General features: G+C 43.0%; 1 protein-coding gene and 1 pseudogene across 12 annotated transcripts; both read left to right on the top strand.

Annotated features, from left to right (window-relative positions):
- The first annotated feature begins 38813 nt into the window (after positions 1-38813).
- Positions 38814-227503, top strand: EPB41L3 (erythrocyte membrane protein band 4.1 like 3). 12 transcript variants are annotated; one of them, XM_047793768.1, is made up of 25 exons: positions 75787-76053; positions 129684-129880; positions 139021-139218; positions 174112-174216; positions 175745-175787; positions 181261-181336; positions 184120-184338; positions 184724-184811; positions 189993-190145; positions 195313-195410; positions 196094-196269; positions 199499-199719; positions 209049-209102; positions 211593-211628; positions 211814-211879; positions 212351-212542; positions 219441-219539; positions 220515-221198; positions 221694-221816; positions 222386-222772; positions 223572-223703; positions 224194-224292; positions 224730-224810; positions 225082-225198; positions 226362-227503. In XM_047793768.1, the coding sequence occupies exons 2-24, from the start codon at positions 129695-129697 to the stop codon at positions 225190-225192; spliced, it is 3627 nt and encodes a 1208-aa protein (XP_047649724.1). In that variant the 5' UTR covers positions 75787-76053; positions 129684-129694; the 3' UTR covers positions 225193-225198; positions 226362-227503. The 12 variants fall into 12 exon arrangements, with proteins under 12 accessions (XP_047649727.1, XP_047649730.1, XP_047649728.1 ...); XM_047793770.1 differs by lacking the exon at positions 75787-76053 and adding an exon at positions 76544-76601; XM_047793771.1 differs by lacking the exons at positions 75787-76053; positions 211593-211628; positions 211814-211879 and adding an exon at positions 38814-38833.
- A 30682-nt stretch (positions 227504-258185) lies between these two features.
- Positions 258186-259045, top strand: LOC125133358 (elongation factor 1-alpha 1-like; annotated as a pseudogene).
- The last annotated feature ends 29313 nt before the right edge of the window (positions 259046-288358 follow it).

Here is a 288358-nt window from a genome sequence, read left to right on the forward strand (position 1 = left end):
GCTCCTATCTGACCATCTGCTGAGAGGAAGACCAGGTTTCTTGAATTTGTGCTAGGCTGCTTTTGTTCTTTAACTTACAATTTTTTTTCTTTTCCATTATATTTTGTTACAAGATATTGAATATAGCTCCCTGTGCTATACAGTAGGACCCTGTTGTTTATCTGTTTTATGCATAGTAGTTTGTATCTGCTAATCCCAAACTACTAAATGTATCCCTCCCTCACCCCCTGTACCCTTTGGTAACCATCAGTTTGCTTTCTATGTCTCTGAGTCTGTCTCTGTTTCGTAAATAGGTTTATATGTGTCATATTTTAGATTCCACTTATAAGTGATATCATATGGTATTTGTCTTTCTGACTTAGTATAAATCTCTAGGTCCATCTATGTTGCTGCAAATGGCATTATTTCATTCTTTTTATGGCTGAGTAATATTCCATTTTACATTATATGTATACCACATCCTCTTTATCCATTCATCTGTTGATGGACATTTAGGTTGCTTTCACGTCTTGGCTATTGTAAATAGTACTGCTGTGCACATAGGGTTGCATGTATCTTTTTGAATTATAGTTTTGTCCAGATATATGCCCAGGAGTGGGATTGCTGGATCATATGGTACTTCTATTTTTAGGGTTTTTTTTTTTCTTTTTTAATGATTTTTATTTTTTCCATTATAGTTGGTTTTCGGTGTTCTGTCAATTTCTACTGTATAGCAGAGTACATGTATGTTTTTTGAGAAACCTTCAAACAGTTCTATGTAGTGGCTGCACCAGTTTACATTCCCATCAACAGTTGTAGGTTTTCACCACACCCTCTCTAGCATTTTGTATTTGTAGACTTTTTTGGTAGACTTTTTAATGATGGCTCTTCTGACTGGTGTAGGTAGCACCTCATTGTAATTTTGATTTGCATTTCTCTAATAGTTAGCAATGCTGAGCACATTTTCATGGGCCTATTGGCTACACTGCAGTGTTTTTAACCCTTTATGCTGAGTGTGACTTACACTCTTATTCATTCTTTCCTTTGAAGATTGGGTCTTTACGAGTGGCCAAATAGCTCCAAGAATCATCTGGCAGTAGCTCTTTTGTTTGTTTCTAATTGTGGCAAAATGCACATAGCATAAAATTTAACATCTTAGCTATCTTCAAGTTCAGTAGTGTGCAACCAACACCCAGAACTCTTTTCATCTTCCCATTGAACTGCAACTGCACATTTCTCTCCCCATCCCCCAGCCCCTGGCAGCCACCATTCTACTTTCTGTCTCTATGAACGTGACTATTCTAGGTACCTTATAGATGTGGAATCACACACCATTTGTCCTTTCGTGTGTGGCCTGTTTCATGAAGCGCAACGTCAGTGTTCATCCATGTTGTGGGCAAGTGCCTGAATTTCATACCTGTTGTTCTTTGTATGGACCCCATTTTGTTTAGCCATTTATGTGTTGATGGGCATTTGGGTTGCTTCTAAATTTGGCCATCATGTACAATGATAATATGTACACAGGTGTTCAAATATCTCTTTGAGACCTTATTTTCAATTCCTCTGAGCTGATAGAATATAGCTTTTGATGGAGTGGATTAGGAATGTACATCCATAAGGCAGATGTTAGGTTCCGGAGGCTCCAGTGAACCCAAGGATCACATAATCCCTCTAGTGTGCTTGGCACGATCTAGTCTTCCAAAGTGACTGCTTACATGGAAAGCTTATGACAGATGCACTGTTTTATTTATTTATTTTTACTTTTTAGGACTGCACATGCAGCATATGGATGTTCACAGGCTAGGGGTCAAATCAGAGCTGCAGCTCCTGGTCTGTGCCACCGCCACAGCAATGCCAGATCTGAGCCATGCCAGTGACCTACACCATAGCTCATGCAATGCTGGATTCTTAACCCACTGAGCAAGGCCGGGGATCAAACCCACAACCTCATGATTCCTAGTCGGATTCGTTAACCACTGCGCCATGACGGGAACTCCAGAGCCATAAATTTAGTTTAAATTCTTCAAAGAAAGGACCCCCTGCCCCGAATAAGTTATTATTATTATTATTATCTTTTCTATTCAGGCCAGAGAAACATTTTACATGGCATAAAATTTGTAGGCTATGTTGTTTTTCAATCATACAAGCCATCATAGTTGCTCTATTAGGGAAGAAATTTCACAACATAAAATCACAGAAAATAGGGAGTTTCTGTCTTGGCTCTGTGGTTAACGAACCCGACTAGCATCCATGAGGACACAGATTTGATCCCTGGCCTTGCTCAGTGGGTTAAGGATCTGGTGTTGCCGTGAGCTGTGGTGTAGGTTGCAGACATGGTTCAGATCCTGAGTTGCTGTGGCTCTGGTGTAGGCCAGTGGCTATAGCTCCGATTTGACCCCTAGCCTGGGAACCTTCATATGCTGTGGGAGCAGCCCTAGAAAAGACAAAAATAAATAAATAAATAAATAAATAAATAAATAAATAAATAAATAAATAAATTTATGGCTCTGACCTGTAGAACATCTAGATTGGGTTATAATTTATTTTCTTGGCAAGTGTATAATTAGAATTATTTTAGTCAAATGCTTATTGGAATGTATAAATAATTATACTGGGTTTTCTGATGATGATTTTGAGTTAGCCCAAGTCTGTACTTTGCAGCAATCTCAAACTAACCCCCATTCTAATCCAGACTACTTTAATTGTATTTATGTCCATATACCTTCATACAGCTCTTTCATAGTCTCCTTCTGGAACCATCTATTACATATTCAAATGTGGCTTGCAGCGTTTTCTCTTATTTGCAACTGCTAAATTAAAATGTTAATGAGAGGTCCCTTTGTACCTCTCCTGAATTATCTACTATGTCTTTCCATAGCAACTTTCTCCTTAACCCGCATGTCTTGGCACTCAGGCCGTTTCTAGAAAGGAGAGAACTCTTATTATCTTGCTCAGAATGGGGGTGAATTGTTCCTAATTTATGTTTTCTTCTTCTTTTTTGCTCACCCTCCCTCTTGCTGCCTCTGGGAACGTGGCACGTGACCCACCCCATCATCTGGGAAAAAAAAACCGTCATCTCTGCGTGTGCAACATGGACCATGTGGGTGAGTCCTGAAATTAAAGTTTAAGCTGTTGATTTCTCTCTCTGTTTGGAAAGAAGTTTGCCAAAGGACATTGTTTGATGGGAAAATATCTGTGGCATCCAGCACCCACGTGCGTGCACTGCCACGCACCTTCTGTCACTCTTCCTGCATTAGCGAGGGAGAGATGCTGAGGTGCAGCATTAGCAGCACCTAAACTCAAACAAAACCAGGGCGAATCACGTTTAAAGTTGTGTTCTTGGTTTCTTTTTTATTGGGGGGGGGGGCAGAGAGAGGGAGAGGATGGTTTGTATGATTTTGAAGAATGGTTCTTTATAACAAAGCAATTTGTGAATATCCCACATAGTTGGAAACTGAATTTTCTAAGGCTCTTATTCGGTTGTTTTGATAAATCATGCACTTCAGATATTCATAATTCCCACTTTGGATAGATATCATTGCGTTTGTCTTTGTGATGCTGGTATGTTTCTAATATAAATAAATTTGGGGGAGTTCCTGTTGTAGCTCAGAGGTAGCGAGCCTGAGTAGTACCCATGAGGATGAGGGTTTGATCCCAGGCCTCGCTCAGTGGGTTAAGGACCTGGCGTTGCCATGAGCTGTGGTGTAGGCTATAGAGGAGGCTCAGACCTGGCGTTGCTGTGGCAGTGGCGTAGGCTGGCAGCTGCAGCTCTGATTCGACCCCTAACCTGGGAACCTCCATATGCTGCATGTGGGGCCCTAAAAAAAAAAAGAAAAAAGAAATTGGAAAATGGTACTTTGTTGATATATTTACGTTAAATGAGTCATGAATCTTGACATGAAATCTTCCCACTTTAATTGGTCCTTTGTAGATGGTTTTGAAACTCAAGGTGGCAAAACTGTTCAATATTGAACTTAGCTTTGCTCTTCCAAAACTGGGCAATAAGGCCGTGCAGGGCCTTCAGCAGGAAGATCACCTGCAGGACCAGGGAGGGCAAAGAGGGTTGCCGTCTGCTGGTGGATTCCTTCCTATAAAATGGGCAGAGATTAGGTGACAGGCAGATTTTGAACACCCCCCCCAAAATAGATTTTTAAATACATTTCTCTCTATTTATCAAGCATGTGGGAAGCAAGATTCCAAAAAAAAAAAAAAAGCCTTTGATTAACATGATACTATAGAAGCAGCTGGTCCAATAGCTTCTATCTGTTGTGTAAAGTACTTTGCATGGCTGATTCCTGGAGAAAGGAATCCGTTGGGGTATACCTCCGTAGGAGAATCACTCCCTCGGTCATCCATCCTATTTTCATCCTGGGTCTCCCTCTCAATAAATTTCAAACTGCCACGTCACTGTCTTAGCCAGGTAAAGTGGCAGGATTTCACTTGCTGGGAGCACACACGGTTGTCATTACCATCTGTTATTCCTGGAATTTCTAAAATTATGGTGAATGTTAGCATGAAATTTGGCATGGGTGTTTGTAAGATTTTCTATTCTGGGCTAAGTCATTTGGGAATCTTTATCTTCAATGATTCAGTTACCCATAAATATCCTTAGGAATATGTGTCACTTGAGTTTAATCTGTAGAGCTGTGAGTAGTTGATTTGACACAATTACCACCTAATCAGCTGTTTTGCCTCTTGGGTTAGGCTGTGATGCTTTAGCTCAACATCAAAAAAAAAATCCCTTTCGGGATTCACACTGTTTGTTTTCCTCTGTGTGTCTCGGGTCTTTCGATCGCCTTCCTTCTTGTAAACAATCACCAGCTGAAAATCTCACTTTCCCTCCCAGTAATAATCAGTAACCAGAACCTGCTTCTTTTAAATTGATTGTGAACTACATCTGTGGTCTGGGGCCAGTAAAGCTTTCCAGAGAGAGGCATTATTTGTGAGCTGCTCCAGGAACCTTTAGAATCTGATCCTGAAAGCAGCAAAGTACAAGCCAGCGTGCTTGCCTGCCCTTTCTTACCCCAGCCCCTTGCAGGGTGTGTGGGTTCTCCCCAGCCTCTCTTTTTCCTTTACTTTCTAAGGCCCCCTGCTCATCCACTAAGGATTTTGACAGGTGGGTCGTTTGATTATTTCATTTGGTTTTGTTGCATTTCTAGGGAGGGGATAGGCTAGTTCTGCAGCCTAAAGAGTTACTGGTTTAGTCAGTATGAGATCATTTTATTAAAAAAAAAGTTAAAATACATTAAAAAAGAATTTTAGGAGTTCCTGTTGTGCCTCAGCAGGTAATGAACCCAATTAGTACCCATGAGGATGTGGGTTCGATCCCTGGCCCCACTCAGGGAGTTAAGGATCTGGCATTGCCATGAGCTGTGGTGTAGGTCGTGTGGCTTGGATCCTGCATTGCTGTGGCTGTGGTGTAGGCTGGCAGCTGCAGCTCCACTTCCACTTCTAGCCTGGGAACCTCCATATGCTGCGGGTGAGGCCCCTAAAAAAAAAGAAGGAAAAAAAGAATTGTAGAGGGTTTGGGTTGGAAATGTTCTAAAATTAGGTTGTGATAATGGTTGTACAACAATAAATATAGTAAAATTCATTGAATTATTAAAAAATAATAAGTAGCTAATGGGCTTATCACTCCGTTTACTTCTTCTGATGTGCAGGGTCACATGTCATTATTATCCTTGGCAGCGGCGTCACCCTCATCGCTTCCTCTTTCCGAGGCACCAGGTTCCATTTACTGGGGCTGCACATGGGTCTCCTTTACTCTTCATAGCAACCTCGTGATACAGAAACTGTTTAATCATCTGATTTTACGAATGAATAAACTGAGGTGCAGCTTGACCTGCCGCAGGCCACCAGGGCCCTCATCATAAAACGCTTTCATTTAGATGCTTTTTCCAGTAACCACTTTAATATACATTTTGACTCTTCTGTACCTTCAAAGACAGAATTTTGGTGCCTCTTAGATGATATTTTGTCATGTACAACCAAAGGTGTCTTTTAGCTGGCAGTTACATAAAGCTCTTGCATGAGTCATGGCAGGGGGTGAGGGGGACAGGAGTGGTTATAGTAAAAGACTGATTAATTAGTTGGGTGATTTGCCCTATGGAAGTGATTTCTGTTTCTAGAAGAGTTGATGTCTTTGCATCTGACAGTATAATCATCTTATTTTAAAATAATAGAACTGTTAGTTTTGCAGGAAAGAAGTCAAATGGAGCTAACTTTTTTCCAAAGGCATAAACCCTTGTACCTACAAATTCCATTTAGATTTTCAACTCTGGCTTTTGAGGGTTATTGAGCTTCTAGATATAATCACGGGTACTTCTCTAATAGCTAATTTTCTGCTTTATTAGTCAGGGTCATGAAGCCCTTCTCAAAATCAGAGAGACATGAAAAGCAGAATGTTATCAGAGTTTCTGCTGCGGTGCAGTGGATTAAGAATCCGACTGCAGCAGCTCAGATCATTGCAGAGATGCAGGTTCAATCCCCAGTCTGGACAGTGGGTCAGAGGATCCGGCGCTGCCACAGTTGCAGCGTAGATTACAGCTGCTTGGATTGAATACCTGGCCCCAGGAACTTCCATATGCTGTGGGTATGGCCATTAAAAAAAAAAAAAAAAAAAAAAAGAAGAAGAAGAAGAAGAGGAGTTCCTGTTTCGGCGCAGTGGAAATAAGTCTGACTAGGAACCGTGAGCTTCCGGGCTCGATCCCTGGCATCACTCAGTGGGTTAAGGATCTGGCGTTGCCTTGAGCTGTGGTGTAGCTTGCACACTCGCCTCGGATCTGGCGTTGCTGTGGCTCTGGTGTAGGCTGGCGGCAACAGCTCCGATTGGACCCCTAGCCTGGGAACCTCCATATGCTCTGGATGCAGCCTTAAAAAGACAAATGACAAAATAAATAAATAAATAAATAAATAAATAAATAAATAAATAAATAAATGAATGAATGTTTAAAAAAGAAGAAAAATAAAGTTATTTTGGCGAGCTAGCTCCCCTTGCTTGAATCTCCCAAGGTTCTCCATTGACAAGGATAGGAGTTAATGGAGCCAAGCCATGGACCTTTTGGGTCAGAAGGCTGGGGTTTCCAGTTGCTCAAAGTGTGCACATCCAGCCACATCTTACCTGAGTTTTGCAACAGCTTGCCAGACACTTCTTCTCATCTTTATGCCATCCTCCATCTGACTCCAGGGAAACATATCCAAGCTATAAATCTGCCCATGCCTCTTACTTTAAACATCCCAGTGGTTCCATCTTGTGTCTGGTTGTGCTTCTCCACCACAGTATCGCAACAGCCTGGTGAGCACTAGTCATCTGCATGGATGTCACCAGTAGGGGGCTGCTAATGTACATTCGAGTGTTGTGATTTAAAAAGTATTTATTTTGGGAGTTCCCGTCGTGGCTCAGCGGTTAACGAATCCGATTAGGAACCATGACGTTGTGGGTTTGATCCCTGGCCTCTCTCAATGGGTTAAGGATGTGGCGTTGCCATGAGCTGTGGTGTAGGTCGCAGATGAGGCTCGGATCTGGTGTTGCTGGGGTTGTGGTGTAGGCTGGCAGCTGTAGCTCCGATTTGACCCCTAGCCTGGGAACCTCCATATGCCCTGGGTAAGGCCCTAGAAAAGACAAAAAAAAAAAAAAAAAGGTATCTATTTTGTTTGAAGTAAAATACACAAGGAGTTCCTGTTGTGCCTCAGCAAGTTAAAAACCTGACTAGTGGAGTTCCCATTGTGGCTCAGTGGAAATGAATCTGACTAGCATCCATGAGGATGCAGGTTCAATCCATGGCCTCAATCAGTGGGTTAAGGATCTGGCATTGCCATGAGCTGTGGTGTAGGTCGAAGGAGAGGCTCGTATCTGGCATTGCTGTGGCTGTGGGCCTAGGGCAGTGGCTATAGGTCCAATTGGACCCCTAGCCACAGGTGTGGGCCTAAAAAAAGAAAACCCGGTTAGTAACAACGAGGATGCAGGTTTGATCCCTGTCCTCACTTGGTGAGTTAAGGATCCAGCATTGCACGAGCTACAGTGCAGGTGACAGATGCAGCTTGGATCTGATGTGGCTGTTGCTGTGGTGTAGGCCTGTAGCTGCAGCTCAAATTCAACTCCTAGCTTGGGAACTTCATGTGCCATAGGTATGGTCGGTAATAAAGAGAAAATAAAATAAAATAAAATACACTGGATTCAAGTTTAACTCTATGGCATTATTGTTTACACTCACTTTTATCCCGTATTATTTATTTTTTTAAATTGGAGTGTGGTTGACCTTCCCATTGTGGCTCAGCAATAACGAAACCAACTAGTGTCCATGAGGATGCGAGTTCGATTCCTGACCTTGCTCAGTGGGTTAAAAGATCTGGCATTGCCATGAGCTGTGATATAGGTCACAGACGTGGCTGGGATCTGGTGTTGCTGTGGCTGTGGCATAGGCCAGCAGCTGTAGCTCCAATTCGACCCCTAGCCTGGGATCCTAAAAAAAAAAAATACTCTAAAAATAAATAAATAAATTGGAGTATAGTTGATTCACAATATTGTGTTAGTTTCAGGTGTATAGCACAGTGATTCATATATATATATATATATATATATATATATATATATATATACATATTCTTTTTTAGATATATATTCTCTTTCCCTTACAGGTTATTACAAAATATGGAGTATAGTTCCCTGTGCTGTACAGTAGGTCCTTGTTGTTTATCTATTTTATATATAGTAGTGTGTATATATTTTCCTAACCTCCTAATTTATCCTTCTGCCCACCCCCATTTCCCCTTTGGTAAGTTGTTTTGGTTTTTTTTCCCCTATGTCTTTGGGTCTCTTCCCGTTTTGGAAAGAAGTTTATTTGTATCTCTTTCTTTAGATGCTGCATATAAATGATGTCATATGGAATTTGTCTTTCTCTTTCTGACTTACTTCGCTTAGATGATAATCTCTAGGTCTATCCATGTTGCTGCAAATGGCATTATTTCATTCTTTTTTATGGCTAATATTCCATTATATAGATAGATATAGATATAGATATAATCTCACATCTTCTTTATCCAGTCCTCTGTTGATGGACACTTAGGTTGCTTCCATATCTTGGCTGTTGTAATAGTGTTGCACTGAACATTGGGGTACATGGATCTTTTTGAATTTCCATATTATTTCTTGTGTATGTGAGTCTCTCTCTCAGGGGATATCTGTCTAAATATCTAGCACGAGAGTATGCCATAATGGTTATGCACTGGGAATTGTGTAATATCACCAGCCCTCCTCATTTATCTTGTCAACTAATGGTTCCTGGTATACAGATAATTCTGTTTGTCAAGAGTTTCTATAGTGTTTGTGAACTGTGATTTTTATATCCACTGTCTATGTAATCCTTCTCATGAATAATTTCTCGGTAAGAAGGCAGGCAAGGGTACTGAAGAGGGCTCCAACATTGTATTGTGTGTAATGATCTGTGAACATTCTGACCCCCAGGGATAGTAGTTTTTGATGACCAGACAAACAGCCAAGTGATGATAGGATCTAAATCTTGAAGGAGGATAAGCCATGTAAATGAAAAGTTAAAACCTGTACATTTCATTTGTTTCAGTAACAATAAATAACACAGTTGCTCTTCAATAGCCCATGTTTATTAACTTTTTAATATTTTCCATGTAATGGAGGTCTGAAAAAAAGACAAGGTTCTTTTTTCCAAAATAAAACAAGATATTTTGAAAATTTTTACATGCTGAGGATTTTTCTTATAAAATGATTGATTCTCTATATAGTAGCTGATGTCAGTCCTTAAGTGTTTATGCAAAGGTGTTTATCCACACTAGCCTCATCCTGAAATGTCTGTGCTGCTTTTTGCTTTGTATTCCCCAGTCATTTGGTAGAGGTGAGAAGCTGGAAAAACCTGAAGTAGAGGTTATATGAAAAGTCTTGTGTCTTGGTCTAAAAAGGTCAAGAGCAAAGCTTATTAGGATGACCTGCAAGTTCTCCCCGATCCTATTAGCACCTACCAGATGCATCTGCCACTTTGCTTTTGACCCCAGGCTTGTGTCACTTGTCACCCTTACTGTGCCCACTGTGGGTGCTGCCTTTCGCATGCCAGCAACTCTCCTGTATCTGTTATTTTTCTCATTTTCTTCCTTGGCTTCCAACTCCTTCCCTTGTCTTTATCTGGTGACTCCTGCTTGTCATTTACTCAGAACTCCTGCAAGAATTCTGTCCTGTTAAACATCCTCTTCTCCTGCCCCACGGGGTCTAAGAATCCATCAGACTCCCACGGCACCCTGAGTGTGTCTCCCTCACACATCTTTGCATGTTGCAAGGGAGTGATGGATTTACCTATATATGCCCCCTTTTGTTTTATAAAGTCAGAAAGAACTGAGACTGGAACAATTCCTTCTGCCGAATGCCTAAAGTCCGCTAGGCTGTCATGGGTTGTTCCTGTGAGATGGGCATTGGAAATCAAGGTGTTTATTAGCAAGAATTCCTGGGATCAAGGCCAAGGAAGAAAGCAGGACTGGGCAGAGGAAGAAGCTGTGATCCACATAAAGGTATCAGTCGGCTCTCCCTATGGGGAGCCCCCTAGCAGGAAGGACTTCCAGGTTGTTTCCAATTACACCGAGTTGGCCCCAGCATTTTTACTCTTCCTGGAAAGGGGTGTGACCTGGGCAAGGCAGTTGTCTTCAGTGGAGGCAGCTCCACAAAGGGCTGACTCCTGAGGGCTGCCTTTTGGCAGCACTTCTAGAAGCTGGAGGATTATGTACCCTTCCTTTTTGTAAGGGGACCTGGGCAGAATTTCACAGTATTCAACAAAAGGGAATGTTTTGTAAAATTAACCGAAGAAGAGAAAATACCTATGACTTTGGGAAATTGGGAATAAGAGGAGGAAATGAGACATGCAGGCCATTTCTATCTGCTCTATTAATAGAAATGGTTTTCATAAAATGGGTTTTTCGCTGAATAAGGAGATATGATTTTTTTAAAGACCCTTTAAGCTTTAAGCCTTCCAGTCCTAAAAGCAGCAAATGCGTTGTTTGTAACTATTCCAAATATTTAAACTTCTACCACTCATCCTGTAAACATTTATTGACTCCCTGAAAGATAACACAGCACTGTAGTAGCTGGTGTAGGATCCCCCCAAAGAAAGTGTTTCAAGGAAAAAAAATGTCTGATGGATGTTTAACACTAAACACATTACACTACTCATTTCATGATGTATGTAAGTCAAATCATTATTTCTATACACTTTCAACATATACAGTGCTGTATATGAATTACATTCCAATAAAACTGGAAGAAAAATATCCCCCCCAAAAAAAGAAAAAAAATCAAATATCAAGATAATTTCAAACCACCGGTAGGTAATGCCATCTAGATAATCAATCATAACGCAAAGCAGAATGACATTCCGGAACAAGATGTTGTATGAGCTGAGCTTTGAACCTCTAGAGACTTGAGTATGACTCTTCCAGGAAATGGTAGCTTTTACTTTTCTGCCTGAAATCATATCTCATCCAACTTTTATATCTTCTGCAACCAATGACCTCTATTTATTGGAAGGAGGGGCACTCTTGTCAAAACTACAGTTGTCAATGAAATCAGAACCATAACGCTTTCTTCTCTATTCCACCCCCAGACTCTACAAATAAAATCATTCTTGTACCTCTCAGGCTTGGTTCTTGCAGGGAGAAAAAGTCCCCAAACATGGGACGACATTTCAATTCCAGGGCTGGATCTACAGTCATCTACAGGTCTTGCTTTGAGATGTCCTCTTGTAATCACCTCCCCGGGTTCACTGTGGGCCTTTGTCCTGGCCAGTGACTCTGAGCCCCATGCAGAGCAAAGATATGCCTCGTTCCCACTGTGTTTAAAAGAAAGTGCCTTTGTTCACCTCCCTTTCATTTAAGGAGGGTTCTCCTTCCTTTTCATAACTTCTGTGTCCATGTAGTTCCTTTGTTTTCCCTACCTTATCTTTAATTGCTGAGATGATAGTGGGGCTGATGAATAAGACATTATGTCTCTCAAAGGTTTAGGAAAAAGGAAAAAAAATGAAGCATACTGAATTGGAGTTGCAAAGTTCTCAATTATGCTTATAAGGCAGTGTTGACGATAAGAAAGTAGTTAAACATTACTTTGCTTAGAAAGAATTTGTTCTCAGAACCAGTACAGAGTGTCAGCAAAATGAAAAACAATTGATGCATCAAGTTCTTTCCTCCCTGGCATATAAAGAATGAGATTATTAGCTTGGCAGAGTTATTCTACAATCTCTTCAAATCTGTAGCTTTCTCTAGCAACCATTCCCTCCCCTCCCACCCCCGATCATCCTAAAGTCCCATATTGAAAAATTTGAAAACATCAGTTACCCATGCTCCTCTTCTAACCCTTCTGAAGTTGTTACCTGCCTTGGATCCATCATGCCAGAAGTCACTACAAAGTGCCTGGCTCACCTCTATCTTTCAGGGGACAATTCAAATATGAGCTCTATAAGGCTCCATTATTATAATATTAATACTGGCTACTAAGCTGGCAAGCGGGATGGGAAAAGTGCAGTGTTTGGGGAAATGCATTAGTGTATTTTTTGCTGTGCTACAGGACAGGTGCTACCTCCCTCCCAAGTGAAACACTAAGCAGAAAATTCCATTATGTTGTAGCAGAAGGACAAACAGCTTTCCATCAACTTGAAAAGTTGGTATGAAAATATGAAAACTTTAATGACTGATTTTACATCACAACTGTACATTTTAAAGGTATTGAAAGAGGCTAATGTAGTTTGTCCAATTCATCCAGTCTTTTTTTTTAGCCACCAAATGGCTTGGGAATCCAAGTCTCAGAGAGTGTCTCTTCTTTTTTTTTTAAACCACCTCTGTCATCAAAGAAGATTATCCACCCTTAAATGCTATTCTTCTTTACTCCTATTAGTTTTGCTTCCATTAAGTCATTGATGGTAGTAGGATAATTTGAATTTAGTAAGTAGCTTATGAAGGAAAAAACAAGCTCTCCAATGGAACATGTGATGCAAACATCAAAGAACTGTAATTTTCTGTTTTTTATAAATGTTTGGTTTAGCAGGTATAAATCCCCGGTGATGCTGGATGCTGGATTCTTGGGATAGGACTCACTGCCTCCATGCCTATCTGACCCCGATTAAACCTGTTTCTTGGACTTTCTGGGGAAGAATTTATGTGAGGTCAATGATTTGGACTCGTTCAGAGGTTACTCTGCTACATAATTTAGCTGTCAGCAGAACTAGTGGCCTGGCCCACAATTTTATATAGATCTGAAAAAAATAAAATAAAGACTCCACAGCATTTTATTGCCTGGTAAACTGACAGAGTCATGTCAGCTCTGTCAGCACACGTGTTGGGGAATTGGGCAAGGGTTCTCCTTGCTGCTGGTGTGAACTTTGCATTTCGAGCACTTTGGGTTGGAAAAACAACTCTAGATAGTGCCAGGGAGCTGACCCAGCAAACATTCCGGGAGATAGTTGAGGGGCAATGCTGGTGCTTTTATCCTGCACCATTGAGTGATGACCAAGTTTGGCAGGTTATCTCAGAAGTCTTATCTCCTCCAGCTTGAGTCCACCCAGAGGCTCAAGAGTAGTTAGAGCCTATTTTTAACAAGTCCTTTAAACAGCAAGTTAAAACCCATGATTGAACATGTGTTTTTCGTTTTGTGATTTTTGGTTTTTTTTTTTCCAGTTCAGAAGCCCCTCCTTTCCAGACATGCCAAAATGTCCAATTAGGGCTTCCTATATTTTTGCATCATGGACAACTCAGAGGTTTGAAGGTGTTTTTTGTTTGTTTGTTTTTGTCTTTTGTCCTTTTTTTAGGGCTGAACCCAAGGCATACGGAGGTTCCCAGGCTAGGGGTCTAATTGGAGCTGTAGCCACCGGCCTATACCAGGGCCACAGCAATGCCAGATCTGAGCCGCATCTTCGACCTACACCACAGCTCATGGCAACACCGGATCGTTAACCCACTGAGCGAGGCCAGGGATCGAACCCGCAACCTCATGGCTCCTAGTCAGATTCGATTCCGCTGCCCCACGATGGGAAATCCCTATTTTGTTTTAATTTATTTTATTGAAGAGAGTTGATTTACAATGTTGTGTTAATTTCTGCCCTACAGCGCAGCGATTGTGATAATATGCATATATTCTTTTTCATAATCTTTTCCATTATAGTTTATCACAGGATATTGAATATAGCTCCCTGTGCTATTATTCCTGATGTTTTGTCTTTTGCTCATGCTCTGATGTTTTTAAGAGTCTTATTTGTTTCTCACTACAGTGTATCTCTAACTGGAATGTCATGACATATCTGGGTACTGTACCCATTTTAGACACATGAGAACATTAACGTGGCTCAAATATTTTCACAAGTATCCAGAAAAGATTTATCCTCTATGCCCTGTATCTCTCCTCCCCAAAATAAATGTAATGTTTGCACGGAATTCAGAACCTTACAGCTCTTGACTCTGTAGTGGCAGCTTTGCACCTGGTGCTTTTCTGTAGTCAGTGTTAATTTACTATTCATTATCGTGGTTTTAATTATCAGAAAGAAAAATTCTTTTCTGATGGTACTGTGGATTTTGAAGATACATTCTAAAAAAAAAATGAGAAAATATAAGTGCCTTTTGGGTTTTGCTTTCAATTGTTCATTTTTTTCCCCCTTAAAAAAAAAAATCGCTCCAAATCTTGAACATGGGGCTCCACCTAGTGTAAGTTTTAGGTTTAAAAAAAGAGTATGGATAAAAGGAAAAGACAAAAATTAGCTGAATGTACTCCTTTCTGATAAGAATGCAAAACTAAAGACAGTGGTATTTCATATAATGCTTTCATGGTTCCAAATGCTTCATGGAATTTGGGGACATAGACGCATTCTTTTTCATTCCCTGGTTTTCCACAAATTCTTACTTTTATACCTTTTTTTTTTTTTTTTGCCGCACCTGCAACATGTGGAATTCCTGGGCTAGGGATTGAACCCATACCACAATAGCAATCCAAGCTGCTGCAGGGACAGCACAGGATCCTTAACCCACTGTGCCTCAAGGGAACTCCTTTTATACTTTTTTTAAAAGGCAAAATTACATTACAGATGTGTATAAATACAGTTCTAGGCTGTAAACATTTTCTTTGCCTATGATAAATGGATTTAGATACAATTTTCTGGTGGTGTAACAAGATAGGAATCTTAAATAAAACAGTTTGGGATGTCTTTACAGTTAGTAAACCTAGAGTTACTGCCTAAAATTGCTTTATATATATATACACATATAAACAAGGACTTAAATTTTAGACCAACATTTTTATTTAACACTTTTCCATATGTTTAAAATGCTTATATTGCATCCAGCTTTAAAGCTTAGATTTTTTTACTTAGCAGCCACTAAGTGGAGTTGTACTAATGTCGATAATGTAATTTTTTTACATCTTTGAAATTATCACTGTAGTGCAGTATTCAATTTCTTTCTTTTTTGTTCTCGTGGAGGGGAATTTCCAGTGTTTCTCTCTATTGCCAGTGAGTTCTGAGAGCAGAATGTATGTTTGTCTCTAAAGGACTAAATGCTAGACGGAAGTGAAACAGATAGGAAAAGGACCTACCTTGATGATGACTTCGACAGCCAAGAGATACGGTTAAGAAATTCACTTGAGAAAAATGTCCCCCTGAGCATTGGGACTTTTGGGTGTGTAACATTTGCCCTGGAACTGACCCGTCGTGCTTCCAAGGGGAGTAATATTTCGCGTGTGCCTTTTGACGGGTGTTGTACATATATGATTCACCTATTTTTCCTAACACCCTGTGGCTTATGGACTCAGATCTATTTTACAGATAAGGAAACCGAGGCTCAGAGAAATCAAATAACTTCTCCACTGTGCCAGGATTAGAACTCAAGTCCGTCTCTCCATATTATGTGATGTCTTTCCTCTGCATCCTTAGACTGACCTATGTTATAAAATCTTCATGCCACCAACTCTTTTTTTATATTCCTAGTTAACCACTATTTCTATTCAAGACTCAATATGGCCTAGATTCCAGGGGAGTTAATGCTATCGTGACCTCAAGAAACTTTGTGTTTAGCTGAAGGGGCTGAGAACAAGTGTCATTTCTAAGACCATATATTCCCGTGTAACTAGTTAAGTTCCTGGTATACATAATGGATGCAATAGGAATTCAGATTTCTAAAAGCAAGGGGTCTTATGGAGAACAGACCTGTGGTTGCTAAGGGGAAGGGGAGTGGAGGAAGTGGAATGGACGGGGAGTTTGGGGTTAGTAGATGCAAACTATTACATCTAGAATGGATAAGCAGTGAGTCCTACTGGTCAGCCCCAGGAACTATATCCAATCTCTTGGGAGAGAACATGATGGAAGATAATACGAGAAAAATAATGTGTGTGTGTGTGTGTGTGTATATATATATATATATGTCATTTTGCTGTACAGCAGAAACTGCTACAACATTGCAAATCAACTATAATTTAATTTTTGAAAATAAAAATAAGTAAATCTAAAAGCAAGGGGTCTTCTTTCCTATCTCCCCTTCTCCAGCAACGAGAACTTTCCTTCTGTAGAGGTGGTGGTGCAATGAAGCGAAGGAGTGTTATCTAAGAGCAGTGGTTCTCAAACTGTGGGGGGTGAATACCCCTTGACCTCTGAAAAATTGAGAAGCCACAAAGAATTTTTGTTCAGATCGGCCATATTTACCATTTTAGAAGCCAAAATTATTTAATATTTTAAAATATGTATGAATCCATTTCAAAATAACATTTATAAGCCATTTTACATATTAACATGGTGACATATTTTTATGAAAAATAAGCATGTTTTCCCAAGCAAAACAATCAAGTGAGAAGAGTAACATTGTTTTACATTAAAAAAAAAAAACTCCTTAATTTTTTTTTCTCTTCTTTTCTTTTCTTTTTTTTTGTCTTTTTTTTAGGGCCACACCTGAAGTTCCCAGGCTAGGGGTCAAATTGGAGCTGTTGCTGCTAATCTACGCCACAGCCACTGCAACGTGGGATCCGAGCCACATCTGCGACCTACACCACAGCTCACGGCAATGCTAGATCTTTAACCCACTGAGCAAGACCAGGGAATCAAACCTACATCCTTATGGATATTAGTCGGTTCATTACTGCTGAGCCATGGCTGGAACTCCTCCTTAATGTTTGATTTAATAGAAGACAACTGGATTTTCCTTTGCTTCTGCATTCAAGCTGTTATAATGATACATTGTTTTAGTTGAAGTCTGGCAAGAAAATCCAGCTTCATGGAGAAATACTGTTGGAAAAGGGAGGAGTATTTGAATAGTCTTTTCAGATAATTTTTTTGCCCTTGCTGACCCATTTAAGGGTTTTTTTGAGGAAAACCCCCCACCAGGGGTTCCTGGAACTCACTTTGAGAACTGCTGGTCTAAGTAAGAGGAGACCTAGTTTCAAATCTTGTTCCTTTCACTTGTCAGATCTGAAGCCCTTTATAATTACTTAACCTTTGAAGAAACCGTTGTAAAGAAACAGGGTGTCCATCGGATCTGGTACAGAGAAGGCACTCAGATTGATGATTGTGATATGGCTGTGATATCAGTAATAAAATGCTGCTGTTCCCCTGGTTTGAGGTGGTGTGAAACCCAGGAATGAAGCCGTGCTCAGCTTGAGAGTGTCTAGAAGTAAAACTCCGTGGAAGACAGTGCTACTGTGGACAGAGCAGGATCCATCTTATTTGGTCCATTCAATCTTACATCCTTCCCATCCAGGATGAGGCTGATTTGCAGAGTTTGTATATACTTCCTAAGTTGAGTCCACCACCCTAGAGAACTGGGGACAGTGATTATGGTCAGAAGAAAATATAACTGAGATAGAGTTTCATATTTTATATTCACATTCAGTCTGAAATTTATTACTCAAAGAATAGTGAATCATTGCAATTTTCATAAACAGTGGAGAGTGAGTACCATGCAATTGAAAAAGTTTTTAAAAAATTTGGGAAGGCTTTACAAATGCTTTTCTTCACGTTAAGATGTGATGTTGAGTAAAGCACATTTCATCTATAATGTGCTTTGCTCTTTTTTTTCCTAGAACACTTTGGAAACAGGATTGTCAGCCTGACACATGACACGAAAGGGTTGTAGTCAGGACAAATCAGGTCAGGAGAGAGCTGTTCCTAAGAGAGCCAAGCCATATCACAGAGAGATGAATTTGCATGTCCTGAGTCAGAAAGTCCAGAATATGGGTCAGAGACCCTAAAAACAGGAATACCAATATGCAAAAACCAAAGCAGACTTGGGGAGGGTCTGGTAACATTGGGGAGAGGTTAGGAGCAAACAGTATTCTGATGCTAGTCCTCAGCAGTCTAGGATGGTGCAAGACAAGGTAAAACTTGGTTGAAGCCAAATCTTGCAGATGTTGCTTTTATCAATAGTGTTATTTGGTTGTGGAGAGGGCTTGGAGAGGATTTTTCCAGATGCTGGAAAACACACTCCTTAAAATAATTGAAAAGAAAAACTTATTTAAAAGGTTTATAGAGAAATATGTCATCATTAGAACACTATGAAAGTGACCCCATGAAAAGAACCTTCTCATTGCATTGTCAGAAGGATGACATAATGTTTTCACTTCCAAAGAACATTTAGCCACAGCAATAAAAGTGCCACAGAGATTTATTATTTAGAGGAAAGACTAAAAACAACATCAACAAAACTCTTAACTCTCTGCTTGGAATGAGCAGAATATGTGCTGTGTTCATATGTGCTGTGGTTTCAGGTGAAACTAGTATTGCCAACACATTTGAATGTCTCCAGCTAAGACATTTTTGTGTATGTATCTTCAGGTTTTAGGGACTCAGGTGTGACCTGTCTAAGAGGACTCTGCTAATCAGACTGTGGAGAGAACCAAGGTCTCCTCTTTGGCTGTGTTACTTTGTCGAGGTCACACCTAGCTTCTCCATCTACCCATTTATACAGGAGTCAATAAGATTAGATCATTGCCCCTCAAAGTGTGGTCCACAGACAGCATCAACATCACCTGAAAGTGGTTAGAAATACATTCCTGGGCCCATGCCAGACCTACCAAATCATAAATGGTAGGAGCAATACCCAGAAATCAGTGTTCTGACATGTTCTCTGGATGGTTCTGTGCATTCTACAGTTTTCAAGCCACTGGACTAGCTGATCTCTAAGGCCACTTCTAGTTTCAACACTAGAAGATTCTACAAGTCACGTGGTTCATTTTGGCCCTCATGCAAATAGTTTCTGGAGCAATCAGAATGGAGATTTTCTTTAATAAATATCCAATGGATGGCAACTGCCCTAGGTAGCTCATTACATTTGTAGCTTCCATTTCATGAAGCTACAAAATACAAAAATATGTATACAAAAATATATGTAGAACAGTGACCAATTTTTTTAAAATTGATTCTTGGATTACAGTTACCTTAAAGACTCAAAAAGAGCTGTAGAGATTCTCCAGGGTGTGTGGTGGGGTGGGGGAGCCACATACTAGAATAAAGATTAAATTTATACACAATTGCAAGGGTTCTACAGATGCCCTAACAGCCATCCCTGGTCCTCACAGACTTGATTAGGAAGAACTGACTTAGAAATTTTTCAGTAAATTGTTAAGGAAAATAAGCACATTTCCAGGGGCTCCAAAGGAGAGACTCTTTGAGGACATTTCCTTAAATTCCCATTTGCTTGTCAAATAGGTTTTAACACTTACTGATGGGGAAGGTGCTGCGTAGGTCCTGGGGTGGGATATATCCTACCCTCTGAGCATTCACACGGTTATCTGCAAAAGGGGACAGGACAACTACCAAGTGGGCCACAGATTCCTTCTGCCAGAAAATTCTTGGGGTGAAAATCCTCAAAAGAGATGGCATATGAGTTGGTCTTTGGAGATGAGCCATTTGTCAGTTGAGAGGATGACAGGAGGGAAGATGGGGGTTAGAGGTCATCCAGGAGGCCCAATTAATGGAGAAGCTTTCCACAAGGAACCTATGGGTCCTGAGTTTTCTCCAAGGGCTACACAGAATCTCTAGAAAAAGATGCAGTGGAGTCCATTTCTTCCCTCATTTATGTTAACATGCAGAGTTGTCAGTTCTCTGCTTTAGCTTCAAAAATTTGCTTGGAAACAATTTTTTGCAACTGAGGAAATTAGATCTTAAAAGATTGGAATGCTTTCCTAATAAAGCAGTTATAACGCACAAGACATATCTTAGAATTTTGAGCTATATTTTTACTTCAGCTTTCAAGAAGCTAAATGTTGAAGCATCTCAGCTTGTAACTAATAATTTGCTTACTTTTAATGTGCCTCGTGCAACTCCATTAATTCTGTGTACTTAGCAGGGGCTCATAGGCATTGCCGTTTGGTCTTTTAACAAGATTTTAATTAATTCTTACAAGCAAGATCATTTTCTACTCATTTATTAGGCCTTTCCAGTGATAATTACAACAGTTGTGTCTTGATGACCTCGTGTAGCCCAACATCATTTCTTGGTTGTTTAATTTTGGAAGAAATTGGGCAGTGCAGAAGTGTTTTCTGATTTGATTGAATCTTCATCCTTGGTATTCACTGCCGGGCTGTATTAGGATTTCATTACTGACAGAGGCTGTTTAAATTACCTGTGAAGGGAACACACAATTTAAAGAGCTGGTTTTGATCTACTTTATAAAAGTTGAGTGAAGGAAAATGATCCTGTTGTTTTGTCTGAAGGCAGAAGATCAGAATTCAGGATGACATAATTAAAAGCTAAATAGCCTGTGTTGAAATCACCAATTAAATGAACTCCCATAGAAAATACAAATTATTACCCTTTTTGTATATTTTATTACAATCCAAGGCCTTAAGAGAAAGACCTGTTAATACTAAGTCTAACAGAATAGGAGGTCCAATAACCTTACTTTGTGTGCATTAAAAGTAATCTGGGAGTTCCCGTTGTGGCTCAGTGATAACAAACCTGACTATTATCCATGAGGTTTCGGGTCTGATCCCTGGCCTCACTCAGTGGGTTAAGGACCCAGTGTCGCTGTGAGCTGTGGTGTAGGTCACAGACATGGCTCAGCTCTGGCGTTCTGTTGCTGTGGTGTGAGCCAGCAGCTGCAGCTCCACTTTTACCCCTAGTCCAGGACTTCCATGTGCCGTGAGTGTGGCCCTAGAGGAAAAAAAAAAAAGGTAATCCAAAGATCTTACCTAATGAAGACAGCACCAGTATAGGAAAAGTGGGCAACGGGTGTTTAGAATGTAGTAGAAATATGTTAGGGATTGGAGCCATGTCCATATTATGCTAAAAAAAATCAAACAGTACAAGGTCTGTGGTGTTGTCAGCGGCTTTCATCATTACAGTCCACTGGAGAGTTAGAAATATTGCTGCCTGGGCCTTATTCGTTAATCCATCTCTGCAGCCTGGGCCCTGGTGAAACTTAAGTGCAATTAGAATTGAGATGTCCTGGTCATCAAGAGACCTGCATGGTTGTCACACTTGGACAATGATGTGATCGATGGAAGGATGCCAACAGCTACAACTGGAAGATGTGTGTTTTTTTCTTTCTAATGGCAATTGATTTGAAATCATCCAGAGACTATAATATACAGCAGGAGCATGTTCCCAGAGGTATGACTTTCCAGGCCCCAAGTTCTCTGTGGTGAAGGATAGCTGGGGTTGATGACACCCATGTGGAGTGGGTGACCCCCCGAGGTAGGGAACATCACTGGCCACTCTTATCCCAGTTCTGTGTTTCCTGCTTCCCCATCCTTAAGCCCCTCCCCCTCTGCCTTTGTTCTGGGGGGCATGGCTACTTGTTTGTTGCCAGTGCAACCTCCCCTCCTCCAACCCATTCCTAGGTACCTGCTTCAAGACTGGGGGAAGGAACCCCCAGGGGCCTCCCCCACCAGTCCTGCCAGAGTCTCCAGCCATTTGAGGACCATTCTTTTTATTTTTATTTTTTTCTTCCTTTTTATGGCTGAATCTGTAGCATATAGAAATTCCTTGACCAGGGGTCGAATTAGAGCTGCAGCTGGGCCCTGTGCCACAGCCACACCAAACCCAAGCTACATCTGTGCCTATGCAGCAGCTTGTGGCAATGCTGGATCCTTAACCCACTGAGCAAGGCCAGGGATTGAAGCTGCATCCTCAAAGAGACTACATCAGGCCCTTAACCCATTGAGCTACAATAGGAACTCCTGGAGGTTCATTCTCACGATGGCCTTTTGGCAGTCTATCTGGATGCTCCTTTAAAGACTGGAATGATTTTTCTAGAGTTTTTTGGTGGCATGACTTCTTAGGTAAATTGCTTATAATAGTTAATTAGCTTGTTTTTCTCTCTTTTCAAAAACGAGGGCTAACTGGGGAAATTCACCATTGCTTAAAGCATTTTTGTTTATGTCTAGACCATGTTTTGCTCAGTAATTTGTTCATGGGAAAGGAATCTGGAGTGTCCCACAGACAACAGTTGACATGGCGATTATTTGGTAATTATGTCATTTTTCTGGGAATGGAGGGGTGGCAGTAAAAGGTTACATCACACATCTATTTTGTGGAATGTTCTCTTTCCTGAAAATGATGTATTGAAATCTTTTGAAAATTTTTGTTTGATTTTACTTTTCTTTCATTCCTAACATTTCTTTTTCTTAGCCTATACTTAGAAGTCGGAATAAAGGTGAGATTCTCACAGAAGTTTGACAAAAGAAAAAATGCCATATTCAAAAATCTAGCAATCGTTGCAAATGTCATTTGAAATTTTACTTTCCTACTATTTCTTGTACTTTTTAACCCCCAGAAAATGACATCATTCCTCCTAAGCATGAAAAGTGAGGCATTAGAGAGAGTTTACAGTCCATAAATGAAATTGGAAGGAGAGAGAAAGATGGGTAGAGGGTGTTTTTATTTTTATTGATTCCAAACTTGGCTTTTTTCTCTCTCCTTTAAAACTCATTTAAATTTTATTTTATTTTTTAAATTATTATATGATAAAGTTTACCTCTTTGTGTGTACTTTTTTCATTCATGTAACCACCACCACAATCAGGATACAGAACAGTTCTATCACCATAAAAAACTCTTGTTCATCCCTGTTTGGTCACAGCCTCCCCCAACCCCTAACCCCTGGTGACCACTGATCTCTTTAACATCAGTTTTGTGTTTTCTAGAATGTCATCTGTCATTCTATATAACTTACAAGATTGCTGCCACTTAGTGTAATGCCTTTACAGTTCATCCAATTTGTTGCATGCATCAATTGTTGCTTCCTTTTTTATTGCTGTGTATTACATCATTGTATGGATATACCACAGTGTGTTTATCTATTCTCCCACAAAGGGTATTTAGATCATTTCCAGCTTTTGGTGGCCATGAATAGAGCTGCAATAAGCATTTGTGTATAATCTGTTTGTGTGTGTGTGTGTGTGTGTGTGTGTGTGTACATAAGTTTTCACTTGTCTAGGATACATGCCCAGGAATATAGGATTGCTGGGTCATATGGTAAGAACTTGGTAGGAAACTGCTGAAGAGTGTCTCTACCATTTTGCATTCCCACAAGCAATGTATGAGATCTTCAGTTGCTCCGCATCCTTGTCCACACTTGGTATTGTCAGTACTTTTTATTTAGCCATCCTAATAGGTGTATAGTGGCCCAGGTAACAGAGGGAAGGAGAGGACTCTTTGATTACTCTCAGAGTCAAAGGAGTGCTGGCATCTCAAACAATGTCTTTGGGAACTGCTCTCCCCTGTCACTCCACCAGGAGTGCAGATCTTGGTCTCCTCCTGGGCAAGCTGTGTAAACCCAAGAAAAATAGGAAGGAACAGAGGAGAGGCAGCTCCAAAGCCACAGAGCATTTTGCATCATTCCTCTTCTGTCTTGACCTCTCTGGCCTTCTTTCTCCCCATTCTCCCTCCCTCCTTTCCCCTCAGTGGGAAATAATGGATACTGCAAGTCACTTCTTCTTCTTCTTCTTCTTCTTCTTCTTTTTTTTTTTTTTGTCTTTTCTAGGGCCACACCTGTGGCATATGGAGGTAACCAGGCTAGGGGTCCGATCACAGCTTCAGCCGCCAGCCTACACCACAGCCACAGCAATGTGGAATCTGAGCCATGTCTGTGACCCTACACCACAGCTCAAGGCAACGCCAGATCCTCCACCCACTGAGCAAGGCCAGGGATCAAACCCACAACCTCATGGCTCCTAGTCGGATCCATTAACCACTGAGCCACAATGGGAACTCCTCTTCTTTTTTTTTAATTGAAGTATTGTGGATTTACAGTGTTGTGTTATTTCTGCTGTACAACAAAGTGATTCAGATACACACATAATCTTTTTTATATTCTTTTCCATCATGGTTTATCACAGGATATTGAATAGAATTCCTTGTGCTGTACAGTAAGACCTTGTTGTTTATCTCTTCTATGTATAATAGTTTGCAAGTTGCTTCTTTTAATCCAGATCAAACTTGTTATAAAAGGAAAATGTACGAAAAAAAAAAAAAACAGCAAAAATCACCCTGAGGAAGACAAACACATTTTGCTTCACTTTACAGTGAAAAAAAAATTCTAGCAAAAAAAGAAGTTGAGATATTCAAACGGCCTCTATGTTTTTATCCGGATCCCTGTACTACCAGCTGTGAATCTGATTCATGTTCTCAAAGTGTCAGAGTCTCACTCTTCTGGCAGGAGTCCCCATTTAAAACAGTAGCAGCCAAAAAGCTCCCTGCAAGTCCAAAAAAGTGTGTGTGAAATTATGCAGAGGGATATACCCTTTTCTTCTAAAATGTTGGAAGAAAATATTGGCAAAACTTGAGTTGGGAAATTGATAATTAAAACACAGATATGAGAAAACTGGGGAGAATACAAACTATAGAATGGTTTATATTGTTTTGTTTTTTTTCACACATTTTCCTTTTATAACAAGCTTGGGTGAAACTACACAGAGTTAAAAAAAATCGTCTAAACATAATTAAATGTGCCTGATGGAGCTCCATATACTTGTATGTTTTACAAGTACATATATATGACTTGCTTTATAGCTATATTTTTATGTTATCAAGTCATGATCACCTTGACTAGGAGATAAATAACAATATGTATTATTATCAATGAAACACCATTATTAATCCCTTACAAGAGACTCAAGTAAGTTTATAATAATTTTTTGCCAGGATGCTGGAAGGTTTGACAGGGAATGAAGTCTGATTGTGGATCGCTGAATGTTTTAATGGTTTCCTATAACGGTTTCTTATAAATTGCATTTATAAGAGTACACTGTGTAATAAGCTGACACCATCATATCAGCTCTGAATTCTCCTCAATGGAAAGAAGAATTTATTATCAACTCTTTTTATGTCTTTAGCTATAATAAATCTCTAGTATCATCTCTCTACTCATTTAATTATTTAGGGTAACATAATATGCTTGCATCCTTATAAGTACACAATTATTCAAATATCCCATTATCTCAAACTAAATACTTTCTCATCTACAGAGTAATACATTTTTTTTTGAATGAAGAAGTGGCTAGAAATCCGTCTTTTGATAATTGGCCCTAGACTTTTTTTACTTCAAAAATTAAAGTTGCCAGAGTTTCCCTGTGGCACAGTGGGTTAAGGATCTGGCATTGTTACTGCAACAGCTTCTGTCACTGCTCTGGTTAGGGTTCGATCCCTGGTCCAGGAACTTCTACACATGGTGAGCACGGCCAAAAAAAAATTAAATTTTATCCGAAAATTAAAGTCTCCGTATTTATTACTGAGTTCCACTTCGCAAGTGTCAAGATTTTATTTAGATACTTTGTTTCTTTCCAACTTCCCAGCACCTATAGGCATAGGACTCTATTGCTTGAATTCTAGTGAACACGATGTTGAGCTCTCAGAGGCTTGCCTTCAGGAACAGACTCCTGGTATTTGCTTACCACAAAAACCTTTATGACCTTGTTGTGACCTTGGCTGATGTACTTACATGGAAATGTTCTTGACAAATGAGCGCGGGATGAAGGCTTAAGTGTCAGGAGTGTGAGAAAGTAGTAGGCATTTAACAAATATCTGTTGAATAAATGAACGGATCTCCCATTTTCATTTTACTTTTTCACTCAAGATTGCTTCATAGATACTTTTCCAGGATGGGTCTGGCTCATGTATTTCAATGTTTAAATTATTTTATCATAATAACAGATCGTTCTTAGCTTATTTATAGTTGGAAAAAGACGACTTGCCCATTACTGAAGACACACTAAAGATATCTTTGCACATACAACTTTTTTTTCCTTTCGATTACATCGTGAGGATGCTAATTCTGAAGTTGGAATTAGGGGGTCCCAGGCTGTGATCACCAGTCTGACTCTGATTGAAGATTGCGTGGTTGTTTTCCAAGTTCATTGCACTCATTTACAGCGATTCATAGGACTCCTAGCAACTCCTGCCAACATTAGATTTATTATTTTAATTTGTATCTCCTACCTCAGTAAGCGTCAGATGGTACTTTATTTAAATGCCTTTTGCCCTCCTTGTCTGCAAAGCTGAGTATCAGTTCAAAGTGTGTTATTTTAGTGCCTCTTGGCATGAGCTGCATTTTCCTGTTTTCAAGTTGAGGTTAGGTATTATCTTAAGGAATTTAAGCAGGTATTTCTAAGAGGCTTACCTTCGTAATATGGGGACATTTATTGTGATCGTTGCAGCTGTTTTTATTCTCATCTTAGTTCTTGTTTTCATGTCATCCAAAGTTATTGCATTTCATTAAAGCCATTAATAAATTATAAGAGTCAAAAAAACGCTAGCTGCTTTCCTATCTCATTCTCTCCCCCTTTCTCTCTCTCTCAACCTTTTAAGCTCCCATTGGTTGCTCTTCCGTCCTGTGAACATTTCTGTGGATGTCGTGTAAGGAAACAGAATGGAAAGGGCGGAAGGGCTGTTAAGCCTGTGTGTGGTGTGTGGTCCATGGCCCCCGGCTCTGGGCACTTATCCTGGGATGGCCTTTTTCCAGCTATAAGGCCCACTGTCATTTGATTAATTTCTACCCTTCCTGCTTCTTCCTATTACTATTTCTCAAAGTTGCACAAAATTATTCTCCTTACTAATTGATTTTTGACAGGGAGAGTGACTGATTAGGGTTACATTTCATTTCCATGATGTACATTAAAACCTATCTAATTTTTTTTTTTTGTCTTTTTAAGGCTGCACCCAAGGCATGTAGATGTTCCCAGGGCAGGGGTTGAATCAGAGCTGCAGCTGCTGACATACACCACAGTTCACAGCAAGGCCAGATCCTTAACCCACTGAGCGAGGCCAGGGATGGAACCTGTGTCCTCATGGATGCTATTCAGATTCATTTCTGCTGAGCCATGATGGGAACTCCCTATTGAATTTTTTTAAATGTCCTAAACCAATATCTGTAAGTTACTCCCGTTTGCTCAGGACATTTGAACAAATTGAGGTCTTGCTCTGCTTCTTGAGCAGGTGAAGGGCTAAAGGGCGGTGAAGGTTCTGAAGAGATTTAAAAAATGATGACTGTAATTACCTGGGACACTAAGGGTTCAAATACCAACTGTTTTTCCAGCATCTGCCTGTAAATGGGTCACATTATCAGGCTTCACAGAGCACACTGAATAACCAAACTGCCAAATCATTATCTTTGGAAATCACTTAAATGACCACACAGGAAATCCTATTTATCTTAAACAGCGCCATGCAGAGAAACACAACGTAATACAACTCATGGATATTTCTTAAATATTTGATCCATATGACCCTCGAATCTTTCAGCCTCTCTAATGTGAGGTAGGCAAATAAATGGCTTTTATTTTTAATGACATATGCCATAGTGCAGAATTTTACTCTAATTGCATTATTGAAATAAGGAACTCATTTTAGTTATCTATTAGTGTGATTTTGGATGTATCAGTCAAGACCGTCATGGGAGGCAGGACATAAACTCTGCTGCAAATTTCGGAGAGTGTAAGGCAGGGAATTTTACAGAAGCCAACAAAGGGCGTTGAGAATCAGATGGGAAAACTGGGGGGCTTTTGCTGCCCTCAGGCTGAAGTGCTGAGAGGAGGAAGCTGTTAACAGAGCTCTCAGTGAGCTGAAGTAGAGAAGAGAAATTCTCATCCAACAGGAATGGTCCTTGGAGGGAGTTCCTACTGTGGGTGCTGTGGGTTAAGAATCTGAATGCAGCAGCTCTGGTGCTTCCTATAGGAGGCTCTGGTTTGATCCCTAGCTGGCTAAGGATCTGGCATTAAAGGATCCAGCATTGACACAGCTGTGACATACGTCGAAGCTACATCCCTGGCCCAGGAACTTCCACATGCTGCAAGTGTGGCCAGTTAAAAAAATAAAAACTAAAAAGAATAGTGCCCCTGGGAGGCATGTGGCACCTCAGCAGAGAGGAAGCTGGGAAAGTACCAGCCTCTCTGTCCTCTGCTTCAGTCTCTTATCCTCCTAAGGTCAAAGCCAACCCAAGTGGGAGGTCAGGGTCAGGCTCCCTGAGCGAGGCAGGTCCGAGGAGTAGACCCTTCCCCCACCCCCCACTCCCAAGTCCCAAGCAGAACAAAGTGGAAAATGGACCTGGGTCCCTAACAAGGAATAATCAGCATGACGTAAATGAACCTACCCACAAAAAAGAAGACAACTCAAAGACACAGAGAACAGACTTGTGGTTGCCAAGGCAGGAGGGGAAAGGAGTGGGATGGACTAGGAATTCGGGGTTAGTAGTTAGCAGTAAACTATTGCTTTTAGAGCGGATAAGCAATGAGGTCCTGCTGAATAGCACAGAGAACTATATCCAGTCTCTTCGGACAAACCATCATGGAAGATTGTATAAGAAAAAGAATGTATGTATATAAAGAGTTTCACTTTGCTTACAGCAGAAATTTGCACAACATTGTAAGTCAATTATACTTTAATAAAAAATAAATACACTCACATTTTTAAAAATAAGCATGAGTTTTGAGGTTCCCTTTGTGGAAATCCGTGGGTAAACACATTCAAAAGAGTAGTTGGCAATAGAATCATGTATCCTTTAGGTAGACCTGTACTCGCATTACTTGTTTCAGGGATACATATTTTAGCTCGTTCTATATTATTTGCATAGCAGGAACAAGTGAAGACTATTGCCAATAAAGATGATCATTTATTGGCAATCGTCTCACCATATCCATCAGGCAGCAACTACTTCAGTGACTGCCAACTGCAGATGCCAAGCAGAAGAAATGCTAGGAACTCAAAAGAGAGCGAAACCAAAATGCAACCACTGCCACTGGCACATTTGCTTATTTTCCTCTTTCTTTTCCATTTTGATGTGTGCCTCTTCTTTCTTGCCAAGTTGCAGGCAATTCCTGAAAGCATAGAAGGATCGTTCTATTAATTTGGAGGAAATCAGCTCCTTCTGTACACAAGGCAGCCATTGACAGACAGTGAGAGTCACTCAGTCCTGAAGTCCAATTTTCTGAGTCATCATCTCATGCCAGACTTAGCATTATATTCAGGTTTTTTTTTCTCTTTTCCATTCAAGTCGGACTTCTCTTTGAAGCTGTGCGCCTTCGGTTTTAATTTGCAATAGATCTTCACTTTGAAGCAGATGAAATACTTTGATACTGAGGGATGTCTCACCATTGGTGGTTGGGAGTTATTTTCACATATTTATTGATTAGAATGGTGGAATTCTCCCTGTAAGATGGGAAGAAACATAAAATATTATTCAGGGAAGGTAACTTAGATTTATTGAACACCTATTACATGCCATAATCTTTTCATCTTTCTCTTGGTTCGGTTTACTTCATTTTATTTCAGAAAGAAGTTTGGAATAATTTTTGCTGCCAGGTCATGGTTTTTACCATAGCTCCATGCTGTAGATGCTGTTCATTTCATTTTACAGCTGAGGAAAGACGATCCAGAGAGCTTAAATAACTTCGTAAAACTATGAAATGCCTCAAAGGCCTAAGTTCAACCTGGCTGTCTCCCCAGGAAAAATGAGATGATCTACTAATGTTAAACCGAGTACCAAGAAAATAACAAAATACACCTCACACCACCAAGCAAAGGCTTTCTGATCACACCTGCTTTAGTTCACATTCTCCCGAAGCAGATTCACTGAAGGAATTTTGGATCTGCCGCAGACAGGCCCTAGCTGGTCCTGTGTACTGAATCTGGGAAATAAAGGCCCCAGCTTTCACCAGTTTATGCCATATGCTCATTTCCAATGTTTTATGGATGAAGAACCTACACACGAGGCAAGGCCCAGGTCAGAAGCACATTGAGTAAACATGTCAGAATTATTTTCTAGGACCATGTCACTTAAAATGGTTACTCTGACATTTTCTTATTTATTTTGCTTTTTAGGGTCACACCCGGGGCATGTGGAGATTCCCAGGCTAGGGGTCAAACCGGAGCTACAGCTAGCTTCCAGCCTACACCACAGCAACATCAGATCCAAGCTGCATCTACAATCTACACCACAGCTCACAGCAAGGCCAGATCCTTAACCCACTGAGCAAGGCCTGGGATTGAACCAGCAACCTCACGGCTCCTAATTGGATTCATTTCCACTGTGCCACAGTGGGAAGTTCCTACTCAGAAATTTTCAAAGACATTTATCCTCTTTAAAAATACTATAGCTCTTCGATTCTCAGGTACTGGATGATCACCCCATCAATTTAATAACAAGCAGAAACGAATCCGACTAGGAACCACAAGGTTGCGGGTTCGATCCCTAGCCTCATTCAGTGGGTTAAGGATCCGGTGTTGCCGTGAGCTGTGGTGTAGGTCGCAGACAGGGCTTGGATCTGGCATGGCTGTGGCTGTGGCATAGGCTGGCAGCTGTAGCTCTGATTCAACCCCTACCTGGCATGGCTGTGGCTGTGGCATAGGCTGGCAGCTGTAGCTCTGATTCGACCCCTACCCTGGGAACCTCCACATGCTACAAGTGAGGCCCTAAACAGCAAAAAGAAAAAGAAAAAAGAAAAACTTTAGTAACATCTGGGGGTTGCAGAGAAAACACCATCATATTACATACAGGGGTCACTTTCACATCCTGATTTCAGAGATGTTGAAAATGTTCAGAGAAAAGCACATGTTAGAAATGAGGAAATGAGTTCCTTGTGACGTAATTTTCTGGAAGTCAGCTTTTTTTCCTGTAGTCAGCTGTGTCCATATGACAGTCTGAAAACAAAGAGGAAGAAAAATAAGGCCTGTTGATTTTGAATTGTGTTATTCTGGATGACGCACTTAGAGCGTGATTCTAGTGGGTAAATAGCTTATGAGCTGGCCCTGGGCTGGGCCCCCGAGTCGGTAGACCAGGACTGAAATCAAGGCTCAGCCACAATGTCTCTGATCTCCCCAGGCTTCATTAATACAGGAGGCAGATGCAGGCCTATATTGCAAGGCTGGTGGATGTTTAGAAGTGCCCACCCTTGAGGGGGTGAGGGGTACCTCACCCAGGGTCTGCTGTGTGGTCCAGAAACTTGCTGTATGTTTTCTATGATGATTTTAGGATTTGTTGGTCTCAGCCACCCTGCCTCACAGTCCAACAGTGATTCAAGAGTCAAAAAATATTCTCTATTCATCTCTTTGCCTGAATCTCAGGAATTAACCTTTCCAAGATCTTCCTTTTCTGTTTTTTTTTTTTTTTTTTTTTTAATATACTTTTTTTAAGGCTGCACTTGCAGCCTATGGAAGTTCCCAGGCTGGGGGTTGAATTGGAGCTGCAGTTGCAGGGCTATGCCACAGCCACAGCAGCAGCAACAGCAACAGCAACAGCAACAGCAACACCAGATCCAAGACACATCTGGGACCTATGCCACAGTTTGAGGCATCACCAGATCCTTATCGCACTGAATGGGGCCAGGGGTCAAACCTGCCTCTTCAGCATGGAGACAACATTGGGTCCTTAACCCTCTGAGCCACCACGGGAACTCCCCAGAGTCTCCTTTTCTATTCACCATCTTTTTTTCTGGAGTGTATCAGGTGCCTGTCCTAGGCATGGTGTTCTTAGTTGCCCTGTGGCATCTGTCACCAGCCTCTCTGCTGCTCTGGGCCGCTGCTGTGACGTCAGTAGTGGCTCCCAATTCCTGGGAGAGGCTGGCAACCTCTCTGGAGACCCTTTGCCAGCCCTTCGGAAACTCCAGCATCAGTGCTGCCAAATTTCACATCCCTCAGGGATCCTGGGGACTGCTTTTAGTTTGCATTTTTTCAGGACAGCTCCTGTCATTTCAAGGGACATTTATGTTTCTATGAGAGGTTAAAACACTCAGAGTGAAAGTCACTTAGGTCCACCTTCCAGCTCAGTCCCAAACTATTTGGTCCCAAACTATTCGTGTAGAATCAACAAGCCAGTCACCTAACACTCTGGGTCTCAGTTCTTCCTAAGATGTGGGCTGGAAGAGTTTCTTTCTTCGTGCCTTTCCAGCACAATATTCGCAGAGTCAAACCATGTTGGCTGTCATTAAAACAAGCAAACAGACAAAACAACGAAGTCCCATTTGTCGTTATTTAGAAAACATTAGTTTTAGAATCTCCTTAAACATATACTGTTTAGCATTTTGAAAGTAAGCATCTGTTTGATGTTGGGAAAAATTAAATCGTAGGCTCCAGATGTGATCCTGTTCTCTGTGGAAACATCTCCTGAAAGCCTTGGTCTCTAACCAGCCCAGAGGCAGCGGCCAAGATCTCTGCTCCCCTGACCCCATGTTCCTCTGTTTTCTAGTCTTTGTGGGGTGGCGCTTTTTGTGAAATTGTTGCAGCTTCGTTGGTTTCTTCGAAGTTTTTGTGTTTGTGTTTATTTTTGTCCCCCCTTTTTTTTAGGGCCACACTCATGATATATGGAGGTTCCCAGGCTAGGGGTCTAATCAGAGCTGTGCTGCCAGCCTACACCACAACCACAGCAATGCCAGATTTGAGCCATGTCTGCAACCCACACCACAGCTCACGGCAACGCCGGATCCTTCACCTACTGAGTGAGGCCAGGGATCGAACTCACAACCTCATGGTTCCTGGTCGGATTCGTTTCCGCTGCGCCATGACGGGAACTCCTTTCTTTTAAGCTTTGTTGATATATAGTTGATTTACAAGGCTGTGTCGTTTCTGCTATCCAATGGTGATTCAGTCATACATGTGCCCACATCCATTCTCTTTGAGATTCTTTTCCCACTTAGATGATCATAGAACACCAGGTAGCGTTCCCTGAGCTGTATGGCAGGTCCCCATCAGCCCGTCATTCCATATACCTCAGGGTGCAGATGCGAATCCCAGACCCCCAGTCTGTTGGCTTCTTTTCTTCTGGGTTTAGTACTTTTTCTAGCCTGGGATGACATTACACCTCTCACGGGCTTCCTCTCTGATGTGGTAGTGACTGCGGAGCCCCAGGGCCTCCGGAATTCAATTTGAGAGCAAACCCTGATGGTCTTTGGATTTAAATCCGATGGGGGGCTTTCCACTGAGACATCGGTAAAGCAGCATTCTCTAGGCGGATATAAAAGCCAGGCTTCCAGATCTTTATTCTCTTCTGCTTTTCCTTTTCTGCTTTTTATGTGAAAAGCATAGGTTGTTTAAAAAAAAAATTCAGCAGAGGCATTTTGAAGACCTAATTGGCTTTATTCAATGATTCATGAATCTGGAGGCATCCTGTCTGACAAACAGAAAAAAAGCTCTGAGGAGCTGAACAAAATGGGAGAATTTTCTAAGTAGAAAGGGGCAGGAACAAGGAAAGAGGTGGTTCCTTCCCTTCCTTTGGGGATGAAAGGTGGGACAGGTTGCAGTACCTGCTACTGCCAAGCAGGAAATCCCAGACTGGTTTAAGATTATACTCCTGGGAGAAGCTAAAACTGTAGCGAGGCTGGGAATTAAGTCCTGGTTTGCTGCAGTGAGGCTTAGCACAGGAGGTCTGTCTTTTTTTTTTTTTTTTTTTTTTTTTTTAACAAGGTAAAACTACAATATCTGAGTCTTTTTAAAAGGTTGATCTTGGAGTTCCCATCGTGGCTCGATGGTTAATTAATCCGACTAGGAACCATGAGGTTGCGGGTTCGATCCCTGGCCTTGCTCAGTGGGTTAAGGATCCGGTGTTGCCGTGAGCTGTGGTGTAGGTCGCAGATGTGGCTCAGATCTGGTGTGGCTGTGGCTGTGGGGTAGGCTGGCAGCTACAGTTCCGATTAGACCCCTAGCCCAGGAACCTCCATATGCTGCGGGTGTGGCACTAAAAAAAGCAAAAAATATTTTTAAAAAGTAAAAGATTGATTTTTTATTAGAGTATAGTAGGTTTAGTGTTATGTTGATTTCTGCTGCACAGCAGCATGACCCAGTTATACTATATATATATTTTTTCTTTTTCTGATATTATCTTCCATCATGGTCTGTCCCAGTAGGACCTCATTGCTTATCCGTTCTAAATGTAATAGTTTGCATCTACTAACCCCAAACTCCCAGTCCCTCCCACCCTCTCCCTCCTCCGCCTTGGCAACCACAAGTCTGTTCTCTATATCTGTGAGTCTGTTTCCGTTTTATAGATAGGTTCCTTTGTGTAAAGGCTTAAATGTTTGTGTTTGGAAGGTCTGAGTGACATTTGATGGGATGTCCCAGAGCTAGATCCTGGAATGTGTGTGGGCGTAAGTGGGGGGGAAGGGTGCACTTTCCCCCATGGGTAAATGTATCTGGTGCTCACATATCTCAGATATTCAGAGTTTGTCGAGTTTTTGTTTTTTGTTTTTTTGTTTCCTACTTTCAACTCTCCTACGCATCTTGCTTATTTACATCAATGGAAGGTACTGGGAATTTACTGGAAAGGGTAAACCTATTTACTCTTTCATTATTCTCTGGAGCCCCTGGCTCTTATCATCCAATTTGAGATAATGTTCTTGCAATTGAACTGAAGTTCAGTGGAGAACTTCATATTTAGACTCCGTAAGGGTAAACGCCCCCAAGCAAAACCTCCAAGAATAAGATCTCAAAAGCCAAATTTAGGAAGATTAGATTCTTTCTAAGTGATGATGATAGTGAGTCTCGTTTTTTCATAATAATAATCGCTACCATTCATTAAGCACTGGTTCCCTTTCAGACTCCAAGTCCTATCTATCAATAACAATAAAATGAAATTTTGGTTAGCTTGTGTCACACCAAAAACACTTGGTGGATTGTCCCCGGTATAAAGCGATCTGATTATACATATGGACTGAGTCACTTCTGCTCTGTGAGGCCACCAGCAGAGATGGTCCTGACCCTGCAAAGGAGCGGAAAGTGAGATACAACCGGAGGCTCCGGGCCTGCTGGTGTGAAGGGACAGCCACACCAGGGAGCAGACGTGAAACGCAAAAGAGGATTCTGACCCCCACTCCAGGGAGGGCGTGGTGTGGGCACTCCAGGTAAACCACATTGACATTAGGTCAAGTTGCTTCTCACAAGGACAACCGCATGTGACATGCACGGGAAGGGAAAGAGCAGGGAAGTTTTTTGGTTTGTTTGTTTCTTGTCCTTTTGTCTTTCTAGGGCCACACTCACGGCATATGGAGGTTCCCAGGCTGGGGGTCCAATCAGACCTGTAGGCATCAGTCTACACCACAGCCACAGCAACACAGGATCCGAGCCATGTCTGCAACCAAGACCACAGCTCATGGCAACGCTGGTTCCTTAACCCACTGAACGAGGCCAGGGATCGAACCTGCATCCTCATGGATGCTAGCTGGGTTTGTTAACCACTGAGCCATGACGGAAACTCCAGGGAGTTTTTGGTAATACTTCATCAGTCTCTAGCAATGCTGGGAAAGCAAGGCAACATTTTGTGTGTTTGTGTCTGTACATATGAGTGCATGAGTGTGTATCCATGTGTGCGTCTATACATATGTGTTTACGAGCATGCATCTGCTGTTATGAGTGTGTATACAAGTGTGTATGAATATGTATGTCTGAAGACATATTGTGCGTGGGTGTGTATGCATATGTGTGTGTGAATGTGTGAATACACAAGTATAAGTGTGTATCTCTATATCTAGTGTGTAACTATACATGAGTATAAATGTGTGTGTGTATCTATGCATATGTATCTATTTATGTATGGATGTTTGTATCTGTGCCAGGTATATACCTGTCCATATGTGGATGTGTGTGTATCTTCACTGTGAAGAGCTTGGGCAATGGAACAGGACAGAATTGGGTTCAGGACTCATCCATCATAACTGTACAGCCTTGGGGATATTTCCTGACCTCTTTCAATCCCTTCTTCTTTAAATTGGAAAGAATAAGTCATGCCTCATAAATTGTAGTAAGGAGCCTAACAAAAAATGTTGGTATATGTATGACTAGGTCACTTTGCTGTACGGAAATAGACCCAACATTGTAAGTCAACTGTAATAAATTTTTTTTAAATGTTGGTCATGCTCTGACTTATAAGCAAGGAAAAGCTTTAGCCACCATTGTTATCACCTTCATCATCACCTCCTGTCCTTGCATCCTGAGGAAGCTGAGGCTGCGGAAGTGAGATGTCCCCCTCCACCCGCCTGCCAGTGATGTAGGTAGTACAGTGTGTAGTAGGTCCGGGAGCCTAGGGTGGCCTGTGTATTTATTGCCCAGAAGTATCTGTTAGACTGGTGATAGCTTTCCTGCCTTCTACACTGTCTTGAAAAATTAGGTTGATTGATTCTGAGAGAAGGTCACTCCATCATCATGGGTGAACGGGAGTCTCTAGGTGAGAACAGAGCCGTGGCCCCTGCCCCAGTGGCAATATGGCCTTTGCAGTTCCCCGGACCTGAATTTGAGTCCTTAATGCAGCACTGAATGACCCGGGTCTGATTTTTGTTTGTTGGGTTTTTTTCTTGCTTCTTTGGGTATTTTAAGGAACTCAGATATACAAACTAGACTGCTAGTAATCCCTTGGTTAATCATATACTTTCCTCAGTGTTTCTCCTTTATTTGGAATGCAGTAAGACCAATGAGACCACCTCCCTAAGCCAAAGCCAGCATCTGACAGTAATCTTCATCTAACCATTGGGCTGTTCCCCCATTTCATCCCAGCTCTGCCTGCGTTGACCTCATCCTGAGTCTTGTGTTTTTTCCTCCTTTACTTTCCTTTACAGATGATCTTACTGTAGTTATAAGTATTTGGAAAAGGAAATTTTCATTGTAATTGTTTTTCACTTTTTCAAAAGGACATCATGGTGCACATAATCCTTTGAGATGAACTTTTTACTGGAGAGATCCCTCTACCTGGTGATTTGCTGTGCTAAACTGGTTTTATTGTATTGTTTAGTGTTTGAATGTGTAAAAGACTCTGTCGTTTATTTGTACACTCACTCGTTGATGGGGCTCTTGTGTGTTTTCAGGATTTTACTGTTGTAGAGAGAGCTGTTCTGACGTTGTTGAATGCGACGCTTCATGCACATGTTCAAGAATTTCTCTTGGGCAGCAGTGGAATTGCTGGGTATATGAATGTTGAACTTTGTGAGTTGGGACCAAAATGCTTTTCAAAGCTGGCTGCCCGATTTTCACTCTCATTGGAATGACAGTGCTTCAACACTTGGAATTGTTAGCCTTTTTCATTTTTGCTAATTGAATGGGTATAAAATTAGTTTTCTCATTTGGGTTTTAATTTACTTTCTCTGTTAATGATGCTGCGTACTCCTTATGCTTATTGGCATTAGGTGTTTGTTCTGCCATGAAATGTCTCTTTTTAATTTATTTTTTATTAAAGTATAGTTGATCTACGATGTTGTGCCAGTTTCTGATGTACAGCCAAGTGACACAGTCACACACACACACACACACACACAAACATATGTGTACATACATATACATTCCCTTTCTTATATTGTCTTCCATCATAGTCTAGCCCAAGAGATAGGATATAGATCCCTGTGCTGTACAGTAGGACCTCATTGCTTATTCATTCTACATATAGTGGTTTGCATCTACAGAAATGTTTCTTCATATCTTTTGATTGCTTTTCTCTTGGGTTGTGATTTTCTTATCGGTTTATAGGGATATTGGGCAAGTGACTTGATCATTTTGAGGTCGTTTCTGTATTCGTAAAAATGGGGATGATCATACAGTGCTCACAGTGTTGACTTTAGGATCATGTTTACATGTGGTGATCATCCTAAAGCACAAGAGACAATCCAAAAATGTGTTCATTTTTTGCTCCCTACTTGGTCCTCTCCCTCCCTGCTCCCCCAACCCCAGGGCCTCCTTTTGGAATTTTCCCCATTGGCTTAGTGGAAAATCTCTGCTTATAGCCAGTAAGCCCTATTAATACTTTTTTGCTTTAGGGTGTAAAGCAGTTAAATGAACTCAGACGCCCTTGGAAGAAATATGGGGAAAGTGGAAGGGAAGAGCAAGCACCAGGGGGGTCCTTGGCAAAATGAAGGGGAAAAAAAATCAGGATAATTATCCCATTTCGATCTCAGTAGTCCCGTCTGTAGATGTTTGACATGTGTATTGTTATGGCAGTGGGGGAACCTGAGGATTTTTAAAATGCTCATCTACATAATTAAACCGACGATGCGATACCAAGCAAAAGGTTCTGTGATGATGCTTAGGATCTGGTGGTTGTAGGAAGCCCTGTGTGACTTGAGGTTCGCTGCTTCTGGAAGCTCCTTCCACAGCACTTTGCAGAGCGTTGCGTAGTCACGCGGAGAGGCTCCAGTGCGAACCAGGAAGGCAGGTCTGAAGGATGCTGTAAAATGCAGTGCAGTGCGGTGACTGCTTCCTGCTCCTGGCTGGTTTCTGGAGCGGTGAATTCAAGGAGGGTAGCTGGCTGTGATAGTAAAACAACTGCTTTTACCTCCCCGGATCTGTTTGTGCTTTGTTAAGACTATTCCCGGAGGAAGAGAAGCCAGGATGGCAGTGCGCCTGTCGCTGTGAGAGCGCGGCACTGCAGCATGCCTTCTCTCATCTGCCTCTATCTGTGTTCAAAGTCCCTCTTAGGACTCGGAGGTAACGTTTTTGTTTTCCTAACAGGAATGTCTGCTTGTGAGAAATAGCTGTTTTTAGGGATCATAACTCCGACTTGGATAAATATTCAAGCAAGTCTGCATGTAAATTCAACCTGACAAATGCGAAAATTCTTCTTTAGGGCGAGAAGCCTTTTTAGATGTTGGTTCGTTCATGACCTTGCTGTGTTGATTGTTCTCTAGTTTTTCTCTGGTTTGAAAGCTTTGCTTTTCAGCTTCTAGCAGGAAAATGAGAACAGATGGGCTTTAGCTACAATGTCATCTCACCTTTCCCTTTGTCCTTCTTGGTAACCACCAGCCCGACTTGTCAGAAATTCCTTGCTCTAAGGATACACGCTTAAAAGAGTTTGGAAACAGCTTTCTGGTGTGATGGCAACTCCAACTGAGGAAATGGTTAAGAGAAAACTTCGAATGCCTTCCAAAGACAAAAATGCAGTGTGCTTATGCTCAGGCTTTGCAATTCACAAGTTGTAATTCCCTGTCCTTTGTGCCAAGAATTGCACAGATGAGTAGTGATATGTAACTGAAATTTACTTCCTAAGGAATTGTCAAAACAACTTGCTTAAAATGGGGCTGATGCCTCCACCTCCAAGGGGCGGAGTTGCCCATCAGTCAAGCCAGGAGCCTGTTTCTAGCTCCCTAGGTGGTTTTGGTTGGTCTTTTGTCAATCTTTGGAAAAATAAATTTCCACAATAATTGGTTTAAGAAGTGACTAATTATCCAGGTAAGTATCCAGAAGCAGTAATAAACTCAGAGGGGTTTCTTAGTGGGCTCTTTTCTTGTTGAAACCTTTGATCTTAATATCTGTCTGTTTAATCAAGGGGATGCTTAATGGTTCCTAAGGGGCTGTTTCCTGTCTGTGTCACCCCCTCATCCTGAGTGACACAGGCTCTGGCAGAACGGGAAGCCCCAACCTCTTTCCTGACATCATCTGGGTTGCTAATTTCTCTTAATTCTTTTCTGATAGTAACTTTCAAAAACAATGTTATTACCTGGGAGATTTTGGTGTGGTATTTTGAGAAGTATCCCTATTTTGTAGCATATTTTCCTTTGAATGCCTGCTTCTGAAATCATCCTCCCACTTTTTTGTTTTTTTCAGTGAATCCAGAAACTATTGCAGAACCATACAAAAATTAACTTTCTCTCATGGAAGTTTCAGGGGAAACAGGCCTCCCTTAACAGAGCTCTTGTGCTTTACAATGAACTTTGATAGAATGTATTTACTCGCAAATTGGTAAGAAATTACTTGTACAGAAAATGCACATCTTGCACCTGAATGTTACTGGTACCTGTAGTTTTATTCATGTTTTATATAAGGATAATAAGACCCAGAGAGGTTTGAATTAGAAGGAAACAGGAAATAGCAGAAGAAAGAGAAGGACCTAGGAACAGAAACTGTTGATAAAACTCAGCCTCTGCCCACAGGTGCTGAATAGAAATGAAGAGACAGAGTTTTGGGTGAAGGAGAAAAATATAGATTTTATTGCTTTACCAGGCAAAGGAGGTTACGGCAGGCTAATGCCCTAAAGACTGTGCCCCCCCCCCCCAAGAATTTCAAGGAGTTTTATAGTAAAAAGGAGAAAAACGGGTTTTCAGATAGGAATCAGAATTGGGACAAACATGCATTCTTTTTTCTTTGGGTAAATGTTAGACATCATCAAAGCTGGAGTCAGGAGATCTTGGTCTGATCACGATGGTGGCCTTCTGGGTTATTGTGGAGAATAACAGTACTTGCGAAAAGGGCATATTGATCAGAGATGAGAACAAACTAGGAAAGTTCCTAAAAAAATCATGGTTTTAATCATCTTTAACCCACAGGCAATTATGTTCAGGGAGCCTAATCTTTAGTTTACAGGTGATTATGTTTAGGGTGCAATTAAGCCAGGGAGAAGGACAAGGAAGTTTTAAAGTATTCATTTCTTTTCTAAAAGAAACATAAGGAATAAAACTTTTCTCTTAGGTGTAGGAGATGCCTCTATTCCTATGTCCATTCCTTGAGAGGGAACCAGGATCCTACCCCCAAGTCTGTACTGTTGTTGCTTGACTGTTCCTCCCTGGTCTCTGCATCCCCTCCCTTGCCTGATCAGCAGCTGTCTGAACCTGCCCCTTGGAACTCAGGGCTGGCCGTAGAGGCTGAAGGAGGCCCATTTCCTCAAAACAAGAAATGGGGGACACAGAAGAGCTTTTGTGCCCAGGAGCTCCACAGGGCCCTGCTCGGTTATAAAACCAGGCTCTTCCTTCCAGGATGAGAACTTTCTCTCTGCCCGTTGCCATCCCTGTGGCACCAGTGGTGGTCTAACTGAAGTAGTGGGCATGCTTGGGAATCTGGTGGGCACGCTTAGAGAAGTAATGATGAGGGCAGGTTAGGAAAGTCTTTCCAAGTTGGACAGGAGAGGCTAGAAATGATCAAAGTTATGTCCAGGGCTCCAAATTCAGTGACTTGCTAGCGGGACCCACAAGTGTCAGCATAGCTGCGCTTACAGGTAAGATTAATTATAGCAAAATGATACAGAGCAGAAGCAGCACAAGGCAAACGGGATGGGTGACGTCTTGGGGAAACCAGCCACGAGCTTGCAAGGGTCCCTGCCCATGTATTCAGGCAAGATGTGTCTAATCCCTCCAGCCACACACGGAAAGCACGTGGGAAATGCTGCCTGCCTGGGAGCTTGCTAGGGACTCCGTGCCCAGGAGTTTTGTTGGGGGCTGGTCCCATAGACATCCTTCGCCTCATTAGTACCCATCAAAATTCCAGGCTCCCAGAAGGAAAGCAGGTGTTGGGCACAAGCCATATCATTTGTACCAACAGTTTGAGCACAGTGAGCCCCCTTCTCAGCTGTGAGCAAAAGGAACTCTCCCCCAAGCCAAGTTTCCAGATGCCAGCCAAGGGCCAGCCTTGCAAGCCGGCCTTTCTAAGGCTGGCATCTCAGGCCTGCTGTGCTCTTTTCTGCACAGGAGCTGTGGGAGGTTATTGAACAGCTACAGTGACCTTGAAAACCATGGTAGAAAAGATTTCATCAGAATAGAGTGGGGATCAGAGTGGAGTAGTTGATTAGGGACTGAGCCAAGAGATTGGAAATAATCCAGCTGAAATCTCAGTAATCAGTGTGAGAATAATAAGAGCAGTGATAGATACAAGAAGTAGTTGTCAGGAGGAATAAATGGGTTGGAGGTGAGGATTGATGGAATGGGAAGGTGGTTTCAAGTCTGGGGAGATGAAATACATGGTAGGCTTTTTTTTTCTGGCTGAAGAGGATTACTTAGGCAGAGTTGCTGGATGTCACGGAAAACATCCTAAATTCTGGATATAGAGACTCTGAGAGGACATGAAGAGTCAAATTTTATACAAATAAATATATATAGTATATATGTTACAAAATATGGTTATCTTACCACCAATGAAATACACTTAAGATATTGGTAAATTAGGAGTTCCTGTGGTGGCACAGTGGAAACGAATCCGACTAGGAACCATGAGGTTGCGGGTTCGATCCCTGGCCTTGCTCAGTGGGTGAAGGATCCAGTGTTGCTGTGAGCTGTGGTGTAGGTCGCAGATGCGGCTCAGATCTGGCGTTGCTGTGGCCCTGGCATAGAGGCTACAGCTCTGATTAGACCCCTAGCCTGGGAACCTCCATATGCCGTGGGTGCAGCCCTAAAAAAAGGACAAAAGACAAAAGACAAAAAAAAAGAAAAGAAAAAGAAAAAGTGGTAAATTACATTAAAAAAAATATCAAGAAGTTCATGACCATAGTACATTCTTGGGTCGTGATTAGGCAATCAGAGTAAATCACATAATAAAATAATTAGTGTTGAAAGGGATATCTGTATTAGCTGTGAAGGACACACTCTTAACTGACGTAATTTTAACATTTTAACATGAGATTTCGGAGCGGGGGGGGGGGGCTTTTGGGGGGCCATACCCCCAGCATATGGAAGTTCCCAGACTAGGGGTCGAATCAGAGCTGCATCTGTGACCTACACCACAGCTCACAGCAATGCCAGATCCTTAACCCACTGAGCGAGGCCAGGGATCAAACCTGCATCCTCACGAATACTAGCCAGGTTCTTAACCTGCTGAGCCACAGCAGGAACTCCTAACATGAGATACTGTTAATGTCATTAAAAAGTCGTAGGTATGAGGCAACTTTTTCCCACTTTTTCTTCTACTTCTTGCTCATTGACAGCTGGAAATCTTTACCTGAGTTGTCAAATCTAGTCTTGATTTTTTAAAAACAGAAATATTTAATGTTTTATTATTTGTTTTTAAGTAACAAAGAAGTGTTATGCGAACAATGTTCTAGAGGGTTGCTTTCTACATAAGTGTAGATTTCTTTTTTTTTTCCTTCTGTTTCTTTTATGTTTTTGTTTTGATAGAGTTGAATACCCACCCAAAGCCTCAGGTGTCCCAGTAGAGAGGAGATAAACACACTCTCAAAATAAAGCTTCAGCCACATTGTTTTTGGTTTGTTTGTTTGTTTTTGCTTTTTAGGGCCACACGCAGAGCATATGGAAGTTCCCAGGCTAGAGGTTGAATGGGAGCTACGTGGGATCCAAGCCACATCTGTGACTGACACCAGAGCTCATGGCAATGCCAGATCCCCGACCCACTGAGCAAGGCCAGGGATTGAACTGGCATCTTCATGGATACTAACCTGATTCATTTATTTCCACTGAGCCACAACAGGAACTCCCAGCCACATGTCCTAGTCCTCAGCAGGGCACCAATCTCCTTCCCTCCATGCTTTGTCCTACATGAAACATCTGCCTTCCTGGCCTTCCTGAAGTCTGGGTCTCTCAGGCAGTTCCTGGGGATTTTTATCAGCACCCGTCTCCCCACTCTTCAGCCCAGTATTTGTACCATCCCCTGGACCTGCTCGTCTTTATACTTTACCCTTTGTCTGGTCATTACCAGGGAGCCATGGTCGATGAAATTGCGTGGACCCCCTCTCTCTAAACTCAAAGCCGCCTTACTCTCTGCAGGGACCCCTGATCTTAAAGGTAGCGGTACCATTTAGTAGGGGGCAAGCAGATGTGGCTTCAAAAACTAGCTCTCCCACTTTTGAGATGAATGGCTTCACACACGTGCTCCTTATCTATAAACGGGTGATGAAATGGTACTACCTCCTAGCATTGCTCTGAAGGTTGTTGTTATTATTGCTTAACCCAGCAGTTGGCATTGAGGAAATGCTCAAGAAATATGAGCTATTTTGTTGGTGATGGTTATTGCTTCTCCTTCTTTGTTTTTTTTAAGTGCCTCCTTAACACCTGCAGAAATAGACTGATGCAGTGCCAGGGTTTGGGAGAACTCAAGTTCATTCCTTGGCCTTAGAGGTCGCAGAGTGGTGGTTCCGAGCCGGGCACTGGACCAAGGCTACCTTCATTCAAGTCCTGGTTTTGCCATTTACTAATTGTGTGTTGTGGGCAAGTTAATCAACTCTGTGCCTTATTTTCTTTTTGTGTGATTTTTTTTTAATTTTGATGATTTTTATTTTTTCCATTATAGTTGGTTTACAGTGTTCATAAGTGTAGATTTCTGACTGGCGTCGATTTAGAAAAGCAACGTGGGAAACGTTGTCTTCTAGAGGAATGTGAAATATTGAGGTTCTGCTAGTCATTGAAACAAATTGGTCAAACAATGTATGGATACAGGCTTCTAACCATTCTAACAAAAATTCTTTTCCCCCACTGAATATATACACAATATGGGCAGATTCCATCTGCCTGGGCATATTTGTGCTGTATTTACAGCCCCAGTGGCTTTTGAGAATTCAGTTATATTACCTCCCCATAGTCACTACGTTAAATATCCACTCCTATTTACTGGAGATCATATAACCACTTTTGATTGGAAAAATAACCATTCTGCTTAGCCAAAGCAACATTTCTACCTTCCCTGTGGGGTTTGGTGTGTGGTTTTTTGAGGGGGGGGGTTGTTTTGTTTCCTTTAAATGCAGTTTCTCTCTCACTTGTGGAAGCAGAAAATATAGTAACAGGTTTGGGATAATTATTAGAATTGCAGGTGTAGGGAACACCTGGGAATACAGGAGGTGGGCAGAACTCCTTCATAAATATGTATTGCGGAGTTGACATTCTTATGTTATACAAATTGGATGTGTCAGGATTTTAAATGTCAGCTTTGGATTGAATGTAAGAAATTCCTGACTGGCATTTTCTTGACGTTCTTTCAAAGTGACCCTGTAGCCAGAGACTTGCTGTGGGAAAAAGTTGCCTAATACCTACTAACTTTTTAATGACAGTAATCATATCTCATGTTAGGAGTTCCCACTGTGGCTCATCTTTCAGTTCCTTGCTGCTCAAGAGTGAGATTTCTCTCTTGGTTTCTTGGGAGCCCTCCCAAGGCCCGCCTACCCCAGCTACTCAGAACTCTCTTGGCACCTTCTACTTCGGATGTTAGGACTCTGGGCAGCAGTAAGTGGGAGGATGGGTGGGGTATCCTTAATCCTCCTTGGATTCCAAAGTGGGGGTCTAAGAACAGGAAGAAGAGGATTTTCTTCTTTATCTCCCATGTGACTCTTGTTTGTGGTTAATTTTTTTAAATTTTTTATTGAAGAATTGTTGATTAACAATGTTGTAATAATTTTTTTTGTATAACAAAGCAATTCAGTTCTACATGTACACACATGCATTCTTTTCCTAAATAGATTTTCACAGAATATTGGGTAGAGTTCCCTGTGCTATACAGCAGTTCCAATCATTCCATATACTACAGTGTGCATATGTTAAATCCAAACCCCCAGTCCATCCCTCCCCCGACCTGTCTCCTTTGTTTGTTAATTTTTTTTTTTCTTTTTTGGGCCACACTAGCGGCATACGAAAGTTCCCAGGCTAGGGGTTGAATCAGAGCTGCAGCTGCCAGCCTATACCTCAGCCCCCGCAACACAGGATCCCAGCCACTTCTGCAACCTACACTACAGCTCATGGCAACACCAGATCGCTGACCCATTGAGCGAGGCCAGGGAGGCAGGGGATTGAACCTGCATCCTTATGGATGCTAGTTGGATTTGCTTCCACTGCACCGCAATGGGAACTCCCTATTGTTAATTTTTAAAACTCATAAAACCCATGTTGCTCTAAAGCACTTGAGTCAGGTACCCAATTATTCAGACGGGATAATTGGTTGAGGAAGTCAGGGTTAAAATATGATACTGGAAGGAAAAAACACAGCCAGGACCAGGTGAATCTGGGAGGTATAGACCTTCATACCCCATGCAGTAGAGAGAGGTAGGTTGTAGAACTGGCTCTGAGGTTCCTAGCAGTGAAAGTGAAGAGGAAAACATGATCGATGAAAGATTAGAAATATCTGTGAGATAAAAATCCATGTTTTTCTAACCCTAAAACCTACGAGGAGAGTCCATAGGTGCTCTTTAAGGGTAGCGGAAAGAACAATGAATCACCAGCACCCTCTAACAGAGAAAATGACGGTCATATGGCTGTTGGTAGGATCTCATCTGTAGCTGCTTATTTATATGCTGCACGCACCTGCTTGAGCAGAAGCAGTTCTAAAGGGACCTCTGATTCCAAGTATACAGTTCTGTCCTAAAGCAAAATCTGGGAAATGGAGAGGAATTGGCAGCCCCACATCTTTCAGGCGATTATATTCATGGGTGAATTTCTCCCTACAGGGCTTTTGGTAATAATTATTCCACGTGGAATCTTGGTTTCTAATCTCTGACTAAAACTGGGAGTGCAGTGTTACCAAAGTATTTGGGAGTCGATGGAGGAAGTGCCACGGAACCAGACTTGGGTCCGCTCGCCTGAGCAGAAAGCCAGTTTACTGGGTTGTAGGGAAGGAAATCGCAGTGTTTGTTATAGATGCCAAGCAAGGCGTCCAGGCAGCTGGTGCTCAAAAGACCTGAACTTCCCAAAGGCTTTCAGGGCAATTTAAGGACGGGTCGAGGGACGGAGGTTGTGGGGTGTGTGATCAGCTCAGGGACATTCTTCTGATTGGTTGGTGGTGATATAATTGGAAGTCAGCGTCATCAACCTTCATTCCACCTGGCCTGGTGTTTATGTGTTGGTGGGCAGCCTACAGTTAACTTCTTCTACTTGGTGGTAGTTTCTGTATCTGCAACACAGCTCCAAACACGTGGCTCAGAATATTATCTATAGTATCTTCTTGAGGAAGAACCGAAGGTCCTTGACTTTGTTGAATGGCTAAACTATTTTATTTTGTCTTGCTTGACTGTTTCCCTTTCTTTCTGCATTTTCTCACTTCTCTGGTTAAATTCACTCTCTGGAACTTGGGGAAGACCTACGAGGCTGAAGTTTTTCTATAGACCAGAGGCAGGTGCAAGACATGGAGCCATGGGGGATGGGGTGGGGTGGTAGGGGTAGGGGGGCTGTTCCAAGGAAGGCCCTGAAGGTCCTGCTCAGTTACAGAAGGGCAGAGTTAACTTTCTGTAGTGAAGTTTAAGGACACATCCTTGAACGGATGGTCACTGTGGCTTCCCTTGGGAATGACACAAGGGACGACCACATGAGATAAAAATCCTCTTCCAGAAATAGTTCTGGATCCACGTCAGACCAACGTGGGATGTTATTCTAACTTGAATTGCCTTACCTTTAGAGCAGTCCTGTGGAAAAGTTAAAAATTTGGCCAAGAAATCCTGGAACAATCACATTGCCCAGGCATGAAATGTCATTAAAGGCACATTATATTATGCCCACTGGAAAAGAAGTCTTAAACTGCATCATGCTGAAATGCAGCTGACTATCCATGAGCCACAGATCCTCAGGGACCTACCTAGTTTGGTAAAGAATGGGCTGCTGAGGGGTTGGGGGTACAACTCCAAGAGATGATGCTTAAATTTTGATCACATTGCTGCTCATTTCAAAATAGCGGCAAGCCAACCTACAGAACATGTGCATGCCTTTCTCTAAAGAATACTTTTTTCCTCTGGTACCTCTTGGAATGCTTTCAAAAGTGTTCACTTTTCTCATAGTACATGACTGCAGAAGGCCGGAAGGTTTCCACTTTCCCCTTCAAAGTGTAACAGAGACGTCCGTGTCAAAGCAATGCACGTAATTTACATTCTCCATGCGTACTGGACTTAGATTCAGGACGAAAGGAAAGCCTCTAAGAACTTGGCATTTGATAAGAAAAAAACACAGACCACTCAATACAATGAAACCTATTTTATTTCAAGGATTACCAAGTTAGATGGAAAATGCTGATAAGCTTGCTTTCCATAATGACTTCAGTCTGCTCTCTCACCTCTTGACCTCTCTTGCGGCATCTCTGTTGCCAGGCAACAGCTGAGAAATAAAACCTGTGTGAGTAAGGAAATTTCCCCAGATAAGAATGCGTTGTATTCTTGAAGCTGGGGAACCACGTATTTAGAATTTTAAATACATTTTTTTTTATGTTCAAAATGTGACCAGTGGTGGTTCTGTATGCAAACCAGCTGCCCATAGGCCTCTTTAACTCCTAATGCTCTTGAAGGATTGAAAAGCGGTACCTTTCAGGGAGTTGCTGTTGTGGCTTAGCGGTAACAAATCTGACTAGGATCCATGAGGATGCGGGTTCGATCCCTGCCCTTGCTCAGTGGGTTAAGGCTCCGGTGTTACCCTGAGCCCTGGTATAGGCCACAGATGCGGCTCGGAGCCAGTGTTGCTGTGGCAGTGATGTAGGCCCCCAACCTCTGGACATCCTCCTCATAAGGATGAAGGAGCTGTCCCATAACCAACAATAATACTCTTTTTAGAGACTCATTAGTAAGTCAGAGAAAGATAAATATCATATGACATCACATATGATGATGTGTGGAATCCAAAACAATGATACAAATGAACTTTACAAAAGAGAAAAAGACTCACCTTCGTAGAAAACAAACTTATGGTTACCAAAGTGGAAAGGACAGGAAGGGACTAAGGTATACACACTACGGTATATAAAATAGATAAACAACAAGGACCTATTATATAGCACAAGGAACTATACTCAATACCTTGTAATAATCTATAATGGAAACGAATCTGAAATGTAGATATAGCTGAATTATGTTGTTATGCACTTGAAACTGACACAACATTGTAAATGAATATACTTCAGTGAAAGAGTGAATTATCCAAAAATCGATCATTGTTTGTTTGTTTGTTTTGCTTTTTAGGGTCGATCACGCGGCACGTGGAAGTTCCCAAGCTAGGAGTTGAATCAGAGCTGTATCTGCTGGCCACAGCCACAGCCACCTCACATCTGAGACGTGTCTGCCACCTACACCACAGCTCACACCGATGCTGGATCCTTAACTCACTAAGCAAGGCCAGGAATCTAACCTGCATCCTCATGGATCCTAGTTGGTTTCTTTAATGGTTGAGCCATGAAGGGAACTCCTAGTTTTATTTATTTATGTATTTATTTATTTACTTTGTCTTTTTAGGGCTGCACCCTTGGCATATGGAAGTTACCAGGCTGGGTTGGAATCGGAGCTGTAGCCGCCAGCCTACACTACAGCCGCAGGAACTCAGGATCCAAGCTGTGTCTGAGACCTACACCATAGCTCACAGCAATGCTGGGTCCTTAACCCACTGAACGAGGCCAGGGGTTGAACCCACATCCTCGTGGATCCTCCTTGGGTTCGTCACCACTGAGCCACAACAGGAACTCCTGATCATAGTTTTAAAAGTCTAATGTTTTTGAGCATGACAAAAGACTCAGTATTGTGCATTTTAGAAAGCCTGAGTCATAAATAGCGAACATGTCAAAGAAAATAGCACTGACTACAAGTTTTAAACGAGTGTGTCTTTGGCTCTATGTAAAGTTCATCTAGCTGGGCGCTCTGTGGAGCTGAACTTTGCTGTAAAAATACCACGATTTAATTATACCTATGATGTCTACAGTGTTGCCCTGGGGAAATATATTGTGAATTCCAGCTAGGGACACCAGATAAACATCCCCCACTCAGGGGCACTGAGAGTTAGCTGTCAAAAACTGTCTGCTCTTGGGAAAAACACGGAGGAAAAGAAGCAAGGTTTTCACCCTCTGGGTAAGAGAAATACACACCTTGAGGTTAGTCACCTAACCTAGTGTCAGGCACTGCGTAGTAAAACACAGCCACCCCTAAGGGACCAAGCACATGCTGGCCTTTCATCCCTTCCTCTCCTTCCTCAGCTGGGGGTCTTCCCCTGTGGTGGTCTGTCTCTCATTTGAGGACTGCTTTGTATTTTACACCTCAGCAACGTTGTAATCGAATTGTTCCCCAGCCCTGCTGACTTTAAATTGCTGTTGTGGTCATGCACACAGCAGTGACAGTGATTCCAAAGAAAAAGGTGAGCGATTGGTCATCAACATTTGCTTAACTTTATACAGTAAGCGCCAATTGGCTCAAACTGTTTGGACGCAGCTGACCATCCTCTGGAAGATGCAGCCATCAAACTGAAAATGGTCCCTTATCAGAACTGCAGTTACTGTTGTGTTTCATTATTTCTTCCTTTAGATTGCCGCTAGATCTAAAGGGCTAATTTTGAGTATTGCCTAGTCCCGATGACTGAAAATTGTCCTAAAACACTCTGCAGTCCCATTGAAAGGAAACATTGCCCCCACAATCTGCAGATAATAATCAAGATACAGTTTGTAAAATTGTATTTATGAAAAAGTTCCTTAAGGGATGGTATGACAGACACAAAACTCAATCTTTTGAATGGTTTAGGTTTTTATAACCAGAAGTCTTGATTTTTCCTTTTTAAATTTTTCAGCTTGAGTTCAGAGCATGATGGGGCCATGCCAGGGCTCTCTGGAGAAGTGGTTAACACACAACAATGTATTTAATAACAACGTTCTTAGAGTTCCCTTGTGGCTAAGCAGGTTAAGAACCTGACATCGTCTCCATGAGGATGTGAGTTCGATCCCTGGCCTCACTCAGTGGGTTCAGGATCTGGCATTGCCTCTAGCTGTAGTGTAGTTTGCAGATTTGGCTTAGATCCTGTGTTGCTGTGTCTGTGGTGTAGGCCAGCAGCTGCAGCTCGGATTCGATCCTTAGCCCAGGAACTTCCATAGGCCACAGGTGCAGCTCTAAAAAGAAAAACAACTCTTTAATTTGGAAATTCAGAGACCTGAGAGTATGGACTTCAAGAGCAAAATGTTTCGCAGTGTTCTTCCTCCATCAGAGAGCCCGAGGAGTATTTGTGTATAGAGCGCTAGGAAGATGCCTTGGGGAAAGTTACTGGAGCTTCGTTAGTTTCTCCTCTTGTTGGCAAATAATCAGTGTCACCCACAGATGTTTTGCACTCATCAGGGCCTGCATATACCCAGGGGAGCCCCTAGCAAATGTGGCTCTACCTCTGGGAAATCTAGATCCATATTTCCACATCTAGTGTTGCAAAAACAGACCCTGATGTTTCAACAAAGCCTTTGCTTTCTCTCATACCTGACTTTTTTTTTTTCTTTTTTTTAACCATTCAGAGGAATTGGTACAAACCATAGTCGGAGAAGGGAAGCTTCGGGGTGTCGGTGGGACTCTACTCCATTGAGGACCGGTTATAGGGTCACTATCCTGGGACTTTGCATTGTCTAGCTTGGGCATGGGGGCTGGTTTGCCTTTGCATTGTCTCACAGGAAGAAGGGGGCTGCAAATTAGAAGGGGAGGATGGAGACCCTCAGAATGCAGGTGCTTTCTCAGGCAGACCAGTTTTAGGATCTGGAGGTTAAGAATCTGGAAACTGAGTCCCTTAAAACTAGATAAGTGCCAGCATATTCCTTTAAAAATAATATGGCATGCTCTCAGAAGCGTCCATATTCCAGTTGGAAGAGCATGATGGTAGATAATATTTTGCTACATGGTGGCTTGTTTGCAGGCAAAGTTCTGATGGTGTTGAGTTGCTTTTTCTGTGTTACCATTATTTGAACAAAAAGCCCTTTTAGGTAGAATTCTCCTGTCTCCATCCCACCCCACATTGTCTAAGGTTTCCCCGCTTGATAGAGGGGGTAGAGACCGCAAGGAATTGGGTCTCAATGGCGGGAGAGAATTCAACAGAAGTCCAGGAGTTGGGAAAGGAAGTGAGAGTTTTTATTTCCTTGGGACCTTCGATGAAAAACTGAGTGACAGGAGTTCCTGCTGTGGCATAGTAGAGGGGTGTGTTCAATCCACAGCTGTGGCATAGGTTGCAGCTGCAGCTTGGATTTGATCCTTTGCCTGGGAACTTCTGTATGCCATGAGCATGGCCAAAAAAAAATGAGGTGATAAAGTTGCGTTTCCTCAACTTCCTTACCCACTACTTGCAAACTTATATATAACTAAGCCCATCTTCCTCTCCTTTCTGAGGATGAGGATGAGGGGTCCTCCTCAGCTCAGGGATGCTGCCTCCACCTGTGTCATCCATCCCTCTCCTCCAGGACTTTGCCCAGGAGACCATCCACTGGCTCCCTTATTCCACCCTCTCTCTGCTGTGGTCCCTTCCCCTCGAGGTATGACTGTGCTTAAGTTTATTTCATCCTCATCACCCCCTTTCCTCAATCCATTTCTTGCTGGTATCTGTCTCTCACCTTACCTTATCGACTTCCTTATCTCGAAAATGGCAGTAATGGGGTAGCTACAGTCTAGAGTTACCAAGAGAAGGAAATGGATTGTATCTTCCCCTATAAGATATCAATACGTTAGCAATTCTTGTTCGCAAAGTTTACTGAAATTTAAATGTCTGCATTTATTCCTCTCTCTTCAATCCACAGAATTATTTATCCCCCAAAGTCAACTGAAGTTGCTCTGGCAGGGCCGCTTGTGACATTGGTCACTTAAATCTGGTGGACTCGCCTCAGTCCCTGTTTTTCTGGATGATGTAACTAGCCCTGTGCAGTCTCTCTCGCTGATGTTTTCCTCCTGGTCCCCTTCATGGCCACCCTCTCTCGTACCGCCCCTCCCACCTGTGCGTGGTCCCAAGGGTTCCATCTTTGGCCCAAATCCTTATGTACATCCCTGTTGCCTCTGTATGATCTTATCCAAATTCAAGGTTTTTTGTTTTTGTTTTTTGGTTTTTTTGGTCTCTTTGCCTTTTCTAGAGCCACTCCTGCAGCATATGGAGGTTCCCAGGCTAGGGGTCTAATTGGAGCTACAGCTGCCGGCCTACACCACGGCCACAGCAACATGGGATCCGAGCCGGGTCTGCAACCTACACCACAGCTCATGGCAACGCCAGATCTTTAACCCACTGAGCAAGGCCAGGGATTGAACCCGAAACCTCGCGGTTCCTAGTCGGATTTGTTAACCACTGCGCCACGATGGAACTCCCAATTCAAGATCTTAACTCCTCCCTGATCCTAACCTCCTCTGATCTTCAAGCAGACATCTTCCTGATGATTGGAAATATGAACTCAATGCTTCACATACAACTCAGGTTCAACATGTACACAATGGAATTTATCATTCCTCTAACACGCTTTCTTGTCTCCTCCAACAACCATTTCTTCACCCCATATCACCTTTATCTATAAATGGCACCATCCCTAAGTTAGGCACCTAGACTCATCCCAGACCCCTCCTTTCATAGTCAGGTGATTCAGCCAGAGCTTGTGCAGTGAGTGAAAACTGTGTGTCTCCTGTATATTTTTCAATCACCTTGTTTTTTCCATCCTTACATTGAGTGCCCAAGCAATAACTTAATAAAATAACAATTCACTTATTAATATTAATGGAGTTATTATTTCTTATTGAAAGGAAAGCAGGGCTCTTCTATTTGGTGCCCCTGACACTAACTGGTGTTACATTTCAACAATCCTTTCTCCAAATGCCTTCAGAATCATTGCCCTAAAATATGACTCTAACCGTGTTGCTCCCCTGGTGACACCCATCACCCAAAGGGTAAAATTCAAAGACTTACCTTGATGGACAGAATCATCCATCACCCCAGCCTTATCTGCCTGTGTTCAATTTTTCCCCATTCTCTCTTCTCACAGGCTTCCCCATACTGCTGGCTATTTCAAGGATCCTGAGCCTTTTCTTTCCTCTTTTTTTGTTTTTTTTTTCTTTTTATTACAGTTGATTGATGGTATTGTTCCACTATAGCAAAGTGACCCCATCATACCTGTATACACAGTCCCTTATATTATCTTCCATCATGGTCTATCCCAAGAGACTGGATATAGTTCCCTGCGCTGTACAGCAGGACCTCTCCTGAGCCTTTTCTAATTCAATTGTTCCTTCTGCCTTTCCCCATCCTCATCCCATCTTTCTTGGCTGTCTAAACTCTTGTTCACATAGTAAGACTCAGGGGAGTTCCCGTTGTGGCTCAGCAGAAATGAATCCAACTAGTATCCATGAGGACGTGGGTTAGATCTCTGGCCTCGCTCAGTGGGCTAAGAATCTGGTGTTGCTGTGAGCTGTGGTGTAGGTTGCAGGAGCAGCTCAGATCCCGTGTTGCTGTGGCCGGCAGATACAGCTCCAATTTAACCCCTAGCCTGGGAACCTCTATATGCCTCAGGTGCGGCCCTAAAAAGCAAAAACAAACAAACAAACATCTGGTAAGACTTAGTTGAGGCTGGACTGGGAGCTCTCATAACACCTTGGCTTACCCCCATCTGAGTATCCCCAGGTTAAGTGAAATGATCTGTTCACATGTCTGTTCTCCCACCAGACAAGTAACATGTCTGTTTCTCTCCCCAAAGCAAAGACCAACTCTCTTTGCCTTCATCCTTGCTGCCCCAGTGTAATATTGAGTCCCATAGTAAGTGCTCAATAAAAAACATCTGGACAGGAAATTCTCTTGTGGTGCAGCAGGTTAAAGATCCAGTGTTGCCGCAGTTGTGGAGCAGGCTGCAACTGCGGCATGGATTTGATCCCTGGCCTGGGAACTTCCACATGCTGTGGGCATGGCCAAAACAAAGAAATACACAAAACACATCTGAACAAAACTGCATAGAAACAGGGCTGGAAAGGCATCAAGGGGCTCTGGCAGGCCCTGGAGTAGTGGTGTGCAGATGGGGGCTTTGGGGACTTCTGTGGCTGAGGTGCAGGATGGGCTAGGTCAGGGCCTTCATGGGGAGAGAAGAGCTGAACTGGTGGCCAGAGACAGTACTGTCGCTGTCACCACCATCTCCATGGTAAACACTGATTGGGTTCCTGCAGTGAACCAGGCATGTCTTGTCTCAGTCATCTTTCTGGCTCCATGAAGTAGGTACCCTGACTCGTCTCCCCTCTGTCGATGAAGAAACTGAGGCTTAGAGAGATTGAGTGACTTGCCCAAGGTCGCACAGCTTGTAACTGGTTGAGCGAGGAATAGAAATGGGTTGTAGGACTAATTCTTTGATCTAAGTTAGTTGTGATTCCCTATTTTCATTGTTTAACTCCTGGTTACCCTTCAAGATACAACCCAGTTGGTAAGCAGAACAATAAAGCAAAATTTTTAAATCTTTTACATTTTAACTTTTATTGTGAAATAATTTTAGACTGAATAGAAGCATTGTAAAAATCGTACAGAGCACTCGTACATCTCACATCCAGCTACCCCCGAGAGTAACAACTGACATAAACCTAGTACACTGATCAACAATAAGATATGAGAACAACACTGTTAGCTAAACTACAGGCTGTCCCGATTTCACAGTTTTCCATTAATGTCCTTCTGTTCCAGGATCCCACCTGGCACATTAGTCGACCTATTGGGACCTCCTTAGTCTCTCTCTCTTTTTTTTTTGTCTTTTTGCCTTTTCTAGGGCCATGCCCACGGCATATGGAGGTTCCCAGGCTAGGGTCTCATTGGAACTGGAGCCACCGGCCTACACCAGAGCCACAGAACCATGGGATCTGAGCCGCATCTGTGACCCACACCACAGCTCACGGCAACGCCGGATCCTTAACCCACCGAGCAATGCCAGGGATGGAACCCGCAACCTCATGGTTCCCAGTCGGAGTCGTTAACCACTGAGCCACGACGAGAACTCCCTTAATCTCTTTTAATCTTGTCTGTCATGACCTTGGCCCATTGAAAAATTAACTCATGGTATTTTGCAGGATGTCCCTTGATTTGGGTTTGTCTCATATTTTCCACAAGTAGACCGAGGTGATACATTGGGGGGGGTGGAGAATCTACATAGGTGATATGACGTTTCAGTGCATCACATTAAGGAGCCTATGACATCTATGTTAACTTATTATTCCTGACAATGTTAACTTTCATCACTTGGTTGAAGTGCTTCTGATTGTGAGGGTAACAGTAGTTAAGAAACATTTGTAGGGAGATACTATGAAACTATACAACTTAGGAGTTCCCGTCGTGGCTCAGTGGTTAATGACTCCGACTGGGAACCATGAGGTTGCGGGTTCCATCCCTGGCCTTGCTCGGTGGGTTAAGGATCCGGCGTTGCCGTGAGCTGTGGTGTGGGTCACAGATGCGGCTCAGATCCATGTCGCTGTGGCTCTGGTGTAGGCCGGTGGCTACAGCTCCAATGAGACCCCTAGCCTGGGAACCTCCATATGCCGAGGGAGCAGCCCTAGAAAAGGCAAAAAAAAAAAAGAAAAGAAAAGAAAAAAAAAGAAAGAAAGAAAAAGAAACTATGCAACTTAAACTTTCACCCCTTAATTTCAGCATTCATCAATGGATCCTGCCTGGAGCAATTATTCCTATGGTTTACTTTCTTTTTCAAAAAATGTTATTGACATATAGTTGAATTACAATGTTGTGTTAATTTCTGCTGTACAGCAAAGTGATTCAGTTATACATATATATACTCTTTTTTTTTTCCTTCCTTTTTAGGGCTGCACCCTTGGCATATGGGAGTTCCCAAGTTAGGGGTCCAAGCAGAGCTGTAGTTGCAGGCATATACCACAGCCATGGCAACACGGGGTCTGAGCCACATCTGCAACCTACACCACAGCTTAGGGCAGCACTGGATCCTTAACCCACTGAGTGGGGCCAGGGATCGAACCTGCATCCTCATAGACACCCATCAGATTCATCACCACTGAGCCACAATAGGAACTCCTATATATTCTTTTTCATATTATTTTTCGTTATGGTTTGTCACAGGATCTTGAATACAGTTCCCTGTGCTATACAGTAGGACCTTGTTGTTTATCTATCCTATATATACTACTTTTCATCTGCTAATCCCAAACTCCCAATCCTTCTCTCCACACCCCCACTCCCCCTTGGCAACCACAAGTCTCTTCTTTATCTGTGAATCTGTCTCTGTTTCATAGGTACGTTGATTTGAATTGTGTTTTAGATTCTACATGTAAGTGATATCATGTGGTATTTGTCTTTCTTTCTGACTTAGCTTCACTTAGTATGATAATCTCTAGGTCCATGCAAATGGTATTACTTCATTCTTTTTTATAACTGAGTGATATTTCAGTGTGTGTGTGTGGGGGGGGGTGTGTATGTGTCTGCCACATCTTCTTTATCCATTCATCTGTTGATGAACATGTAGATTGCTTTCATGTCTTGGCTGTTGTGAATAGTGCTGCTATGAACACAAGGGTGCATGTATCTTTTCAAATTATGGTTTGACTTGGGTATATGCCAAGGTCTGCGGTTTTCTAATTTTCCCTTTCCTTCATTTATCCTACAATTATTATTGGAATTCTTCTGTAAGAATTGTTCTTGCTCCTGCTTTCATCTATTTATCCATCATTGATTTACAGCAGGATGAATTCATGGATAGTTAGTTGATTCTTTGGGTTATAATCCAATACTGTCCTTATTTAGTTTTCTGCTCAAGTTGTCCCAGTCTTGGCCATTAGGAGTTCCTTCAGATGGGCTCCTGTGTCCTTTCCATATGCCCCCAGGTTTTTTTCCAGCACTTCCTTACTTAATGGCACCACAGGATGCTCCAGTTTCAGCAAATGAAGCAAATTTTTTGAATTAATTACAACTATATATCATACTTGCAAACTGAATTTCTCACTGGACATCTCATTCAGTCCATCACTAGCCTTTTAGAAGGGTGACATATCTTATGAAGGATTTGCCTTCAAGGCCATAAGAAAACCATAGAAGATAATATGTTCTTTGTCCTTTTCCCCCAATGTAAAGTCTTAGACATGACTATGTAAAGTATGGAATGTAGCATTCCAGTCACATAACAATGGCTGCCATTCAATTCCCTTTCAATAAATGTGCAAATGTTCCCCTTCTTGAGCAACGTACCCGAACAAATGTAGATATTCGGAATGGTGCAGCAGGGCATCCTGCAGTGTTCTCTAGAACTTTCAGGATCCGTGTGTTTAATTCCCCTATTTAGATGAACTTGTACTTTACCTGAGGCTTTGACTTAGTTCAATAACTGGTTGTCACTTCCTATGGAGTGAATTAAGTCTGAAAAAGTTGGAATTAAAAAGTTACTCTTACCAGGCAGATTGTGCTGCCAAAATGCTTTAGTCTAAACGTTTCCCTGAGGTAGGTTTTTCTTAAAAGTTCATTTTAAGGTGGGCATGAGAGTTCTTCATTCTTAAAGGTACCGAATCTAGATCAGTGTGGACTGTGAAATTCCCCCACCCATCACTCATCAGACAGTTCCAATGCCATTAATCAAGGGAACCCATCTAATTGTAGGTTTTGCTTTAATTAGCTCTTGTGCTATCTCCCATTTTTATGTCTCCCTTTTATACAAACACCTTAGATTATTTTCAGCATTTCTATAACTCAGAGTTACAGAAAAAACCTAATCCAGCACAGATATTCGGGGAGGATTTGTAAGGAAAGGACCATCATTGGAGGTGCATATATTTTCACGTCTAGATGGTATCATAGTATTTGAGCCAAAGAGCAAACTAAGATGAAAAAATAAAATAGCCTTTCTATAGAAGTAGACTAAACAACATGTTTGTGCTTTAGCATGCATAAAAGCAAAATTTTAAATGCAATAGACAATGGCATAGGTGCAGTATAATGGATTTTCACTAGTCATACTAGAAAAACTTCTGACTATGGGGTAGGTGAGAAATTATTTATTTAGATCACATTCAAAGAATCTGAGATAGTAAATAAACCATCAGTAATTTTGTTTAGTCTGCATTGGTTTTTCTAGAAAAGCAACCCAGTAAATGTTGCATGATTGATATGAACTGCAAGGTTTCAAATTAAACCAGATAACTGGGAATTTATAAACGCTTACATCCATCAGTTCGTTACCAAATTGTTCAACCAGATCCACACCAGGGCACTAGCCTGGGCCGAATCCCCCTGTCTGGATCAGAGAGTTTCTTTTTCTGATTAGATTTGCATAGCCAGTAAGGGGAACAATGCCGAGACTAGAACAGCACAAGTTTTATTCAACAGCCAAGGAATGGAGAAGCAGGAACCTGGTTTGCAAATCAACTTCTCCACCCAATTCGGGTGGAGACACTGAATATATAGAGGAATCAAGGTAAAAGGGATGAAATTGGACAGAGTGTGAGAAATATTCATGAATTATCCAAGAACGGGTGTGGTTTGGACCCAGAACTCAGACATCTCTTCTACTCAGTGCTCTTTTGGGCTTTTCTCGTTGTTGCCAAGGTCATTGTCAACTGTCATGGTGCTAGTAGATGTGTCATTTAGCTAATACATTACAATGAGCATATAATGAGGCTCTAGATCTGCTGGAAGTCAAATCCTCCACCTTCCTGGGCCTAGATGGTTCTAAACTAACTGGTTCTTGTTTTTTTTCCCCCTTTGCAGCTTCTTCCTGAAACTTAGATAAGAGTCATTGGTTTCTATTCAAGGGAGGGTCAGAGGTATGATTCCAGGCGGCAGGCTTGGTGGTAATTTGTAGATTATTTGGAACCCAGAAGACATTTTCCCATAGGAGACTGGTTTACTGGTTAGCTTCCCAGGTAATTGGACAGAAGCCTGTTTCAGCCATGATGCCTTTGAAGAGTGGATAAACTGTAGTTGTTCACTTCCACCGAATTGCCATTTATTGCATGGATGCTATAAAGCTTTGCCTTCGGGGCCCTATCTCTGGTGGTGGTTGAGTTGGCTAGGAGTTCACAGATTGCCCCAGTATAACATTTTTCTGTTGTCTTAAGATGGGGAGAGAAGCAGGGCTCTGATGGCAGCAGGACTTCCTGTAGTCAAGGTAGACATTCAGCTGCCCATAACTGTCTCTCTATATATAACATCAGTATTCTAAATTAGAAAACCAGGGAAAATTTCCTTCTCCATTAATTTGAAACTAGAGCTGTTGAAAGTCTAGACTTGGAGTTCCCATTGTGGCACAGCGGGTTAAGAATCCAGCTGCAGTGGCTTGGGTTGCTGTGCAGAGGTTCGGGTTCAAACCCTGGCCTGGCACAGTGTTGCAGAAGCTGAGGCTAGGATTCAACCCCTGGCCCTGGAATTCCAGATGCTGCAGGTGTGGCCATTAAAAAAAAAAAAAAAAAAAAAACTCAAGACATAATGATAAGAACATTCCATGGTAGAAAAAAATCATCATCTATTCTGCAGATATGCAGCTTTAGAGAAACAGTGGCTGCCTCAACTTCATAAAAATAAAACTGTAGCCAAGTAGTTTGAAGATCACAAAGTCCTCAACAGAGAAAAAAAAAAAGTGTGTATTCATCTTTATAAGGAGTGTATGCCAGTTTTTTGAGCTACTCTACAGAAAAGGTCCTGGAAACTTTTCACTTTAGCAGCTATCATTTAATTAATCTCAGACACTGTGTAATGTTGGCAAAGAAAATACTCCTGAAGTTCAAAAAACTCAGACTTGATGGAGTCTGATTGAATTAAAGCAGCACTGTCAAAGTCTAAATACACTTGTAGAATATGAATGTCCTCTGGTGCCCTCTCCCAGCTAACAGCCCTTGGGGAAAATTACTGTATTCTTACATAAATAATCATAACTAACACTAGTGTGCTGACGACGTGCAAGGCACAATTGGAAGAGCTTAACAGATTTGATTCTTTTTTATTTTGGCCACACCCCACTGCATATGGAAGTTTCCAGGCTGGTGATCTGGCCTGTGCCTCCTGCAGTGACCTAAAGCCACTGCATTTGGATACTTAACCGACTGCAGCACAGCAGGAAGTTCTTTTTTTTTTTTTTAACATTTTTTTTTTCTTTATATGCCCTGTGGCCTATGGAAGTTCCAGGCTGGGGGTTGAATCAGAGCTGCAGCTGCAAGCCTACACCACAGCCACAGCAACACAGGATCTAAGCTGCATCTGTGAAGCATGCCGCAACTTGTACTAATGCCGGCTCTTTAACCCACTGAGCGAGGCCAGGAATTGAACCCACATCCTCATGGAAACTACATCAGGTTCTTAATCCACTGAGCCACAATGGGAGCTCTACATATTTAATTCTTAAGCAACTCCATGAAAAAATGTGATGTGCAACTAAGACACTGAGGCCTTGAAGGATAATTACTACACAGCCTGGAGATTCCAGAGCCAGGTTTAAACTCAGCTCTAAACACCTAGACTGTGCAGCTTCTGTGTAATTAAATCTAATATGTAATTATGCTCCATGCTACCAGCTTAACTCTCCACATAAGCATAATGGTATATGTTTATGCATATGTATATACCTATATGTATATGCTTATGCGTATGGTTGTCTGGTATCCATTTCGAGGTTTTTCTTAGGCTCCTTTCTGCTTCCCATTTGGAGGGGGTCTCACAGTGCTTTTCCCAGACACTGGGGATTTCTGTACACTTGCAAAGCCCTGTTGCAAGTGGTTTAACCCCCACATGGCATTCATCCTGCATATTTGTTGCAGGGTTCTGTTTTTACATTGATGAAAAGAAGCCTGACCATTATATAATTAAAATTTTTTTTTAATTTTTATATAATGATTCTTATTTTTTCCATTATAGCTGATTTGCAGTGTTCTGTCAATTTTCTACTGTATAGCATGGTGACCCAGTTACACATACATGTGTACAATCTTTTTTCTCACATTATCAGGCTCCATCATAAGTGACTAGACATCGTTCCCAGTGCTACACAGCAGGGTCTCATTGCTCATCCATTCCAAAGGCAATAGTCTGCATCTATTAACCCCAAGCTCCAACAAATATATTGGAGTGCATTCATTCAAAGGAATGCTGTCTTCTTGGAGAGGAGCAAGATATTTGAGTAAAAGCCTCTATGCAGACAAGTGCAGCTCTAACATTTACCTGATTGTGACCTTGGGCAGCTACTGAACCTCCTTTCTGTAAGACAGTGTAATATAGATGCAGGGGTTTTCTGAACCCTAAGTGATAGAGGGTATATAAAGCACCAGATAGTAAGCTCTCAATAAATGAGAGTTATTTTTATGAGTGGAGAAGGTTCGGTTACTCAGAGTCTTTTTGGAACTGCATTTTGAACTTTCTTCCAAACTAGCACACTGAACTTCTAAGAACTCAGTTGAATGTGTTTAAAGAAAGTTTTGTGTCTTTCTTTCTTTTCCTTTTTTCTTTTTTTTTTTGCTGGCCAGTGGTTCTTACCCCGGTTGAGTCCCTTATTCATTAGTCTGATGCTAAATCATTTTGTCTCCTTCAAAAGCAAAAAAAACCCAAACAAACAAAAATCCATCTTCAACAATGTATTTGCGGTTTTTGATGGGCCTCCCAAATACTGAGATCTGTGCTCTTGAGAATTTTTCAAATAAGTGCTTTGAAAATGCTTTCAGCAATGATGGCAAGGCTGGAAAAAATCTTTTTAGGGCCAGCACACGTGTTAATATATAAGCTCTTATCTCCAAGCAGATGTGATTTCCTGCACTTACCCGTTTCCATCAGGCAACATAACCAAGTCAGATTAGCTATTAAGGGCTCCTGGCTGCTTCTTCCCAGCTCCTCTGTGGAGTGGATTTTATGAGTTCAGCAAACCTCCCAAAGATCAAGGGCCATCTTCACCTTGTCAAGCAGGCAGGTCTCCTAGGGCACCCTGCTCAGCTGCTGCATCCTGGAGCCCACCGAGGAGAGAAGAGAGGGAGGGGACCTCAGGGGCCTCTGGGCTGCCCTGGCTGAGGCAGGGTGGCTGCAGGTATTGTTGTGAACCACCCACAGAACTACCTATAATGCTCACCTTTATATAAACTTAGAGCTCACTAGCTAAGTTGCTTTTGACATCATTATTTCATTTAATCCTCTCAATGGGCCTTGAAGCAGATTAGTCATGCAGCTTGGAAGTGAGAAAGTAGATAAAAAGAGATGAAGCAAAGTGGCCCATGCCAAGGTTAGGCTCTGGGGCCTGGAGGAGCCAGTGGGCTGACTCCGGGCCAATGATCTGTCCAGCATGTAGGGTCAGGGCCGACAGAGACTCATTGTCTACCAGGCTTCCCTGCAGCCCATCCCCGATGTCTGTACCAATGGCTCCTACTTGCCTGCCCTTTAATTCCTCTAACAGGATTGCTCCCTGACATGCAGAGCACGAACATGAGTCAGTGGTGATGCCCAGACCCTGATGCCCTGGGCCCAGGAAGAACTGCATCATCCTCGCCACTGTATGGGCAGCACTTCAGGCACCAACTGTTCCTACTCCTGCCACATGGCCAGGGTAAATGGCAAGGTTTTAGTTCCCTCCCGGTCCCTGTTTGCAAACAATATGGACAACTATTTGAGTGTCCATGGGGAGCCTTGCCTAAGTGTCCAAGATCCAAAAGGCCTCGTTGAGTCTGGGTCTATGCATTTGCCTTTCCTTTGTATCCAGAAGTTGTAAGCCCCTCGCCACCACTTAAGCAGGCAGGCACCAACCCTCATGGACTGTACTGTCTCTGATGATGGCAGTCCCCCAACACTCATTTATCATAAGTATAAACTGAGTGCCTCCCACATGCCAGGCAGTGTGCATGATGGGGATGCAGCAGTGAGCAGAAGCAGCCCTGGTCCTCACCTGAAGAGAGGTGGCAGTTCACCAAACAATCACACACACAGTGCTTCACTGCAGCGGTGACAATGCTGGAGCCCTTAATGAGAATATATCGCCCAGTTAGGGAATTTGGGGAAAAGTGATGGGAGGGAGCCAGTCTGACCAGAGCAGAGGAAGGGGGCATGGTTCAGGAGTCCAGCAACAGGAGGTGGGCTGCAATAGGAAGTGCTGGCCCTGCCTTAAGAACAGTGGGACAAGGAAGTTCGAAGCATCCCCCTAGGTCTCTAAGAGCTCACTAGTGTCTGGGAAACTGAAGACCCAAGAAGAGATTATTAGAGGATGGAGGTTATGGAGGGGAGATGTACAGAGATCCAGATTAAGGTAAAATGCAAAGTTTTGGTAATAGAGCTTGTAAAGGGGCTGAGAGGGAGGAAGAGGCCAGGAAGCCAGCACGGGTTTCTAACCCATGGAGATGCTGGAGTCATCCACTCAGCCCTGCAGTACCTGGTGCTACGAGTTATTTCAGGGGTTTTTTTAGGGTTAACGTGCCACCCTACTCATACTGGGAAGTAAAACTGTGAGAAAGAGGTACCACCTTCCCCCCACCAGAGCTTGCACTCTAATGATGTGGGGTGGAGGGAACATTTGAGAGACTCTATCTCCTACAGTTTGTTTAAAGTATGGCTGTTGCATAAACTTGGCAATGGTACTACACAGACACTTCTTCTGGAGGGGATGGGAGGCCTTAGAACTTGGGTGCCCTGGTGGAGGAAGAGGCTGAGGATTAGGAAATGTTTTTTGGCAGAGGGAGGAATTATCCGGCGACCTTTAAAAAGGTGCCGTGAATCAATGAATAAAACCATAATGCAGACCAAATGGAAAAACACAGTACCAGCTTCAAGCTGGAAATGACAGAATCAAAAGACTCTTTCGTGGGCCTGCCAAGTGAAATCAAAAGAAGTGAGCCATTTATTGGGAGCAAGTGGGATGAGAGTGATTTGTGAAGACAGAAGGTGGATTACACCTTCTTTTCCTCCAGCGACCTCTTAAAAGTATTCGCTGCCTAATCATGGCTACATCTGTATAAATATCACCATAGTAACCATTGATATGAAAAAATAATCCAAGCCTGGACACTATGCTCCAGCGAGTGGGACAATTCCCACTGCAATGGTCATTGACTTGGTTTGTGCAGATGAGTGAAGAGGGTTCTACTTGGCTCCTGTTGTATTTTCTTTGGTCCTGAGGAGACAAAGGCTCCTGAAATCCTCTGATATTAAGTGGCATTTGGGGAGGGTGGCTTCAGGATTCTTTACTTTCTTCATGGATATGGCAGGAGATTCGCCCTGCTGGTGTCATCCACCTTGGTTCAGGGGTGAGGATGGGAAGCCTTTTAGGGTAGTTGGAAATTCTGCCCAAATCAGTTCCACCAGTGGGTTGGGGGAGCAGGGGGGATGTGTGTTGCATATACCTCTGCACATGTTTTTACCGCATATCCATCCCTTCTTCTATTTAGTCTCTTCCTTCCGAATCTCTCCCTTCTGGTGTCTAATCCCAGTCCTGGGCAGCCTCACTCTGTAATTCTGTACTTTCTGTCCCTCTAATCACTCTTCTCCCCATAGTCTCATTTTATAATCCCTGCTGCTTTCTTCATTCTTTCATTCAACAATCACATTTTGAAAGCCCTCCCTATGCCAGCCACTGTTCTTTGTGGCTGGGACACCCAGGGAAGAGGACCCCAGAACTCCAGCCTTTGCGGAACACACATTGAGAATGTCAGAGAACAGACAGTAAGCATAGCAAGGAAATGATGGGTATGCTCGGTGGTTATTTTTTTAAAGTAGAGTAGTATGCTGCAGTAGAAATGCTTGCCTAGCCAGATCAGTTTTCAATCAGGTCAGCAGGGGCTTTTTGAGGAGGTGGCATATGAGCAGTCTTGAAGGAGATGTGATGTCAGCATATCAGAGAGAGGACCCCAAGGTGGGCTGTGCCTGTCTTGTCTGAGGCTCTGTCAGGAGGCTAGGGTGAACAAGACAGGGAGTGTGCTTGGGAGAAGTGGCCAGAACAGTGAGGGCAGAGGATGCAGGTCCAGAGGCCTTTGGGGGCGTTGAACATGAGTGATGTGATCTCACTTGTTTTACTAGGATCACAATATCTTCTGTTTAGAGAATGACAACAAATGTCCCAGGGAGGCAGAAGAGAGATGTGGCAACATTCTTGTAGGAAACTGGAGAGGGATAATGATGGTTTGCCCCAGAAGACTAGCAGTGGGTGTGGTGGGAAATGATGGGATTATGGATATATTTTGAAGGTAGAACCATTAGGATTTACCAATGGATAATATTATTCCTCTTGGCTGTTTTTCTCAAATTCAAATTGAGTGGAGTTCTCTTCTTAATAAAATAGATCCATCTCTACATGGATTCCATGTGTGGTACAGCTTTTTGAATTTGATATTTCCTTTTCAAAGGAAAAAATTCCAGCTGAACATACGGAATTCTGTAGGAACAACTGAGTATTGTGGTTAAGAGCACAGGCTCCAAAATAAAATTGTGTGGTCCATGACTTCCCAAAGTCCCAAAGTGTGACCAGGACAAGTTACTTAGCTGTTCAGTGGCCTCTGTTTTTATCATCTCTAGAATATGAATCATAAGAGTTCCTGCCTCATAGAACTATGAGGAATAGAGATAATAGGGATATAAAGCACTTAAAACAGTGTGGGAACACAATAGTTATTAAAGAAAAGTAAATAATATTTTATTAGCATTTGCCTTAAGTTCCTTTAGTATCTTCATAGACTAAAAACAACTGGAGTATTCTTTCTATATTCGTGTTCCTTAGAGACTTTTCAATGGACATTTCCTGTTTTCTAATATGTCTGTAGTAGCAGAAATAGTCATTACTTAACTCTATGCTTCTCTGCCTTCATAGTTAATGCAGTGTTTTCTCTTTGCAGTATATCAAAAGCCAAAAAAAAAAAAACCACAATTGAATATTCGTGATTTCATGAGATTTAATCAAGTATGTCTCAGTGTGGGTGTATGTACATTTGGCCTTTTGGGTCTAGCTTGGGAGTCAAACTACCCAAGGTTGTATTCTGGCTCTACTTGTCATGGCTGACTTGTCATGGCTGTGTAACCTTTGACACATTGTTGAACCTGCTTATGCTTCATTTCCCCCTTCTGTCAAATAGGGGCGATCATAGGACCTATCTCACAAGGCTCTGGTGATGGTGAAATGAGATATTGTCATGGATTAGCTTGTAAAACAGTTCTTTGCACAAGGTAAATACTCAGTAAATTTTGGATCTTTGTGAAAATAATGATCCATGGGCTGGGCACCATGATGCAGAATTCCAGGGCGTAAACAATCCTGGGGGAAAGTGCTTCCTCTAATTCATAAAATGTTAAGATTATATTTATGAGACCACTCTGATTACATGATGGAATCTTTCATCATCCACCACCTAAGACACTCATGAGTACTCAAGTATATTTTCTGTACTTCACATGGGAACTTGGAATAAAACCATGAATGATATTTTTCCTTTGGGGTGTTTGAAGAGTTGTTGAAATTCCAGTCATGATATTTAGTGTTATGAGTTCTTTATGTGTTTTGTTAAATATGCCAGCATTTTATTGACACATTACTATGAAATGGGCAGCCAGTTGCAGAAATGAGTTTCCCCCAAAGGAGTGTGACTATCAACAAATCTGAAGGCAGACACTGCCAAGGAAACTGAACATGTGTTCGAAAAACAACTAGCTTCATAGTGGATAATGGGTACATGCATGTTTAATCTAGTAGCTTCTGTTTGAAGATATAAATAGGTGGCTGCTATCAATTTTTTTTTGGCATCTTTCTTTTGGAGAATTCTTAATATTCAATTTAATGTTGCATTTTGGTCTTCTCCTACTCCTGCTTCCCCACTCTGCCTACCTTTAAAAACCACTTGGGGAATGCCAGAAAATACTGATGCCTGGCCTTCACTCCCAGAGACTCTGGGCTAATTGGTTTGGGGGTAGATCTCAAGCATTAGTTATTTTTTAATCTGTCTAACTTTTTATTGTGAAATATTTCAAATATATACAAAGCAGGGAGAATTATAATGAGAAGCCCACATGTATCTATCACCCTGCCATGATAGTAAACTTCAGTTGTTATTTTTTTAAGTCTCCTTCCAGTACACCACACAGTTGAGAACCATGGCTCTAGTTTAATAAGAAAGAAAACGGATGGAATATTTCAATGGATATTGATATCAAGAGAAAATGAAATTAGCTCACGGCTACCCAACAATTTTAAGAAGTCATTTAGTACTCCATTCCTCAAGCCATAATGACATTCATGATCATGTATGTAATGTGGCACATGTGTGCCTGCTTGATTTTGTTAAACAGTGGAATAATTTAAGAATTGGTGCTGGAACACCTGGAAATTTTTCAGAAAGAAATGTTTAGAAGTATAATTGTTTCTCACGTAGCATTTTTATACCTTGACTCAAACAACAGCATGCTCATCCACTTCCCACAGCTCCATAAAACCTAATTCAGAGAGAATGGTCTGAGAGCAAGGGTGGGACAAGTGCATTAGAGCTGATGGGTTGGAGAGGACCCACAGGAAGGGGAAAGATGGTAGAAATTGTCCTCGGGTTCAAGGAGAAAGGGGACTGAACCAATGACATGTTAATTCAACCTACAATGGAAAAGTTTTGTAGGTTATTCTGCAACATGTAAATATCCCTCTCTCTCTCTCTCTCAGTATCTCATTGAAGTCAACATTTGAGTTGCTTCCTTAACAGTGAAGAATTTGGCAAGCCCTGGCTCCTGGGTAGCAAACACTTGGAAAAGAGTTTGATATCAGAGGTGGACAGGTCTTTAAATATGACCTTGCCCAAGTGCCCACCTGATAGAGGAATCTCTTCTGGGGGCGTTACTGACAGATGTCATCTGGTGGGCCCATGACCGTTCTAGCTGGCAAGCTCAATGGGCATAAGAGAGCTCATCCGTATTAGAATTTATTATCTTTTATTGAGCTGAAATCTCATTCTTTAACATCCCTTTAATGAAAGGAAATATTTCTGAAGCCCCTCCATGTTTGCTATTTTTGTTACTTAAATATATATGTATACTAAACTAGATATAAATTCCTCATGCTGTCAAGTCTCATCAGCTATAAAACCAAACTAATCCTACAAATTGATATGAAAAATACAAGACCTATGCAATTAACAACATAGTCATGGGATTAATGATCTTTTTTTTTTTTCTGAAATAAAATCTCTCATGTTGTGTTTAAGGGTAGAAAGATGTAGCCTCTGGTCAATTTGTTTACTTAATTTGATTCACTAGCTTTTACTGATCAGCACAGGGGATCCCTGTCTGCCCATAGGCATGTTATAGCAGAGGGCATGAATAACAAAGTTCTCTTTGCTAGGTTTGGGAGTCAAATCTCTGACCTGAGAACCGAAACTGCCAACAATTAGCTCTCCATTTCCCTTTTTAATGAGACACCCCTTGGCAATTTTTGTAAAGATGTTTTGTGCACTTGGAAATTAAGGTCAGAGTTGTAATGTTATTGCGATCTTTGCTAAATGGGCATCAAATCCAATTATTGCTGGAACTGGGGACAGAACAATCTCTCATTGTTATTTATTACTATACTTACTGCTAATGAACTGTCACAAGTTGAGGCATAGAAAAACAGGATCCAAGCAGTAACTCTTCGGGCAAAATGTGGGCTGACTGCTATGGTGTCACTCCCCTACAGTTCTGCTCACCTGCATCGCTGAATGATGTTGTCCTCTCGCTTTGCTCTGTCCAAACTTCTATGAAACACCTGTGTGAAGAGCACATCAACTTTGTCACTTGTGTCATTATCATACAATGGCCACCCAGATTGGTGGTTCTTACAACCTGAGTGTGATTTCAGATCACCTGGGGAGCTTGTTCAAAGTGCCTGCTCGGAGTTCCCATCGTGGCTCAAATGGAAATGAACCTGACTGGTATCCATGAGGACTTGGGTTTGATCCCTGGCCTAGGTCAGTGGGTTAAGGATTGCTGTGGCTTTGGTGTAGGCCAGCGACTATAACTCTGATTCGATCCCTAGCCTGGGAACCTCCACATGCTGTGGGTGCGGCCCTAAAAAGATGAAAAAGTGCCTGCTCTCTGGGCCCCACCCCGCAGGTCCTAGTTGGTGTTTTCTGGGGCTGGACCCAGGAATCTACATTCTTAACAAGCACTCCGAGGGAATCTCAGTGGTGCGAGTACTTCTATTGCTTTCCAAGACCATTGTCGACACGGAAATAGAAAACGTAAACTCTTCACAAACAACCCAGATTGAGAAACTCTGGCGTCCTTCTCAGATTTGTATCACCCACAGAGAAGCCCTCCTTGGATGTTCTGACAAGTGCCTGATAAACATCTTGAACAGGAGAGAGTCAATAGCAGAGGCTTTCTTTAAGATGGCTTTGACCTATTAAGCACTAGATTTATTTCAAGGCACACAGATATTCTAATGACGTTTTCATTGATTCCTAGAACATCCTGGAAGCTGTAGACTAGAGTGGAATCATATTTTCAAGTTGTACCCACACCGTTAAATGTGCAGGTACAGGGAAGCAACTGGAAATGGAAAATAAAAGTCCTGGAAAACAAGAATCAAATCAAGCATCAAAGCTGACATTTTTCTTGGGGTAGTTATAACTGCATATTTCTTAAAGTTAACTATGGCACCTTTGCCTAAAAAGGAGTATATAAACCTGGAGACAAGAGTCAACAAGTTAAAAAACCAGACATCTGACTGTGTCTTATTACCATTTTTTTCTTCCTTGAGTAATTTTTGTTGAGTGCTATTAGAATGAAATATAATAGCTGGTTAGGATTATTTTTAGCTTTACAGGTGACTGAAAGGCTTGCTGGCATTTATTTTAGGTCTTTTGGGGGAGGTGATTAAAACGTTGTGTCTTGGCATCACCCTTGTCCAGGAACTGAGATCCCACAGTGATCATCTGCTTGGGGTATCAATATGGTCTCAGATTGTGAACAGCCTGGGAGTTTAATTTTCTAATATGACTGATTACCAACTTCCGTTATTTATATTTTGCTGATATATACAAAATGCCCAAATATAAAATATTCTTTTTTTTTCTTTTTTTTTTTGTCTTTTTGCTATTTCTTTGGGCCGCTCCCGCGGCATATGGAGGTTCCCAGGCTAGGGGTCTAATCGGAGCTGTAGCTGCCAGCCTACGCCAGAGCCACAGCAACACGGGATCCGAGCCGCGTCTGTAACCTACACCACAGCTCATGGCAACGCCGGATCGTTAACCCACTGAGCAAGGGCAGGGACCGACCCCGCAACCTCATGGTTCCTAGTCGGATTCGTTAACCACTGCGCCATGACGGGAACTCCCCAAATATAAAATATTCTTAATGGATTTTCATTTTTACTTAAGGGTAAGAGAATTGCTGAGCATTTACATTTTATTAAGAACTGAGGATCAGGGAAGTTCCCATTGTGGCACAGTGGAAACGAATCCGACTAGTATCCGTGAGGATGCAGGTTCGATCCCTGGCCTTGCTCAGGGGGTTAAGGGTCCAGCATTTGCTGTGAGCTGTGGTGTAGGTCACAGACGAGGCTCGGATCCCCAGTGGCTGTGGCTGTGGCAAAGGCCAGCAGCTGTAGCTCTGATTCAACCCCTAGCCTGGGAACCTCCATATGCCACGGGTGTGGCCCTAAAAAAACAACAAAACAACCCCCAAAAAACCAAAAAACAGCCAACTGAGGATAAGGATAACCCTAGAAAGTTTGTTAGAAGTTATTCTATTTAGGAAGTTCCGTAGTGGTCTATCTAGTGGTTAGGACTTGAGCACTTCTAAAGCTGAGGCTCTGGTTCAAATCCTCATCTAGGAACTGAGATCCCACATGAAGCTGCTGCACAGCATGGTGGAAGGAATGAAGGATAGGAGGGAGGGAGAGAGGAAAGGAAGGGAGGGAGGGAAGAAGGAAGGGAGGGAGGAAGGAAGGTAGTTATTCTATTTAAAAGTGTTGAGATTTCTTTCTAAAATACTACAAATGGAGAAATCAGAAAATAACATGGGTATACTTAAATACAATGAAACTTACATATGTATTGGTCCTTCTTTATTTTTGCTTTTTTATGGCCACACCTGCGGCATATGGAAGTTCCCAGGCTAGGGGTCGAATCAGAGCTGCAGCTGCCAGCCTACACCACAGCCATGGCAACGGCAGATCCGAGCCTCGTCTGCAACCTACACCACAGTTCACAGCAATGCCAGATCCTTAACCCACTGATCAAGGCCAGGGATCGAACCAGCATCCTCATGGATACTAGTCAGGTTTGTTACCACTGAGCTGCAAGAGGAACTCCCAGAGCTCTGCCTTTTTGACTAATATTTTTACAAGTGTACAAAGACAGGAGACAAATATGGACTTCCAATGAATAGGAATGTCTTTTAAAATGATGTGCTAGCAGGTCTAAATTTGTTTCCTCTCATATGTACGTATTTTTGTATATCTTGTGTTGCATTTGTACTTACTGGCATTTTAAAATTTCACTTTGCATCTGTGCTCTGCATGTATACAGACCCCTGAAATGATGTATACAAACTCAGAATGAAGGAAGCATCTGGAAGCCTTGATGAGCTGTTCAGTTGACACTATTCTTAGAACCTAGAAACTCTCAAATGAATTTTTATTTCAGAAGAATAAGCTTGTTGCTTTTGAATTATGCATTCATCCCTGTATTTCCCTTATTTATGGTCCCTGGTAACGCCGTGGCTGAAGACTTTGTGTCCTCATTTCAAGGACTTGATATGCAATTCAGGTGCCTGACATTATCCTGAGCATAAAATAAGCCTTGACTAGTTACTGCAAGTGTTGTTAACATTTTACTAAGGCAACTTACATTGAGAAACAGTCTATTTAAAGAACTGAAGAATACAGAGATTTTTTAAAAAATATCCCAGCGCTTTAATGAAGGGTGGTCTGAGGTTGTGGACAGAGTGAATGAGTGTCACATGCTTATTAAAGAGGCCACATTTGTAGGATTTGCTCAAGTCTCAATACCCTCCCAATCCTTGTGCTGGAGGGCAATGTACCAGTGGGTTCACTCGACAAACTCTCCATCACCTCTTTCTGGAGTCTTGCAGATGAGCCTGTAGCACAACCTGCAAATTCTGCCCTTGCCGTGGCTCTCGGGCCAGAGCTGGCGAGGCTTGTCGGGTAGCAGAGCACCAGTGGGTACCAAGGAGTCGGTACGCTGTTGACATCTGTGGTTGGAAGGAGGTTCATGGGAAATCCTGCTGCTATAGCTTGGGATGAAAATTAGATACCTGTCTTATCTGCGGTTAGCTGTGTCCCTGTGCTCTATACCACGGCTAGAATTCTGGACGGCTTGTTGGCCTTCAGTGATGTACCTTGTTTACAAGAGAGCAATTTCAGGAAGCCCCTTGTAGGGTAAGCCTTAGTTGTGGCGGTAGAGACCCCGGCGGTCAACCCGAGACCTGGGCTGGGTCGTGGACTCTTTCCCCACATTTCATGGATTATTTCAGTATTTCCTGTGTCAACACAGAAAATCCGGAATCTGAGTTCGCAAATCAACTCTGCACTAACTCTGGGACTGTGTGAAAGGCACTCCTTTGGCCCAAGAACTACTTTTCTGAAACCCACTGAGAAAGCACCATGAGGGGTCTTACCCTGAGAATTAAAAAAAAAAAAAAATTCTCTGGGGGTCCAGTGGCTTTATTTATTTATTGGCTGCACCTGCGGCCTAAGGAAGTTCCCAGGCCAGGCACTGAATCTGGGCCACAGCTGCAGTAATGCCGGATCTTTCAACCCACGGTTTGGGCCAGGGACCAAACCCCCACCTCTGCAGGGACCTGAGTCACTGTAGTTGGATTCTTAACCCACTGTGCCATGGTGGGAACTCCAACAGTGGCTTTATTTTTGACAGAGGAATGCAGGGTGACATTAGTCTCTTATGGGAGAAAGCAAATCCAACTATAATGGTACCGTGGCTTTGCTGTCTACTTTGTTACTCGTTTTTTCCATGTGGAAGAACTCTATTTTACTTCCTGATAAGAGTTAAGTAGTAAGTTTTTCATTATTGCTATATGTATGTGTATATATATATGGCTATATATGTGATAATGTCTATTTTATGGCACGCAATCGTTTTTGAAACATAAGGAATTTCAGAAAGAGTCCTGTTTTACATGTGAGGAAATGGAACCCTCAGAGTCAAGTGACAACTTAGTTCATTATTTGACATCCATTCATTCATTTAGCAAAAATGTTCAGTGCTTGCTTGCAATGTACCCAGTGAGGCACTGAGGGGAGACAGATGACTAGCAGTGGCTTTGGCATGATATTAACAAGGTGGAAGGAAGAGCATCCACTACAGAAATGCAGGCAAGTTACTGGTGAGCTAGCTGTGGGGTGCACATGAATTTTCCTTTGGCCTTTCTTTTTCCTATGTGTGCTAGGAAAAGCAAAACAGAAGAGCAGAGAGCCTTGGTGAAATCCAAAAGGTTTCATAATAATTGCTTCCCAGATTTACTATTAGACTATGAAGCAGTATGGTTTTTACTCCATATTTTAAGTCCATGCAGTATGAGGATAAATAGCAAGGGACTTTAAAAAATATTTAGTACTCAAACATTTTCTTCCAAGAAAATAGACATTCATACACTATTGCTGATTTTCCTTCTCACCAGAAAGATTAAGATTCATGAATCAGGGAGAAAACAGTTTGCTTCCAATTAAAAAATATATATGGCAATCAAATGAATGAAAATATGAAACCATCTGTGTCTTGAATGATAATGCCAATGCAGTGTATGTTGTAAACAAGTTTGGTCAAGGCCACTTTTAAAGGCAAGTGCTTCAGTGTGTGCACAGAAAGGGAAAATAAATCCTTTCTTTATTCACAGATTTTCTGTGCAACACACAGCCACATCTGTACAGAGGTATGTGTCTCTAACACTCTTGTGGTTCTGATAGGAAATTAACGCAGGTAATTGCCAGACACATCCAGTATTTGAACTGTCACCATGATCTGTCACTTGCAAAACAGTTCAGGTCTTTGTCATCTCGGGTATTTGGGACAATGCCATCATCAATTCCTATTAGCCCTGGTATTTGCCCATGATTTCTAGTCTTTACAGTGTCATCAGAATATTTTTTCCTATAACATGACTTAAGTCACATTTTCTTCCTCAAAATTTCCCAAAGCTGTACATCTTCTATAGAATATGGGTCTGGGTCCATAAACACCACAGAAACAGAGCAACCACAATTTTCCAACCTTCTCTCTTATACAACCTGAAAAATGCCCCCTCTCCTTTTTCTTCCTTTCCATGGTGGTTTCTTACAGGATATTGCATATGGTTCCCTTGTCCTTTTCTGCTGCCATCTATCTTCCCTGTCTTGGGACCTCAGGCCAAGTCTTCCCACTTCCAGGGGCCTCATTGACAGACTAGGTCCAGAAGATCCCCCAAAACCATTTACTCTGCACCATATCTTTGGCACCAGATAGTAAATGCAATGCTCTAAATCCGTTTCTCTCTCCCTGTGAGTCGATGAGCTCCTGGAGGGATGACTAGGAGTATTTGGAGAGTCCCTAAACATGTTAATAAATGTGCCTTGATTACATGGTTAGAGCTTCGATATTGTGAACCGATCAGGAATAATTTCTTTTGCCTGCAAATCCTTGTTCACCGCTGCCCCCCCCCCCCCCGCCCCCATTTCAGTGGGAAGCGTTATCAATAATGACTTCCCTTTTAAGCTGAGAAACTAGGAGACCACCAGTAACTGCAAGTTTAAGGTGAGGAGGAGGGGAAGAGGGGGGTGGGAGAGAAGAGGCTGTCCAAAGGCAGGAAACCTCCTTCAGGCTTTAATTCAGGTTTTCTCCATTAACTTGGTATTTCTGGGGCACCCACCCTGTGCAAAACGCCGCCAATGTGATTTTTCTCTTTCGAAAAGAGAGGGGGATGTGTTTTTTAAAAAACCACCCTGCGGTTCCTAAGCCAATAAATAACTCACCTGAAGGTAAGGAACACCCTCCCCCACTTCCCTGGGGTGTCTGGGAGGGGGTGGGGGACGGATTGAGAGCCGGGCAAAAATCGCAGTGGAAATCCAAAAGCTAACGCGATTGGCAGCGGTCAGGAGGCGTCGTGCCCAAGCTTGACCCCGCGCCAGGGTGAAGGCAGTCACAGCGACTGTCCTAAAGTCCCGCGGCGCCCCCTCCCCCGCGGCGGGCCGGGCGCGCAGTCCCTGGGCGTGTGCCCCGCCGCAGCCCGCGGAGCCTCCGCGTCTCCTGCAAAGGGGGGCGGGGAGCACGGCAAGCGGCCCGCGTCTGCGGCTCCCTCCCCACGCCCGAGCCTCCGCGCACCGCCGAGAGGACGCGCGCCCGAGCCCGGTGCCCACGCCGCGGCGCGCCCGGCCCCCGGCCCAGCCAGGTAACTTTTCTGCCTGAGGAGCGGGGCGGGGGGGGGGATTCCAGGGGTCTGGGGCTCGCGAGGTGCGCGGGGCGCCCCAGAGGCCGGGGGCGAGGCGCGGGGCTGCGCGGCGTACGCGTGGCTCTGGCGCCGCTCTGCCTCCCGCCCCCGCCCGGTGGGACCCCAGCGGGGACCCCTGCTGGGCCGAGCCCGGGCGCCGCGCCTCGCTCCCGGGGACGTACCCGCTCCGCCTGCCACGCTGCAGCATCGGCGGGGCCGGGCGCGCGGAGCCCGATCGGGCCTCCGGCCTGGGGGCCTCTTGCCTTGGAGCCCTGGCCGAGAGGGGTGACTAGCTCCCCGGGACCCCGCTGGGTCCGTTTTCTCCAGCCGGGTCCCGGGCGCCATGTTTTAAGTGACCCCTCCGGGGGGGTGGGGGTGGGGCGCGGGGGCGACACTGCGGCGCCGCCCGGGGCGGGGAGGGGGGGCTTGGCGCGCGGCGGCGGCGGCGGCGGCGGCGGCGGGCTGGTCCCGGTTCTCTGCGCGGTCTGACGCGGCGCGGGGCGAGTAAGGTGCGCTCGCACAAAGCATCCCCGCTTGGGAGCTGCCGGCCGCTTTTATGTAACTTGTCCGCTTCCCCGAAGTGGGGCGGCGGCCCCCGGACGGCGGCGGGGGCTGCAGCCGGGAGGCGGGGGAGGAGGGGGAGGCGGCGGTCTAAAGCGGTGGCGCGGGGCCGGGGCACCTGCGGGGCCGAGGGGCGGCGGGCGGCGCTGCTCACCTGGCGCCCGCGGGGCTGAGCTGCGTGGGGAGGCGTGTGTGCGGGCGGCTCTGCGGTGGCTGGGGGCGGGGAGACCGGGGCTGGGGACCGCGGGAGTCGGGGTCTCAGTCAGTTCCTGGCGGGTGTTTCCCTGCTCCTGCCGCGAAGGCCGGCTTTCTCGGATCTTTCAGATCTGCCCTCTTATCTCGCCCTCTTTCCCTCCCCCCCCCCCCCCCCCCGCCAAGTTCACGGCTTCTGCAATGCGGTGGGTGTGGTTACCTAGTAAATTGTCTCTGTGCTCCTTTGCCGCGAGAGCGTTCTCGCCTTTTCGGTTTTCAGATTTCCAGATCCAAAGTTGTCTAGGGGGTCTCTCTCCTCCAGTTCCAGGCTGGGGTTAAAGTTGGGAAGTGATTGTTGCAGAACAAATCGAGTGATAAAGAAAACATGTGGTTTTCATTACGCGTGGAGGCCCGCCTGAGAAATCCTGAGAGGGCCAGGCAGTCCTGCTAACGCGGCGCTTGCGTTACGTGTTGAAGCCGGTGTCTCAGCTTTTTTTACATTAGTCTTGCGGAATTGCTTTTGCAGAAATTCTGCCGGTCCCCTTTTTTGGCCCATTTTAGGCTTTCCGGGGCGGCCAGGTGTGTGTTGGAGTTTCTCCTGATAGCATTAATTTTCCTAGAAGAAGAATCATCAAACCGAGTGTTGAAGACATTCTTTTTGAATTTTACACTGATTTTTAAAGTCTCAAGGAAACAGAAACGATAAAACTCCATTTATGATCTGGGGTCTCTGAACGCAGCACCAATTACAGCAAATTAAGCTGAAAAGCCTTATTAAGAAAAGAGCACATCAGGCTTGAGTGAACTCTTGGGAACGGGAGGTGATTTATATCTGGGTTCAGACAGGGCTTTTTTTTAATGCATGTTAATTTTGGCATCAAACTTTTAAAACTTTAGTTGGAGTAACAAAGTTATTGTGAGAGGAAATAAATCCTACATTGAGAAGGCTGATTTTAATTTGTTAATTTCAGAAGGCAGTTAATGAAAATAAAATAGCTGAATACTAAATAGTCTCATTTGCATTATGATTTTCTGGTGATTTAGAAAAGCAAAATACCAGATGCACTGGTTACTGCAATACAGTTTATGTAGCTAATACACTTTAGGCAAATGATTTTGGCAAAACAGAACGTGTTTTGGGAGTGATTTATCAGTAAGGAGAAGAGTTGCTCTTCCTTTGGAGGTAAAGGATTGAGAAGACAGGTCAAAGGTCACTGTCTCAGTGAAATACTTACATTTAATTTTTAAGGTGTTTCTACTGCATGAATGTGATTGAGGTTAAAAGCAGTTTGTCAATTCCTGTACAGTGCTTGGACTTGGGCCAGCTTTGAATCGTGTTGAAACAGGAGATCTGGGATTTTTTTCTTAATCTGGTTTTATTTTATGTATACATTGGTTTTGAAACATTGGTGGGTCCAAGGCATTAAGGGGCCACTCCAGTAGAAGAGAGGTAACCCTTTATGTACCATGAGATGTGAAATTGTCAGTATTTTGTGAATCCTTTATGGGTTTACTGTGTATTGAATTAAGTATGGCAGGGACAGGCTGTCCACTGTATTTTCTTGTGTGTTGTAAAACGAAGAGTTATCTTTTAAGTTAATGATTTTTTACAAAAGCCTTAAAATACACAAAATTAGAATTCACATACTCTTCAGTGAACTAGAGTTCTAAGAGTGGACTGAAAAATAAAGATGTTTCTTTTCCGTGAGAATTTGACTCTAATGGAGAGAGAGAATTTTTAAGCACTCGACTGCCTGGGCATCTTTCATCTCGAGCCTTTTCCAAGTATCCAACCCCAGTTTTCCTCTGTAGCTTTATTAGGGGTTACAGACTTCCCATGGAAAACCATGAGTCAAATTTATCTTTGGTACCACTTGATTTAGTGGTGCCAGTGCAGTATCTGTTTCTTTCCAAAGGCTCCCTAGCTGCTAATTTGTTGGGAATTCATCAGACACTCCTGGGGGGCTCGCTGTCATTCGATTAGCCTTGGCTGCAAAGAACTGTGCGCTCAGAAGCGGAGGCTGGAGCAGTGAAGTCACTGCCCTGCCTGGTGTTGTGACATCACTATGGCTCAGAGGAAACAAGGGTGGGGCAGGCAAAATCAGACCGTCTGAAGCATCTTGCTGGCTGTAACTTGGCCTGATAAATGCATGAGACTCTCCTTTGTCAAGTTGGACTGCACCATAAGGTATTGTTTGGAGCATTAGATGTGGGTGCAAGACTGCATGGGAGAGTGTGTTTTATAGATCAAGAAAGAAAAGAGGGTTTTTGTGCAGTAGAAGTCGTTGAATCATTGACTGTTCTTTCTATTGAAGAAAATACTGTGATGTTTTTAAAAGGGTCATCTAAAGATTATACTTAAATTATGAGTTTATGTTAATGCATGGAGTCGGTGTATGTCTTGCTCTCTTTTTTGTACCAAAATAGCATTCTTTTTAAATTCTTGACTTAGGTTATTAGTGTTGTCTTTTAAAGGTGTGTGGTGTCTATCAAGATATGGTCTCCTGGGGAGGCAGTATTCTTTCCAATATATTTTTAAGGGATGCATTTGTGGTTGGTGATTGGAAAAAATGGAAAAAGCGAGGGATTTCAGAAGTGTAGATGATATCTGCAGTGATTTTGGGGTAATTGATTTCTGTTTAAGTTTTTGCTTTATTTGCAAATGATTTTATAGTTTAGCGTTTTCATCCAAACTGAGAATTCTAGTGCAGAGATGATCACAGGCAGGGTTCACCCAAGTTAGCTTTGAATCAGTTACAACAGGAAGTCTGAAATCTGAAGCTGTAATGTACATTTCGAGTGGTGATTTCTGAATCCAGTGTGATGTGAGCATAAGGAAGAGAAAACCCACAGGACAGCCTTAGATGCCCCAGCTTTTTCTCCACCTCCTTGGTAAGATGACTGTCCTTTTTTCATGTGAGTGTGTTATGCATATGGGAGCTCTGGGCAGTTCTCATCAAATTGTGTTGCTATTCCAGAACACATTTCCAAAGCAAAGGGAAGGCAAGGAGATGGCAAGAATGGCACAAATGGAGAAGTTGAAATTAGGTACCACAGTCTGCAGCTCACTTTGTTGAAATGTCTTCTGTGCTGCATTCTTAGACTTTACAGTGATGGGTTAAATTGCACACTTTAGAACTGTAAGCTTCTATTAGCACCAAAGCACTAATTCTTTGGTAATTTGAGGTACGGAGAAAAAGCTGACAACTTAATTTTTAGATTGCTGACATTTTGGTACATTGTTCTTGTAGCCCTTCCTTACAAATGTTAAAAAAAGAAAAGGGAAAAGCAGAAAGGTTTGTATTTAGTCTAGAAAACAGATGTGATATTTGCCTGCCTCGTGTGCTGCTTTTTCTCTCCACTTACGCTGAGTTGAAAGAGCTTGTTTTGAGGAGGAACTTATTTCTCTAGGAGTTTAATCCCCAAACCAGTGCAGGTCCACTCAGTGTTGAGTAGTTAGTTATGGAATTGAATAAAAAATGAAGCCTTGGCGTTCCCGTCGTGGCTCAGTGGTTAACGAATTCGACTAGGATCCATGAGGTTGCGGGTTCGATCCCTGGCCTTGCTCAGTGGGTTAAGGATCCGGCGTTGCCGTGAGCTGTGGTGTAGGCTGGCAGCTACAGCTCCAATTCGACCCCTAGCCTGGTAACCTCCATATGCCGCAGGAGCGGCTCAAGAAATGGCAAAAAGGCGCAAAAAAAAAAAAAAAGAAGCCTTTTGTGACTTAGACTTCACTACCAAAAAATATTTGAAAAGGCTTAAAAAACATGGCCACTTATTTAAAAAAGAGGATTTTTCAGACTCATGTATGCCGTCATTATTTTTAATGACTCGGTCCTCTTCATAACAAGTTTGTGGCTCTGTCTGTAGCTCAAATTAGACAGGTTCTCGAGGTTTTGCCTGCTCAAAGAGAACACCGCAGGTACCATGAGAAAAAAGAAGGGCTTCTTTAAGATGTGCAGGCGGCCTGCTTCTCTTCCTGGAGACTCTTATTGATGCCACAGAGGCCATCAGTGGAGAGGAAACACTCAGAAGAGGAGGAGAGGGGTCCGATGGCAATGTGACAGAAGCCGAAATAGGGCTGGTCCACGACATTGATCCTGACGTTGAACTAAAAAGAGAAAAACTGGCTTCTCTTACAGATCTCTTCTTTGGTCATTTTTTTTAATGTACACAATGTTTGCATTCTCCCCAAGTGACTTTGTGTGTTTTATTCAAGCCCCAGATTTCATCCTTGCTAAAACAAACCTGTTTTTTTTTTTTCACATTGTCACACCTCTGCGTTCGGGCTACGTCTTACAGTTGCTCTCAGCCATATGGCAGAGAGAAAGCTGGCAACTTAATTCATTGGCTGGGTGCGTGCATCACAAATTGAGAGTGGCTTGTCACTTGATTGGAGGAAAATCTTGGAGACAATAACCCAGCGCTGTAACAAATGGTGCGTCCCCCACGAGGAAACGTAGACGGTATCATGTAAAAGCCTAGACCCGCTAACAGAGTGGCACGCAATTCAAAAGAGTCAGATTCTGACCATGTAAAGCACTTTCAGAATACTTTGGCCAGTGTATTTTGGTTCTCTTTCCCCATGCACAGAATACCTAAATAAATGTAAAAGTGTTCTCTAGATAACTAGAAAATAAAAATTCCAGCGTTGGAGTCATTGCTTAATTGGTGGAGTGCCACATATCGTTTTATCTCTTACAATTAATGGTAAGAGTCTTTGGAAATACGGTTTGTCACTTGGCTATGCAAATTTTTAAAACTGCTTTATGATGTTTGGTGCTTTTTCACATGGCCCATTCTTTGTATTGGTCCTTGGGTTTCTTATGTGCATCCCTTTGTAGGAAAAATCTATTGAGTGGACTTGATTTTCCATTTTGGCTTTTCCGTCTTGGTCCTTGGAAGATGGTTGGACTTTGGTAGAGATTAGTCATTGAGAAGATATTCCAGATGGAACACTCCAGAAGTCAAGAGACGTACATGTAACTGGAATGTAGCCTTTACCCCGGGGAGCAGTGGGAGATCAGCCTAAGGAGAGGGTGGGGTCTGATCATGGATATGAGTCTCAGGGATATTCTGGGCTCTGCTAGGTATTGAGGAGCCATTGAAAGTAGTGGAGTAGGAAAGACAATGTTTGGTGATAAAAGTAGGATGTATCAGAAGAACAAGGGTCTGGAGGCAGGTGGTCTTTTGTTAATGGACTAATCCAAAAAAATTTCAGAAGTTGAATATGATTTTTCCTCTCAATGGTTAATATTTTGGCAACTTCTCACATATATTTTTGTGTTCATATTTAGTTGAAGATTAAATATTACTTTTGGACTGTTTAGGGTGGAAATTGATATGTGCGGAAGAGAGAATGCTTTTCATTCCTATTTATCCTTCCAATGAAAATATCTTTGTTATTTCATATATTAAAATTAACGTGTGCCGGCTTCCGAATGTTTTCTAATAATTTTGGAAAACAAAAGAAATCTCTGAAGAGAGCTACTGCTAATATTTTGGCAACATCCTCCTCAAGCTACCTCTCTCCATGCATAGTAGATGTTGGTGGGTCTTGGAATCAGACCTAGGTTGGGCTCCCAGCCTTGCTATGTAATCGCTCTGTGACGAGGGTCAAGTCTCTTGACTTCTTGTGTTTATTTGATCATTTAAAAAATGGCCACAAGGCTTAGATCTCAAGGGCCTGAGGATTAAAGGATACAGCACATGCCTTAGCCCTGAACGTAGTACCTGCTCCTTTGAAGATGCCTCGTTAACAGCAGTGGTTTTGTTTTGCACAAGTGCCAGATTCATAATGTTTGACATGAATAGACTTCTGACTTAAATACTAATATGGAGCCCTTTTCTTTTTTATTGCCCGGTATGTACTAGGAAGCTTTTCAGCTATTCACGTCATTATCTGCATCATGATTTTTGTGGGAAAGAAATATTTTTCTTGGGTCCTGTGCAATACCTGCATCATGACCTTGGCGCCGGTGATTGGGAGCTTTGTCACCCAGGCCCTCCTCCTCCCGCTGCTCACTGCCTACACTCTTCATCCCTGTCTTGCTGCACACACGTCAGAGAGCAGTGATGAAACAGGACATTAAGCAAAACTAAAGTCTCTAATGATGATGGCGTACATGGCAGTATTGGGTGTGAATATTTAGTTTTAACTAAAACAACCACCCGTTAGCCATCTAGTTGCTGATTTCTTAATGGGGACTGAGATAGAGAGTCTTGTCTTGAGAGGGCTGGTGCCCACCGTCATCCCATGTGCCTCCTGCGTGTCCCCCAGGGGCAGCGGATGCCAGAGCCCTTACCCGAAGCAGTCTGAACTCAGGGTCCAGATGCTTTGGAGTCCGGGGTAGTCTGGGAGGTGGGAGAGAGAGAAACACATTTCCCTTTGTCTCGGCAGCAGGAGGTTAGCAAAGGTCAGACTCTGCTCACCAGCTCCTGGCAGATTATCTGGCTGTGGGCCCCTCTTATGTGTTTGAAAAGCACATGGTTTACTTGCCATCCAGGCCTGTTTTCCCTGCATCCATGTAGTTACGGAAAACAGCCTTCTGAGGCCAGGCCCTGCTGTGTCTGGAGTGGCACCTGTACTTCTGTTGGGTCCTGCCTAACACACTCTCAAACCTTCAGGATGGGCCTGTGAGCTGCCTGCTTTTATGTAGTTTTCATCTTAGTTACGTCACAGAGAGAGCGTTTTTGGTAGTTTCCTTACAGACGATTCTTGATCCCCACGCCACCCCCAATGGAACCCATTATTTTGTGCTCTTAGATGTTGACTTTTATTAACGTACGCATAAGAGGAATTACTCTTTAAGAGGAATACTCTAAATATACAGTTAGAAAAATAAACTTGACTAACTTGTCTGCCCCAGACATTTGGAAAGTTTTTTCCCCAAAGTCTTTTTTTTTTTGACCACATCCTTGATACATGGAGGCTCCCAGGCTGGTGATCAAACACACTTCACAGCAGTGACCCCAGCCACTGCCAGATCCTTAATCCACTAGGCTACCAGGGCACTCCCTCCCTTAATTCTTAAACACTCGGTAGCAGGAATTCCTGGGGAGAACAGAATAAAGGAAATGCATTGAGTTAGAGAAGATATCGATTGAAAGGTTGGCTAACCTTCAGCTGTGTCACTCAGACAGGTCCGTCAGTTTCTCTGGCAGGGTCCCCCAGCTGTGAATTGGTAGTGCTGGCCTCTGGGTTGAAATGAGACTTGTATGTTGGAAGACATCTAGAGCCATGTGGAGTGCAAGCAGGCACAGAGTAATGATCTCTCATTTCAGCTGGTCATGTTTACCTGCTTTGCTGGTTCCCAGGGACCCATGTTAGGGATTGTGAGACTCCAGAGAGGAAACCCTCAAGGGGAGTGAGGCGTTTTGTAACCTTCCTCCACAGACTCCGCAATGCAGAAGGTGACCCTCCATGAGAAGACGGAATTTTGTCAAATTGGAAACTCCAAATAGCAGTAGAAGTTTGCAGAGAATTAGCCTGCAGTGGTTTTCAAATTGTCATGTGCGGCAGAATCACCTGGGGAGTTTGTTAAAAAGCAGTCTCTGGAGACCCACCTGCAGTTCTCAATTAACCGACCTGGCGTTGGGGCCAGGCATTGGTGTGTCCAACAGGTGCTTCAGTGGATTTTGATGCAGTGGTCCCTGGACTGCCTTTGGAGATAGTTATCTGAAGGAATCTTTTCTCTGTGACTTTCAAACTTAACTGGATTCTGTCTGGTAAACATCTGGAAAGATAATACTGTCAGTAGACAGGACTAATGGTTCAGAGAATGCTTGGCATAGAGGAAGGAGCCTTGCCTGGGTTTCTTTATGGCCAGTCCATCATTTACCACTTTTCTGGCCCTAGGAAATTATGTAAAATTTGAAAGGTTTAAAAACGTAGGATTAAAGGTTAGTTTTCTTATCTGTTAAATAGGCGTGATAGTAATCACGTAGCGTAACGGTCAAGAGTATGAAATGAATGTCTCGTGAAAATATCTTTAATACATCTTCAGTTGGGGTTAGTATTCTTTCCTTATTATTGAGAATAGAAAAATGCAGTGACATCAGTGAAGAAGAGATGCTTCTATAAGCAAATGTGACTCTACCAATCAAAATCATACTGAGTTTTTTGAGTCTTAAAGATACATTTTTAAGATACTATGAGGTTCTTAACTTCGATATAGGGGCAACAAAACAAAACATTTAAGTTGCATCAGTTTCTTAGGCTCCAAAGCTAAATTGGAGAGGGTGCCCGTAGTTTTGGGAGCCACAGCTGCAGCACAGCCTGAGTCTTAAGAAGCTTTCCTGACAGCATAGCCCTGTCCTGGTAGAGAGCCAGCGAGCCCAAAGACTAATCTCACCCCCAGCAGACATTGCTTTTTCTCCCTCTCCTTGTACCTCTCCGTGTACCTTCAGACGTGTATCCTGGAGTCACCTCTAAGAGCGTTAAGATGGTATATTGCAAAGGTCAAGGATGGGATATATGAATATTAGTACACTAAATTTCGTAACTTCTTTTTCTCCTCAGTTTCTAGCAAAAATGGTCCTCTGAAGCAGTCACTGGTTTTATAGGTTTACCATCATACCTGTTATTTCTGTCTTCTTTTTTGTTTGTTTGTTTTTTCGGCCTGCACCCGAGGCATATGGAGGTTCCCAGGCTAGGGGTCTAGTCAGAGCTGCAGCTGCCAACCTACACCACAGCCACAGCAACACCAGATCCCAGACGTGTCTGCGACCTACACTGCTGCTCACGGCAACGCTGGATCCTTAACCCAGTGAGCGGGGCTAGGGATCGAACCCGAGTCCTCATGGATCCTAGTTGGGTTTGTAACCTACTGAGCCCCTATGGAAACTCCCATACCTGTTAGTTCTACATATTCTTGTATAAGGGTTGGATTTCAACTTGGTGATCTCCCTGCCTGAGGCTTCTCCTGGCTAGAATCGTAACCTCTCTTACCCTGGTCCTGTTAGTGCTGAAGAGCTTGTGTTGCTGGTCAGATGATGGACGTTCCCCCCCCTTTCCCCCTGCAACTGATTTCCACCTCCCTGTCTCAGTGTCTTACTGGCCCCCAGGATGGATCCACGTCTTCTCCACTCCAACCAGCTTCCGTTCAAGTTCTCTTTTCCAAACGAGTCCAGTTCACGTGTCGCCCAGCTTAAAAAAATGAGTGAAACAAAGCAAACCACCCCTGTCTTCTGACTCAGCTGCCTCCCCAAGCTCACTGCCAGTGTTTCTTCTTAACTGCTTGGCCGCGAGCCAGACTTCTTTAAAATTATGATTGTTTTCCGGACAGGATACTCATTTGGCAAGAATGATAGTGAATATTTAAAGACTCAGCAGCATGTACCAAACAACACATCTAAACTGAAAAGGCTGATGATGTGACACCTTGAGCCTTTGCAAGGTTTTCTTTCTTGGTCACTATCCATCAGTTTGTTTATTCCACAGATACTTAAAGGAGTGCTTCTTTCGTACCTGGTACTTTGCTTAGCACTACAGTTATAGTGATGAATAGGACAAGCAAGGCCTCTGCTCTCCTGCACCCTGTATTTGAAGCTGGGGGACCAGCAGTAAACACATAAATACAGTTTCAGGTAGATGAATGCTGGAGGCAGGACCAGGTCACAGTGTCAGTGGGTATAAAGGGCTACTTCGGGTACTGTCATTTGGGGATGTTTAATGTTTTATTAAGTCCTTCCTTGTTTGCACCCCTCCTCTGTAAGTGTGGTATCAACGCTGGGTTATTAGTGGCACCAAGCCCATACGGCATCTTCAATTAACTGTGTGTCCTTGGGCCTCGTACAGAACCTTGCCAGGGTCCTATGTGAACTGGGGAACACACAGCTTTGACATCCATCAGCCCTCTTTCCTGAACCTTAACCTTGCTTGTGATACAAATTTTTCTTAGAATGTACATTCTCGTCTTTCTCCTTGACGTTTGTACCATTCCATTCAGATGTGGACTTAGCCATAACCAGGAAGTTAATGAAACTTGTACTTAATTTTAAATTCATAATTTTATCATCTTTTTCTTAAAGTTTCCCCAAATTTGTAAAAGCATCATTTTATGAAATCTGCACCTGCCTCTGATCTGAACCTACATTAAATTTTCAGTTTTCTCAATTCGGACAGCAGCTCTCATTAACCAGAACCCAGAACTTGGCTACGCCCCAACTCATCTCATGGGCGCACGAGAGACATGTCCAAAGGCTTGGATTTGTTTATGATTTGACGAAAAAGTCACTAGACCACTCAGGGACATAAATTCATACGTAAAAGTGTAGAACAACCTTCTCTGTGAATTACTGTGTTGATCCAATGGCGTGGTTGCTATGAAATACCTTTTCAAATTGTAAGATGCTTGTGATAATCATCGCAGTGTTTTTAGAGAGTTAGGATGGCACATATTTAGGGGAAGAAACATCTTTGATTTCTTGTATCTCTGCTCCAATCGTTCTGTGCCTTCATCCCTTCTCCTGACAGTGCAGTACGCCCTGAGGACTAAGTGCCAGCACTGTGCGGCTATCAGCAATAGAGCAGGAAGCCAAATGAACAGTGGGCACTGGCCTGAGCTCCCTCTTGTCCAGGGTACAGAGATGTCACTGCCTGCTTGGCAGTCACAGTCCACATTGACAGGTGCTGTGATGGGGCACGGGGGCCCCAAGGAGCACAGGAAGCTCACCTCACAAGGCTGGGGTGTGGTCCTGGGAGGAGAGGGAGTGAGGTCTAACCTGGGACTTGAACCGTGGCTGAGAGTGGGCACTGGTGCAGAAGAAGGTCCAGTGTGGGTTAGGGAGGGGTGTGCCGGGACTGACCTGAAGATACACAGGCCAAGGGGCAGGGGCTTCATCGGTTCAAATAGTTGAAAGAAATGGCACGTGGCTAAGGAGTAAGATTGGATTGGGGGGAGGGGGGATCTTGGGGCAGGGATGGTGGTGCAGAGGTCTGCAGGGTCTGTGGGACATCCAGGAAGAGTTGCCCGGGAGCCTTCCCACAGGATGCCATGAGCCAGAGGGGTCCAGCTTCAAAAATCAAGGCTCATACTCATTGCAGTAGGAGGCTGTGAAGGCCGTGGGAGGTGAGGTCCTAGAGGGGGCACACGAAGGGAGCCTGCAGGACGGGAGAGTGGAAAGAGGGAAGGGGGGCACACTGGGAACCGCATTCTGGAAGGAGCAGCACCCAGAGTTCCTGGGCACCCGGGCCCTTCTGTGCCGGAAACTGCTTGGATTCAGCTGCCTGATGTTGGTGACCTTGCAGCGAGGGGCTTAAGGCGGACCAGCCTCCCTCATGGGCATCTCGTTCTTCTGCTGCCTCACTTTCCTTTGGTCCTGAGGATGGAGTGAACCTGGGTGGGTGGGGGGCATGAGAGGAGAGTCGGTCATGGGGGAGGCGACGCCCTCGGCAGGGACTCACAGATACCCAGGGAAAAGTGGGGCACGCCGCTGCTCTCCCACATGTAAGTGAGGTATGAAATACGTACGTATTTATAATATATGAGGTCCTTTTATCCACGTTTTTTTAAAGAAGTATGTAGAGAAGCAAAGGTGACTTTGCTAAAAATACCTCCCTCCTGTGTAAATGCAGGGCTGTATTTAAAACGGTGACAGGCAGCTCAGTTTAAAGCACTGAAGAGAGATTTGCCTTATTTTCTTTGATGCAGCCCTTTTGTGTAGATCCTAAAAGGCGCTAATGTGTAGTTTCGGAATGCCAGGCAAGCGACGACAGCTTTTTCATTCCCTTAATTTGTCCCCTTTCTCCTCATAACGGAAACAATTCCGGCAGTGGTAAAACAGTCTCGTGTTCTCTGATACTCTCCTGTTCTCGTGTGAACGGAAGTCCTGGTGCTGCCTTGTCTGTTACACAGACGCATGTCAGGCCGAGCCTCAGGTGGTCACAAGACCAGAGGATGCTCAGATGGGGTTGAAGATTCTTTCTAAAAAATGGTGTGAACGCCTTGGGAAAGACAAAAGAGAAAAAAAAAATAGTGTGAAGAATTTCTGATACATGGAAAGATTGGATCACAATATAATGACCCCCAGAGCCAACATTCACTTTAATGAAACGTGACCCCACATTGCGTAATCTCCCCAAGTTTTCCTTCACACTTGTGCCTCCCTCCCTCTTAGAAGCAGCCATGCTTCAGAATTTGTGGAATTTGTGTTTATCGAAACCATAACATCTTTTTACTCTCTCCCCCAGTAATATTAAATTATGCGAGGTGTGGTTCTCACTGTGTAAGTAGCTATAAACATTGTGCTGTGTGTCCTTCCGCAGCTTGCTTTGTTCACCCAGCCATGCTCGAGGCGCCTGTGTAGCCCACAGTGTAGTCCTTAAGCCTGAAAACCGGGTACAGAACTATGGTTCACAGCTTCCTCCCCCCGGCTTTAGACAGGCTCACGCGTCCCACTTCAGGTCATGGTACAGCTGCCCCTGTATCCTCTGGTTCTGCATCCCTGGATTCAACCAAGCATGGATTGAAAAATATTAAAAAATAAAATAACCCAGAAAGTTCCAAAAAGCAGAACTTGAATTTGCCCCCGGCAACTATTTACAGAACGTTTCCATTGCATTAGGTATTGTAAGTAAAATGCATTAGGTATTGTAAGTAAGCCAAGGATGATTTCAAGTTTATGGGAGGATTGCAGTGGGTTGTATGGAAACACTAGACTTTTTATTGGTGGAACTTGAGCCTTTGCGTGGATTTTGGTATCTGAAGAGGGTCCTGGAACCATGGGAAGCATGACCCTGAGCCTGGGACCTTCTCCCCTAAGAGATTCACACAGCGTGCTCCTTGCACCTAACCCCTTCTCTCCCCGCCACCCCTCAGCCCACCCAACACCGTTCCCCTTCCCAACTGACATTTCTTCGTATCACTACATATTTTACTTATTTATGTTCATTGCGTGCCTCCCCCCACCCCCAACCAGAATATCAGATTCATGGGGACAGGACTCTGTTTTGTTCACTGTGGACCGCTATCTCTTAGAACAGTGCTAGACACATAATAGCTGCTCACTAAACAGTTAAATCCAGGAGGCATTGAAAATAAAACGTAAACTTACAAAGGAGAGTTCTCCATCCATCTTTAGCACTTCATTTAGTGGATATGGTTTTGTTCAAAATGATTTAACGTTGCATTATAGCTATAACCTTAAGACATGGGGCTCCCTGATGAGAAATGCTTGTCTGTGTGGCCTGAGGGTCTTGCTGGGATGCGCAGGAGGTGGTGTGTGTGCCAGGTCAAGACCTGCCTTCGCTGAGCACTGAGTTCAGCCCTGCTTCCCAGGGTGACAGGTTCCAATCATTTTCAATTAATTAGGACCTGGGATTCTTCATGCTCATTAGAGTGTAGTTGACCTTTCCCCCGCCCCCAGAATTAACACTTCACAGTGTCAGCACCTTCCCAGACATGGGATGTTGCCTGCCCTCTTCTTGCCTTTCCATTTTTAGCACCATCTAAGGTAAACAGGTGTGTTTTTTTTTTTCTTTCCTTACCAATGAATATTCCATTTTCTTGTAATTTGGAAAATAATGTGTGCGCTTCTAATTTTCACTCTCTGTATTCAGTGCTGAGAAAATCAAAGTATGGTTGGTTTACAATCCTGAGCTCTTTCAGTAAACATCAAGGAGATAAGTGAGGTTTTGATTAGGTGTGCATTCTAATCAAAGACAAATGAATGATAATTTTTCACTCGGGCTCCTCTAGAAAATTATCCTGATGTATAAGGGTAGACAGTTGGGTTATCCTCCTGGCCAAATCATTTATAACTTGGTTTTGAAGAATTGCTTATCCATAAGAAAATTTTCATGGCTGCTCTTTTCTGTTTCTTGTTTGTTTTTCGTCTTGTTTTTATTAAAGTACAGTTGATTTATAATGCTGTACCAATTTCAGCTGTACAGCACAGTGACCCAGAGACACGTGCGTGCACACACACACACTCTGTACTGTAGGACCACATTGCTTATCCATTCTTAATATCTGTTTCTTTATAGAAAATTAAACTTTTCTCTGAATCTGAGTATCATGTCTCAACTTCAGGAGGGTGGAGATCTGGAATTTCTCTTTACCTCCAGGTAGTCAGGAAGCACTGATGAAAATGGATAGTCTCTCTTCATTGATCAAGTTGTTTTTAGTTATGCTTTCTTCTCGGTGTCAGTGGTGACTTGTTCTTGGATGAGCCTTTGAGATCAGTGTTAAGAGTTGAATGTGTCTGGTTTTCAAAGGGTGTTGATTGAGCGGTAAAGAAGGTATCCACTTAGATTTTCTCTAATAACTGAAGATCCCGGAGGCCTGAGGCGCCATCGTCTTTCCTTGTAAATTGCTCCAACGCATGACCTGCACCAATAGTTCTGACCAAGATGTACAGGCGCCCCACCTTTTAGGATCCATCTATCTGTAGCTTCTCTGGTTTTAGGAGGTCTGATAACAACCATTATTCAATTTGAAGCCATTATTGCTCAGCCTGGCCAGTCAGGATTCTATCTCAGGCCCAGATCAGCAGATTTGATGTTCTAAAGCTCCTTTTGAAGAGTCTGTAATGACGGAAATAATTGTTTTTATGGCTTTCTAGTGAAATGGAATTGCCCGATGCAGTCTTGTTTCTTGGCGTTCTTTTATCTGCTTCTGAAAAGAGGATGAGGTGGAAAAATATTTCAGTGAAATATCAGCATCATTACCATCCTCATAAACATTAAATGTTCATTGAGGAGTTCCTGTTGTGGTTCAGTGGGTCATAAACCCACCCAGTAGCCATGAGGACATAGGTTTGATCCCTGGCCTTGCTCAGTGGATTAGGATATGGCGTTGCCATGAGCTGTGGTGTATGTTGCAGATGTGGCTCTGATCTGGTGTTGCTGTGGCTGTGGTGTAGGCCAGCAGCTGCGGCTCTGATCCGACCCCTAGCCTGGAAACTTACATATGCCTTGGGTGTGACCCTATGTGCACTGACTGTTTCTCCTATAGAAGGTATCCTCTTCGAAGATGTATGAAAGACCATGTACTGACTTTAATGCATCAGCCTGATAAAGGGAAGATGACTGAGTGGAATTGAGGCTGTCTATCAGTTGAGGGATTCTGTGATAACAGAGGAGCTAGGAGGCCTGTGCCTTCTGAGATCATTCTCCTGGGAGTTCCCACTGTGGCTCAGTATGAACCTGACTACTTTCCATGAGGACGCAGGTTTGATCCCTGGCCTTGCTCAGTGGGTTAAGGATCCGGCGTTGCCACGAACTGTGGTGTAGGTCGAAGATATGGCTCAGATCTAGTGTTGCTGTGGCTGTGGTAGCTCTAGCAGCAGCTGTAGCTCGGATTAGATCCCTAGCCTGGGAGCCTCCATATGCTATGGGTACTGACCTTAAAAAAGAAAAGAAAAATTGTGATGTGCAGTAAATTATCTTCATATGTTTCGTGAAAACCCCAGTTCAGTCATAAGTCACAGACGTCATAGTGCCGTCATCAGTGAGTTCCATGATGTCTCTTAATTGCAGTTTCTTCACCTGTAAAGTGTGGATGGTACTGCCAGCCTCACTGGGTTTATGTGAAGTTTCTGTGCTGCTAAGTGCATCTCCATAGTGGGAATTATAGTGCAGTTGACCTCAGGATTCTATTCTAAGGATTATTATTAATATTCCTAATACTGGATAGAGCAGGTTTCAAAATAGGATGGTGCTGGGGCACATGAAAGTTTCCTAGGCTGTGGTCCTGCTCTTGCATAAACTCCCTGTTGCGCTGGTGGTTTGGGCCCTCCCTTGACCCCTCAGAGCAGCGGGCCCCAGGGCTGCCAGGCCTTGGGCCCAGCAAGGAGCAAATGTAAGAAAGGGCCTGGAGGAGTTCCTGTGGTGGCGCAGTGGTTAACAAATCTGACTAGGAACCATGAGGTTGCGGGTTCGATCCCTGCCCTTGCTCAGTGGGTTAAGGATCTGGCATTGCCGTGAGCTGTGGTGTAGATTGCAGATGTGGCTCGGATCCTGCGTTCCTGTGGCTCTGGCATAGGCCAGCGGCTACAGCTCTGATTCAGCCCCTAGCCTGGGAACCTCCATATGCTGTGGGTGCAGCCCTAGAAAAGGCAAAAAAATTTAAAAAAAAAAAAGAAGAAAAGAAAGGGCCTGGAACGGGGGGAACTTGTGCAGCTTGGCTGCTCTCAGGTTTGTATTTAAGTGGAAATGAAATATGGCAGATCTGTGTTAGAACTGGGTTTCCTTCAGGAATGATTAAAAGTGAAGAACTGAGAGAAGCTGGGCAATTGATTTCACACCCTTGAGGTTCATTGAGGGCTTCTTTCAGTCTGACGGGCGCCTCCTCCCTGTGGCTTTGGAGAACTGCTCCATACTCCTTTCTTGTGATCCTTTGGGGCTGTCAGCAGGGCCGCCTGCTCCCTGGCTAAATGATAGGCAGGTGACCAGGCCTTGGCTTCATGCTCCTCCCAATTCCCAGGTATGTGACATCTCCTGGGCTCTTGTGTTTGGACAGAGGAAGGGAGCTTTGACTTCTGAGTGGTTGAGATTAGAGAACGTGATCTTATTGCTTGGCCCAGAAAGCATGATGTCAAGAAGAGAGGTGAGATGTCACCAGAGAGGTGAGATGTCACCAGAGAGCATGATGTCAAGAGGAGGGCTAGCACAGGGGAACCCCTGAGGTCTCTGCAGGGGCTCTGTTTCCTACAAATGACTGATGGAAATAGCCAGAAAATTTTGTGAATTTTTGCTAATTAAGGGTCGTAGGAGAGCAGCTGTTAGCAATATAACATAGTCGTTAAGAGCCCAACCAATACTATCTATGTGGTCAGAGGAAAGTTAACCTCTCTCTGTGTGCTTTGCTTACCTTAATTGGGAAAGCCTGGGGACCTCCAGATGCTGTCGGTGTGGCCCTAAAAAGACCAAAAAAAAAAAAAAAAGACGTTTTGGTCCCAGTTGGGATGACTTATGAGAGCACTTTTAGTTATTCATGTTTTCAACTCGTTGAAATCAGACATGGGTCAGAAACTAAGGGGATAGCTGTGTGCTCAGAAGGCTTGGAACTTAACACCCTGTGATAAGAGAGTTATGACTGCACATGTGCATCTTTGAAGCTACAAAAGGATGAAATGTATAGTCTCTGAAAGAGGATCTGTTGTGTATACTTTGGGTGATGAATACCACTGGTAGTTACAGCTATGCATTGATTGTATTATATGTACTATAACTATCAACATCTATCTGGCATTGAAAGGAGTTAGTGTTTTTGTTCTACAAAGATAACTCTGACTTGTAAAAAACCTCCCGAGGTCCCCTGTTAGATGACATTTCATTGCATTCTTGCTCCAAATTAATTTTTTAATTGTTAATATTATAGACTATGATTAAATGTTTTTTTATGGCTAATGTTGAGAATAGTTGCCAATATTTCATAATATTTGGTAACCAAGATAATCACAGTGATATTTTGTGTGCCAGTTGAGTCGCATGCATTCACTTACTCATTCATCAAGCATTTCTTGAGCACCTATTATTTGCCACTTTTCTACTTAGCAGTGAACTAAAAACCAGAAACTCTTTACCCTCATGGAGCTTATATTCTAGTCTAATCTTCTGTTCTCTCTAAGCCTGCAGTTCCATTCTTGGGTACGTATTATCCCCTGTCTGTAAGTCCTGAGTGGAAGTTGCAGCTTCATACTTTTTATTTTGGGGATGGTGAAGGGGTGCATGGCTGATGTTACATGGAAGAAAATCAAACCAAAATTATTTCATGTAGCATTTTCTAATTTTGTTTCCCTCAATAATATATGTCAGAACATTATTCTGTGTAGCATAATTGGGGAGAAACTAGTTTAAAGTATTATGACCTTTTTTGTGCATGTGTCTTTTTATGGCCATCTGGCAGCATATGGAAGTTCCTGGGCTAGGGGTCGAATTGGAGCTGCAGCTGCAAGCCTACACCACAGCCCCAGCCACACCAGATCCGAGCCAAATCTGTACCTACACCATAGCATTGAAAGGAGTGGCAGCACTGGATCCTTAAGCCACTGAGTGAGGCCAGGGATTGAACCCATATCCTCATGGATACTAGTCAGGTTCTCAACCCACTGTGCCACAGAGGGAACTCCGTGACCTCTTTTATTATTAATCCGATTTCACATTACCAGTGTTTAGATATTTCTTTTTTATTTAATTTAGTTAGTTATTGTCTTTTTAGGGCTGTACCTGCAGCATATGGAGGTTCCCAGGCTAGGTGTCGAATTGGAGCTACAGCTGCTGGCCTGCGCTACAGCCACAGCAATGCCAGATCCCAGCCACACCTGTGACCTACACCCCAGCTCTCGACAACGCCAGATCCTTAACCCACTGAGCAAGGCCAGGGATCGAACCTGCACCCTCATGGATCCTAGGTGGGTTCGTTAACCACTGATCTGTGAAGGGAACTCCCAAGATAGTTCTTTTTTAAATAGCATTTTGATCATGGAAACATTGTTTAAATTCTTGGAAACCATTATTTATCTTTTCTTATTGAATAACAAAATGATATTCAGATGGAAGATGCATAATTATACTTGGGCTTTTCTAACCAGAACAGTTTAACTCCCGGGGAGGTGCTTAAGTGCCTTGAGCAGCTCCTGTGCTCTGTTAGGAGGCAGGCGGCTTGATTGCCTCTTCTCAATTAATACTCTGTGACTCGGAAATATGTCCAATTTATTCAACTCAGAAATAAATCTGCTGGCCTAGTTTGTCTGCCCTTGATCCCTTTCTCCTTGATTTGAAGCATGTTCTTTTGGGGGCCTCTCTGGTTTGACACCTTTGGAACATTGTCAGCTTATTATGTATTGTTATTAATGTGTCCTGATGCCCAGCTGTGAAGCAGGACTACAGACAGTATCCTTGACTTGCCTCAAAAGATAGAGCAGTCCTATTACTGAACCACGTTTACAGCTCTGATCCCCGAGGACACTTCAGGTTGGGTTGTGCTCATTTGTAACGCTTGCGGAGCCCACAGATGCTGATACTCGCCCTTCCAGTGTTTCCCTGAAAACAGAAGAGGGGGCTGGGGGCTAAGTCACCACAGGAGGGAGGGAGGGATCAGAGACTGTCCATTGGAGTCCACTGCAGTGCAGAGAAAGGCGGGTAAATCCTTTCCAAAGAAGAGCAAGGACTATCCTGTGTCACCGGACCTTGCAGTTGAAAGTAAAACGGTCCCAGGGTCACGTCCAGCAGAGGCCCTGCAGTTGCTCTGCGAGAAGACTCAGCAAGGCGACCTCTGATGTGGGAAGTCCCCGCGCTGCTCTGCAGAGCCCCATTAGGGACCCCAAGGTGGTGGGACAGCTGGTGGCTTCAGCATCATCGCTTGGCAAAGGGGGTGAGCAGTTCAGAGGCACCAGCTCCTGCTCTTAAATGTACTTGGCACCAGATTTGTTCAATCGAGGTTCTCGGCTGCAAGTGATAAGTGACTATTTTCAATGACAATTTTTGGAAAGGGAAAAAAACGGGAAATGACAGGATCTGTCAGGAATTGGATGGAGCATGGGTGGGAGAACAGGGCCGAAGAGGAAAGAGTTTTGTTATCGTCAGTCTCCCCACTTTACTGGGAGTTCTGAGCCATGTCACAAGCGGCACAAGGTCATCCCTGTGCGCATGCGCATCTGCCCCTGGGACCTGCCCGATGCCACTGCCACATGGACTGGCTTCGCTAGGAACGTGCTGTGCACTTTCACCAAAAACAACTGTTGAGAATTTGTTGTTGTTTCAGTCCTGTTTTCCTTCCTCAAAGCCTAGCGTGAGTTGTCGTCCCTGCAATTTTTCTCTCTGATAAACCCTATAATTTTATTGTAATAATTCACTGCGGGTTGTCGCTTGACACACATCAGAGCTGCAGTCTTTGCCAAGCAAACACATTGCCTGCTAATTTACCCAACAAATGGGTTCAGACACTGTAGTGAGCTTCTGCTTACTAGTGTTAATGTTTCGGATATTGGTACCAAATGAAAAAGCTCAACTCTTTTCGTTTTAATCCTCCTTTTAATCTATAATTGTGCAGCTGTGTATCCACATAGGGTGTAAGTTTGTATTATTTATTTATTTATTTAATTTATTTAAGAGCCACACCTGTGGCATGTGGCAGTTCCCAGGCTAGGGGCTGAATGGGAGCTGCATCTGCTGGCCTACACCATAGCTCATGCAATGCTGTATCTTTAACGCACGAAGCAAGGTCAGGAATCAAACCCAAATCCGCATGGATACTAGTCAGATTCATTACCACTAAGCCACAATGGGAACTCCTGTTTGTATTATTTCTAGTTAACAAAAGAATGAGGAGACCCTATATGTCCATGCAGAGGGGACCGATTGCATCGATTCTTACATCCTTAGTGTGGGGAACCAGTCAGTGTTAGATACAAGGAGATCATTTTCTCCACTTGATAAAGAAATTTCTAAGATATATTGTTCAGAACATGTTGCTCATTCATTAGTTCAACAAATACTTGCTGAGTTCTTGTCGAATGTCAGGCATTATTTTGGGAACTGAAGACAGTAATAGGAATAAGCAAATAAAAATCCTCACAGAAGGAGATGGAGTATATGATGATTTAGAAGGTGTACAGCCAAAAAAAGAAAAAACCTGGCTGTCCTGCACATTGTACTCTAGAGATGAGAAGCAGAAAATAATAAATTACTATAGGACAGTCACGGTCTGTTAAGTGTCAGGGACAAAATACAGCAGAGGAGAGGAGGCACAGGAGGGCGGGTTGGAATTTGAGAGAGCGCGTTAGCCGGAGGCTTTAGGGAAGAGATGTGCTTGAGCAAATCTGGGGGGTGGGGGCGCAGGGGGCCCATGGGCGTCTGGGGGAGAGATCCCAGGACACAGTGGGAGGTGAGGATGGCCTGGGAGCACAGAGGAGGGGAGGAATAGAGGAGAGGCCAGAGAGGAAGTGGGGCCACGTGTGTCAGGGCTTTGGCTTCCCTGAGTGATGAAAAGTGGCCAGCGGCTTCTGAGCAGAGGAATTCCTGACCTGACCTGATATTTGAAGAGATGGACCCTAGAAGATGCATAAGGAATGAAGTGGGGGGTTGGGGCGGGGGGAGACCAGGGAGGCGCTCATTATAAGAGGCCGTGGTGACAATATCTAGCACCATGAGCTTGGTTCAGTCCACTGAGTGCAGGTCGGGGAGAGCTGAGCTCTGAGGACTAAGCCCTGAGGCCTTCCAGTGTCTGCAGACCCCAGAGCAGTCAGAGAGGAAGGGAAAAACCAGGAGCTGGGGTCAGGAGAGGTGTTTGGGGAGCACAGGGTGATGACTGTGCCCCGTGCAGGTGATGGAAAGAGCACATTGTAGTCCTGTGTCCAAGGTGGTTCCGTTTTGTTTAAAGAGGAGGGATTTGTATACATATTGGTGCTTGATGATGCCTGGAACACTTCTGGATAAATACCCCCCAAAACTTGACCTCGTGTCCTCGGTGGAGTCATCCTGGGGCTCCAGTAAGGAGAAAAGGAAACTTTTTCAGGCAGATCTTAAAATGACTTTACATTCCCCAAATTCACACCATCCATACCCAGGACAGGGGTCTGGCCACAGGCCATGGAAAGGCGGTTGTGGAAGTTCAGTGTTGAGCATTTTGGGTTTAGGGAGTCACAGAAGTGTAAGGACCCCGAGAGTTATTTCCATCAAAGATTGGTTTTAAAGCCCCTTTTTGGTACTGGAAGGGTAACAACTCAGTTTATTGAGACAGTCACGTGGGAAACAGTTGCTGACATCAGGAACCAGCATGGACCTTCTCCTTGACCACGTGACTTGTGGCCTGAGAAATCCTCTCCCTGGTCAATAGAGTTCTGGAGGCCTCCTTCCCTGGGCAGAGGCCGTCAGCGGGTCCCCGGTTGGGTGGGAGAGCTGGTCCTCACATCCAGTTCTTCGGATTTCCCTCAAGTATCCTCTGCATTTTGCCTTTGGCATTTTACAAGTCCACAACCTGGATGAGCCCTCGATCTTCGTTGTTATCTTATTCTTTCAAGTTGGAGAACCCGACGGGCAGGTCAGTTCCCGGTCGTGGCCAGGTGTCCGTCACCCAGGAGGAGAGAGGCCATAGATCGTGTGACCAGGACCTGGGGCTCCGAGTGTGGTCCACAGACCAGAGGAGCATTTGTTAGTGAAAAGCGTCTTACTGCCCTGAGAACCCTGCCTGTGTCAGTTGTTAGCCCTGGGAGTATTTGACTTCTTATGGGCATTGGGGTTTCAGTCCATTATAATCATTTTTCTAGTTGGGAGGCAGTGATTTCGGGAGTTGGAGGATGACTCTGTGCACAGCTCCCTCTGTAAGGGCAGCGGGTCCTTTTCTGTTGGGAAAGTCTGCTTCTGTGCCTTTGTTTCTATGGCTGTTGGACTGGATGGGAGGAATGGTAGATGATGCTCTCTGTGTTTTTGAAAATGTTTCCATTTCCTGAAAAAATGAAAGTCTTTTTGTTTGAAAGACTTACTCCAATTAAAGCTTGCTTCCTCTTTTACTGTTTGTATATTCTCATTTCTCACTCTGTTGGCCTGGAAGATTTTGAAACAGGGTGGGTGTTTTGCCTGCTTCTCTTGGTTCCTTCTTGCTTGCTGCGCTGTTTCGGTTCATCCTGGTGGTGGTGCCTGGAAAGGAGAATTACGTAAAAGGCTGAGAGGGCTGTTGTTACGGGTTCAATACAGATGCTGTCTGCAGCTTTGAATCAGGAAGTTTCCCGGATGGTTCTCTACTTCCCCATTGTCCAGGCGGAGTCTCAATTCCCTACCCACGTGGCTGACTCAGTGGATTTTCAAGCCAACCCCGCTTGCAGGACAGATCTGCTCATGGCAAGTGGTGGAAGTATTCCTGTTTGCTCCCCAGGCCAAATTCCAAGGCGTGTTCTTCCAGCAGCACCATCTTGAAGAGGGCTTTTTAGGGGATGCTCTAAAGCCAAACCCTCTCGTCTCTACCCCGCAGCCTCAACTGTGGCAGCTGGAACATCTAATTATAGGCTGGGAAGCCCCTGAGGAATTATAGAAAGCGTTAGCAGAAGGCCTGCATGTAGATGACAGCTGTTTGCCTTGGGCACCAGGGAACCACAGTGCAGAGAGAATCAAAATAAAGTGTCCTGTCCAGCATATGTTGGCCTTAGACACTTGTGAAAATTACGCTCCTTAGTGTTCGTGGTAATATGTGGGCGGTCAGTCCCTGTAATGGTTTTGGCTCAGAACCTAACCCCGTGAGCAAGAGAACACACACCTCCCTTGGATTGTTCAGCATTGTGTGTTGGAGACACTTGACTCTCCTGGATCTGTTGACAGCATCGGAAATTATCTGTCTTGACCTATAATTTGGAGTAGCAGAACATTCTGGGTGCAGCTGTGCCCTGCCTGCACACGGGGATTCTAGGACCAAGGAAATGCCACTTTCTTGTCAGAAACATATGGTGTGAGAAATGTTCCCTCTGTTAAAAAAAACAACCCACCAGCACCAGAGTCAGACCAGAAAAGTACTAATGAATCCTTGAAATGAATACATTTCTCAGGTTCAGCATTTTTCATAAGAGGTTCATTTGAAAATATATTGTTTCTTTGTACCTTTCATTAATATTTGAACATTCCTTGCTCAAAATCAAGTGGATCCATACATTAATAATATGTGGTGCAAATAAGGCCGGGTTCGTCTTTTTTTTTTTTTTTTTTGCTTTTTTTAGGGCTGTACCCACAGCATGGAGGTTCCCAGGCTGGGGGTCTAATCGGAGCTGTAGCCGCCAGCCTACGCCATAGCCACAGCCATGCCAGATCCGCACCACGTCTATGACCTACCCCACAGCTCACGGCAACACCGGATCCTTAACCCACTAAGTGAGGCCAGGGATCAAACCCGCAACTTCATGGTTTCTAGTTGGATTCATTTCCGCTATGCCATAATGGGGAACTCCAGGTTTGTCTTTTAAAGAGGAGAAAGCTACTTTGGGAATAAAAGAAATAATTATTTGCATGTGAACGGTAATGCTTGTGCATAAATAGAGGAAGAAAATGTATTTCAAGAGTGATCTTTTCCTCTCTGTACTTTTTTTTTTTTTGGTCATTTTGCCTTTTATAGGGCTGCTCTCGCAGCATTATGAAGATTCCCAGGCTAGGGGTCCAATCGGAGCTGTAGCCACCAGCCTAGGCCACAACCACAGCAACGCGGGATCCGAGCCGCATCTGCAACCTACACCACAGCTCACGGCAGTGCCGGATCCTTAACGCACTGAGCAAGGCGAGGGATCAAATCCGCCACCTCATGGTTCCTAGTTGGATTCGTTAACCACTGCGCCACGACGGGAACTCCCCTCTCTGTACTTTTATCATTTATGTAAAACGATGTCTTATTTTGGCGATGTTGTCAAAGTCCTCTTAAAAAAGTGCAAAAACCATTTGTGCCATTTGTGATTGGCCTCAGATAGCAAAAAAGAAACATCAGCTTACGCTCTTCTGGTTGCTTTATCCTGTAAAGGGAACATGAACCTCACAGTGTAGTCAGTGGAGACCACACTGTACCAGCTGCTGCTCTGTTGCAGTTTGACTGGGGCAGGAAGGAAGCAGTGCCTCATCCTGAAATAATCATTGCATACGGTTGATGTCAGCCGTGTCACTGTGAAGAGTTGTAATTTAATACACAAGATGTACTAAGGGAAATGTTCATTTTCTTCCTCTTTTGTAACCTTATCATTATGCTTTTGCCTCTGAATTACCAAAGTCTTTATTACTTTTTTATTGAAGGAAGTTTCGCATTTAAAAATATAACTCTCGCTTCGATATTTCTTTTTTTATCATCAGATTCCTCTTGGACCATACATTAAAATAATCTTGATTTTCTGCTTGGGGTCAGCCATTATAACTCCAGAGACTCTGTGCCATACATCGTGGGTTTAGGAATCTGAAATATAAATGGTAAATAATGGGCTGATGTTTGAGTATCTGGAGTGTACTTACATGTGCCAGGCCATATAAATTATATGAATTATCTCTTTTAATTCTTGTAAAGCTGGTGAGATAAGCAGATATGATTCATAGCCCAGTTTACCAAACTAAAACTCAGAGAGGTTCCGTCACTTCCCCCAAAGTTACCCAGCTGATGAATCACGGAGCCAGCTGAACCCAAGGGGTCTGGAAGGTAGGGTTTATACCCTCTCTGTTGGGGGGTGGCTTCATGACAGATGGAGACCAATGAATGGTGTGAGTAGTTCCTTGACTTCATCACAGAGGAAATGCTCCATAAATATTTGAATGAGGGAAAAGGCTTCCATTTTCTGGGCCACCACCTTCAGTTTCATCTGGTCATCCCACCCTTTGCTTTTTCCTTGAAAGCCGGCACCACTGTACCCGGCATTCTCCTCTCTCATCACCCCGGATGTGTGGCAGTCACCCTCACGCGTTGTGGTAGGTGCTGCCGTGCTGCTCGAACAACCCCAGATCTCTGCGCTGTCAAGGAGCAGAGATTCACCTGCTCAAGCTATGTGTGCACGGTGGTCTGGCAAGAGGTCTTTTCATAGTAACTGAGGGACCCTTGTCAGTCCTACTGTGTGCCTAGAAGGAGGGGAACAGGAGGTAGCAGGGAGGGGGCTCGGCTCCCTGCATGCATTGCTGGTGCGGATATTCAGAGCTGTGCCTGATGCTGTATAATTTCCCTCATCCCGCCATGGCCCGTGGACCCCTCCTCTGTAGAGAATGCTCTGTCCCCTTGTTGGCGGCTCCAGCATGTCTGTGTAGGTGTGGTGTAACCAGCTGTGGTGTTTGGACGCGGGGAACTAGAAGGTTCTCTTATACCCGTGTTTGCTTAGCTGGTCCTTTTTTTTTTTTTTTGGTCTTTTTGCCATTTTCTTGGGCCCCTCCCGTGGCATATGGAGGTTCCCAGGCTAGGGGTCTAATCGGAGCTACAGCTGCCATCTTTTGCCACAGCCGCAGCAATGCCAGATCCGAGCCACATCTGCAACCTATACTACAGCTCATGGCAACGCCGGTTCCTTAACCCACTGAGCGAGGCCAGGGATCGAACCCGCAACCTCATGGTTCCTAGTCGGACTCGTTAACCACTGAGCCACGACGGGAACTCCAGGCCCTTTTAAACTTAGGTTCCAGGGGTGGGCCGTGGAGGGAAGAGGCTTGAGGTGGGAGTTGTAAGTGATGGTGGTGAGAAGGAGCGCCACCTCTCCCTGTCTGCCACTTTTTCCGTTTCCACGGTGCTCCAGTACTCAGGCCCGCCTCTTTCGCCTGGGTCACCAGCTCACGTTCCTGACTGGTCTTCCAACCCCAGGTCTCCTCCCGACTCCCCTCTCCACCTCTAGCCTGTGTGCTGCATCCAACACACCCATCTGGCCTTACTCCTCCAAGGCTTAAACCTTAGAATTGTCCTCTTCTGCTCCTACTGCGTGTGGGTGGAGTTGGTTTCCCAGCGACCTGACCCTGACCGCCCTTTTCCTCCTCTGTCTTATCCTCAGCCCCTACCTTCACCCAGACACTTTCCTGGCCTTGCAGTCTTCTTGGGTGTCTGGTTGCACTTTCTCTGGGAAGGAATTCCTGGTCTTCCCTTGGAGGGAAGCCCCTTCCCCGTGTGGCTTCTAGGACATGCCACTCTGTGGCATTTCTCAGCTCTGTTTAGAGCTGTGGGCTTGTCTGTGTTCTCTCTGGCCTCTGAGGTCTTTGAGGGTGGAAAATGATAGTGATGTGTTTCTTGTGTATCGTTTTGTCCCCAGAAACAGCACAGTCTACAGAGTTAGCTGCAGCAACACCCACCAAGCAATAGGATCCAGTTTTAGCCTCAAGTTCTTCTAACAGGAGTTCCCATTGTGGTGCAGTGGAAAGGAATCCGACTAAGAACTATGAGGTTCCGTGTTTGATCCCTGGCCTCGCTCAGTGGGTTAAGGATCCGGTGTTGCTGTGAGCTGTGGTGTAGTTTGCAGATTTGGCTCGGATCCTGCGTTGCTGTGGCTACGGTGTAGGCTGGCAGTTACAGCTCCAGTTCAGCCCCTAGCCTGGGAACCTCCTCATGCCACGGGTGCCGCCCTCAAAAGACAAAAGAGACAAAAAAAAAAAAAAAGCCTTCTTCCAACGTCATACCTCTTTTCTTGTCTTGCACAATTTGACCAAAGGAACGTTCTCACTGCACCTGTTCTCCTTGTCTTATTGAAAGCAATTCTCAAATATTACTTTATTCAGGAAACTCTTGGAAATGATTTGGGTATAGGTGAATTTCCGTACAGTCTTCACCTCTAGCCCGGTGGCCCTGTGTAATTTTTCAGCCCTATTCCTGGCATTCATTTCTACCCAGGAGGTGTTCTGTGTGTGTCTGGAAGGTAGCGATGTTGAGGGCCCTTGAAAAGTCAGCACTGGGAGTCACCACTTTGAAAAGTAGTCAATGTTTTTAATATGGTAAATAGAGAAAAGAAACCCAGGAAAAGCTTCCGTGGAGTATGGTGAAATATAGATTACATATTTGACTAAAAAGTATCTTGATTTTATCAGAATCATTGTGGGGTGGGGGGGACTTGTAAATCTGGGCCAAAGCCACATCTCCCCTCTTCAAAGGTGGGAGAAGCTAAAATTGGAGCCTCTGATTACCTTTGTAAATAAATGAATATTGGGAACACACACCAAACCCCCCCCCCATAACTGTTAAAGGGCATGGCACAGTGGAAATGAATCCGACTAGTATCCATGAGGATGCAGGTTCGATCCCTGGCTTTGCTCAGTGGGTCAGTGATCCAGCACTGCCGTGAGCTATGGTGCAGGTCGCAGATGCAGCTCGGATCCCACATTGCTGTGGCTGTGGTGCAGACCAGCAGCTGTAGCTTCGATTCAACCCCTAACCTGGGAACTTCCATATGCCACGGGTGTGGCCTTAAAAATAAATGAATAAATAAATGAATAAAGGTAGGACTCAGTTCCTTTACCAATCTCTTAGTCTATTCAGCTCAGCTTTTCTGAGAAGATATTAGAGAAAAGTCGAATTAACTCACCTGAATTTCACAGCTTTCTGTTCTTGCCTCCTTCCATTATGATGGAAGTCCTAATACACACCAAACTCAGCCACAGGTCCACAGCAGGCAGGCACTGGGGTCCATGTGGATGACAGTCCACTGTCTGCCCCTGGGTTTATTAGGAATGAAGGTCTTTGGTCAAAATGGATTTCTCAGTTCTTCGTACTTTCACTGTGTAGCAGGTATCTCAGAACCTCTGAAATGCTGACTGGTTGTGGACCCAAATTGTTGCCCATGTGAGTAAAGGGACAACACACAAGGATTGTAAACACTCTCCTTTTTAGGAGATTGAGGCGTACAGTGAGTTTTTTATTCCTATCCTAAGGGAATAGATGAATGGAGTTGACATTTAAGTAAAAAATATTGATATAAATTGAATGTTTTATCAGATAAAGTTTGAGGGTGATGAAGTCTGCTTCAACATAAAACAACCAGTAAATTAATTTTCATTATACATTTACCAAACAAATGTGTGATTTGTGCCCTAAGCCCTGGAATAAAAAGCTAAAAACTGCTTACTTCCTGCTGAAGAAGAGCTCATGGTCAGGCTGGACACCAGCCGAGGGCAGAGAAGTTGCAGGACTCTGGGCAGTGCCTCTGAGCACAGGCGAGGCGCTGGGCTTGGTTTTGGTAAGGGCTGATGCTTCATCTGGGTCCCTCAGGCAGGAGGTAGGGATCTCTGGGTCCTCGCTTCACCATTCCTGAGCACAGGGTGTCAGACTATAGCCCTCCTTAGACTATGTGACGCGGGGCCTGTTGGTAGACCAGATAGCCCACGGATGCGAGTGTCCCCTGGGTCCTCGGTGCTAGTTGTATAATAAAATCATAAGGTATATATGGAATCATATTACATGAATGGCTTTCCTGAGATGAAAAAGAGTTCTCTTTTAGAAATACAAGCCCTCAAGTATTATTTTTAAACTGATATGGCAATACCAGTTCTTCCTGATTTCCGTATTAAAATACTGCATCTGTATTATGGGATAAGTGTGTGTGTTCTGGGAGTGCGGGTACCCAGAACACACACCGTGTTAATGGTCAGCTGTAAGTACTCGCTTGATGTAATTAGCTGTTTTGATGATGACTATCTATCTATCTATCTTATCTATCATCTTTTTAGGGAAGCACCCACAGCATGTAGAAGTTCCCAGGCTAGGAATCTAATCAGAGCTGCAGCAACACAGGATCCTAGCCTCGTCTGTGACCTACACCATAGCTCATGGCAATGCCAGATCCTTAACCCACTGAGTGGGGTCAGGGATTGGACCCGTGTCCTCATGGATACTAGTCGGGTTACCACTGAGCCACAACGGGAACTCTGACAGTGTGCATGTGTTATTTAGTGTTAAAAATCAGAAGAAGAAGGGAGTTCCCATCGTGGCTCAGTGGTTAATGAATCTGACTAGGAACCATGAGGTTGTGGGTTCGATCCCTGGCCTTACTCAGTGGGTTAAGGATCTGGCATTGCCGTGAGCTGTGGTGTAGGTTGCAGATGCCGCTCGGATCCCGCGTTGCTGTGGCTCTGGTGTAGGTCGGCAGCTATAGCTCTGATTCAACCCCTAGTCTGGGAACCTCCATATGCCACGGGAGCGGCCCAAGAAATGGCAAAAAGACAAAAAATGAAAAATAATCAGAAGACAGACAAATCAACATGAAACAGTGTTAAACATCACTATTAGAGAAATGCAAATCAGAAGTACAATGAGGTACCATGTCACTCCAGTCAGAATAGCCATTGTCAAAAAGTTAGAAATAAATGCTGGAGAAGAGGTGGAGAAAAGAGAATCCTATACCGTTGATAGGGATGTAAATTGGTACAACCACTATGGAAAACAGTATAGAGGTTCCTCAGAAGACTAAATGTAAAACTACCATACGATCCAACAATCCCACCCCTGAGCATATATTTGGACAGACCTATAATTCAAAAAGATACGTGCATGCCTATGTTAATAGCAGCACTATTTGCAATAGCCAAGACATGAAAACAACCTCATTGTCCATTGATGGATGAATAAAGAAGATGTGGTGTAGGCGTTCCCGTCCTGGCTCAGTGGTCAACAAATCTGACCAGGAGCCGTGAGGTTATGGGTTCGATCCCTGGCCTTGCTTAGTGAATTAAGGATCTGGTGTTGCCGTGAGCTGTGGTGTAGGTTGCAGACCCAACTCGGATCCCACGTTGCTGTGGCTCTGGCGTAGGCTGGCAGCATCAGCTCGGATTAGACCCCTACCCTGGGAACCTCCATATGCCACGGGTGGTGCCTTAAAAAAGACAGAAAAAAAAGAGATGTGGTGTGTATACATATTGGACTGTTTCTCAGCCATAAGGAAGAATGGATATAATGCCATTTAGAGCAGTATGGATGGGCCTAGAGATTATTACACAAGTCATATAGAAAAAAAGACAAATATCATATGAGATAGCTTATATGTGAATTTTTTAAAAAGGGATAAAAATGAACTTACTTAAAAAACAGAGTTGTTTCCATTGTGGCTCAGCAGACCTGTCATAGTGTCTGTGAGGATGTGGGTTTGATCCCAGTGGGTTAAAGTTCTGGCGTTGCCACAAGCTGTGGCCTCAGCTACAGCTTTGATTCCGCTCCTACCCAGGGAACTTCCACATTCTGCACGTACAGCTCTAAAAAGAAAAACAGAAAGAGACTCACAGACGGAGAAAACAAATTTATGGTTACCGAAGGGGGAAAGTGGGGAGAACATAAATTAAGAGGTTAGGATTAACATATGCACACTACTATATATGTAAAATAGATAAACAGCAAGGACTTACAGCACTGGGAACTATACTCAATATCTTATAATAAGGGGAAAGCGTCTGAAAATATATGCATAATTGAATCACTGTGCTGTATACCTGAAACTAACACAATATTGTAAATCAACTATACTTTAGTAAAAAAAAAAATACAAAAGTAGACCAAATCAAAAATGAAATATGAAGTCTCTCGTATTTTCAGGACTCAGTATATAGCATGTACATGTTAATGATAGATTGAATGAGTGAATAGTTCTGAATGAAGGATGACTTATAAAGAGAATGATTTGAATAATTGTCTTATAAAACTCTGAAACAAAGCGGAGCAACAGCAAAAGCACACAAATTCCATTAGTAGCATTTTGCCCGAAGTGCCCTGGAGAAGAAGCGGATTCCATGGTTAAATTTTACTAAAATACTGTCTTCGTTTTTATATTTACTGCCATGCCTGTAATGTGTTTGCAGTTGTTTAAGTCCGTTTTGAGCCTTTTTGCCTTATTAAGTTATATTCCAATACTAATGTTAAGCGGACTGCCTCCAGTATGCCTGAGGCGGATTCCACGGTTGCTCTGTGGGAGCCCATGCCTCCCGCATGAGCGGGTTGGGTTGGGGGCCTTCCCTCTGCACTTGCCGATGGCCTTCGATTCCTTTCAGTTCAGTGGGATTCCACAGCAGCAAACCATCAACTAGCAAGACCGAGGTCTCCACTCCCTCTTGCGTCCCCTTCTTCCTGCCACACTTCACTCTCTTCTGCCGTCCTGCAGCAGCCCGGACTCTGCTGGACCCCGTGACCAAGTGTCCCCAGGGGTGGACACCCTGCTCTGGTCCTCCGGGACCCAGTCCTCCCTCCGAGGCAGTTGAATGCTCAGGTGGAAGGTCAGGAGTGGGGGGTTGGGCCAGGTGAGGACCCAAGCCCCCTCTGCCTCTGGAACAGCCTCCTCAGGTGTCCCCTGGGTGTTTTGCTCCCCTCGGGGTTCAGTCATCCTCTCAAGCAGGTGCAAAACCAGCTTGCCTATTTGTGAAGAGTTTCCCAGCACCACTGGTCTCTGATTAGGAACATGGCCCCTTTTTTTTCCCGTTCAGCTGTGTTTGCCTGAGTGGACTCTGAAATTTGGCCGCTTCTAGGTTGGTCTTCGTGACCCTTCCATAGGCGACTGCTTGGCCCTCCAGGACCAATGGCATTGATTAGGATAAATATCATCTTTGTTCTCATGATTGAGCGCAGTGTGGTTTTTATGTGTGATCTCCGCTTCACTGGTCTGTGTGTTGCCATCCCACTTAGGAAGTGGACACATCAAACAGCAGTGATTGTTATTAACTGTGATTACCCAGAAGCAGTAGATACACAGTGATGGGGGATGAGGGAGTAGATGGAGCAAAGAGAAAGACAGAGACAGAAAACAGTGCGAAAATTTCAGAATAAACAGAAGGCATTCTAGCGGAGGTGTGTCTTCTTCCGTTGTGGGCAATGTGAATAAAAAACATCCTGTAGTTAATGGTTCTCTTTTCCCCCATCACCAGGGGAGAACATAGCTTGGAAAGTGGAGTGTGGTTTTTGTTTTTGTTTGTTTGTTCATGCCTTTTGGAAGCTAAATAAAGAAGACAAAATATTTTTAGAACCAGAGAGGGATGAGGCTGTAGTAATTATGATTTCATAGTTATGGCTCCTTGATCCCCAGAACGTTTATTTTCCTCGTCTTCCTGGAGAACTAAGGGCATCGCTATCCCTTGCAACCTTTGCTTGAACTCTTTTTCCTTATCTTCCTCCTGAGAGTCCTGGGTAGATAATTATCTCCCCCGGCTCAGGCTTTCAGTGTGGTTCCTGTGAGCTCGTTACTGGAAGTGACAGGTGCACAGGGATGATAGATGTGCCTGTGATTTTTCTGACAGAGTCACAAGCAGAGAGTTGAACCTGTCCCTTAATTTAGTTTATTAATTATGAATATATTAGACCTGGCCATCCTGTAAAGCTCTAAAGGAGGAGGTAATATTTCCTAAGTTTTAAGGAACTCTGCCCAGACCGTCTGTGGGTTTTTTAAAAAATATGTTCAGATCTTTCCCTCACTTGGTATTGGAATAAATTCTAGCCAGGAGATAGCAATAGCAGGAACTGTGCCACTGGCCCATTTATTGGATGCTTCCTATGTGTGTTGAACTATGTTAAGTGCTGCTCTGTATGCATTAGTTTACTTAATTCCCAGCAATCATAAGAGGTATTTTATCTACATTTCACGATGGAGAGAGATGGATGCTTAGAGAGTTTGAGTAACTTGTTCCAGTTCACAGAGCTGGACAAAGCTAAAGCTAAAATACAATATCTAAGCAACAAAGCTAAAGTTTGACATAATCCATTAGGTTTGAACACTTTGTAGGAGATCAGTGACTGATCCCAACAGGCAGAAGTGATTAATTGTACTTATTAATGTCTCTCAAAGTATCTTCAATAATAATGTCCTTTTTGCCTTTTATTGTCAATCCCCCTTGAAAGAGAGGAAGCTCATAGCAAACTGCTGATGCCGAGAATGCGCGCTGGCGGGTCGTAGAGCTGCGCTTCTTGCATCTCACGCGGATGTTCTGCATGTCCTTTGGTGGCTCCGTGGTCTCCTGAGTTTGGACCAGGAGTGACTCTGTGTGGCAGGGAAGATCAGGATGTAGGGTGGATGGCCATTCTTCACAGCCCCTTTCCAGGTATCACATACACTCTCGCCTCTCTGATTTGATGCAGAACGGGGTGTGCCTTTAGGTGGCTGCTGCATTCTCTGTGAACCTGGGTCAGGATTCATGTAAAGTACTGCTCACCCTTGAACAACAGGGGTTGGAAATGCGAGGGTCCCCTTACATGCAGATCTTGCTCAACAATACCCACTGCTCTTTCCATTGAGGTTGGCTGAATCCGTGGATGCAAGACCATGGATGCACACAAGGCACCGGGTGTGTGGAGGGCTGACTGTGCTTATACTCAGATTTTCAACGGTGTGGAGGTTGAAGGGTGGTGCCTCCCCATCCCTGAGTTGTTCAAAGCTAACTGTACTTTTACTCCCATCCACACTCAAGTTGTGCAGTGGCCTGGCCTCCTTCAGTCCTGGTGTCCAGACTGCCCTGCAGGCTCCATGATTCAAGGCCACCCTCAGAGGTGGCCTTGAGGAGGCTGAGTCTTGCAGTACCGGAGACCCTTGTGCCGTCTCTCAGCCCTGGTCCAGAGGGGCCTTGAAGGAATCCATACCAGCTGAGGAAGCATCCTTGATTCTGCCACCTTTCTGAGGTGTCAGCACAGGAGGTGACAGTGACCATGCTTTTTCTGGTCCAGGCCCTGGATGTGTCTTTCTCCCGTAGTAAATAAGAGCTTCTTTTACATCTGGACTTTTGTCCCACCTCCTGTTCTACTAAAGAGTTATCCACACTGTGTAATCTCTTAAGAACATTCTGAGAACTTAATAAGAAAAACAACAGCAGTACAAATAACTCTACTGTATTGAGCCTCTGCTGCGCACGGGGTGTGTCGTATACATCATCTCTCATCCTCATGGTAACCTTTTAGGGTAGACAGGAGCTCATTTAAAGATGAAGAACCCCAGCACACAGAATTAGCAGGTGAGAGCTAGAATCCCAGCCCCTGTCTGGTTTTCTTGACATTCAGGATTGGGTAAATAAGAGGTTTTTTGGTCGCAAGAGCCTTTTTAGAAAGATAAGATTTGAATGGATCTGTTACCTTTTCTGTTAGGCGACCAAAACCCTGACTCAACGGTTCCGTGCTCAGTGATTTTTGTGGAATTGAGTTGAAAGCACAGGCCAAGGGCTGGTAGGTGTCCAGATTTCATAAAGGCAAAAACTGCAGGCAGCCTTTAACTGTCATTTGCAGGGTTTTCCCTCCTCCCTCTCCTGTCTGTTCCACTTGTCCTCTGCTTATTGGGAGCCCCTTGCCGTTGAAGGGAGGTGCTTCTTTGGGAAAGAAGAGGAAGTAAGATTTACTCAGTGTTAAGGAAGTAAGACATTCTCCACCTCATTTCAGGAATAATCACCATTAGTGCAGGGGGATAAGACTCTCTGCACCTGTTCTTGCTTGATGTTCTGTTGGGAAGATGACTGAGCATGACTGAGACAGAGGAACGTGACTCTTGTGAAATGGAGTTGGAATGAGTGTTGTGTGTTATCAAAGTGAAAACCTTAACACTCAGAAACATGTGATCTGTATATACTTTTTGCATAAACCAGCAAAAATGCAATAGCATATCCATACATGAAACAAAACACAGTGTTTGCTCACTGATTCTGTGGCAGTCAGCAAAGCAAGCAGAAATGGATGACCTTGACCAGAGCCAGTGACCCGTTGCGATCTGCTTGTCATTTCTGTCTCCAGATGCAGTCACTCAGTAACTTGAGGGGCTGCAAATTTCCTGATGGGCCATTGATTCAGCAAACTACAGTGTAAGAGTCACCTGGGTGCTTTTTAAAAGCTCAGAAATGCTATTTCACGATCCTCAATTCAGTCTGCATTTTAGAATCCCAAGGGTAGCTTTTAAAAATTAACCAGGTTTAAGACCTGCCACGGGGGATTCTGGTTGAGTTGGTTGGGGGGGGGGGGGGGGGCGTGTAGAGCCCAGGAATCTTTGAGAGGCAGGTGCTCTGCCCCTCTGCTTAATTCTGAGGACTCCGGAAATGTACCAGAGGCCCAGGTGATTCTGATCCAGGTGGTCTGTGTACCATCCTACACCAACCTGAAGAAACCTTCACTGGTTGCTCTATTCACTGAATGGTGGCACAGTCATATTGGAAGATAGATAGGCATATTTCAGAAGTGTTAAACAAATTATGCCAGAACGAACACCCCCCCTTAACAAAAAACTAACTTATATTAGGATAGTCATCTAGCTAAAATAATTTTTTTTTCTTTTTAGGGCCACACCTATGGCGTATGGAAGTTCCCAGGCTAGGGGTTGAATTGGAGCTGCAGCTGCTGGCCACAGCCACAGCCACAGCTGAAGAAACTTGGGATCTGAGCCACATCTGTGACCTACACCACAGCTCATGACAAAACCAGATCCTTAACCCAGTGAGCACCGCCAGGGATCGAACCTGCATCCTCAGGGAGACAGTGTTGGGCCCTTAACCTGCTGAGCCATCACAGAAACTCCTAAAGGAACATTTTAAAGACATGATAAACAGATCTTTAAGAAGCAGGCAATTTTGGTGCTTTGTTATGTTCTGGTTATAAAAATAATACTTTTGCATAAAATCTGAAAAAGGCGGAGAGTCAACCATCTAGAAATGATCTCCTTTAACATTTGGGTTTGTCATTTCAGTGTCTTCTCTTGGCGTGTCTGGATGCTGAAAACCGCCTCTCCAGGGCTGGTAATTGGCTCCATCCCCCCCCCAGATGTCTGGGTTCTGTTGAGAGCCTCCCCTTTCCATCAGAAAGCCTTACCTCCCCGCCCTCAGAGAACAGTTTCATCTGTCTTCCTCCATCCCTTCATTTTTCCCACTCTAGGTCAGGAATCTCAGTGGGAGGCCGGAAAGCTCCCTTTCTATCCTACACCTGCCTGACTCTTTCCAGTAAAGTTTCCTGGTAACTGTTTTAGAACCAACATCATTTTCTCTTTTTGGGGGGGGCCACTTTGCTCTTGTACCCATTTTGAGACTTTTTTCACCTTCACAACCTTGACCCTAGCCAAGTCTACTTTGAGGGAGAAAACACCTCCTTCCTTGCCTATTTGAGTTTTAAAGTTAGGAATTAGTGTGGCTTCTTTAACTCCCCATAAAGCCACCGGCTAGAGAGACCTATGTTGCTTTCATTTCAAACAGACAAGTCGAAGGATTCAAAAGCAATTTCATTGTGAAAAGGGCCGTAATTAAAAAAGTATCAGTGTCTGAAGTGAGGCAGGTTTTGCTGTGATTCAACCTTTTCTAAAAACCTAGACCATAAAGAACCAAGGAAAAAGTTTTAAAGATGAACCGAATTTCTTCCTTTCTGTCTTTCCTCACATTTATTTTTGTCTGTACGGGTTCTAAGGTAATCCCCACTGAACTGGAAATATGTGGATTTACAAACTGAAAGAGCTTGGTTATGGGCTTAGTTCCCAGTTAGAAGAAGAGAATATAAATGGACCATCACACCTGTAGGCATTCAGGCATGTTTAGTACATTGTGTGGGAAATTCAGCTCCCCCCACCCCCGCAGCCCGGGCTGCGTTTTTATCTGCTGAGTCACCTGGCGGCCTGGAGGGAAGAAGATGTGGCTGAGCCAGTGTCCCAAGCCTTAATTACAAAGGATTTGAGGTGTGAATGGGGAACCCTGTCTGTGCTGCCGGCACCCAGGGAACAGCCCTGGAGTAAAGAATCCTCTTATCAACCCCTTCAGAGAACTGGAGGAGGGCCTGGTCTCCAGCGGCTCGTCTGTGCGCCTGGAAGATCTTTGAAGAACAGTCTTTGTTGTCTCCATCCGTAACTACCAGCATGGAGACAAAAGCTGACGTGTGCGCTAAAAACAGAATCATTAAATAGTTGGCCTCACATTTGTATGGAAGGATGAAAAAACTCAACAGCCTGTCAAAACCCCCGAAGTGCAGAAGGACCCCTCCAAAGTCATAGGAGCTCCCGTTTCCTCTCCCGTAACCGTTGTGAGCGCTGAATTAATTTCGGGGTGGCAGAGACTCCGTGATGGGGAACTGGGGGGGAAAACTGACTTCTAGGAGTCTGGCTTTGGAATATGTAAATGATCCAGAAAACGTCAGAATTAAAAAGGGAAACTGAGGCAGTTTAGCATTTTCTGTGTGGGGAAGAGGTGAGAGCTCTTAACTTGTATTCGTTTCTGTTCATTGCAGTGACTAACTACAGAGCATCAGAGGTTTAGGAGTGGACTCAGTTGGAGCTCAGTTCCCAGGATGTAATTTGTAGACTGCGTTATGTTTAATGAGGCTGATTTGTTTCATTCATTCTTACCCAGGCTCGTAGGAGATATTGCCGGTTTGGTACTAGCCCTCCCCAGTAAAGAGCACCACGCGAGTTTTTTGGTTTCCCAGTGCCTGTAAAAGTTATGTTTCTACTATACTGTAGCCTATTAAGTGTGCCGTAGCACTATGCCTTAAAAAAGCAATGTGCACAACTCGGGGTTCCCATCGTGGCTCAGTGGTTAACGAATCCGACTAGGAACCGTGAGGCTGCGGGTTCCATCCCTGGCCTTGCTCAGTGGGTTATGGATCTGGTGTTGCTGTGAGCTGTGGTGTAGCTAGCTCATAGACGCAGCTAGGACCCCTCGTTGCTGTGGCTCTGGCGTAGGCTGGCGGATACAGTTCCAATTAGACCCCTAGCCTGGGAACCTCCATATGCTGTGGGAGCGGCCCTAGAAAAGGCAAAAAAAGCAATGTGCGCAACTTAATTAAAAAACACTTTGCTATTAAAAAATGCTAACCATCATCTGAGCCTTCAGCAAGTCATAAGAGTGACACTAAAGATCATTGATCACACGTTGCCCTAACAAATAGAAGAACGATGGAAAAACCTGAAGTGTTGCTAGAATTACCAAAATGTGACATGGACTCCAAGTGAGCAAATGCTGTTGGAAAAAATGGGTCTGACAGACTTGCTCAATGCAGGGTCACTGCAAGCCTTCAATGTGTAAAAAACACAATTTCCACAAAGTGAAGCCTGTTACATGAAATCTGCCTGGACTCAGTGACTATGAGGCCTCCAGTTAATGGCTACTTCGCATGGTTTTCTAAGTATTAAATGGAAACAATAAAAGAATGTCCAGAATTTCCTCTTATATTTGATTTCCTTTTCTTAGCAGTAGAAGTGCTTTTTTTTATCCATATGTCTTAATTGACTTAATCAAACGGTATTCCTGCCTGCCATGTGACTCTCAAAGCACAACCGCCTGTACGCCTTTAAAAAGCAACACAGAGGAGAGAGCCACCGTTGTGGCTCAGTGGGTTAAGAACCCAACGGTAGTGTCTGTAAGGATGTCGGTTTGATCCCTGGCCTCACTCAGTGGGTTAAGGATCTGGCATTCTGTGGCTGTGCTTTAGGCCTGCAGCTGCAACTCTGATTTGACCCCTAGCCCAGGAACTTGCATATGCCGCAGATGCAGCCCTAAAAAGAATAATAATAATAATAATAATAATAATAATAATAATAATAATAATAATAATAATAATAAAAGGCAAGATGGAAATATAGGCAGCTCACCATCCCAGGTCCTGATTAGGCCTACTTTCCCGTTTTCCTTCTCTTCCACACACGTGTCCTTCTGGGGACTCGTTTGTGTTGCCTACTTGAAGCCTGTGCTTAGACATAAGCCCAAAGATAAAAGCCTTGAGAAGGGTGTCATTAGATGAAGTGGATCCGCCTGGTCCCTGTTCTTCAGCTCCTCTGAGAGGTGTGTGCAGGGCACTCGGATGGAGTGAGACCAGCCGTACACTTCTTGTGTTCACAAGGCTCCAACACCCACACTGCTCACTCGTTTTCTCAGCATCTGTTCGTGAGCATTTTCCAAGGTCTCAGGGCACAGGCTCTGCTCTCGTTTGGGACAGTCATTGCTGCCCCAGCTGTCCTCATCCCTGAGGTAGTGATGCCTTCAAGGGAAGCCTGGACCTGTCTTCTCTGCCAGGTACCCCCAGGTAGCAGAGGGAATGTTGCCCCTCGCCGAGGTGCAAGGGTCGGACGTTTTAGCCACAGCGTTTCCCCTGGTGTGAAATGAACAGGTCTGACCTGCTGTACAGCACAGGGAACTATACTCAGTATCTTATAATAATCTATAAGGGCAATGAGTCTAAAAAAGAATATCTATATTGGACTCATTTTGCTGCACGCCTGAAACAAACAGGACAGTGTAAACCCACTAGACTTCAAATTTTAAAAAATTTTAAAGGTGACTAATTAAATGTTTGCATATTCAAAACCTTTCAAGAAATGACTGGTTCCATGAGGAGAGAGACCCGTTTCAGAAAGAACCAAGGCAGTGCACGGTCGTGGCGGCTAGTGGAACAGAGTCTGACTCTGTTTTAACGTCCTCACTCTGTGGGCCACACCTCATCCTCACAGATGCACAGTCAGATGCTGGGCAGCAGAGAAATATGCCCCTTCAGTCAGCTGCCCAAAATAGCTTTTTACTAATAAGTTCTGCCCAGAGATAGAACTGGCCAGTGATAACGGAGGACATGTGCTGTCTCCTTTTCTTTCCTCTTTTGATGTTAGCCATTGAATCCTTTGAAAATTTCAGAGAGGGGAGTTGGACAGTCATAAGTTGAAACGTCTGTTGCTGGTGCCTTGCCAGTCTGAGGCTGTCTGGTAACAACACTTTCAAATTGGGAGCTGATTAAAATTTAGGCTCCACTTAAGGCTTGCAGCCACCCACCATCCATGGAAAGTTATAAATTGTTGGGACTCTGGAAGCAGAGTCAGTACCATTCATATTTTCTCTGGAAGCAACAGGGACCATTTGGTTTGCTTTCCAGAAATAAGGGGCCACCTGGCATAGAATTCTAAGGGCTCGCACTAGATGAGAAACTGGTCATTGTGATGTTTTATGTGTGTCTATAAAAAGATAAAGTAGGTAGTAAAGATAAGTACATAAAGATACGTAGTAGGGTCTGTGAAACAAAATATAGAAGTTTAAATTTACTAATGTTTGACTTAACGTTGAGGAAGAGTAAGGTAGCCTGTCAGCATCGGGGAGTTAGAGACGATTAGGCAAGACAGCGACTTGGAGAAGTGGTCCAGTTCTCAAATAGGACCAGGAGGTTCAGGGTAGGTTTTATTTCTGTATCGAGGTGCAGAATGTGTGTGGAAGAAAGCGCTCTGTTAGTGGAGGTAGAACCTCAGATTTAATGGTTGGCCCTGTGCTTACTGTTTTATGACCTCAGGCAAGTATGCACCGACCTCCCTATCCCCATGTGTCCTGTGGGGTGACACCCACCACATGGGGGTCAGGGAAGAGTGGGAGGGAGGGCTTAGCACCACGCAGCTTGGGTCCCTGTGAACAGCTTCCTTTACTTTCTCAACCACTACATCCTCTTCATTAAAAACCACTGTGAAGGAAAGCACGCAGGGTTGATGAGAAATTATTCCAACTGTCACACTCATGAGGCTCCGGTGAATTTTACAAATTAAACTTTCCTTTGAAGAAGCCATAAGGCAGCGTTTTGTAATATCTGCACAGAGGTTAGTTCAGAAGCAAATATGCTGTGTTTGAATTGCCATCTACACGCGGAGAACCTAGGGACAATTTCTTCCTTAGAGGCATTTACGCTTCAGAGCAAATGGCGAGACCCATTGCTATGGTTAGCTAATTCTCCTCGACTTTTCCACGATTCAGTTTGACATAAGGGCTGGACATTTTGCTCATTCTGTGTATTTCATTGGTGCTCTAAAATTTCCCTTTTATGTTTTTGCCTAAAACCTCGAGGGTACTGTGGGGGCGCCTTGGCCTGAGGACCCTGAGGTCAGAGTCAGTTCTGAACGCTGTTTCAATGATAAGCAGCACTAGGAGATGACTGTAAACAGAGCTATCGGAAAATGGAATTCAAGTATTTACGTCTGCTACTCCTGAAAAGAAATAGATGTGTGTGGCACTTTCCTATCCCAGGAACAGCTCTCAGACGTACTTCTGCTGTGCTCTGAATAATGCATTCAAACAAATTGCCCAAGTGCAAACATGTAAATACGTTGCCAGAGACACTGCCCTGTGCTTTGTGAGATGGTTCTATGTTCAACCTGGTTAAGATACGATTCATGGGTGGACAGCTTTGTCATCTAAGCAAAAGCCTTTAAGAGCACCAGGTGAGTTCCTGGGTAGACTCCCGGCACCTATTTGAGTTCCTGATCGTGACAGTGTCTGGGTGACAATCATGTTACAGTCTCGTGGAGATGCAAATGCTTTGCCAGGTGATGTGTGAACGGAGTGTGGAGTTGCAGACGCCCTTAAGCCATCAGCCCGGTACTACGATGAAGTCTAGAAACACAAGCTACACCCCAGAGGCCCATGTTCTTCTGTCTGCTTTTCTGGAAAGGCTGGAGCTGTCAGACCAGAAGAAGCCATTCATGATAAACACAGCCAGGCGCTGCTTCTCACCTGACTATTTAGACAGGATTGCTGGTGACGTATGGTTCCCTGAAGATGCCCGTCATCAGAGATGAGCAGCACCGCCCACAAGAAGAAGGATTGAAGCTTGACCTTGGAGGGCAGGGGGGGTGCTCCCTGCCTAGTGGAGAATCATGATTTGTCATCTTTTCACCCCCGGATCCCTGTGTTTATGAGATTGTGCCTCCCAGCTAGTGTACCTCCCTGTCTGCGCAGGGCTTGGATCAGAGCTTCCGATGCATTGAAATCACCCCTGCCCCTCTTTCCTCCTGCCCTGCTCCCACCCTGGTTCAAAACTCCCAAACTAGAGTGGTCTCTTCAGAGCATCAATAAGACCCTCTCATTCTTCCCCTTAAAATGTTCCGTTGCATTTAAAGTACAGCCCAGCGGCATACACTGGCTTACCAAGACCCAGTTCTGCTTCGTAGTGAACATTCTCCCCTGCACCTCCTGGGTCCCACCCCTTTACCTTCGTGGCGTTCCCGGACCACACCAAGCTCATCTCATCCTTTGGGCCTGGGCACTGATCTTCCTGGGAGGTGGTTTCGCAGCCCTCGGACCTGCTATGGGAACGTTCCCTCCCTGGAGAAGCCCTCCCTTACCCCCCAGTGTCAGCAGCCACCCACCCACTTTAGGTTCCATCCTCTAATGACCTCACCTGTAGCTGCCATCATTTCTTCTTTCCTTCTTCTGTGAGGAGGTAGGTTCCACTAGAGCAGAGCCCTGTTGTTCTTTATCTGCTGCGTCCAGGCCTCAGGACAGCTATTCAATGCATGTCTGTTGAAGGAATGTCTTTATTTTTTTTTTTTCAGATTTTTTAAAAAAATTTATTGAAGTGTAGTTGATGTACAATATTATGTAAGTTACAGGTGTGTAATACAGTGATTCATCTTTTTTTTTTTTTTTGTCTTTTTGCTATTTCTTTGGGCCGCTCCTGCGGCATATGGAGGTTCCCAGGCTAGGGGTCGAATCGGAGCTGTAGCCACTGGCCTACTCCAGAGCCACAGCAACGCGGGATCCGAGCCGCATCTGCAACCTATACCACAGCTCACGGCAACGCCGGATCCTTAACCCACTGAGCAAGGGCAGGGACCGACCCCGCAACCTCACGGTTCCTAGTCGGATTCGTTAACCTCTGCGCCATGACGGGAACTCCCAGATTCATCATTTTTAAAGGTGATATTCCATTTATAGTTATAAAGTACTGGTTATATGCCCCATGTTATCCAATATAGCCTTGTAGCTTATTTTGTACGGAATAGTTTGTACCTCTTAATCCTCTGCCCGTTTGTGCCCGTACCCGCTTCCCACTGGTAACCATGAGTCTGTTCTCTATATCTGTGAGTCTGCTTTTTTGTTTTATTCACTGGTTGTATTTTTTTTTAATTGTAGTTGATTTAGGAATGTCGTAACAAATGAAGACATGGGGCAACCAGCCTTTCTAACTTAACTAATACATTTCCAGCCAGAAGCAGAGACGTGGTTAGTGTGCAGCCATGCCATGGCTGGAGGTCCATTTTCCTCTGAAACAACAAAACAAAGTCTTGGACCCTTCCCCTGTGTCTGGATTTCAGGAATCCGAGTTTGGGAACTTCTTTCTGTGCTTTTAGCAAAGTGGTCATGATGCGCACATACGAGAACAGAACATGCATTGGGTTCTCCTGCCACTGTCTCCCTGGACTGAACTTGCGAGGGGCTTTGTCCCCTCAGGAACCCTGCCTCACCTCTTAGCGCGGGCACTGAACTCTGCCGAAGACCTTTATTGACACAAGTGCCCTTCCTCCACAAGGGGAGCAGCTGCTTCCTTGGTGTTATTGAAACCTATTTAGGGGGCTCATGGAAGCAACCAAATCCTCTGGCATTTCAAAGGTATATGGAATTTTGTATTCTGGTGCTTGGCATCCGTTGGATTTGGAAATATGGATACATGTTGATAGGTGGGCCCTTTATATAATCCCCACATCTATCTTATTTCCTAAACTCTTTGTTAATTTTTCTGCTCACACGTAGAACTTAAAAAGCTTACTGAAAATTTAGGTTTGTCAGGTGTGTTAAGGAAACTAAGAGTGTTTCCCTCAGCTTTTGCAGATTATCTGGGTAAAGTGTGGCTTCAGTAAATTAAATAAAACTTTAGGAGTTCCCATGTAGCTTAGTGGGTTAAGGACGGGACGATGTTGTCTCTGTAAGGATGCAGGTTCAATCCTGGCCTCATTCAGTGGGTCGAGGATCCAGCGTGGTGTAGCTTCCAGATGCGGCTCAGATCTGGCATGGCTGTGGCTGTGGTGTAGGCCAGTGACTGCAGCTCTGATTCGACCCCTAACCTGGAAACTTCTATATGTCACAGTTGTGGCCCTAAAAGAAAGAAAACTAATAGACTTAAACAGTTGAAGAAGCCCCTAGCTGGCAGTGCAGTGGTGGGGGCTGCTTTGTTGCGGATGCTGGTGAGGGCTCTTCTCAGAGCTGTAATTCCCTGGGCTGCTCAGGAAGCTGAATTAGTGTCTGCCTCCCCTGTCTTAAAAGACATGGTGTCCTTAGATTTCATGCCATGAATACAACAGTGTCTCCAGGTCTCTGGAATCCTAGGATTTCAAATACTTCGAACAGAAAGGGATGCCAGATTCTATTGCGGTCACAGCGCACAGCGGCGGCAGCGTTGAGGCTGGTTCCTGCACCTCTGCCCCCTCAGGCATCCTGTGCCTCTCCTGGGCTTTTATTTACCTTCAGTTTCCCTTCTGTCTTCCTGAAGTAGCCTCTGATTTTTCATCAACCTCTAAAGCTGAAGGTTGGTAATTATTGTCTAACACAGGATGATTTGCCGGGAGCCCCGGCTCCGCAGGCTTGTTGAAGGCCTCTCCTCTGGGCTTTTTTCTTGCTCCCTGGCTGCTGTGTAGGTTTCTTCCTCAAGGTAACCTGTCAGCTTTGCACATTCCTTGAAGCAGGGGGCTGTGGCCTTATTTTTGGGAGAGGGGAGGGATCTTGTTTTGTTTTAAAAATTCTTAACACTGAATTATAGATGCCAGGGGGCTGTTATGGAATCTCTGTTTCCACACTGATGGATCTTGGTTACCCCTTGCAGGTTTACCTGGTCATCTTGAAAATAATTTTGAATCATTGCGTTGTCATCGAAATTCCAGCTTTCTGCTTCTTCTATGAACTTAGGCAGCTTCATAGGAGTTGGGATATTGGCTTATAAGATTTGAACTTAGTATGGCCCAAAAGCTTATTTAAAAAAAAAAAAAAAAAAAGGTCAGATTTGTTTCTGCCACTGGTCGCAAACATTTAGAGTTTCAACTCCTTATTCTCATGCTTTCTAAGATACTTTATAATAATCAGTCCTGAACTTGACTCTTTTATGCTTTGAGGCAGGGGCTTGTCCACCGCTGTCCCACCAGGGCCTTCCTGGTCTGTTGCTTTGGTCTAAATCTGAACTGATATCAGTTACCCTGGTGACGGCCAGAATGGTCTCTGTGTAAGGAGTCGCAGTCTCTTTAGGGAAGAGCAGCTAGCCTTGCAGGGCCTGGCTTCTGCCTGGCAGGTCTCATCACCTCTTGTCACTCCCCGCACACCCCTGGTGTTCCAGCCACCGCTGACCATGTGCCCTCACCAGGAATGTGCCCTGAGTCTCCACACTCTTCTCCTTTTGTAATTGGTCACCTCTGTCTAGAACTTTCTCCAGTCTCCTTTGAATACAGCTGGATGTGACATCGACAGGTGTGCAGTGGATTAAGTTAGGAGTGAGGAGAGAGGCAGGGTCCTGATCCCTAGCCTGAGCAGCTGGCAGATGGAGCCCACCTCCTAGAAGGGGAAGATGGGAGTGGAGCAGTTTCTGGGACTGGGAGGCGGGGGGTGGGGTCGCTGGTTTGGATGGAGAAGCCAGGTGGGAAGTGGAGTTGCATGTGTGGCTCTGAAGCTCAGAGGTGACAGTGAGGAACCTGTGCTGTGGCTGTGTCATTGTGTTGGAAACCAAGTGGAGGAGCTCTGATGCGGAAGAACTGCAGTTTAGAAACAGTGTGTGAGAAAACGGGCGCCAAGGGACAAATGGGAACGAGGCCAGAGGTAGGGGGAAGATCGGGAGTGTCTCAGAAACACGGAAGGCAAAGATGAGAAGGGATGTCACATGGATTTATGGGCTCACTGGGAGGTCCGTGGGTAACCTCAGTAAGATTTGCTAGAGTAACAGGGGTGTGCTGAAGGGTGAGTGGGAGGGAGGACGTGGTGACACGGAGAGGATGGGATGGAAAGGATGGTAGAGGTGGGGCCGCCCTGGGGGTAGCAGGGGTGATGGGGTGGTTAGAAGGGTAGGATGCAGGGCCAGCTGAGAGCAGGTGTGGGTGTGGGTGTGTGTGTGTGTAATGGATGGTACTGGGGCTTTTTCTCTTTTTTTAATGCAAATAGGAAGAATTCAGTAGAAGGGTCGGGATATTACTGTCTTTATTTGCTCAAAGTTGATGGTTTTAGTGGACCAGTGGCTAGTATTCAGTAGTCACAAATACTTACACTAAGTGTATATATAGGTCTACTAGACCCTATTCTGTAAATTTATATTTGAATATAAAAGGAAAAATGGTGCTTTTTTTTTTAATTGCCTATTAGTCCTACAACTCTGTAGGCAGGTAAATGGTGTGAAGGGTTTTTCTTTATGAAGGGCTTTGTTATTCCATACATAAAGAACAGAGATTTATTATGTTAAGCCTTCTCCTGCCCTAAACTCTTCAGTTTGTGTCTTTTAATCAAGTATCACTGAGCTTTCTTCTCTGCAAAAGAGTTTGGTAGGTAGGTAGGTAGGTGAGTTTGAATGCAGCAGCTACCTGAGCTGAGCGGTCACAAGGTTTTAGAGATGCTGCTTCTTAAAGTGGAAAAGATAAGGATAAACTGACTGTTTCCCTTCTATGGAGTTCAAAATCAGAGCTGAAAAGGAACAAAGCCTGAAATGCATGACAGTGGCTATTTTTTATAGGTGAAATGAATTGGGAATTGAGACCGATTTCTCTGCACCTGTGTGCTGCCTCCTTTGAAGCTGATTGCCATTTCTTTAGCAGTCACCTAATAAATACATTCCCGAGGGAGGCATAATGAAATACAATTGCAGTTTCTTGAAAAGGTAAAGATGACTCTTGCCATCATCCCAGCACATGTAATGAATGTCCTTTACCCCAGCATTTTTAAGATTTGGAGTCTCTGGGATTCCAAATCTTTTTAAGCTTATTAAGCAAAACACAGCAAGGTAAATTTAGTATAAGGAAAGGGCACAGTTTAAGTCAAAGCTAAGCCTAAGCATCTGTTTGGAATTGCAGAATATTTGGCAATTACAGTTAGTCCACAGTGCATCTATCAGAAGAGAAGGGCGCATTGGGAAACAGTAATGTTTAGTGAGTCGGAACGGAAAACGTGCCGTTTGAAGGGGCAAAGTTCATCCAAGAAGGCAGGGATCGAGAATAAGAAAAAGAAGAGCCAAAGCAATGTAAATATCCTGAAAATCTAATTTTCAAAAATGTTTTGGTATTTGGGTAGAAGATTGGAAGTGTATACTGTAGTATTATGAAAAGAGAGTTAACGTAAGAAGGACCATGTTTAGATTCTTATGATTTTATGTTTACCATTTAAAAATCAGTTTATTGCTTGCTTATGTTGGCACGTGAGCAGGAAGAAGACTGGTAAAGTTTTCAAATCAAATTTACTGATTGAGGCCCTTGGTACTCTTTACTCATAGGTATAATGTAAACTTAGGCCCTTTCAGATATTTGTAATTAAATATTGATTCCAGTGAGATTCCAGAATTAAAAAGCTTTACCTTTTTAAGGTTTATTACTTTACTATCTCTGAACAGCAATGGAGGTTTTATTTTATTAAAATTAATTCAAAAACAGTGATTTTTATTCATTGTATGATGCATAAAGTTCCAGGAAAAATGATAAACCTAGAAAATATTTGACAAGGGCATAGAATTTTCTTTGAGGTTTGAGGTTCTGTGATTTATGTGTTATATGAAAGGTAAGGCATTATATGGTGCATTCATAAGGTAGAAAATAATGGTAGGTTATTTCACCATTTAAACAATTAATAGGCGGTTACCGGACTCTATCCATTTTGCATTTTTATTCAGCTTTTGTAGAGCTGGTTCTCTGCCTTAGGGACAAATCTTGGTATTAAAGACAGAAGCCAGGTACTGAGTGGTTTCATGACTAGAATAACAACGAAACTCTAAATTGGGATATGCATTTACTAATTTTGCCCATCTCTTTCATGGATAGTGAATCTGGGGGCTAATATCACGTTTAGAAAGAATCCTATACTTAATACTGCTTGATAGGAGATGCATATACCACAACTACATTTGGGTTAAAAGTCCTTAGGTTTAAAAAGTGGTAAGGAAGTTGGGAGAAGATGGTGAAAGAAGTGGCAGGCTTGTGGGCTTAAACTGAAAGAAGATACCACTTCCTGCTTTTCACTGTCCTATCCCCATGGCCCCCTCACTTAGTCATCACCAGTTTCTCGTCTGAACCCTTTGTTTTTTGGAAGAGGAAGTAGGAAACTAAAAAAAATTAAGGTAGCCATCCACAATTAGATATGGCAAGTTATCTGCTACTGATTATTTTCGTGTATTATATCTACAAAGATTATACATGATTTGAGAGTGAAACATTTATATTTTGAGATATGTTTCTGGTTTTTGGCTTCTGTAACAGTTTTGACATTGAATTACTAAGTTATAGCTATTATTTGCTGAAACGCACATAATAACAGAGAATCCTAAATATGATACTCATAGAAGATATTGAAGGTATCCCAATTTTTTTTCAGTAATATGATTTATGTACAAGAACTTCCCTGTCTAGGAAAAATTAAGTGTCTTTTTAAAATATGCTTTTTCTAGTATTCATTTGTGTTTTACTTTGTAAATTCATGATCTAATGGCTTTTTGGTTACTCTCGTATAGAGATTCTTTAAACCACCTAAATAAACACTTTTTGGTTTTTGTCTTTTCCCCATTTCTTGGGCCGCTCCTGCGGCATATGGAGGTTCCCAGTCTAGGGGTCTAATCAGAGCTGTAGCTACCAGCCTACGCCAGAGCCACAGCAATGCAAGATCCGAGCCGCATCTGCGACCTACACCACAGCTCATGGCAACGCCGGATCCTTAACCCACTGAGCAAGGGCAGGGATCAAATCCGCCACCTCATGGTTCCTAGTCGGATTTGTTAACCACTGCGCCACAACGGGAACTCCAATAAACACTTTTTTGTGTGTTTTTGGAAGACCTGTACAGCTACTGATAAAAGCATTAAACTGAACAGAACAATAGCGTCTTACCTTGAGAGGAGATTTTGGTTTTATAGTTATAACTGAGTTCCATTTTTATAAAACATGGAAACATCTACTCTTTATCCACCCACTTAAGAGAGATCTTTCAGTGGTTAAAGACTGTAAGGAAGAGTCACTATACTTTGAAATGCATAGTTATATAATAAATGGAGTTAATTTTATTTAGCCATCGATCACATTATTATTGAAATACCAACGATGTTCTAGGTTCTGTGTTGGTACTGAGTATATTTGGGTATAAACAAACATGATCACCACCCTTGAGTGTGTGGGAAGGAGGTTGGCGGATAATTGAATAATAGCAAAATTTGATGAATTGTAGGGAATAAACAATAAGGCACAATTAGAATAACTATGCGAAAAGGGAGAGCCTCTCTCAGCCAACACTTGATGAATGGGGAATCAGCCACGTGATGAGCAGAGGAAAAAATGTTCTCTGTAAACAGAGCAGTGTGTCTAAAAAAAACTTTGAGGCAGGGAAAAAAAACCCTTGATGTGGTTTAGACACCGGAAGGAGACCAGGTGGCTGGATCACAGTGGGGTGGACGGCTAGGTCATGCCCCCAAGTGGTGCCCATAGGGTGCTGAGGCCTCATCTTGTCCTTAAAGGCCGTGGGAATTGAGAGTTCAGATTCTACTTCAAGCACATTGGGAAGCTATTAAGGAGTTTCCCACAGTGAGTGAGGTGACTGGGTGTATGTTTTATGAAGCTCAGACAGAATAGATGTGGCTGAAAATAGAAGCAGTAAAAAGGAAGTGTTTGAAGGAGTTCAGGAAAGAAATGACAGCATGCATAGTGGCTGGGGACCAATTCGAGATACATTTTGGAAAGATATTTTTAGCATAAGTATTTTATATATATTTGCAAAATTATTTTGAAAAACTTTCTGTAGTATTTTAATAAGGAAAGCAAGGGAAAGGAAAATGTCGGGGATGACCTCTGAAATTCTGGCTGGAAGGAATGGCATTGCCCCCTATTGAGGCGGGAAAGATGCGGGAGGGGGAGAGAAAAATCCACAGGTACCTGTTCACTATCAGTGAACAATAGCAGGTGGGCAGCTGGATACTAGTTTTAAAGCTGAGAACAGAGGTTTGGACTGGAGATTTGAACATATGCGCTGTTGACTCATAAGAAGTGTTTAGAGTGCTGGGAAAAAAAAATAGAAGAGGGCCTAGAACTGAGTTTTCTGGGACATTCCTACATTTAGGGGCTTAGATAAGGAGTAATGTGTAAAAGTGAATGAGGAAGGAGTAGCCAGAGAGAGAGGACAAAAGCAGGAGGGTGTGGTGCTCTGAATCCCAAGAGGGAAGGAACCCTGTGACAAGGGATGTCTCATTACCTGAGCTGGGGCTGCTGAGGGGTCAGATGGGGCCAGAACAGGCCAGAGTGCATAGTCCACTGCCCTGGCCACATGAGCCGTCCCCGTGGAGTCAGGCTGGAGAGGTTGCAGAGGAAGAGGAAGTGAGGAAAGTGTTGGCAATAAAAGTCAACAAAAGTTTTGAGAAGTCTTGAGTAGAAAGCAGAGAAATACGGTAGTTGACAGAGGATGTGAGATCAAGGGAAGGCTCCTTTGTTTTAGTGAGATGGGAACCACGTGAGCATGACTGTTGGGGTGGAATTTTAATCTATAGGATGTGCATTAGGTTAGGTGTTAGGTGTGGGCTGATAACACTGAGGCTCCAAACCAGACAGGTCAGCTCAGGGCGTCCGTGACTGGGTCTGTGGTGACTACATCAGTGAATATTTTCCAGCCAACGGGAATGGGAAATCTAGGGCAAGTGGCTTTCACCTCTTGAAGAAGATCTAAACATTGAATGCATGTTCTCCATTGTCTCATTGGTCCAGACTTAATCACGAGGCCACAATTCATAGTGGTCGCAAGCTGGGTGGAGGAGTACTGGCTGAAACTGAAAGTTTAATTACTAAAAGGAAGATGGAAAAAATGAATTCTGGAAAGAGTCTATTTCAGCCACAGACTACGAGCGCCTTAAAAGTGGGGTGGGAGTTACGACATATTCATCTCTGCTCCTCAACCACAAGCAGTGCTTGACTTATATTTAGTACCCGGTGAGGGTTGGGAGCATTGAATTGCTTATTAAAATTAATCCCCCCCCAAGGTAGAATTCAGCTATAGGCTCTGAATTACACAATGCCACCACCTCTCCCTCCCCATCCACTTTTTTTTCTGTAGACTTGACTCTTTCCAGTACAAGCGTAAAAAAGAGAATATCATATTTACCTTCAAGATTGGCATGAAAATCTAAAATGTAAGAGGGAAAAAGAAAATGTACTAGTTTTATGTGGGTCCCTATCTGGCTTTGTGTTTGGACGTGGTGTTTACACATGCATTCGGTAACTGAGGACATGCCAGATTGGTGGGTCTTTTATTCAACAGAATGTGTAAGCTGGTGATTGTACAAAGTAAACCTTATAGGAAGCTCGGATACTGCACTTGGTTTATAAGATAGATTAGGACTTGTAATGTTTCCCTCTTCAAATTATTCAACATTTCGTGTCTCTTGAAAATGGAAACAAAACGGTAGTTTTACTATGAATTTTTATTTTGAATAATTATTTCATACAGGTTCACAGCATTTGTTCAAAGTATTACACTAGTACTTGTGATATTTTTAAAATTTGAATTAGGAATGGAAATGATGTGACTGTCTGACATATTTGGTTTTGAGATACTTAGCACCTATCTAAGCCAAGAAATTACTGTAAATGACGTGGCAACCACGGGTATAGCTGCTGTCTTGCTACTTAGAGCAAGAAACAGCTTCAAATATAGTGGCATGTCTACTAGCAGTGGGAAAAAGTAACGGGAGGAAATAAGTTCTTTAGATGTGACCATGTTCAATTGTCTCATTTGACAGATGTGGAAACTGAGGCACTAAATACTTAAGTGTCTTGACAAGTAAACTAAGGATGGCAGGGATATTTTCGAACGTCTGTAAGAGATATTTTGCATCAAGAGCCCTTGTTTGCGTTTCTGATGAGATATGAGACAGACTTGTCTTTCCACACTTAGGGAGATAGGAGGGAGCCAGGAAGAAGCCTTTGAGAGTGAGCTGGTGGGGGCAGAGGATCTACCTGGCCTCCCTCTGGCTGTGGCCAGGGTTGGTCCATCGTGGACAGGTCCCGCGTCACTGAAGAGGCTTCTCTGTTGTGCCGTGGTTGCTCATTCAGAAGGAGACAGCAGCTTGTGGGAAGTCACAGGAAAGGCATTTGTTTCTGGAAGAATGGCTGGATTCAGGGGTTTTGGAGGGCAGGGGAGGGCCCCTGGATAGAGAGATAGGAAGGAGAATGAGAAAGTTTCTGCTTCTATTTATTGTTAGGTCATCCTTCCCAGAGATTAGAAAATATCTTTAGCAGCAAATTCACTTTTTTGAAATTGAATGTATCTAAGTAATTATTATGACAGCAATGTCATTTCCCCATCACCTGTGGCAGAAATCTAACAGGGGTAGAACCCGTTATGATTCCAGATCAACTTTTACTTCCCGTTAAATGTTGGTTTTGAACCGTCCCTGGGCACCATCCTCATGGCGAGTTTGACAAGGCCATTAGGCACCTGCAGTGGGGTTGCATTTTGTTCCCAGCGTTTCTCCATCTTCCCTGTGCTGGTTCTCCTCACCTTTTCACTGTCTTCTCTTACTTTCCTTCCCTGGGAGAGGTAACGATGGGACCTCTGCTCTCTCCGTTTGCAGAACAATCGACCATGACGACCGAATCGGGATCAGACTCGGAATCCAAGCCAGAGCAGGAGGCTGAGCCCCAGGAGGCGGCGGGGCCGCAGGGGCACGCGGGGGTGCAGCCAGGCCCCGAGCCGGGCGCTGAGGAGCAGCCCCAGGCGCCGGAGCAGTTCGAGGAGGCGGCAGCACACAGCACGCCGGTGAGGAAGGAGGTGAGACCGGTCCCCCTGCCCCACCTGCCAACATCCCCAGAAAACCTTTGCAGCATGTTTGCTGAGTCTTTCCAGGCTCTGCTCTGACCATGGTGTCTTAGCACTAGAGCGAACCACCACAGGCCATCTCTTGGCCTGTTCCGGCCCTAGCAGATGGAAACTTAGGCTATTTTAAGGCAATCAGTGAATGGCATTCCACCACCTTGCTTGGTAACGCCTTCCTTTGATCAAAGCACTTAAACTCACGCTGGAATCTGGATTGCACTTCGGTGGTTTTATCTGGGTTTACAGGGAGGCCAGACACCACACTGGTGGCTCTCATCATGATTGTTTATTCAAGTCTAGAGGTTCCAGCTCTTGAGATTTTTCTCAGGGGCCCCTCTGACCCTAACTGTTGCCAGCTACTTGTAGTGGGTGCTCAAACCTGTCTCTGCCACTTCCATGTACTGGTACATTTTCAGTGCTATTACCTAAATGTGTTTAAGTTGTCTCATACATTGTGGTTATTCCTTTTAAAAGTTTTCATACAAAATATAAAGCATGATTTATACCCAGGCCTTGAATGAATCCATGTTTAAATTTCTTTGGCTAGCAACAACAACAATAACAACAACAAAAGACAAAAAAAAAAAAGGAGTTCCCGTCGTGGCGCAGTGGTTAACGAATCCTACTAGGAACCATGAGGTTGCGGGGTCGGTCCCTGCCCTTGCTCAGTGGGTTAACCATCTGGCGTTGCCATGAGCTGTGGTGTAGGTTGCAGACTCGGCTCGGATCCCGAGTTGCTGTGGCTCTGGCGTAGGCCAGTGGCTACAGCTCCGATTCGACCCCTAGCCTGGGAACCTCCATATGCCGCGGGAGCGGCCCAAGAAATAACAACAACAACAACAACAACAACAAAAGACAAAAAAAAAAATTTCTTTGGCTGGAAACCTGAGGCCTGGAATCGACAAGTTTTAGAGGACTGACTCATATGGGTTAAGGAAATCTGGGAGTCCCTGCAAATGATTGACCTTTTCTAGGTTGGAAGTATTTGTATCATGGTAGTTTTTTCTAGATGTTAAAAGAGGAGATAGGAAGTCAGCTTATCTTTGGAAAACACAACACATTGTTGTAACATTAAAGTGTATGTATACAGCCTCATGATATTCTTTTCCCAGAGTATAAGTTCTGCTTTTAAACTGTATAAAGGGTGGCATTCATTTTCATGCTCTATAAATAGATGCTCTGTCTAATCTCAGATCTTTGGTGATGGAGGAGCTGGGGGTTATCCTTCAGCTTGTCAAACAGAATCTAAGGAGCTGTTGTTGTCATCATGGTTTTCCTTTTATCTTTCTTTTCTGTGGCTATATGATGGTAATGTTTTATTTTTAAATCTTTCAAAATCTAGAAATTTGAAATCACGAAACTGGATTTTTCTCTATTCTTTCTTCTTAACCCTGAAATGACATAAACATGAACCTGGGGGATAATTGTAGAGAAGGAAGAGTTTCTGTACCCGGATGTGATTAAACAGATGTATTAGACCCAGCCTATAAAATGAACATGAGGTTCTGTAGTCGGCTGTTCGGAAGTGAAGAGGAGTGACACTAAGCCACTGGAGGGAAAGGTGACTAGATGCAGAGTCTCGAGACTTGAGTTTTGCCTCTTTCCTGATTATTTATTTCTGGAGTCTCAGAACTCTATCATGTCCTCTGGGCCTCAGCTTTTTCATTAAAAAAAAAAAAAAAAAAAACCAAAGAGATGAGAAAAAATAATTTTCTGAAGATTCTCCCACCCTCCAATTCTTGGAATCACCCTCAGAGCCCCATGATGTTGGTGATTCAGTGAAGTACCCTTCAGTATTAGTGACAGTTAAAGCATGGGCCTTGGCTGGGTTTGGGTTCCAGTTTATTGCTTTGGTGACCTTGAGAAAGTTTCTTAAGATTGTGCCTTTCTCCTCATGTGCAAATAAGGGCTCTTTTCACCAGAGCTTTTATGAGGATTAAATGAAATAGAAGATTTGCTAAAATGGCTGATAGCCATATTTTTAAATTGTCGTGCATTGTGTGACTGCAATTAACATTATGCTGGAGGTATTTGGTTTGCTCTTCTTGAATTGTTAAAGTTGTTTTAAAAGTTATATAAACGTCTCAGTGATGGATTCCTGTTTCAAGGGTTCCAGAAAAGAGGCCTCCCTTTGAACAGTGGTGGTTTAAGATGCTTCTGGTGTTGACATACAAGCAACCAGTAAGCTTAGTCTCATGCAGACTTTTATTTTAGTAGGGGAGAAACAAAATTTCATATTCCCTAAATACATAAAGTTGATTCCAGGTAAAAATGTAGCTTCTGTTGACTTTGCCTCTGATGGGATGAAAATGCAAGTTAAAAGGGCAAAAGTTGTATATAAATTATAAAACTCTTACAAATATGTGTTATAGTTATCCAGCTTAACCAAACTTCTTAAACTACCTTATGAAGTTTAAGGCCAAAATTAATGAGTTTATCTCTGTATTAATTCTTTGATATGGAAAGACTAAGAGTCAAAAAAGTTGCCCCCAAGTTGCCAGAGTAGGGGTTCTTTCATTTACTCATTTTAGCTGAGGTTTGCCTTATTAACTGTTTTGGCCTTTGAAGTTGGTTATTCAGTTTGTTCTTGGTTTCTTCTCTCAGCATATTGGTGTCTTTTATTTATTTAATTTTTTAAAATTTTTTATTGTTATTTCCCAATGCAGTTTTTTTCCTACTGTATAGTATTCTGACCCAGTTATACATCCATGTATACATTCTTTTTTCTCACGTTATCATGCTCTGTCATAAATGACAAGATGTAGTTCCCAGTGCTACACAGCAGGATCTCATTGCATATCCATTCCAAGGGCGATAGTTTGCATCTGTTAACTCCAAGCTCCCAATCCATCCTACTCCCTCCCCCTCGGCAACCACAAGTCTGTTCTCCAAGTCCATGAGTTTCTTTTCTGTGGAAATGTTCATTTGTGCCGTATGTTAGATTCCAGATACAAGTGATATCATGCGGTATTTGTCTTTCTTCTTTCTGACTTACTTCACTCAGTATGAGAGTCTCTGGTTCCATCCATGTTGCTGCAAATGGTATGATTTTGTTCTTTTTTATGCCCAAGTAGTATTCCATTGTGAATATATACCACATCTTCTTAATCCAGTCATCTATAGATGGACATTTGGGTTGTTTCCATGTCTTGTCTATTGTGAATAGTGCTACAGTGAACATGTGGGTGCATGTGTCTTTTTCAAGGACGGTTCTGTCTGGATATATACCCAAGAGTGGTATTGCTGGGTTATATGGAAGTTCTATGTACAGATTTCTAAGATATCTCCATGCTGGTCTCTATAGTGGTTGTACCAGCTTACATTCCCACCAGTAGGGCAGGAAGGTTCCCTTTTCTCCACACTGCCTCCAGCATTTGTTATTTGTGGACTTATTAATGATGGCCATTCTTTTTTTTTTTTAAGATGTTAAAAGTCTCTTTACTGTACCAAGTGTATGCATGAAATAAATTAATTTACTCCATAGATTCCAAAGGTTTTGTGTATATTTGAAATTATCTCTTGGACTTAGAGCTTATTTTGGTCTTTCATTTTCACATTCTAGAGATTTACATTGAAATTCTTCCTTCCTGTTCCTTTCTTTTTTTTTTTTTAATTTTCCCACTGTACAGCAAGGGGATCAAGTTATCCTTACATGTATACATTACAATTACATTTTTTTCCCCACCCTTTGTTCTGTTGCAACATGAGTATCTAGACAAAGTTCTCAATGCTACTCAGCAGGATCTCCTTGTAAATCTATTCTAAGTTGTATCTGATAACCCCAACCTCCCGATCCCTCCCACTCCCTCCCCCTCCCATCAGGCAGCCACAAGTCTCTTCTCCAAGTCCATGATTTTCTTTTCTAAGGAGATGTTCATTTGTGCTGGATATTAGATTCCAGTTATAAGTGATATCATATGGTATTTGTCTTTGTCTTTCTGGCTCATTTCACTCAGTATGAGATTCTCTAGTTCCATCCATGTTGCTGCAAATGGCATTATGTCATTCTTTTTTATGGCTGAGTGGTATTCCATTGTGTATATATACCACATCTTCCGAATCCAATCCTCTGTCGATGGACATTTGGGTTGTTTCCATGTCCTGGCTATTGTGAATAGTGCTACAATGAACATGCGGGTGCGTGTGTCTCTTTTAAGTAGAGTTTTGTCCAGATAGATGCCCAAGAGTGGGATTGCGGAGTCATATGGAAGTTCTATGTATAGATTTCTAAGGTATCTCCAAACTGTTCTCCATAGTGGCTGTACCAGTTTACATTCCCACCAACAGTGCAGGAGGGTTCCCTTTTCTCCACAGCCCCTCCAGCACTTGTTATTTGTGGATTTATTAATGATGGCCATTCTGACTGGTGTGAGGTGGTATCTCATGATAGTTTTGATTTGCATTTCTCTTATAATCAATGATGTTGAGCATTTTTTCATGTGTTTGCTGGCCATCTGTATATCTTCTTTGTGAAGAAATGTCTATTCAGGTCTTTTGCCCATTTTTTCCATTGATTGATTGGCTTTTTTGCTGCTGGGTTGTATAAGTTGTTTATATATTCTAGAGATTAAGCCCTTGTCGGTTGCATCATTTGAAACTATTTTCTCCCATTCTGAAAGTTGTCTTTTTGTTTTCTTTCTGGTTTCCTTTGCTGTGCAAAAGCTTTTCAGTTTGATGAGGTCCCATGGGTTTATTTTTGCTCTAATTTCGATTGCTTTGGGAGACGGACCTGAGATAATATTCATGAAGTTGATGTCAGAGAGTGTTTTGCCTATGTTTTCTTCTAGGAGTTTGATGGTGTCCTGTCGTATATTTAAGTCTTTCAGCCATTTGGAGTTTATTTGTGTGCATGGTGTGAGGGTGTGTTCTAGTTTCATTGCTTTGCATGCAGCTGTCCAGGTTTCCCAGCAATGCTTGCTGAATAGACTTTCTTTTTCCCATTTGATGTTCTTGCCTCCCTTGTCAAAGATTAATTGACCATAGGTGTCAGGGTTTATTTCCGGGTTCTCTATTCTGTTCCATTGGTCTGTGTGTCTGTTTTGATATCAGTACCACACTGTTTTGATGACTGTGGCTTTGTAGTATTTCTTGAAGTCTGGGAGAGTTATGCCTCCTGCTTGGTTTTTGTTTCTCAGGATTGCTTTGGCGATTCTGGGTCTTTTGTGGTTCCATATAAATGTTTGGATTGTTTGTTCTAGTTCTGTGAAAAATGTCCTGGGTCATTTGATAGGAATTGCATTGAATCTGTAGATTGCTTTGGGTCGTATGGCCATTTTTACAATATTGATTTTTCCAATCCAGGAACATGGAATATCTTTCCATTTCTTTACATCTTCTTTGATTTCTTTGATTAAAGTTTTATAGTTCTCGGCATATAGGTCCTTTACCTCCTTGGTCAGGTGTATTCCGAGGTATTTGATTTTGTGAGGTGCAATTTGAAAAGGTATCATATTTTTGTATTCCTTTTCTAATATTTCATTGCTGGTATACAGAAATGCAACTGACTTCTGAATGTTAATCTTATATCCTGCTACTTTGCTGAATTTATGAATCAGTTCAAGGAGTTTTGGGGTTGAGTCCTTAGGGTTTTCTATGTATAGTATCATGTCATCTGCATACAGTGACAGTTTGATCTCTTGTCTTCCTATATGGATGCCTTTTATTTCTTTTGTTTGTCTAATTGCTGTGGCTAGGACTTCCAAAACTATGTTGAAGAGCAGTGGTGAGAGTGGGCATCCCTATCTTGTTCCAGATTTGAGTGAGAAGGCTTTCAGTTTTTCCTCATTGAGTATTATATTTGCTGTGGGTTTCTCATAAATGGCTTTGATTATATTCAGGAATGTTCCCTCTATACCCATTTGGCGAGGGTCTTGATCATGAATGGATGTTGGACTTTGTCAAATGCTTTTTCTGCATCTATTGAGATGATCATATGATTTTTGACTTTTTTTTTTGTTAATGTGGTGCATGATGCTGATTGATTTGCGTATGTTGAACCATCCTTGTGAACCTGGGATGAACCCAACCTGGTCATGGTGTATAATTTTTTTGATATGTTGTTGGATTCAGTTGGCTAAGATTTTGTTGAGAATTTTTGCATCTTTATTCATCAATGATATTGGGTGATAGTTTTCTTTTTTGGTGGTATCTCTGTCTGGTTTTGGAATTAGGGTGATGATGGCAATGATGGCCATTCTGACTGGTGTGAGGTGGTATCTCATGGTAGTTTTGATTTGCATTTCTCTAACAATCAGGAATGTTGAGCATTTTTTCATGTGCTTGTTGGCCATCTGTATATTTTCCTTGGAGAACAGTCTATTCAGGTCTTTTGCCCATTTTTCCATTGATTGATTGGCTTTTTTGCTGTTGAGTGGTATAAGTTGCTTGTATATTTTAGAGATTAACCCCTTGTCAGTTGCATCAATTGAAAGTATTTTCTCCCATTCCTTAAGTTGTCTTTTTGTTTTCTTTTTGGTTTCCTTTGCTGTGCAAAAGCTTTTCAGTTTGATGAGGTCCCATTGGTTTATTTTTGCTCTTATTTCTGTTCCCTTGGGAGACTGACCTGAGAAAACATTTGAAAGGTTGATGTCAGAGAATGTTTTGCCTGTGTTCTCTTCCAGGGGTTTGATGGTGTCTTGTCTTATATTTAAGTCTTTAAGCCATTTTGAGTTTATTTTCGTGTGTGGTGTGAGGGTGTGTTCTAGTTTCATTGAAAGTTGGTGTCTTTTTATTCTGAAGACTTCTCAAGACATCACCTTGAGAAGGGCAAGGTAGTGGAGGAAAGGACTTTATTAGTCACCTTCTGGATGGAGAACAAGACAGAAAATGCCATTGTAAAAAGCAGAAGTCTTTTCCTAAAATCCAACATAAATACAGCTGACCCTGGAACAACACAGGTTTGAACTGCAAGGGTCCACTTAGCAGAGGGTTTTTTCAATAGTAAATATTACAGTACTGCATGCTCTGGGGTCAATTGAATCCTCGGATGTGGAGCCACAGGTATGGAGGGCTGACTATAAGTCAGACTCAGATTTCCACTGCTTGGAGGGCCAGTGCCCCAACCACCGCCCCCCCCCCCCCCCCCCGCATTGTTTAAGTCAATAGCACAGCAAAAATAGCTTTGCAGTTAGTGTTGTAAAATTAAAGAGGCTATTGGAGTTCCCATTGTAGTGCAGTGGAAACAAATCCGACTAGGAACCATGAGGTTGCGGGTTCAATCCCTGGCCTCACTCAGTGGGTTAAGGATCCGGCATTGCCATGAGCTGTGGTGTAGGTCACAGACGCAGCTCGGACCTGGCATTGCTGTGGCTTTGGTGTAGGCTGGCGGCTACAGCTCCGATTAGACCCCTAGCCTGGGAACCTCCATATGCTGCGGCTGTGGCCTTATAAAGACAAAAGACAAAAAAAAATTAAAGAGACTATTAAAAAAGAAAATTTGAAGCTGTCAATATGGTCTTATGCTCCAGCTCATGTACCTTAGCCACCAGGTTGGTAGTATATTCACGAGAGAGGGTATTTCATACTTATTCAAGAGGCCCAAACTGCATCTTGGATCATATCTTCCTTTGGACTTCCAGAGTGTATTTGCAGACCAGTGGAAATGGGTCGAATGTGCATTGGTGGTCCTTGAGTAGAAAGAAAAAGAGTCATTGGAGAGCAGTGCCAAGGGAGATTTCCAAGGACTCAAGAGAGAGTTTTATTGTCCCCTAGGCCATCCTCTGCAGTTCTGAGTCTAGCTTGGACTGCACTGTTGTGATTTGAAAGCAGATTAAAGCTTTTGGACAGATTTGATCTGTTCTTAGACTGGCTCATTACAGTGAAGGGGGGGAAGCAGACTTAAGGGATTACTTTGTAATGAATTTCAGTGCTGCTGGCTTCATTGAATTGATTGAGAGCTAAATCAAATATTTTAACAATTGTAAAATTACTAAGGTTAATACTTGAAGCTCTCTAGACCTTACAGTTTATAAGATATCTGGTATGTTTGTAGGGCAGTTCTGGGTCATGGAATATGGGAGGATTCAGTGAATGAGAGAAGCAGAATACATTAGATTAAATCTTAAATGCTTTTTTTTAATTTTTAATATTTTTTGGCCGCGCTTGTGGCATAGAGAAATTCCTGGGCCAGGGATTGAACCTGAGCCACAGCACTGACAATGCCAGATCCTTAACTCTCTGCACCACGAGAGAATTCTGATTTATTTATTTTCAAGACTTATACTTCCCAGTGCCTTTTTTCCCCCCAATCGAAGTATAGTTGATTTATAATGTGTTAGGTATACACATATATATACATATTCTTTTTCAGATTCTTTTCCATTATAGTTATTATAAGATCTCGAATATAATTCCCTATGATATCCAGTAGGTCTTTGTTGTTTATTTTACATGTAGAAGTTTGTATCTGTTAATCTCCAATTTTTAATCTACCGTTTCCTCCGTTCCCCTCTCTGCTAACCACCAGTCTGCTCTCTGACTTTGAGAGCCAGTGCCTTTTTGAAAAGTTGGGAACCTGTTGTATCCTCTTGCTTATGGAATCTTGATGGCCTTTGCTAATAATTCAGTGCTTCTAATGTAAGTCCTTGAGTCTCAATGAAGTTAGGTCCTATGGGTACCTTTAAGCAGCAGAAGTTGGAGTTCCTGTTGTGGCTCAGTGGTTAACAAATCTGACTAGGAACCACGAGGTTTCGGGTTCGATCCCTGGCCTTGCTCAGTGGGTTAAGGATCTGGCGTTGCCATGAGCTGTGGTATAGGTCACAGATGCGGCTTGGATCCCCAGATTGCTATGGCTGTGGTGTAGGCTGACAGCTACAGCTCTGAATAGACCCCTAGTCTGGGTCCATATGCCGCGTCCATGTGCTATGGGTGCGGCCCTAGGGGAAAAAAAAAAAAAAAGAAGTTACTTAGGTGTAACTGTTAGCATTCTAGGTATTTGTCTGTGTGTATCCATTCCTAAAAGCCTAATTCAGGTGTCTCTCATCCTTTATGAAATGGGGAAGCCTGTTTCTAGTGCGATCTTTTAGGGCCTGACCTGAGTGATGCAATATGTCCTTCCTGTCTTGCGGTGAAGACTGTGCATTGTTTGCTTTTCACAGGTCACTGACAAGGAACGGGAGTTCGCTGCCGCCGCTGCCAAACAGCTTGAGTATCAGCAATTTGAAGACGATAAACTTTCTCAGAAATCATCTAGCAGTAAACTATCTCGCTCTCCATTAAAGATTGTCAAAAAGCCTAAAAGCATGCAGTGCAAAGTGATACTTCTGGATGGATCGGAATACACCTGTGACGTAGAGGCAAGTGTATATTCGAAAACTTTTCTGTCTCAGATACCGAGAGCTAGGGCATACTGGTATAAAGCCTGCAAGATGCTGCTTTGCTTTTCCAGAACTCTGGAAAATCACTCAGACCCAGTTTCTAAGTACAAAATTATTTCCAAAGTCTCTAATGGGATCAAATTACTGCATATACTTATAAAGTCCCCAAAATGTTACAATCAAGAAGGAAATGTGATTGTCTTGAGAAAAAGAAATTTCTAATACTTTCCCTGGTAGGAAAAACATTTTGGAGGCCTTAAAAATCCAGTTTTCTTTAATATTCTGGCTGTGAGCTATCATTGAAATGAATTTTACCTTTTCTCTTTGCATGACTTATGGCTAAGTGGTTAATTGGAACAGAGCTGTAGATTTCTGTACACAGAAATGGTAGGGTAATTGGAACCGTGAATGTCCTTTTCGTGCTTAGAGGATGAGTAATTTGGAATATGCACATGGTGGTGGGTCTTGCAGCTTCCGTGAGTTTGCTCCTCTGAAAACAAAAATGCCTCTGAAAGAAGGGGCAGTCGGGTGACCTTCTTCAGAGATGTTTGGCAAGACCAAGTTCACAAATGAGAGCAACGCAGGCTGTCAAGAGCAGTGGAGGTGGATGCTTGGTGAGTGTCTGAGAACACTGGCAGGGCGTGGACGCAGGCTGCAGGAACGGGTCTGCTATGCAGGTTTAACACGGTCGTTCAAAGAGCTGTTCTTCCACCTCAAGCCCCTGCCCTTGGTCCTAGGGGACACCAAACATCCCTCTGTGCCAGCCCCACCCACCGCATGCCTCCGCCGGCCCCCTCTTCTGCTGGTCGTGCGTCTGTGTGTGGTCATGCATTTGGGGCCCTCTTTTCTCAGGACACAGCCAGCAGCAAGGCCACGTGATTCCCCACGTTACAAGTTCACTCATCTCTGCTTTCTCTGCCTACAACCTCCGTTATCATTTCTTACGTTTTGTGTGATTCACTCATGCACCAGTGCTTTTCTTGGAACAGAAGATTCAGATCCGTTTCACGTTGATGTCATTTAGGATGTGAGTGGGGTTGGGTTACTAAATTATTACAGATTGCAGGGACATAGAAAAGATATTTTTTGAAAATAGGCTCTTAGATCAAAAGTGATTTAGTCTATCATGTATTAATTTAGAGGATTTCATCATTCTATAACCTGACAAATATTGGTAGGGAGTAAAGTGTGTGTTTCAAGGACCCCACCTAAGGTTTGTCATGCACAGACCCATGTCTTGCATTTTGCTGGCCTTGATTTGGGTTAATTTCTTAGCCCAGAGTGTTCAGTTATTGATGGAGATGTTTCTTCTGAAAATGGAGAGATACAGTAATGTATCCCTACCCAGGTTTTACTGTGCTGCTTAAAGCTCTTCTGTAACCTTGGGTACGATTGAATTTTTCCACTGTGGATTCATCTTCTGGAAAAATTGATCTAGGTCAGCAAAAGCTTTTATCCTTAACTTTGAGGCGAGGCTTTCTATTGATTGTATGTATATAGTGAAAGAAATAGGGTTTCCTGACAGTCCTCTAGTCACAGCTCTCAGAAAACTCCAGAAGAAAACTGATAGTGTTTCGTGTTGGGAGAATAAATACCTCAGGGCTGACTGAGGATGCATCATGCTGCTCATTTTGCTAAACTTAATTTCTGCCCCGTGCTTCGAATCCATTCCAGCTAATCTATTTTTCAGTATAGCATTTTTATTTTCTAATTAACTTTGGGTACCATTTGGTGTTACTTTTAATGTCACCGTGAACATTTTGAGTGGCGCAGCAATGTTCATCAGCCATTTTCCTTTGTAATGAAATATTTTTACGAATTTGATATTTTCTTAAGAGCACCAGTTTCCTGGGACACACGAATCCTCACCAGCAGAATATAAATCGGTGACATGGTTCTTAAGGTGGCTGTGTGGTGCTTCTTAAAAAAGCAAATTCAAAGTGCCTCTTGTTTTTAAGATTAAAACTATGGGAAGTAAAGCTTTGCTGGCAAGGGTCACAGGATCTAATAGGTAAACAGGTTGAAAACCTTTGTTCTAGGGAAGTTGTCCTTTAGCTGTCACTCTGGTCTAAACTGAGTTGTGGCCCTCCCACTGGAGCACTGAGACGAAGGTTAGCTCCCCAGCTAGGCACAGTGGGTTAGGATCTGGCATTGCTGCCGATGCCGTGTAGGTCACAAGTATGGCTCGAACATGATCCCTGCTCCCTGGCCTGGTGACTCCATATGCCGCAGGGCGGCCAAAAATGAAAATAAATACATAAAATAAGCTGCGTTGTTATCCACGTTTTGGGGTGAAGGCACATACGCACACACCTGAACAAGTTTTCCAAGTGCTAAGAGCTTTCAAAGGGAATAACAGCCCCTGTGTCAGAATCCAGGTTTCTTCCGAAGCAGCCGTGGCAAACACGGAAGCTAAGTAGCAAGATAGCATTTAACAGGAAAGGAGATAAAGCTTTATTTTTAAAGGTCAAGTGAAAAATAGAAATGGGTTTGGAGCTGGGGCAGCGGATTTATAACAGTTGGGGTCAAACTCATCTTTGGCTTTAAGTTGATGACAAACCTAGTGGGAAGCAGCAGTGCGGTGTGGCTGTCAGGCAGGTTCTTGCTCACAGGGGGCGCCCATCAGGTGCAGTGTCTGGTTTGTGGAAGGTGGGAAGGCTCCAGTTTGTATAATTCACATGTCCAAGGCTCACTCCCCAACCACCAGACTGGGGTGTGGGGACACAGGGGTGAAAAATGACTTGTCTGTGTGTAACCCGTGTGATTTCGAGGAACTTCTTAAACTTTCTGAGCCTCATTTTCCTAACGGAAAAAGGGAGCGTGAAATAAGGCATTATTGAGAAGATTAAAGCACATAATTTATTTGACACTTTCTGGGATATAGCAGATTCTTGATAAATGGTAGCTGTTTAAGATAATAAGAATAATGAACTTGGACTTGTCTGATCAGCAGAGAGTTAGAGGATGCTGAGTGGTTTGAAACCTTCCCAAGAGGACTGATTCAAGAAATAGGATGTGTGGAATATGGAAAAAATAAGATGTGGAGGAGACAGGGCGGCTCCTTCCAGTTATCTGGAAAGATTGTCAATGAATGTTAGAACATTTTGGGTTAATGTAGAGAAGGTAAAACTAAGGTAGAAGTTACAGGAAGTGAGATGTTAAATGAGCAGAAAAAGAAAGTGTTAAATGGGAGTTCCCGACGTGGCGCAGTGGTTAACGAATCCGACTAGGAACCATGAGGTTGCGGGTTCGATCCCGATCTGGCGTTGCCCTGAGCTGTGGTGTAGGTTTCAGACGCAGCTCGGATCCTGCGTTGCTGTGGCTCTGGCATAGGCTGGTAGCTACAGCTCCGATTCAACCCCTAGCCTGGGAACCTCCATATGCCACAGGAGCGGCCCAAGAAATGGCAAAAAGACAAAAAAAAAAAAAGAAAGAAAGAAAGAAAAGAAAGTGTTAAATGATTGCTGTCAAGTGGAGTTCCCGGGGTGACTCTGTGGGTGATGAACCCAACTAGTATCCATGAGGACATGGGTTCAACCCCTGACGTCACTCAGTGGGTCAGGCATCGGGCGTTGCCGTGAGCTGTGGTGTAGGTCGCAAACTCGGCTCGGATCCCACATTGCTGTGGCTGTGCTGTAGGCCGGCAGCTGCAGCTCCAATTCAGCCCCTAGCCTGGGAACTTCCATATTCCACATGTGCAGCACTAAAAAAAAAAAAAAAAAAAAAAACCAATAAAATAATACAAATGATTGCCATCAACCTCGCAGTGATGTGCGCTCTGCCATGAGGATTCCAGCAGAAAGCATAGATGCATCTCAGACCTGAACGCTCCCTATGCCCCTCCTGCTCTGAGACTCAACGGAGAGAAGAGGCAGCTCTGAACTGATGAAGCCAGACTCACCTCCCCAGCTCCTCTTCCCATCACGTGCACTTGTAGGTGCATGAAGAACAGAATGCAGGAGACAGTCATGGGAATAATTTTGTTTTGCATTGAATAAAGCATCAGAAAGACATTTAATTTTAATTAAATCTCTATGCCTAGATGTTTTCCCTTTGGCTTATTTAATGCCTTCGTTATTTTGCCATCAAAATCAGCAAGTCTCAGCTCTGCCGTTACTTTAGCATGAGAAATTATAGTTGCCTACAAAGGACCCCCGCCAACACACACATACACACCCCTTGGAAGAGAACAGCCTAGTTCTCTTTCCTTTTGAAAATACGAGGTAGCCTCTCCCCTGGCCCAGAAGTGCTACAGGGACCCAGGAGAGTAAGACGGAGAGGCCTCTGCTGCCTGGGGGCAATGACTGAACACCTATTAAGTCCTCAATTCCCACCCCCAGGGTTTGTGCTGAATTTTTCGAATTTCCCTCCAGCAATAGGCTTGGTGTATTGTAGCAATCAGTGATTTTACACTTGAGAGACCTTTTCCTCAATCGTTTTTTCAAACTCGTAGTCTTGATTATTAGTATTAATGTAAAACATGAGTAAAGTATAAGAAAAAAACCTTAAGTAGTTTGAGCCTCCCCCCTCCCCCCTCCCCCACCCCATCAAAATTGCTAATACTACTGTTTCCTTCTTGTTCCTTTCACTGGACCATTAAGGAACACAAGAAACTTGTGGCCAGTTTGTCATCATTGTTGCTATTTCTTTTCATTTTATCTTTTTGCCATTTCTAGGGCCGCTCCCGCGGCATATGGAGGTTCCCAGGCTAGCGGTCCAATCGGAGCTTTAGCTGCCGGCCTACACCACAGCCACAGCAACGCAGGATCTGAGCCGCGTCTGCAACTTACACCACAGCTCTCGGCAATGCCGGATCCTTAACCCACTGAGTGAGGGCAGGGATCGAACCCGCAACCTCATGGTTCCTAGTCGGATTCGTTAACCACTGAGGCATGACAGAAACTCTGATTGTTGCTATCTCTTGAACGTGCGTTTTAAAAGAGAAAATAGACAGAAGTATCCCTTTCACAGGCAATAGATGAATTTATTTGAGTCCCGTGCCTTCTGGGTTCTTGGACTCATCTGAGTGTGATTAGCCTACAGTGAATTACCTGATGACCATCCATTTAGGAATGTTTCCTCTTATTCTTATCCAGTCTGATTTTGTTTTAGGATAACAGTTCAGATCTGATTTGAAATTGGAGTCCCTATTTCATAATATAGATGTGCTGCTGCACATAGTTACCTTTTAAGCCATTTTTCAGGGATAGTTTGATTTGTTCTCCACTAGAAGCCTGACAGGTAGAGGATTCTGGAGCATTATTGCCAAAGCGGAGGAGGTGGACCTTTCCAGAGTTTCTCTGAGGCGGGGACCTGGGCTTATACCCCGGAGCCCCACATGTTGCAGATTCACCAGCAAGTGAAACTGAGTGCTTCGGAGCCCCACGTGCATCCACTCGGGGCCAGAACTCCAAGGGAAGGTGCCCCTGGCTTAGCCACGCTGGAGAGGCATTTGAATTCAGACTGGGGCAGATCCAAAAGCTGCTTCAGTGCAGCAGCGAAATCTTAAAAGCCTGCCCACCACACCCCCAGGCTCGGCCTGTGCAGAGACCTGCTGGCTGATGGGCTCCGAGGCTGAGTCCTATTCAGGGTCCCCAGGCCGGAATCCAGTCACCACCGTAAACCCTGGAGTTCACTCCAACAGGCACTTCTTGCTGCCATTCAGAGAGGCTTCCAAGGAACCAGAGAGGATAAGAGAATTTATCACAGTCAAACCTAAATGTGCTTGGTCAGGAAAGGACTGTTTAAAAAATTTCCAAATGCTCTGTTTTGCCCTTGAGTCAGTTAATTTTCCAAACCATGCTTCTGTTTCATGTATTCCCTCCAGTGGGATTTGGCTGGAAAAAAAACGAATTCAGTGTCTGAATTTCCCAGCTTCTGGAGGATACATGATTAAAATGCCTTGTAATCTCTTTAGAAGTTCTTGACTGGACAGTACATAGAATTGCCGTAATTCAGGAAGTTGAATAGAACACCTCTCGCCTTTCATGGATTACAAGAACTCATAGTTGTACAAAAGTAAAAATAGGAATTTTTTTCAAACCAGTAAAAGTCTTGTTGATTCAGAAACTGAAAAGGCAGAGCTTTTGATTCTGCGTAATCATGAAAATTCCAATTTAACCTCTCAGTGGGTCTCTGCTTAACTGTGTGTCTTGCCGCATGAAGCCACCTGCCACAGGCTGCAGCCAGTGACCTTTTCTAGCAGTGGTAGCTTTCCTGCCTGGAGATCAGTGCCCCCGGGGGACTTGAGACCGTGGACGGGCTTTAATTAAGTCAGGTTCCTTGCGCGATGACTCTCTTGTACAACCATGGAAACAGGTACACACGAGGACCGTGACTGCGCACCTTCTTACTTCCCTCACCTGGTCAGCGCTCAGTCTTCCCAGAGTGTTCAGATTTGGCCTCATTAAGATTTAAGAAAAACAGACTCTTTTGCTAAAATTGTTCAATCTTTTCTCTTTGGTTTTCATGTTCAAAAAGTAGCAAACCAGTAGACCCTCATGAGTGTAGGCATGGTCTAGTAAACACTGTTAACAATATGGAGGTTAAAAACAAGAAATAAAACCAGTAAAACCTTTTGGCATATCACCAGGCAAAACCCCTATACTGTGGGTTGTGTTTTGAAAGCTGAGTAAATTTGAACTTGAGTACCTCCGCGCATCGGGGTGATTGTATGTCAGAGATAACAATCCTTTTCAGATTCTTTTCCCTTACGCATTATTACAAAAGAATAATATGTGCTGTGTGCGTGTGTAACTGAATCACTCTCCTATTGACCTGAAACAAGAAAACATTGTACATCAATTATACTTCAGTTTAAAAAAAAAAGAAGAAGAAGGTCTTCTTTTCTCCCTGGGGATTTTTTTGCATTCACTCCCGACTGACACCTGATGTCAAGGCCTGACGGGAGATTTGTTTCCCTCATGTTTACATTCTAACAGCTGGTGCCGAAACCCTAGGTTTGCTTTTTCACTTTGCTGTTCCCCTACCTCTTCACTCTCTCATTGTGTGTTTGCACCACTTTGGGCGCTGATTTGATCAAATGAACTTCCCCGCCCCGAGTTCAGGTACAGGGGCTCTGTAAGCTAAGCGTGTATGTGTGTGTGGCCATCCCTGCCCCAGCCAGCAGTGTCTTACTTACCCTTGTGCTTCGCACAGCACAGTGGCTGACTAGTAGGTGTGCAGTTTCTATTCTGTGAAGAAAGTGATCTTCCAGGCTTAAGAAGAGTCCAGGTTTCCTCACCCTCATCATCCTGTGATTAAAGTGTCAGGTTATACTTGATATTTTTAGGTCTAACTGACTCGCTTACAATTTGCCTTCCTCGGAATCTTCCCAACGTGACCTCTGAGAGTTTTCACACGTGCTCTATAAACAAATCTTTTCAATTCCTCTGCTCTGTCTGTGGCCTTTGGAAATGATGGGTCAGCCACTGATACCTGCCCATGGGCTCATGGGGAGGGTCCTTCCCTTTCTCTCTCTCATGGCTGCCTCTCCAGAAATAGGTCCCCTAAGCACCTGGGTTTAGGCTTAAGTTGAGGTTTGGGGAAAGCACATGTAAAACAAAGAATATGGGTTAGTGTATAGAAATGCAACAGGTTTCTGCATGTTAATTTTGTATGTTGCAACTTGACCGAATTCATTGATGAGCTCTCGTAGTTTCTGGTGGCGTCATTAAGATTTTCTGTGTATTGCATCCTATCACCCACAGACAGTGACAATTTTATTTTTTTAATTTGGACTCTTTTTATATCTTTTTCTTCTCTGATTGCTGTGGTTAGGACTTAGAAAACTATGTTGAATGAAAGTGGTAAGAGTGGGCATCCTTGTCTTGTTCCTGATCTTGGGGGTTGGGGAGAGGAAGAATACCTGTTACTCCAAGTCCTCTCCTTAGTTGTGACAGAGTGAAACTTTGCTCCCGAGTCCTCATCAGCATCATCCTGTTGGCACATGCTTGGTGCCAGCTCACGCCCACTCCCGCTCAGCCCTAGCACCAGAAGCAAAGGTAATTCTTCCATACTTTAGTCCAAAGCGCTCCTCATTTTCCAGCTTGGTGGATGGCAGACAATCCCTTATACAGCAGCCACAGCCCCCCTTCACATAGGGTTAAGCTGGCCCAGGTCCCAGAATAGGACAGTCTGTACCAGTGTGCTTTTTCAGCCTCCTTCCTAGACATAGACCTTTATTACAGCTTCCAAAAATCTCTTACGGTATTGTCTCCACCAGGCATCTCATTAAAATCTTTGTGTTTTCCAGAAGACATTGATCAATTTGTCTTGAAGGGCCTGAAACAGTTTTTAACAGGGGAGTGCATCATTGAGTTTTAATTGTGATTTTTCCTTCATGCATCTTCTTTTTTTTCTGGTTTACAACAATTCCAGTCCCTAGAACTAACACCATCCAGTGTGCAAAAGATGCTGAGAGGTTTTCCTATTTTTGCTGAGGCTTTGATATAGTATTTCTTGAGGACCTGCTATGTTCCAGGCACTGAAAACCAAATGAGACAAAGACTTGAAGCTTCGATGGGGCATTGTCCTCCTGATAGAGTCACAGTTTTAGACCTGGAAGGGACATCAGAGGGAACTTTGTCTCCTGCTTCATTTCATGAGGAAGAAAAAGGCCCAGAGCAGTTAAGGGCGCACAGCCTGGAAAGTGCTGGCAAGGGCTAGAGCCCAGAAATCCTGCCCTCTGCTCCAGAGCACTCTTGATGGGGGCATGAAAATGTCCAAAGTCTGTAGCAGAAGAAGGAACAAACTGAAATACAATATTTACCACCAGCATGGACTTGTGAAATCATAGGAAGAAAAGAGGAAAAGAAGGAGGAAGCTCTGCTTTTCAAAGGATTTAATAATCATTCAATCCTTAAATCATCTATTTTGAATTCTGTAAGCTTTGACATCACATTGATCAGTTTTTCTAAATTTAGTGATGAAGCTTTCACATTATACTTAATATTCTTATATTAGTTGTGCATGTAGTTTTGGGGTTAGAAGAAGGAAACAAGGCCACCCCAGCCCCCTGCTCTGTTCACCTTATCTTCTTTCCTTCTTTTTCCTTCCTCCCCATCTCCTTCCCACCCCTCTGCTGGTGGCTTGACTCTGGCCTGAGGGGGATTAATTAGGAGATTAATTAGACCTCTCTGGAAACAAAAGGTTGTGATTTTGAGCAGATCTTATCCAAGAGATAGGTTCCATGGAAAGGATGTCTCTTCTCAAGACTTCTTAAACCTGATTTCTCAAAGTGATCACCAAGGCCTTGCTTTTGCCTGTACCATCATGAAATAAGACACTTTGTGAGATGCACACAACTCAGTGTTCACAGCAGCAGTATTCACAGTAGCCAAGACATGGAAACAACCTAAGTGTCCATCAACAGAAGAATGGATTAAGAAGATATGGTGCACACATACAATGGAATATTACGCAGCCATAAAAAATGAAATGCTGTTTGCAATAATATGGTGGACCTAGAGATTATCATGCAAAGTGAAGTCAGAGAAAGGCAGATACCACATGATATCACTTAGATGTGGAATCTAGTAGAAATTATATAAACAAACTTAATTACAAAATAGAAATAGACTCACAGACATAGAAAATAGACTTATGGTTACCAGAGGGGAAAGGCAGGGGAAGGGATAAATTAAGAGTTTGAGATTAACAGATACACAGTTCTGTATATAAAATAGATCAACAAAGTCCCACTGTATAGCACAGGGAACTATATTCAATATCCTTTCAAAATGGAAAAGAATCTGAAAAAGAATGGATGTAGGATGTATGTATAACCAACTCACTTTGCTGTACACCTGAAACTGACACAGCATTGTAAATCCACTATACTTCAATTAAAAAAAAAAAAAGATACTCTGTGAAGAGTGGAACTTGGAAACAACTTTTTTTTTTTATCTTAACCAAGAAGGGGAAACAGCTGGAGAGGTGTCATGCAGAAGCACTTCAGAGTGGAGTAGGGAACGGAGTTCCAGCCTCGACTCAGCTCTTGGCCTTGATGTAGAATGACTTGAAGCACCTGGTACAGGTACCACACTGTCCTGCTCAGAGTGGAGAGGTGACTCTCAACCAGGACCCTGGGCATCCCTCTGGAGAGAAATAGTTTTCACCACACAGTGATTTCCCCTCTCCCCCCAGTTTTCCAGACCAATTGCCAGTTCATTTCATAATTACAGCATTTCCCCCATGAAAGACAGGTTATAATTTTCAAGATTATAGCTCATCTCCCCTTAGTTAGCATTTAAATTGATGCTTTTCTTTTCACGGACGACATCTTGGCCCTGGAGAAAGTTTAGGAAGAAGGCTATTTGGTCTCAGCCACAAAATTAGAACATCTTTTCATAGTTTCTTTAACGATGGATTGATCACCTCTGGAATTTGATAGCGCCTTTTCGTTGCTCAATTTCAGAGGCAGGTTCTTTGACCTTGTCTCCAAATTTCGAGGCCAATAAATAGCACCTGTGACCTCTTTGAATACAGAGCCAAAGCCTGGTAGACTCACAGGTCCTAGGGTTGGAGGAGAGCATAAACTCTAGTTCATCCCACAAAACGTGTACACACACATTCCAACAAAATACCCAGGGAGGTTCAGGAAGCCTGGAGGACAGTATGATGTTGAAGGCCTGTTAGATGGACAAATAGCTACAAAGAACCAGCTTGCATGGGGCTTACAGCATCCACACACCGGCTGACCTGGTCTTAAAGGGAAGTGTACACAGTCGGGCAGCAGTTAGTTTCAGGATTTGGCTGCCGTGTACACTTTATGCTCCAGTGTCCGATTGACATGAGAAAAGAGGTGAAAACAGAGCTCTTTGTTTGAAAAATGTAGTAACTTAAAAGGACATATTAAATGCATTCATGAATGCCTTTTGTGGTTATACTCTTCCTATGATTGTGTTTTTATAGCAAAGGAAAAAGGGAAAACTGTCACAGCAGTACTGCAGTCCAGTATGGTTTGCTGGTTGGCGGGTAATAATAATAATAATTCGGTAGTAGATGGGGAAGTTGATGGTGAAATACAGAGACGAGCTCTGCTAAAATGTTGCCTAGTGAAATTGAATAGCTTCCTTTCCTGCTTTTTTTGTTAATATCACGTATGTCATGGCTAATATTTACTGGCAGTAAATAAATTACTCTAGCTACTTTAGGCACTAATTTCAAGACGAATAGGGTGTTTAGCTTTAAATGCATGCTCCTTTGGGGCTATCCGTACGTGACAAAGGTTTTAATCATTCTTGCCAAGACTTTATATTTTGATGTTTTCTCATTCTCTCCAATATTCTGTATCTGAAGACATGCTCAGAGTATCAGTAATTGCTCCAGTAAACAGAGGACCATGTAAAACTTCTAAATTAATTTAAAAATTGGATTCAGCTTTGTCAAATTTTAACTTTCTTAGGCAGCTGGGGGCTTGTGTTAAGGCACTTGCCCTGTCATTTTTGCTGCACGACTCAAACTATTAGGGTCCGTTCAAGACTGAATGGTGGAAATGTTGAACTCGCGTTTTACTTTGAATCCCTTCAAAGTCTTTACGTGAAAAGGCCTACTCATACCTGGGCTTTTAAAAATGTGTTTATTCAACTCATAAAGTGTAGGTGTCCTAACCATTGAATATCTATCAAAGTATCACTCGGCAGATCAGACTAGAGAGCTGTTGTGCATTGACTTGCTAAAGAATTGAGTTTTGAGCCTAAGAATTTTCAACTGTGGGAGGCAGCATGTGATAGTGCCATCAGCCTGGGTGGCATCTTGGTTTGCCATTTGTAAGTTATTCGTCCCCTGAAGTGTTTCCTCATCCTTGGGTGGTTGTGAGAGGAGGAGAGTGGATGGTCAGCGTTTACGGGTGCCAGGAGTCCCGCTGGACCTGGAGTAGCTCATTGATTGGAAAAGGTCCCTAACCTTAAAGCATTAGGCGTATCCTTCTGGGCCGTGTCTGTAAGAATGGGAACAAAACACTCTGTCTAGAGAGTAGTGGGCTTTTAACATAAAAATGGAATCATAGCTTCATACTGTTTAGAGATTTGCTTTTATCCTTCAGTGAGTAAACAGGCGAGTGATACTGGGTTAGAATCTGGAAGTAGAATAGTATTTAGCGCTGTAAAGAAATGAGCTTATCAAGCTCCGCAAAGACATGGTGGAACCTTAAATGCATGTTAATAAGTGGAAGAAGCTAATCTGAAAAGGCTGCATGCTGTGTGATTCCAACTATTGTGTGATATTCTGGGAGAGGCAAAATTATGCAGACAGTAAAAAGATGAGTGGTGACCAGGAGTTGGGTGGGAAGAGGGAGGAAGAGATGGGAGAGCGCAGAGGGTGTTTCAGGCAGGGGAAACACTCTGTCTGGTGCTCTGGCGATGTTGTTATACGTTTGTCCAAATCCACAGCATGTGCAACAGCAAGAGGGAACCGTAATGCAATTAGGAACTTAGGGTGTGTTATGCTGGGTCAGTGGTCAGTTCAGTGATGGTAATAAATGTGCCGTCTGGTGGGGGTGTTGATGATGGGAAGGCTGAGCACGTGTGTTTCTGTGAGGAGGGCATATGAGGGAACTCTGTACCCTCCCTTCGGTTTTGCTGTGAACCTAAAGCTGCTCTAAAAATGTTAAGTCTTAACAAACCCACAGCCTCCACAGTATTTAGAGATTTGCTCGTGTATCACCTAACAATATATTAGAAAGTGGAAAGTATTTTCTTTTTTTTTTCTTTTTTTTTTTTTTTTTATAGCTGCACCTGTGACGTATGGCAGTTCCCAGGCCAGGGGTTGAATTGGAGCCACAGCAACACCAGATCCTTAACCCACTGAGTGAGGCCTGGGATTGAACCCACATCCTCATGAATACTAGTCAGGTTCTTAACCCACTGAGCCACAACAGGAAGTCCTGGAGAGTATTTCTTAAGTCTGAGAAAGTGAATTTCATCTTGACTTTGCACTTCTAGATTGGTTCCATTCAGCCTGGAAAGAATATTATCAGTGTTTCGGTATCAGCTAATCATTAATCTGGCAGTTTGGGAAATGCTGAATGATCTTATGAAATAGGAACAGGAAGTAACTATGCTTGGGTTTAAGGATTGCTTGGTAGGATCGAAGAAGCTGACCTTGAAAACAGGAAATTTGCACTTCTCATGCTGCCTGGCTTGAATTTGCTGAGATTGGTCAGAAGATACAGCTGAAGGTCTCTTGTGGTTGTGTCAGAAATCAGAGGTGTTTAACAAGCCTGAATATGTTCTGGAGACAATTATACACACTGCATTTCTGGCTTTCCGTGCTCACTCTTCTGAGCCGACTCCCATTTTATGGTGAATGAGGAGGCAGTGGTCCTTGGCTTCGGTAATTTAATGAACTCCTCGGGGTGTGTAGGAGAGTCTGCTAGACAAGGGGTCTGACAAACTTGCCTCCCTTTTCCTTTGCGCTTAATCCCTTCAGAAGTCCCTTCACGTTCTTTCTCCTTCCACTAAGCCTTGACTTAACTGTATGTTTCAGTTTCTTCCATAGAAACTCTGAGTAGTATATTTGAAGAGGCTTCTATACTATTTGGTTTTATGTTAGCTGTCTTGCAAAATAATGCAGGTCATCCTGTATTTTTCCTTCTGTTGCAAAAAGATGGGGATTTGTTTGCCTCTTAGCATCTGAGGAGTTCTGTGATGCACTGGGTTTCACTAAAACAACTAGGGATACAATAGGAACGAGTTAGAAATCTACTCAGCTCACTTCCATTTCATGCTGAGATGGATCCTCTGCTCTGGGAGAGAATTTTCTTGACTGAAGAAATTGGGAGTGGCTATTTGAGGCACATTTCCCGGTTTCTTCTTCCTCCTTTAGGATCTAGGTTTATGTTTTGGGGTTTTTTTGGTGGATTTTTTTGGTGTTTTTTTAGGGCCACACCCCCAGCAGTTGGAGGCTCCCGGGCTAGGGTCCAGCAGGAGCTGTAGCTGCCAGCCCACACCACAACAACGCAGGATCTGAGCCTCATCTGCAACCTACACCACAGCTCACGACAATGCCAGATCCTTAACCCACTGAGCGAGGCCAGGGATCGAACCCGAGTCTTCAAGGATACTAGTTGGGTTTGTTAACCACTGAGCCACAATGGGAACTCCTAGGATCTAGGTTTTGAAATAGGGCTGATGTATAAAAGCCTGACCCCAGGTCTTTAGCTGGCTATAAATCCTTCCTTCTGAGCAAAGACTCCTCACCAGTGGTTCATGCTATTCGGAAGGGTGAGTACATGTCTAGCTGCTCTTTGGCAGATAGGTATTAATTATTAGAACATGCTGATTGACTTTTCCTACAGTGATATTTAAGTCAAGTGGCAGTCACTTATTTTATTTATCTTTTAATATATGTATTCCACTACATTTGTGTGGATTGATTTTACGTAACATACAGATACAACTATCATTAGCTAATATCTCTTGGAAAAATACACTTAAGGCAAGATTGTTTATTAATAGTACTGAACGTCAGTTCAGATTTCAGAAAGCCTTCTTGGTGATAATTTCTTTTTCTGGAGAAGGACAGTGCCTTGTCAGACCTAATAAGATCATCATTAATTTTTTTTCTTTGTAATGTTGTCAACAAAGAGCTTATACTAGGAGGATGAGAAGTGTCATCTCTGGAGTTCCCCCTGTGGCGAAAGGTATCTCTGCAGTGCCAGGAGGCAGGTTCAATCCCCGGCCCAGCACAGTGGGTTGAAAGATCTGGTATTGCAGCAGCTGTGACTTAGGTTGCAACTGCAGCTCGGATATGATCCCTGCCCTGGGAACCTCCATATGCTGTGGGATGGCCAAAAAAGAAAAAGAAGTTTCATCTTTGCCATTTCCTTATTGTTTACATGTGCTTACATGATTCATATTTTTTCCCCAAAATCACTTAATTTTTTATTTTATGGATGTATAGTTGATTAATTATTAAGAATTTTCGTATTCTTTTCCAATATGGTTTATCACAAGATTTTTAAAAAATTTTATTGGAGTATAGTTGACTTATAGTGTTGTATTAGTTTTGGGTGCACAGCAAAGTGAATCCGTTATACACACACACATACGTGTCCATTCTTTTTTCCCATCTATGTTATTACAGAATATTGAGTATATCTCCCCGTACTGTACAGTAGGTCCTTGTTAATTATCTCTTTTCTACTTAGTAGTGGGTATGTGTTAATCCCACCCCCCTAATTTATCCCTCCCCCCATGGTTTCCACTTTAGTAACTGTAAGTTTGATTTCAAAATCTCTGAGTTGGTTTCAGTTTTATAAATAAATTCCTTTGCATCGCTTGTATTAGATGCCACATATAAATGATATCATATGATATTTGTCTTTTAAATTTTGAGAATACTTCTCATTACAGTCAGGATATTTACATAATTCTCTTTAGAATTTGAGTAGATAAGGAGATGTGTAAAGCAAGCACAGAGAAGAAGATGAGGGAGCAGATGAGGCTGGAAAGGAAGGGCAACGTCCCATTAGGACAGATGGGTTTGGCTTGCTACCAAGGTTGGGTATTGTTTGCATGTATCTGTTTTCTGTTGCTGTGTAACAAATTACCATAGACTTAGAGACATTTAAAACAACACATATTTATCATCTCACATTTCTTGGCCAGTCCTCCCCTCTGAGTCTTACAGAGCAGAAATCATACTGTTCACTGATCACATCTTTATCTGGAGACTGGATGAGGGAAAGATCCATCATCATGCCTCTCGGTGCTATTGGTAGAATGGCTTCTTCCTGGTTGTAGGACTGAGGTCCCCACTGTCCTGCTGTCTGTTAGCCAGGATCATTCAAGGCCACCAGCTTCACTCTCTGGTCTGTGAGCCCCCCCTCCCCCCACTTCTGTCTCAGCATCAAAGAACCTCTCTTGCCTTAGATCCCTCCACCTTAGAGTCTCTCTGCCCACCCCCTTCTGTTGCTAGGTGGAGAAAAGGGGCTCACGTTTAATGGCTCAGGTGATGAGGTTGGCCCTGCCCAGGTTACCTCCCATCTTGAGGTCAGCCGTACCAGCAAACATAACCTAACTAACCATTAGAGTGGAATCCACTGTATCCAGTACTCTATCCACACAAGGCGTTTGCACCAGGAGATGGGAAATCACAGCAGGTAATAGGGCCCTCCAGAGGGGCTTTACTCAGGAGAGCCGTTTGGCCAGTTGTGATTTTAAAATGTACTTCTGCGAAGTAGTAACTGAAGAGCAGGAATCTTGAAACAAGGATGCTGTTTGGCTGCATGGCATCGAGCCAAACAGGAGACGCTTGGGGACCAGAAACCAAGGCGGTGGAAGTGGGACAGAGGGAAGAGAGTGGACCTTAAAGAATGAGCCTAAAAGTGAGCAGACTTGATTAATCAGATGTGTGGGGACGGACACAGGTGGTGGTAAAAGACAGTCCCTGATGGTGATGTCCAGACTTCTGGATCGAGGGACTGTAAGGCAGTTAGTGAATGTGATTTAAACCTGTTGCATTTGCGGTGCCTGAAATATGAAAGTATCATCTGCTACCGCGTGGAGTATCGTTTGGCCCTTGGAAGAGCAGTCAGGCTGGTGGGCTGTGTGGGAGCCCTTATATTTACACTAATTCACATGTAGGAGTGAATGAGATTCCGTAGATGATCCATGAATGAGGGGGAGGGCGGGGCAGTAACAACAGAGCTCTGGGGACACTGGGGAGCATTGACCCTTTAAGTTGGGGCTGGGGAGGACTTTGTCCAGTCCCCCCCCAGCCCCTCCCTCAGATGTTTCCGTACACCCAGCCCCTGCCCCTCTTGGCCATGCCCCAGCTTATGAACTGGATGGGCCTGACCGCACAGGGACATCACAGTGGAGAAAATGGTTGAGAGGGTCACCTTCAAACAGGTCAAATTCTGCATAGAGAAGCATTCCCTGTGTCACTTCTAAATGCCATTGAGGCTCAGCACTACTCAGACGGGGCCAGAGCTGTCCTGGGGACCAGCCACTGAGAAGTAATCACGTATTGTCACTCATTGTGACTGATTCTCCCTCCATTCCATTGCCAACTCTCATTTTATTTTGTTTTTGTTGCCATACCCTTGGCATATGGAAGTTCCTGGGCCAGAGATCAAATTAGAGCTGCGGCGGCAGGTCTATGTCACAGCAACACTGGATCCGAGCAGCATCTGCGACCTACGCTGCAGTTCGTGGCAATGCCACTGAGCAAAGCCAGGGATTAAACCCACATCCTCACGGAGACAACATCAGGTCCTTAGCCCACTGAGCCACAACAGGAACTTCCCCATTTCTCCTTTTATTTCTTTAATTTGGCTTTTCGCTCTTTTGTACCTTAGAATTTCAGTTACACAAAGTGATAAGAACCACAGCATTGCATTTTCTATACGGAATGACTGATCCTCTTGCTCAGAACAAATTCAGACTATTAGGACTAGGTTCGCATTAGCATACTGAGTAATTGTGATCTTTAAGATACCATGACTATGAAGGGGGGGGTGTTATCTAGAAAGTTCTCTTATATTTTTAAAATTTCGAATGAGAATAATACAACCCCATGCCTATCCGGTTCGGGGCTGTGGTCCTGCCCTGCCGTTCCCTCGGGAAGTACCACCCGCCTTCCCCATCCGGTCCGTCCCCCCACCACCTCCTGGTCCAAGGCAGAAGGGCATCTAGGGTTTGGGTCTCTTTTCCTCTTCAGCTTTGTGGACGGTGTTGACCAACCAGTACACTGGAAGGTTTTTATTTGTCTCTTCTAGAAGAGGTCATGGATTCCAGGTTGCAGGCTCTTTTTGTTGGAACACATCACATTTCCATCAAGAACATTTGTTTCCTATAACTTGGTGCGATTTCCCTAGTCAGGCGGCTATTGTGGGTATTTTATTTCTGGAGTAATAGAATCTATGTCTTCCTCCTGCTTCCCCTGCCAAGACTGATGTATTTTGTTAGTGTTGCCTAGTGACTGTTTCCTGCAGCCTGAGTCCAGGATGTCTCTACAAATGGCAGATTAAAATGGCCAGATTAGAGATTAATTCATGAAATGCTTTAATCGGGACGGGCGGGGGGAAGGCTTCTTCTTGTCAACACACATGACATCTCTCTTTGCCATGTCACACATGGGTTCAGTGTGACAGACGGCTGTGTGGAACTGTTATGTCCATGTAGCGTCATATTCTAATAAGGGTGAAAGAAAATCCGATCTGAAGTCCTCTTTATGCTCAGGAGTAAACCTCATCCTCCCCACTGCTCCTTTGGAGGGGTGAGTGATGATTTGCAGATGTACAGCCCACACAAGGAACTGGTTCCTAGGATGGAGTTTGGGAAACTGGAAGGAATAAAGAGACTTGTTATTTCTGATGGATGCCATGGTGACGGCAAGGGAAGTCACGGCAGAACCTCCACGTGCTTTAGGGAAATGGCACTAGACTGAACTTGGAAAAGCACGTGGGATGGTTTTGCGTGATTGCCCCAAGCTAAGTTCTTCAGTTCATGCCTCCAGTTAATCCTTAAAAAAAAAAATTAAAAAATAAGTACTATCTGGAGCGTCATGACTTTCAGAGCTTCCTTAATAGTACGAGGCAAGAATTTGTCATCACAGGGAAAAAAAGCCACCAAAATCATAAAATACTTTGTTTCCAAAGTACATCTTATTTTAACTCGAGGCTTCTCTTATTTATACCCCCACCGTGTTCTAACAGGGATTTAAGGTGTTTTACGGAAAACACCTAACTGGAGAAGAAAATAGTTAGTGGACAAAGAGCAAGAGGAAATGAGAGGAAGAAGTGAGGAAGAGATGAAGCCATAAAACCCGTGTTCTGAGTGCTCTCAGAGACATGGAGGAGGAAACCTTGCCTGGCCGTGTCCACACCATAAAAACACCCCAGTTGTTCCCGAGAAGTATGTTTTGATTATTTCAGAGTGTCCCCTGCATCTCAGGGCCGGCGTCTTCCGGGAGGGTTCCTGTGTAGCTGTCAGGAAAATCTCAATGGTTGTCGCTTCTGTCAGGCAAACCTTTCATAAGCACCAAGTCAGGGTTTGCCCATTTGACATAAGTGTGCCCCCTTAGGTATCCGAGGTCTGCAGCTTGTTATGTCGCCGCTTTGGTGGAGAACTGACTGTATTTTTTAACAGCAGGACTAGGGATGCTCTTGACATCTTCTCAGAAGAGGTGAGGGCTTGACAGGCGCGTTCACAGAGCATCATCCGCCTTCTTAGGGACATGGCCCAGAAGTGCCCTCAGGCGAGGTTAAAGCAGCACCTGTGACCTTTGCGTCCAGGCCAGTATAGAGACGAAGGATACCCAGGACCCCTCGCCCTACTTGATAAAGCACTTTAATTTTCCCCATGTTCTTGAAGTTAATCTCAAAGCTAAATGCATGCCTACGTGTGTGAATGAGTTCATTTTCTTTTATAGGATTATTAACTGTATTAATGTTAAATGTCGTGACTGCTGCAGAAATCCCGGCTTCAGTTTTGGAAAGGTTTTCAGGTGCCAGATCAGTTGCACACTTAATAGTTAACCCTCCAGTCTGCCCCTGACGTGTTGTTCTCTCTGTCTTCCTGTAGTTAGACGGAGGAGAGAGAGCAACCTTCCTGCCTACCCAAGCATTTTTAAAAGAGAATCCAGGACACGTCCCTGTCCTGTGTGTGGAGCTGCTCTGCACACTCATTGGAGACAGGCCTCCTAAGCAGGGTGAAGCCTCAGGGCCTCTGCTGCCCGCGAGTTTAGGCTGATCCTATGCAGTTTACTCCTGAACGGTTCTTAGAAACCATGGCCCCACTGTAGGGTTGCTGTTTTGCCAGGAGAGTAGAGTGTATATCAGACGAAAATGATGGTCTGAAGCCCCAGCTCAAGACCACTTGCCCCTTGGGAGAAGTTGACAAATTTATCAGGAGTTGACCCGCACCATTTGAGGTGGAATTTTAAAAACGAGCTCCCTCGTGGCCTAGCAGTTAAGGATCCAGCATTGTCACTGCTGTGGCTCGGGTCACTGTTGTGCTGTGGGTTCAGTCCCTGGCTCAGGAACTTCCACGTGCTGCAAGCTCGGCCAAAAAAACCAAATCAAAACAAACAAAAACGAATAGGTCTTCCACGTGTGGAAATGAAGTATTGTCGTCTTCCAAAAATTAGGGAAAACAACATCAGTGCTCTAGATCTGGCCAGGGCAGTTTATACCCACATGGTAGAAAAATATAAATAAGTTGGTCCCCAGCAAATTTTAAGGCTGACAGGAGTTTTTGAAGAGGTTTGAAATAGTAAATCAACCCCAGATGCATTTATTTAGCTTCATTTTATTTCCTATTGCAAGAAACAATATTTTTGCTCTCTGCTGGGCACAGTGGTACGTGCTGGGAATCCAGCCATGAGTGCAAACTGCGTACCTGGGAGGCCAGCGTTAATGTTACTCAGATCACAGCACAAACTCCCCGCCCTGCCATGTGCAGTTGCAGGAGCTGTGAAAACATGTTCTCTGGGACCTGGTCCCGGGGGCCAGGGTGGGATCCTGTGCAGGGACAATTGAGATGAAGGGTAGGTGGGTGGGACATTCCAGGATGTGACGATGGCTTGTGCAAACTTTGTCTGGCAGGAGGAAGGCTGTGTGACAGCTCTGGGCGCCTGGAGACACTGTGCTGAGGGACTCTGTGCACATGCCCACTCCTAAATCAGATGGCCAGATTCTGGTCTTCTCACATGCATTTAGTCTCCCAAAGATTTTTTAATGTAAAAATAGAGGTTAAAATAAATTTGAGAGAGTTCCTGTTGTGGCCCAGCAGTAATGAACTCAACCAGCGTCCATGAGGACAAGGGTTCCATCCCTGGCCTCGCTTAGTGGGTTAAAGATCCGGCATTGCCATGAGCTGTGGTATAGGTTGCATATGCAGCTCAGATCTGGAATTGCTGTGGTTGTGGTATATAGGCTGGCAGCTGCAGCTCCGATTAGACCCCTTGCCTGGAAACTTCTTTGTGTCACACGTACAGCCTGAAAAAGACAATAATAATAAATTTGATAGAATCTCTGGGGTGACCTCTCAGCATCTTAGATGCAGGGAATTTGCTGCTGCCCAGGCACGACTGGCATGTAGAGAAGGGAGGCGGCAGCACCTGGGTCCCAAGAACGTCTGAAAACTCCTCAGCTCCAGACTCCCAGTTCAGTCCTGAGGACCCATATGGTCCAGGGAAGACCACAGCATTCTTGTGGGCATGAGAACAAGCAGAATAATCTCAACAAATGTGTCCTGTTTTACTTTTTGCCCAAATAGAATGGATTTAACTTTTCTGTCAATAAAAGCACATGATCATTTGTTAGGGCAAAAGGCTATCCCTACTTTTAAAAACAGTGTGTCAAAATTGCCATCAGTGGCTCAACTAGTATCCATGAGGATGTCGGTTCGATCCCTGGCCTTGCTCAGCGGGTTAAGGATCTGGCGTTACTATGAGCTGTGGTATAAGTCACAGATGCAGCTCAGATTCTGCGTAGCAGCTGCAGCTCCAATTTGACCCCTAGCCTGGGAACCTCCATATGCCGCAGGTGTGGCCCTGAAAAGCAAAAACAAACAAAAAAAAGTATTGTCTTTCTTGATTCAGTTTGCCTGTCATTTCAGTTTTTCTGTAATTGTTATTTACTTCCAGATGCTAATGCAATTCATGCTTTAAAAAAAAAAAAAGTTAGCCACAAAACTCAAAGAAATCACCATCTTAGATTTAGCCATCAACGGAGACTAACAGTCTCTCGAGAGCATGAGCTCCCAGAATAGCTGCACTGAGGGGACCTCATGCTGCTCCAGCTTCTGACCTGAGGAGACGGCCTGTCTGTTCTAGAATGAGGCCCCGCTTCTTTGCAGGGCTGATCATCCTCCACACACCCCTGCTCCCAGGCCCGGGAACTGATGGGCAAAGAGGATTAGTGCTGCCTTTTCAGGATTTCGAGCTCAGGGGCATTAAACCAGGGTGCCCTGTTAGAGGGGGATGGGGAGGCTCCAAAACCAATCCAGACGTGTTGATCCCGACAAGTGGTCCACACGGGACCTTGAGTGTGTCAGACAAAGCCGGAGGATGTTTACGTAGAAGCAAAATGTGTATGGTTGGAAAGACTTCCTCCCCCATCCGCTGGGTTTTCAATTCTAATGAAAATATGCTGTCCTTTAAGTATAAGCAAGACTGATCCCAAGTGTCATTGCAAGTGTGATCACCTGTCCTGTCTTTTAAGAGACATTTCTTTATATTTCATTATAGGTCTTTCATAGATTATGCAGTTAGTTTAAAACCTCACATTTCCCTGGGAAAATGATATAATTACATTTTTTAATTACATGAGTAGTTTACATAACATCCCTGAAATCCTTCCTCTGCCTGCTTATACACAGCCTTGTCCTATTAATGGACGGATACAGTTGCTGGAAAGGACACTGGTTCACTTAGACCCTATTGATTTAAAGCACTGACTATTATTGTTTTGCTCATCAGTGCCTTATAGAATTGAAACGTGACCGTTCTGTGAATTCATTCTCGTTAAATTGATATTATAGAAAGTTGTGCTTTCACTGTCAACATTTTCATTGCCTACAGCTCTTTATTTGACCAAATGAATTATAAATCACAATTTGGGTTTTTGTTTGATTTCTTTCTTTCTCCCCCCGCCCCCACAAGAATTGCCTTGAAAAGAGATGAAGCACTTTCTCTCCCAGGGGAAAAACATCTCAGAGTTCCCCATCCTTTTGCATTAGACACTGTGGTTATTTTACCTGATTCACGCTTAAGCCTCTGTCTTTCAAACCTTCCTCTTCCTAAGGCTGCCTTTTCTGCATTCATTTTGCATACATTGGCTTACTGACCTGAATCCTTAGCAGATTAACATCAGGAAATGTTGTCTGACAGTCGGCGGCCAGCCTCTCAAAAAGCAAGCCCCGTGTTTTTGCTGGCCAAGGAGGAGCATGCTTACCTGGCAGACTGTCATCTAACGCAGTACCCTTCTCTGAGCACAAGAGTCGAATTTCAAATAGAGGCTGAAATGGCTACAACAAATGAAGATAGAAGCAGATGGTGGCTAAAAGAAAAAAGCCCTCTTTTTAAAAAAGATGGAAGGGGATGTTCCCTGGTGGCTCAGCGGGTTGAGGATTCGGTGCTGTCACTGCTGTGGCGCTGGTTCGATCCCTGGCCCAGGAATTTCCACATGCCATGGGCACAGCCCCCAAAAAACCCCAAAACAAAATGAAATTGAAAAGGTACAGGAGTTTCACGTACAGGAAGGGATTCTTGTTGTGTAAGTGCTAAAGGTATTTGTGAAGAGAAGCTGTCAAACCAAGGTGGATTCTACTCCATTTGAACCCCCACTTCTTGTCTTAGCTGCGCTACACGCCATCGCTATCTTAATATGTAACTATCAGGTTGTGGCCTGGGACATACCAAAACGTGCCAGTATACTCAATACATGTTAAAAACCATTTTCTGTGTGTTTGCAAATGATAATTAAATGGACCTTTAGTTTACCGATAGTAATACTATTTTCAAGAATTACCCTCTTTGACCTGTAAAATGAGATTTGTGAGATTTGTTTTTCACAGGAGAAATGGGATGATTTCACCACAGATAAAAGAGGCTTCAATAGTATTTTAGCCTCAGAGTTCCCATTGTGGCTCAGTGGGTTAAGAACCCAACTAGTATCCATGAGGATGCAGGTTCTATCCCTGGCCCCACCTAGTGGGATAAAGATCTGCAGACGCAGGTTGGAAGTCCCAAAATATCCATTTTAATTTTAAATATAATACTAGATGAATTCTAACCGCTATAGACCGTTGAGACCTGGAAATAAATGACTGTTTTGTTTAAAAACTTAGCAAGCCCAGGAAGGAGTTCCTTAGTCATGTTTTAGTAGACACTCCAGATCTTCATTGCAAACTTCGCTAAGTTTGAGACAGGGGCAGAATTATCACTCATGAACTTTTTCATGTTTAAAAGAACTTTTGTGGTTTTCTGAAAAGCTGATTGTGAATTTAAAGAAGGAACTAGCAAAGTATGTAACTTCTAGCTAGAAAAGATACCGTGCCTCTCCTGTCAGCCTTTTGTGAATACACACGTGCTCTGCCTCATTTTCTTCATGATCGTGCAGCTTCAGATAAGTAACTGCAGCCCGTCTTCTAAGGTGAAAAGATTATACTTGACTTTACAAATTTCTCTAATTTCAGCTTTTAGCCTTTCCTTGGGCTGATGCATAGCTTTGTGAGACCAAGAGAAAAAAACAAGTTCTATTAAAGTCTGGTGCTGAGGTTTCAGACAGTTTGTGCTTCCTGCTCACATAGGCATTGTTTTAATCAAGACATGACTCCTTGTCCAGGTCAGCTGTCAGTCAAGAGCTTCTTTACCCATTTTCCCCTGGGTTCAGGGTCCTATGTTTGCTCCGTTCAGGCACCTCCCCAACCTGTTAGGGAAGATGTGAATGCTTCTGATGGTTCACAAAAGAGGAAATCAAGACATTTATTAACCTACCTGGGGCATTTTCCAGTAAGGTAGCAGGTGCTTGAGTAAAAGTCTGTTTTAGCTTTACCAAGGGAAAATGCCATGCCTTTAAAAAATATTTAACAAGCTCAAAAAACCATTTCTGTTGTGTATATTCTTTTCACAGCTTTAAATGCAAGTTCATTGGTTGGTTTGTTTCATAGTTTGGCGGTTTATCTTTGTCATTTGTATTATTTCATTTTAACAGTTGGCTGGTTTATCGTTTCCTGAGAACCTAACATTCCTTAAGAAAATTTGTTGAAAAGGATATCTTAAAAAAAAAAAAAAAAAGGAGTTCCCGTCGTGGCGCAGTGGTTAACAAATCCGACTAGGAACCATGAGGTTGCGGGTTTGGTCCCTGCCCTTGCTCAGTGGGTTAACGATCCGGCGTTGCCGTGAGCTGTGGTGTAGGTTGCAGACACGGCTCGGATCCCGCGTTGCTGTGGCTCTGGTGTAGGCCAGTGGCTACAGCTCCGATTCGACCCCTAGCCTGGGAACCTCCATATGCCGCGGGAGTGGCCCAAGAAATGGCAAAAAGACAAAAAAAAAAAAAAAAGGATATCTTAAGATTTTAAGCATGTGTGTGTATGTAATTAAAGCTTATCATAATGCAGCAATGTGTATTGGTACAAGGGGCCTAAAAGAAATTAGTGTGGACCTAAATTAAATCTAAAAAGGTTACACATTTCCTCAAAAAAAATCAGCAATTGCTTTAAAGTCCTACTATTTAAGAATCTTTAAATTATAAACTTAATTTTTTTTTTTTTTGTCTTTTTAGGGCCACACCCACAGCATATGGAGGTTTCCAGGCTAGGGGTCAAATCAAAGCTACAGCTGCCAGCCTCCACCACAGCCACAGCAACTTAGGATCCGAGCTGCGTCTGTGGCCTGCACCACAGCTAATGGCAACGCCAAATCCTTAACCCACTAAGCAAGGCCAGGGATCAGAACCACAACCTCATGGTTCTTAGTGGGATTCTTTTCCACTATGCCATCTTATAAACTTAATTTTTAAGTGTACCTTCCAACCATGCTTGCAAAAGGGATCTTAAAAACATGCAAAGGCCTCGGGTCCAATCTTAGAAATTCTGATTTATTTGACATGAGCTGGGTTCCTGGACATAGGCACATTTTACATGCTTCTAGGATCCACACTGAAAGCCACTAGTTTAGGAGTTCCTGTCGTGGCTCAGTGGTTTATGAATCCGACTAGGAACCATGAGGTTGTGGGTTCGATCCCTGGCCTCGCTCAGTGGGTTAAGGATTCAGCGTTGCCATGAGCTGTGGTGTAGGTCACAGATGCGGCTAAGTTCTGGCATTGCTGTGGCTCTGGCGTAGGCTGGCGGCTACAGCTCCATTTAGACCCCTAGCCTGGGAACCTCCAGATGCCGTGGGTACGGCCCTAAAAAGACAAAAAGACCAAAAAAAGAAAAAAAAGAAAGCTACTGGTTTAAAATATTGCTTCTACAATATTGGTGATGATATGCTAGTGTGGCAAATTTTATGTAAAGTTTCATCATGTTGCCTTTTTAATCTCTTAGTGACCAAAATGAGGCTCCATAAAAAATAAATATAGGAGACAGTATGCTGCCAAGCATGTCTCTCTAGTTAGGATATAAAATGAGGGCCCGGAGAGACAGCTGTGATGTAAGGCAGGATAAGGAAAGGGCTGTAAAGTGCCATCATGTCCAGAGGAGAGAGAAACCACATTTGGCTCAAGGACAAGAATTGCTTTAACAAAGTAGCTCTGGAGAAGCATCATGAAGGATGAGAGTTGACAGGCAAAAGGCAAGGCAGGGCCCTTGGGGACATGTAGAGCATCAGTATGGGTAACACTGTAATGGACGGAAACACAGCAAACCTGGTCTCGTCCATGAGTTCACAGTAATAATGTAACACAGAAATTCTAATGGGTGACTTTTGGGTGATGCTAGAGAGCCACGTCGTTATCTTGAAACTGGATAAAGGAAAAGGTATGAGCACTGATCCTGGCTTCCATCATCAAACCGTGTGGCCAGATAAATAATTCTGACAAAAAAGCAGTATCTCTTCACAGACATACTCCAGCTAACGAGTGGGAGAGGCATGATTAGAATTAGAATGTTCCCATCTTTCCACCTCAGATGAGTGAGTGTAGAACAGTGATCATTAGTGACCGCTAATACCACAGTAAAGGCAAGCATCACTCCGTGATGAAGTTACACAGCATCGTTGACGGAAGGCAGTTGAACAAGGATCTGATCAGGCATCTAGATTTCATTCTCAGTTTATGGGAGGTACAGAAGACGGGAAAACATGTTCACCTATACCATGGAAATGCGAACAGCAAAGTCTAGACTGAGGGAACCCCACAGGCAAATGACCTGGTGTGGTAGACAAAATAATTTCAAGGGAAGAACTGGTGTCATGGAGAACCTGCAGATTCAGGAAGACCTAAGAGCTAGGTCCACCAGTTGTGTATGGATTTGTCAAAGAAATGGAAAAAAAAAATCTTGGAGTTCCCATCGTGGCGCAGTGGTTAACGAATACGACTAGGAACCATGAGGTTGCGGGTTTGATCCCTGGCATCGCTCAGTGGGTTAAGGATCCAGCGTTGCCGTGAGCTGTGGTGTAGGTCGCAGATGCAGCTCGAATCTGGCGTTGCTGTGGCTCTGGCATAGGACCCCTAGCCCTTGAGCCTCCATATGCCACGGGAGTGGCCCTAGGAAAGGCAAAAGACAAAAAAAAAGTCTTTGAACATTTGGGAAAATTAAAGTACTGACTAGATCTTTGGTGAGATTAAGGACTGATGGCTAATTTTGTTTAGACATGATAAAAGTATTGAGATTACTTTTTTAAAATTTTATTTATTTTTTGAGGTTTTTTTGTTGTTGTTGTTTTGTCTTTTTGCCATTTCTTGGGCCACTCCATGGCATATGGAGTTTCCCAGGCTAGGGGTCTAATCAGAGCTGTAGCCACCGGCCTACACCAGAGCCACAGCAACACAGGATCCAAGCCGCGTCTGCGACCTACACCACAGCTCACGGCAACGCCAATCCTTAACCCACTGAGCAAGGCCAGGGATCGAACCCGCAACCTCATGGTTCCTAGTCGGATTCATTAACCACTGAGCCATGACGGGAACTCCAAGAGATTACTTTTTTTTTAAGAGCAGAGTTACATACTGTGATATACAGAAATCACATTACTTGCTGAGATACTGCAGCATAACCGGGGGTGGGGGATGAGTTGAGTGGGACTCTGGATTTTGTCTGCAGAAGGCAGCTGGGCGGTGAGCGTTCACGGTTTCATTACACTGTTCTCTCATCTTCGGGGTGTGTTTGAACTCCCCCATACTACACCATTTTAAAATTAATTTTTTAAATTTTTTCCTCTAAGTGGACAAATACAAGTAAAAATAAAAATTTTCACATAAACCTCCCAGCTGATGCTGGTTGATAAGCCATACATCGAGAACCAGTGTTGTACAAACACTGTAAAAATCTGGAATTATCTTTGACCCATGGGAAGTTTCATTGGTGCTGCAGGAAAGCTTATTTCACTCTGTGTGAGTGGGGATGATGAACGTATCCCAGAGAAAGCCTCTCAAGCTCAGCTTGAGAGTTTGAATTACTGGGTTGTGCAGTGTAGCTCATAAGTAATCCCTTTGTCCTCTCCCCCAGCTTGTGTGGACATAGGTTTCGGCTCCTTTGAGCGTTACCCAGAGAGTGAGCTTGTTGGATCGTATAGTAGGAATGTGTTTCATTTTGTAAGAAACTGCTAGATTCTCTTCTCAAGGGGCTGTACCATTTTTCATTCCCACCAGCAAGGAGCCAGAGGTTTCGTTGCTCCACATCCTTGTCAGCATTTAGTGCTATCTGTGTTTTGATTTTAGCCATTCTAATAGTGATATCTCATCATTTTAATTTGCAATTCTCTAATGACATATGATGATGAACTCCTTTTCACATGCTTATTTGACATCTCTATCTCTTCTTTGGTAAGGTATCTGTTCAGATCTTTTGCCCATTTATTAATTTGTTTTCTTATTATTGAATTTTAAGACTTTTTAAAATGTATTTTGGATACACATCCTTCATCAGATATGTGTTTGCACCTATTTTATCCTAATCTGTATCTTGTCTATTCCCTCTCTTAAAGGTTTTCTCTTGGCATACATTACTCTTAACACCCAAGAATTTCATGAGTCAATTTGGAAAATTTCTTAATCAAATTAGAGAACAAGTTCAGGTGGTTAAGAATGAAAGTTGTTTAAGTTGCTTGGAGATTTCGCAGTCTTCAGATATTTAAAGTCTTTCAGACTGTTGGTCATAATATCCTAATTTTCTTTTTTTTAATTTTTTTCCATTACAGTTGGTTTACAAAGTTTTGTCAGTTTTCTACTGTACAGCAAAGTGACCCAGTCACACATACATATATACATTCTTTTTCTCCCCTTATCCTCCATTATGCTCCATCACAAGTGACTAGCTATAGTTCCCAGTGCTATACAGCAGGATCTCATTGCTTATTCATTCCAAAGGCAATAGTTTGTATCTATTAACCCCAGATTCCCAGTCCATCCCACTCCATCCCCCTCCCCCTTGCCAACCACAAGTCTGTTCCCCAAGACCACGAGTTTCTTTTCTGTGGAAAGGTTCATTTATGCCCTCTATTAGATTCCAAATATAAGTGATATTATATGGTATTTGTCTTTCTTTTTCTGACTTACTTCACTTAGTATGAAAGTCTCTAGTTCCATCCATGTTGCTGCAAATGGTATTATTCTGTTCTTTTTATGGGTCAGTAGTATTCCATTGTGTATATATGCACATCTTCTTAATTCATTCATCTGTTGATGGACATTTAGGTTGTTTCTGTATCTTGGCTATGGTGAATAGTGCTGCAATGAACATGTGGTTGCATGTGTCTTTTTCAGGGAAAGTTTTGTCTGGATATATGCCCAAGAGTGGGATTGCTGAGTTGTATGGTAGTTCTATATTTAGTTTTCTGAGGTACCTTCATAGTGTTTTCTGTAGTGGTTGTACCAATTTCTAATTTTCTTTATTAGAAACAGAAATCCAGTCTTTAAGTGGAAAAAGAGGGCAGGTTTGTTACTCCAGGAAAATAAAGTCAACTTTTCTGTTAATAGTGAATGGTTATATCAACTGCAGATGCATTTGAGCCAGAGACATGACTTAACTCACAAGAAACAAAACTGTTCATCCTTTCTGGTTAAGTCAGTGATCTATTGATTTAGAATATCTCTGTCAAAAAAAAATTTTAATCTACTGAATTCTTGACTCATGGCTACACACACACACACACACACACACACACACACACACACACACACACACACACACGAACACACCTAATGACAGTTAAGTTACCTAGATTTGATCACTTAATGAAAATCTTATCTTTGGGAACCAAATATTTAACATAGTTTTCCAAAAGCACCAGTGACTGCAAGTTCCCTTCGTGGCTCAGTGGTTAACAGACCCAACTAGGAGTCACGAGGTTGCAGGTTCAGTCCCAGCCTTGCTCAGTGGGTTAAGGATCTGGTGTTGCTGTGAGCTGTGATATAGGTCACAGATGCGGCTTGGATCCCCCCCGTTGCTGTGGCAGTGGCATAGGCTGGCAGCTGTGGCTCCAATTCGACCCCTAGCCTGGAAACTTCCACATGCCATGGGTGCAGCCCTAAAAAAATAAAATAAAAGTTCCTATGTCTGCTGTGCTTCAGGCAGATTTTAGATGTTATTACCTAAAGATGAACACAATGTCAACGTAAATGACCTGAAAAGTTGAATAATATGCTAGAAGAAAAAATCATCTAAGAAGAATCAGGAGTTCCCATTGTGGCTCAGTGGTTAACGAATCCGACTAGGAACCATGAGGTTGCGGGTTCGATCCCTGGCCTTGCTTAGTGGATTAAGGATCTGGCGTTGCCGTGAGCTATGGTGTAGGTCTCGGATGAGGCTTGGATCCTGCGTTGCTGTGGCTCTAGCATAGACCGGCTGCAGCTCCAATTTCAACTCCTAGGCTGGGAACCTCCATATGCCATGGGAGTGGCCCAAGAAAAATGGCAAAAAGACAAAAAAAAAGTAGAAGAATCAAGAATTTGGAGGAGGAGTTCCCCAGTGGCCATTGTGTAAAGACTTGGCATTGTCACTGCTGTGGCATGGGTTTGATCCCTGGCCTGGGAACTTGAGCGTGCTGAGGCCAAAAAATAAAAATAAATAATTAAGTAAACATAACAAGAAGAGAACTTGGGGGAGTTGTGAGTGGTCACAGAGGGGATCCTGTCTGAGCCTGAAAGATAGTCCCATTGTGTGTCCCATCCCGACTCCATCCACTGCCAGTGTCTTTCCATCACGTGTACAGAAGGGCATTGAAGCTGCGCCTGGGCTCCAACAAGCTGTGACCATTGGTGGTGCTGGCCAAGAGCAAAGGGGCCCCGGTACAGCCTCAAACCCGTGATCACCTTGCTCCACGCAGTCTTCCATTCTCACTCGAGGAACACCAAGCAGAGGCCCAGGTAACATGAGCGGCCTGTCCAGGGTCATCCCGCTGGCCACTGGCTGTGGTGATGTTTAGCAGAAAGGAACATTCCTGTTTACATGTACCCGTCTATCATAGATTCTAGACAGTACTCATCTTGGTTCTTAAGGCCAAAAGAAATAAAAAGTCCCTTCGGTATAAAGAATGGACCATTATGGTATTGTCCAAAGAACTGTTTATAGTCTTCAAATATGTTTAAATAATCAGTGAGAAAACAGTCTGGTCCATTCAAGAGAGAATTGTGAGTCACTAATAGAAATCAGATTGTGAGAAGCCAGAAAATTAAGAACCAGTCATACAGTGGTCTGAGCTTCTACCTCTTGGACAAAAAGAAGAACACAGCAGCCACAACTCAGCTCATTAAATAATGCCCAAGGCGGCCTGCGGCTCGGCCAGAATAGTTCCTGCTCTGTGGTCTGCGGGTCAGAGGATGCAGAAGGCTTTGAAGAGGAAAGTTTATTTGTGTTTGTTTTGTTTTGCTTTTACTCATTGAGAAAGTACTTGGTCAGACACTGGTGTGTTTGTGTGTGTTGGTCTAGTTAAAGCAGTTAGGTGGTAAGCAGATAATTGACAACTGAAGAAAGAGCAGGGGGAGTTCCCACTGTGAAGCAGTGGGTTAAGAACCTGACTGCTGGAGTTCCCATCGTGGTGCAGTGGTTAACAAATCCGACTAGGAACCACGAGGTTGCGGGTTCGATCCCTGGCCTTGCTCAGTGGGTTAAGGATCTGGCGTTGCCGTGAGCTGTGGTGTAGGTCGCAGACTCGGCTCAGATCCCTCGTTGCTGTGGCTGTGGCGTAGGCCGGTGGCTACAGTTCCAATTCGACCCCTAGCCTGGGAACCTCCATATGCCAAGGCAGCAGCCCAAGAAATAGCAAAAAAAAAAAAAAAACCTGACTTCAGTGGGTTAAAAGGATCTGGCGTTGCTGCAGCTGTGGCATAGGTCTCAGCTATGGCTCATCTTCAGTCCCTGGCCTGGGAACTTCCATATGCTGTTGGTGCAGCCATAAACAAACAACCTGAAAAAAAAGAGTGAGGCATGCTAATAGTAATGATATGTGTTGGCACCACCTACAACAAAATGCATAATGAGTTCTGCCACCTTTCATTCACTTGGACTACAATAGCTGGTGTTTGTGGGATGCTTGATATGGGTCATCACTGGACCAAGTTTGAATACTTCGTTTCATTTTAAAGTCAGCCATTCCTGGAGTTCCCATCATGGTTCAGCAGAAATGAATCCCACTAGGAACCTTGAGGTTGTGGGTTCGATCCTTGGCCTTGCTTAGTGGGTTAAGGATCTGGCGTTGCCGTGAGCTGTGGTGTAGGTCGCAGACACGGCTCTGGTCCCGAGTTGCTGTGGCTGTGCTGTAGGCCCGCAGCTGTAGCTCCGATTCGACCCCTAGCCTGGAAACCTCCATATGCCGTGGGTGCAGCCCTATAAAAAAGCTAAAAAAAAAAAAGTCAACCATTCCAAAGAAGCAGATGGTACCATATGCATTTTACAGATGGAAAACAGGAAGGGCTGCACAACTCCAAGGGCCATAATAAAGAGTCAGACCCCAGTTATCCACTAAAGCTACCATCAGAGTTAGCGCTTCAGACTACCTCTCTCTCACCTACCTCCTCTAAATCTCTGCCTTCTCCCCCCGCCACACACACAGACATCTGTCTTACTAAAAAGGTTACAAACAGGTGGACTGCAGGGTCGTCTTACAAAATAACAAGAATGAAATCTATTGGAAAAATTTTACTTTTACAAATCTTTATAGATCATTATTCAGTGTTTGTACTTGTTACTTGACATTTTTACATTTCATTGCCAAAGTTACAGTGTATTAGACCTATGGTAATAGGTTACATGATTTTATTTGCAGAACCTTACTGCAGTGATTTGAACAACTTGTGAATAGATGTTATAGTAAAGACCAGACATGTATTACACTTAGTATTAATTTATTAATATATAAGCCACTTGGCATGCAGTCTGTTGAGGCAGCTAAAATGACTTTGGGCCCCTTTTCTTAAAAGGTGCTGGAGAAACCACCTTTAAATCACTTTCCCTTGATTCCTGCCATCCTAAGTGGATTCAAGTTAAATTTGCTTCTGAGGTCAGTGAGAGAAAGGGGGAAGGGGGTGAAGAGAGAAAGAAAGAGAGCAAAGCAAGAGTGAAGTAATGACAGCTCTCCCACCTCTGTGTTCTCATCACTAAACTAGAGGTAATACCAGGGGAAGCCTCGGAAGAGCCAATTTTTTGTGTGTGAAAACTTTGTAATTTGTGAAGCATTATTCCAAAGTAATATGCTGTTATTTACATATAAAAGATTTAAACCAGCAAGCAGCATTTCATTGTCATTTATTTATTCATCTCCACTGAGCAATGCTATTATGTAGCTTTGCTAACATGTAATTTATTTTCATACATGATTTAACTTTTTTCAAATACATCGTTGATTATTTAGCTAGCTACAATTCAGGCTTTTCTTTTCTATCCTATATTTATCTTTTTTCCTAAATAGTCATGCTTGAGGGGGCTGGGTAATGAATTTCCAATACATCTGTGGTTCCACAGTAATCCATACTACTTATGGGTCTTCTGAATACTTACTCTTTTGGCATGCCCATCGTTTATCAATTTTCATATTTCTCTGTTCTTACATTAAATCTTAAAGACAAATATGCTGAATGTAAAAGATGTGAAATGTTGGTACTGCACAAACAAAAAGTAATTTGGCTTAATGGTTGCCAGTCAATCCATCTCAAGCTCCAAAGCCAAGTTGAAAGACCTTTGAAGTCTTAGATGAAAATACGATACTATATATCACCATAAATCAAGCTGATGGATTTTTTTTCCCCTCAGATGACTGCCTTTTTTCTTTCTCCCACTGACTGCTTTATGGCCAAAAATATAGCCTTTATATCTACACATTATATTTATAAATGATAACAAATCTTTCAACTCAACATTTTTGTTATGTTCAATAGGAAGAATTTTTTCTTTAAAAATGAAGAGAAAGTCAAACACTGATACAGAATTGAAATTTGTGGCAGAAAAAATAAGCTAATTAAGTTTAATGGGCTTTGGACAGTGATCCACAGCTAGGATTTCTAACTACAGACTGGGATAGAAAGTTTCAAGGGGAGGTCTGCCGAAGAGAAGGAATGGGGTGCATTCTGAGGCTCAGAATCTAATCATCTAGGGGAGGGAGTTTGGATATTCTGAAACACAGCCGTGGTTGGCCCTTTAATACTTTCCCAGTCAGGATTTGTCTATTTCATAGGATATTTGAGGCTTCCAAGCACCACGTATGGCATTTCCCCAGCTATTGCCGTTTAAAAATCATCCACAGGTCACCTCTATGTACTCACTGACAGGAGTGGGGGTGTGTGTGTGAGGGTATGTGTGTGTGTGTGTGTGTGTGTGTGTGTTGGCACCAGCTTTTGTAGGTTTAGGTCCACTTTTTTTTCTTTCTTTTTTTTTTTTTTTTTTAATTTTGCGGCCACACTTTGGGCACATGGAAGTTCTCAGGCCAGGAATTGAATCTGAGCCACAGCTGTGGCCTACACCATGACTGCTGCCAACAGCAGATCCTTTAACCCACTGCACCGGGCTGGGGATCAAACCTGCGCCTCTGCAGCAACCCAAGCCCCTGCAGTGGAGTCTTCCACTGCGCCACCAGGGAAACTCCTAGGTCCATGTAATTGAGCCTCTTTTCTAGTTGAAAAGGAGATGGTGAAGTGATCACACCTACTTGTCACTTACTGAACAGTTAGAGCAGACAGTGCTTTAGATTTCCCCATTTTTACACTCATGGCAATTGAGGGAACTTTTTTGTGTGTACTGACTTGTTTTTCCATTTTGTTCTCCATAGAAACGCTCTAGAGGTCAAGTGCTGTTTGATAAAGTATGCGAACATCTGAATTTGCTAGAAAAAGACTACTTTGGGCTTACATATCGAGACGCTGAAAACCAGAAGGTAAGTGGTTAAAAAAGCATTACAAAATATTATGGCTTGAACTGCTCTTTCCTGCAAGAAAGTGAACTGAAACTGAATTGGCAATTAATTCATTTTCCTCTGCCTCCCCTCGCAACCTCACATTTCCTACTCTGAGGCTTTAAATACTGTTCAGCACCTTATTTCTTCAAAGGAAATTGACAACTTCCTTTAATCTTGACTATTTTGGAAACAGTAAGTCAGTGTTTCTGTTTTTCATGCTTGACTTATTTATGGTTCCAGAAAAGCATTTTATATGGTTCTTTGGGGGAATATTTCAGTGGATTTGAGCCAATGAAAATCAAATACATCAATACTTAGACAGAGAACATGTTCACGGGCTGCCATTTTATTGTTAATTCATCTGGTTGTGCTCTCATGTTCTTGCTGGATCAAAATAAGAGATGGATCGCTTATAGACCTGGTGCTTGTCTAATGTATTCAGTCGACATTTAACATTTAATGTAGTATATCTGTAGACTCTTCCGACCGAGTAATGCAGTCTCCTCAGGCTGGTACCTCACTAATCCCCCCAACTGCCTGAAACATAAGGAAGAAGAAACTATTTCCATTGACTCACGTCTGGAAATTGAGTCACAGAAATTGTGCTCATAAATGCTACTCGTTTTGTTGTTGTGCAGTGAATCCTACTTAATCATTACTGAATTCACTGGATGATGTCTGCCTAGATTATTACACACCTGAGTGTTCTGATGAGGACAATCGTTAAGTCTCAAACAAGTGTTCTTTTGTTAGGAAGGCTTTCTGAGTAGGTGCCTTGAAGCCTGTGATCACAGAAGTCACTTTATGGAACTGCATGGCTACCACATCAGTGGTCAGGTTACACGTAGAGTCAACTCTCTCTATTCTTGGATTCTGCATCTGCAGGTTCAACCATCAACAGATCCCCACAAATTACAGAAAGTTCCAAAAGCCAAACTTGAATTTGCCAGTGCACCAGCAACTATGTACATAGCATTTGCATTGTATTAGGTGTTATAAATCATCTAGAGATGATTTCAAATATGTAAGGGGATTGCCTAGGTTATATACAAATACTGTACCATTTGTGTACGGGACTTATACCACGTCCCATTGTATAAGGGACCTGAGCATCCTCAGATTTTGGTGTCCTCTGGAGTCTTGGAACCAATCCCCTGCAGTTACCAAAAGATGGTGGTATCTTTATTCTTATAACTTGTTTGAACATAGAATCCACCATTTTTCCTCCCGGTTTCTGTGCCAGCTTGAATCCTTGAAGGTAGTAGTTGCAAAGGAAGAGAATTTTTGTCAGGCCTGAATTGAGCACACATCGTCTCATTAGACCTGGGCCTGGGCCCTCCTAGAACTATTGAAGAGGCACCAGTGCAGGAAAGACCCAGCAGCAGGGTCGGGGGGTGAGGGGGTCCGGCAGCCCCTCCCTCTCAAATGTGTGCAGTGCTTGTCTCTACCTGGTTGACACTAAGTCATCTTTATTCTTCTCTGATTCAGTCTCTCCCTTCTTTTGCAGAATTGGTTGGACCCTGCTAAGGAAATTAAAAAACAGATTCGAAGTAAGTTCTTTTGGATGACCATGTCTAGAAATGGAAAGATTTTCAAAGAGTAGGGTTTTCTGAATTGGTAACCCACACCCACGCAGCTGGTGTGAATACGGTATTTTGAAAGGTTAAAGGCTCAGATTTTATCTTTGGCAGCTTGGTCTAGTTCAGAAACCATTATTAATTATCACAACTTGGGATGAAATGACATAACATTTGATCTCGCCCCTTGCCTGTACACAGATGTGAGAGAAGATTTAATTAAGCAATGCTCCAGTTGACAATCATTTTAAAATTCCTAACTCGTTATGTTATATTAAACCTAACTGCCACAAAAGTATAAAAGGCAAGCAGTCAAGCTAAAAGTAAGAGTCATTTAATAGTTGAGAAATGGAAGAATAAGTCAGACTGAAGTTTACTGTCTGATGACATCTTCTTTTCTTGGCCTTCAAAGACAAGAAATTTCCTAATAGATGAAACAACTGCATGAGTAACTCACAAAATTTTAAATAAAAGTAGCTAGTACGTATTATATAAAATGCTAATGTCTTACTAATAATTGAATGCAAATTAAAATGATACCTTTTTCACCTATTCAGATTAGCAGAGATTTTAAGTTTAGTAATCCCTACCAGTGGCGGTTTTGTACACAGTTGGTAGAAGTATAACCCTTTTAGAAGGCTCTTTGTGTCAGTATTTATTAATTTTCAAAATATGCTTATGCTCTGACCCTAATTTTACTTGTAGAAATGTGTCCATATGTGTGTAAGAAAGTAATGTGTACATGTGGGAAAGGGCATTATAAATAATACTATTGACAATAACAGAAAACTCGAAGCAACTTAATATCCATTTATAAAGAAATGATTAATTTTATCATGAAATAGCCATACCTTAAAATCCTAGGTAGCTATTAAATAGAACGAGGTAGGAGTTCCCGTTGTGGCACAGTGGTTAACGAATCCGACTAGGAACCATGAGGTTTCGGTTTGATCCCTGCCCTTGCTCAGTGGGTTAAGGATCTGGCATTGCCATGAGCTGTGGTGCAGGTTGCAGACGAGGCTCAGATCTCGTGTTGCTGTGGCTGTGGCGTAGGCTGGCGGCTATAGCTCCGATTCGACCCCTAGCCTGGGAACCTCCATATGCCTCGAGAGCAGCCCAAGAAATGCCAAAAAAAAGACCATAAATAAATAAATAAATAAATAAATAAATAAATAAATAAAAAGAACAAGGTAGAATAAATGTTTTGGCTCTCATTTGTGTGACATTAGTGAGAGAAAGAAATCATATTTGTTGAACAGGAGTTATGCATATGTAAATAGGTAGAAATTTGGGGAGAACATGAAAGGTATTAATGGCAAATATCTCCAGAAGTGGCACTGCAGTGTAGGGCATTGAGAAAGAAGAATTTTTTTTTTCATTTTAATGTTTAATCCTTTTCTCTAGCTCTTGCTTTTTACTATGGATAAATGCCAAAACGTGGATAATCTTCATAACTTCAAATAACTGGTTAATTTTTCGCAGGCAGTTTAATTTTATCAATAAAATCTAAATGACTTTTCCTGAACAACTAATTCGATTTGAAGATTAAATTTAAGGCTAGTTTATTAATAAGAACATCATTCCCATTGAAATTTCTAGCTGCTGACTCTTAAAAGAAAGTACATCCTTCTTAGTGCCTTGGAAGGTGCTGAAATCTTGAAATACCCTTAAGTGCTAAGAAAAAGTAATTAGTAGTGAGCAGTTTGAAATGGTTTAACAGTAGGTAATATCTCAGAAGAAGAAAAAAATTCACAATACCTCTAGCTATTAGAGAGTCTGATGGTTATTTATACAACTTAAACATCTTTGCCATATTTTTGGGAGGAAGTTGGTGTAGTCACTAAGCAGAAACCTGATAGTGAAGTAGTTTGACAGAAATAAATTGGGACTGAAACCAGGGACGGCTACAATTGGGCTAAGGAGGTGAAAACCCTTCTCATTTCATCCAGAATTCTAGTAAAAACTTGAAGATGATGACTGTGTTGTAAAAATCTTTTTTCTGGAGTTTTTAAAAGCACATGTACTGAATATTTGTATCTTCCCATTTTGTGTGCTTTAAGTCCTTTGTATGCACTTAATTAATCCAATGCTGTTTGGTACTTGGGTACATTACAAAGCGCTTTAAAAATATATTAAAGGATCACAGGTAAGTCATCCTACTGTTTCAAGAAAGGCTGTATCAACAGTTAATTTTCTTTTCTACTGTTAATGGAATTCTTTTTTTTTTCCCCTTCACTTCCCCATTTATCCTATCTCCTACCTTCCTTTCTAAGATACAACGCTAAAGGGACAATCAGAAAGTGCAGCTTAAAGGATATTTTCCTCGGGTAGATGAGGCAGTGTTTGTGACTACAATATACAAAAAAAAAACTAGGAGTTCCCGTCGTGGCGCAGTGGTTAACGAATCCAACTAGGAACCATGAGGTTGCGGGTTCAGTCCCTGCCCTTGCTCAGTGGGTTAACGATCCAGCGTTGCCATGAGCTGTGGTGTAGGTTGCAGACACGGCTCAGATCCTGCGTTGCTGTGGCTGTGGCGTAGGCCGGTGGCTACAGCTCCGATTCGACCCCTAGCCTGGGAACCTCCATATGCTGCGGGAGTGGCCCAAGAAATGACAAAAAATAAATAAATAAATAAATAAAATAAATGACAATCATGCAGATAGGAGAGCAGACAAGGAAAATTGGAATTTTTTTGGAAATGGAATTTGGTGTATTTATCTATATGTTCCTTATTGTTTCCCATGCACCAAAAGACCTTCTTTCCACAAAAGTCATGTTGTACCAAGGCAGAAAATATTATCAGATCTAATGTAACTATTGTACAATCTCCTCCTCTTCCCAAACATACACAATAAAAGGATATTTCCATTATTTTTTATGCTACGACCACCGTATGCTCTAAAATGAGATCATCAAGAGAATGACCCCCAGGCTAGGCTGATAAAGATTACGAATTCATAAGAAATAGAGAATTCTGAGCCTAAAGAGTTTGTTCTTAGGAATTTGTAATCTTTACCAGCCTGGTGGTCATTCTCTTGTTCTGGTCATCTTTTATGCCTAGCTGATCATAAAATTTCTAAATATACTATATTGTGACATAGAGTATGTTTATGATATGGCAGTTTCGTGATACAAAGTTTATAGTAATTATGCTGTAAATGTAGTATATTTAGAAATGTTAGGATCTGGCAGGCAGAGGAGACTAAAATTAGAATTTTTTCAAAAAAATCATTCTCTTCAGTATCACAAGCTTCTAATTATCATAAATTTGTAATTTAAAATCCTTTACCACCCTTATACAATGTCTTTTTAATGCAGCTGAGCTGTTTGACTTCCCGTCTCTAACCCAGGCCCACCTCTGAGCAGGTGCAGGCTTTTGAGCCTCTTTATGGCATGGCCAGCCCCTCCAAGGGATTTGTTTCCATGAAATTCTGTACTGGGAGATGTGTTTCTACCTCTCTCATGAATTTTAAGTTTTATGCCTCATTTAACTGGCTTTCTTTCCTTGATTGTGGTGTCAATTGTATTTTCCTTTCATTTTCCCACTGTTTCAAAATAATGTCCTGGAAGACGTCGTAGTTGTTCGGGTTCTAACCTTAGGAAAGTGGATTCTGTTAGGATTAGTGATTTTCAAAGCGTGATTCCCCAAGCCCCGCTGAATGAGAACCACAAGCCCATTTGTTAAAACCACAAGTTCCTGGGCCATATTGCAAAGCTCTGGAATCAAAACCTCTGGGTGGAGCCTACGGATTGGCCTTTTTAACAGACACCTCAGATGCTGCTGAGCCCCCACACCCTCTCATTGTGTGAAACCTCCTTTCCTGTAATGAGGATTTTTGCATTGAAATAACTTCCTTATATTTTTATTACTTCATTTTTTCCTTTTTTTAAAATGATAGTTGAATTACAGTGTTCTGTCAATTTCTGCTGTACAGCAAAGTGACCCAGTCATACATATGTATACATTCTTTTTCTCCCACTATCCTCCATCATGTTCCATCACAAGTGACTAGATACAGTTCCCTGTACCATACAGCATTGTCTCATTGCTTATCCATTCCAAATGCTAGTTTGCATCTACTAACCCCAAACTCCCTTCTTAGTTTCCAACTTAGAGTGTTTTCCCTGATTTCGTATGAGTTTAATTACATTGCTAAACGACTCATTGGATCCACTTTGAAGTGGATAAAAATTATAAAAGAGCAGTAAATCCATTTCCCATAACTAATCCATTAATTTTAATTCCACTTGTTTGGGGGAAAGCCAGCTCTCATTATGAACCTCACCATTGGCAAGCATTCCGTCTTAGCAGGAAGTGAACAGGAATCAGGAGGGTAAAACCAAACCAGACTATTTTTAGAAGAACAAAAGGATTTCTTTGAGAACAGTAGGAAACATAATCACTACAAAATATATTTGACAGATATTTTATGCCTTGTAGTTCTCAGAGCCTATGTTTTAGGAGTATTTTCTGAGTGGTTTCGAAATGATGCTAAGCGCCCAGGAATACCTGGTCCTATGCTAAGTCCTTTATTCAAAGGGCACCCCAGGTGGTTTCCCTGCCAGCTGCACCTCTAAGTGTAATGTGTACAGTAGTGTCAAGAGTAAACTAGAATTACAGGAATTCTTGTCGTGGCTCAGCAGTAACGAACCTGACTAGTATCCATGAGAATGCAGGTTCGATCCCTGGCATCACTCAGTGGGTTAAGGATCCGGCGTGGCCATGAGCTGTGGTGTAGGTCACAGACACGGCTCAGATCTGGCGTTGCTGTGGCTCTGGCGTAGGCCGGCAGCAGCAGCTCTGATTATACCCTTAGCCTGGGAACCTCCATGTGCCGCGGGCGCGGCCCTCAAAAGACAAAAACAAAGAAAAGAAATTTCCCCACGGGAGAAGAAAACTTTCCAAAGCCCATAGAGCAGCTCGTTTCTTAATAGGATAACATACCTTTCCGTAAAATAAAAATACTGTGAACAGTCCCTTGGCATGTATTATTATGGGATTTGACCTGTAATAACGAAGCAGAAAGGACAAAGGAAATGGGATTATGCCTTTAATGTTGGTATGTGGGCTGTCCAGAACTTCAGAGCAATAGATCCAGTCAACTCCAGACTTGTCTGATGGAGGAGCATCCATAGCCTTTACTTTACTCCCTCTTCCCAAGGCTTAACCTTGTCTCTGAGAAAGGGAGGAAGCTTAGTCAATTTCCTTGCTAGTTAGAAACATCGGTAAAAGGATTTGATTAGGGAGAAGACTAGAAACTAGATAAAGTTTCAGACTTAAACCTGTGGATTTCATTGAACGGGTACTTCCCTATTTTCCACTGATGATTAAAAAGTTACCTAGGTGCTAAGGCTTGGCGTTAGGGCAGTTCTAGCTGTCAATTCGTGTAACAAGTCTAAAGGGATTGTCTACGATCTTACTCTGATTTTTCTCTCCTCTCTGCAGGCGGTGCTTGGCATTTTTCATTTAATGTGAAATTTTACCCACCAGACCCTGCCCAGCTCTCTGAAGACATCACCAGGTATTTGAAAGTGGGCTGTGTAAAAGGCAGGCCGTTTGGGAGTTGTACATCTCTTAAATTCCCCAGAGAAGAGCATGCTCGCATCTGGGGACCTTAGAGTCATCCACGCCGAAATGGCAAACAAAAGGCAGTGGAATGAGAGCAGGCGTCTGATGAGAAGATTTGCCAAATCCTGTCTGTTCACAGTTGAATCTTTGGTGCTAAGCTGATACTTCCCTCTCTCTGACCCTGGCGGGAAGGCATGCTGAGTGGAGGTGCTGTCGCCCACCCACCGCAGCTAAATTGGATGGGACTCGCCCTTAAGTGATACAGCAATCCTTAGTGCGCCTGCTTTAAGACTTGGAGTAAAAATGTCTTCAGTGTTTATGACTTATGTAAGCAATCTGATACGTGATGGCTGTTTTTAAAAGTCACACACACACACACACACACACATGAACACAGACACATTTAAGAGTTTACCTTCGGTGCCATGCGTGTGCAAGAAAAGTGATTAATTCATTTTGGGGAAAGAAGATATTAAGAAAGGAATCTGGAGGATATCCCTGGTGGCTCAGTGGGTTGAGGATCCGGCATTGTCACTGCTATGGCTCCAAGTCCCTGCTGTGGCGTGAGTTCGATCCCTGGCCTGGGAACTTCCACATTTCACAGGCATGGCCATAAAAAACCCAAAAGCAAAGAAAAAGAGTCTAACATGCTGGCCTGGTGACTGAGCTTTTTGAGTGGGAAAACCCTCTCCGTGAAGCTCCTGGCTTTGCTAAGTGTCCTTCTAAGCTTCTTCTAGTGCTTTCAGCTTTGGATTCCCTGGATTTCTCACTGTGCGTGGTAGTGAGTATAGCCCGTCAGAGTGATGTGGTGCCATGTGGCCTTACATCCTTGGTAAGCTTTTCAAGAAACATTACTCAAAAAGCATCAGTCACTTGCTAAGATTCAGAATAATTTCAGCAGACTGTTAGGAGAAAGGTAAAAACTGCTTCCAGAGGATTTCTTTTGTATTTGCATTGTTTTAAAAAAACAATTTATAATGTTTTATTTAAAGATACATTTTCAGGAGCTCCCGTCGTGGTGCAGTGGTTAACAAATCTGACTAGGAACCATGAGGTTGCGGGTTCGATCCCTGGCCTTGCTCAGTGGGTTGAGGATCTGGCGTTGCCGTCAGATGTGGCTCAGATCCCGAGTTGCTGTGGCTGTGGCGTAGGCCAGCATCTACAGCTCCAATTTGACCCCTAGCCTGGGAACTTCCATATGCCGCGGGGAGCGCCCAAGAAATGGCAAAAAGGCAAAATAATAATGATAATAAAGATACATTTTAGTAAAGTTGAGGAACTGCTTTTATTTTTTTAGGGCCGCACCCACAGCATGTGGAGGTTTCCAGACTAGGAGTAGAATCGGAGCTGAAGCTGCCAGCCTATGCCACAGCCACAGCAAGGTGGGATCCGAGCCTCGTCTACCACCTACACCACAGCTGACGGCTACGCCGGATCCTTAACCTCCTGAGTGAGGCCAGGGATCAAACCTGCATCCTCAAACCTGCATACTGGTCAGATTTGTTTCCTCTGAGCCACAATGGGAACTCCGAGGAAATCTTTAGTTGTGGCTAATTTATGGTTAGAGAACCTATATACACTTGGACTTGGAATTTAGTTCATGATTCTTTTCTATTTGTATCATGTTTGTAGAGCCTGTGTAATGTGTAGAAATTTTTCTATCTGGATTATGTAGAGTTACTCATATCATCAACTTAAAACCATTTTAGGGGGACCTTAGGATTTTAGCACAGTCCTCAGCTTCAACAGATTAATAGTTCATTTCTTATATGAAAGGCACAAAGTGTATTTTAATATTATACTCACATGCTGGGCCGGGAAGAGTATTGTGAAAACTCCTTAGTGTTCACACTTACCTTGGCATCTTCTGCAGTTAGTATTTATACATGTAACTCTGAAAAGCGAAAAAAAGATTCACCTATGCGTGGAGATATTTGTATGATACCAGTAAAATTATACAGAAAACGTTTTATATTCCCCCAATTTAAAACTGTTTACTTATGGAGTTCCCACTGTGGTGCGGTGGGTTAAGGATCTGGTATTGCTGCAGCTATGGCATAGGTCACAGCTGCAGTTCACATTCCATCTCTAGCCCGAGAACTTCCACATGCTGAGCTGGAAAAGAAAAAAAAATTACTTTTAGCAACAAGATTCTCAGATTTTAAGATAGTGTCAAGTATTCGTATCTGCTGAATTCTGAAAGTTCTCTAAATAAAAAAATGAGAACTTGAGACCGGAGAAAGTATGCTTACTACACTGAGACTCTGCCAGCAGGAGAGCAGGAAGCGGTGCGGCCTTATCGATGGCACAGATGTTGAGTTCCCTGAAATTTGTCGTGGTCCTGTGGCTGGACCTTTTATCTGGATGAAATGAGACTTCCCTTAGGCTCATAACTGCATTTAAGAGCACTATTTTTATGTTAATAGTGGCCACCCCCACAGCAGAGATTTTATTTGACTTTAAATGTTACCTTAATGTTAAAGGAATGCGTGTGGAGGTTTTCTTGACTCCAATGCTTCATCAGTGAGACCCTGTTCTGTGATGAACATCGACTTGCCCCCAGAAGTCCTGAAGTATTGTATTTTGCAGCCAAGTATTTCCCCCTTGTATCTAGATCCAAATTCAGATGCTAGAAAATGTGTCCCAGGGGATGGTCCCCAGGGAGCACTTGCTGGCCGCCTGCTTCCTTTCCCCATCCTAACGCTGGCTCTCTGCCCTTCCTTTGGCTCCTGGAAGGTACTACCTCTGCCTCCAGCTGCGAGATGACATCGTGTCTGGCAGGCTGCCCTGCTCCTTCGTCACCCTTGCCCTGCTGGGCTCCTACACTGTCCAGTCAGAACTGGGAGACTACGACCCTGATGAGTGTGGCAGCGACTATGTCAGCGAGTTCCGCTTTGCACCAAACCACACGAAAGAGCTGGAGGACAAAGTCATTGAGCTGCACAAGAGCCACAGGTTGGCGGCCACCCCACCCACCCCCCCGCCCACCGAGCATCCCATCTAAACTGTGCCCAGTGGGTGGGCATCCCTCCTCACCTGCATCTCCAGGGACTCATGTCAGTGCTGAGGATGGACTTGAGCGGAGTCGGGTTCTGTGCCAGTACAGCTCTGGGTCGGATGCTCCCACCTGGGACGTCCACGTCCACTTGTGCCGTTGCCTCTCAAAGCCGTATTCCCGTGACTCTCCCCCTGTCCCCCACCTCCCCCGGGGCACAGCTGGTGTCGCCTCTCTGGGAACTTGCTGGTTACGTAGCAAGGGAGCTAAGTGGGCAATGTTACTGCCCCACCAGGTAAAAGAAAAGCAGCATTGTAATCCTTTGCATTTTTTTTTTCTTATCAGAGGAATGACGCCAGCAGAAGCAGAGATGCATTTCTTGGAAAATGCCAAAAAGCTTTCCATGTATGGGGTAGATTTACATCATGCCAAGGTATTTGCTTTTTAACCTCCAGGCTTTCTATCTGTTTTTATTCAAGAGGGTCCAGGACCCAGTTGTCAAAAATGTTATGTGCCACTTTCTGTGTGTGACTCTTGTTGTGGACACCCACCTGGCACTTAGTGAATTCGCATGAAGTTTAAACAGCTTTCTCAGGTTTAGGTACTATGACAAGTAGTCAGTGGTGCTTCTTGAAATAAGATGGTTATTTTGAAGTTGTTAAGATTTACCAGCAGGGGAGTTCCCATTGTGGCTCAGTAGGTTGAGAATCCCCACCAGTATCCTTGAGGACTCTGGTTTGATCCCTGGCCTCTATCAGTGGGTTAAGGATCCGGCGCTGCCTTGAGCTGTGGTGTAGGTCGCAGATGTGGCTCAGATCCTGCGTGGCTGTGGCTCTGGCATAGGCCGGAGGCTGCAGCTCCAATTCCACTCCTGGCCTGGGAACCCCATGTGCCGCAGGTGCGGCCCTGGGGGGAAAAAAAAAAAATTAGCCAGCCGGGCTGAGCTTGCCTGGTGGGTTGGTGAGTGTTTTAGGCTGTGTCTTGGTTCCAGAGTCTCGGGAAGAGAGAAGTTGGGATTGGACTGTGGGAGGGTTAAGGTTGTAAGATACCACAGCAGCTTCTACTCCATGTCACACTTTCTCCAGAATGTCTGTACTTTGCAACATTGAGAGAGAACATGTGGACTGTTAGTCTGTTATCAGAACAGCTATGAATAAAAGTGCTGTGGAGGCACAGGCAGGCTTTTCTGAAAACCTGTATCATCAAAACCTATGAAACGTGTTGGGATCTTAGGGATGATTCTGGTACTTCAGCGGCATTGAAAGGGCCAGTGTGTGAAGTTCAAGGACACCTTCTGACTTGTGCTGACAAGACGCCATTGCTCCTGGGTTGGATTGGCCCTTACTTGGCTTACGAAGCATGGTCACCATTGCACAGTCCAGGCCTCATGAGAACGTGTGGTTCACAGGCTTCCAGGCAAGCGAGTGTCTTCTATGGTCAACTTGGGGCCGAGGGAAGAGGGTTTCAGCCGGCTCTGTTCAGGCAGACATCTCATCAACCTGGGGACCCCTGGGAGGGAAACTTGTGATCTGTGTGTTCTGTGGATGCAGCATTTGGGGAGCCAGTGGATCTGCAGCAAGTTTGGACAAAACACTCTTGATGTCCAGTGAACGCAGCTTTGATCGGGCGGGTCTGTGTCACTGTGTGCGTCACACAGTGCGAGCACTTCTAAGGCCTGAAGGCAGAAGAAAATCTGAGTCTCTGCTGGGGCTTAGGTGGAGGATGCTGGGGTGGGGGCAGCTCATTGACACTGGCCTGTAATTACAGCAGCAGGTGGCGCTCTGTTTACTTGTCAGTTAATTATTATATGTTCTCACTTACTTTGCCCTCGGATAATAGAGCATTTTCTGGTTGATGCCAGGTATGAGGTCGGATGAGGATTTTAAAAGAAAATCAGAACACACACTAAGATTGTTTTTCTCTTAAGAGTTTTCCCTACGTGGCTGAAAGATGAGGTACCAAGAAGGAAATGAAGGTAGCCTGGACATGTGAGTGAATCACAAGCTATTTTTCAGTTGCATCACATACGACGCTTCACTTACCGCCCAGGAAAAATACATAAATAAAAGATGAGGGCTTCTGTTTAGGGGAAAGGGCAACTCAGGGTGTATCAGTGTTCGTATTGGTGAAAACGAAATCACTTAACATTTGCTATAGCTCCTGCATTAAAATAGATGGCTGCTTTTTCATTCGGTAATGTGATTTGAAATTATGCCAATTAAAAAAGAAAGAGAATTAAGGAAGTGCCGATGCAGCCGGTTATAGGATTTCATCTGAATACTAAGTATTACAAATGATTTGGTTATGAACTTCATTTTCTCAGGCAGCCACCCTCCATCATTTCTAGACGGAAATTTACTGAATTAAATGAGAGCTAATTTCCGGTGATAAGTGAGATGCTTCTCTTCTATTGATAGTATAAGAGGCTCCGAGCGTTCGGACCTATTGAGAAATTCTGGATTGTGATCTTGGACAGCACCGCTCTGTATGCGGAACAAATAGTCATATTAGATGAAGGGCCTTTGTTTTAGAAACCCTATTCTAAACGCTTTGTCTTTTCCTTAGGAAGACTGTCTCTGCTTGTTTGTCATTTAAGGTCCCTCCGAATAGAATGTCAGACTCATTTATTTCGTATAGGATTCTGAGATGTAGATATAAATGCATATCGGAAATCCCATGGACCAGAAGGGAATGAAGGATGGCAAAGTTGCAACAGTGATTTTAAATGAAGGAAATAGTCTACTCGTTTGTTTTAATAACGATAGGCTGGAACAGGCCAGGTCTTCCTTCAGTGCTGCCTGCCGAAGGGAGCATTCATGTGTTTTTATCAAGAGGTGAACACATGTTCCCGAGAAAGACTGCAGTTAGAGCTTTCGATACAAAAGATTTATCAGGCTCTTGCTTCAGTGCTCTGGGCTTGGACAGAAAACGCGATATCAAAAGTATCCTGTGGATGTGGTTGTGGTGGTTGTTGTGCCATTAAATAGAAACAGTCATCCAGTTTTAAACCCCACTTATTCCTGACATTGTCTTTCTTCCTTTTCCTTTTCTTCCAACAAACTCCTAGGGGTTTAACACAGGCTAGGCAGGTGCTGAGCCACATGGGAGCTTCCCAAGACAAACAGCCTGCTCTCCACCCACCCAGGTCCGGGGGAGAAGGAAGAGGAGTGGGCGTTAGGGCAGCACAGTTGCTTGGGCTGTGCTGGTGATGATGATGATATGGGGACAGAGAAGAGGCAGGTAGAGGAGAGGTCAAAGGAACCTTCCTGATCCTCCCCATAAAGGGGTTCTGTCTTCTTATGGTTCAAAGACGCTAAGGGGTGACTTAAAAATAAATAATAAGGCAAAAAAAAAATGAGGTCCCTGATGGTTTACCAGATGAAAAGTCCAGCATGGTTACTGCTGTGGCACAGGTTTGACTCTAGGCCCTGACACTTACATGCCACGGGTGCGGCCAAAAAAAAAAAAAAGATAATAATGGAAAAGGGTGTATATGTCCAAAGGCATATTTCCTGCACTTATGTTCTTTTTCACAAAGAAAGTAAAATGGAGAGCATCCATCCCCACAGACCTTTCTGCTCAGGCCTGAGGGGTCCCTCGGTGTCCTGGGAGCAGGTTGGCTGGATCCGAGGGGCTATCCTGCCCCGACTTCCAGCCTCAGGTTAGCGCTCTTCATCTGCTCTTACCGATGAAAGTGCTTGATGAACAGTGAGCAGATCCTGGTATTTGAATTTCCTCAAATTTGATTATGTTATAATATTCCTTCCACTTCTGTAGAGTAATTTCGTGTCTAATGGAGCGATACGCTTCCAGGGGAAAATATTTCATTTTAAATTAATTAGACTGTATTTGCAACTTCACGTTTCTTAGAGATGGACCAACATATTTATTTTTGGTTCTGGAAACGTTCATCTTGTGCTCTGCGCCCACAGGATATAGGAGGTCAACCCTCTTCTCCTTATGGGTGAGGCAGAAGACCCAGTTTGGACTCTTTCATGCCCCGCCGCCGCCACCCCTTGCTGGGGCTGCAGTGACTCAGAGCGGCTCAGCCCCGCCACGACTGTCAGCTCAGCTCACCTCCAGGCACCCTCTCCTTCCAGCACAGTGAGCACGGGGGTGGAGCCTGCACCCCACACTCAGCACTGCCTCCTGTCCTTTGTCCTTACCCACTCAGACCCCACAGATGTTCGCTTTACCCTGATTTCACCCAAACACAACCCAGAGGAGGCATAGACTGCTCGTTTCCTGAGCTTTATGTGACGTCTCTGCTGACCTCTGGGAACCCTCATCCCGCCTCCTAGGCAGTGACCTGAAGACAGGATGTGCACGTAGCAGAGCAAGTTGCAACTATAACACAGTCCCACTTGTGTTTAAAAAACCATACACATGATGCAAACTGTTGCATTTGGAGTGGATAATGAGGTCCTGCCACATAGCACAGGGAACGATATCTAGTCACTTGTAATGGAATATGATGGAGGATGATGTGAGAAAAAGAATGTATATGTATGTATGACTGGGTCCCTTTGCTGTACAGTAGAAATTGACGGAACACTATAAATCAAGTATAATGGAAAAAATAAAAATCTTATTTAAAAAAAAAACTATACACATGGAGTTTTCCTGTGGCACAGCAGGTTAAGGATCACTGTCACTGCAGCAGCTCAGGTCACTGCTGTGGCGCGGGTTTGAGCCCTGGTTCAGAAAGTTCTGCGTGCCATGGGTGCGGCCAAAAAAAAAAAAAAACACTGTACACATATATTAAATGCATCAGCATTTATGAATGTGAACCAAATTGTTAAGTGTGGCTACCCCTGGGTAGTGAGTGTGTTGGAGGCCTTTTGGGAAGTATGCTTATACTTTTAATGAAACTATTTTATATTCAAATTTTATAATGGTATATAAAACAGTCGAGGCTCTTTTTAAAAGGAACAAATCCTAAAATATTCATAGGAAAGGACAGGGCCTCCCCATTAGTGTACATATTAGTTAAAAGTCCTGCCTCTGGAACCAGGCTGCCCTTATTCAACTGGGATGAACACCTAACCTTTCTGTGCCTCAGTTTCTTTGTCTGTAAAGTGGGAAGAATCATAGCGGCTACTGCAGTTCCCATTATGGTGCAGTGGGTTAAAGGATCCATCGTGGCTGCAGCTGCAGCTCAGATTCAGTCCCTGGCCCGGAACTTCCGTAGACTGTAGGTGGGGCCATAAAATATAATAATAATAATAGCAGCTACCTCAAAATAATCCTAGTGAAGGTTAATAATCGATGTAAAGTAGCTGGAGCCGTACCTGGCACACAGCAGTAAGAACCAAGGCTCTGATCAATACTATGATTAATACACCCTCACCTGAGTTCTCCATGTCCAGTGTCATGAGCATAAGTCCAGATGAGGGGAGTCTATGCCAACAAATAAATTTCCATGGGGATACCTTCATCAAAAGGCTCCTATTTAGTGGTACTATGTTTTAAATGGCTGTGGTGCTTTTCATCTTTAGATGAAAGCTACATAAAGCCAGTTATAGACTCTGTACACCGTGGCTTGAATAGTGGGCCTGGCCGTGAATGGAAATAGGTGAGATGCTCATTTAGCGGTCCTGCTGCTGTTTTCCAGGATTCGGAAGGAGTCGACATCATGCTGGGCGTGTGTGCGAGTGGTTTGTTGATATATCGTGACCGGCTACGCATCAACAGATTTGCCTGGCCAAAGGTTCTAAAAATCTCATACAAACGGAACAACTTTTACATTAAGATCCGGCCGGGAGAGGTAAGTGGACCCCGTACGTTGGGGAAAAAGGTACCGAAGAGCAAACAAAAATTTCAGGGACCCATTCACAGGTTCTGAACATGGCAGGACGTAGTGAGTTAGATCCAGATGCTTAAGAATTTATTATAGGTATGTCCAATAAAGACTAATAAATGAAATTTTCTCTTCTTTTGTATTGTTTTGTTCTAATTTTTCCCCCACTGCATATGTTCATTAAAAGGTTTTTCTCTACATATTTTAATGGAAAAATCAAGATTCATGAATAATGTTTTTTGTGTTTTTTTTAGGCTTTGGTATAAAAGAAACCTTTATTCAACATCCTTGTGAATAAAGAATAGCTTTCTTGGAGTTCCCTTCATGGCTCAGTGGTTAACGAATCCGACTAGGAACCACGAGGTTGCGGGTTCGATCCCTGGCCTTGCTCAGTGGGTTAAGGATCCTGCATTGCCGTGAGCTGTGGTATAGGTTGCAGATGTGGCTCAGATCCCATATTGCTGTGGCTCTGGTGTAGGCCGGCGGCTATAGCCTGGGAACCCTAGCCTGGGAACCCTCCATATGCCACAGGCACAGCCCAAGAAATGGCAAAAAAAAAAAAAGAGAGAGTAGCTTTCTTTTCCTTTCTGTCCTGTTGTTCTTTCTCCGTGTCCTCTCTTTGTCCTCCACCTCTGATAATGCCCTCACGGGAATAGCTTAGAGATAATGTGCATCAAGGTATAAGAAAGATTTGGACAAGCAACACCAGGTGTAAATTATGCAAGTTCCACCGCCAAATACATTTCTCCCCTTTTTTTCCGATCAGAGAAACTAGTGAAAGAATCAAAATTGTTACCTAATCCTTGCTCCTTAGGCAAAAGCATCCATGATCAGTTTATCTCCTCTTTAGTGGTTTGACATGATATGTAGTAAATACATACCATTGTCTGCATAATAGATAATTAATATGTCCAATTGCCATTTAGTGGTTAATATCATGGTGGCAGAGCTCTAAGATTGCAGCTCATTTATGGTTCTGAACATTTTCTGGTACGGTGTGGAATTATCTCCTGTCTTCAAAGTCAACCTCTCCACTGGCAGAAAATGCAATGTAAAAAAAAAAAAAAAGAAAATCGCTATATGGGATACAATATACAGCATGGTGACAAGTAAAAAATACTGTATTGTGTATTTGAAGTTGCTAAGAGTAGATCTTAAAAATTCTTATTGTGGAGTTCCCTCCATGGCGCAGTAGATTAAGAATCCAACTTCAGTAGCTTGAGTCGCTGTGGAGGTTTGGGCTCAATCTTCAGCCTTATGCAGTAGGTTAAAGGATCGGGCATCGCTGCAGCTGTGGCTCAGATTCAGTCCCTGGCCCACGAAGTTGTATGTGCCCTGGGTGCAGCCATCAAAACAAAACGTAATTATCTCAAGAAAAAAAAAAATTTGTAACTCTATGTGGTCATGGGTATTAACTAGCTTTACCGTGATGGTCATGTCACAAAAGACACATCGAATCATGTCGTGCCTCTGAAATATGTAAGTTATATATGCTAGCTATATCTCAATATAAAAAAGTTTAAAAAATCAGACTATAAAGCAAGCAATTGTTTCACATGGATAAAAAAATAAACCTGTCTGTGAACACTGAAATCATCTGGAAGCTTTTCCTATAAATGCCTGAAATTAAAGTCATTTTTTACCTTTCCTGAAGATTACGTGTTAAACTTAAAACCACAATATATTCAGTTTATTACACATTTACAAAGTGAGCATCTCTTTATTGCCGGGCACTGTGTTGGGCATTGAAAAGAGAAGGATAACCATGACCTTGTTGCTGTCCTCTAGGGACTTTCTGTTTAGCAGAGAAACAGACTGGCACACTTGGAATTACAGCATTCATGATGCAAGTGCGGGAACCTTCCGTGGACGCGGATGAGCGTAGTGTGGGAGAGGCCAGGGGGAGAGTTGGAGCAGTGCCTGGGGAGGCCGTAGCGAGCCTTGGGGGCTTTTAAACTAGAGTGTGACACGCTAGATGGATATGGTGGAATGAAATTCGGCACCTTGGTAATGTGATGTGAGAAGCCCTGAACTGGGGCAGAGGCTGTGGGAATAGAATGGAAGGAGCACCTCTGAAGCGAGGTGTCAGGACCAAAGCAGTAAGTCCTGGAGACGGGATGCGGGGGGAGGGGGAGGAGTCAAAAGAGGAAAGAAGAGAGTCAAGGGTAATCGGCGGGCTCCGGTCTGCATGAGGGGTGGCCATGCTGTTATTAGGAAAGGGGGAGAAATTCAGAAAAAAAAAGTTGAAATTCCTCTGGGACAGATGTCTGGAGGTGGATTCTTTCAGAGGAAGAAATTACAGGACTTGAACAGGGCCATTAGCTTTATACTTCTACGCAAGGCCTTGGGCGTGGAAGAAATTTCCAAAAAAAAAACAGAAAGTTAGAGGGGAAAAGGGACCTAAGACAAAAACTTTGGGTAACACCGCTTTTTGAGGGAGGGGTAAAAGGAGAAGGAACAGAGGAAGATCAAGAGAAACAGCGAGAGAAGAAAAGAAGGTCCAGAAACAGCATGGATGATAGATAAGGAAGAGGAGATTGAGGACTCGTGACAGCCAGCAGCCCCAGATGTGCCAGAGAAGACGCTCGGATGAGAACCATGAAAAGTGCCCTGAACTTGACACTCAAGTCCCTTGTGACACTTCAGAGGTCAGGAAGGAGTCAGGGTCCCCGGCAGGTTGCAGTGAAGCCAGGGGGTGGAGTAGCAGAGGTTTCTCCTGCTGGCGGTTAGCAGTGACAAAAGAAATGGGATTCTGACTCTGGCAGAAGGAAGCTCAAAGAAAGTTGGGTTTCCCGCCCCCCCTCTAACGACTGTATTTGTAGATTGAGAAGAGTCAGAACAAATTACTAGCGGCACAAAGGCTCTGAGGAGTCGGGAAGAAATTTCCTGGTGGTCCAGTGGTTAAGGTTCGGTGCTTTCTGGAGTTCCCGTCGTGGCTCAGCAGTTAGCGAACCCGACTGGCATCCATGGGGACGTGGGTTCCATCCCTGGCCTCACTCAGCGGGTTAAGGATCCGACGTTGCCGTGAGCTGTAGTGTAGGTCGCAGATGCAGCTCGGATCTGGCCTGGCTATGGCTGTGGCAAAGGCCAGCAGGTACAGCTCCGATTCGACCCCTAGCCTGGAAACCTCCATATGCCTAGGGTGCAGCCCTAAAAAAGAAAAAAAAAAGTGCGGGGTCCCCTCTTGTCCTTGTGCTAAGAACAGCTTCCTGGCTTCTTGCAGCAGAGCGCCAGCCGACTCTGCTGTAGAACCCCGGCCTCAGCACAGTGTGTGGTGTGTGCCGGATGCAGGATGAATACATGGAGGATGGTTTAGTCAAGATCCGTAGGTCTCTGGCTGTCGGTTGACTGGGCCTGTTGGATGGTGGTGAGTTTTATGACCACCCCCGCACCTTGTGAGAGACACTGGGGTGGACAACTGCATTTAGAGCCACCCGTGGTGTATTTTCCCATCTCCCCCTGCCCAGTTCCCCTCAACAGACAAGAAATGGAGGTCAAGAATAGTGAAAGCTCACAAGCCTCGCTCCATAGGACCCTCCCCTTGGCTCCTAGCCTTATAAATGACTTTCGTTATTGATCACACCACTGGTCTGTTGTCGGGAAGCCTTTACTATTTAAGATGATTGCCCTCTTGTGGCGTAATGTATTCTGGCTGAAGAAAAATTTAAAAATTTGGGGTATCTGCCCTAATAATATTAAAATATATTTCTCAGGGGAGTTCCTCTGTTGGCTTAGCGGGTTAAAAATCCAGTGTTGTTACTTCTGCAGCTCAGGTTGCTGCTGTAGTGGGGGTTTGATCCCTGGCCTGGGAATTTCCACAGGTGTGGCCAAAAAAAAAATTACATATGTAGTATATATACTTAAGATGTCAGATATTTCACCTTGAGAAGTCAAATGGCTAATCAAGTATCATTCGACCCCTGTGTGCTGAAAAGTAGGAAAATATGTTCTCCCAGTGTCTGATCTTATGTAATGTGCCTGCCTCATCCTGAGGTTCTGCTTCTGCAGATTCAACCAACTGTGTATTGAAAATATTTGGGAAAGGAAAGTCCAGAAAGTTCCAAAAAGCAAAACTTGAATTTGCTGCATGCGGGCTTCCATTTCCATAGCATTTACATTTTATTAGGTATTATGAGTAATCTGGAGGTGATTTAAAGTATATTGGAGGATTGAGTAGCTTATAGGCATTCACTGTGCCATATTGTAAATGGGACTTGAGCATCCACAGGGATCCTGGAATCAATCCCCTTCCGTTATTGAAGGACAACTGTTTATAATATCGAGAGATGTTAGCCTTTAACACAACAATCCATATTAGAACACACAGATAAAATCATCAATATCTGATACCAGGTCATCAAATACCTAGGACATATGCATATTTCCAGACCTGATACCAGGAGAAAATGTCATTCTAAGAATGCTGTAGACTATAAACATGCTATTCATTTCTGTGTGTTCTGGTTGAAGTCATGATGTCATAGAGAAACCATGAATATAAGCCCTAAAAATCAGACCCAGGAGTTTCCATTGTGCCTTAGCAGGTTTAGGACCCAGCGTTGTCTCTGTGAGGATACAGGTTTAAATCCCTTGGTTCTGCTCCATGGATTAAGGATCCAGCGCGGCCGCAAGCTGTGGCGTAGGGCCCAGATGTGGCTTGGATCTAGTGTTGCTGTGGCTGTGGTGTAGGCCTACAGCTGCAGCTCCAATTCTACCCCCAGCCTGGGAACTTCCATTTGCCATGGGTGTGGCTATTTTTTTTAAAAAAAAAAAAAAAAGGTCAGATCAGAACAAATTGATCTCCAGAAGAAATACAAATAACCTCTTTTTTTTTGCATTTACTTTTCATAAGATTCATCCTTATACATGAAATATTTACTGCATGTATAATGTGGTTACATTACCTGCAGCATTTTAAGAAAATAGGTATCAAGAGGATTTTTTTAATGAGTGAATTAAATGAATTAAATGAATTTTTAAATGAATGTAGGTATCTAGCATGAAATCTGCATATAGCACTTGATTTAGGGGGTAAAGAAAAAATTGTGAGTGGTATTTTGATTTTTTTTGTATTTGCTTTTATTTGCAATTCTAAAGGTCGCTCTATTCTTCAATATTTTTTTCTTTAATTTAGTTTGAACAATTTGAAAGCACCATTGGGTTTAAGCTGCCAAACCATCGCGCTGCCAAGCGTTTATGGAAAGTGTGTGTAGAACACCATACATTTTTCAGGTAGGTAGAGATCATTTGGGTTTTTCCCTGAGGAGGAATTAGAAAAATCGGAATCTCTCAAGAAAAAAAGACTTAGAAAGAAAACTAGAAACGAGATCCTTTCTATTCCTTCAAGTCCGTTGCCACCAGATTTCCGGATAAATCCTAAAAGAACTGCTGGCTAAATGTGGAGGATTTGCCTTAATTTGTCTTACATGTATTTCTCTCCCCTCCCCTTCCTTATCTTTAGCGGCTTTCCATTATTTTTATAGGATGTCCGCTCCAGATGTCCAGTCCATTGCCTCCTATTCGAGTAATTTCTCAATACCCTCAACTCCTTTACTCAGAGGCAATACTGAGGCCATCAGATTTGTGTCTCCAAAAAAACGACAAGAAATTACCACTGTTCTTCACACCAGCACCATTGCTCATTGCTCTGAGCTTATGGAGCCGTATATGCTCCAGTTACATAGGAGAAAGTTTAACTCCTGTTTTTGCTTTTGCTTGTAGCCTCTCTACAGCATCCCAAGTTGATATACACTGTGTGACTTGATTTTTTTTCTTCTAAAATCAGATCCATTGAGTGGCATCTTGGGTGTTAAACCTGTAGGACACTGAGCCCTCTGCCTTTCAGAACAAAAAGTTACAACCCTTAGTATTTGGCTTGGTAGTCTTTTCTGATGTTTTTCCTCTGCTCTCTCTAGACTGCTGTTACCTGAAGCACCTCCAAAGAAATTCCTCACCTTGGGTTCCAAGTTTCGTTATAGTGGCAGAACGCAAGCCCAGACCAGAAGAGCCAGTGCCTTGATAGATCGTCCGGCCCCTTACTTTGAGCGCTCATCCAGCAAACGCTACACTATGTCTCGCAGCTTGGATGGAGGTAGGTACCACGCAGGCCCCATGAAGACCTCTAGCAGGTGCCCCATAGTGTGAGCCCCTCACGAGCCTCTGCTGGACATGGGCCATCTCGGATGATAGGAAGTGAGTAGCCCTTGTGGGTCTATGGCTGAATGACAGGTTTTAACCCCCTCCCTCAAAGAAAAGGTGCCTGTGAGAATCTAATGTCTGTTACTGGGTAGCTTTATATAAAATCACATAAAAGAATGGTCCTTGGAGACTGGGCTTAGCTTTTATAAGCTTGCACCCTGCATTTGGCAAGAGACACCTTCATTCTGAATAGAGGCATCGCATACTTAGGAGTTATATGGTTCTCTTGCCAGCATATCTCACATGATCCTCAGGTTTGTTTTAGACAATTGGTTTCCGAAAGAAAACGGAGTTAAAATTACATGTTCCTGAAATATTTTATGAATAAAATGCTACTTTTATCGGCCAGTGAGTAATAGCTGATAGGAAGGATGCCGTTCCAATGACAGAGCAAAGAACTCTTGAGTGAACGCCTCCTGGTTGGTGTTAATTACTGCAGCAGATGGACATTTGCTGTGTAAACGTTCTCCACCGTGAAGTCAGCGGTCTTGAGTACCACAGGGAGAGAATCACTGAATCGCTTACATAACCTTTTTGAGACATAAGAATGAGTTTTTAGCAGGTTTCTGTTCCGTCTGGCAGTTTTCTCTTGCTGTCCACAGTTACATGCAGATGTGCTTTCTGCTGCAAAACAGGCAGTTGTAGGAAATTGGAATCTCTGTACCATGGATGTGGAACCCATGATACAGAGGGCTGACTCTATTCACTGTACTTCCTACACCGTTTTGCATTGGACGTCAGTGTCTGCAGATTTGGGTTATCTGCCAGGGTCCGGGAACCATTCCCCGCAGGTACCAAGAGACGACTGTGATCTTAACTAACTTAGGACCCTGTCTTCTGATCCAGAGCAGTGATGAGATGTTTTGTAGGAGACCTGTCCTGTGCACACAGAAACAAGACGTTTCTAGCATGTGTTTATGATTCAATAATAAAAACATAAATAAAAATAAATAAGTGCCTGGGGCCCACCTTCCTCCTGACCTCCTCCTCCACCTGCTCCTTCCCTTTCTCTAAACTCTATGCGATTGGTGGGGCAGCTATTCCCTGAATCCCCTGATTTAAAAGACGGTATTGTCCTGGTGGATACTTTATCAACCATTTATAGAGGCTGTCAAAAGTTGTGTGATTAGTGCTATATTATTATTATCAATTAATGAAGTGGAAAGAAAACTCACCTGCTGTAGATAAATTCACACCAACATCCAGACCCTCTGTCTGTACCTCGGTGGGTAAATGATTTACAGTCTCTTGGTCTCGACTTCAGTCATCACCTGTCAAACAGGATCAGGACCACCTCTCACAGGGTTGTTGCAAAGAGCATATAAGACTCTGGTGAAAACGCTCTTGTTACAGATGAAAGGTGAAATGTTGCAGATGGAGGTGAAAGCACCCTTGTTACAGATATAATTATAATGATCTCCATATATTGATGATTATCCTTTAGGCTTCTGTGAGCTGGCCTGGAAAGTCAAGTACCATTGTCTATCTTCTCTAAGTTTCTCATATTTAGAATATCGAACTGAGAGCCAAACTTTGGGGGAAAACTGTTGATTAGGACTGTATTGAGTCTTCTGAATTAATGTTGACACTGTGCTCCGGCATTGTCTCATCTGCTCTTCTTTGTCCTTCAAAGAGTTTCTGTAAACTAGGCGTGTCTCCTGTAAGTCAGTGTTAGAGGAACTTGTGCAGAATCACACCTTTTTTCCCTGAATGTCATCCACTTTGTTCAATGATGTGAACCCAAGGGGGCACATTGCTTGTGAATGTTGTTTTCCTCGTGACCTTCTGTGTGCTAATGCTTGCTGAGAAGACAGAAGACAGTCGTGAACTCAGTGTACTAATACCGTGCTGTCTCTCCCCGCCCGAAAGTGATGTTCGTATGTGCCATCTCTCCTGGTTGGGGTCCTGCCAGTTTTCATATGTTTTCTGTGCTGCCACGCTGGGACCATGGCTGCATGTGGAAATAGGAACTGCTTTGGGCAAGGTGGAATCGTCTATAAAGCAGCCTAACTGGCCTTTTAGGAAACTGTGTCTCATATGAGCTTTGCCATCAGTGGGAAGAGATGTAAAATATCTTAGTGAAGGCATGTTAGTAAAATGGTTTCCTAGTAAAAGGATTTCAGAATTGTTTTCTTACATTTATGTTGAAAACTTCCGAAGATCTACAAGCAGATTGTATTTTGCCTGCGACTAGCTGCTCCGTATATGAAAAGCAGCCTTTCTAAATTTCACTAAATTTCATGGTACCTAAAAGGATGAGTATCAAACTTCAAAAATTTAGCTGAAGTAAGCATCTCTTTCACTGAGACATTTTAGCTGGAACAAAAGGCTGGGCTCTCTACCTCGTGTTTGCCTGCTTTGCATTTGCATGAATTTCATTACTATGTCTGTCTTGTTTTCCCAAAATACTAGAGATGAATGAATGTATGCATGTTGTGGCAGTCTTTTTAAGGTGCAGTAGGTATTAAAACACTTCTGCACTTGGCACTGAACACACTTGCCACCTGAATTCTATGCTCTCTGCCAAGATGGTTACTCTTTATAATTACTTATGTAGCTTTTATATGGTAGGACTGGTGGACTTTTCAACCATTAGTAATAGTAATAGCAGTAGTAGCAGTGATAGTAATAATATCATCTCAGTGGTCCTTAATGAGAGGCACTTCCAAAGACATGTTTAAAGTCAAGTGCACTGGAGCAGTTGTCTATCCACTGAAAGTGCTGGTAGTTGTGGGACTTGTCCCTAAATGTCTGATGCTGGTGCCCTGCTGCTGGTCATGCTGTGAGCTAACAGACTCAGGCAGCCCAGCGCCCCCCACCACCACCCCGTGGTCCCACTCACATCCACCCTCACACATCCTCACCAGAAAGCCTGAGAGTGGCTGGAAATTAGTGCAGTGGCTTCAAGAAATGAGCATTGAAATCATGTTTAAACGCCATTATCAGTAGCGTGGACAAGCCCAAGGTATTGCTCAGATGAACGTATCTGCAGTGCTGACCTGTCTTTTGACCTGGTGTTTTGTGGGGGTATTTGTTTCTATGATGGGACCGTTGGTGGTGGTTATCTGTCTTCTGACTTAACTATGTTTGGACTTTATTTCTTCAATTGTATTTGCCTTTAGCATCAGTGAATGAAAACCATGAAATGTACATGAAGGATTCTGTGTCCGCTGCAGAGGTTGGTACGGGCCAGTACGCCACAACAAAGGGCATCTCTCAGACCAACTTGATCACCACTGTGACTCCAGAGAAAAAGGCCGAGGAGGAGCGGGACGAGGAGGAGGAGAGACGGAAAAAGGCCGAGGAAGCCACACCTGTCGCCACCGTACGGCACGAGGGAAAGGTACATCTCCCCGTGGCTCCTAGAGCTCGTATAGACCTTAAACAACTTCTGAGTTACACTGAGGCTGGGACCCGGGAACATGCACGTAAAACAGGCGAATTCATAGCTCAGCGCTGGTCACATTCATATTGTCAGTTTTTAAATTATTATTTCCTGTGTCAGTGTTTATCCTCTAAAAGATCCCTCTTTAACTCTTTGAAAATTTTTTATTGAACAACTTATGTGCTGTGTAAGACTTTCAACAGCTGTCCTGTCTTATTTATAGCTTAAAAATACGTTGGATGGTGTATTACACTTTTCGGTTTGGGCGCACATTCCAGAAGCATCACTGAAGTTGTTTTCTTTGTTTCTGGCCCCAGGCTCCTACCCAAGGACTATATATTTGTCCAGATAGGCAGTAATTGCTTTGCCATTCTTCTGACCACAAGTAACTAGGTGACCGCAGCCTGTGTTTTTATACACTGTTTTCTTAGCCTTATGATTAGAGTAGCAAGTGGATATGCTTTGGAAAAGGGATATTAAAGCTGAAGGTTGCAAGGGAAGATGGAGAGTGACCTTGGCAACAATTTTCCAGGGTGTCTGATTCCTTGAACTTGATCATTTCATTTCATCCAAAACTCAATTTATTTTTAAATATTATATTTATTTCTGGATAGCCACCTCTCTAAAGCAGCTTTCCAGGAAAATAAAAGTTAAGACCTATGTAGACAACCTGCCTCTGGCTGGGGCTTTTGTACCTAGCAGAGCAGGTCCCTGAAAGTCAGACACATGGGGAGGTTTATATATAATAACAATGGAAAATCAAAAGTGGGTCTGGCCATGTACAGGGCACAGAGTGAAAGGAAATAGCAGAATAAAAACGCTGTGCAACCTACAGGTTGTGCTAGAACAGGTAGACTTGATTCAAAGGGGCACTTTGTGTGTGTGTGTCTTTTTGCCATTTCCTGGGCCGCTCCTGGGGCATATGGAGGTTCCCAGGCTAGGGGTTGAATCGGAGCTGTAGCCACCGGCCTACGCCAGAGCCACAGCAACGTGGGATCCGAGCTGCGTCTGCAACCTACACCACAGCGCACCACAACACCGGATCCTTAACCCACTGAGCAAGGCCAGGGATCGAACCCACAACGTCATGGTTCCTAGTTGGATTCGTTAACCACTGAGCCACAACGGGAACTCCAAAAGGCACTTTCGCACATGCACTCTTCAAAGACAGACTCGGAGGTAAAGCATCAGCTGGAGGTCTACAGAAAAAGGCTCCTTTTGACAAGAATTTAACAGTGACATCTAAATGGGGAGATTGGCAAACATGTCATCATTCTGTTAATGTTAGACTCTCCCCATGACCCAGTCCACCGTCTGTTTTCAGGCTAAGATTATTTATTTGCCAAACACAACAAGATAGGGGATGATGGCAAGGCTGTTTGGATCCTGAAAACAGGATAGGGGATGATGGCAAGGCTGTTTGGATCCCTTTTGCCTTAAAAGGTGCTCTCTTCTGAACTTTGTCTTTAAGCTCCCCCTTTTCAGTGAAGCGCAAGGTGGATTTTTTTTTTTTGTCTTTTTAGGGCTACCCCCATGGCATATGGAGGTTCCCGGGCTAGGGGTCTAATCAGAGCTGTAGCCACGGGCCTACGCCAGAGCCACAGCAATGCCAAATCCGAGCCGCATCTGCAACCTACACCACAGCTCACAGCAGCACCAGATCCTTAACCCACTGAGTGAGGGCAGGGGTCGAACCCACAACCTCATGGATGCCAGTTGGGTTCGCTAACTGCTGAGCCATGATGGAAGCTCCAAGGTGACTTTTAATTGGGACCTGAGAAGAAGATGGTAGACTTGAAAAGTGTGGCCCATGGTTTCTGGAAGTCGCCCGGCCAGCGCTCCCTTCTCAGGGATCTGAAACTATGATTAAGTGACCCATAAAAGTTAACAGCTTGTCATTCACTCTAAAAACAGTCCAGTCCCACTTTATTTGATTTTTAAAGTCAGCAATGTGTATACATGAGCTATAGCCCTCCCCAGCGTCCCCGTGTGCCGCCTATGCCAGGGGGAGCATAGCGAGGACCATGGTTCTCAGAAGCCAGCCAGCACCATGACCCAGATGCCGTCTGAGAGTCAGTGGCGGAGGCTTCAGGCTGAAGGAGCTCGATGCCTGCCCTCATCTCCCCCAGTGCAGAGCTGTCTTTTAAAAGTCACTTTAGGAGTTCCTGTCATGGCCCAGAGGGTTAAGAACCCAATATAGTGTTTGTGAGGTTGCAGGATGGATCCCTGGCCTCGCTCCGTGGGTTAAGATCTGGTGTTGCCACAAGCTGTGGTGTAGGTCACAGATGTGGCTTGGACCCGGCATTGCTGTGGCTGTAGCGTAGGCTGGCAGCCATAGCTCCGATTTAACCACTAGCCTGGAAACTTCCATATGCTGCAGGTGCAGCCCTAAAAAGAAAAACAGAAAAAAGAAATAAAAATCACTTTAATCAGCAGCATAGAAAAGTTAAGCCATAATTACATTCCTCTCTATCATCAAAAAGTAACCAAGAGGGCACTCATTTTGTAGCCAAAGTAAAGATGTCTTATTACTGAAAATAGTTCTTAAGCGTCTGGTCCCTAGATTCCCCTGAGAGGGGGTGTGTTTGTTTTCCTGCCAGTGGTCACCCCAGGTGACGGGCAGCCTCCTGCGGACAGAAGGTGGCTTGTACCTTGTACTTACCCGCAGTTCAAGGAAACTTGTGCAGAGTCCTATTTAAGACACAACCTTTAACGTCAAATGTATTAGGAAAAGACACACTTAACTAATACCAAAAAAGAGTCACTTCTAAACTGTCATGGATCCATGATATAACTTTATTTGTGCATTTTCTTACCCTCTGTCTCTTGATTTACCAAGTCAGGATTGGATAACGACCACAAAGCAGGCCGGGTAATGTCCTTGCTGTCCAGTCACCAGGCAGAAACATGCACTTGCACGCATGCACGCGCGCACACACACACACACACACACACACAGCAGAAGTCCTGTCTTCTTGGGCTCCGAGAGCCCTCGTCTTGAGCTCTGGGCTGTGACAACCTCTGCTGGGCCCAGCTTCTGTCTGGTGTTTACTTGCTGCTTCTTCGCCCCCCACCCTCAGCCCCTCAGCAGCCCTCCACCACCTGCAGAGAAAACTGCTCCCCAGGAGCCAGCGGGGCCAGGGAGGGTGTGAAGAGCCTCATTTGCTTTGCAGAGTCCAGCGCTCTGATCCCCAGGGGCACTTCTGTGGGGACGCCTGCCTAGATTGTTCTCTTAAAGACTCAAACCAGGCGTGATAAGCATATAGCTTGTCTACTGAGAAAACCCAGAAGGCTGGGAAATTGTCTTTTTCTGTTGTTTATGGACCACAAAGTAAATGGCTATAAACTGTATCGTAGGAAAGCATGTTCTTTTTTGCTAGCTCAGTTGAAGCTACTTAGTTACTAAGCTCCGTGTAAATCACGGGTCAAGGTGGCTCAGTTCTTCTTGGAGAGTTAAGGATCCTCCTGGTGTTGATTGTGGGATTCCTTCATCTCGCTGCTTATCAGGTAGGAATGGGGCCAGAAACTCCCATGATTTGGAAATGCAGCTCTTTTGGCTATAACTGACAAGCCAAGGAGAGGGTGCTGCAGATTTTGCTTTAACTAATCAAAATTTGGGTTCATTGTCATTTTAATCCAATGGAACTCTAATAACCAATCTGTTAACTGGATCAGATCAAGAGAAGTTATTGAAAGTCTTGGTTTTACGTTTTCAGGGAGTTATGTTTGCTCTCAGCACCCTAAAAATTTCTAGTGTTGTTTGTCTAAAAATGTTTGGATCCTGTGAAACTATCCTGTGATTTCCCACAAATAGATTCTGTTCGACCTTTTTTTAAAGGCTACCCTATGTTTGGCATTCTAGTGGGGAAACGATGGCCCTTAGAGCGGCAAGGGCATTGCAGCTTGAGTACTTTAAAATTCATGAACGGTCCTAGTGCTGAAATTCTTGTTTTACGATTTTGTGTTGGTACCCGTAAGAAAATTAACTAATTGCAGTTTTCTTTTTGTCCTTTTGCACCTCTGTTTGCTGTTTCCTGTCTCTCTCTGTCTCTCTCGCATCAGTCACCCGGGCTTGGCACTGACTCATGTTCCCTGTCCCCCCCATCAGCCCACCATGCCCCTGCATCTCCCACAGAGCTGCGCAGGAGGTGTAAGGAGAAGGAGCGCCCCCCGCCGGGTGCCGAGCCGTCCAGAGATCCCGGGCACCTGTGTGGGGAGCCCACCTCGGACTCTGACGGCCAAGGGAAGCCTCGCCTCAGGGACCAAGATGTAGCTTTTAGCTACAAGCAGCAGGCGGGCAGGGGGGCCACGCTGTTTTCCTTCTCCTTGCAGCTCCCTGCGTCCTTCCCTTCTCTTCTGGATGATGATGGCTACCTGTCCTTCCCCAGCCTGTCCGAGACCAGCCTGCTCCCCCAGAGCCTTCAGCACTACCTGCCCATCCGTTCGCCCTCCCTCGTGCCCTGCTTCCTCTTCATCTTCTTCTTCCTGCTCTCTGCCTCCTTCTCAGTGCCCTATGCCCTCACTCTCTCCTTCCCTCTGGCTCTGTGCCTCTGCTACCTGGAGCCCAAGGCGGCCTCCTTGAGTGCCTCACTAGACAATGACCCGAGTGACAGTTCAGAGGAAGAGGTGTGTACCTCGGCATAGAACACACGTCCCTGTCGTGTTCGGGGCTTCGGTCCGAAACAGTGTCAGAGGCTGCTGCGATAGTGGTCCTACTTTCAGAGCCTCATTTATTGTCTGTGCCAATCTGTGGAGAGGTTTTGTGTGTGGGAGTGCAACCCGGCCCCGGGGTAGGCACAACACCATGTGGACGAGGCAGGCTGAGCCCGCCCGCAGCCGCGCTGTCACCCACAAGTCAATCGCAAATAAACCCTTTAGCGATGCTCAAACTCAGGGTTGAGTTAAAGGCTCTGTCCAGTTACCGTAAGGAAATTACATAGATGACACATACAGAAATTTCAGCTAGATTAATGGCGAGTTACCAAAATGTATCCTGATGTCATGATACACAGGTGCCAGGTAAAGGATGCTACAGGTGCCGGGGGGTGGGGGGGGGTTGTTGGGTGCATTAGCATCCCCCGAGGGGCTTTTCCAGCTTGTAAATACCTCCTTCCTCTCCCTGGAGAGTCTGAAATGCCTCCACTGCTCTTTGATCATCATTGCCAGACTGTCATGGTCACTCCCAGAGGAGAGTCTGATCCCATGGTCAGAAAGGAGGTTTGAGCCGTTTAAAATGCCCAGTGACATCAATCATTGGCAGGGCCAGATAGAGGACCAGAAAGAATGGCAGTCGAAACAGCAGTTTCCGAGGATAATTGGGGACTTGTTTTAGATTTATACACTGTATAAATCTAAAGGGGCTGAAATTTTAGCAGTACAAGCAATGCCGAGGCATATATTGGGTTGTGGCGATTTTTTCCAACGCTAGCCTGAGCCCCCAGATCCATACTGATTTGGGACAGACTGGTGACGCTGGGGAAGTTGGGCGGGCATCTGGCTCTTGGCCAGGCTAGTGCTCAGGGAGAGGGGGACTTGAGCCTTCAGCCTCCATCCACAAAGGCTCGCCCCCCGCCATTCCCTCCCGCACCCAAGCATCAGGCGAGGTGACATTGTAGCTGGTAGTTTTTCTCTTAATTGCTCCCCTTTCCCACCACTCCATTGCCATGTGAATAGCCCTGCAGTTCCTCTTTGTACAGCCTTCAATAGACTGCAGGGAAAAGCACAGGAGCTGCCAGCAGGCCCCCGGCTCCTCCAGCAATTCTGTTCCCACAATGCAAGGGTGTTTGTGGCAGGAGACAAACCCCACACACCTAGCGTTAAAAAAGAAAACCACACAGTCAAAGCAACACTAAAAAAAGGAAGGAAGGTCTATTCATTTCTCCTCTCAGCTAGAAACGCTTATTCGAGCTGCGCCTCTGAGTATGGAGCATTGTGAGGGGTGCGTCTATATTTAGCGGTATTGTGACCATTTCTTTGCAGCGGAAGGAAAAAAAATGGGAATGGTCTCAGATGTTTTAAAGAAAAGGTGAGGCTTTTCAATTTGCTATTGCCCAAGAGCCGTTTTCATGGTTCTTAAATCCTATATAACTTAGCTCCAAGTCTATCTATCTATCTATAAAGCTATTTTCATACATGGAGAACATTTTAAGAGAAAACCACTCTAAATCCTAGGCTTGAATAGCATGATTTCTCATAGTGGCAGCATTATCAAATCATGTCCAACTAGAACCGACAACCGTTAAGAACACAGTCTTAGCTCCAAAGACTGTTGATATAATATTAGCTGATTTCCAACCTGGGCATCTATTTTCCCTTTAGTTATCAAGCTAATAGAAGGGGAAACGATTGCCATTCTCTGTTTTTCTGAATTTTGAATAACCAAACTTTTATGTAGCAAACCACACAGATCTTGTGCCTAATCCAGGGTGTACATCTTGTTGTAATCAGTGCATGAAAATTAATGTTCAACTTGGGCATGTCTGCATTACATCAGCAAAACAAATCACAGCAGTTTCTCCCCGGAAGCTAGTGGCCTCGTGACTGAAGCTTCCCACACGTAACCTTCCTTGTCGCTGCGAACCTCTGAGACCGTGAACCAGCCTTGGCCGCCACAGCCTTCCTCACTCTCCTGGCCAGCCTCAGTCACCCCGACAGCGCTCCTGACACATGACTTTGCATTTGGCCATCTGTTCAATGTCGTCTCTTAACCCCAAGTGTTAAGAGCGGTGCACTCGGGTTCAAGCTGAGCTGGAGAACGCCTATGTAGGCCATTCAGTTAAAAAAAAAAAAAAATTAGTTCTTTGTTGGCCTGGCCTATTTTATTCCCTAGACCTCAAACACTTTGGCAGCTAAACTGGGTGACTTCCTAACACACAGTTCAGCTCTGTCACTTTCATTTTGCAAAACCACCAATGACTCTGAGTCTTTTTAAATATTTTATTATCACTGCTTACATTCGTCACGTGTGCTAGTAGCTTAATTAATCCCAGCCCCTCTCAAGAGGGAAACTGGGTGTAGAGAGGTGTAATCATTTCAAACTACAGAGCTGTTGGCCATTTTTTTCTTTCGTACTTCAGAATGTTGGTCAAATACATAGGAAGGAGCAGAATACCAAATCACCAACATCTTATCAAGAGACATGAGATGAACTTACCTCACCAAAGGTGTATGTCAGTTTGTGAAGAATTTGTTGATAATCCCCCCGAAAGGGAGACGGATTAAATCTGCAGGAAAAGATGGATCACCTGATTGAACGTTTTAAATTGTGTAAACACATTTTACTGTAGTCCACAATTTTGCAGTTTTGCCTAGTCATGGTGTATTACCCAAATAGCAGTAACTATAAAAGCTACTCCGTTCTGCCTTTATTACGTCACTTATTAACTGTTTGTTGATCGGACCCTATGTTCATTGAATGACTGACTGACTAGGTGTTCCATAGGAATTGGAGGGAATTTAGATGTGACCTAAGCTGCTATTCGTGTGTAGCTGGGAAAAGTAACAGGAAATACACTGCTCTCAATATTGACGATTATCATAGGCATTTTTAGCTCCGTATCTGTCATGTCCTATATAAACATTTAGTGTCCATTACCTGATGCAGTGAGGGCTGTTATTTCCCCCCATGTTACAAGAAGGCATTAGTACTAAAATATGAAACCTGCCCCGCGTGCCACTGAGTTCAAAAGCAAGAATTTGAGCTGACGTCAGTCTGACATAAGACCCTCAGTCTTAACCATCACAGTAATTCTAGTGCCCATAAGCCCAGAAAGCTCCTGAAACAAATTCTAAAGCCACAGGGGAAATCATCTCGGTAGGAAGGGAAATACTTTCGAGAACTTTTGGAAGCTTTGACACAGCTAGTTAGCCCCCCTGAGCACAAGTCATTCCTCCTTGTCCTTGAAGCCTAAGATCTGCTCGAGTTCTTCCACACCCTTGAACAAGAGCCCGCCTCTCTCTTGCTAATTCAGACCGGCCTTTCCCCAGACTGTCGGTTGATGGAGCCATGCAATTGCCCCAGCAGTGATCAGCTCACAAGAAAATGAATAGCCACCTTCAGGTGTTGCCAAGGTGGCTGGGTCATGACAGCGAGCAGCGTGCCAAGAAATCAGCCTCGCCAGAGTCATGCCGACATGACAAACACTGTCCCAACCACCACCCCCCGCCTTTAATCATCCTTATTCTCTGGAGTGAGGAATTATTTTAGGAGACAGATTCACAACAACTGAGAGCCCCCAGTTTTTATTTTTATCTTCAATTATTAACGACACAACTTTGCTGGAGAGAATTTTATTAATGAGTAGTCGATGGTTATAGAGAGAGAGTCAGTTAATATCATCTAGGGCATTTAGATATCCCAATTTCAATGGCTACAGCTCTGCTTTCCTCCAGAAGGAAAAAAAAAAGTTTTGTTTTAAATCAGAAAGCCGTATAAAACAGATTAAAAATCAGTCCTGAAATCACTATTGTAATTCTCCCTTGAAAACCTAGGCTCTGTCAAATGCTGTGCTTTGTTTTATTTGTTTCCAAGTAGATGTCTCTCGCCCTCTCTCTCTCTCCTTGTTTATTATTATTATTATTTGCTTCATTTGAATGTTTACTTTGGAATGAGATATTTAATTATATACTTTTATAAACCTCTTTATATTGAGGGGGGCAAGGTAACATGTAGTCTTAAAAATGTCCAGTTAGCAGTGCTACTTGAAAATAGAGTTGGTTTTCATATATAAAACGTATGCCTGTGAGCCACTGGCATGTGCTTTTTATAATAAAAGGTAATGCAGACAGCCTGATGCTTTAGATGGATGTAAATTACCAAAATGGTATAAATGAGGGGCTGAAAGTCCAGTGACTGTTACAGTAGCTTTTTACTTAAATTGACATTTTAATTTTCCTTTCAAACGTAACCTATTACTAAAAGTTTTAAAATATGTTTAAGTATCTGTTTTATTTCCATCAAAGATTTCTAGACGCTCTTGCTCGGGGTTTTAGCTGGAAGGGGGGAAAGACTGACATGGCAGCAGATGGGTCAGCGTGGCTAGCGCGATCCCTGCCCTTGGCGCCAGCCCTGTGCCTCTGGTCTTCCTCTGAGTGGCTCTGCTGATGGAACCCAGCTCTGGCCTTCCTTTGGCTTTTGTTTGAACCTGCATTCTTGTGGGAAGGTAGTGTGACACAGATCACAGGAAAAGGGCATGAACCGTTGGACCCGGCCATGCCTGCTCTGACCTGATGGTTTGTTTTCTATTCCTGCCTTCCCCCTGGAACCTGATCACCTCCGTGATGGATAGACGGACAGCGAGCGCACAGACACGGCCGCCGATGGGGAGACCACCGCCACGGAGGTTGGTACCCTACCTGAGGGCTAGTGGCTTAAGGAAGTGCTCCATGGGAATGCTCTGCATTTAGGAACTTTGCATCCTAGCTCTCAGAGTGGAGCAAGATTCTAACTTTAACAGTAAGAATGAAATATATTCTACTGCCTGGACCAATGGTTCTCAAACCCTGGCCTGATAGTCGTCTGGAGGGTCCTATCCTCCCATCTCTCATTCAGAGGAAGGGCTGGGGTAGGACTTGAGAATTTGCATTTCTAACAAGTCCCAGGTGACACTGACTCTGTCAGTTTGAGGGTCACATTTTAAGAACCCTTGGTTAAATGCATAATAGTCATATATTTAAAATATGTATTTCCTGGAGTTCTCATCGAACCTGAGTAGAATCCATGAGGATGCAGGTTCGATCCCTGGCCTTGCTCAGTGGGTTAAGGATCTGGTGTTGCCATGAGGTGTGGTATAGGTCACAGACCCAGCAAGGATCCTGTGTTGCTGTGGCTGTGGTGTAGGCCAGCAGCTGCATCTCCAATTTGACCGCTGGCCTGGGAACCTGCATATGCCCTGGGTGCAGCCCTAGAAAGACAAAAATAAATAAATAAATAAATAGATAAATAAGGTATTCCCTTATCCCAGATGAGAGGCTGTTTATGTATAATAGCCATGGGGGGGGTCACAATTAATTACCATATTGATTGGATACAGATACATTTTAAAATCGCAAATGGTCAAAATATTGTTACCATTATAATCGCAAATGGTCAAAATATTGTTACCATTATAACATGTCTCTCACCTCACTTTTTGTAGGCTGGATGTAGTCTATCTAGGTCACGCAAAAGAAATGAATTCTCCAAGGAAGATAAAACTAGCAAATTACTGTCATTAGTACTTTATTGAAGAAAAGAAAATCATCACGTTGAATAGTGACAGGAGAGGCATTATTATTATTTGTCCTTAACTCTATAGGGTACATTAAGTATGTGTGTGGCTTATGTTGTTTTTCAAATCTTCTCTACCAGTAACTAATTAAAATTGCTCTAAACTCACTGTTTATCTGTGGTAAGGGTAATCAGGGTGTTCATTTCCTAAAGTGCTAACAGAATGTATTTTTTACGTTGTGGTAGTATTTACATTAGGTTGTTTTTTTACGTTATCCAATCATAATAATATTTTCCAGTTGGGTATTTAGAAAGAACTAAGAATGTTATAAGTACTATCTGTATATCACTTAAGTGAAAATACTGCAAAACACAGTTTGTTTCATCGTTTGGAAAGGCCAGAGTTCAATTCAAAGTTTGAAAAACATTTTTTTAACTTAAAGATAATACTGTAAAACTATTATCAAGTTCTTTTAAGCAATGGCATGTAAATTAATTACAAGGTAATCATTTTCTCCACCAAATATAATAATCCCATCTTAACATTGTAAGAATTTGTTACATGTAGCCACTGGTGCACTTAGTAAACTTTATAGCACACTTCCCAATGTGTGCTATAAATGAAAAATACTTTAATAATAACACTAGTTTAAATTTCTCTGGCAGTTTTAAAATTTGTTATATAATGTTTGAAGCATGCAAATGAAGACGTGTAACATGGGTAGATTATGAAGCTTAAAAATAAGATGAAGGGCTATGAACCCACTACCACTGGAGAATCAGCATGCAGCCAGCTTGGTTAGAATCAGCTGTGTGCCCTCCAATGCTTTGTATAAACACTTCCCTTCTCTTCTTTTGGAAGCCAGTGTAACAGTGGGGAGGGTGGGGTGTGCAAGTTAGACAGTCTGGTCCACATGGAGACCCAGAAAGACTAACTTATTTGCTGGAGGCCACCTGCTTCTCGCCCTTAATTTCTCTCTGGACTTCCTCTTTTGTTGATGATAGTTTAATTTTTTTTAATTTCCTAACTTAACCCCATAGCAGCCCTCTCCTCTCCCAAATTTGTTTTTAAGTATGTGGGTTCAGGAAGTTCAAGGTTCCAGAAAGTTGTTTAATGTGGGAACCTCTGTGTCAAGTTCTTGGGGCCTCGCTTCTCTGGTGTACGAATTGAGAATTAACTGAGAATTAATTAATAATAACTACTTTCAAAGGATTATGGTGAGGATCATGCACACCAAGGGAGCTCTCATCATTGGGTATTCGTAGCCATTCTTGTGAATTTTAATTTTGATGGGGCTCCTCACACTTCCTGAACCATTGGCTAGTGTCCATTAAGGACAGCCCTTCAGACCCTAGCAGTCACCTCCCAAGCATGTGTATGCACTCATCCTGCTTAAAGGGCCAAAGACCCACTGAGCAAGGCATCTATTTTGACTCCGTCTTCCTATTAAGCTTCATAATTTGTGTGTGAGAATGTTGTGGTTTGCATCTAAGAAAGAAATGGCTTCTAACAGAAGAGCAAAATAGTGCCCCCGTTTAGATGGCTTGTATCAACCCATTCTTCCATCTTAGAGTCAATTGCATGGTTAAGACTTTATTTCCCACTCTTTCCTGATGCTGGCAGTCGGACCAGGAGGAAGATGCAGAGCTCAAGGCCCAGGTAGAAAATGACAGATCAAACAAAAGCAAAAACCAGCGTGTGATAAGTCACTGTCCGTCTACGGTGTTCGAATTTTCCAGCATGCTCCGTGGCGGTGACCGTGTGTTGGTGCAGTGTGGAGGATGGCACTTGTTCCTGTGACTATCAATGCCCCTTACCTTGCCTTTCTTCTCCACTTTTTTCAGAATAGTCTGATTAAGCGCATAAAGGGTGAAAATGTGTATGTCAAACATAGTAATCTTATGTTAGAGGTTGGTATTGGTACATACAGTGCATGCTTGTGTGTGGGTTTTCTCTGAGTGACCTCCCCATGCGCCCGTAGCTCCATGATGCATGAACTGTGTGTTCTCACCTGTCAATTAGTGCCGTTGACGTCTCAGTTTCCTCTGATTCCTTCCTCTCTCCTAGATAAAGATCCCCTTTCCTGCGTGTGTATTTATTTTAATTCTCTGGTTGATTACATGTGAATTACACTCTTCACGGTTTACCTTTGAAACTTTTGATTTTTATGCTTGCGTGAACCAGATTTTGTTTTCCCTCCTCTTTCCTTGGAAATATCACATTTTCACCAAAGTGTTTGTGATAGTGCCATGAGCCCTGATCAGACTTCTTTTATTTTGACTACTAATGGAGTATGACCTTGCTTTTAAAAAGAGGGAAGGCGCAAAGAGGAAAACACATGTAAAACGCTGACTGTCGGATTCTTTATGTTCTGAACATAGGAGCTAGATAAAACGCAAGATGACCTGATGAAACATCAGACCAATATTAGTGAGCTGAAAAGAACCTTTTTAGAAACCTCCACAGACACTGCCGTCACGAACGAATGGGAAAAGAGGCTTTCCACCTCCCCCGTGCGACTCGCCGCCAGGCCAGAGGAGGCGCCCATGATCGAGCCGCTTGTACCTGAAGAGGTCGGTATCCAGCCCGAGGGTTGTTTGCACTTGTCTTCTGTTCCCCTGGCTTGCTCCTCTCCAGAGAAGGCAGCTGGGGAAAGAATTTGGCAGGATTCCTAGTAGAGAATCCCCCACGCCCACCCCCACCCTGGGTCTGTGTATAACCAGTAAAATGATTGGGTGGCTGGGGAGTGAGTTGTCACGCCCACGGGTCCCTTGGGGAACAAGGGAACTTGTGCAGATGTGCTTGTTCTAACCGGAAACCTCGACCTCACAGCTGGGAGACAGTGACGTCCTATATGGATGAACTAAACTTTTTCTGAATATCCTTCTGCTGAAGAAATGCGCAGAAAACTCATGAATGTTTCTCCTCAATTGCAAGATGAGACCTGTGGAGGTTGTCTAGATGTTTGACTAGATGGTGTTCTGAAGTAGATAACGGTTCTGGACATGTTTTACTCTGGGAAGACTACACCAGGCAGTATAATCAGTCTTTGATCAGATTTATATTTATCATTGATATATATATATATATGTTTATTTTAACTGATTTATATATATATATATATATAAACATGCTATATTTTGATTCATAATCAGTTTTCATTTGACTTTTAATAGGGAAAGTGAAGGCCAGAAGGTCTTTTTGACTCAGAGTCGTCCATGTAGGAACGCTCACTTTAAATGTGCAGCCGGAGACTAGGGTTCAGCTGGGGTTACTTCAGGGATCCCATCGTGTGGGCCCTGCAATGGCAGGTGCTAATCTGGCCACTATTACACATCATCTTGCTTTATCTTTCAAAAGAGCTATTTTTTTTAACAGCATCTCTCTAGCATCGTATTGATTAACTTCTTTCTTACCAAGATTCCTTTTTGTGAGATACTTGTCCAGCAAGCAGAGACAGAACATTAGAAAATTAAAACTTGGGCCTTTATGGGAGAAAAATTCTCTAAGCACTAGTCTGTATTAGATGCTGAAGTCCTGGCTGTGAAAGGAATGCACTTACACTCATTTTGATCATTTTCTAAACTTGCCTTAAGTGCTGTTTATCTAAAGTGACCACAATCACCATGTGCTTGACTGTTTCAATTGCCGCTTTTAAAAAAGTATACCTCCATGTGAATTACTGTGACAGGGGACTTTTTTTATGCAGAATAAATGAAAAGTCCTGTGACCAAAGTATACCAGTTTCATTGAGATGGTTTGAGTTTCAAGACACAAAAATGTCAGATTTTCCAGATTGGTTTAGATAGTATAGTTCCTGCATTAGGAAGACTGCCACTTATTAGTTATGGTCAGATAAGTTTTATTATAACTGATCAAGTTTGATTTACCCTTTTTCTACTAGGGTGGGAAATAAGAAAGAACACAGTGGCTCTGAAGGTGGCAGATTAAGTTTCAAAAACAAAATGAATGGCCACTAAAAAAGCCAAGCCTCCCCCCTCCCCTCACTGTCACTGGGGGCAAGCGATGTAGCGGCCACTTTGAATGGAAGTTTAGGTAGTTGCTTGGAGAAGTTAAACAGTGGTGATAATAAACAAGGGTTGTTAAAGTACAGGCCATTCGACTAGTAGGAAAAAAAGTTTTTTTCACTTATTAAATCCTCTAATTCTTCGAGAATAACATTGATGAACCCAAAAATACATTGATAACTTGAAGAGGCGATGATTTGAATATAGTGAACTTGCCCTGGATATGAATGCCCTTTTCCTTTGGTGCAGAGAAACTGCAATAGACTCAAGAAAGGAGGTTTGTTTGGAGGAGGTTGTTTTGTTTTGTTTTTAAAGGATCAAGGGATAGAGGAAAAATGTCTTCTGGCAGAAGAGCAGAGCAGTTTGGTTATTTAGACTGGGGACCAGCGGCTGGCTTAGTGCTGCTTTCAAGTGTCTGCTAAGCGGTTATTCAGAGGCTGGACCTCAGGGCTCTACTGCCACCGTGAAAGAAAACTGGAGGAAGGCTTGCTGATGGAAAGAACTTAAAAACAAAGCTGTTTAATCCTGGATCTCAGAGGAGCTTGGAAAAAAGCAGCTCTAAGGAGGTTCAATTCCCCAAAGCAAGAGAGGCCCCTTTGGGCAGCCAAGGCTGTGCACACTTCCCTGGCTTTGCTGCTCCCATCCAGCCCTCTCCATGGCCCTGGGGACAACCCCCAGAGCAACCCAGCAAGTTCCTAGGCTCAAAATTCTTGTTCCTTACTCTGTTAAAACCATGGCTTTTGTCATTGGTTGTATGAAAAGCACAAAAGGTAATTTTCTGCTCCTAGCCAGCTAGGCAGGCACAAGGCATGTTTTTTTAAAAAAACACAGAAGCAAAATATTTTCATTTTAGAGGGGAGGTATTTATTCTAAGTAAATTATTAATTTGATCTTATCCTTTAATATGTTCCACTTAAAATTAATTAAACAGTTCTAAACAGTCAGTAATTGGCCAGGTTAGAAAGAGGTCCAGTTATTTCTCAAAGAAGATGTATAGTTTAATTTTTGAAGTGACATCTCAATGAAAATAATATTATTTGTATCAGAAAGGTGAAAAAAACTTTAATTCACTGATCCCCTAAGCTTAATTGGATTTTTTTTTTTTTTTTGGCAATCTCAGTGATACAATGTTGTTTTGGGGAAAAAAAAAAAAAAAGATGTAACAAACTGTGATTTTTAATGTGACCATCTTTTTTCTTGATTTTTATCTATGACGGTCAAATCCTAAGTAAATCTCTTTCTATAAAATGCTACCAATTTATGAATAATTAGAGGGAAATTAGGAGTTAAAACTATAAAGAGCTAGTAATGGTGATTATATGCTAAGGATATTATACATTTTTACTATAAATTGGGAATTTTATTGCCAGTGCTTTCAAGTTTCAGATATTTGAGTTAGTAGCAGATAAGTAGTATTGATGCTTCAAAGAAGCAGATGATAGCAAATCCTCGTTAACTTTGGAAAATACACAAAGCCATGTACAGGGCCCACCAGACATAGGATGGATGGATGGGATATGAAGGGTTTCAGTTGCATCTGTCCACAGCTGCTTCCCATGGCAGCCTTTTGCGACGTCAGCCTCATCCCTATTTGGGGTATAGTCCTTCATGGTTGCTTGAATCCTGTAGGTTTTCAGGTCCACAGTGTAGTATTTGTTAGCACTTAACGCAGTGACAGCATTGTCCCCTTTTTTAGGGTGACTGGGCATTTTACTGGTATGTAAGCTTAGCACAGTCAGTCCTCCCTGGTCATGGATTCTATATTGCACAAACTCGCCTACTCAACCAAAATTTCCTCTGACCCTAAAATTAGTGTTAACACCGCATTCATAATAATTCGCATTGAGGTGCAGAATGGTTAAAAAAAAAAAAAACAGAAACAAGTTGTTCAAGGCACACGTTCCCAGATAAGGTTGAACAGGCAACACGTTTCAGGTCTCCTGCTGTAAACAGGTGTCCTTTTCACAGCCTGTTTAGTGCCACGTTTTTGCTTTTCCGTGTTCTTGCCAATGATTTTACTGTTTAAAATGACCCCCAGGCATAGTGCTGACGTACTGTTTAGTGTTCCCATGTACAAGAAGGCTCTGATGTGCCTCATAGGGATCGTTGTGTGCTGGATAAGCTTTGTTCGGGAATAAGTCACAGGGTGGTACTGCTGGCTGTGAGTTTGATGTTAACGAATCAATGATCTATATTAAATAAGGAATCTTTAAACAGAAACACATACAAAACAAAGCTGTGCAGTGATCAGTTGATGAAAATTTCATGACCAGAGACTCCCTGGAACCCGACCCTGTCTTTCCTCTAGGTGTCCTGGTTCAGTACTCACTAACTCAGTATTCACTTATTTAGTATTCGCTCATTCAGTGTTCCCAGTGACATTTACGTAACTGTCATGAATAAGTAGAATCACCTCTCTTTATGCATTTGTCTGCTTTCTTGCCCAGCTTTACTTCTGCCGTGCAGGTCTTGGATAGGCCTTAAATTGGGCAAAAATCCATTTACCATGGATCATCTATTCATGGATGGTGCGAATTATGACCAATCTCTGAATCTGACTTCTGTGACTTTCCGTTAAGACCTTGGGGCACAACTCAAGGTGGATATTAAAATCCCCTGTAAGAAATGTTTAAAGTACGGATGCCTGGGTCCTACATTAGAGTCTGATTTAATTAGCTGGGGGTGTCCTCCATGCATTACTGTTATGTAAAAGCTCTCCACATAATTCTAATGCACAGCTCAGTTGGAGAACCCCTGGCCCAGGCAGAAATGAAAGTCACAGCTCTGTAGAAACCCTTAATCATCTGAACAAGTAACACCTCTGATAATTTGGCCTGCCACTGTAGAGCCTTGCGTCCCAGTTGTGACACAGACTTGCATGTCTAAGTAGCTGCATTAGGGGGTCAGGGTGTACCTGACTCTGTTCTGATACATGTCATGTTTTGATTATCAGCTTTTTGTCGGTACCTCTTCACTTCACTTTAGCCAAACTCACGGGTTTGGGGTTGACCATATATAGGATTTAATGTTAACGTCTATTCCCTATGTTCCCCTCTTCTGTTATTGGACATACACAGTTCTGGATGCAGACAGTGTTGACATTTTTAATTACAGACGCAGACATTTTTAAAGTTCATTAATGTCAGATAACAGGACAAGCTGAAAAACCACTGTTTTCCTGCTGGGTTTTTTTTGTTTTGTTGTTTTTTTTTAAAAGTCTTCATCTTAGGAAAACTATTTAGCTCAATGATTATAATTAGAAGCCTAGCAGTGGTATTCTGAGAAGTACCTATAATTTTGACCTTTCCTTGCTGTTTCTTATTTCTGTTTAAAAAAGAGGCTATAACTGAAAGTTTAAAAAAAAAATCCACATCTAATGATTCTTCATGATATATTCTGTCGCTTCCAATATCTTTCTCCAGAATGGGGCAGGACAGGGATTTTTTTTTTTTCCTTTGAAATCTCTTATTTGTTCCTATTTAAAAAGGACCATATGAGAATGATGTCTTCAAAATCTGTCAGCTCGTCCTTCAAGAGATTATTCCAGATGCTCCCCTATAGCCTCTTGGAGACAAAGAATTAAATAGAGTTACTCTTAGCTTTGTAGACATACATAGGAATTTAAGCAACTCATAAAATTATATTGCTTAGCAAAAGGACTTATTTTCCAAGTCCCATCCATCTAGAAATTTTGAACTTTGTATTTTTTTTAGATTACTCTTTTCAAGATGTCCTTTCTCTCACTATTCTGTGGAGTTATATGCTGTGCACAGAGATAGACTCAGTAGCTAATGTATTGCTACTTGAATTCTGCCAATTTAATACTGAAGAAAGGAGTTAAAAACAAGATAAAAGGGGAAAAAAGCTCTAAATGACATGTTTAAGGTTTTTCTTAATTTTATATGTCAAAAATAAGTATGACTTGAAATAATTAATTCTTCACCAAGATAGTTTGAAGTTGACTTTTCAGAATTATTCACCATGTTATAAAAGCTGAAATAAAGATATATAACCTTGCGTATGTTTTATGTTTATTTGTGGAATAAAGGAATCAATTGAGGCATGGGAGTTCCCATGTGGTGCAGTGGGTTAAAGATTCAGCATTGTCGCTGCGGCTGTTCAAATCACTGCTGTGGTGCAGGTTCCACCCCGGCCCGGGAACTTCCATGTGCTGTGGACGTGGCCAAAGAAAAAAAATCAATCTAGGCATAAAGTGATTTTTCAAATTAGTAGCTAATGCAGTGACCCGTGTGTCTGTCCTTTCACTGTATCCTCACTCCGCTGGGGACTCTGACTTTGATCAAGAATTTTTCAGAAATGGAAGTGAGGATTTGTTGCTAATTTTTTTTAAGTTTTACTTTTTTTTTTTTTTTTTTTTTTTTTTTTGCTTTCTAGGGCCTCACCCACAGCATGTGGAAGTTCCCAGGCTAGGGATTGAATCAGATCGGAACTACAGCTGCTGGCCTACACCATAGCCACAGCACCACAGGATCTGAGCCACATCTGTGACCTATACCACAGCTCACAGGAACACCGGATCCTTAACCCACTGAGCGATGCCAGGGATTGAACCCACATCCTCATGGATATCAGTTGGGTTTGTTACCGCTGAGCCACAGTGGGAACTCTCTAACATTTTCATTGTAATAGTCACTTTGACAGTGTTGCAGGCAACGGACATATAGACACTGTTCAAGTGCCAAGAAGCATTTATACCACGCTTGCATGTTCTGTGTTTGTAGAAATGAAAAATGTTTGAAACCTAAAAATACCAGCAGTTCAGTAAATAACCTGTTACTCTTTGGAAATAATTGTTAATCACTGAGATGGTTTCAGACCATTTTCCAGGTGAATAAACAACAATTTACTTCTTCAGGAAAAAAAAAAAATGACTATTATATGTAGAGCGCAGTAAAAGAACTCTCTTCCTAACTTACCTTTCTGGAAACTGTCTGCTTCCTCTTCTCCAACCCAACCCCCTTTATTCAAACAGACCAAAGAAGAAAGAGAGATTTCTGAAAAAGTTATCTATTTGCAGCAAGGAAGCTCACCAGTTTTTGAGTCTCAGGTAAAAAACAAAAATAAAGGAATTTTCCAGAAAGGAATTGCTCTTCAGATTTCAGTGTCACTAAAAAGTCTGTAGTGTTTCCTTTCCTTTTAAAATTTACCTTGTTTGCCACTAAGGTAAGTATTATCATTTTTGCATAGATTCTGGGGAGGGAAATTTCTTACTATTGTAGTTATCCGTTAGCCATCATTTCTTTGTGGCTTTTGCTCCCAGGTGATTTATGTCTGTGTGTGGTCATTGAAGCATTATGATTATATGTTTTTTAATGATATTATTGGGCTTTTTTACTATCTCTTTCACCCATAGAGTGATACTGATTTTGGTGATTTCTAGTAACTTTTGCAAGTTCTGAACTTTTATTGGTTTTCCCACTAGCCCAGTGTGATAAAGAACATTCAGGAAGGAGACTCTGCAGGCTCTGTGTTTACCTCTCATCAAATCATTTTCCAGAAAACTGTCCCATCGACCCTAGAGGTTATTTTTCAATTTATTTCCCTTCACCCAGCACCAGCATGTAGATAAATCCGTAATCCTTTTTCTTATGGCACACCTGTTTCTAGATTTGTGTTTTCAGGCCATTAGCATGGAAGTAGAAAACAGCCGCGTTAACAAACGTAAACCGATGTGCTCCTCTGCCCCTGGTTTGGTTTCTCTCTGTAACCCATTAGACTAGTCACCTGCCTACATGCTGGTAGGTTTCCCAAATACGGAAGTTCCTTCACTTCCATTTCTTCTGCCTCATTGGAACTAACACTAAGGAAGGTGGCAAAGAGATTCCTGCGATGATGCAGCTTCGCTTGTAAATATGATCGGAACAGTGTACAGACCACTGTGGCCTATTTCTGAGAGGCTCCAACAGTGTCCGAACAGTGGGAGATATTTCATTACAATGCCTGGAACACAGGTGCCCTCAGTCATTCTGGGGTAATAAGTGCTCTAGTGCATTCCATCTACCACATAAGAAGTATTATCTGCAAACATGGAAAATGGTTTTCACAGAATTTTGTGGAAATGCTGGCAAGTTCTTGGTGAGGACAGCAGTTATGAAGTACAGTGTTGGAAAGCCGTCTTTCTGTGTCCACACAAGTAAAGCTAAATAACCTGTGCAACAGCTTCAGGAATGTTACTTAATCTTGAAATATAAAAATGATCAGATGTTTAACCTAAGTTCAAATATATACGTCTTGCAAAATTTACCGCCAGAGTATGTGCCTATTTCAAGAAATCTGAAATTGCCCGTCTCCATGCAGACCGTATTCCAAGTGAAAGGTTAGAGTCAGTAAATTTCAAGTGAGAAGTGACTGCCCCCGTAATTAATAGCAACACCAGCCCTATGCTGTCACATCCCTGACCTGAGTGTAGCTCACCCTGATTGTCTTAAAGCATTTTTTATTTTAGGAATGAGATACCATCAGATTTTCTAACTTAGCTTTTGTATCTCAAATATAGGGCACAGAGGATTGGGTTATTGTAGACAAAATACCCACTGAGGTAGTTGATGGTGATTCCAAAAAGATTGTGACGTACAAGGTGGTGACCCTGAGCAGTAGAACGGGTGACATCCCGGCCGACCTATTAGGGTCCAGTGCCGTGGAAGTGCAGAGCTTCGAAGACCTGGCCCGAGAAATGCACTTGAAGGAAGACAGCAGGCAGAAGATATACACCCTCGGAAGGTCCTACGACACTGTGTCGGGAAAAATTGTCACTATGACCGGAAAAGCCAAGGAGGGGGAGAAGGTGGTGCCACCCTCCCCCCTGGAGCTGGGACTGGCTGAATCTATGAAGACCCCCCTTGTCCTGGCAGAGCTCGGGGTCCTGGGAGCCAGCACTGAGGACAGGGCCAGGAGAGGGCCCGAGGTCCACACGCCCAAACGGAGGCTGTCAGAGTCCCTGACCCCCATCAAGGAAGCCGAGTCACGGCGGCCAAGCCCCGAGGATGCTGAGCCCTTGCGGGAGGCGGGCCCAGAGAGCGCGCGGCTCAGAGCAGAGCCCAAGCCCGAGGCCGAGGCCTTGAAGGTGGGGCCGTTCGGTCCCCGCAGGAAGAGCCTGTCCGAGTGGAGGTACTCCCAGGAACCGGCCGTCACCGTCGCCACCGCCCGTTATGTTACCGAGGTGGCCGCATCCCAAGTCGTGGTAACCGGTGCCGCCTTTGGGCCGCCGTTTGCGATTCCAGCATGACGTTTGCCGAGGCAGCCCTTCCACCCTGAGCCTTTCCGTTTTTCTTGCTGTTTGCCTTATGTTGAGAGCCGCCAACCCGAGCTTTTTCGTTTTCACGTTCGAGTCACCACCGCGGTCCAGCGTGGGCATTGGGACACCTGCCGTTTTATTTCCAGCGCTCACCCCGAGGTGGGGGGTGCTGCCGGGGGCTTGCGGTGCAGGGGAGAAGGATCTGCTTAACCCACCACCGCCCTGACCCCAGTAACTCTCTGCGCTTTACCAAACCGGAGCTCGTGGTCACCCCGATTTGCTCTTTCATTTCCGTTCTTTTCCGTTTCCGAGTCTTACGTGGATTCTGCCTTCCCTCACCCTGGGTCCTGCGCCCCCGTTATGTCTAACCAGCTGTGAATGTTTATGTACCTCTTGTGTCCCCATGTCTGTGCTTGACTCTCCATTTCTTTGTTCACTCAGACTAAACAGTCTTCTGGTGAAAAGCTCATGGATGGCTCTGAAATCTTCAGTTTATTAGAGTCTGCGAGGAAACCGACAGAATTCATAGGAGGGGTTACTTCCACTTCTCAAAGCTGGGTGCAGGTGGCCATTCCTTTCCATCCTTGGTGTCTCTGCCTCTGCCTCTCTGCCTTTTTTTTTAATGCCGTTTTGGTGTGTTTGTGTGTGTGTTTTGTATCCAAGTGGCTTTGCCTTAAACACCCAAGGGTCTTCAGTTACCCGGCTTTGTGCTGGCCCACAGATCCATTATGTCTTTAGTTCCCTTGTAAGAAATAGTGAGAAATTTCAATAGCTTTTAATGTTTTAAAGCATTTTGTGTTACCTATTAGGTCTCAGGAAGCAGCCCAAACCAATGTGCATGTGCTACAATGCTTTTACTTTGTTTTGGTTTTTAATTGCATCTTATATCACATTCTGTTTCTTTGGCGACATCCCGAAGAAGCAGCACGGGTTCAAGCGGTGGAGCGGGGGCAGCGGGCAGGCACCAAAGATTATGGTGCAGGGAGTGAAAGCTAATTTCTGTTTTCTATAAGTGTTGCTGGTTATAAGCTTGAGGCAATTTGGTGAGTGACTTCTTTTGTGGGTGTTTTGTTTTATCTTTGGGCTTTGCTTTGTGAACAATCACGTTGATACCACCCTTTTTTACTATACAGAAAACAGAAACCAAGACGGAGTCCAGTGAAACAGAGACAGAAACTACCCAGCGCCCCCAGCCACTCAGCACTGAGAAGGTGGTGCAGGAAACGGTGTTGGTGGAGGAAAGACATGTGATGAGCGTGCATGCAAGTGGAGATGCTTCTTCCACTGCGGGAGATGGTGTGGATGCTGCAGCACAGGCTGCCTCTGCCGAAGCTTCTGGCGTGAAAGGGAAGGAAGGCTCTGCTCTGACCGAGGGGGCGAAAGAGGACAAGGGGGAGGTGGCCGACAGAGCTGTCCTGGAGCAGGAAGTGATGGCCGCTGCTTCCCAGGAGCCAGAGGAGGAGCGGCTGAGTGCTGCCATCCACGTGTCTGAAACTCTGGAACAAAAACCTCATTTTGAGGTAACTAGCAGTTAATGTTACTTTTCGTGTGGAAGGAAGTCCCTGGAGGGTAGTTAAGGGCAAAGGTGGGGCTCAGTTTAATTTTCCACCTTTTCCAAGAGCAGCGTGGGCCTCGTCTTGGCTTCTTGCATGGCAGTTATGGGCATCCGTGCTGGTTTCCATCGCTGGGGCCCCATGCAAACACACAGGATGATGATTCTTAATAACCTGTAGTTCCAGGAAATGGTTTCTACTCTCGTTGTAATTAGTCATTGGCAGTAAATCTGGGAAATGTATGCCCGGCCAAGACATTAGGAAATTTAATAAATTTATTTCTGATCAGTTTACTTATCCAGAAGGACCAACACCCGGCTTGCCCCGGCACCAAATGCTAGGATTTATCTTTGGTCTCTGTTATTGAGATTCCTGAAGTCTCTGAGCAGGGGAGTGGTTCAGTGTCATATTACTTATTCCTTCTCTCTAAGAAGTTATGAAATAAAAGCCTCATTTAGGACTTTTCATCCATTAAAATTAGTTCATGAGCTAGAGGAGAGGGAAGGTGAAAATGTGGGTTTTGATCAGTTTCCTTCAAAACCATTTCCTTTACCTGGAACCTTCCACGTGAAGAATGTTGTGGAGACTGACACGTATCTGTCGTGTGCTTCATTCCCCAACTTACCCCCCATGTTATGTGTGAACATTTATTTCATACTAACCTGTGCTGACATATATCCACCAAGAGGGGAGAGAAGAAACAAAACAAAAAGCATGTGTTGGTGCAAACTGTAACAGCCACTCTGCCTGCTTCCCGTTGGTATAGTCATCAACTGTGAAGACAGAAACCATCAGCTTTGGCAGTGTTTCACCAGGAGGAGTAAAGCTAGAAATTTCTACCAAGGAGGTGCCCGTAGTTCACACAGAAACAAAAACCATAACGTATGAATCATCACAGGTAAGACTGTGAAATCTACGAAGGCCAGGGCCCTGGCCCTTGTTTCCCCGCTTGAATGCACTTCAGTGTAACTGTATGACATTGAATTTGTGAGCCTCAGAGGACCCAGCAACCAGACTGTCTCTCTCAAGAACAAGGCCATAATTGTAATTCTTTTACCAATCCAGGAAGAGCAGGTGACTTAGGCAGGTCATCTTGTATCTCAAAATGGAGCAAGAAGCTCAGAAACCTATTACCTGAGCTGTAGATAAGGCAAAACACTAGCTCAGGCGGCCTCTGCTTACATTTCTGAAGCCCCGATTTTTTAATGATGGTTAACAGTGGCCGTCTTTGGTTCGTTCCCACTTAGAGGGGCAGCTCCCAGGCTGGTGGAGCCGCACAGAGAGGGCAGATGATTAAATCACCATTCTCATCCCCTGAACCCCGTGCATCGGATGTCCGAAGAGGTAACATATATATTCAAGTGTGGCGTCTCCTCCCTCCCGCTTAGGTTGATCTTGGCGCTGATTTGGAGCCGGGGGTGCTAATGAGTGCCCAGACGATCACATCTGAAACCACCAGCACCACCACCACCACCCACATCACCAAAGTAAGTGAGTGGGAACCGATAAAGGCCGGTAGCCATTCAGAACTTCCGGGTTGGGCTGCACAAGCAGATCCTCACGTGACTCTGGGATGCCGGGCAGCTGCCCTGGAGCTTTCTCGGCTGCTATCTTTGTGGGGCATTTGTGGTCCCATTACCAGGTGCTGGTGAGGAGTGTGCGTCCAGATAACCCTCTGCTTTATATGTACTCCAGGGCTTACATAGGACATAGGGTGGCTGTTCCAGAGGCCCTGGCCAGCCAAACCCAGAGGACCCTATTCTGTCCTTCCTTCTGAAATTAGCAATTGTGACTAACTGCTGTAGGGTTCCGTTTGGATTCCGAAAGAAGGAGTGAGGTTACTTGAAGCTGTGTTAGCGTTTTCTGCCATTTCCCCCCAGTCAACAGTGAGGGTAATGTCATAATGCTTGCTTATTCCTTTCAGACTGTGAAAGGAGGCATTTCAGAGACGAGAATCGAGAAGCGAATCGTTATCACAGGAGATGCAGACATTGACCACGACCAGGTAGTGTGTTACAGACGGTAGATGCCCCGGCAGAGAGACAGAAACATTGGTGGGTCCTGCTTTTCCCCGAGCGGTCCCTCTAGTCCAGCCTGTAGCCTCAACAGTTTTCTGAGTTAAGTTTCTGATACGCAACGTGTAATTCCTTTTGCAATCATTGTGCCCCGTTTGTAGACTGTGTTTATAGATCTAGCGCCTAAGTCTCTGCCTTGCTCTGATCATGCATGTTCCACCTCCTTTTTGTCTCTGCCCTTCTGTGATTTCCCGGGGCTAGGCGCTGGCTCAGGCAATTAAAGAGGCCAAAGAGCAGCACCCTGACATGTCAGTGACCAAAGTAGTGGTCCATAAAGAGACAGAGATCACCCCGGAAGATGGAGAGGATTGAGCCCAGGTAAGAGGTGACGCTGGTTCTCTTAGGCTTGGCCTCAGCTGGCATGTGGCCTGGGGCTTCCCTCTCACCCTCCACCTGCCTCCTCTCTCTCCTTTTTTCTCTCACTGGCATTTGCAGGGCTGGGTATCAAGAGGGTGGAGCATTGGTTTGTGGGTGCAGGTTTGTTTCCGATTTGGAGGCTCCATCCTGTGGACTTTTTACATCTCCTGCCAGTTAGAGGATAAAGAGAAAGCTGCGTCCGCTTGCGTGGTCCCCGCTTGCATCCCCTTTAATCCGCGCCCTGTGCTCTTCTCATTATCCAGACTTGAAAGGCTAGACGTGATTTCACTTGCCCTGTAGCTTAATCAGAACTCAAATGGTTTTGTTCTGAGAGGTGCAATTTGTGTGTTCCAAATACGAGGGAACTAAAATAGACCCCCTTCTTGTGATGGCAGCGGTCTCCCACCGTAAGCCTTCTCTTCAGTTGTGTTTGGTTCTAGCCTGTCGATGCCTTTGCTTTTGCTTTGTTTTACAATTGGAAGCCCGAGCACTCGCTTTCATTGTGGTTATCATCTATTTTCTGTCTTCTTTGGGACGATTTTTCACCTGAGTGTAGCATTGTGTCTCGGGAGGAGGCAGAAATGCAGTCTTGTGGTCTCGCTTTCCTCCAGGAATCGCATGTCTTTCCGGCTGCTCTCTGGCCAGCATCACAAGCAGACAGCACCTTCTGTGTGTGTGCAGACTTGTCCGGCATACTAACCCACGCATAATCCTAGAGGGCTTTGAATGCTGAATGCGGCTACTTGCACCCTTGGTTATGTGATAAAAGTCTCCTAAACACTATGTGGATAAATAAGTTCTCCAAAATTGGTTTAAGGAACCAAGGGGCCTCTCTCCAAGAAAAATCAAAATGAAAATCACTCATATTCAAATTCATAATGCCACTTGGAAGATAGAAAGTCGTCATCCACCCCCCCCCCGAAAAAAGATTCTCTTCAGTGAGTTCAGCCACTTGGGTGATGTTATTTCAGAGAGAGCCTCTCAGGGACATACGCTGCTATTTTGCAGTATCTGGTCAAAAAGAGCTTTTCATCACCTTGCAAGATACTTTTCCCATGGCCTCGAGCTGAGGGAAACTCTCGGGTGTTTCCAGCTGAGTAACCGACCAAATCTCTTCCCTACAGGAGTAACCTAGCCTGCACATGAAGCCAGGCAATGCAGACCGTTAGGAAAAACCAGAATCTCTGTGGAGTTCCCTCTTCTAACTCACTGACTTGTATCTGCCCGTGGACAATTTCAATCCAGAAGAACTGACCTTGACCATAACTAAAGACACTGGCAGAGAGCTCTTCCCATCATAAAGCAATCCGAATCAGCATCACTAAACTGATATTGCATGAAGCAACAATAAAATTACAAAAACAGCAGCATTTTTAATTTTCACACAGCGTCTAAGTTTCCAGCTACACCTGCACGTGCATAAACCAGCCACATAAACCGTGATCTCATGTAACACATAATACAATCCATGCCTTTCGTAGCTTATTATGGCGAAAGTCTAAACAAAAATGAGACTTCTTAGGTGACAGGTCTTTTGTTTACAGATCAGTGAAGGTGACCCTAAACTTCTAGAAGCTGTGTAGGTCCGGTACGTCAGGTTTATCCAAGATTAGATGTGCCAGTAACAGAGTTTATGCAGTAAACAACTTGATTCTTGTACTTGTTTCATCTGGTTTATCACTCACCCTGAAACAGTAATGACTCTCTGATCCTCTGGAAATATTTAATGCTTACAGTCCCGCTTTGTGTAATCTAATTTAATTCATTAGAAGGTAGTGCTGATTTCAGCATATTAATGTGATTTCCTCCCTGTCATCCGCTTTTGGTCTGTGTTCAATCTGGAAAGCTTCCCAGAGTCCCCTAACAAGTCCTAAATATGTAAATTATCATTATTTTGGAAAGAAAACCTGTATTTTTGTTAGTCGGCCATATTATGAAATTTCACTCCAGGAAAACCCGTTGGACTTCTGTTGCATTGTTTTCTTTCGTTTCTTCTTCCTTGTATTTTTTAATTGATTTTTCTCCTTTTACTTGAAAAAAAAAAAGTGTTTTATTTCCGAATCTGGTCCATATTTACAATCTAGTTCAGAGCCAAGCCTTAAACTGTACAGAATTTCCACTGTAATTAAACTATTTAGTGTTTAGTTATAAATAGCCTTCAGAAAGATATATGCTCCATTATACTGTCAACTGCATCCCACAGCCCATGGTGAATGTATGTTTCTGCATAGCAAAATAAAAATGGTAAACGCATTCAAATATCTAATCCTGTGTGTGAAGTACTTTGGGTGCTGTGTGTGAAGCCCAGAGGTAGCATTTGCATGACATCAAAAGCCTCATTCATCTGCAGGGTAGAGAGAGCCTGTCTTTTATATAGGAGAAAAAGTGCATACAGACAGGGAACAAAGTACACAAAGATAAATCGTCAGTTGCCTATGAAGGCCTTAAAAAGTACAGCTAGTATCACAGAATCTCATTTTCAGAGTTTTGCTTTTTCTTTTTTTTTTTTCCCTTAGGGCTGCACCTGCGGCACATGGAAGTTCACCGGCTATAGGGGTCGAGTCAGAGGTACAGCTGCTGGCCTACACCACAGCCACAGCCACACCAGATCCAAGCCATGTCTGTGACCTGTACCACAGCTCACGGCAATGCCGGATCCTTAACCCACTGAGCGAGGCCAGGGATTGAACCCATGTCCTCATGAATACTAGTCAGGTTCGTTTCCACTGAATTCTCAGAAACTCCTCAGAGTTCTAGTTTTTCTATTGGGAGAAGGGCTGTGATACCAGCCCAGTGTTTCTGTGGGCTTTTAATGTTCCAGAGAGACCCTCCATCTCACTTCAGCTCCAGAGCTTAGCACAGGAGCTAGTGCCCGTGCAGGGCCACGATCATTCACAGCAGGCTCCTTGCAGGCCAGAGCCTAAGAATTAGACTTTCTGTTACCAGTGGCCAACCTAACGCTGAAATGCGCCCACCAGCATTTCCTACCTCATTTCCAGACTTTTCAAAAAAACCCTTTTTTTTTATGAAATTGTTAGATTTGATATCTTAGCCTTATTGATGGAGTCAGATTGTAATCATTTCTCTCGAAGTTGTTACCAGTTTGTCCTTATGGTCAATACTAAATACTCCCTTTAAGAACTGAAGCATCATTTTAATTGTGTTTGAAGCCAATCCAAAAAAAAAAAAATGTGGGAGTTGCCGCTGTGGCACAGTGAGTTAAGAATCCAACTGCAGTGGTTCAGGTCGCTGTCGAGGTGCAGTTTGACCCGTGGCCCAAAAACTTCCATATGCAGGGGTGTGGCCATTAAAAAAAAAAAATAGTTCCCATTATGGCTCGGCGGGTTAAGGACCCAACGTTGTCTCAGAGGATGCAGGTTAGATCCCTGGCCCTGCTCAGTGGGTTAAGGATCTGGCATTGCCACGAGCTGTGCTAAGTCGCAGATACAGCTCAGATCCGGTATTGCTGTGGCTATGGTGTAGGCCAGCAGCTGCAGCTCTGATTCCACCCTTAGTCTGGGAATAGCCATATGCCTCAGGTGTTGGCCATAAAAAGAAAAAATGTTGGAGAGTTCTCTTATGGCACATTGGGTTAAGGATACATTGTTGTCTCTACAGTGGCTCATATAGCTGCTGAAATGGAGGTTCTGTCCCTGGCCCAATGCAATGAGCTAAGGATCCAGCATTGCCCCAGCTGTGGCATAGGTTGCAGCTCAGATTCGATCCCTGGCCCAGGAACTCCCATATGCTGCAGGTGCAGCCAAAAAAATAAATAAATAAATAACCAAAACTATACATTGTCAAGGAATTTACACATTTTCAGCTTTCTCTTCTTTTTTGTGTCTCAGAATTTTTCCAGCCTCCACCCAGTGTTCTGGGAAGTTCCAAACCACTCCCACATACTTGGGTATCAGTGACAGCAGTGCCCCACTTCTAGAACCAACATCTGTATCTGTTTTTCAATTGCCGCGTAACACATCACCACAAATGAACAGCTTAAAACAGTATGCATCAGTTTTCTCACAGCCACTGAGAGTCAGGAGTGCAGGCAGTTTCCCTGGGTCTGCTCTATAAGGTGTCTATCGAGGTGTCGGCTGGGCTGAGGTCTCATTTGGAGGCTGGACAGGGGAAGAAGCCACTTCTAAGCTGTGATTGTTTGCAGAATCTCTCATCTTGTGGTTGTAGGACCCTTGGCAACTTCGTCAAAGCCAGAAATGGAGAGTCTATAGTGAGTCGGCTGGCAAAATAGAGTCTCAGATAACATGGCATAATCAAGGGAGGGACTTTAACCTTTGCCATATTCCACTGATCACAAGCAAGTCACAGGCTCTGCTCATAGCATTGACAAATTTAAAATTCACATTTGGAGGTTAATCCATCACTGTCTCACTTTACCTCATCCAACAGGTTCAAAGCTCCATTCCACTAATGTATGAAACTGGCTTATGCTGATCACAAAACTCTTAGATAATCTCAGAACATTGTTTTCAGCCATGACGGCTAATACAGAAAACTGTTGGATTGTGTGAGATGTGTAAAAGACCTCCCTCCGCCTTTACACTTTCAGAAACTGAAGAATCCCACTACTGTTAGCTGCTGCCTCACAGGAAAGAAATGCTTGCCTTCTCAATTTGTTCTAAGGTCCAGGTCCAGGTTTGTAAGAAAACAGGAATTTATGGGTGTCTCAAATGAGCAGGAGAAAAAGTTTCAAACTTAAAGGCATTATGGACCAGCCTATTGGTAACCTGCAGTTCCAGGTTTATCACACAGGGATCTGCAGAAACATCCGTTTTGAGTTGCCAAGCCAAAAAAAAAAAAAAAAATCTTCCTGATGTTTTCTTTGGAGTCATAGAGCAAATTGCTATTTCAGGAAATAGTCTTCCTTCAGGGTAGTGCTCCCTGCTTTCCGTCCTGTGGGGCTGGCATGGAGCTCAGCCTGGGACTGAAGCCCCAGCCTGTGCTGGGATTAACGGATGGAACTACACTGATGCTGAGATGTCGCTGCCCCAGCCAGAGAAATGAGGACAACATGAATCATGTGGGCATTTCACAAAGTTTCATCTCCCAGAAGAATTTTCCCACCCTCTGTTCCCTTTTTTGCTCACATTTCCCAGAACCACCATGTTCCTTCCACTTGGCAGTGAGTTAGGCCATGCACCTTGTGGGATTGTCCAGTCAGGTTTTTGGGGGTGTTCTTTTTAATGATTTGTATTTTTTCCATTATAGTTGGTTTACAGTGTTCTGTCAATTTTCTACTGTACAGCAAAGTGACCCAGTCACACATATATACATACACATTCTTTTTCTCACATTACCTTCCATCATGCTCCATTACAAGTGACTAGATATAGTTCCCAGTGCTATACAGCAGGATCTCATTGCTTATCCATTCCAAAGGCAATAGTTTGCATCTATTAACCCCAGATTCCCAGTCCATCCCGCTCCTTCACCCTCTCCCTTGGCAACCACAGGTCTGTTCTGCAAGTCCATGAGTTTCTATTCTGTGGAAAGGTTCATTTGTGCCATGCATTAGAACTACTCTATGACCCAGCAATCCCACTCTTGGGCATGTATCCAGACAAAACTTTCCTTGAAAAAGACATGCACCCCTCTGTTCATTGCAGCACTATCTACAATAGCCATGGAAACAACCTAAATGTCCATTAACAGATGAATGGATTAAGAAGTGTATATATATACGATGGAATACTACTGACCCATAAAAAAGAACAGAATAATGCCATTTGCAGCAACATGGATGGAACTAGAGACTCTCATACTAAGTGAAGTCAGAGAAAAACGAATACCATATGATATAACAATCTGGAATTTGATATATGGCACAAATGAATCTTTCCATTTTATTGATTGATTGATTGATTTTCGCTTTTGAGGGCCATACCTGCAGCATACGGAGGTTCCCAGGCTAGGGGTAGAGCCACAGCTGCCGGCCTATGCGACAGCAACACAAGATCCGAGCCTCGTCTGTGACCTACACCACAGCTCATGGCAACACCAGATCCCCAACCCACTGATCGAGGCCAGGGATCAAACCCTCATCCCCATGGACGCCAGTCAGAATCGTTTCCAATGTGTCACAACGGGAACTCCCTTTCCATTTTTTTTTAAACAATTGCTAGAATCTATTTCCTTTATCCTTTCTAGCACATCTAGTATGTTCTAAGTCAGAGTCAATCCTAGCTGTTTTTTAAAAATTAACAGGGAGTCTAGAACAGCAATCTAAAATTGCTTCTAGGAGTTCCCACTGTGCTGTAGCAGGTTAAGAATCGACTGCAGCAGCTCGGGTCACTGCAGAGGCGCGGGTACCAGCCTGCAACAGTGGGTTAAAGGATCCAGCTTTACTACAGCTTAGTTGCAGCTCGGATTCAGTTCCTGACCCAAGAACTTGCATATACCACAGGTGCAGCCACAGAAAATAAGTAAATAATAAAACTGCTTCTAACTTACTAACAAGGGTTGTCTGTACCTCCATTTAATGCTTTTTTTTTTTTTCTGTCTTTCTCTTTATGGTCAACTAACCAGTGTCAGAAGGGTCTGCCTTGAATTGCCATTCCTGTGGCCTAGTGTTTTAATGGGCATTTATTCATGAAGTAAAAGTGGATTGTTGCATTTTTTTTATAAATACATTTTTGTGGCAGGTCATTGGTGCATGTAAAATTGTTTTCTCAGGATATTTCATTTTGACAAATTGTTTCTTATCAGAGCTGATTAACTCTGAAGAGTGAGGAGATACTCAACACCTCCCCTCCCCGCCCCCCCGCCCCAGTGTGGTTACATGCATGCACACCCATGCTCAAGAGCCTCTGATGTTTCTTTGCGATAAATGTAATCTTTTAAGAGATTGGACAGCTTCTTGTGTTGCAAGCTTAAGAAAGAGCTTATCAGCCAAGATAATATGTGGATTTTCACAGCACCCCATTCAAGGAGGAACCAGAGTATTTTTGGCTAAATTTCAGGCTTGCTCATTATCTTGGAATAATTCTGAAAGCTAAATGATCCCCAAAGACAATGACAAAGAAATGCACATTTTTTTAAATGCCCACTTTCAATGCAGTATACTTTTCCAATAATCAATTGGTCAAAGCATGATTTTCATTCTAAGCTTTGGGAGGATGCAAAGCAAAAGCCATTTCCAGCAGAAGTATAAGTTGATGATTTGGGATAGAATCGATTAAGATGTATATTATTTTTTTTCCCCCTTTTTATGGCCACACCTGCAGCAAACGGAAGTTCCTGGGCTAGGGGTTGAATAAGAGCTGCAGCTGCTGGCCTCCACCGTAGCCACAGCAAGGACAGATCTGAGCTGCATCTGTGATCTATGCTGCGCCTTGTGCTGAGCGAGGCCAGGGATTGAACCCATATCCTCAAGGAGACTATGGCAGGTCCTTAACCCACTGAGCCACAAGGGAAACTCCAAGATGTATATTCTTTTTTTTTTTTTTTTTTTTTGCTATTTCTTTGGGCCGCTCCCACGGCATATGGAGGTTCCCAGGCTAGAGGTCCAATCGGAGCTGTAGCCACCGGCCTACTCCAGAACCACAGCAACTCGGGATCCGAGCCGCGTCTGCAACCTACACCACAGCTCACGGCAATGCCGGATCGTTAACCCACTAAGCAAGGGCAGGGACCAGACCCACAACCTCATGTTTCCTAGTTGGATTCGTTAACCACTCCGCCACGACGGGAACTCCCGAGATGTATATTCTTAAATTTTGCGTAAAGATTTGACCCAGCAAATCTGTTTCTGGGAATTTTTCTTCAATATGACAGGTTTACAGAAATTAATATACAAGGCTATTTAGCACGGTTGTTGCTCATAAAAATCAGTAACTATTCAGTGAAGTGGAAAATTTATAAATAATGCTATTTAGTAAGTAGAATACTGTGCAACCACCAAAAACTGTAGAATATCTACCTGATGGAGGAAATAATTCTAATAAGTGTGAAAGTGTGTAACAAAAGAGTTTATACACTATGGTGCTAAGTAGGCAGAAATGCTTATCTGTGCAGAAAATGCTCAGGTGCATCAAAATAGTAGTGATTTTCTCTGAGAGGAGAGCATATAAGGTTTTTTTTCCTTCTTTGTGCTGTTCTATTTTTCCAGTTTCTGCAAATGTCTATTACCATTATTATATATATTTAAAAACAGTTTCTTTGAGAACTGAGAAGAATGGCGAGTGAGAGATATAAATGAGGAGACATTTGGAAAACTGACTTTTCCCTGGAACTTCAAAGCCATTATTATAGGCACCAAATGTCCAAAACGCCTTTGTTCACTACTGATTTCTTTAGTCACATTCTAATTAGAATGGTGATAGATGAGTTTCTATTACAGATAATGAAGTTATTTTTAGTAATGCTCTCCAAGAGATCTTGCCAAGTAAAGAAAAAGCGTGCAGCCATGGTTTAGGCAGTGCATTTGCTTTGTAAGGGCAGTCATTTAGGATACTGGGAAAGTAATTTTAAGTGTTAACCACTGTATAATTGAAAGAGGGTGCTTCTGTAGTTGGCTCAATTTTTGCTTTCCTCTGTGTGAAACTGTCTCTCACTAGTGCTGTCTTTCTTTAAGCAAGCATGTCCTAAAAAAACAAAAGCTAAACCCGTAGACCCTGGACTCAGTAATCCCATCTCCTACCACTTAACTAGTTTTGTCACTCTAAGAGAGTCACTTAAGCATTTGAGCCTCAGTTTCTTCAATGTTAAAAAGGGCCAACTACTAAGGTTGCTATGGTGAAAAGCCTTTGATTCTGTGAGGCTATTATCAGATAAGAACACATGCAAGAGTTCTTTGTAAAATTGAAAACGGCAGTTTGATGCAATGATTGAGTTCCCCCCTCAATGCCGTGCATCACTAACTCTGTATATGAGAACTCACACTGCTTTATCTCAGGAACAGCAGCTTGCTTCTGCTTGAAAAAAGTTCGGAGACTGCAAAAGTCTTTCTCTTGTTATGATTCAAGCGATGTGAGTGACCCCAGCTAGGATCCTTCCCTGTATCCGGGTCAATGTTCACTTTGTTCAGAGGGACAAAAAGAAAATGTTTATGTGTGATGACCCTCATGCCATCATGAATTTCGAGGATAGTGTCAAAGATACTGGGCCTGTGGAGCAGCTGGCACAATGCTTAGCAATGTTCAGCATGAATCCAGATGAATCCAGAACCTACACATGCAGGTTCCTATGATTCTCGTGTTACTTGTTGGTATGTAGGTGTGTATGAGGCACGCACTTATTTGTGGATTAGTTCCATTTTCTGCGTGGGGATTTTAGATTTGCATGCACCTTTTTTTTTATGAATAGAGTCAATAAGTGATAGCATTCCAGAACTTCATAGAACATTTATATTCTTGAGCTGGTTATTATCTGATGCCTTTTCTGGGGCTGGTTCCTGAGGACTAAGACAGGAGGAATCTGCAGGCAGCACCAGCTCTGCATCTTCCAGAGCAGCAGGTCTTAAGCCTAAATGTATGTTAGCATCACTTGGGGATTTTTTTTTTCCTTTTTTCTTTTTTTTTTTCTTTTTTTGGCTTTTCTAGGGCCACGCCCATGGCCTATGGAGGTTCCCAGGCTAAGGGTCTAATCGGAGCTGTGGCCACCAGCCTACGCCACAGCCACAGCAAAGCGGGATCCAAACCACATCTGCAACCTACACCACAGCTCACAGTAATGCCGGATCCTTAACCCACTGATCGAGGCCAGGGATCGAACCCACAACCTCATGGTTCCTAGTCAAATTCATTAACCACTGAACCATGACGGGAACTCCACTTGGGGATTTTTTTTTTTTTTTAAGATGCTAAAGTCTGACCTTCCTGAGCTAATTGGTCAAAAAAATCATACCTTTAATTGTCTACCAGGGAACACTGATAAGAATCACCAAAGTGACAGGAAAGTAGAAAGTTCCCAAGGAGGGAAGCACCGAAATAACCTTTAAAAGATTGAAATGATGCACCCAAAAGGGCTTCAGCATTTGTTTGTTATAATCACCCAAGACAGGCCTTATACACAGGCTCACAGAGCCTGGAAATAAGCTACCCTAGAGAAGAACCAATCATGGCCACTTGTAAGGATATTCCTAAAGAGGTGAGCAAGCAGGCAAAAAATCAATATGCAATAGGAGGTGATGACAGATTTGACAGTGGTGGGTAAAAATTAGGAGCCCCGAGGAGAAAGAGCCTCTCCCAAGTGAGGTAGAAGTGACAATGGACTTGATCCTTAAAGGATGTGGAACTTCACCAGATAAAGGAGCTGGAACCGGGTGAGGAGCAGGACTCTGGAAATAGAAGCTTCTCACCCAGGAATGTTCCCAGGTCTGTCACTTTATGCTTCCAGATACCATCTGCTGCCGGTTCTGTCCTCTGCTCTGTAACTGCGGGAGTGTTACCTAAATGATGGTTTAACAGAGACCAGCAGAAGTCTAAGGGAAATGTCCCAAGAGTGACAATGCCAGTACAAGTGACCGAGGGTCACCAAAGGGCTTCTGATGGCAACACCCACCCCCAGAAGGAGCTGCAGCTGAAGTCCAAAGTCTGGGCTCTAAAGAGAAGGGTGGAGATGACAGGAGGATTTTTATAACTTGGAGGTCGTAGCGCATCTCCTCTCTAGAGATGGTAACAGAAAAACCCAGAGGTACAACGACTGGCCGCACCCCGGCATATGGAAGTTCCCAGGCTAGGGGTCAAACTGGAGCTGCAGGTGCCACAGCAACCCCAGATCCAATCCACATCTGTGGACTATGCCACAGCTTGTGGCAATGCCAGGTCCTTCATCCACTGAGTGAGACCAGGGACCAAACCTGCATCCTCACAGAGACCATATTAGGTCCTCAACCCACTGAGCCATAACAGGAACTCCTGGATTGAGTTTCTTTTTTTTTTTTTTTTGCCTTTATCTAGGGCTGCTCCTGTGGCATATGGAGGCTCCCAGGCTAGGGGTCCAATCGGAGATGTAGCTGCCAGCCTACGCCAGAGCCACAGCAACGCAGGATCCGAGCCGCATCTGCGACCTACACCACAGCTCATGGCAACGCCAGATCCTTAATCCACTGAGCGAGGCCAGGGATCGAACCCGCAACCTCATGGTTCCTAGTCAGATTCGTTAACCACTGTGCCATGACGGGAACTCCTGGATTGAGTTTCTTATCCAGTAGTTCTTCCAATTTTTTTTTGACTTTTTGAAAATCTTTTTTAAATTAAAAAAAAATGTTTATTATAGTTGATTGACAGTGTCCTGTCAATTTCTGCTGTACAGCAAAGTGATTCCCAAATTATATATATGTATGTGTGTGTGTGTGTATACATTCTTTTTTTCATATCTTCCATTATTTTCCATCACAAGGGATTGGATATAGTTCTTTAAGCTATACAGCAGGATCTCATTGCTTATTCACTCCAAATGCAACAGTTTGCATCTACTAACCCCAAACTCCCAGTCCATCCCACTCCCTCCCCCTCCTGCTTGGCAACCACAAGTCTGTTCTCTGCCCATGAGTTTGTTTCTGTTTTGTAGATAGGTTCATTTGTGCCACGTTTTAGATTCCACATATAAGTGATATCATATGGTATTTGTCTTTCTCTTTCTGACTTACTTCACTTAGTATGAGAATCTCTAGTTCTATCCATGTTGCTGCAAATGGTATTTTCTTTTTTATGGCTGAGTAGTATTCCTTTTTGTATATATACCACATCTTCTTAATCCATTCATCTGTCAATGGACATTTAGGCTGTTTCCATGTCTTGGCTATTGTGAATAGTGCTGGAATGAATATAGTGGTGCATGTATCTTTTAGAATGAAAGTTTTTTTATCCAGATATATGCCCAGGAGTGGGATTACTGGAACTTCTGGTAGTTCTATATTTAGTTCTCTGAGGAACCTCCATACTGTTTTCCATAATGGTTGTACCAATCTACATTCCCACCAACAGAGAAGTAGGGTTCCCTTTTCTCCACACCCTCTCTAGCATTTTTTATTTGTAGACTTATTAATGATAAGTCTGACCAGTGTGAGATGGTACCTCATTGAAGTTTTGATCTACATTTCTCTAATAATTAGTGATGTTGAGCATTTTCTTCATGTGTTTGTTGGCTATCTGTATATCTTCTTTGGAGAAATATCTAGGTCTTCTGCCCATTTGTCATTTGGGTTGTTTTTGTTGTTGTTGTTCAGGTTTTTTTGCTTTGTTTTGTTTTTGTTTGTTTTTGTTTTTGCTGTTGAGTTGTATGAGTTGTTTGTATATTTTGGGGATTAAGCCCTTGTTGGTTGTATCATTTGCAACTATGTTCTCCCATTCCATAGGGTGTCTTTGGGGGGTTTTATTTCCTTTGCTGTGCAAAAGCTTTTAAGTTTGATTAGGTCCCATTATTTTTGCTTTTACTTCTCTTGCCTTGGGAGACTGACCTAAGGAAACATTTACACAGTTGATGTCAGAGAATATTTTGCCTATGTTCTCTTCTAGTTTTATGATGTCTTTATGTTTAAGTCTTTAAGCCATTTTTTATAATGATTTTTATTTTTTCTATTATAGCTGATTTACAGTGTTATTTATTTTTGTGCATGGTGTGAGGGTGTGTTCTAGTTTCACTGATTTACATGTTGCTGTCCAGTTTTCCCAGCACCACTTGCTGAAAAGACTGTCTTTTTCTCATTTTATATTCTTTGCCTCCTTTGTCAAAGATTAATTGACCACAGGTGTCAGAATTATTAAATGAATTTTTTGTACAAAACTTCTCAACTAGCAGAAATAGGTAGAACAGAGTAGTCTGATTTCTTTATACCGTATATGTCACACATGACTTAGTAATGTTCAAAGGCTGACAGTACTATGTAATATACTTCATGCCAATACTATGAATGATTTCTTCTTTAATAATTCAAAACACTTTTTCAGGATCTTTCCATGTATCAGAATCTTCATATATTATTTCTTGAGTTGTAATTACAGAGTTGTAAGTACAGGAGGCAAAGGGAATGTATGTTACTGACCTCAGGACAGAATGTGAAAGTTGCTTTTTGGAATAAATTTGTAACAGCCTGTTATGTGACTCTCTCCAAAAAAGAATGTAATCTAAAATTCACTTTATGTGCAAACATTAAGTGCTTTGAACTTTTAAACACTTGAATTTAAGGTGAAGGAGTGTTTCCTGAAAAAAAGATACAGGGATGGTCCATTTGAAGCATGAAGCATGACATTACCTCTTATGTTTGGAGAGAATTAGATTATCAGGAGCATCTGGGGAAGTCAAGCCAGCTGTGGATGCCATGGGCATTGGTTGGGATGTTCTTAGATTTTAAAATGGGTGCAGAGTTCCCTGGTGGTACAGTGGGCTAAAGATCTGGCGTTGTCACTGCTGTGGTGCAGTTTCAACCCTGACCCAGGAACTTCCACAGGCCATCGGTACAGCCAAAAAATAAAATACAATAAAATAGGTGAGTTATCCTTAGGATTGAACACATCCTCAAATAGGGTGGGCAGCCTAGCTTCCTTGTGCAAGAGTCATTTCTCAGGTTTCTTCTAGTCACTTCTGAGAAAGTATTTTCCATCCATCAGGGTTAGCGGATGGGAGCCAGTGGAGGAAGGGGGCAGCTGGAACAGAGGGAACAAAGGTTGGCAAGAGACAGTGTAAAGATGAAAAGTTGAGAGGGAAGTCTGGCCTGACTGACAGTATCCGGACACTTACCAAGGACTGGCTGCTCTGGCTACAGGTGGCTTCTTCAAACTTGGACATCATGTTTGCTTGTCATTCCCCTTCCTTCTCAGTGTGACCCGGCAGGGGGCAGGGGATAAAGAGGAGGCAGAAGTCTCGCTGCGTGTTCTGGGCAGTTGGGTCCCCATTAATTAAGGGCTGATGATAAATGGATGGTATTTAAGAACTCATGACTAATATCTAGCTGTCAATCCCTTGCAGTGGTCCATGCTGTGCTCGGAATGGCTCCTGCAAAATTTTTTGACAGGCATTATATATTATAAAGAATAAACACCTGACCTCAGTTCTTTTATACTGGCACCATCTATAAGACCAGCACACTGAGAGGTGACTTCTAAGTCACCCGTCCTAAACACAGACACACACACACACTTCACCCCTTTGCTTCCAGCTCCAGCCACCTCCCAGTGCCCACTGGACTACTTTAAGATGGCTTTTCCAGAAACTTCCTCTATCCTTGTTGATTTCACTTAACCCCATCTGTAAGCAGTCTTTCATTAATGTCTCAGTCATCCCCTTCTGAAGGTGCCTTTTGTTCCTGCAAGAACACTTGATCTGTACAGCCACCCATTAGCTTTGGGACATTGGGTCATTATTAAAAAATCTTTTGTTCACATCTTAAGGTGGAAAATCTGTAAACTATGTCGAAGTGACAATATTTTACCAGCTCTGACCTACAGAAATGACAGTGTCATAGGCTGTGAGAACGACTTAAACGTAAAATGATTCAAATAGTACCTGACACGCTGTAAGCGTTTCCTTTCTAGTGATGTCGCTCGGACGCCATCATTTATGTCTTTCCCCAACAAGAGCAAGTCTATGCTGCCTTCTCCCCCATTCCAGGTTGACACGGCTCAGGTACTGCAGGGCTTTCTCCCCAAGCCCAGAGGCAAACTCAAACCCTAGGAAGGGAAGAGGCACCACTTCCCAAACCCCATGACCCTCTTCTTCTGGTCTTTCCCAAGAGGGATTTGCATGCCCACCACCACCTGGTCTAGTGGAAGACCTGAAGAAGAGGACCATGGGGTTGGGAAGCTAGGGTTTGAGTTTACCTCCTCAACAGAGGCATCCTCCAGGCATCTCTCAACAGAAAGTTTTCACAAGAATGTTCTGCCTTACAGTAACGTTACACCACTGGTATTGAAACCCTGGGTAATCATTAAATCCACTTGCCTAGAAAAAGACAAAAATAAAAATTTTAAAAATAAAATAAAAATTAAAAATAAAAAAAATCATTAAATCCATTTCACCTGTAACCTGCCTTCTCTAATCAAGGTCGTTTTAACTGTTGCTGCAAAAGATTTGCCGGTCCTCCGAGGTGCATGAAGCCATAACAAGGAGAGGTTTGCCCCAGCTGAGCTGGTGAAGACTGGATAACGCCTGCTTCCAACTGGCTCTGTGCGAGTGTCCACTCCGTGACCTTTTGAAAACTCCACCCTCAGATCTTGCCGAGGCCTCTGCTTTTGAAAATGCAGAGGCGGCCCCTGCGCTGAGAAGGATGATGTCCCACCTGTTTCCTATCACCTTCCGCGTGGTCCCCGCGCTCTGCAGGTGCGCCGCCCAGCTCATCCCGTAAATACCCCGAGCCCCTGCCTTTGGGAGGGGAATCTCTGACTTTCTCCTCCCGTTTCTGCACTTGTCTCATGCAGAAACCCTCTCGCTGCTGGAAATTTGAGGGGCATCTCGGCCTCTGGCTCACTGGGCGTTGGGCAAAACTAAACCCGATTCAGTAACATTAGTACTTGGCTCCGCTTCAGTTACCGCTCTAAGTGGGGTTCTGTGGCCTGGCCTAGCCTAGAAGATCAAAAACCTTCACGTAAACTGGGGGATAGGGGAACACATGTTCTGGATTTCAAGCTTTTTACAAATGTACCCTGCAGTGTTTGGGCGGCGGTGGGGGGGTCGTTGAGCTCCCCGATTGGTTGAATATGAACCAAACAAAGCTAAGGTGGAGCTTAAATTGTCCAGGGAAGTGTGTTGGGAGGCAGTTTTCTGTGGGTAGCAATACTCCAAGAGAGTAAAACGTATGTGCCTGCTTGACACTCCCCCCGCCCGCCCCGCACTCTAATTGTTTGCAGCTCAGTTATTCCAACTCTGCGTCCTATGTATATGTAAGCTGTCACTTCTAAATCACTCCAAACCTCTCAGAGGTGATTCTTTACCATCTAGGCTTGCCTTAAACTCTCCGAATCCCACCTCTTAATACTAGGTCACAGCCAGGTCCTAGGTTCCTTCACACTGAATTAAATTTAGAATATGTTTATGAGACTAAGATGCTAAAGAACTGAAGACGACTTGTAACTTTAAATAATAAAGAAAACATCTCCATCCCCTTGTGTACTTCCGAAATAATATGCTGAAGGACATAGGATGCAAAGGTGCCTTTTTTTTTTTTTTAAGACCTTTAAAAAACATGATGCTAATGAGGCCCGTCTTCCCTTGTTTTTTGTTAGGTCTCTTGTCAAAGAAATAGTTTCCAGCCCTGCACAATCTGCTGGCTGGACATCCTTCAAAGTTCCCGCTAATGGAACGATGAATGGTTCCCTATCACATCAGTAAAAGACATTAGAAATGAACGCCTAACATTTTTAGCAACATGGATGGACCTAGAAATTATCATGCTAAATGAAGTCAGTCAGTCAATGAGACACCAACATCAAATTTTATCACTGACATGTGGAATCTGAAAAAAGGACACAATGAACTTCTTTGCAGAACAGATACTAACAGACTTTGGAAAACATGGTTTCCAAAGGGGACAGGTTGGGGGGTGGGGGGATGCGCTGGGGGTTTGTGGTGGAAATGCTATAAAATTGGGGTGTGATGATCATTGTACAACTATAAATGCAATAAATTCATTGAGTAATGAAAAAAAAAAGGAATGAACGCCTAACAAGAGAAGCACTGGATTGATGTGGCATATTAATTACAGCGGAAACACTGTTGCTAAGAGATTTAAAACCCACCTACCCCACCTGTACTCTGGGTGCATGCAAGGGCCAAGGCAAACATAATTCACAAGGTTTATCCAGCTGATTGTGTAAATGAGAGGAGGCTGATAAATCATCTCTCACTCTACCTTTTTTCCCCCTCTTTTGCCCATGAAAATTAGTCCCCCCTTATCAGCGTCTTCATCTTGCATTCAGTTAGGTTATTGTATATTTATAATTGATTACTTTTTACACAGAGAAAGTTTGCATTTCCAAACTATATCCTAAATGCAAACTTGGCATACTATTTATTATATATTTAAAGGATACATTACTTTGTATATGGAAGGTGATTCAAATAGTGGTGTAATTCCTTTTCCCAATTCAGAGAAGAGAAAATACTGGTACTGGATTTTAGAGCCTCCCCAGGCATCTTCTGCCTGATGGAGGTTTAGCCCACGCAAATATCACATGCATTCTAAATTTAAAAGTTGTCAGATTTGTATAACATTTCACTTTCCAGTGTATTCACAGCAACGGTGCAAGACATTGCTGTATTTCAGGGATCACTTTGCTCTGCTTTCAACAGTTTTGTCAGGAGGCTTGAATTTGGGGGACTGCCACCTAGTTTGATTTCAGAAAAGTTTCCATCTTGTATTGAGCAGACAGATGACACAGGGCATTTGGGGGCCAGAAGGACACTGAGCAAGCTGCCCCCACCTCGATGTAAAGGGGCCATCTTCCAGCCTGAGTCTGGCTTTTCATAAAGCTCACATTTTGAGTACTTCATGTTGACCTGAAGGTGTTTTTTCATTAACTTCTGCTATTGGGCTGTATTTCTAAAATTACCTCTGGACTACTACTCAAGAGTGTGTCTCAGCTCTGAGCACATCTTAAAGAGCAGAAATGGAAAGAAACCATTTATCAGCAAATTTCAAGATTCTAATCACTAGGATGCACCTTTAGTCCCTAGGCCCAGACTAGGCCCAGTCCCAACCACCACCCAGTCCTAGAGAAGCCTTAGATCCACATCTCAGCAAGCTGACCCAAATGAAGGTGGCTGAGATCCTGCTTAAAATACCTCTCTTCAAAATGAGGATGGAGGAAATCCTATCCTGGGACTCACCTCCCTGCTCCAGTGTCCCTGGCACTGGATAGTTCCTCAGTCAGCAGTCTAAAATCCTGTGAGGCAGTCCATTTTCAGGATACAAACTACCATACATTTTGCATTCACAGCAGATAACACAATGCCTGACATATATATGTTTATTAAACCATCAAAGTACCTGCTGAAGTTGATTCCCAGACAGGAATGAGGCCTGCCTGAGTTGAATCAAGGGCATTGAAGCATTTTGGAGTAAATCTAACCAGATTTACACCCAGGGGACCCATGGAGCCATCACCCTTTTCTCAACTCTTTCAACATGATCCAGCGCCTGGATCTTGAGGCTCAGTCTCAAGATCATTGCTACTTGTCTAGACTGAGGTTTTGACTTGGATTTCAGAGATGCTCTAAGACCACCTTGCATGATTCAGAGTTACTGCTGACCAGCGCTGAATCAGTCCACTGGATCCCACGATGGTCCAGCTCCTCCATCAGGTTTCATGGTCCGTCATCAGGATGCTCAGCCCGGACATCACCATCTCCTCCTTTTCCAAGAAATGTGGAGTCTTCTGGAGGGGATAATAGTCCCAGTCATCCTCAGTAGTACCTGGAATCTACTCCTTTCCTCTAATTCCTGACAGGGTGATGCTCGCAGACTCCTTGCAGGCAGGAGCGATAACTCGGCACAGCCGCAGTGGAGGGAATATAGTGGATAGTTGAATATAGAGTATGTATTAGTCAAGGTTCTCCAGAGAAACAGAACCAATGCATATATAGAGGTATGTTGAAGAGGAAATGCATGACTATAGGCTCAGCTCTGTCACTGGCAAGCCAGAGACCCGGGAAAACTGGGGGTGTAACTCCAAGTCCCACAGCCTAAAAACCAAAAGGTTTTGATTTTCCTGGGGCCCAGAGATGCTGAATCAAAGCACCCAAGTTTGAACACTCAAGCCAGGATTCTTGACATTACTGAAATTAGGTGGAACTCCCTTTTGTCCCAGCCTTGGCTCACTCTGCTTATTGTCACGTGCAGGGGACCATATTAGGCTCCAGTTCCTGGGTTCAAAGGAGAATCAGGGGCTTTGATGTCCAAGGGCAAAAGAGGATGGTTGCTTCAGCTCAAGAAAGAGAAGATTCTCCCTCCCTTCTTGATTATTTGGGCCCCCCACTGGATTAGGTGATGCCCATTGCATTGGTCAGGGCGCATTGCTTTACCCAACCTACTGAATCCAGTGCTAATCTCTTTCAGAAACATCCTCACAGACACACCCAGAAATAATGTTTTCCCAACTACCTGGGCATCCCTTAGGCCAGTCAAATGGATGCATACAATGAACCATCACAGATTGCAAAGGAGCACCAATTGCAGCAGAAAGAACAGGTGGGAGTCCTTTGCAGTCCTCCAGGCCAAAGACAAAGAGAACCAGCATTTCATAGCACAACCTTTGGCCCACCTGTAGTCCACCTGCCCTGGTGCACAGTGGGGAGGTTCTGCTCTGCAGCATCCAAAGCAGGCACAGGGGACCTTAACGGTTTCAGTTTCAGGTTTTGATTTTCCTGGGCCCCAGGGATGCTGAATCAAAGCACCCAAGTTTGAACACTCAAGCCAGGATTCTTGACATTACTGAAATTAGGTGGGACTTTCTTGTGTCCCTGCCTTGTCTCACTCTGCTTATTGTCACATACAGGGGACCACATTAGGCTCCAGCACAGACTGTCCTCCTCCCCAGGGAAGTTTGGCCCCTCTCTGCACCCCCTGTCTTTTCACTTGTCCCACCTGGGAAAACTGCCCCAGGGTCCTCTGTGTGGTTCCCCCATTCTCACCAGCAAGACTTTTCATCTCAGGCTTTCTCAACCAAAAACCTGAGATAAATAGAATATGGTGTGAGTGCATGATGGGACTGGGTCAAGGAGAAGTTAGGACACCAAGTCCCCTGTCACCCTGTAGAGTCTCAGTCCCCCAGCCCTGACCAAGATTCATCTCCAGCTGGACCCAGGCTCCTCACTGACCTGCTGCCCTTTCCCTGAAGAGCAAGATGTGGACAGACACAAGCCTTTGCCTGCATTTATTCTGTAGTAAGTAATTGACTGTTCTTTATATACTCAGGGCCACCTCACCCCTCTGTGACTTCCTTCATGCTGCTCCCTCTGCCTGGAGCCCTGTCCTGTTTTCCCTAATGGGTTAACTTTTTTTTTAACTCATTCTTTAGAGCTCAGCCCAGCCTTCACAGCCAACACCCCAGAGTGCCCCTCTGCCCTCCTGCGCTGTTCGACATAGAACAGTATGTTCAAGGCATTGCTTTGTATATTTCTTTCCTACCAGACTCTAAGTTTTCAGCGATGATATCCTATCTACTTCTAAATCCTCACGTCCTGACCCTAAATCCTCATGTTCATTCTTGCAGAACTCAGATTTCCCTGACTGCAAAGCTTATTCAACAGTTCCAGATAATCCAGATTGATTTCCTCTCTGTGTTCTAAACAGGTTCAAACAGAACCTAGAAGGTAAGTCTTCTCTATCCTATGTTTTTCTTCGACTGCTCATTTAGAGGTAAGTTTCATGCAGGTTGGGATCAGGTATTCAATACCTGTGCTAACACCTAGCAATACTAGCATGGCAGTGCCACACCCCATCACGCCAATACTTATTGATTGTTTCATGAACTCTAGTTTTCTTTTAAGTGAGAATTGATGAGCTCCTCTGCTTTCAGGGAGTGATTGTGACCATTGATTAGTGAATGATTTAATTTAGTAAATTAATGATTAAACTGTCTTGTTTGGTAAACAATTGTTTTGTAAAAGATTAGATTTGATTCTTTGGATGAAACATTGTTTGAAAAAATACAAGATCCCATTATGAAAACCTTTATTCAGTATTATATGCATGTCGTTCCATGACTAAAGAGAAACTCTCAAAGAGAGCAAACCTAAAATAAATGACATCAGTATATTTTGTTCCTCTTTTCCAAAGGCTGTATGTCTTTGAAACTTCAATGTTTGTCATAAAAGCCAATGTTTAGATATTTACAGAACCCATGTTAATATCATTTTGTTCACTCATAAGTAAATGTAATTTGATGGCTATTACAATCCCCAGAAGTCAACAAAGAGACAAACATTTGGAAAGGTCATATATAATTGCTTCATATTAGCCACATTTTATTTTTTAATCTCACTCATTTTGGGCGCAAAAGATCAGCTTAGTAATTCAAAGAAGAGAAAGAGATGCAATATTTTGGAGGTAAGTGGTCTAACAACATTTGGAAATTTCCACTATACATTTTATCTAATGACATGGAGGAAATGCTTAAAATATTATGTAGTAGAGTTATTGAAATGAATATTGTTGTCTTTTTAAGTTTTATTGAAGTATAGTTGACTTACAACATTGCGATAATTTCTGCTGTACAACAAAGTGATTCAGTTATACAGGTAGACATAACCATTCTCTTTCAGATTCTTTTCCTACGTAGATTATCACACAACATTGGATAGGGTTCTCTGTGCTATACAGCAGTTCTCTGTTGGCCAGTCATTCCATATACCTCAGTGTGCATATGCCAATCCCAAAGTCCAGTCCGTCCCTTTTTAAAAAACTAGAATGATCACAAGTCATTTTTAATCTAGAGATAACTGTGAACTCTTAGTAGCCTGAAGAGTTTCGAAGGCAGCTCACTGGTATAGTCATTTTTAGATGGTTTTATTATTGAGCCTGATTTTACATTTAACAACTGTCTTGTCAAATCACTGTGCATATTGTTTCATTGCACATTCTAACACAGTAACAGGGTCTTTAAATTAAAAAAAAAAAAAGCACCTAATACAACTAGTAGAATAGAAGAGTTTTTATATAATAGGAAAACTTACCCTGGAAACACTTGCATAGCAGCTAAAGAGCAATTAGCGCATCTGCTCATATAATTCTAGTAGATTTTTTAATAAAATTGTTCTTCCAGATGACTATGCCTTTTAAACAAGATTTGCTAATGTTTTATTCATATTTATGAACAATATAGCATGCTATCACATATTGTGTGTCATTCTGGCAGTTTTAGATCATTTAGTGAGATATTTTAAATTTTAAAAAATGTAGTGTACTTTTAAGGAACAGATCGTAGCAATAAATATTCCCTAAATTCAGTTCTGAAATATTTTTCTAAAACTCTCTGAAAGCTTTTGTCCAGGCCTGCAATGATTTAAGAGTGATAGCTTGAACACATGGAATTCAATTATTCTATATTCTGTGCTAGTGGTTACGTGTTCCTGGCGCTGCTGAAGCCTCCCTAGGAGCTGTCCATGGTGTGCTTTTTATAAGGTGCAGAGTAACTCTCAAGCCAGTGATTCTCCAATGTTTTGGTTTCAGGACCTTTTCACACTCTTAAAAACAATTGAGGGCCCAAAGGAAGTGGTTTATGTCAGTTATATCTGCAATAACTGACTTAAAACACCTCATATTTATGTTATTTTAAATTTAATGGAAGAAATGTTAAAATATACATTCATTTTAAAATAATAAATCCATTTTTATTAAAAATAGGCCTAATTTTCCAAAACCAAAAGGTGAGAATAGTGGAATTGTTTCACATGTTTAAAAATATCTTTGAATTAATAGAAAATAGCTGAATTTTCAAATCAGCTTGTGCATTCAATCTGTTTCAGTATGTTATTTTGGTTGCAGTGTAGGCAGAAAATCAAGTCTCATACAGATATGCAGTTGGAAAAGGAAAGAGTATTTCAGTGGGCTTTTTACAAAATTTTGGGCATTCTTCTGTAATATGACACCAGAACGCTACACGTGATATGGGGCGAATCTGAAGCTTTATCAACATATGTCTCATGCTGTCTCATTATTGTACACAGGCTTGTAGCTTCCACTTAAGTTCTGATTGTAATATGCATTGGTCATTTAGAAAATGTTTGTTCACTGGGTTCATGATACAATACAACAAATTTTATTCATTAGTATAACCACTAATATCACAATATTTAAAATCTTTAAGGATTCAAAAGCCTAAAAGCTTAATGGCAGCAAAGATAGGTTTTCCGTTATTCTAATTTTCACTTGAAAGCTCAACTTTCATTATTGGCAAACAATTTCGGTCTAAGTATTTTTCCTTGAAGTGAAAAGGTTGTATTTTTGAGAACATATCTGCCAAATCCCTAAGCCTGAATAGCTACGGTTTGTCTCTGGGTCAGTCAGATCCCATAAAATAAACCATTAGTTGGGTGCACCTCACATGGCCACCAGGCAACCATCATGCACCAGTCGCCAAAGTGCTTGTCACATTCTTCCAGTTTCACCATCAAAACACTAAAAGACACGTTGAGGGTTAAGATCAAATAAAATTAGTAGTTTTTAGTGCTACATCAAGGGCATTCTTAGTGAAACTAGCATTTTTATTTTATTTTTTACTGTAAATATATTGTGTTAAGAACACAATGGCTGCTGGAACAGATTTACCCCACTTGCTGGATTTGTTCTAAAGTGTCAGCAGCAGTTTTACTCACTAATGCTTTTGCACCTTCAGTGCAGTGGCACTTCTGGAAACAGTAAATACCATCTCAATGTTATTGGGAAAATAGTTTGAGCTGATAGTTCTTGGGAATGTCCTGAAGCCTGTGGACTCCACTTTGAGCCACTGTCATAGGCAATCAACAGAATCAAAAGTTACCAGATATGCAAGGTGCCCCCCAGTAAAATCACAGCTTTAGAAGAGGCATTGAGCAATCATTCAGCAAAACTTTACACCATGTTGTCCCACATTTTCAAAGGGTACAGTATTCTCTGTACTATAAAAATATAATGTAGCTGCTGTTTTACAATGCAATTGATGCGGATTTGCAATCAGCTACTTTTCACTCAGTGCATCCTACCTTAGACATAATTAAAATAATTTTTTTTTTTTTGCTTTTTAGGGAGGCCCCCCTGGCATATGGAGGTTCCCAGGCCAGGGGTCAAATCCGAGCTATAGCTGCTGGCCTGTGCCACAGCCACAGCATTGTGGGATCCAAGCCACATCTGCTACCTACACTGCAGCTTATGGCAACACCAGATCCTTTAACCCACTGAGTGAGACCAGGGATTGAGCCAGCATCCTCATAGATGCTAGTCAGGTTCATTAACAGCTGAGCCACAATGGGAACTCCTAAAATAAATTTAATCCCATCACCTTTTATTCTGTGTTCAGTAGAGATACAGTTTAGTTAGTCCACTTATTCTTCAGAAGACATTTGTTAAAGCATGTAACATCAGTTCTCCCTGCATTGTCAACTTATTTAATCATCACATATCCCTTACAGATTTGCTTTGACAACCATTTTTATCCCTTTTTGACCCACGATTCTTGCACATGACCTCCTGTACGTCTATCTATCCTTCTTTAGTCTATCCCTGTATCATTAGCCTTGCTAACCTGAAAACCTATCAGACCTTCCCCCAACCCAGTACCTGCATTCTCTGCCTTATGAATGTCTAGCTTGCAGATGCTCTTCACGTGGAAAACTTCTGAGCAATGGCCAGCACATTGTCAGAGCATTTCTATTAACACAGAAGCCACGTGTGGGTAGTTAACAGAATGATGGCACACAAAGGAAGGAGACCAACTGGGGGCTAGCCCAGCCTTGTCCCATAGAACGTTCTGTGGCGATGGAAATCTTTCACATCTGAGTGGTCCTGTGGAGTAGCCACAGGCCACATTTGGCTGTTTTTTACTTGAAATGTAACTCCTGTGACCAAGGAACTGCATTTTAAATAGTATTCAGTTTTAATTTAAACATAAATAGCCACAGATGTGCAGTGATTACCACATTAGATAGGTAAGTAATGCCACGCTTTTAGTATCTCATTTAATTAGCAAATTGAATGTGCTCATTCTTAACTGTGTCCATGTGTAGATGTTAATACTGCTCACCAGGGAGTTCCCTTTGTGGCTCAGTGGTTAACTGATCCGACTAGGAACCATGAGGTTGCGGGTTCGATCCTCTGGCCTTGTTCAGTGGGTTAAGGATCCAGCGTTGCTGTGAGCTATGGTGTAGGTTGCACACGCGGTTTGGATCCCACATTGCTGTGGCTCTGGCATAGGCTGGCAGCTACAGCTCCGATTGGACCCTTAGCCTGGGAACCTCCATATGCCACAAGAGTGGCCCTAGAAAAGGCAAAAGGACCAAAAAAAAAAAAATGCTGCTCACCAGACAGCTTCTTCTTTCCTTCCTGGGCACATAGGGAGGGCACTTCTTGCAGGGAGGTGGGGTCATGTGACTACTTCTAGCCAAAATGCTAGGAGCAGGTGACACAAGTCATTTCCAGGACAAACATGTAATTGCTTGTGCATGGCCCTCCACCTGTGTCCTGTGGTGGTGATGGGAATGTTCTAGACGGCAGAACCTCTGTGATTCTGAGCCCTGAATAACTGTGGAGCAGCCAGCCCCCCCCCCCCACTTTCCACTGAAACCCACATGGGACATGTAACATGTGTAGGAAATAAATGTTTATGTGTTGAGCCATGGGCAGCTCAGGATTCCTTGCTACTGCAGTGTAACTTAGACCTTCCTGCCTGATGAGAGTTAGCATCAGAATTACCTAAGCAGACATTTAAGTACACATACCTGGGCCCCATCCCACCTTGGGATCTGGGCGTTTATGTTTTCATTTCAAAAGACCCCCTCCAGGTGAGTTGGCTGCGTGCTCTTGATCGCCTAATGAAGAACAAGAGCTGAAAGCTGACACTGTTGTCACTACAGTTGCTACAGAAATGAGGCTTAGAAACAGGTACATTTTGCAAGGTCACTTGGCCACTGAGTGAGGGAGATGGAACTTGAACCTATGCTTTGCTTTGTTTTCACTTATTAATTTACAAGGGGGGATGGTGGGGATGGTGTGAGATGGCAGAGTGATATCCCCTGGCTTCCAAACTGAGTCAGTTAATGCTTTTATGCTTTTTTTTTAGGGACACACGTGCAGCATGTGGAAGTTCCCAGGCTAGGGTTGAATCAGAGCTACAGCTGCCAACCTACACCACAGCCACAGCAACACCAGACCCGAGCCACGTCTCTGACCTGCACCACAGCTCACAGCAATGCTGGACCCTTAACCCACTGAGCACTGCCAGGGGCCGAACCTGCATCCTCATGGATACTAGTTGGATTCGTTTCCGCTGCGCCACAGTGGGAACTCCTGCTTTTATGCTTATGATAATACTTTTCTAAAGAGCAACTACTTCCATAGAAGCCTGTTTAATCCAAAATTTAGCTTTAAAAGTTGTATACACTGAGGATAAAGCTAAGAATTTAACTTCTGCTTGCAAATTTTGTTTCAGTAGGTAAATGTACTCCAAGTTTTGATAATCTAAAATGAAAAGTTTAAAATTTTTAAATAATCCATTTTTATTGGATAATTAGTTGTGGAAAATAGAAGCCCTATTGCATACTGCTCAATCACCAAAGAATGTTACTAGTAGCAGCAATCTACTCACCATATAAGACTCAAGTGTCTTTATTCACCTTTTAAAGTGATAATAAGCCTTGGATGTTGATTATTTCACTTACTCAGCAAATATCTATTGCACATCTGTTATGTACGGGCTCAGGCTATGCATTAGGTACAGAGAGGTGAACAAAAAAACACAAGATACTTTTCCTCATGGAATTTACAGTTTAGTGGGAGATGTGAACATAAAGCCAATACACAGTTAAATATTTATTGAAAAATTGTGTCAGAGTTCCCGTCATCACTCAGCAGAAATGAATCCAACTAGTATCCATGAGGATGCAGGTCCGATCCCTGGCCTTGCTCAGTGGGTTAAGGATCCAGCATTGCCGTGAGCTGTGGTGTAGGTCGCAGACGCGGCTCAGATCTGACATTGCTGTGGCTGTGGTATAGGCCGATGGCTACAGCTCAGATTGGGCACCTAGCCTGGGAACCTCCATATGCCACAGGTGCAGCCCTAAAAAGACAAAAAAAATAAAAATAAAAATTGTGTCCATTTCCCCAAAATTCATAATCCCTACTATTTTTTTTTGATGGAGATAATTTTGAAATATACTGATCATGTGTATATGGAAGCATAAAAGACCAAGGCTAGCCAAGAGAAGGGGGCGAGGTGAGGCTAGGGCCAGGTGTGAGTGCTTGGGAAGCAAATGCTGAGACAGCTAGAAGGGCAAGCCATTAATTTGGGGGGTGGGGGAAGGAAGCTGGTTGGGCTGGGGAAGTCTTCAGGATCTGCTGAGACCTGACCCCCTGGGAGGAATGAGGAAGAAAGAGCTTGTACCTCCAAGCAGACGTGACAAAGTCATGCCCAACCCGGGGGAGAACTCTGGACAGGGCGCAGCCTCTGTCGGTGGAGTCCCTCACTGGGCAGAAGTGGCTGAGCCCCTGTGCTTCTGCCATGCTGCCCAGTCCCTGGCCGGGGGCTGCCCCGCTCCAAGGCTGCACCCAGGCAGTGGGCCAGCTTTCCCTCGAGGAGCTGCTGAGCTCTCCCTGCAGGAGGTCTGAGCGTGTCCCTCCAGGCACCCCGAGGCTGCGGGGTAGAAGCCAGGACCAAGCCATGGTGTCAGAACTGGATGGTGCCAATGCAAGAAAGGAGCCGAGGTCAGTGGATGGAACAAGGAGCAAAACCCAACATCGGTAAGTGAGAATGACTAGATGAAAAAGGGTAGTCCAGGGGAGAAATGGCTTGTCTCAGAAACGGTGCTGATGTAAAGAGCCGTTTTCCTAGAAGCAAAGTCAGCCTTCACCTTAAGCAGAGACAAAAATTCATGCCAGACACATAACAGATATAACTGGCATCTGTAATCCAACAGCAAGGAATACCTTAGTAGTCAAGGCTGGGAACCCAGAAGCTATTTTAAAAAAAAAAAACAAACAAACAAAAACAAAAAACCGTGGCATATTTAGGATCTTGGCTTAAAAAATGCCACATAGTCACTAGACCAATGAAAGATCAGGAAAATCATTTTTAACTTTAGCCAGGGAACTGGCTCCTGATAGGGTACAGCTGTAAAGTAAGGGGGTTAACTGAAATCAGTTGTGCATTTTGTAGCCAAATCATAGCCCTACACTTCCCATGACAGTTTGGTGAGGAATTCCATCAGGACCAATTCCATGACCCGAAACTCTCAGATGATGCTTACAGAGATCCATGCTGACTTTCTCCAGTTTTCTGATTCCATTGAACAAACCCAAGGTGTGAGAAAATCTGACCCTCCTTGCAGTGAAACCACGCCACCCACCAGAGACGTGGCCTGCTGTTCAGCTCTTCTGCATTAAGGTGGCGGGGCAGGGGTTTGCACTGTATTTCTGTAGATTGTAATCAATGCCCACAGGCACCCCTTAGAAAAACCCCACAGCCCTGTTTGCCTGGAAGGGGTGGTCATTTTTTAGATGAGAGATGAGGTTACATGAAAAAGGTGAACCTTCAGGAAATGAAATCTAGAAAAGGATCCTTGAAGGAGATCAAAAAAGGAACTCATTTTCTTCTTTTGAGGTTTTCATGCCTTGGCTACAGATTCTAGTAATAAGATGTCCTTGAAGTGCCCAGTGTCAAGATGCTAAGATGACCTTGGTTAATAGACACCAGGAGTTCTTGACTGCTGAGCCACCACCTAAATATGCATGAGGAAGATTTCTGAGATTCACTGTGACGGACATGTTAGGGTCCGAGTTCTCTGTGGCTCTTCCCATGTATTTTCCCAAGCCTTTAGTTAACATGGCAGCCGTGCACTGCTCTGCAGAGCTACAGATGTATTAGAGCATGGGAAGTCCCAGTACCCGGTGGCATCATTATAATTTCATTTTCTCCTGTTTTTCCCTCCTAGGACAGTGTATCCTCAAAGTGACTAGTGCTCCATAAAGTAGAATTACTTTTACTAATCCTCAGTTTGTTTCTTCAAGCTTCAAGGGATCCCTCCCCTACCCTAGTATGGCAATATCTGTTGAGTAATTCAGAGTTATTCTCTATGTATATAAATGGTACATATATACAAACTCCAAGATCGTCAATATGCATTCGAAAGGTTTGGAAATACAGGTCTAAATCATCTTAGTATCAGAACCACTCTGGATATCAATATATAACAATAGTTTTCATTAGATTTTTCTCCCTCTGAAATTTGAACAAGAAATAAATCTTACCCATATCTGTGACAATTGCAATGACAATAGGAATGGTAATTTAATTTCAATATTTATATGCATACATGAATATTATTGTATCATTTGTGTGATTTATGAATAGTACATTCTGGTGAGGCTAAAAGAATGTGAGGCCTAAAGGCACAATTACTTTTCTTAATTCTCATTTCTTTCCAGGAGTTTTCATTGACTTTGCAAGGAGCTGTCTGATTTTAACGTGATATTTTATTTTTCTGTCTTTTTGTCTTTTCTAGGGCCATACCCGCAGCATATGGAGGTTCCCAGGCTAGGGGGTCTAGTCCGAGCTATAGCTGCTGGCCTACACCACAGCCACAGCAACACCAGAACCAAGCTGCATCTGTGACCTACACCATAGCTCACGGCAACACCGGATCCTTAACCCGCTGAGCAAGGCCAGGGATCGAACCTGCAACCTCATGGTTCCTAGTCAGATTCGTTAACCACTGAGTCATGATGGGAATTCCTAACATGATATTTTATAAATGGCTGTAAGGCAGGGTGGGAGAGAAAGAAAACTAGGTCTGGAATTTCTAACACCTGGGGAACGTTGCCATCCGGGGCCTTCAGGCTGCAAGGCCAGCTCTGATCTGGGCTCCACCATTTAATAGACAATTCACTTTACTTGGACAAATCACATTGCCTCCCTGCACCTTAAGATTCCCTCTTTGAAAAGGAGGACTGAGGTGAGGGCTAAGGACGATGGTGCAGAGATAGCTCTTGCCTTATCATAGCCCACAGCAGCTTCTCTTCATTAGAACTTTTCTTGCTGGCTCCACCCCTGGCTGTGTGCTGCTAGGCTGGCCACAGCCTATAAGGGCCTCTGTCCCTACAGTTATAGGTTCAAAAGTTGAACAAACTCTAGATTCTCTTTCAACACTGCATCCTGTATGCTTATACCTGAAATGCAATTTATTTTTCACAACAGCCATCTTTTTAAAATTTTTTTTATTAAAGTACAGTTAATTGATTTACAGTATTATGCCAATTTCTGCTAGATGGCAAAGTAACCTAGTCATGCATATATATACATTCTTTTTCTCATACTATCTTCCATCATGTTCTCTCCCAAGTGGTGGGGTGTAGTTCCCTGTGCTGTACAGCAGAACCTCACTGCTCATCCATTCTAAATGTAATAGTTTGCATCCACTAACCCTAAACTCCCAGCCCATCCCCCATCTCCCCCTTGGCAACCACAAGTCAATTCTCTGTTTCTGTTTTGTAGAAAGGTTTGTTTGTGCCATATTTTAGATTCCACATATAAGTGATATCTTATGGTATTTGTCTTTCTCTTTCTGACTTACTTCACTCAGGATGAGAATCTCTAGTTGCATCCACACCATAGCCATCTTAAAGCCGTGCTGTATGTTTCTTTTCGTTCCATCTTCCATGACCAATGTCCATCCCCTTCTCCATGCACCAAGAAGAGTCAGTCCCTCTTCCCTGCTTCCGGTCCCCAGACCTCTTGTCTCCTGAGATTAAAAGCTCTTGTGTCCAGAGGTGGGTTCTTTCTCCTCTCTGCCTCCTTGGGACTACTGTAAACAGTGCCTGGTATGCAATGGAGTGCTAAATGTCATTTGAATGAATGAATGGGTAGATGGATGGGTAGATGCTGGGAAGGATAAACGGCTGGACAGGTGGGTGGTTCATCCATTTCCTAGGTCTGCCTTAACAAAGACCATAAACTGGGTTGCTTAAAAACAACAGAAATGCATCCTCAGAGTTATGGAGCAGGGAAGTCTGAAACTAAGGCAATGGCAGGACCATGCTCACCCTGAAATGTGTAGCAGAAAATTTGTTGTTGTTTCTTCCAGCTCCTGCTGGCAATCCTTGGCATTCGTTAGCTGTATCACTCCCTCCTCACATAGTGTTCCCCCCACCCCACCCCCCCCCCGTATTTTGATGTGTCCATGTCCCTTTTCTTCTTGGCAAGAGACTAATGCACTCTACTCTAGGGTGGCTTCATTTTAATTTAGCTAGTTACAATGATCTTGCTTTGAAATAAGGTTGCCTGCTCAGGTCCTGGGGTCAGGACTTCTGTACCTCTTGTGGGGGAGACACAGTTCAATCCATAACAGATGTTTATAGAATAAAGAGCTTCATCTCCTTCAAAATAAAACATCTTCCATGGCCCAAGTAGAATTTAGAATTCAAATATATTGACAGTCTTTAAGTAAAGATTAAAAGTTAAGTGAGGCGTTCCCATTGTGGTGAGGTGGAAACAAGTCCGACTAGGAACCACGAGGTTGAGGGTTCGATCCCTGGCCTCGCTCAGTGGTGACATGAGCTGTGGTGTAGGTTGCAGACACAGCTCGGATCCCGTGTTGCTATGGCTGTGGTGTAGGTCAACAGCTGTAGCTTTGATCAGACCCCTAGCCTGGGAACCTCCATATGCTGCAGGTGTGGCCCTAAAGAGAAAAAAAAACAAAAGTTAAGTGAGAGAAAAGAAAGTGGAATGAGGTAGAAGCCAGAATCCTAAATCTTAAAGCTATAGGGTAATTCCAGAGAAAGAAAGTTAAAAAAAATCCACCTGTTGACTATCCCAAGAAGATGAGTCTCTAGTAAATTCTTCAATGGGGTGAGGCTCAAGCTAGAGCTGGAGGATTCAGTGTGAACTTTTCCTCTGTCCAGTGACACATCTTGGTTCTATTGTGCCTTTAAAAGCCCACCCTGTTCCATCATATGTCACTGAAGTGAGAGGCAATGGAAATAAAGTGGAAGGAGTGGCCTCTAGCATGTCCCTTCCTATGTCAATGCTATATCTACACACAGAATTATTATAAAATACAAATTTGCCCTTGTTTTTAACTTGCTATAAGCAGGTTAACTCAATAGGTGCTATGCTAGCCAATCTTTTCCTTCTTAAAAGTCTTACCCTGGGAGTTCCCATCATGGTGCAGTGGTTAACGAATCCGACTAGGAATCATGAGGTTGCAGGTTCGATCCCTGGCCTTGCTCAGTGGGTTAAGGATCCGACGTTGTCGTGAGCTGTGGTGTAGGTTGCAGATGCAGCTCCGATCCCGAGTTGCTGTGGCTCTGGCGTAGGCCTGTGGCTACGGCTCTGATTCCACCCCTAGCCTGGGAACCTCCATATGCTGCGGGAGCGACTCTAGAAAAGGCAAAAAGACAAAAAGAAAAAAGTCTTACCCTTAAATTTCACGCATGCACAAATGTAATTTTATTTACTTTTGTTAGTTTACACTTGGTATTTATTCATAACCTAGCTCAAAATACAACAGGAGAGTGTGGGAGGCAAGAGAAAGGAAGGCAAACTTACACAGCTGCTGATGGACGTCCCTACCCTAGTTCCCTCCACCTTTTATATTAATTGTGCAAAGAACCTCTAGACTTGTAGTTTTATATTATTTCTTCTACATTAGCACTTTAGAGAATATCTGGTGGGTTGATAATTCATGGTAAACACAGAGAGTATTTGTCACACAGATCCATACAAAAGGTACTTCAACTTGACCCTGATTGCAGCAGTGCAGTGAGCATAAATGATAGATTTGAGAGTAGAGATGTGTCCCCCCCTAACATCTCAATACCCCTTGAGGTGTGGTCCTTGGAGTGCCCTGGTGGTGCAGCAGATTAAGGATCTGGCATTGTCATCCATGGCCCCGGAACTTCTGCATGCTGTGGGCACAGCCAAAGAAAAAAAGAAAGGGCACAGCTGTATCATTCTCTGACAGTCTAACACTGGGAACTCTTTCTGTCATTAAGAAGTTTAGTATTTAAAATAAACTAAGCATAAAATATCCTCAGAAATATGGAAACCTTGTCATTTCTGCTAACTTAAATAAACCTTAAGTCAAATATAGGTTTAAAAAAATAATGGAGGACTTCCCATGTGGCTCACAACATAACTACTCGGCGTTGCTTCTACAGTGGCTGTGGCTCGACCCCTAGCCTGGGAACTTCCATATGCCGCAGGTGCGGCCACTTGTTTAAAATAATAATAATAATGGAACATGCCTTTTCGCAATGGGTTTGCCACCAGGACACAGGTGTCATGAAAACTATTACTAAAACCTAAGCAAAAATGGGAAAGGAGAAGATTCCCATCAACATCGTCATCATTGGACGCATTGATTCGGGTAAGTCCACCACTACTGGCCATCTGATCTACCAATGCGGTGGGATCGACAAAAGAACCATCGAAAAGTTCAAAAAAGAGGGGCAGACGCAAGGGTTTGAGTGGAGACAGGTGTTCTCAAACCTGGCATGGTGGTCACCTTTGCTCCAGTCAATGTTACGACGGAAGTCAAGTCTGTTGAGATGCACCATGAAGCTTTGAGTGAAGCCCATCCTGGGGACAACGTGGGCTTCAATGACGAGAACATGTGTCAAGGATGTCTGTCGTGGCATTGTGGCTGGTGACAGCAAAAATGACCCACTGATGGAAGCAGCTGGCATTACAGCTCAGGTGATTATCTTGAACCATCCTGGCCAAATCAGTGCTGGTTACACACCTGTGCTGGATTGCCACACAGCTCACATTGCCTGAAGGAGAAGATTGATCATTGTTCTGGGAAAAAGCTGGAAAACGGCCCCAAGCTCTTGAAATCTGGTGATGCTGCCATCATCAATATGGTTCCTGGCTAGCCAATGTGTGTTGAGAGCTTCTCTGACTATCCTTTTCGGGGCTGTTTTGCTGTTCATGACATGAGACAGATGCTTGCTGTGGGTGTCATCAAAGTGGCGGACAAGAAGGCAGCTGGAGCTGGCAAGGTCACCAAGTCTGCTCAGAAAGCTCAGAAGGCTAAATGAATATTATCCCCAATACCTGCCACCCCAGTTTTAATCAGTGGTGGAAGAACAGTCTCAGAACTGTTTTTCAATTGGCCATTTAAGTTTAATAGTAAAAGAGTGGTTAATGATAACAATGCATCATAAAACCTTTAGAAGGAAAGGAGAATGTGTTGTGGACCATTGGTTTTGTGTGTGGCAGTATTAAGTTATTAGTTTTTAAAATCCATACTTTTTAATGGAAACAACTTGATCAAATATCTGTCACAGAATTTTGAGACCCATTTAAAAAAGTTTAACGAGAAAAAAAAATAATGGAGTGTAAGAAAATGTGGGATATATACACAATGTAATACTACTCAACCATAAGCAAAGAACAAAATCATGCCATTTGCAGCAACGTGGATAGAACTAGAGACTCTCATACTAAGTGAAATAAGTCAGAAAGAGAAAGACAAATACCATATGACATCACTTATATTTAGAATCTAAAACATGGCACAAATGAACCTTTCCACAGAAAAGAAAATCATGGACTTGGAGAACAGACTCATGGTTGCCAAGGGAGAGGGTGAGGGAGTGGGATGGACTGGGAATCTGGGCTTATTAGATGCAAACTATTGCCTTTGGAATGGATAAGGAATGAGATCCTGCTGTATAGCACTGGGAACTATATCTAGTCACTTGTGATGGAGCATGATGGAGGAAAATGTGAGAAAAAGAATGTATATATGTATCACTGGGTCACTTTGCTGTACAGTAGAAAATTGATAGAACACTGTAAACCAGCTACAATGGAAAAAATAAAAATCATTTTAAAAAATAATGGAATGGAAGTTCCATTGCGGGTCAGTTGAAATGAATCCAACTAGTATCCATGAGGATGTGGGTTTGATCCCTGACCTCACTCAGTGGGTTGGGGGTCTGACGTTACCATGATCTGTGGTGTAGGTCACAGACATGGCTTGGATCTGGTATTGCTGTGGCTGTGGTGTAGGCTGGCAGCTGCAGCTCTGATTCGACCCCTAGACTGGGAACCTCCATGTGCTGCAGGTGCAGCTCTAAAAAAGCAGGAAAAAAAAATGTAGTGTATCCTAGTGTGTGCTGCTGTTTATATTTAGAATCAGAGGCATTTGTCACTACAGGTCCTTGCCAAACAATTTAAAAACATGTTTGGGGTGTGAGGGGAAAACAAAAACAATGTGCTGCATCACCGGATCCTGCCCATGTTGCCTCTACAGTGTCTCCTGAATCTGAGCTCATTCCATCCCCACCTCCGCCACTCTGGTGCAAGCTTCCAGCATCGCTAACTGGGGAACTCCTAGCTGGTCACCCTGCATCTTCTTTGGGTCCTCACCTGTCATTGCCTACAAGGTGGTCTTTAGAAAGTCCAGTTGGATCAGAACTCCTGCCATACTCTCTTCGTACTTTCCTCTTGCTGCTGCTCCCTTCTCATAAGAATGTGTGCTTAGCATCTGATAAATAGTAAGGGATTTAAGAAGGAAAAATGTTCGGGTCTGTCTTTTTCCTTATCTCAAGTGCTTCTTAAACATACCTGAGATTATGTGGATCTGATTTTCATCCCTGTCATTCTATGAACAAATGTTTACCTTAGCACTGTATGGAAATTTAGACTGTTGCCTTTTTTGTTTTGTTTTGTTTGCTTTTTGGGGCCCCACTAGCGGCATATCGCAGTTCCCAGGCTAGGGGTTGAATCAGAGCTGTAGCTGCTAGCCTACACCACAGCCACAGCAGCTCAGGATCCGAGCCGTGTCTGCAACCTACACCACAGCTCATGGCAACGCCAGATCTTTGACCCACTGAGCAAGGCCAGGGATTGAACCCATGCCCTCATGGATACTGGTTGGGTTCATTTCCAGTGCACCACAATGAGAACTCCTTATGCAATTTTTAGGGTTATTTTCAGTCCGAGATGCAGAGAGAAACATGTTACAATAGGTCTCAGGGGAAAAGTCTATGTTATATACTGTATCTCTTAAGTCCTAAAATGCACATTCTTCGAATTCTTAAAATCTCTGCCAGATAGGAGAGATTTTACAATTACAATTGATGGTTGATCATGGCTTAATCAGCAAACCTTTCTCTTCCTTAAACTTCATAAAATAATTATTCATAGTTCAATCAATACAATCTTAAAATACAATACTTATTTCTTGAGGTTCTAATAAAAGCCTTTGTATGCCCTCATAAACTTGTAACTCAACTGATATCAACCTTTTTTTCATACATAATCAGATCAACAACTGTTTATCATCTTCCATGCATAAGGTATTGTGTTAGGCCCTGTTGGAAAGAAAAAGCCACGTATTCATCCACACGCGAGTATATAATAAGTGTTCTCTACATGCTAGATGTTGTCGTGGGCAGTAGTGGCTGGTGATTTGATGGTTAAGATCTTCATCTGCATGGAGCTTGTGTTCTGATAACAGGAGAGACTAAAGAAATAAACAACATATAAAAATTGTAATGATGCATTGTAAATATCACTATGAAAAAAAACTTTTTACTATGTTAAAAAATTAAAAGTTTTTTTAATTAAAATTTTATCAATCAGTTATTTTTCCATCTTTGCAGCTCCTGAACACATCTCTTCAATGGCCTATAAGTATTTCTGAATATATATATGAGGGCATCATTCTCAGAAATACAGCAACACCAGGTCTTTAACCCATTGAGCAAGGCCAGGGATCAGACCTGCATCTTCATGGATACTAGTTGGATTTGTAATCTGCTGAGCCACCTTGGGAACTCCAAGCTATTGTGTATTTTCTTTTACCTATTGATTATTCTGGAAATATGCTTCCTTCTCAATATTTTGCATTCCTGCTTCTAATGCTTTCATAGGATAAGTATGGGAATAATTTTAATTTCCTGTTTTTTCCCTTAGATTACAGTTTAGATATAAATAAATATTTTTTTTATTTTTATTTTTTTGTCTTTTTGCCTTTTCTAGGGCCGCTCCCACGGCATATGGAGGTTCCCAAGATAGGGGTACAATTGGAGCTGTAGCCACCAGCCTACGCCAGAGCCACAACAATGCTGGATCCAAGCCACGTCTGCGACCTACACCACAGCTCACAGTAGCGCCGGATTGTTAACCCACTGAGCAAGGCCAGGGATCAAACCCCGCAACCTCATGGTTCCTAGTCGGATTCATTAACCACTGTGCCACAATGGGAACTCCAACACATTTAGATAATATAATACGTCCAAAGTAAATATGATTCATGTCTTACTTACAGAGGACTTTTTGTGTTACTGTGTCAGAGAAGATGCACAATAACTTATGGTTTTTAAATGATTATATCTATACCCTCCTTGTAGGGTTGCCTGCTTTTTTTTTTTTTTTATTGTGGTAAAATATACATAACATGAAATTTACCATTTTAACCATTTTTAATGTGCATTTCAATAGCATTAAATACATTCACATAATGTGCAACCATTATCACCATTCATCTCCAGAACTGGTTTTTGTTGTGGTTGTTGTTGCTTTTTAGGGCCAGACGGGAGGCATATGGAGGTTCCCCAGCTAGGGGTTGAACTGGAGCTACAGCTGCTGGCCTATACCACAGCCACAGCAACATGGGATCTGAGCCACGTCTGCGACCTACACCACAGCTCAAGGCAACACTGAATCCTTAACCCAATGAGGGAGGCCAGGGATGGAACCCGAAACCTCAGTTCCCTGTCTCATTCATTTCCACTGCGCCATGACAGGAACTCCTCCAGAACTTTTTTATCATCCCCAACAGAAATTCTGGGGAATTCCTGTTTTGGCTCAGCGGGTTAAGAACATCGTGTCTATGAGGATTCGGGTTTGATCCCTAGCCTCACTCAGCAGGTTAAGGATCCAGTGTTGCCGTGGCTGTGGTGTAGGTTGCAAATGCGGCTTGGATCCCGTGTTGCCATGGCTGGGGTGTAGGCCTGCATCTGCAGCTCCAATTCAACCCCTAGCCCAGGAACTTCCATATGCCGCAGGTGCGGCCCTAAAAAGAAAGAAAAAAAAGGAAAAAGAAGCTCTATCTAGTCACTTGTGATGGAGCATGATGGAGGATAATGTGAGAAAAAGAATGTATATATGTATGTGTGACTGGGTCACTTGGCTGTACAGTAGAAAATTGACAGAACACTGTGAAACAACTATAATGGAAAAAATAAAAATCATTTTTATAAAAAGGGAAAAGAAAAAAATAAAGTTAGCTGTTGTTTAAAACAAACAAACAAACAAACTCCATACTCAGGAAATAATAACTCCCCAGCCCCTACCCCAGGTCCCGGCAACCACCATTCTACTTTCTGTCTCTAGGAATTTGACTGTTCTAGGTACCTCATGTAACTGGAATCATACAGTGTTTGTCCTTTGGTGGTGATTGGTTTGTGTCACTCAGCATCATGACCTTAAAGTTTATCCATGTTGTAGAATGTGTTAAAATTTGCTTCCCCTTTGAGACTGGATAATATTGCATTTATCACTTTTTGCTTATCCATTCATGTGTTGTATATTTGGGCTGTTGCCACCTTTGGCTATTGTGGATAATGCTGTTATGGACATGGTTATACACATATCTCTTGGAGAGCCCGCTTTCAGTTCTTTTGGGTGTATATCCAGAAGTGCTGGATCAGATGACAATTTTATTTTTTTAGGAACCACCATACCGTTTTGTCTAGTGGCTACACCATTTTGCATTCCCACCAGCAGTGCCCAAGGTTTCCAGTTTCCCCATGTCCTACTCACACTTGTTATTTTCTGGCATGGGGTAGGAGGGGCATTGTTGTCAGTTAATAATAGTCATCCTTATAGGTATGAAGTGGTATCTCATCATAGTTTTCATTTGCACTTCCCTAAAGACCTGTGCTGTTGAATGTGTTCTCATGTGTTACTTGCCATTTGTATGCCTTCGGAGAGATGTCAATTCAAGTCCTTACCCCTTTTCAAAATCAGGTTGTTTGGATTTTATGTGGTTGTTGTTGAGTTGTTGGAGTTCTTTATATATTCTGGAGGTTAACCCCTTATCAGCAATGTGATTTGTGGAGTTCCCGTCATGGTGCAGTGGTTAATGTATCTGACTAGGAACCAGGAGGTTGCGGGTTCGATCCCTGGCCTCGCTTAGTGGGTTAAGGATCTAGCGTTGCCATGAGCTGTTGTGTAGGTTGCAGACGCGGCTCGGATCCCGCGTTGCTGTGGCTCTGGCGTAGGCCATCGACTACAGCTCCGATTCAACCCCTAGCCTGGGAACCTCCATATGCCATGGGAGCGGCCCAAGAAATGGCAAAAAGACAAAAAAAAAAAAGAAATATGATTTGCAAATATTTCCTTCCATTCTGTGGGTTGCCTTTTCCTTCTGTTATGAGTATCCTTTGATGTGCAAAAGTTTTTATTTTTTTATTTGTTTGTTTTTTTTTTTTGTTTTTTTAGGTCCACACCTGAGACATGTGGAGGTTCCCAGGCTAGGGGTCTAATCAGAGCTGTAGCCGCCGGCCTACACCACAGCCACAGCAATGCGGGATCCGAGCCACATCTGCAACCTACACCACAGCTCACGGCAACGCTGGATCCTTAACCCACTGAGCAAGGCCAGGGATCAAACTCGCATCCTCATGGATGCTAGCCGTGTTTGCAAACCGCTGAGCCATGACGGAAACTCCAAAAGTTTTTAATTTTGATGAAGTCCCATTTACCCATCTTGCCTTTTGTGGCCTGTGCTTTTGATGTCATATCCAAAAATTCATTGCCAAATCCAATGTCATGTGGCTTTTCCTTACGTTTTTTTCTAAGGGTTTTGTAGTGTTAGCTCTTACTTTGGTCTTTAATCCATTTTGAGTTAATTTTTGCATATGGTGTAAGGCAAGAGTCCAGCTTTGTTCCTTTAACATATGGACATTCAATTTTCCCGGCATGTGTTGAAAAACTGACTTTTTCCCCACTGAGTGTTCTTGACCGTATATGTGGGGATTGATTTCTGGGCTCTCTAATCTATTTCATTGGTCTATATGTCTGGCCTAATGTTCTGATTACTGGAGTTTTGTACTAAATTTTGAAATGAGGAAGTATGAGAGCTCCACACTTGTTCTTTTTCAAGATTGGTTGGCCAATTCTGAGTCCCTCGAGAATCCCCATAAATTTAGGGATGAATTTTTCCGTTTCTGCAAAAACCATCATTGGGAGATTTTGATAGGAATTGCATTGACTCCCTGTGCCTGATTCTTTATCCCTCAGTAGAGTATAAAGTTCTTATTCCTCCGATGGGAGGCAGGGGCCAAACTTTTGAGTGTAGTTTCCACTTGACAGGCTTTCCAGGACCTGACATTTTTCACTGACACTTGGCATTGGAAGCTATAAATTGTTCTTCCAACCCCAAACCAGGCAGGCCTTTGAATGGAGGGGTTGTGCCATCATCAAGCAGAAGGATATCACCTGAGAATATAACCTGAACCCAAGAGGCAGTTTGCTATTTCCAAGGGTCCAGAAAGACTTTAAAAGATTTTTGGTTTTGCTTTAATATGTTTTCCTTTTGAGCCTGACATATGTACCACAGATAAAAAAGCTCACATAATTTGATATTTTCCTTTGGGCTGTAATCATTTAATAAATGATTCCACACAGGGATATTGCACAACGCGTCTTGTGACATTTTGCACACGACTTGTCATTTTTCTGAGATGCTTTCTTATTGAACAAATTAGATTTCCCAAGAACATGGCTGCTGCTTTTGCTGAAGGAATAAAGACATTTGCTAAACTTGCTTTAGGTATTTCTGCGAATCGCTGCCATGTTATCTTTTGTTTTCTGCAAATCTTACAAGTCGTTAGGCCTGAGTTTGAAAGAGAATCCTCCAAAGTAAACTGAAAGCTCCAAGGCCCTAGAGCAATAGTTCTCCAAGAGACAATTTGGCTCCATCTGCAGATGGCCAAGTTCTTTGCTGTGTGTCACAGTCCCGAAGGCCTCCTGTGTCCTGTGGCCCTGGTGCCAGGGTCTTTAGGGGGCTCCTGAGCAATACTGGCTTTCAGAAGTCACATCTTTTATGACAAGATTCATCGCCACCACTCAGGAAGGAGTATTTCCAGCAAAAGTCACTGGGGAGCTACAGAGTAATTCAGTAAATGACAGCTTTGCCCTTGAAGCATAAGTTGGCTAGAGCCAGACTGGGATATAGGAAAGAAGAGAATAGCAAGGCAGACGCCTAGAGGGTAAACAGCAATTTACTCTGAGCCCTGCACGAGGCAGGGGTGAAATTGGCCAGGTAAGCAAGCAGATTGCCACTCTCATCACATTATCAGAGTTTGGCCCTACCCTGGTCTATCATCACCACACACAGCAGGAGAAACCCAGGTACTGAACTTAGTGGGGCTGTGAGGTGTACCCCATTTTGGCTCTTAGGGGAGAAAGAAGCTGGCTTTACGTGATGGCCCCAGCCCTCATTAGTGGTTGCTTGTCATTTTCCTACCTGCTTTAGAGTCTTATCTGCCCATGGACGAGGAACACAAAAATAAGGAGTTTGTAACCCAGGTACATAGAGATATTCCTGATTCATGCAAAAAGTGCAATTCAAGAAACCCACACAGAGGTGATGATACCTTCGGTCACGTTACAAGGCATTTTTATTGCATTTGAAATAACTGATCTATAGAAATGGCCAAATTAGACCCTTTCGGATAAGTCCTTAGAACACATTAAAAAATGAAGTACTCTATAAATGAAGCGGAAATCACTTCATAGCAAGAACAATTACTACAAGCTGGCCTATTAAGAACCATCTTCCAAGACTCATATTGGTATCAATCTAGTGGATGGAAATTAAGTCATGCCTAACTGATCCCAAGGAGGATGCGTGAGTGGAGGCATTTTCGTTTAATGCTATCAAAACTCAAGAGTGAAGTGGTAATAGCCAGAAATGGGGGAACTTTTAAAGCAAACCAGACCAATGGAAAATGTGATGTATTTGAAGACGTGACCCAGAAAAATATTTACATTTGCACCCATTGTAAACTGGGTTAAAAGCAGATATACACAGGATAAAAGCAGAAACAAATATAATCAAATGGCACAAAGAGTAAAAGGTGGGTGAATGTGGAATAATTCTTGAATTTGACTTTTACCTAGGCTAGCCTCATTGGTGCTACAGCTGCCTGTTATTTCCAGCTTTTGATATTTTTCCGGAAGCAAGTATCTCCTTTCACCCTGAGCCAGGCATCTCTTTTACCCCCAGTCCATGAGGCCCCTTCTGGGGCTCTGGGGCTCCGGGGCTCCGATTGGACTGAAAAGCTGAGAATAGTCCTGCCAATGGGAAGAAAGATCATCAATCTCCCAGGTGGTCTTGAACCAGAGGCCCAGGTCTGCCGAGGTGGGCATGCTGGGAAAACCTGGGGACTTCATGTGATTAGAGAGACTTGCGTCCTTCACCGCTCCTCAGATGCACCTCTGATATGAGTAAAGCAGTAAAGCTGATAGCAGAAATATCAATGCTGCTCCCCTCATTGATGGAGCAATTTAATAAGAGTCACTCACCCCGCCGAGCACTGTCACGAATCCTAGAAATACAGCAATGAATACCATAGTTCTTGTGCTCCAGGTAGTCACAGTCTGCTGGGGCAGGGAAATGTGTAGCCTGCCCCACACAGGAAAGGACAACGTATTGAGTAAAGGGTATCAAAGGATGGTAGGAATTAAATAAGAATGAAGGACAGGAGTGATCCTGAGATGACAGGGAGGGGATTACCAGGGAAGATGTTCTTGAAGCTGATCTTGAAAGATGAGTAGAAACACTTTCAAACATCTGGGAAAAGAAAAGACACAAGAGAGCAGGGCTGGCTTGAAAAAGTCTGAGGAGTTCTACGGGCTAGAGCATCAGCTCCCCTGGCTAAGAAAGGGGCGGGAACCTGAACTTGGAAAGCCTAGCATGTTGGGCTGAGCAATTTGCACGTATCTTACATGCACTGAAGGGTCTTTCATTTAAGCAGAGGGAAAAGATGATTACATTTGCATTTTAAAAGTTGATCGGGTAGGAGGCAGTGTGTGAATTGGAAACAAACAAGATTAATCTTAGGGAGGCCAGCTGGGAGGCTGCGGATAAGGACCCATTTGAGCCTGTGGTTGTGGGGGTGGTACTGAAGGGATAAACAATGAAAGATATCTAGGAAGTCTAGCCCTGAACTTCAGGATGTAAGGGCTCCTGTCACCAAGGGCGCTCCTAGTGGAATGTACGGTGTGGGCGTGAGCCAGGGTGGGGAGCCGCTGGACAGAGGAAGAACCACAAAGTCAGCTCAGGAAACTGGACTTGGCTTTCACACATCCCCCTCTGACCACAGTTGCCCCACCACTTCCCCTCTTCTCAGATTTCAGCCCACTGCTTCCCTGATGGTCTGTACCCTCCCCATTCCTCCAAACTGCTTTTGCCAAGGTCATCAAAGACCTCCCCAATCTTTCCTCATCTGCACGTTTGACGCCGCTGCAGTCTCTCTCCTTGGAGTATTTTGTTCCTGAGCTGCCTCTTGTTTCTCCTGGTTGATCTTTCCCTTTTTTTTTTTTTTTTTTGGTTTGGACATTATGAAATTTTTATTTTTTTAATTTTAAAAATTGAAGTATAGCGGATTTACAATGTTGTGTTAATTTCTGCCGCACAATATTTCTTTCTTTTAAATATATTTTTTAAAATATTTCCTTTTTTTAAATATTCTTTTCCAGGGAGTACCTGTTGACATGTTGTGGCTCAGTAGTTAAGAACCTGACCTAGGAAGTTCTCAGTGTGGCTCAGCAGTAAGGAGCCTGACTAGTATCCACAAGGATACAGATCCCGGGCCTCCCTCAGTGGATTACCGATCCCATGTTGCCACAGGCTGAGGCGTAGTTTGCAGGTGTGGCTTGGATCCAATATTGCTGTAAAGTATAATTCAAGTCCAGCATTTCCTTGCTGATTTTCTGAGTGATCCATCCACTGTTGAAAGTAGGGTATTGAAGTCCTCTGCTATGGTATTGTTTTCCATTTCTCCCTTCCAGATGTCACAGGTGTGGCCATAAAAAGAAAAAAATAAAAATAAAGAACATTTTTTCCATTATAGTCTGTCATAAATTACTGAATATAGTTCCCTGTGTTATAATATGGCTCCTTTTTCTAACTCTTTATAACCTTCCTTTTCTCTGCTTCAATCCCTTGGGTTTATCCTAGGCCTCTTCGGGGTTTTTTTTTCTTTTTAATTTATCTTTTTCCAGCTTTATTGAGATATAGGTGACATATGCACGTTTAAAGTATACAGTGTGAGGGTTTGATACACACATGTACATATTGTGAAATGATTACCACAACAAGGTTAGTCTACACCTCCATCCCCTCACATCATTACCATTTATGTGTGTGCTGAGAACATTTAAGATCCACTATTTTAGCAGGTCTCTAGTATATAATGCAGTACTGTTAACTAAAGTCATCATGGGAGTTCCCAACATGGCACAGTGGGAACGAATCCAATTGGGAACCATGAGGTTGTGGGTTCAATCCCTGGCCTTGCTAAGTGGGTTAAGGATCCGGCGTTGCCATGAGCTGTGGTGTAGGTTGCAGACGTGGCTCAGATCCCGCATTTCAGATCCTGAGTTGCTGTGGCTGTGGTGTAGACCGGCAGCTACAGCTCCGATTCGACCCTTAGCCTGGGAACCTCCATAAGCTGTGGGAGTGGCCCTAGAAAAGGCAAAACAAAAAACAAGCAAACAAACAAACAAAGTGGAAGTTTGTGTACTTTTACCAGTATCTTCCCATTTCACCCACCCCTAGTCCCTGATAACCTTCTTTTGTGTCTGAGTAACATTCCGTAGTATATATGCCACATTTTCTTTATCCATTCATCTGTTGATGGATACTTAGGTTGCTTCCATGTCTTGACTGCTTTAAATAATGCAGTAATGACCATGAGAGAACAGTTATCTCTTTGATATCCTTTTTCTCCCCTTTGGATATATATATCCAGAAGTGAGATTGCTGTATCTTACAATAGTTCTCTTTTTAATTTTTTTGACAAAACTCTGTACTGTTTTCCACAGTGGCTGCACCAATTTACATCCCCACCAAGAGTGCACCTTCTCACCACCACTTTTTATATCTTTTCTATAATATCCAATGCTGTTTAATTGTATGAGTTCTTTTTTGGATACTAACCCCTTAACTGATAGATGGTTTGTGAACATTTCCTCCATTCCATAGGTTGCCTTTTCATTTTCTTGACTGTGTCTTTTGCTGTGCTGAAACTTTTTAGTTTTACCTAGTCCCCCTTATTAATTGTTGCCTCTGTCACTTTGTTTTTGGTGTTATATCCAAAAAATCATTACCAAGGCCCATGTCAAGGAGATTTTCCCTATGTTTTCTTCCAGGTGTTTTACAGCTTCACATCTAATGTTTAAGTCGTTTATCCATTTTAAGTTAATTTTGGTGAGTGGTGTAAAAATAGAGATCCAGTTTCTTTGTGTGTGTGTGTGTGTGTGTGTGTGTGAGATTATCCAATTTTCCCAGCACCATTTATTTAAGAGAATGTGCTTTCTCATTGATTATTCTTGGCTCTCTTGTCAATTAACTATATATGCAAGGGTTTGTTTCTGTGTTCTTGAGTCTGTTCCATTGGTCTGTGTATCTGCTTTAATGCCTATACCATGCTATTTTGATTAATACAGCTTTGTAATAGAGTTTGAAATCAGACTCTGCAATGTTTCCACCATTGTTCTTTTTGCTCACAATTGCTTTGGCTATTTGAGGTCTTTTTTGGTTCCATACAAATTTTAGGATTGTTTTTTCCTATTTCAATGAAAAATGTCATTGAAATTTTAAAAGGAATTGCCTTGAATCCGTAGATGGCTTTGAGTAGTATGAACATTTAAACATTAATTCTTCTGATACATAAACATGTGATATCTTTCCATTTATTTGTGTCTTCTATTTCTTTTGTCAAAGTCTTACAGTTTTTAGCATACAGACTTTTCACCTCCTTTATTAAATTTATGCCTGAGTGTTTTTATTGTTTTTGATGATATTATAAATGAGGTTGTTTTTTTGTTATTTCTTTTCCAGCAATTTGTTATTAGTATGTAGAAACACAACTGATTTTTGTATGTTAATTTTGTGTCCTGCAAATGTACTGAATTGGTTTATTAGTTCTAGTTTTTTGGTGGAGTTTTTGGGATTTTCTATATGTAAGATTAGATTGTCTGCAAACAGAGATGATTTTACTACTTCCTTTCCAATTTGGATGACTTTCATATCCTTTTCTTACCCAGTTGTTTGGGCTAGGACTTCCCATAATAGTACTATGTTGAATAGGATTGGTAAGAGTGAGTGTATTTTTATTGTTCCTGATCTTAGAAGAAAAATTTTAACCATTAACCACTGAATAAAATGTTCACTGTGGGCTCACCACATGTGGCCTGTGTTATGCTGAGGTATGTTCCTTCTACACCCAGTTAGTTAAGAACTTTGACATGAAAGAGTGTTGCACTTTGTCAAATGATTTTTCTGTATCTGTTGAAATGCTTGTATGTTTTTATCTTTCATTCTATTAATGTGATATGTCACATTGACTGATATGTGTATGTGAAATCATTCTTGTATCCCAGAGATGAATCTCACTTGGTAATGGTGTATGATCCATTTAATGTTCTATTGGATTCTGTTTGTTAATATTTTGTTGAATTTTTGCATCTATACTCATTGGGGATATTGGCTTGTGCTTTTATTTTCTTGCAGTGTTTTTGGTTTTGGTATCAGGGTAATGCTGGCCTTGTAAAATGAGTTTGGGAGTACTCTTCACTCTTATTTTTTGGAAGAATTTTAGAAAGGTTTGTATTAATTCTTTAAATGTTTGACGGAAGTCACCAGTGAAAGAATCTCGTCCTGGATTTTCTTTTTTTGGCAAGTTTTTGATTATGGAGTCAGTCTCCTCACTCATTATTAGTCTCTTTAGATTTTCTGTTTATTTATGACTCAGTTTAGGTAAGTTGTATGTTTCTAAGAATTTATCCTTTTCTTCAAGACTCTCCAATTTGTTGGTATATAATTGTTCATAATAGTCTCTTACAATCCTTTGTATTTCTATGATATCTATGTAATGTCTTCTCTCATTTCTGATATCATTTACTTACGTCTTCTTTCTTAGTCTAGATTAAAGATTTGTCGATTTTGTTTATCTCTTTAAACAACCAGCTCTTAGTTTCACTAATCTTTTCTATTGTTTTTTGGTCTCTATATCATTTATTTCTGTTGTTGTCTTTATTTGTTTCCTTATGCTAACTTTAACTAACAAACTTAGTTAATTCTTCTTTTTCTACTTTCTTGAGATGTAAAATTGCGTTGTTCACTTGAATTTTTTTTCCTTAATGTAGGCATTTACCACTACAGGCTTCCTCTTAGAACTGCTTTTACTGCATCCCATAAGTTTTGGTGTGTTATGTTTCCTTTCATTTGTTTCAAGATTTTTTTTATTTCTCTTTTGATTGCTTCTTTGATCCATTGATTGATCAGAAGTGTGTTTTTTAATTTGCACATATTTTTTAATTTTCCAGTTTTCATGTTGCTATTGGTTTCTAGTTTTATACCATTTTGGTAAGGAAAAAAATACTTCATATAATCATAATCTTTTTAAATTTGCTAAGACTTACTTTGTGACCTAACCTATGATCTGTCCTTGAGAATGTCCTATGTGCATTTGAGAAGAAGGTATTTTGCTGCTGTTGGTGGAATGTTCTGTGTATGTCTATTAGGTTCATTTGCTATAAAGTATAATTCAAATCCAACATTTCCTTGTTGATTTTTCTGTCTGAGTGATCCATCCATTTCTGAAAATAGGGTGTTGGAGTCCTCTACCTTTGCATTGTTTTCTATTTCTCCCTTCAGATCCATTAGTGTTTGCTTTACATATTTATATGCTCCAATGTTATGTACATATATATTTGCAATTATTATGTCCTCTTGATGAATTGACCCCTTTATCATTATATAATGATCTTCCTTGTCTTTTGTCACAACTTTTCAGTTAAATTCTATTTGCCTGATACAGAGCTATAGCTACCACTAATCTGTTTGGTTTTCATTTGCATGGAATATTTTTTTCCAAGCCCTCATTATTAGCATGTATGTATCCTTAAAGCTGACATGAGTCTATTGTAGGCAGCATATAGTTGAGCCTTTTTTAAAAATCCATTTAGCCACTTAATGCCTTCTTATTGGAGAGTTTAATATGTTTATATTTAAAGTATTAATAGGTACAGACTTACTGATTCCATCTTAGTAATTGTTTTCTGGGTGTTTTGTAGTTGTCTTGTTAATTTCTTGCAATTTTCCTTTGTGAATTGATGATTTTCCATAGTGGAATACTTCGATTCTCTTTATATTTTGTGTATCTACTGTAGATTGTTTTCTTTGTCATTACCATGAGCCTAACATGAAGCATCTCATAGCTTAGATGTCCTATAGATTAGAGTCTATTTTATGCTGATTACAACTTAGATCACATATAAAAACTCTACCATTTTATTCCACCACCCCATATTTTATGTTTTTGATATGATAATCTACCTCTTTTTATATTTTACATTTATTAAATTATTGTAGATATAGTTGTTTTTAACACTTTTGTCTTTAACCTTTCTTCTACAGTTAAGTGGATACCACATTATACTATTAAAGTGTCCTGAATTTGACTGTATTTTACCTTTACCAGTGTGTGGTATGTTTTAATACATTTTCATGTTACTAATTACCATCCATTCATTTTCTCCTTGTAGAATTTATTTCACCATTTCTTGTAAGGTAGATCTAGTGGTGATGAACTCCCTCGTGCTTTTATTTGTCTGAGAATGTCTTTTCATTCTTTCATTTGTGAGAGACACATTTGCTGAATAAAGTATTCTGTGTGTGTGTGTGTGTGTGTGTGTGTGTGTGTGTGTGTGTGTGTGTGTTTTCCTTTTCTGGGGCTGCTCCCGTGGCATGTGGAGGTTCCCAGGCTAGGGGTCGAATCAGAGCTATAGCCACCAGCCTACACCACAGCCACAGCAACGCAGGATCCGAGCTGTGTCTATGATCTGCACCACAGCTCACAGCAACACTGGATCCTTAACCCACTGAGCGAGGCCAGGGATCAAACCCACAACCTCGTGGTTCTTAGTCGGATTTGTTAACCACTGTGCCACGACAGGAACTCCAGAATAAAATATTCTTGATTGATAGTTAATTTTTTTCTTTCAGCACTTTGAGCATAATATCCCACTATCTCCTGGCCTATAAGGTTTCTGCTGAGAAATGTAGTCATAGCCTAATGGCAGGTTTCCTTGTAACTAAAAAGCCTCTTTGCTGATTTTTAGATTCTGTTTGTTTTGATTTTTGATAAACTTATTGTAATGTGTCTCTGAGATGATCTTTTTGAATTGAATAATTTGGAGACCTATGTGTTCATGAACTGAAATGGCCAGATCTCTCCCTAAATTTTGGAAATTCTCAGCCAATATTTTTTAAAAGAATGTTTCTGTCTCCTTTTCCCTCTCCTCTCCTTCTGGGACTCCAATAATTTACAGATTGCATGTCTTGATGGTATCCCATAGTTCATGTAGGCTTTTTTCACTCTATTTCTTTTTCTTTATTTTCTTCTGACTGTATAATTTCAAAGGTCCTATCTTCAACTTCATAGACTCTTCTGCTTGATCTATTTTGATATTGATGCTCTCTTGTATTTTTTATTTTATTCATTGTATTATTCAGCTCCAGAATTTCTATTTGGTTGTTTTTAATTTCTATTTCTTTGTTAAACTTTTTATTTCCTTTGTGTATTATCACCTTAATTTTATTGAATCATCTTTCTATGCTTTCCCATAACTCATTGAATTTCCTAAAACAGCAATTTAAATTATTTATTGGATAAATCACAGATCTCCATGTCTTCAGGGTTGGTTAGTAGAAAATTATTGTGATCCTTTGGTGATGTCAAATTACCTAGATTTCTTATGTTCCTTGAAGTCTTGTGCTGCTGTGCTTGTATTTGAAATAGGAGTTACTCTCTTTAGTCTTTACTGATTGACCTCACTGCCCACAATATTTCTGGTGCAAATAGGAAATGTCTTTTTTATCATCAAAGTATTCCACAGAACATTGCTTCTCATCAGGAAAAGCAATTCACAGCAAGAGAAGAGCAATAATGGAATTCATTAGTCTTACCCTGTACCCTATCACTGAGAAGCATCTAGCCTGAGAGAGCTTTTGTACAGCTTCCTGAAGATTCACTATGGTGCAGTGAAAAGACAACATTTCGTAAGATGGACATTATCATATAGAATATGCTTTAAGGCAACACCGTGTATGCAGTGCCATTTTTCTAACTGCTGGAATATATTGATCTGGCAATGAAGAGCTGGATTTGAGAGTGATTCCTCTCACTAGTAAACCTATTAACACTCTCCCAGATTTTTTTGCTTCTAATTCCTACACATTTGGCTTCTAATGGTTTAAAGGTCTTACTTCCCAAAGGAGGAATGCTTCCACCAAGAAACACAATGAAAGGATATTTTAAAATGGAAACAGAGACTGTCATTTGGCTATTTCAGGTCCTCGTGTTGCTAAACTAACACAATCTAATTGGGGAAATTGATTCTGATTACCAAGTCAGTGAAAAATTGATTTCTATTATGAAATGGCATCAGAGAATAATATCTGGACATGAGATGATTTGGGGAGGGATATCTTTTAACTACTTCCCTTCCTGGTAGTTAACAGAAAACTTCTGCAATTCAGCAAAGACAGAACCATTAAGAACTCAAGCCCTTCAGAAATGAAACTTCAGGTTACTTTACCAAGTAAAACTTCCCAGCTTAGGTGCTGGCTGAGGGCCCAGGAGCTATAGAATTGGAAGTAGGAAAATGAAGTTATTTGTATCAAGTACCGCCTTGCAGTCAGTAATAGAAATGATGACTGTAGCAGCTAGGCTTTTTTTTTTTTCTTGCTTGAAAAATGTTTATGAATTTTCCTGTTTTATATACTTTTGACATCTTCCTTCTTTTCTGTCTTACTTGGTATAAAGAAATTTCATGGTTGTTAACTTTGCAATTTAGCCTTTGCATTATAGCTTATTCAGGTGGGGATGTAAATGAGCCAGGAAAGCAATTAACAGCATCCAAAGGAGGATGCAACAGGTGGGAATTTTACAGCTCTCTTTTTTGGATGTAGGAAATGTCTTAGTCTGCTCAAGTTGCCATAACAAAATACCACAGCCTAGATGGCTTAAACAACAAATATTTATTTTCTCACAGCGCTGAAGGCTAGAAGCCTGTTATCAAAGTGCCATAAAATTCTGTTTCTGGTTAAGATTTCTCCTCCTGGTTTGTAAATGGCTCCTTCTCTCTGTGTCCTCACATACCTTTTCCTCAGTTCATGTGTCAAGGCTGCCAACCCTATTGGATTAGAGCCCTACTCTTATGACTTTATTTAACCTCAATTTCCTTCTAAGGATCATTGGGCCAAATACAGTCACACTGGTGGTTAGTGTTTTAACATGACTTTTGAGGAAGACACGATTCAGTTCACAGCCAATGAGAACATTTTCATTTGTGCACAGAACGTCTTGTTGGAAAGAAGTTACTGTTATTAAGAGGAAGTTTAAATAAAATCAAACAAGGTGTACAGACAATACCTTGTATAAACATAGATGTAAAATTCTCAACAACAAAAAATAAATCAAGTCCAAGTTATATAAAAATGATAATTCACCACTAACAAGTTGGATTTATTCCATGAATACAGGTTGTTTTAACCTTAGAGATGTAATGGATGCAATTAATTTCATTATTATAATAAAGAAAAAAATGAGGCATGCCTGTTGTGGCTTAGCAATTTAAGAACCCAACGTTGTCTACATGAAGATATGGGTTCAATCCCTGGCCTTCCTCTGTGGGTTAAGGACCCAGCATTGCTGTAAGCTGCAGTGTATTTTGCAGATGTGGCTCAGACCTCGTGTTGCTGTGGCTGTGGGGTAGGCCTTGAGCTGTAGCTCCAATTTGACTCCTGGCCTGGGAACTTACATATTCCACAGATGCAGCCATAAAAAAAGAAAAAAGAAAAAAATCAAATATGGTCAAAAAAAGATAATAATGCATTTGATAAAACGCAACATCCATTGTCAATACTTTTGCAAATTATTAACAGACAGGAACTTTATTTATTTATTTATTTATTTATTTATTTTTGTTTTTGTTAGACAGGAACTTCTTTAATCTAAGACTACCAAAATCCCTATAGTAAGCATTGTACTTCATGGTAAAACAAAGCTTTTCCTTTGCTTTGGGAAACTGACAAGGTTCCCAATCTTATCCCTCTTACCACTTAAACTTAACATTGTAATGTATCCTAGCTGGCACAGGAAGGCAACAAACAAGCAAACGAACAAATAAATGAAAAAGAAAAGTTATAATGGTTAGAATAAAAAATAAGTGTTATTTGCATATGACATAATTATACATGTCAAATCCAAAATAATGCACAAACTATTAGAATTTAGCAAACTCGTCAGGGAACCAAATGTATTACTTCACACCTGGAATAAATAATTAGAAAATATAGGAGTTCCTGTTATGGTTCAATGGTAATGAACCCGACTGGTACCCATGAGGATGTGGGTTCAATCCCTGGTGTTGCGGTGAGCTGTGGTGCAGATTGCACATGTGGCTCAGATCTGGTGTTGCTCTGGCTGTGGCCTAGGCTGGCAGCTATAGCTCTGATTCAACCCCTAGCCTGGAAACTTCCATGTGCCTCAGATGTGGCCCTAAAAAAGAAAAAAAAAATAGAAAATATAATTTGAAATGATTTAATTCAAAATAGCATCAAATATATGAAACTTTTAAGAATAAGTCAAATGAAAAATGAGTAAAACCATTGCACCAAAAGCTAAAGGAAAGTTATTGAGACCTAATGGAAGGGACTAAACATCTTAATGGATTAAAGACTTGTATTAATTGACTTAAGACTTGGAATTCACAGTAATGGATGAAAGTTAAGGAAGTCGACATAGATTTAATAACATGCCCATATAAAAAATACTAGCAGGTTTCTCTTGTATAGAAACTTACAAGATAGTTCTAAATTTTACTTGAAAATGCAAAGGGTCAAGAATATTGCGGGGAAAATGGAGTTTCCATTGTGGTGCAGTGGAAACGAATCCAACTAGTAACCATGAGGTGGTGGGTTCCACCCCTGGCCTCGCTCAGTGGGTTAATGATCTGGCGTTGCCTTGAGCTGTGGTATTGGCTCGGATCCTACATTGCTGTGGCTGTGGCATAGGCCGGCAGCTGTAGCTCAGATTCGACCCCTAGTCTGGGAACTTCCATATGCCATGGCTGCGGCCCTAAAAAGCAAAAAATTAAAATTAAAAAAAAATTGAAAAAAAAAGATGAAGAAAAAAAACAGGAGGACTTACTCTAATTGATAAAAAGATTTATTATAAAGCTACAATAATTAAGATAGTGTTGTTTTTCTGTAAGGAGAGCAAAATACACTAGAGAAATAGAACAGAGAATCTACGATCTACACTTTTATGGATGATTGATTTGTGAAAAAGGTCACCCAGGTAAGCCAGGTGGGAGGCATGACCTGTTCAATAAAAGGTGTTGAGACAATTGGATATCCAAACATAGAAAATGAATCTTGACCCCTATACCACATTATGCACATACATGAATCAATTCTAGGTAAATGTTAGATATCAATATGAAAGGAAAGTATGATACAGATTTATCATATGACATACAGAAAGGCTTCTTTAACAGGGGACAATAAAACTTACAAAGGAAAAGTTGATAAGTGGAATTGCATTTAAATTAAGAAATTTTATTCATCACAATACACTGTGAGTTTAAAAACAAGGCAGAAAGTAGAAATACATATGTAACAATATGAACAATAGATTCAATCCCCGCCTGCCCCTATGCAGTGGGTTAAAGGATCTTGGATTGCCACAGCTGTGACTCAGATTCAGTCCTGGCCTGGGAACTTTCATATGCCACAGATGCGGCTGTAAAATTAAAAAAGAAAGAAAGAAAGAAAGAGGCCCTTCTATCATTCTGTTGAGACAACTGCTTTAGGATGGTGAAAAACATAATAAGACCAGTGAATTCCCTGAGTCTGGGCACAGGGATATGGCACACTTCATCTGCTGTGAAGTGAGTTCCTTGATCAGAGGCAATGACAGTGGGTAAGGCATTCTGGAAGCCCATAGATGGTAGTTTTGGCAGAAGCCTTGTGTGCAGGGAAAGCAAATCTGTATACCGAGTAAGTGTCTGTTCCAATAAGAACCAAAGCCTGCAATGTCTGTGAGGGAGGCAAACCAATGTAATCAACTTGCCTCCAGGCTGATGCCCCTGGAATAGTGCCATATTTGGGGCACCATTGGTGTCTGCTCCTGGCTGACTGGGCACTCAGCTGTGGCTGTAGCTAAACTGGCCTTGGTGAGTGGAAGTCCATTTTGCTGGCTGCTTGTATAATCTCCATCCCTGCCACCAGGGCCACTTTGTTCATGAGCCAGTTGGTGGCTGACAGGAGTGGCAGCGGAAAGAAATTGACTGGTATCCACAGAAGGGGTCATCTTGTCCACTTGATTATTAAAATCCTCCTCTTCGGAGGTCACCCTTTGATAAACTTCCACATGGGATGTAAATATCTTCAAGTGTTTCACCCATTCAGAGAGGTTTATTCATATTCCTTTAAGCCTTCAAGCCACCAGTTTTCCAATCACGTCTCTTCTAAGTCCCTGGCCATCCAAACCATTGGCCACAACCCATGAGTACATCCTGTTCAGTGGAGAATATACAGCTGCGCATCTGGCCATTCCTCCTTCCAAGAAAAATGAACAACCAGGTGCACTGCTCAGAGTTCTGCCCACTGGGCAGAGTTCCCTTCACACCTGTCCTCTAGAGAAGTGCTAGAAACAGGTCACAGAGTTGCAACTGTCCGTTTTGGGGTGTTTCCTGGATAATGTGCAGAACCATCTATAAACCAGGCCCCAGTTTTCTTTCTCTGTCAACTAATTTTAGGGAACTCTCCACTCTTCCTAGGCATAGACGATTGTTTGTTTCATACCTGAGAAAAAGTTAAGGCAACCTCCGCAAATTAGGAAAAGACCTGAAGATGAATTTGACATTGTCATGTCAATATTAATTAGCAATTATTAGATAAAGTAGTAATGATGCCCAAATAGTTAATGAAAAAGCTTTGTGGGAAAACCCTGATCCCCAGATCTGTGAACAAAATTGCTGAAAAACTGATTTTGTTCAGAATGGTGGTGACTTTTCTTCTCCCAGGAGACAAATCCCTCTGATGGGTGGGTGTTTCCAGACAAAACTGAGTTTTTCCCACTTTCCCCTTTGCCACAGATTTTAAGACATAGAAAGAAATTGAATCCTGCTGAGAATTCTGCTCTATGCTAATTGTTTTTCAAACTACTCATGAACTTGTTCTAAGAAACAAAAGCACTTTTTTTTTTTTTTGGTCTTTTCCCAGGGCCGCACCCACAGCATATGGAGGTCCCCAAGCTAGGGGTCCGACTGGAGCTGCAGCTGTCGGCCTACACCACAGCCACAGCAATGCCAGATCCGAGCCACGTCTGCAACCTACACCACAGCTCACGGTAATGCCAGATCCTTAACCCACTGAGCGAGGCCAGGGATTGAACCCACAACCTCATGGTTCCTAGTTGGATTTGCTAACCACTGAGCCAAGATAGGATCTCCCACAAGCACTTAGAAAGCTCAATACCATCTGGTTCTGGTGCTCACTTAAGGATGCCATCAGCTAAAGCAGTGCTTCTTTTAATGACATGCCAAGAACAAAAGAGAAAGTGTTGGAGTTCTTTGGTGACCTAGCAGTTAAGGATCTGGCATTTTCACTACTGTGGCATGGGTCACTGCTGTGATGTGGGTTCATGCCCTGGCTCAGGAACTTCTACAGGGATGGGCATAGCCGAAAAAAGATAGACCTAATGTTGCCACCCAGCCTTCATATCTACTTTCTCCTCACTCTGCTTTATGAGGTGTTGGGACAAGGAATAGCAACTTTATTAGGGAAGCCAGCAGACCAAGAAGGCAGTGGACTATTTTCCCAAAGAACCCTCTTACCTGAGTTAGAATTCAGGCTTCTTTTATGCCAAAAGGGGGGGGGGTGTCTTACTGTTGCACACTTCTTAGTGTAGGAATTCTTTCTTTGTTCTTGCAGCTATCCATGTAGGTCTGTTCACAATGTTCTTGTAAACCTCCAGCAAGACAGTTATTATATTCTGTTCTGCAACTTTTTATCTATGAATGGAAAAGTGTTATCCCTTTAAAGGTCAGAACCTTGAGACTGGGCTCCCCTGTATATTTCAGGCTACAGGCAACATTGTTTTAACAAAGGTACAGAGCCAGCATGACTAAGTACAGGCAACAGAGCACAGGGTTAGAAGTAGAGAAATAAATCCAGTATGGGGTCAGGTTTGTTCTTTTCTGTGACAATAATACCTTAGTTTCTAATTGACCAGATTATTGACCTTTTAAATTTTAACCTTCCAAGTAAATTCTGCTTCCAAAAATACAAACGTATACGTGTTGTTTTGTACAACAGTGCAAAACCAAGAAACACTTCTAAGCTCTGCACACCCACCCACCTGCCCTCAGGGACCCAGAATTGATAGCCTGGTGTGTCTTTTTCCACACCCTTCTCCATATGTGGGAAGGGTGTCTTTAGTAGAATGAAAATATTGCTTAGCATCTTTCTTTCTTTCTTTTTTTTTTTTTTTTGGTTTTTCTGTTTTGTTTTGTTTTGCCATTTCTTGGGCCGCTCCCACGGCATATGGAGGTTCCCAGGCTAGGGGTCGAATCAGAGCTGTAGCTGCTGGCCTATGCCAGAGCCACAGCAACGCGGGATCCAAGCCGCACCTGCGACCTACACCACAGCTCATGGCAATGCCAGATCGTTAACCCACTGAGCAAGGCCAGGGATTGAACCCGCAACCTCAAGATTCCTAGTCGGATTCGTTAACTACTGCGCCACAATGGGAACTCCTAGCATCTTTCTTTTTTAAGACATTTTTATTGGGGGAGTTTTTAAAGTTTTTAAAGCTTTTTTAAAGTTTTGTTTTTATTTATTTTTATTAAAGTATATTTCATTTAGGAGTTCCTGTCATGGCTCAGTGGTTAGCAAATCTGCCTAGGAACCATGAGGTTGCGGGTTCAATCCCTGGCCTTGCTCAGTGGGTTAAGGATCCGGCATTGCCGTGAGCTGTGGTGTAGGTTGCAGACACAGCTCAGATACCGCGTTGCTGTGGCTCTGGCGTAGGCCGGCGGCTACAGCTCTGATTTGACCCCTAGCCTGGGAACCTCCATATGCCGTGGGAGCAGCCCAAGAAATGGCAAAAAGACAAAAAAAATAATAATAAAAAATTTTTATTGGATATAGTTGACTTACAATGTTGTGTAAGTTTCAGGTGTGCAGGAAAGTGATTCATTTATACATATACACATATCCATTCTTTTTCAGATTCTTTTCTCATACAGGTTTTTACAAAATTTGGAGTCATTTTCCCTGTGCTTACAGTAGGTAGGTCACTGTTATTAGAGTTGACTTTGAGTAAAGTTGAAGGTGTTTCCTGGTAAAAAGGGATGGGGGAACTCTAATAATACCTCTTTCTAGAAACACACCTGACAGAGACTATGTAGTTAGTATCTGTTACCCTGGAATCCCTCCTTCCTTTCTTTCTAATACAGCACATTGCTGCCCATCCCCACATTTCACGTCCTTGTATTCTGGGCAGCTTGGTGGGGCCGTGTGACTAAGTTCTCACCAATGGAATCTGAGTGAACTGACGTGTGCAAATTGCATGTCATCTCCTTAAAGATTTGTCCTCTGTAATTTTCTTTCCTGCTTTTTTCTAGCTGTGTCTGTGGTACTGCGAGTCAGCTTTTACTATGCAGATGAAGATAATACCTATGTTTTAGGACCGCACTGTCCAAGAGGAATATAATGTGAGTCAGATTTTCTTAAGATTTTAAGATTTTCTAAAAAAAAAAAAGATAAGATTAAATTTAACAACATACTTAGTCCAATGCATCCAAAATATTATTTCAACATGCCATCAGTATAAAGGTATTCATGCAATATTTGAATTATTTTTTTTCATACAAAGTCCTCGAAAGTTGGCATGTGTTTGTACATGTAGTGCAGCATGTTCTAGCTTCGACCAGCCATGTCCCAAGAGTTCAGTAGGAACTCGTGGGTGGACAGAGCAGTTCCAGAGCATGGCAGAGCAACAGGGCAGAAGGATGTTGGGTCACTGGCATAGACCAGACCAGCCTGCCTGGACTATCTGGCTACAGCTCTTATGCGAGAAATAAATTTCTACTTTGCTGAAACTAGTGTTCTGAGTTTCTTTATCACAGAGGCTTAGCCTATATCTTTACTTATACTCACACTCACATTTTAAAGCACACTTATAGTACCTACACCATCTTTGAAAACTCCTTTGTTCAAGGGAGCTAGAAGCTTTATACAATACTTAAAATTGAAAGAATCAACCGAAGAGGCTCTGGTAGTATCACACTGGGGAAATAGCTGGAAGAGCAGATATTCCATAATAAGCTGAGCCCCAAACCCATCGAGTCTATTAACCCCATGCCTCCATATGCTTCTCTTTAACATTTTTATTTGGAAAACATTTTGTAAGAACTGTTGAAGACAGAGTTAAAAGTGATGCACTGAAAACGGGACAAAGACCCAAGGAACAGAAAGCGAAGAACAAATAAAGCTGAGGTACAGAAAAAGTCATGAAATTAGGGTAAATTGTTTAAAAGAGAGAATCACTGAGGCAGATCATTGAACTTCCAAAACTGTTTATAATTTTTGCTATATTCTAGATACTGGACTAGACCAACCTAGACTGGGACAGCAAGAAAGACTTTTGGTTGAGAAGACACTGGAAATGAGTCTGAAGCTTGTGTAGACATGAGACAGCTGATGTGAGGAGCAGAGGAGGAGTGAGAAAACTCAGCAGAAGGATGAGCATGTGCAAAGGCCCTGGGTGAGTACCAGAACGAGACATTTCAGAGACCATTGGCACTTGTTTGGAGAAAAATACAGGATGCAACATAGAAAAGTGGCTGGAGGTGAGATCAGTGATGGCTTTCAGAAGGCTTTGCAGTCCATGGAAGAACTGTGCTGTACGTTGTTGGGGCTCTGGGACCTCTAAGAATTTTCAGTGTGGTGTCACAGAGGTAGTCGGTGGTAATGATGAGATCAGATCTGATAATGTATGTGGCATTACAGAAGTGGAATTGATATGATTCAGCAACCAAATATAACTAAGGTGAGAGAAATGGTCAATTTAAGGATGGGGCTAAGGTTTCTGCTATTGGTGATAAAGTGACTGCTGGTCCCTCAAGTTGAGAAGGAAGTGGAGGGTTTGGAGAGCAGGATGACTAGTTCAGTTTTGGAAAAATGAAAGTTAGAAAGTTGGTAAATCAATCCAACCAGGGAAGAAGAGCCTGAGGCACTATTCTGGGACATCAACATGTAAGGGAGAGAGAGGGAGGGAGGGAGATCATAAAACCAAGGGAAAGGACATTTCAGTGCAAATGCTATTAGACCTGAGGGCTAGAAAGTGTCCTCTGGATTCAGCAGTAAAAGGCAAGTGATGATTTTAGGGTTGGGGTGTTCACTGGGGTGGCCGGAGCAGAAGCCAAATAGAAAGAGGGAATTGAAATAAGAAAGTGGACATGGTCTTTACAGACCACTCTTTTGAAGACCTTAACTCAAGAAAGGAAACAGTCAGTACAGACAAGGGATGGTTTTTGTTAAATAGATGATGCAACTATTTCATGCTGAAGAAATCCTTAGTCAAATGAAGAAAGTCATCCTATAGAAATGATCATCAGTGGAGCATCATCTAGAGAACGATCCTTCTTCTACTGTGGCATGAATATGAGGACAGTTGGGCTGGCAGTGAGTCTACAGAGCAGGCAAGGCAGCAACCTGATGTTTTGAGTGACCCCTCCCTCCAGACTGAGGGAGGACCTCTGCTGAGCAAGGGTGGAGGCTGCAGCTCCAGACCTGGGGTGATACCAACCTTCTCTGTTGTGACACTCTCCACCGTGCTGCTTCACTGCCTGGAGGTTGTGATGCAGAGATGAGAATAGTTGGGTAGATGGAGAGGTCAGGCTTTGCCAGGTAGACATGAGGGAAAGACAGGCAAAGGAAGTGAATGAGTGGGTAAAAGGTAATTAAGGTTTTTTGGAACTTCCTGGACACGGAACTTACAAGCTTAGTGTTGGTCAATGTCTTCATTCTACAAAGGGAGACACCAAAGAACTTAGCCAAAATTAGAGCTTATTGTAGGCAGAGTGGTGTCCAAAATTTAGAACTGCTGACCCTATATCTGGACCGACTGAGGGGTTTCTGTCCCAGCTCTTTTCTGCCCCATACTTGCCCGCAGGCACTAACTTATAGGGTGGATTATCAGAACACAGTCATTAAGCATCTGGGAGAAAGCAAGTTTGCTTTGCCTCTGACCTTGATTTTGAGCATTATTGAGTCACTGGTTGCTCCATACAGACATGCTTAGATTTACCTATTAGCACGAAAACCTTTTCTCTTTCTGTTGGTTTCCAGGAAGCATGGGGTTAGTACAATAGAGAAGGAAATTTTATCAGAGATAAAACCAGCGATAACAGAGTGCCCCCATCACAGAGAACTTTAAAAATCTTTTCCTATTTTTCTCCAGTCACCATGCCATCTTTTCTAACACCAATCTCTTTCGTTTACTTTGACTATTTCCTCTGTGATTTTACTGTCTTCTTTGCTACAAGAAGAAATAGTCATTACTGGGATTGTGGCTTTTGTGAAACAGCAAGGGACTGACTCCTCGCTGATACTGCCACAGATATTTCAATCACCATCCTCTTGATCAGTGACACACTGAAAATGTATCATTGAACCTCTGATCCAATCATTTTCCAAACTGAATGTAGTTTTTCTCTCTCTCTCTTCAGTGGTTATTAGGCTAATTCTGAAAAAGAAAAGAGAATTATTCTGCCAATACTGATAAGAAGTATTCTTAAATATTGTGGACATATATTTCAAGCACTTTACTTAAGTGTAATTACAATTATATAAATGATCTCAGATGGCTTTTTTTTTTTTTTCTTTGTCTGCCCCATGGCATATGAGTTCCTAGGCTAGGGATCAGATCCAAGCTGCAGTCATGACCTAAGCCACAGCCATGGCAATGCTAGATCCTTAACCCACTGTGCCAGGCTGGGGATTGAACCTGCGTCCCAGTGCTCCCAAGACACTGCAGATCCCATTGTGCCACAGCGGGAACTCCTTAGATCATTTTCATTCCAGCAAATGAAAGGAATGCTTAATAAAAATTTAAAAATTGGGGTTAATAAATGCCTTTAGAATGGATAAGCAATGAGATCCTGCTGTATGGCTCTGGGAACTATATCTAGTCACTTGTGGTGGAGCATGATAATGTGAGAAAAAGGAACGTATATGTGTACGTGTGACTGGGTCACCTTGCTGTACAGTAGAAAATTGACAGAACACTGTAAACCAGCTATAACGGAAAAACATAAAAATAAAAAAAGAAAGGAATACTTGAGGCTACAGATTCCCAAATAATATGAATTAGGAATACTATACAGACCTTTAAAAGTAAGAAAATGACTATAGGAACTGGACTGACCACAGGGCATAAAGATTTACCTTGGATTAACATTTTATTTTGTTGGACATCATTACTTAGGATTTGCATTATCACATTCAGCAAGTAAGAATACAAGGTGCTCAGTTAAATTTGAAGTTAAGATAAAGAAAGAATAATTTTTAGTATAAGATGCACATCTACATACTCATGTTTGCATTGCTGTCTCAAATTCAAATTTCCCAGGACTATCTTGTATTTCATTGGGCAGCCCTCCTCAGGATCTGCTTAACTCAAGTTTGGCATAAAAACTACTTCCATTGGCAGCCTCCATGGACCCTTCTCAGGCATCTGTCCTTCCCTGTCCCTGTGTCCTTGAGCTTCTGTAAAGTGATAATTGTGCCAGTGTCTGCTACACAGGCTGAAGGAAGCAAGAAGTCCAGCAGTTTCCAGAGGTTAAGTACATGTGGCTGGAAGCTGGAGAGTAGGAGACAAAGACTCAGTTCGGCTAACTCATCCTTTACCAACCCTGGAGTGTTGCTTCATCTACGTGTATCCTTTCAATATGCCCCAGATGGAACTCCCTCTTTTCAAGCCAGCAGATGGGGCTTTCATGTAAATGCATCCTTGACTAATATCACCATGTGTGTATTAAGGAAAGTTCCCGGCCTCCTTCCATCCCCCTCATATGGTTATTTTACTCTCTGGAGCAGAAGCAACAACGTTGAGGGCGAGGGTTTTCTTCTTGCTAATGATGGCTGGGAAGAAGGGGTTGGTCAGGATGCTAGAATACAGGTTATCCAGGGGCAGAAGAGAAGACAGTGAGGTTGTCGTCAAGCTTGAATGTTTGTGGGTGGTAGCATGGAACTGGGAGTGGAGGGCAAGGTGACAGCTGCCTGCTTGAGCCTGGCTTTATCCCCTGCCCCATCTAGAATAACACCCAGGGGTCATTTGATTATTCCCAGCCCGTCTGCCCCTGAGGGCCATGGAGAGGCTGATTTAGGACTGCAGACCCAATATGTCTAGGGAAAAAGTTTTAAGAATCTCCCACCCCTCGTCCAGCCCTCCACCGCTAGAGTGATTACACTGTGTGTTATAAGGTTAGAGTAACAAGCACCAAGTCCCTACCAAGGAGACGATGACTTTTAAAATATTCTTATAAGTATGTGGGAGTTTCCATTGTGGCTTAGATGTTAAGAACCTGACTAGGATTCATGAGGACATGTGTTTGATCCCTGGCCTTGCTCAGTGGGTTAAAGATCCGGCATTGCTGTGAGATGCAGCATAAGTTGCAGACGTGGCTCAGATCTAGCATTGCTGTGGCTATGGTGTAGGTCTGCAGCTCTGATTCTACCCCTTGCCTGGGAGCTTCCATATGCTACAGGTACAGCCCTAAAAAGACAAAACAAAAACCAAAAAACAAAAAAAACACCAAAAAACAAAACGGAAAAATATAATGTATATTCATTGCAGGAAAGTTGGCAAATGCCAAAAAGTATGAAAAGGGAAACAAGTGTCCCACAGTCTAGAGTTAACAATTATTAATATTTTGGAGTACTTTCTTTATTTTTTCCATGAACAATTGTTTTGTTCTGTTTTTACATGTTTAAGATCCCATTCTTATTTAATATTGCAATATAATCACTTCCCATCATCAGACCTTGCTTTATAAGAGGCTCGGTATATCCTGTGACTCTGTGCAAGATATTTAGAAATAAGGCTGGAGTTTCCATGGTGGCTCAGTGGAAACGAATCTGACTAGGAACCATG

The sequence above is a fragment of the Phacochoerus africanus genome, chromosome 8, assembly GCF_016906955.1.
Source record: "Phacochoerus africanus isolate WHEZ1 chromosome 8, ROS_Pafr_v1, whole genome shotgun sequence".
NCBI lineage: Eukaryota > Metazoa > Chordata > Mammalia > Artiodactyla > Suidae > Phacochoerus > Phacochoerus africanus.

What these genes read in the sequence shown, in the direction of transcription:
- EPB41L3 (XM_047793768.1), top strand. Translation starts at nt 129,695, where the DNA reads ATGACGACCGAATCGGGATCAGACTCGGAATCCAAGCCAGAGCAGGAG. An exon ending in AGCCGCTTGTACCTGAAGAG is followed by an intron (nt 212,543 to 219,440) that starts GTCGGTATCCAG and finishes TTTTCCCACTAG; the next exon opens with CCCAGTGTGATAAAGAACAT. An exon ending in TGGCCGCATCCCAAGTCGTG is followed by an intron (nt 221,199 to 221,693) that starts GTAACCGGTGCC and finishes TTGTTCACTCAG; the next exon opens with ACTAAACAGTCTTCTGGTGA.